This window comes from Pipistrellus kuhlii, unplaced genomic scaffold (assembly GCF_014108245.1).
Source record: "Pipistrellus kuhlii isolate mPipKuh1 unplaced genomic scaffold, mPipKuh1.p scaffold_m20_p_7, whole genome shotgun sequence".
NCBI classification, from domain to species: domain Eukaryota; kingdom Metazoa; phylum Chordata; class Mammalia; order Chiroptera; family Vespertilionidae; genus Pipistrellus; species Pipistrellus kuhlii.
The window spans coordinates 23,602,045-23,860,149 of NW_023425573.1; the positions used below are offsets into that span (position 1 = coordinate 23,602,045).

The 258,105-nt window shown below is 39.6% G+C and overlaps 1 protein-coding gene and 1 non-coding gene across 3 annotated transcripts; both read right to left on the minus strand.

Annotated features, from left to right (window-relative positions):
- Positions 1–15,199: 15,199 nt before the first annotated feature.
- LOC118710022 lies at positions 15,200–15,280 on the minus strand. The gene has a single exon (XR_004985250.1). It is a non-coding gene; the product is annotated as a small nucleolar RNA SNORD55/SNORD39 (small nucleolar RNA).
- Positions 15,281–45,047: 29,767 nt separating this feature from the next.
- Positions 45,048–233,626, minus strand: PID1 (phosphotyrosine interaction domain containing 1). Of its 2 annotated transcripts, none has more exons than XM_036421539.2 (3): positions 233,321–233,626; positions 139,360–139,506; positions 45,048–47,158 (listed from the first exon to the last, which is right to left on the minus strand). In XM_036421539.2, exons 1-3 carry the CDS (start codon positions 233,348–233,350, stop codon positions 46,682–46,684), a joined length of 654 nt encoding a protein of 217 aa, XP_036277432.1. In that variant the 5' UTR covers positions 233,351–233,626; the 3' UTR covers positions 45,048–46,681. The 2 variants fall into 2 exon arrangements, with proteins under 2 accessions (XP_036277432.1, XP_036277433.1); XM_036421540.2 differs by lacking the exon at positions 233,321–233,626 and adding an exon at positions 161,253–161,277.
- Positions 233,627–258,105: the final 24,479 nt, after the last annotated feature.

A 258,105-nucleotide genomic window follows, 5' to 3' on the forward strand; every position in this document is an offset into this window, starting at 1 on the left:
AGAACTGAGCCCCAGTTTATTTAAGTTACTTGCAAAATGTCACTTGGCTATAAAATGGGCTTTGCCCATGGATTTCTCTGACTCCAGAGGTCTTGTTTTCCACCACTTTCCTGTTTTTCCCTATGTTGAACCAGGACACACCTCCACAAACCCACACAGACAGTAAATGACTATGTATCCCCAAGGCACTGGGAGCATAGCTCAAAGCAGCCAATGCTCCAGTGCCTTTTTTCTTATATTTCATTTAAATTTTTTCTTATATTTTTCTTATATTTCATTTAAAAATCCACATAGTTTTTACTTATATTCCAAAATAAAAATCTATTTTTTTACTGTCAAAAGAATGTGGTTTTGTTGTTGCTATTGTTATTGCCCCCTCACACAAAACAAAGTTGAGAAGCATGGTGTACACCTGGCAGGTTCATTTTGATGGGTTTTCAAGGGACATGGTGGCATTTCCTGGAGATAACTGATTCCAAGGGATGCCACACTCAAGGGTTCTGTATATCTTAGACCCACCCCCAAAGTCCTGAGATCTTGAGAACAACAAAAGAGCACAAAAAATGGGAGAGGAAGATAGCCAGGGTAAAGTGAGGGTCAAAAAAATAGGTTGCTTTTTTGTTCATTTGCTTGTTTTGGTGTTGATAAGAGGTAACTGTGGATTAGGTGGTAGGGGTCTCCTTCTCTCAATGCCTGATGGGTCCTTCCCTGTGGAGGGGCTCCATTTGTGTGCCATTGTGACCTTTCTACTTCTCAGGGGAGGAAAACTCTTACTGATGAGGTCAAGAGAGGATGTGGACATGTCTGACCCTGCCTCTGCCTCTCCCTTTGCTCTTCAGAACCCTGTGCCCAGCAAGCCTGGGTACTGGTGTGCTTGCCATGCTGCAAAGTGTTACTGTATGTGAGAATACCTATAGTGGCCCAGCCCTCCTGTGACTGGTGGATATATCTGACTGATCCTTGGGTTCCTTTGTCCCTGGACATATGCCACTTTCTCCAAAATCAGCATTACTAAAATTAAGATAGTATTTTCACCTGCCACCTACCTTATTTCTCAATTAGTTCTAAATTCAAGAAAAGAAGTTGGGTACTCCAGCATTTTTATGCAGGGCCAGAAACTTTGAGGAAGAAGGAAAGGAATTGGTGGATCAAAAGAGCACATAGGGAGATGGGGATAAACTTGAGGTACATGGCTTTCTGTGGTCTTTGAAGTTCAGTATGTAAAGTAGAAACCAAAATAATGCAGAATAAAGAATGTTCAGACTTTGCAATTTGAGAAACTTATATTAGATCTGAGTAATCAGATTAATCAATGAGGTCAGTAGGATGAGTCCTAATCTAATATGACTATTGGCTTTACAAAAGGAGAATTTTGAAGATAGGCATGAGAACAGTGAGAATTCCATGTGAACATGCAGATAGCCATCTACAAGCCAAGGAAAGAGACCTGGAACAGATCCTTTCCTCACAGCCTTCAGGAGGCACCCATCCTACCAATATTTTGATTTTAGACTTTAGCTTCCAGAAACATGAGACTAAGTGATAAATTTTTGTTGTTGAAGTACCAAGTTTGTAGTACATCGTTATGGCAATCCCATAAAAATAACCCACCCCCACAAGCATCTATGAAGAGTAGACCAGTGGGACAAGTCTATACTCCATCCAGTCTTTGAAAGCTGAGAAAGAAAAATTAAGAGATTTTTGGATTTCAATAAATTGAAATTAATACTTATTCCAGAGATAGAGAAACATTGATCAGACCATCAAACCTCAGAGGGAAGAGTAGGAAGAGAGGGGTAAGGGGGAGAAATCAACCAAAGGACTTGTATGCATGCATATAAACCTAACCAATGGACACAGACAACAGAGGGAAAAGGGCACAAGTGAGGGGGATGGGAAGGGGTAATGAGAGAATAAGAACACATATGTAACACCGTAATCAATAAAGAAATTTAAAAAAACATAAAACTTGTTTTTGGAACTTCAACAATCACTAATCTCTGAATTTCTGAGTTTTCTAAGAAGGTAGCAAAGATTCCAATGCTGCCCTATGAATATACTTGTGTAAAGAGATTCCCACTTGATAAGTCAGAGAACCAAGGTTTACCTCCAGCTGAGAAAGTTCTACCAACTAAGTTTAAGCTCCCAGGTCATGGATCTGCTGGCTGGTCGCTAAATTAGCCTAACAACCATTGTAGAGATGCTAAAAACCAAGAATTTCTCCTCATTTTGGGTGTTAACCATTATTATTATTATTATTATTATTATTATTATTATTATTATTATTTACTTTACACACAAAGTAACTTAAGGTTTCCACAGGACAATACAATATTGGAGGGCTTATGTTCAAGTCTAAAACATTTAATTTTGTCATTTTTCCCATTGGAATATGCTTATAACACAAGCTCTTTGATAATCTCTGATAGGCTAATTTGCAGGTTTGTGTACATAATTTGGGATCAGAAATATAAAAGGGAGAAAAACTTAGCAATGGGATTTTATTAAGTTAATACTGACTCATCTCAAACCTTTCTGGCAGGAGGAGTCTTTCCCACCCCCAGAGGATGTAGGAGAGTAACAAAGAGTGTGGATGGGTGTTGGGAAATAGGCTCATGGACCAGTCTCACTTTTCAGACTACACAGCCCTCGGAATTAGCCAGCCTGTCCAGATTATTCAGAAGGCGCTATTCTAAAAGCCAGGAATGAAATTCCATTAGAAGAGATTGTCTTAAAGTGGCTCTATTATTGGGAGACAATTAGATTAGACATGCTTTTCTAATCTTCTCCACAAAAACAATGGTAACACCCTTCACAAGAAGCCAAATAGACTCTGTCACCTTCCTGCTTGTGTAGCAGCTGTTTAAATTCACAGGCAGTTGTTAAAGGAGAGCCATACGATACTCTGAATTGCCTGTGATCAATCAAAGGGGAGATGAGCCACATCTCTGGAGTGACTGTGCCTAAATTGAAGCAACCTCGAGAATTGTATGAAACATCATTTAACGCCAAGTCAAGTGTCCTCACCACTCCCTGAACCCATTTTCTCCTGGTTTCAAGTGTTCCCCTCAAGGAGACATGCCCAAGTCAGCCTGAGCTCCACATGCTGACATGATAAGTTGTTTGCACCAGCAGACAATGGGGGACATGGCTATCCACTTGAAGTAAAAGGTAACTTTAAACTGTTCCTAGATTCAAATTTGGCCTTTCCTGCTCATCTGAGCTGTCCAGGGACCCGTATGGAATGCTCAGGAAAAGCTGTCTGTTCCTGCACCAGCCCACTCTCCATGGACATAACCAAAGCTAAAGCTTCATGTATTTCACCAAGATTACTCCCAGTGCAGGTCAGCACAGAGCCTGCATCTCAGAAACACCCTACGTGTGGATGATTTAGTGTCTGAACAGTTGGTGAGATTGAATGTTTCTAAGAAAGATGGAGAGATGAATAAAAGCCATCAGTTTCCAGCGTGGCCGATCCAATCCACTTCCCTTAGCAGAGTGAGAGCCAACATATATGGGAATGAAAGTGGCAAAAAAATTATTTAAGAATGAGTCAGTGGAAACTTGCAACCATGTGTAATTCAACCAGAACAATATAAGCAGAAAACAAATGGGACATAGCTGCCAGAAATCTTGATGGTCATGCCAGGCTGATTCTGCAGCTATGGTCCAGAGCCAGTCTAATCACCCCCAAAAAATAAAATAATGATTTCAGTAACTCCGAATTCTGATCTCAGTTCTCTTCTAATCACTTTAACCATCTCATCACAGGGAAAATGATAATAAAAATATGAAAGATCCAACAAATGCCCTTTTCAACCTTGATGAGAAAGATTGTGAAGTAGTACTCTATCTGAACATTTTATTTAAAAAAAAAAAAAGTATTATTTTTTAACTCAAAAAATATAACTTTAAAAAATAAAAAAGAGGGAATTAAAGTAATGGGTAAATTAATTACCCATTTTAAATATTTCACAATTAATATTTGTACAAACTTCCACCTTTTCATATACTTAGAAGTCTAGCATATATAATGGTAGTAGGATAATCTACATTATGATTTGCATTTTTGTTTTTTACTTAACATTATATTATTAGCATTTTTTAATCTTGTCTCTCTGGACATCATTTTCAATGGCAGCATAGCATTCCTTTACTAGACAGGATTTAATTCTCTTCTTATCATATAAAATAGTTCCTTTTTTTTCCTTTGTTGTTTTCCCATTAATATTAATACTACTGATAAATTTAATATAGCAAACACATAACTACTTATTAGTACATAAAATGCTCTATTCTAATCACTTTACATGTATTAACTCATTTAAATTGAAGAGAGAGGAAATGTGAAATGGGTATTTTTTAATCCCCATTTTAAAGATGAAGGAACTGAATGAAGCACAGAATTCTCTCATTTTCACATTTAACCTTTCAGTCTCTGTTATAAATCTGTCTCTGGTAAGCAGTATGTAATTGCTATACTTTGATCTGAGAGCCTTGACTTTTAATTGGGGGATTTAACTAGTTTACTTTTGTTATTATAATCATTTAGCTCTAAGTTTCTATTTTTTGTTTTAATTGTCCATTGATATCTCCTTTTTTATGCTTTAATATATAATCTTTTTGTTTTGGATTTAATTGCTGATTGCTTTATTAAATTAATCGGTGTTTTTGAAGGCCTAGATGCAGGTAATATTTATAATAGTCATCTTGAAGTTTTTCAGAAGCACTCCTTGGCTTACATTTATCTAACTATCAAAGACAAAATTAAAATGTTCACTTTGGGTCCTCTTTATATAAGATGAATAGCTTAGCACCCTTTGACTTTTCTTCATCTATTAATCTATTTGAAGTTTTACATCAAGAATATTTTATTTATTCTGTGATGTGGAACCAGAATGTGCCATGAGATTAAGTTTTCAGTAGTTTTTCTTTCTAAGAATCTACCTAGCCCTCTTCTACTCTCTGCAGACTTCCATCCCTATCACATCTCCATCCATTCTCGCAAATAAACTCATCTTCTATTTCATGGAGAAAAGAGAAATCATTGGACAGAAATGCTCACTCTTTCCTTAACTGCATCAGCCTTTTTGTCTTCTTAAGGTTCCTTTTATTTCTATACTCATAATAAAGTTATGTTTTGTTTACACTTATTTCTGCAAAAAAAATGTTTTTTAAAAATCACATAAAATAAAACAACAAATTTAACACCATTCCCAAACAAAATAACTTTAGTGAGTTTGGCACTTCTGATTTGCATTTATAAAACCGTACCATCTTTAAGGTAAAAAATAAATCATTCCTCGCAAATATAGATATTGATAAGGTTAAGAAATTTCTTTTATTTTTCATATTTTGCTGTGATTATGCTATTGTGGATATGTTTACCTTAAAAGTCCTTATCTTTTTAGATATGCATATTGAAATATTTATTAATAAAATTAAATGGCCTTGGATTTGTTTCTAAATAATCCATTGCTGGGGAGCAGGTGTTGGAAAAAGTGGGCTGGAATTGGGAAGAAAAAATTGGATTTGGGTTGATAATTTTTGAAGCTAAGGGATGGGTATACAGGAATTCATTATCCTATTTCTCCTTCTTTTGTATATATTTGAAATTTACCATAATGAAAAGTTAAATAATCACATTAACAACATTTCAAACTATCAAACTCTGATGATAATATAAACACATATGAAACTGATTTTAACAATCACTGCCATTCCCTTCCTATTACAACTGCTATTTTATGTTTCTAATCATTTAGCCAGAACAAGTTCAGCTTTTTGGGAAATCTTCAGGACTTGCTATGGGTAGTATTTTTTTTCAAAAAGGCTGAATGTGAGTTATTTATGAAAGCTAAGCATGAAAAGGTGTCTGATGTTCTCATTATTTGACCTAGATATTCTGGAACCCAGGAAAATTTTACACTAGCACCTGGCTTACTTATTCAAAGTGCTGGTGACTCGATGTAAACCTCCTTTGACTTTGAAATAACAGGGACCTGTTCTGAGGATTGCATTGAACAGTAGCACACACTCAGGATTCCTAGGTCAAGACTTGTGAGTCACAAAAGCATAAGCACTGTGACATAGAGTTTATGGGGGAGTTATTCAGATGCTCTGCTTGCTGTAGTAAAACAAGTTGACATATTTTCCTGTGATATTACTAAGACTTTCTTCTGCTAACTTACAAGTCCTAAATCTTTAGTTGACTGGACCAACACTGAGAGTGGGACAATTTTGTGAAAAGTGGCATCACCAAACTACCTCTTATTCTATAAAATCTTTGAAGTTTTAGGGTTTTAATTTTTTCTCAAAGTCCTAATTAGTTCGAATTTTATAAGGAAAGGTAGAAAAGTTAGAGGTGTGTGTGTTGGTGGTGGTAACATAAACTTAATAGGAAAACTTGTCTTGGGCCTACTGCCTACACACATCTATTTATCCATTCTTTTATTTAGAGAGGTTAATTGAGTGTTTATCTCACTTTAGGCAACTTACTTCGCTTAGGGCTATCCTTCATATCTGCCATTGTGGAATTTCCACCTCAGTGTTAGGAGTTCCTTTCAGGGAGGATAAAGGGCCTAAGAGGCCAGGAAGAAAATAGGATCTAATGCTCATATGTCTGTACTCAGGAACCCAAGATCTTTCCTTGCTGTGACTTTTTGCTTAAGTATAGCAAATAACTTAGACCAATGGTTTTTAATAGGGGGCTCATAGACTATTTATGGATCTTCTGAGGATCCATGGAGTTAGTGATTTGAGTATTCTTTCTGAGAAACAATCTATTCATAGATTTCATCAAAGTCTCAAAATTGCTTGTGATATTAAAAGGGTTGAGAACCACTGCCTTGCCAGTCTATGCTCATAATGCATTAATAATGAAGATTCATTAATGGTGATATATCAATTCTTCTAATCCACACTTCACTGGGGAGTTCTGAGAGGCTGCTGATGCTTTCTAGTAGCAGAATACAAGGAGATCCATTTAGAATGACAAATGATTGAACAAGATGAGGGTTTTTAATCAGCCCTTTCTTGTCATGCCTCATTTTCTTCTAAAAGTTGCCATTAATTATTAGAATTAGTGATACTCATAGGATATGAGTACTCATTAAAAAATAGTGAGAGAGTTATTTTGTTTGAAATGTTGATAGTTTGAGTTTAGTGCAATGATCCCAGAGGATTTTTTTTTCTCCTTTTAAGTTTAATACAGAACATCTATGCAATATTTATTAAACTTAGTTTCTTTAACTATGATTTGGCATAATACAAAGCATTCTTGATGATATAGTAGAAGCTAAATGATCTTTACAAATTGGAATGTGTGCCTTAGACTCTAAATATTTTAATGGCTACAAATGTGTTTTTACTATAAACATTAAATGCATGTTTGACACTCTACATTTTGTGTAATGTCAATACCACAAAATATGTAAACTATATTATACAGATGTGGAAAAATCTAGCTGGTATTTAAACAATACTATGCACCATTAACAGTTTTATGGCATGAGATGTACATATTAACTTGAAAACCTTAGTTTTGAGCCCCTAAAGTGCCTTTGAAATACCATTGTATTGCTACAAATAAAATTCACAATGTATAATTAAAAATACCAGCTGCCTAGTATTGGGCTATAACCCAAATCATGAAATAAATAAATAAATGTTGCATAAATAAAGCATGGAGAAGAGATTATTTTCTCATGCAGAATAATTTCAGATCCTTATCTAGATGTTCCACCATCAAGGAAGGGTACACAACTCACCACTCACATACGGGCTTAGCATAGTGACTTCTTTCCAGAGAAAATAGCATGGAAGAGGGAAGATAAAAGAGTAACTTTAAAGAAACCTGAGCTTCTCATAAGAAAAACATCAGTCAAATTCTAGGTGAGTCAAAATACCTTAACACTATAAAAGTAATCAAAACTGAGGAAAGTCTGGGAAACTGTATCAGTCAAGAGAAGACATAGTGACTGGATGTAATATGGTATCCTGAATGGGATCCCAGAAGTCCAAAGCGGACATTGAGTAAACCACACTCTAATGCCTTCAGACTCTATGACCAAATCTCATGGAAAGAACAGATATTTAGATATTCTTCCCATTAATTTTCCTGGAGATAGCAACTTCTTTTAAAGGATCCTTTGGGTCATTCTAATAAGAGTTTATAAGACCAGCATCTACTACCAACTATTAATAACTTACTTCCTGTCACTTGGCTGTAGGGTCTAAATGTCTGACCTGAGTTTCTCCATTAACAAAGGCTGTGAAAGATGTGCTCACAAACATGACCAATTATTCTAAGTCACTCAAAAGATAAATCTGCCTATCCAACATATTTATTTATTAACCTGAAATAAAATCTTGCTTTCCCATAATGGAGCTTGAGTTATAGGGGTCTATAAGGATATGAACTGCTCTATTCCCCAGCTTACTTGGCTGAGTTCCACTTTAATGGAGAAAGATAGAGATGATTGAGAGATAGAGACAGAAAGAGGAAGAGAGAGAGAAAATAAGGAGGCAAAGAGGGATGATGACAGGAGGAAGAGAGGAGAGACAAGAAGGCATAAGCATAGAACATGAAAAACAAGCAGGGAGAGAGAAATCACTGAGCTACCTTTATCAGATGAACTTCTTTGCAAAATTATTCAAGTCAAAAAGTAAATTTCCTTTCTCATAAGAATTGATCAATTTCAGCATTAGGAATCAACATGGTATCACTTACACATATGATATAATTCACTTAAAAATGATCTTGCAGCCAAAACCGGTTTGGCTCAGTGGATATAGCGTCGGCTTGCAGACTGAAAGGTCCCGGGTTCGATTCCGGTCAAGGGCATGTACCTGGGTTGCGGGCACATCCCCAGTAGAGGGTGTGCAAGAGGCGGCTGATTGATGATTCTCTCTCATCGATGTTTCTAACTCTCTATCCCTCTCCTTTCCTCTCTATAAAAAAACAATAAAAAATATATATTTTTAAATGATCTTGCAGTATCCTGGATTCGAATACAAATGCTTTTTTAAAATAGTCTACCAGAGTCTGACCACTTCCTTAGTTTCTGTTTGAAACATTTGGCTACCCATATACAGAGGGTATATACAACTCTTTTTAAGAAGGATGTGGGAGGAGAATTCTTATCTTACTGTGCAGAAGCTTTTTAGTTTTATATTGTTCCATTCATTTATTTTTGCCTTTACTCCCCTTGCCTTCTGGGTTCAAATTTATAAAATCTTCTTTAAGATCAAGGTCCATAAGTTTAGTTACCTATGTTTTCTTCTATAAAATTTATTGCTTCAGGTTTTATATTTAGGTATTTTGTCCATCTTGAATTAATTTTTGCACATGGGGGCAAACTATAATCTAGTTTCATTCTTTCGCATGTGGCTTTTCTATTTTCTCAGTATCATTTATTGAAAGGCTTTCTTTTCTCCGTTGTATATTTGTGGTTCCTTTGTCAAAAATTATTTGCCAATATACATATAGTTATATTTATGGGCTGTTAATTCTGTTCCATTGGTCTGTGTATCTGTTTTTTTCCTAATACATGCTGTTTTGATTATCATTCCTCTGTAGTACAATTTGAAGTCAGGCTCTGGCTTTGTTCTTTTTCTCAGAATTTCTTTGGCTATGTGGGGTCTTTTGTGGTCCCATACAAATCTGATGAATTTTTGTTCTGTTTCTTTAAGAAAATGTCTTTGGGATTTTGATGGGGATTTCATTAAATATGCATATTACTTTGGGTAATATAGGCATTTTAACTATGGTGATTCTTCTAATTCATGAACATGAAAGATTATTCTATTTGTCTTCTCTTTATCTTTTTTAATAATGTTTTGTAGTTTTCTTTCACATTCTTTGTTAAGTTTATTCCTAGGTATCCTATTCTTTCAGTTGCGATTTCAAAAGGAAATTTTCTTTCACTTTTTTTTTTCTGGACTTCCATTGTTAAAATATAGGAACACAATGGATTTTTTGTGCATTGATTTTATATCCTGCAACTTTACTGTACTTGGTTATTGGATAAACAGGGTGATACAGATAGATAGATAGATAGATAGATAGGTAGATAGATAGATAGATATAGACAGATATAGATATAGATGATATAGACATAGACATAGACATAGACATAGACATATAGATGATATAGATATAGACATAGATATAGATGATATAGATATAGATATAGATATAGATATAGATATAGATATAGATATAGATATAGATATAGATAGATGTAGCTATACAGTAGGTCCTTGGGTTACATCGGACTCGATATACCTCATTTCCTGGTTAAATTGCCATCTCCCATTCATTTATTTAAAAAAAAGTTCTGGCCGAAACCGGTTTGGCTCAATGGATAGAGTGTCGGCTGGCTTGGGGACTGAAGGGTCCTGGGTTCGATTCCGGTCAAGGGCATGTACCTTGGTTGCGGGCATATCCCCAGTAGGGGGTGTGCAAGAGGCGGCTGATCGATGACTCTCTCTTATCGATGTTTCTAACTCTCTCTTTCTCTCTCCCTTCCTCTCTGTACAAAATCAATAAAATATATTTAAAAAAAATAAAAATTAAAAAAAGTTCTGGCATTTTGATGTATATACATATGTGCTTTATGTTTTTTATTATTTATTTACCACAAGTAAAGGCCAGGAATTGCTAACTTTTTTATTTTTTTATTTTTTTATTTTTTTACTGTTTCACTTCATTACTGCTGTGTATGTGCTCCATGTGAGTGACGTAGGTGCTTATGGAGGTGGGTTCTGACTTACGGCGAAAATCGCATTATGTTGTGCCATAGGAATGGATCTCTGATGTAACCTGAGGACCTACTTTATAGATATATATAGATACATACAATGGAATATCACTAGGTTATAAGAAAATATGAAATACTTCAATTTGTAACAACATGGAAGGACTTGGAAAATATCATGTTAAGTAAAATAAGTCAGAAAAAGCTAAGAACCATATGATTTCACTCACATGTGGAACATAAAGATGAAACTCATAGACACAGACAACATTATGGTGGTTATCAGAGGGAACAGGGGAGGTGAAGTGGTTAGCAAAGGGTAAAGAGGGTCAAACATATGGTAACAGGAGATGACTTTACTTTGGGTGGTGGGCTCATATGTTATAGAAATAACATGTACAATTGAGACCTATACAACCTATTAACCAATGTCACTCCAATAAATTCAATTAAAATTAGCTTTATATATTCAAGAACTTGACTTGGTAGTAGATGATAGAATATCAAGTAAAGATTCATCAGAAAGCTCATGAAATCTTTTAATTCCTATTTTTTATTTAATTTCCATCAATGAACTTGGTTATAAAACCCTGTAGTTAAATAAATTAAAAATTTTATGTAGTAAAATGGTGAGACCATGTGAGAGTTTTAAGATAAGTTCTAGAAATCTAAACTTCAAAGGTCTTCATATTATTATACCCCAATCTTTTAAAATAAAAAACACCAAATGGATTTTTCCTAGGAGTAACAATTTCTTGGCTATTCTTTCCAAATTTTCAAAAATCCAACTGAAAGCCTTCAACAATGAACTATCTACTTTTAAAGGGCTTTCGCTCTACTAGTCATCCAAGAAAAGCTAAATGTATTCACACTTCTGGGCTGTGTATGCTTTTTTAATAACCCAATTTCATGCCATACCAGGCAGACATTCTTCTAAAAACCAGTTTCTTCTGCCACAGAATGGCAATATCACAAAACAAAATCAACAGACCATGTTCCAATTAAAATTTCATGGAAAGACTTTTCCTGTGGGCACATGTGTATTGTTATAACCCAGGCTATACTGCCCAAGAGCTGGATGGTTCTTTCCTCCACAACCCTTCCACTTGAGACTAAAAGAAACAAGTTATATGTGGAGAGAAATGAGAGCTGAGGCTCTCAGAAGGGAACAAAACCAGGAAAAGCTTATTGTTGGAACTAATTGAAAAATGACTTACCATAAAAGTTTTCACCAGGATAAAAGAATTGTAGTTCCCTTAATGCCTTTTTTTATATTTCTTTAAATAATATGATGATCGTGATATCTGTCTATAGTCAGCCAAAGCATTCAAGCACATGTGTACACACATGGACCCTCACCAACACAGCACTATGCACACAGGCAACTTCTAATTCTCCAAGGGTCCCTGGAAGCTCTTCAACCATCCTGCCTGAGGATGAGCCGCTGTAGTAGTAAGGGAGGAGGTGGCTTAACTGACATGATATCATGGTTCTCTGTCCTTTGGCTTTGCTCCTGTCCCTGTTCCCTCCTGTCCCTGTTCCCTCCATAGCCACATAACCATGTGGACATGTGGACCCCACATGCAATGGACTGATGGACTGCACCTGGGAATACAAACTAAAGTAGCATGATGCTGGATTGGACTATTCCTTAACATGGAATGAAAACTCTGGACACTGGCTTTGATTTTAGCTCTATTAAAATCACAGTTGTACCTCTTGTACTGTGGGGCAAAGGGAAACTGGACCTTGGAAATTCAGGGATAATTCTACAGAAATGAAGCTTTGTACAATATCTCATCCTCCCAATCAGGTCTCAGAAAATTCCTTTTCTCTGAATATCACAAGTATTCCACTCCCACTAACAATAGAAGAGATCAAGGGCCTCTCCCCAATAGTTAACATGTTGACTGACAGTTCTGAATTATATACATCTTAACACTTACAAGACAAAAAATAATCTACTTGTGAGATTATTTGCTACAGCAGCTTAGTTTGTATTGTAGACAACATGCTAATTTAATCAGATATTGACTTTGTTGAAATTATATTGGGTAATTTACAAAATTATTTCCCAAAACAGACTTGGGAAATAGTCAGTAATTAAAAGATATAGGACACAGCCAAAAATTCTACCACAGCCTGGTGAGGTCATTCCTTTCCTTTGAAAGGTCAAATCTGTGGCAGCCAACCACAAGTGCTTCCTAAATAACCTCAGGTTGTAATCCTTCTCTTATAATTCAGTTTAGATGCTGGGAAGCCAAGAATGACAAATGTCCCCCACAGTCTACCTTTAGACATGGAATAATCCCATACATCTTCTTCCTCATTCTTATCCTTAAAAATAGAAAATGCCTCACGAAAATACAGTTATTACTCATACAACTTAAAATAGGTGCACATTCTTCCCTAGAAGAGGATGAGAAAGTTTCATAAGCCTCTACAACCGAGAGCTCAATAGTCTCTCTACTTTTGAGGGGATGACCATTTCTTTTCTGTCTATGGGGCAACTCCATGATGATATCACAGACCATGAACAAAATGGTGACATTACTTAATAATAAACCTGGTGTTAATAGATGAAATTTAAATAAAAAGGAAATCAGTTAAACGTACAAACATATCCTTAACACATCAAGAAAGAAAATATGAGTTGATGTTTCAATCCTTATATCTGCAATTATCACAAGGCCACAGCGGTAATAAAACTTTCCATCCTCCAATACCCATCCCATATCCCCATTGATTTAAAATAACATGTCTGCTGATCAAGATGTTTGCCTAAGCTAGATGGTTTACATTACCTCAAGGAAAGGTTGTCATTCATACTGTAATCTCTAGCAGCTATTCTTTATCAGCACTGAAAAAACAACAACAAAAAACAAATCATTAGCTACATGTCAGGTCCCAAGGGCTCTTTGGATTTGTTCTATTAAGGATACCACATATGGAGCAGTAGCTTTCATTGGTGTCATCCCGTGATTAAACTTACAATTCCTAATAGGCTCTGAATGGCCAATCCATCTTCCCCACTGGTCAAGCTGGGAAGTCAAGTGGACACATGCTAAGGTTGCAACTTTCAAGACTTAAGTTATGGGGCTGCCCTCAGCATCTATATCCTTATACTTTTTCCGCACTGAGAATGTTTATTTTTGCTCCTTTTGACATAATTTAAATCTTACATAAAAGTTGAAAAAACAGCACAAAAATCATCTGAGCCTTTCACTCAGGATTATTTTATTCTTTCTTTTTCATGATCTCTTTTTCTTCTTTCTCCTTCTTACTATTTTCTCTCTTATTATCATTTTTTTAATCCATTAAAAGGAAATTGCATACATGATACCTCTTTACCCCTAGATACATATGTACATTTTCTTTAAGTTTATAATTTTGTTAAATATCCATAACATGAATGAGACATGGTCTAATTTCACAGATTATCACTAGATGTTGCCAATTCTGCAGTAAAGGCCTTCACAGTAAAACAAATAAAAAGAAACAAATAACAATAGAACAGATCGGTTACTTCATAGACTGACTTCAATTTTCTATTTGTTTGATAGCTCCTTATGGTTTGATTCAAGTTATGCTTTGTTGGCAGGAATAGAATAGAAATGAGACTGCCATTTTAGTGCCTAGCATCAGGAGGTGTGCATGCTGTTGATAAGTCGAATTACTGGCAATGTTAATTTTTTTTAGAACAATAAACAACTTTATCCCATGAGCTAAGATAGGAGGGAGGAAGATTTATATACCTTTTGGGCCTTAATTTTCCTCAGTTACAACCCCAGCTTCTTGCCCTCCAGCATATTGCCATCTGTGCGGCTGCATTGACCTGGTCTTGAAGCAAAGCTGCAAGGAGACTGTCCTGCTGGAAATGTTCCTCTAGAAAACTGCTGATTTGGGTATTGCTTTTACTTGCATCATATTTCTTCTGAATATTATTGGATCATTTTATTTTGTTTAAAGTCTCTTCTTCCTCAGGAGTCAGCTTGGCCCCTATCTTGTGGCCCTGGGCAGTGCCTAGCAAGATTGTACCACTGTCAACGTGGTGTGCTGTCAATGATCATGAGGCATTTCTTTAACAGTCTTGGTGTGGGCCAGATTACTGTTGGATGCATAGAAATAGCATCACAATCCTTGTTTTGATCCTAGAACCCTGGGAGAAGCTGCGGCATCCAGCCTCAAGGCCCTGCACTTATTGCTAACTCCCACATATATGGACTGTGCGTTTGCCCCAGGTCGATCTTAGTGTTGGCAGTGGGGTGTACCATCTCATATTTCTGCTTTGTGTGGTAGGGCTTTCTATTGCTCCGGGTCCTATGGTGCTTGTGCCAGTTGTCCCAAGAGATGCTTGAAGGTGGGAGCTGGAGACAAAGGCTTGAGCCATGAGATACAGGACCAGTCCACTCAGCTCCAGAATCCCACATCAGGCGGGCAGCAAGCTCAGCTCTTCAAGGTGGGCTTTTCCACTGAGCACTGGGTAGTTTACAGCCCAGCCTGTACCTTTTCCTACCACAGCTGTGTTGCTGCCCCTCACAGTCCCATCAGCATCTCAATGACAATAATAATTTTGACCTTTGGATCACAATATTTTATCTATCCTGGACAATGTTTCATGTGTGCTTGGGATGTATGTGTCTTCTGTGGCTGCTGGACAGAATGTTCTGTAAATGTCTGTTAAGTCCATCTGCTCTATCATGTATTTTAATTCCTATGTTTCATTATTGGTTTTTGTCTGGGTGATCCATCTATTGTTGAAGGTGGAATATTGAATCCCCTACTTTTATTGCATTGTTGTCAATTTCTCCTTTAGGGTGTGCTAATACTTTCTTTATATACTTAGGTGCTCCTATGCCAGGTGTATAAATATTTACAAATGTTATATCCTCTTCTTGGATTGACCTTTTAATAATTTTATAATGACTTTGTCTGTATTACAGTCTTCAGCTTAAAGTTTATTTTGTCTGATATAAGGGTAGCTACCCCTTTTTTCTTTTAGTTTCCATTATATGGAATATCTTTTTCTAAACCTTTACTCTCAGCCTGTATCTATCTTTTATTTTATTCTAAGCATATTTTCTTTTCTATTATTTAGGACATTATAGCTTTGTTAAAATATTTATCTGCTAAATCTAAAATCTGAGACTAAAATCTTGATTTTGGTCTTCCTTGACCATTTTCCTCTTGACAATGAGTTCTATTTTCCTAGATATTCTTATGTCAGGCAATTTTGGATTGCATCCTGGACAGTATTGCTGTTAAGGAGACTCTGACTTGCTATTATTTGCTTATGAGCTGGTTTTCAGGTTTATATGTTTGTTTGTTTGTTTGTTTTAGCAGATGTCTAACTTGGTTGAACTTCAACTGCAAATTAATTTTTGGAAGCTAGCTCTCTATATATAAAAGCCTAATATACAAATTGTGCCCTCAGAAGTTTGACTGGGAGACCAGGAGCACGATCACTCACTATGACATGAGCTGACCACCAGGGGGTGTCACAGAATGAAGGAAGGCCCCAGCTGGCAGACAGCATCCAGGGAAGATAGGCCCAGCTGGCAGCTGCTAGGAATTCTACTCGTGCATGGACTGGGCCTCTAGTCTCAGATAAAAACTTTTAAGTTAAGATTTTTGGAGCCTACTTCAACCATGCATGGTACATAAATCATCCTGAGATGGGGACAGACATGAATCAAATAGTCCCTCTCTGGCTCTTTTTTATTTAGAAATATATCTCCTTCTCCAGTGCCTGTGTTTTTCCCAGTCTGAATTTGCTGGTTTCTCTAGCCAGAAAGACTGTAATATTTTCCACCTGTGCCCCTAGCAACTACACCCTCCCTAAACTAAAAACAAACAAATAAACAAACACCAACAAATCAGAGAGAACTCACTATACAACTCTTGCTTCCAATCATGGACTCCATAAAATCTGCCTGCTTCTCTTCTCTCTCCAGCAACCACCCTTTGTATTTTTTTCAGAGTTTATAGCTGTTGTCTGCAGAAGATTTTTGTCTAGTTGAGTTTTCATAGTCATCACTGAAAGTAGAAATAACAAATTATACTTCTAAATACTATTTTTGTTGCATTATTATTGTTTTCTTAAATCTTCTTTAGAATGCCAATTACACATGTTATTTCTTCTTTGCTTGTCTTTCATTTCAACCACTTTTTTCTGATCCTTTTGATTGTTTTCTTATTGTCTCTGTTTTCCTGTTTTTCTTAAATGTCCTTTATATTGTTTTTAATTACATTTATTCTTTCTTAGGAAAGTTGTAATTTAATTTTCATTCCTGATATTACTTTATCTTTTTAAGTTTTCTGAGTTTAATACACTCTAATTTATTAGGAAAATGTTCATATTGGAACTGTTTTGGTTTTAATTTTCCCCAAATTTTAAAAGTAGATAGTTCAATAGATGAATATACTGGCTGACTTTGTCTCTGCATTCTGTGGACAGAGTGGGTGGATAGTTTATGAGGTTTCAGGTTCAAAAGCATTTCTTCAGTCAGTGTAGCAAAGAAATGTTTTTTACTAATTTGGGAGAAAGAGGATAGGTAGGAGAAAAGAGAAGTTCTGTGTACTTTTTTTATTTTTAATCTTAAAGGTTACTAAATGTTCTCCTTTTGCTTATTTTTCTCTTTTCTGCTCAGTTTCCAAAAGTCACCCATCCATTCCCTCTAACCCTCTTTTTTCCTTGAAACATTAGTTTCCCAGGACTGATTCCACTTTAAACCTTTCCTATGGGCTGTGCTCTGAAACAAAAATGCAAGTATGTTTGTATTCGTATGGACTATTAGGTAATGGTTGTTTGTTTTTTTACAATCAATTTTAGGCATGCCATAAATTTATATATACTCTCTTTAGTGCAATTTTCCTAGAACCATCTTTGTATTACTCAAATAATGTGGCAAGAACAGTGGGTAATATCTTGGTTTGGTAGGATTTGGTGTTTATTTTTCTGCTAAAAAGTACTTTAAAGTTTTCTAATTGTGTTGAAAGTATGAATTTTCTATAGTAGTTCTGTTTGTTTGCTTCTTTGAGAAGTTAGGAGTGGAGGTTCTATGTCCCCACTACTGTCTTCCACTACATAGAACTTTATATTTACTATGTTGCTAAGAAATTCGAGCCTTTATTATAAATACTAGTGGCCTAGTGCATAAAATTTATGCATGGAGGGGGGGTTCCCTCAGCCCATTCTGCCCCTCTCCAATCAGGAACCCCTTGGGAGATGTCTGACTCCCCCACAAGGATTGAGCCTAAACCAGCAGTTGGACAACCCTCTCATAATCTGGGACTGCTGGCTCCTAACCACTCGCCTGCCTGCCTGCCTGCCTGCCTGCCTGCCTGCCTGCCTGCCTGATTGCCCCTAACATCTCTGCCCGCTGGCCTGATTTTGCCCCCAATTGCCCTCCCTTGCAGGCCTTATCTCACCCCCAATGGCCCTCCTCTGCCAGCCTTATCTCACTCCCAACTGCCCTCCTCTGCTGGCCTGATCTTACCCCCAAATTCCTTCCCTGCCAGCCTGGTTGCCTCCAACTGCCTTGGCCCCCACCACCATGGCTTTGTCCAAAAGGAAGTCAGGCATTTGGAAAATGGCCAGTCAACCAAGGCTAATTAGCATATTACCCTTTTATTAGTATACAGTAGGTAGATTATATAGGAATAGGATTGCTTAAATGGGGGGGGGGAGGCTTTTTCGAGCAGGAGGAGATGCTCTTGGCAGATAAAAATACATAATCCCTATATCTGGACTGATAGCCAGCCATATGCACTATACCAGTGTTTCCCAACCTTCTCTCATGATGAGAATCACCTGGTGGAGTTGTTAAAACACAGATTCCCGGATCCCAACTAAGAAGTGCTAAACTAGAATTTTTGGGAACATATAGGTAAAATTGCATACTTAACTAGTGCTCTAAGACAGATTTTATATACAGAGCACTAAGTTAGGTATGCAATTTTACCTATATGTTCCCAAAAATTCTAGTTTAGCACTTCTTAGTTGGGATCCGGGAATCTGTGTTTTAACAACTCCACCAGGTGATTCTCATCATGAGAGAAGGTTGGGAACATATAGGTAAAATTGCATACCTAACTTAGTGCTCTGTATATAAAATCTGTCTTAGAAACACTGCACTACACTGCCAAACCAGTCATTAAAAAAATTAAACCACTTTCTTACACCTTACACCAAACAGCTGTTGCCCTTAAAGTCCCTCCTCATCCCCCACCTTAGGTTCTGCCTTCACAGTTCACTCAGATTAGGTTCTGATCAGTTTCTATACTAGTCAGTATCTCTGGGCCTATCTCTAGGCCTGATCAGAGAGGCAGGGCTGATTAGCAGCCTCTGTTGAAGCCTGGAAAGAAAGAGAGGCACAGCTGCTGGCCAGGCCCTGAGAGAAAGAGAGTAGCAAGGGCTGATCAACAGCTGCCACAGAGGCTACAAATCAGACTCTGCTTCTCTCTGCAGGCCTCTCTCCTGGCCTGATTCTCAATCCCCTCTGTAGTCAATGCTGGGTCATAGCACCCGCAGCAGCAGCAGTCAACCACAGCAACCCAGCACTGACTGCAGGACTGACTTCCAGTCAGTCAAGCCTTCAGTTGTTTTGGACATTACGAACCATGGGTTTTTATGTATTAGGATAGTACTTCATCTGTGTATCAGAAAATAAGTATGAGAGCTCTTATTGTTACTGAATATTTGTGTATCAATATTTAACAACTAGGAAAACAACTAGGATGAGCATAGAGGTGGACCTGCTGTAAAGCAGATTCTTATCAAATTTCTACATATCACTTGACCCTTTAACCTCCAGATATAACTGAAGCTTATTTATGGTTTTCTCTAAGATGGTGATAAATAACCTCAACCTTTAGGTGTTCTCTTGTTTGATGGCTGCAAGTGTCTCTAAGGAAGACTGAATGCAGATCCGTATGCATAGGCACATGACGATTTGGGGAGGCTCTTCTGTATGGATTTCTGGGCACCCACTTTACTAAAGCTTTGGAACTGACTCATACCTGGGAGTTGGATGAGGCGCTATAACTGTCAAGGAAATCTCAAGTTGTATTTCTTGTCTTTTTGTTTAAGTTAAACAAATCAAATAACTGCTTAGTGAGTTACCCCTAGTGTCAATCCCTGGAGCTCTATGTTCAAATGTCATAATCAAAGCTCACTCTGAGCCATTTAGTACCTTTTTCTACTATGCTTCTAGTGATTAGATGGCTGCTATTGTGTCTGACATCCGACATTCTTTTATAGCATTGAAAACAGAGAGCTCATTTCAATGTCATCGCCTTCCACCAGCATCATCATCTTACAGAGGTTACAGTAGTCCCTCCTTCTCTATAGTTTCTCTTTCCACAGCTTCAGTTACCTTTGACCAACCTCAGTGTGAAAACATTAAATGGAAAGTTCCTGAAATAAACAATTCATAAGTTTTAAATTGTGCACCATCCTGAAAGCGTGATGAAATCTCACAGTGTCCCACTCCATCCAGCCGTGGGTGTGAAGAATCCCTTTGTGTGTCTCCACTCTGTGCACCCATTTGTCACTGAGTAGTTTTCTCAGTTATCAGATCAACTGTCAAGGGATTGCAGTGCTTCAGAATGGCACTTATTTTACTTCAGAATGGCCCCAAAGTGCAAGAGTAGAGATGCTGGCAATTTGGATGTGTCAAAGGGAAGTCATAACATGTTCCCTTTACATAAGAAGGTATGTATGTGTAGAAAAAAAAAAGCAACATTATATGTAGGGCTCAGTGCTATCAGCAGTATTAGGCATCCAAAAAGGGTCTTGGAATGTATCCCCCATGTATAAGTTTGGAACTACTATACCACTAAGACATTATTCAAATGCTAACACTCCCTTCACAAATGACATTTTAGGGCCTTAGGAAGGACAACTGATCTCTGTCTTCCTATAGACTATACATATAGTGAGTGGTGAATGGATGGCACAAGTAAATTCACTCCACCATGTCTCCCTTGTTATTATACAGAAGAATTTAGAGCATCTCAAATTACATTCAAAACTTCTTCAACTGCTCCAGCATATTGACTCCAAAATCTCTTCTGCCTTCCAGATTTTAAAATAAATTAGTCTGGTCTCTATTTATATTTTTTCCTACTTGTTCTAACATCTTTGGAATCCATTATAACACTTACTGCTCATATTTTTTTTCTGATACAAATTAACAAAGAACTGTAATTTTCTCTGTTTGTGAGTCTTCTTTAGACCCATAGGAAAAATACAATGTGACTCTACCTAAAGTTCTGTACAAAACAAGAAGTGAGAGGGGGAATGGGGGAAATTGTCATATTTTTGCAAAATAGGCAAGAGATACATGATATCTTTAAGCCAAGGTGTAACATTCTCCTTAGACAAGAAAAATGAGCTTGTTTAGGTGGCAAGGCAGGCATAGGTGACTTGTGAAGCTTGGGGAGCAGCTCCGGTTCTCCCAAATATTATCATGTGAATCACCATTCCAATTCTCAAAAGCCCATTTTTCTCAGTCAGTGTTCTAAAAGAGTTGAAAACATCATATATTTAACCAATGTTGTAATATGACAAAGCATAGAATCATCTCCATTTTTTTATTTTTAGCTCACGACCTTAGTACGGCAAGTACACAATGTATAAACCATGTTGTTTTAGTAATCATATAAGGGGTTTTTGGCTTTTAGTTTGTGCCTTGAGATAAAAATGAGTGGTGTCTATTATTCTTTTTTAAATTATTCAGTGCTATTGGCTGTGAACATCCGCCCCCCCCCCATATTTTTTGTATAATGTATGTCCTTTATTCTATAGTAGCAGTCACTTCATGCCCTTCAGTGGGGATTCCATTCTAAGTCAAACAGACAACAATTTAACAAATCATGTTGCAACTATATATCATAGGTCACCAGGTTCCTATGAGATAAAAGGCTAATATGCAAAGTGTCTCCTTGGGAGTTCAACCAGGAGACCTGGAGTTCAGTCACTGGCTATAATGTGTGCTGACCACCAGGGGGCGATGTGGAATAAAGGAAGGTCCTGGCCAGCAGCAGGAAGGCACGATCAGATCAGCCCTGATCACCAGCCAGGCCTAGGGACCCTATCCATGCAAGAATTTCAGGCACTAGGCCTTTAGTCTTTTAATAATATATAAGAAGACACTAGGTTTCCATTGCATTCATCTCTGTGCAGCCCAGATAACAATCTAAGGTTTCCCTATAAAGAAACAATTCACTCCCTTAATAGTCTCTGTATTATATATCAAGGTACTTGGTTACAAAAATAGAAGTAAACATTAATTTAAGCAGAAAAGACTTTAGTTGAAAAGATTTTGAGGAATGTATATGTGCTCAATTTCTTTACTGTCCTAAACTGTTCACCTTTCTCAATATATATATAGCCTTAGATTTTGCAGAATCCACTTCCTGTGACTTTGCCATTCCTTCCACAAAAGGCAGTGTATATTTTCCTGCCCCTTTGATGTTGGGCTTACCCATGTGACTTGCTTTCGCCAATTACATGTTAACAAATGCTTGCAATATGCTTGCTCGGCAGGGCTTGCTGTTGTCCATTCTTGCCTTTCACCATCAGATAGAAATGTCTCTAATAGCTGCTTACTAATGGGAGATGAAGAGAATGTGGCACAGACTTGAAGCTTAAATCTATGTCCCATTTAGGTCCAGCCTAAAAGAGCCAATCCCCTATCAACCTGCATTCATAGGAATTTGAAACAAATATTTATGTTAAATACTATTGACAGTTTTGGGTGGGGTTTTTTTTTTGGGGGGGGGGTTGAGTGGGGGTATAGAATTTTCATGCAGAATTATTGTGGATATAGCTGATAGACACATAATAGAATCGTTAGAATGACTAAAAAATCAAGCTTGAGAATACAGACAAGAGCCAAAGGAAGATGGAAATGGGCAAGGCTCCACCTCAGACATAGTCTATTTATGATGCTACTATTGATGCCATTAGCACTGGAGACTGGCTACTGTCCCACCATATTCCATAATCCCCAGGCACACACAAAGTGCACTATACATTAATTCTTATCTTACCCCCAGAAAATAATCTTTAGTGACCTCTGTTCTCATTCACCACTTCACTCATCCATATTCAAAATCCAGGTTGGAGCATCTAATCAGGCAACCAAGGTCATGTCTCCACTTTAATGCCTAGAAGTTGGGAGAAAAAATATCTGTCTCCCTGTAGCTTGTATCAATTTTGTGATTCCTGCCAAATGTAAAAGGTATTTAAATTCTGGGTAGCCAAAACATGACAAATGTTCATGACATGTCTCTTGCCTGGAGAGAAATGAAAATGCAGTGGAACCCACAGTCCTATTTACAGTCCAGGCCATATCTAAATACAACAGCAGCAGTAATAGCTAAGGTGCATTAACGATGTGTCAAGCACTGTGTTAAAAACATGATATATACTTTTATATGGATAATATATCCCTCTATAGAAGTGAGAAAAATTAGGTTTAAGAAGGTTAAGTAACCTAGTCAGACTCACATAGCTCATAAATGTGCTAGAGCCAAGAGACCAACCAGGGTTCAGATTACACAACCCTGACTCTTAACCACTGTGGTGCACTGTTTCTCAAATATTAAAGAATCATTTCCAGGAAACAATGAGCTCTCCATGCTTTTAAGATTAAGAGACTTGTGACTTCATCTGCATCATCAATATCCTACCTTAAGTATTAATTCACAGCTACTTATTAGTTTTTAATTGCCTGCATGCTGTATTTTAAGCCAAGTTTTTCTTGTTCTGTTCACAGAAGAAATGGTAAATAACTGCTTCCCCCCAAATATCTGAAAACCAATGATTAAGCTTTCTATGTGCTTCTCTTATCCAGATTGCTCTGTCTTTAAATGGAGTATGCTGTCTTCTGTTTTTTATTTTCTTTAATTAATATGGAAAAACTTGATTTTTAGTGTGTTTGTAGAGTAATAAACCTTAGTTTTCCCTAAGCCTTAACTACCCATGGAAATTTCTTGAAGTTGGTACTGTATGTATGTGCTTGAATGTTTGACACCCTATTAGTGCTGTCAGTAGCCTCAGAGAAGCCTGACCATTAGTTAAAATTGTCTACACTATTGATACCTTGACATTCTACAAAGAAAAATGAGTCATAATAGAAGGAGGGTGGATTAGTAGACCAGAGAGAGCCACATGGCTGAAATGCTCATGTGACCATTAACTAGCTGTGTGTCATTGGTAATTCATTCAAATTATTTGAGCACTTACTCCATTGTTTACATAATGGGATAAAAAAAAAGAAATAATGCTGCATATAGCTCAGAATTTAATGCAAGTGGGTACTCAATGAGGGCAACTATCATTGGTATTGTTGTTGTTTTGCTATTATTATAGTTGTTGCTATTGAAATAATAATGGCAATAGCTGTAGGTATTCTGGACATGCTCATTGGAGCCTATTTCTTAAATTTTCTTTTCATGAACAATAAGTAGCAATAATATTGATAATAAAAATATATGATCACTTTTTCAAGCAGTTAAGATTCTGCTGAAGAATAATAGTCATATTCTTAAATTTTTAAACTCATGTTCTATGACAATATTCTTAGAGAAACTTTATAAATTATATATTAATGTGAGCGTTATTTGAGTTATCTATGTTACTCCCAAATAACTGAGTAGATTAAAACAACTAGTAACCTACCTGTGATCTAGTAAAAGCCAGGTCCAGGATTAAAACAATTCATATCATATATTCCTACTTGCCTCACCTCCCTAATGTTTTCTGCTTTTAAAGTGGCAGCTCCATAACCATTGAAGTATGGGCTACATGAGGGAGAAATGAGTTCAAAATGCTGGAGCAAGAATATCTGAGAAGAAACCAGAGAGGAAACATTTACATATGTTGGCCAGAACTATTTTCAGATGTATTCTTTTCATTTTCTTCAACACCTGAAGCATGAAAAAGATGGTGGCTTCAGGACCTGAACTCAATGTGTTTTCAACAACTCTATAAATTATCTTTCAGACAACCCATCACATTAAATAATGGAATTACTAAGTAAATAAGGAGCTAGATGACTCAAAATGTGTTATACTTGAGGGAACATCATGTCATATCATGGAAATATAGAAAATCAACCTTATGGAAGGTTGGGATTTCTCCTTTTTAAGTTATTACCTTACACTCCGACTGCCAAGTTTCAAAGAGGCAAGAAACAAATGATGTCAGTTTGAACTGAGGAATGGTTTTCCTTTGAATTTTATGACCCCTTCATCAGCTGCACAGCAGGAAGTGACATAATTTGTATTCATGGAGACAGACAGGATATCATGTATACTGGATGCCATGTTGTAGGCAGGGGGAAAAATAACTATGGCCTCATTATAACTCAAAAGTTACTGGGTAATTTGATCCCTTTTAGAAGTAAGTAGAATATAGAGCTTTTATTCTATAAAAAGTAAAGTGTATTAGGTACCATAGTTAAGTAATGTCACTATATAATACTAAAATATTTTGATAGGATTGAGATGGGATCAAAATGAAAATTGTATTATTGAATGATAAATAAACTAATTAGCTGAAGAACTTCAAAAAGGGTCTAGGTATTTAAGACCAAAAATAAATACTCTGGTTTCTCTTCAGATCGCATAAATCTTTCGCCTTTTAAGACCAAAAATAATCAAAGAGAGAATTATTATTAGGCCAAAAATAACCAAAGAGAGATTATAAATAAAATATTTTTTGCCTAGATGGCATTTTTACTTTTATTATATGTTATTATACATATTCTTCTATTTTTATATAAAGTGATATATAGTAGAGAAGATGCTCTCAGACTCCATTTGTTTGTTTTCTTCTGTAATATGAGTAACAGGGCTGAATTGTGCACCAAACAAAATAAAGTTATTTTCCTTTAACACACATTCCAATAGGCATCTGGAAAACATTTGAGGTCATGCTCCATGATCCTCAGATGAAAGAATTGATATGAATGAGAAATGATAGTATTTCTCCAAGGAATGAAAAGATTTGAAAATTAGTTTTTTATCTTTTTGACCTAGATGCATTTTCCAGTCCTTATTGAAGGCCACGTCTATGGTCTCCAGACTCAACAGAGCGTACACATGTGAACTGGGCTTGGACTTCTGCAATCAATCAAATAGTCACACTTAACCAGATACTTCAAAAGATTGTCCTTGATGCTCCCCTTACTCAGGATATTTTACTCCCAGTGTTTTGGTACCACTTTTCCAGGATGCAGTTTTGGTACTTCCATTACCAAATGGAATTGCAAGACCAGATGTCAATGACCTAACAGCCCATCCTACTATGGCCAGACCTATCCCTCAAGTGTTCCATTGTATATGGAGTAAAAGGACAGTGGGATGGGTGGGAATGTACATGCCTTCCCATGATGAATCTATTTTTGCACACTCACTAAAAAAAAGGTTCTCAACTCACAGTTGTCTATAGATAAAATTACATTAATTTGGGTGGCAAAAATTGTCCCTTTATTTATTTTTTTCCTAACCTCTGTCTGAAATTCCCTCAATTTTATTTTCACCTTATAATATTGTTCTGGAAATTTCAGAAAATAAAGTGTTGTCTCTCTATCCCATTTTATTTCTAGTCTCTTTTATATTGTTTTTTCTCTTCATTTTAACCATATAATTTTAGCCAAACTGAAGGAACCCAGCAAATTATGAATTCAATTCTCTTTTGCATTTTCTAAAACAATTGAAATTCCAAAGATTCCATTTAAAAGGGCTTTCAGGGTGATGGCTTCTTTTTATTAACTCAAACAAGAACATTATACTATGGAATGTTTTTCAACTAAAATATATCAAATATTGATGAATGCACTGGAATGTATTGTTGATGATTGTGTCATCAATGTGATGACACATGACTAAATAGTTTAGTGGAAAAGGAGTACTGAGCACAGAATCACATGATAATTGACTAACTACATTGTACAAGAATCTGTAGAGAAAACGCTGGTCATGCACTGTAGAGGAGTATTGCACAAAATATACTAAATTTTGTTCTGAAAAGAGGCAGCTAGTATTCATTGGGCTCCCAAAGAAGTCCATGGAATAAAAACACTAAGAATTCCTGGTCTAAAGCACAACACTTGGTCCTATGCTTTTTTGGGGGGAGATAATGGAGGGGCAAAGATACACCTGGAGCAAATCCAGCATCACAGGCATGTGATCAATGCTGTAGTACATGACCCCATGCTCAAAGAGGGCCTTGTGCTTGGATTTAATGTTCTGCAGTGACCATCTTGAAGTTCTTAATAATTTTATCTCTGAATTTTGCTTTTGTAAATAAAGCCCATTGGGATAAAGGAGCATGTACCAACTCTTGGAGTCTTAGCTCATGCTAGGTTCATTTTTTAATTTTTCTTTTCTTTCCTTTTCTTTCTTTCTTTCTTTCTTCCTTCCTTCCTTCCTTCCTTCCTTCCTTCCTTCCTTCCTTCCTTCCTTTCTTTCTTTATCTTTTTATTTTAAAATGTATTGGGGTGACATTGATTAATAATACTATATATTTCAAATGTACAATTCTATAATACAGCATCTGTATATTGTACTGTGTGCTCACTACCCAAAGTCCAGTCTTCTTCTGTCACCATATATTTGACACCTTTATCTTATTCATCTTCCTTCTACCCCTTGCTCCTCTGATAACCACCACACAGCTGCTTGTGTCTATGAGTTTATTTGTTCATTTGTTGCTTTCTGTTTCATATTCCACATATGAGTGAAATCATATGGTTCTTGTCATTTTTTGTCTGATTTATTTCACTTAGCAGGATACTCTCAAGATCTATCTATATTGTCACAAATGACAGTATTTCATTATATATATATATATATATATATATATATATATATATAGTCTCACATCTTCTTTACTCCATGATCCATCAAAGGGCATCTAGGTTGTCTCCATGTTTTGGCTACTTTGAATAATGCTGCAATGAACACAGGGCTACATATACCTCTACAAATAATTATTTTCAATTTTGGGTAGTAGATACCCAGAAGTGGGCTTGCTAGGTCATATTTTAGCTCTATTCTTAATTTTTTTAGGAACCTCCATACTGTTTTTCATAGTGACTGTACCAGTTTACATTCCCTCAATAGTGATTGAGGGTTCCATTTTGTCCACATCCTCTCTAACACTTTCCATTTCTTGTTTCATTGATAATAGACACCCTTACAATGTGTTTTTATTTTTATTTATTTAAATTTATCTTTATTGTTGAAAGTATTACAGATGTCCCTTTTTATCCCCACTAACCACTTCTAGCCCACACTCGTCCCCCACTCCAGGTTTTCAACACACTATTGTCTATATCCATGAGTTATGCATATCCTACCTAATAAAAGAACAATATGCAAATTAACCATCACTCCTTAATGCCAATAAGCCATGCCCATAAGCCACGCCCACAATCCAATCAGAGCAAGTATGCAAATTAACCCCAACCAAGATGGCTGTGGCCACAGAGAGCAGGATGGAGGCTTGGGTTTCTCTGGCAATGGAAAAAGCCAATCTTTCCACCTGCCCTAGCCAGCCTAAGCCTCCACTCAAGCCTACAAAGTTTCAATTATAGAAGGTAAACAAATCCAAACAGAAACAGCTGTGTCCACTGAGTGAGCAGGAGGTTTGGCCCTGCTCCAGGCTACAAAGTTTCAATTGTAGAAGGTAAATAAATCCCAGATACCAGGGCATCTGCTTGGGTCGCTAGGGAATGTGGCCAGCCTGCAAACCACCACAGGCCCCTCACTCAGGCCACCCCACCCCTCAAGGGAACTCCCACCCTGATCGGGTACACCCTTCAGGGCAAACCAGCTGGCCCCTACCTGTGCACCAGGCCTCTATCCTATCTAATAAAATAGTAATATGCAGATTAACCATCACTCCAACACACAATATGGCTGCCCCCATGTGGTCAAAGACCCTGCCCCTATGTGGACACAAGATGGTCACCACAAGATGGCCAGCAGGGGAGGGCAGTTGGGAGGGACCAGGCATGCAAGGGAGGGCAGTTGTGGGTGATCAGGCAAGTAGAGGAGGGCAGTTGGGAGGCACCAGGCCTGCAAGGGAGGGTAGTTGAAGGCAATCAACACTGCAGGGGAGGGCAGTTAGGGGTGACCAGACTGGCAGAGGTAGGAAGTTGGGGGCAAACAGGCTAGCAGGGGAGCAGTTAGACATCAATCAGGCTGGCATGGGAGTGGTTAGGGGTTGATCAGGCTGGCAGGCAGAAGCGATTAAGGGGCAATTAGGAAGGCAGGCAGGTGAACAGTTGGGAGCCAGCAGTCCTGGATTGTGAGAGGGATGTCCAACTGCCCATTTAGACCTGATACACTCCCCTTTCCCATCCCCATGCACAAATTTCATGCACTGGGCCTCTAGTAGGCATATAAATTCTTTGCTTAACCTTTTACACCCACTCACCCCTGCCTTCCCTCTGATATTCTAGTATGTTCCATGCTTCTGTGTCTCTGGATCTATTTTGTTCATCAGTTTATTTTATTCCTTAGATTCCACATATGAGTGAGATCATGTGACTCTTGTCTTTCTCTGACTGGTTTATTTCACTTAGCATAATACTCTCCAGTTCCCTCCATGCTATAAGTGTAAGAGATCCTTCTTTTTACTACTGCATAGTATTTTCCACTCTCTTTGCTTCCCTGCATCCATGAGACAGATTTGTATCCATCCATTCCCCTAATCCTGTCCTGCTTTTTGAACAATGGATATCACATTTTTAAATATTTTATTGTAGAATAATTTTATATTTGAAATATAAAACTGTGACAATGAATGGTACAAAGAGGTCTCGTATACCTGACATCTAGTTAATAAGTGGTGAAGTTGGGATTTAGATGAGATAAATGATAGTGTATCAAGTGTATGAGGTCTCAAAAGTCAATAGTCATGTAAACTGATGAAACTATCATTTCTTCTTAGCCATAGCCTTGAGAGGATATGCCATAGGCCATCTAGCTCACATTGAAATTTCTATAAGGCACCTTCCTTCTCCAGCTAATAGCACTCTCTTCCTTTATGCCTGCCTTTGAAGATTTGTTTTGTTTTGTTTTCCATAGCCACCTTTTCATGGTAACACAAAATTCCAAATATGCAGTGGCCAGGTCCCTAAAAAAGGTGAAGGTTGAACTGCCTAATCTTACTTTTTTCAGAAGTGAATTTCTGAAGGGTTAATGACATGCAGAAGTCATCAGTATCACTTCAGAGAAGGAATTTGGCAGGTCACTTCAACTCAGGGGCAAAGAATGTTCCAGGTATGAACCCTTACGGAGAAAAGATCCAGCAATTGCTGTCAACATCTAACCTTCCCAATCAAATCATTTTTTTTCCAGCAAAAAATTCTCCTTTGCCAGCTCTCCTAAGTGCTGACACTATTATTTATTGTATAACCTATAGCCATGGTCCGCAAACTGTGGCCCGTGAGCCACATGCAGCTCTTTGGCCCCTTGAGTGTGACTCTTCCACAAAATACCACGGCCTGTGCAAATCTATTTTGAAGAAGTGGTGTTAGAAGAAGTTTAAGTTTTAAAGATTTGGCTCTCAAAAGAAATTTCAATTGTTATACATTGATATTTTTTTTGCTCTGTTGACTAATGAATTTGCCGACCTCTGATTTATAGCAATAGTGTTGGTCATCAGTCTCAAATGATGCCTGATTGACATCTGCTCCATTTAAAAAATGAAATCAAGCTGTGCCTTCAGCACTTCCCAGTGTCTATTTCTTGCTTCAACAGTGTTTGGATGGAACAGATCCAGGGGCACCCCTTCTTCCAGCCTCTAACCACCCTCCAACCTCTTTTCCAGTCACCACCTCAGAACCACCTCAGCTATCCTCAGCCCCTGAGACCAGCTAACACCGTTTTTGTTTGTTTGTTTGTTTTTTACCTTAGTTCCTTATTACGGAACAATCACGAGCTCCTAAATTTGTCAGAATTATTCACCAATGTGGAGGCTGTAGAGGGCTGCCTGAGAAGGCACATGGACATTCTTTAAATTGTTAGCTGAGCCAGAGGCACTGGCAGAGTATCTTTGTCCAGGTGTCAGCAGGGGCAGGTCTAGATATGTAAATCCAGTAATGCTAGGGCCTAGTTAAGTATGCAAATAGGCTCCTTTGACCCTATAAAATAAACCTGCCGTGTGTCTCCGGTCGCCTTGCTGCCTCTCCATCAGAGAGATGGTGCCCACCTAGCGCCCAGCTTGTTGAATCTATTTCTGCCTCCATGTCTCTTTCTTCTTACTCTGATTTCTTAATCTCCAGCTCCTCCACTCAGGAACATGTCATTTTCCGTGATGGACAGCCCCCTGCAAGAGGCTGCTATCAACCACCTAGTTAACCAGCATCTGTGGGCCTTCCACACCTACCTCTCTCTGGGCTTCTATTTCTCCAGTGACCAAGGGCCGCTTCTTCCTGGAGTTGGCCGAGGAAAAGCATGAGGGATCCAAGTGTCTCTCTCTTTTTTTAAATATATTTTATTGATTTTTTTTTTTTTTTTACAGAGAGGAAGAGAGAGGAATAGAGAGTTAGAAACATCAATGAGAGAGAATCATCAATTAGCTGCCTCTTGCAAATCCCCTACTGGGATGTGCCCACAACCAAGGTACGTGCCTTTGACTAGAATCGAACTGGGGATCCTTTAGTCGGCAAGCAGATGCTCTATCCACTGAGCCAATCCAGTTTTGGCCCAGTGTCTCCTAAAGATGTAAAACCAGTACGGTGGCCACGATCTCTTCCAGGACATGCAGTGGTCTTCCCAAAATGAGTGGAGTGACACTTAGGAGCCACCATGGTCATGGAGAAGAACCTGAACCAGGCTTCTTTGGACCTGCATGCCCTGGGTTTTGCCTGCGCAGACCTTCAGCTCAGTGATTTCCGGGAGAACCACTTCCTAAATGAGCAGGCGAAACTCATCAAGAAGATGGGCAACACCTGATTCACCTCCGCAGGCTGGCTCACTCCCAGACTGGGCTGGGTGAGTATATCTTTGAAAGGCTCACCCTTGCGCATGACTAGAAGCCTTTGAAGCCCAGAGAGCTTTGAGAAGCCCCTCTGCATTCCCCTGGTGTCCAGCTTCTGCCTGAGCCTCTCCCTGAAACCAATAGGAAGCCTTTTAGCCACCCTGGAGCCCTCTCCCTTGCATTGGACCAAATGGAAACAATAAAGCTTTTTGCAGAAGAAAAAAAAAAATCAAATCCAGACTTACCATAGTTGACAACATCTCCTGAGCTTCCACCATTGATAAGGAGTAAGAAGAATGAATCATTTGTCCACGGAATCCTTCAGCCCTGGTCTGTCCCCCTCAGACCTGCAGCTTCCCCCCATCTAAGTGTCACTGCCACATGAAGAGAATAGTGATTAACCATATGACTGAATCTCAGCTTGGCACCCAGTCTGCCTCCAACATAGAATCGGCATTAATCATGTTCTAGCTATAGATTTGTTGGAAGAGGGTAAAAAGCAACCCTAAGCATAGCAGCGGAAAGTGTTTGGCTATGTTAACTAGCCATTTTTCACCTGTTTCTATGGTTAAGTAAGGCTTCCCTCTTACATTGTCAGAAAAAATAGCCAAGAGAGCTCACGATGTGAATTTGAGCATTTCTTCTTGGGGGTGAGCTTTGAAGTTTTTCTAGCATTTCATTATTCTCCAGAGTTCTGAAATATCTCATGTTTCTTGAAGCTGCACTGAATCTGGAATCCATTACTTTTTTTTTTTTTTTTGCTTTGGTGGAAAATCACTTAATAGCAGGTAGTATCCAAAATTAAAACCATGTTTGCTAAGTCTGAGACACTAGAGAAAAAGCGAAGGTGTATCATCAAGTGAAACTATTTCCATTAAATACCCTTCTCAAGATCATCCAATTTTTCTTGCCCCTTTTAAATGTTTCCAAAGCATTTCTTTATTTCTTTTCCATCCTACATACCTGTCTTTCTGAAGGGAGACATGGCTGAGGTCAGATGAATAATGGGATATCTGGGAAGGAAAAGGAGACATACAACATGGAACTCACACTTGGTAATCTTGGAGTGAGTACTAGGAGAAGTTCCCAAAGTGACTTCTTTGGGAGAATATGCTCACTTTGCTTTTCTGTTTCCATAAGATACATGTGACTGGACCTAGAGGACAGTGACATAAACTGAAATCACCTTAGGTTATACCTTATCCTTTGCTGGTGGGAGAATAGGGCCAAACCACAAACATCATTTAACAGTAACAAAATTATTTATATTGCTCTTCTTCTTTTATTTATTATTATTATTTTTTTTTTGCTTTGGTGGAAAACCATTTAATAGTATTCAAGATTAAATGTGGTTTCTGTCTTTTCAGCAGCTCAAAGCACATATTCAGAACATGAAAAATAAGGTAATGCCATGAACTGTGTAATACAGAATCTTCTAATATGAAAACATGTGGATTAAAGGTTTGTCTCAAATTTTCTTGAGAATGTCCCAAAAGTGGCAAGAACATGAAAGAATGAGTATTAAGGTGAAATTTAAAACCCACCACTGATGAAACTAGATACAATTGTCAGCTAAGTAAATAAAAGAGACGTGCTACCTGATTCAGTGGAGCTCAAGACCTGAGAGGATTGGCTGGCTGGGGACCCTCATGACAAGAGAGCCAGATGAGCTCCGTTCCTAAAAGCAAGTGGCAAATCCAAATTCTCCTCTTGGGCACAGCTAACAGGATCACACAGGCCGACAGCAAGAGGTTCCCTGAACCTTTGTAGTACACAGTTTGAGAAGCAGTGAAGGTGGGTATGAATGAAGAATCACCTGGTAAATCAAATAAGCCTTCGGCCATCAGCCAAAGAAGCTCGGGGAAGATCCCTGCAGCATCTCACCTCAGTTAGGTGGGAAGCAGAAGAGTCTAGGAACTCACATACATAACCTTGAATTACAAGGACAATTCCCACTAGTTAATGGCATGGTCTTTGCTCCTTCCTTATTCAAATTTATGAAATAACTGTTCAAGTTAACAGTTTCAGTCCAAGTCTGAGTAATAATAATATGATTATTCATACTATGAATCTCATAGTAACCTAAGGCTCATACTCTGATCCAGGCAACATGATAGGCATGATGCACACAGTTAATTCTCACAACAACCCAAAGTTGTGTGCCTCTCTTATTCCCTCTTGAGAAATGAGGAAATTAGAGCACAGAAAGGTTAAATAATCAAGTGGCGGTAAGGAAGTTGTCCAGGGTTATATAACTAGAAAGGGTAGTCAGAATTCTGTCCCAGACAGTATGGCCCCAGAGTCCATGCTTTCATCAACAGATCTCTGATGTCTTGGTCTCAGGCCTACCTCATACCTTAAAGATTATTGAGAATCCTCAATAGCTTCTGTTCTTGAAAGCTATGTCTATTAATATTTACCAGGTTAGAAATAAAAACCAATGGATCTTAAAATTATTAATTTATTAAAAATTGATAAAAATAGACCTATGAAATTTTAACATCAATAAAAAGTTTTAATGAAAATTACTATATTATTGAACCCAAACCAATACTTAGTGAGAAGAATGGCATTGTTTTACATTTTTCAAATATTTTATTGTCTGGCTTAATAGAAAAAAATTGAATTCTAATATCTGCTTTGACATATGTTGAGATCTGCTATTTTGGTTGAAGTATATAAAGGAAACTTGGCCTTACACAATATGTAGTTGTAAAAAGCAATATTTTAATATAAGCCATTTCAATAATTGTGGCAATTCCTTTCTTACCAAAAAAAAAAAAGTTGTTTCTTTTATTCATTTTTTTAATACATTTTTTATTGATTTAAGAGAGTAAGGGAGAGGGAGAGACAGAAACATCAACAACGAGAGAGAATCATTGATCGGCTATCTCCTGCACGCCTCATACTGGTGAGCCCTCAACCTTGCATGTGCCCTTGATTGAAATCCAACCCGGGACCTTCAGTCTGCAGGCCAACACTCTATTCATTGAGCCAAACCAGCTAGGGCAGGTTGTAGTTCCTAAAGGATAGTTACAGTGTGGAATATAAAACCATAGCAATGATCTTTTCTTACTCTCTTACATTAAAATCCATCATTTTATCCTGTACTTTGAATAAATCCTTTACCCATATAATGTCATGCATTGGTCATTTGGTTCATTGACTAATGTAAATATTTTAAATGTTGACACATTTTGTTGTGCAATATTGAAAAATATTGTAAACATCGCTACTGAACTTATTAGAAGAGTTGCTAAGTTTGGGGGAAGATGTCAAGCTCAGCATGCTGAATAATTATCTTCCAATATTCTAATTTTTGCTTGAAAGTTTGAGTCTTTTTATTGGCAACAAACATTATCACTTGTCTTCTTTGATGTGACAGGATCATTTTCAAGAAAATATCCACCAAATACTCAAATCTCAAAAACCTTAGTTTCTCTGTCAGTTATTCTCTTATGCAAAGATGATGTTCCATGAACAAGGAGCTTTTCTCTGAGACAATCATCATACTTTCATATCCCAGTGTGATGGTTGTTAGAGATGGAGCATTTAGGAGATAATTAGGTTTAGATGAGGTCATGAGGATGGGCCCTTCATGATGAGATGCCCTTATAAATTATACTGGAGGATGGTTTCTCTCTCTCTCTTTTTCTCTCTGCCTTCAATCTTCTGTGTACAGAGAGAAGGTGGCCCTCTGCAAGCCAGGAAAAGAGACCTCACTAGAGCATCACATGCAAGTTTTTGGGTGTCAGTGTCCCCATATGTAAAATGGAAATAAATAATTAATAGTGTTTCAAATAAGGTCACGTTAGTTACTATATAAAACACAGGACTATATCTCATATATTGTAAGTGCTGTTTATTATTAATGTTGAACTTTCACATCATACTTTGTAGTACAGGGCTTAGACTGAGAAGTAGTACCCAAAAAAACACAATTTGGGAAGAGCAGATGGTTGGTTAAAAATAATGCATGATCTTCAATTATCTATCTATTGTCTAGCATGGCTCATCGTTCTATTAGTGGGATCCCAAAAGGTTAAGTGGTTTGCCCGGGCCAACCCTCTTCTAAGTGACAAGGCAGATGAGAGAGTGGCTCCAGTCATACAGGGAGCAGACTTGCTGTCATGAGAAGCCAGAGTCTAGCCTGATGGAAAGAATGCTGGATCCAGACCTGACTCTGTCACTGGTCCAGGAATTGTGGGCAAGTCACTGGATCTCACTAGGTCTCCATCTGGGGAAAAAGCGTTAAACCATTTTCTAAGGCCTTTTCCTAATTCTCAAAACTTATAATTCTCATCATTACTGTTCTCTTTGGGCACATGCCTATAACTAAACTGAAAACATTTGCAATGTGGTAGAAACAGAGCTTCATAAAGTAAGAACCGAAGATTTAACGTTTCCTACATCCAGGCTTTGACCCTCCTCTGTACTCTTGCCCAATCATTCTCAGGAAGAAATCTCTTTGAAGTCTTTCTGGCTCTGTTGATTAAGGAATCAGTTGTTCTAATCCCCCAGACTTTGATCCCCACACAACCCAGATAGTTTCAAACAGATGAAATCTCTGTTCCACAGTCACAGACCGTGCTTGAACGCAGCCAGCAAAGCCACTGCAGCTTAGTGAAACTAGCGGTGAACCTCAGGAAAGTGGTCCAAGGCCACAGCCGTCACTACTGCAAAGCCAAGTCATTAATTCATCCTAAAAGTATTCATGGGATCCATCTACAAGGCGGGCATGTGGTAGGTACGTAGAAAACTTAACAATCTAACAGAGGATCAATAGTCATTGTCTGCAGAGCCCGCCAATAAAAGCACAATTACAGCTATGGTAAGTGCTAGGTAGAAAATACTCATGCAAGTACAGTGTGGGACTTTTGGCCATTCCTTTACTGGTTGAAGATGTATTATCTCTGGCATAGGGATTGGACTTAAGACTGAGAGACTGAGGACAGGAAGTTGGCATTGCTCCAGGCAAAGAGGACAATGTGGCCAGAGACCATTGACGTGAGCATGTGAGGAGCCAGAAGATGAGCAAGACACTGAAGCACTGAGAACAGCAGGAATGTAATCAGCTCATCTGGGTTTACTTCAGGATAACTCAAAGAGACTGTTTTCTCAGTTATATTAAGATTCAAGTCTCCCTTGATCCCTCTTTCTGCATTTCATTCAGCAAATGGAAACAGCAACATGGTCTTGGTTCAGACTCTCTGCATAGAGCAGTTGCCAGAAAATTTAACCAAAGGCTATCCATAGCCATTCTTTCCAAATGCTCTTCCATTTCCCACTGAAAAACTACTTTGATGATGCAGTTCCCATCCTCATTAACTGAGGACAACACAATCTTACTGAAATGCATTTTCACAAATTGTTTTTTCCCCAGATGGTATGTTTTTCCATAGAAATGGCTTTGTATATTACCTGATGTTAGTGAATATCTCATACCACATTGTGTCTTCTGGGAAGAATTTTCACCAAGGAAACCAAGTGTGTTCGTATTTGCTTTCAGAAATTAAAGAGCAGCAGAAGTAATTCTTAAATTTACATGTTCATTAACAAACATGAGAAAAATTTGGGAAGGAACAGTTTAATTTCCTAATTAAATCAACATGAGAAGGCCATTCTTAAAACAATATATTGAGGTTACTATTTTCCTTCTCAATTATAAACACGTTTCCTTAGATTATAAAATGAAGTTATAGAAGGGAGTGGCCCAAAATAAAGCTACAGATGTGATATCTCCCCCTGGAATAACACATTGGTTGTAAATATTAATATTCTCCTTTAAAGTTGGGAAACCAAAGATACATTATTGAAAAGGAGATTATAGGAAAGAACTGGAAGGTATTCTCAGGTTGATATGTACAAAAATACTGAGGGTAGATAGATACTGAAAATAATAGGGTTTTAAAAACATTAGACCAACCAAAGGACTTGTATGCATGCATATAAGCATAACCAATGGACACAGATAGTAGGGGGGTGAGGGCATGTGCAGAGGGTGGGAGTGGCCAGAGAGAGGTCAATTGGGGGGGGGGGGAATTCATATATAATACTTTCAACAATAAAGAATTTAATTTTTAAAAATAAGCCGCAGCTATCCTTTAAGAAACTTTACTACATTTACTATGTTGTCCCATGCACCAAAAGGTTGGAGGTTTGATTCCCAGTCTTGTGGGCCTGATCTCCAGTAGGGGGCATGCATGAGACAGATTATTGTTGTTTCTGTCTCTCTCTCTCCCTCTTCCTTTTTCTCTCTCTAAAAATCTAAAAATAATAATAATAAAAAAACACACACACACAAAAAAAAAATCTTTAGCATTACCCAAACTATTAAAGCTCATTAATTTTTCAGAGAAATAGAGTTTCCTCCAGTTCTCTGATGGTGACCCATAGTGAAGAGAAAGACAATTTATAAAAAAGGAAACTTTAATCATAATATAACAAAGCCTGACCTTTAAAAGAAAATATTGAATAATGAGCCTGGAAAATAATTTTTAGTAATAAATTCTCTCAGCTTCACAGAAGTTCTCTGGTTGTTAGCCAGTCAAATACTGATATGGGCTTTTCCTAACAGAGTGGCATTGAAGATGCGATTTAAATGCTGTGGAAAGATGTGCCTCCACAGTGAGGCAGAGGAATCCAATTCTTTGGCACAGCACAGCGAACACACAAGACAAAGTGAGACACAACCACAGACCTGGAGCTTAAACACAGCAATGTACCACAATCCCTGCTTTACTGGCAAACACCAACTTCTGGCCTTCAAAGACTCTTTCTGTCTGTGATGTGGGGATTTTAGATGGATCACACTGAGATGCCTGGAAAACACCAATTCCCAATGAAAAGAACAAGGAGCTCCATGAGAAGACTTGTGGGCACTGGCTCAGACCAGGGTTGGCTCACTCTGGGAAACTTGGACTTAGCACTTGGCCAATGTGTCACACAGAGAATGGGCCCTTCTGCCTGCTTTGAACTTCCTTATTTCTTTAGTTCTCAAACTGCTTGTCTCTCACAATCTTCTTTCCCTCACCGAAACCAGTGATTACCAGACAACAGCACAATAAAAGGAAACAATTACAATGAAGAAATAAAAGATGGGAAAGGGAAAATTCAGGGAAATTTTATCTCTTTGCAATGCATGTGTATTTAAGAACCATGTTCATTTTATTTCACAAGGAAATTTGAGAAATTTAAATGAAAATATACCTCAAAGAACTGTCTTTGATAACCACAACCTTGGCCGGTCAAGAAAAGCCAAGCCCAATAAAGAAGGGCTTCCCATAGGGGCAGGAGCAGAACATGTGTTGAATTTGGAATGGAGTCATTTGAAGTGATGCCCTAATTTGCCCCTCTAAGCCAGGAGCCCTGAAGTTTGACTCACTATTACTACCCATCTTATCATTATGGGTTGAAATGTATCCCCCTCAAATTCATATGATGAGGTTCTAATTCCCAGAATGGGACCTTATTTGGAAGGAGGACCATTGTAGATGTAATTAGTTAATATGAGGTCCTAATCCAATATGACTGATATCATTATAAAAGGGGGAATTTTGGATACAGAGAAACACAAGATGCCTTGTGAAATGAAGATAGACAGCAAGGTGATGGAGTAGTAGCCAAGAAACACCAAAGATTGACAGCAAACCACAGGAAAGTAGGAAGAGGTTTCAAACAGATTTCTCTCAGTTCCAGAAGGACCCAACCCTGCCAACACCTTGATCTCAGCCTTCTAGCTTCCAGAACTATGCGGTCTCAGTTATTTAAACCACCCAGTCTGTGGTATTTTGTTACAGCAGCCTTAGCAAACTGATACCCTTGCATACCAGATGGAGTTAATGTTCTTTGTTTTAGTTATTACACAAGCATTTACAAGTCCCTCTGATGTGTCAGCCACTAGATTAGCTAAATGGATGCAGATAGAATCAGGCCAGACTTGCCATCTCATGGACTGTGTCATCTCCTACAATAGTCAGATGTGGCTATTGAGTACTTGATGTGTGATAGAGACTAAAATAGATACTAGATATCCAAGACTATACAAAACTGTGAAATATCTTGTTAATGCATATATTGATGTGTTGAAATGATATTTTAGGTCTTTGGGTTAAACAAAGTATATCATTAACAATAATTTCTAATTTTTTAATTTGAATACTAGAAAATTTGATGTTACACAGGTGGCTGGTGGCATAGCTCTGCAAGGCAGCATTACTCTCAAGAGCTCTCAGACCAGGGGTTGTCAAGGCAGTAATGGAGGTGCCTCCACAATTCTGCAGGATCCTGGAAGCAGGAGATGCATCAGCCAAGAGGAGAGCATTACTTGGCATAGGAGCAGGACAGATACTATCCTGCAGGTCCCTATGAAGGAATGGAGACAGTGAAAATTCAATAATGGTAGCTTTAACTGAACTCGGGCAAGGTGCCAGCCCTAGACCAAGTGCTTTCCTTTCACTCACTTGTTTAATTCTCATTGTGGCTCTATGAGTCAGCACCTTTTCTTCTCATTTTACAGATGAGGAAACTGAGGCTTGACATGGTAAGTTCTTTGCCCAGGACAATGCAGAATAGAGTTTAAATCTAAGCCTGAAATAGTGAGAACCAGCTTGCAAAGGAGCATATATACAGTATATTATACTAACATACAAAGTCAAAGGAGAGCAGGAAGGGAAGGGGGAGGGGGAACACTAGTTTTTCTCACATACAATAAGGAAGCCATGCAAAGATTTTAAGCAAGATTCTGACAAAATTGAGTGAGCCAAGGGTTCACTCCAGTCCAGAGACACTTTTTATAGAAATTTGGGATCAACCAAAACCAAAGCTCATCTCAGATATGAGCCATAGTGGTTCTGATTCCAGTTTTGCACAGAAAACAAAATCTAATAATAAACTTCATTTGGTTCATGTGGATGCTATTATGAGTGTAAAGATACTTTAATTGGGCACATGGAATAGAATTAGACCTTTAATTCAGTTTTTTGCAAATATCTTATTGCCTTTCTCCACTTTAATTGCAACAGCTTTTCATAGAATTTAGTACTGCACTGTTAGAAATTAGTACAGTAAAACCTCATTAATTTAGATAAAACTAATTAGGAGCTTGTGGTTTTGGCCTTAAAAAGCTCAAGTTTTATGATTATCTTAATAAGCAAATAAACAGGATGAATGATGTTATTGGAAGTGTTTGCCTACTAAGGAAAACACTTCTGCATATTAAAATAACAATTTACTAGACATAGTATAATTTCAGTATAAGTGGAAGCTGGTACAATTGAAATTGAGGCTTTGATATACTGGCTTAAAGACATTCTTCTTTATTTTAAAGTGGTTCTTTGATAAGCAACAGATGGTTAATGCAATTCTGGGAGTCAGAGCCCTTGAAAGTAGTAAATTTCTTTAAAAAATACGTACGTATCATTTACATAAATCTTTCCCTTTAGTTAGTATAAATCTTTGATTTTATTCACCAAACACCCCTGCAAATAATTGAAGTGGCCAACCCCTCCTGTTTCTCAGAGAAAATAGCTATTAAAATAATTAAAATTATTTTTCTAATCATCCAGCTTTAATAAGTTTCCATTTGCTACTAGTTTTTTTTTATTTATTTTAATTATTAAGACACTGAGTTATCATGGCTCACCTTAAAAAGCTCAGTGACTCTTCCAGATTATATAATGGATCAGTTATCACCACTTATATTTAGTGGTCTGATTTGTATTTAAAGTTCTACATTGTATATAATTATTCAGTAAGCTTAGGTTTTTATATAGTTTTATTCTGGTGATTGTTATCAGCTGACACCTCTTCAGAAAAAGTACCCAAAGTTCTTGCATTGAATAATGTGTCACATAAAATTATTCCAAAAGCCAAATCTTGGCAACTATAAAGACAGTTTCTTAAAGATCTACATGAATATGACAATTATTGGGATCTTCGCCTGAACTCCAGTTCAGCCTTGTGTTTGTCTAGGAAAAGAGAAGAAAGCACATTTTTGAAATGTAAGCTATGAAGAATTAAATTGTCACTATGCCCTTCGGACTAAAAAGTAATAACAAAGAAGAGCAATTTAGGGTAATCCGCAGTATTCAACAATCTTGTTAAATTTTGCATCATGAGTCAAAACACATGATCTTAGATTCAGAACAGATATGTTCTTCCCTGCTAAAATAAAATAAAAAAGTCTGCCCTAGCCGGTGTGGCTCAATTGCTTGGCCATCATCCCATGCACTGAAAGGTTGCCGGCTCTTCCTGGTCAGAGCACATGCCTTGGTCTCAAGCTCATTTCCCAGTAGGGGACCTGTGGAGGAACTCACTCTCACATTGATGTTTCTCTTTCCCGCTCCCTTCCTCTTTCTCTAAAAAAAAATCAATAACAATTAAATTAAAATCAGAGGAAGCCTGCAATGGTATCATGCAAATAATTAAATAAAGTAGAAAAGTGGGGAGAGGAAGAGAAAAGGAACAGAGAAAAACGAAAGCAGAAGAGAGGACAAAAAATGTTTTCTAAGGTATACATTTTGGGAAAAGACAATTAAATTCATATGCTCCATAGAGTCCGAAAATAAAAATGTCCCCTCCCCCATCACTCTGTCTTCTCTTTCAGTGATAAAAATAAACAAACACATGATAAGAATTTAGTAATCCTCTAAATGCAGGTGTCTTAAAGCACATTATCTGTCTACTTCCTTGGGATAACATGTGTTCTGTTGCCATCCTGTAGCTGACATTTGAGCATTATTCTTCTATTCATAAGCAGCCACCAACTCTTTCTAGAATTAGGTGAGTGATGATGTTTTTCTTCAGTAAAAAGCCATTTGCTCATCTTTAAAGAAAGTGGACAGGAAAGTCTCCCTGGGTTACAGGATTCTGGGCTAAAATGTGCAAATCCAAGGCTCACATAGTGGTTTTTACTTCTGTCTGCCTGTACCTCCATCCATCCTGCTAGTAGAAACTTATTGAGTTTTCCCTAGATGGCTGGTCCTGCTTTAGGAGTTGGGCATAAAATGTGGGGGGAAAAAGGGGCAATATCCCCATCTTCAACACCTCAGAGGCTTAAACAAGTATTTACATAATTATACAAATAAATATGTAATTAAAAACTGCAATGATTGACAGGAAGGGAAATTAAAGATTGCTATGGGATCCTGTAATAAAAGGACTTGATTTCGAGTTTTCACATGTCCTGAAAAAAACAACAAAAAAACAAACAAACAAACAAAAAAAACACATGCATTCTGTTTTTTTAGGGGTAAAGAGAGAATTTTGTCTGTTAACCTCAGTCAATAAAATACGCAAAATCTCTTAGGATATTAATTGTGCTGAAATCAAGCTTCTTGGGCCTTTGTTTGCTTTTAAAACTATTGCCATCAAAAGGACTTCAGAAATGAATAGCAAAAGATGTTTATTTATAGAGGTTTAGTATGTTAATTTAAAATAAGCTAGAGTGTTTTAAGAGGAATGGAAATTAAAAAAAAAAAAATCAAAAGTGGTGGATCTTGCCTAAACAGAGCAACAGTCCTGGTCCACTCAGAATTCAGAGGGTACTAGTTACTTTCCAACACATCCTGGCTGTGCTGTCTTGGCCAATTCTGTAACATCTCTGAGCCTCAATTTCCTCATCTATAAAGTAACTATCATAGTCACCTGCAGGGTCCTTCCGAAAGGCATCTGAGTAAATGTGCACAAAAGTGCCTTGTGACCATCAGTTTAGAAAGGAGAGTACAGGAAGGAGAGAACCATTGAAAAACATTAATGCCAATGGAACCATTCCTCCCTGGGGAATTAGTACTGGCTCTCCCAAAAGACTTCATTAGCTATTTGAAAGATGCCGTTGCGTATTTTTCCTTCAATTGCTTACTAATCATCTCAAACTAAAGCTCTTGCCAATATTATCAGAGTCAGTTCCTTAGCATACCACACGTAGTACCCTGAAAAAACAAACAAACAAAAAAACAACTAGCAAATGTTTTCTGCAACAAATAACCATATGTGCACTTGGGATTCAGCTTGTACTGATAGAGGGAAATTGCATTGTTTTGAAATAGATACTGGCTTTTTTTCTCCCCACTATTAGAAGCATATTTAAGGATGATAGAATAAACCTGAAACTGAAAAGAGTTGAACTTGAGAGAAAAATGCCATTTTAATTAGAGGAGTTAGATATTCTCTACTTGAGTTCATGCCTCAGCAGGCACGGTATCTTGACTGTAGAGGCCCCTACCTTTGTTAATGATTCACAAAGGGCATTGCTCAAGACACACAGACTCCAGGACACCTGCCTTGCTGGAAAAATGGACCATTCAGGGAAATCACAGCCTGAAGGAGACATTTTTAACCAGTCGTGTCAGAAGAAATCACTCCATGTTTATCTTCTGGGATTTCAGTGCAGGACTCCAAAGATATAGGTGAGATTTTATAAATTCAATCTGAAATCAGCTCAACACCCTAAATAACTGTGTCCATTTTTGAATTTTACTTGTGGGAAGCAGTTATAGGGTTAAGCCTCCGACTGACCTGCTGGCAAAGTTGCAAACAAGTCCCAGCTTGGAGGGCACAGTCCTCTTAGCATAATTAAGCTTGATCTTGTAACTGCTCCCTAGATCTTTCCTGGGTAGTTAGTGGGCTGTGAGAGGGCCAGCAATTGTTGCCAAAACAAGTAAAACTTACAAGAACATTGCACATTACCATGTTTGCCCCTGACTATAAATAAAGCCTCAACTTTGCAGTCTGGATCTGTTCTGTGTCCTCAGAAGATCCACCTAGACCCAGCTTTTTCTCTTTATCTATCATTTCTCCATTCTTCGTCGACCCTGCTCAGGATCGCCTTGGCTGTGCTGGTACGGCTCAGTTACCATCTCAATTAAGGGACAGCGATCAAGATAAATCGAGTGTTAGAAAAAAGAATTCAGCAATTAGTGTTGATCAGTTGATTAGGCGTTATCCCATCACTGAAAGGTTGCTGGTTCAATTCCAGGTCAGGGCACATGCCAAGGTTGTGGGTTCAATCCATAGGAGGGGATGTGCAGGAGTCAGGTAGCCAATCCATGTTTTAATGTTTCTCTCTCCTTCTCCCTTCCTTTCTCTATAAGAATCTTAAAAAAAATAAAAATAAAAAAAAAATAACAACAAAAAAAAACCCCCACATAATTTTAAGCACAATCAAGGGCTGGGTTATTTATGACCAAGCTTGAACATGTGCTTAGATAGAATTCCCTATTTACTTAATTTGCTCTATTTTTACATAAATAGGAAAGACATAAAGAAGGAAACGCCTCAGCTTTATTAATGCAAACATATTTTATTAAAGAATGAATGCATTTATGCTAAAGAATAGTTTACATGTGTTGGAAAGCAGCAAGCATATCTCCAAGGGGCGGGTTCTCCTCAACATGACTCCATGCTAATTCTACATGCTTTAAACCCAAACCCACACATGGGGGTACATATACACAACACAGATGCATATAGGAACACACAGATACAAACACCAAAACACCAACACCATTGCTCTCTAGATACTATTAACTCTCATTTAAGGCTTCTTTCTGTAAGGTGCCCCATTGCCCCCACCATCACCAGGATTAAAAACCAACTTTAATTAGTGGGCAGCATTACCTGGGAAACTAGCCATCTGCTCTCAGCCTTAAATGTTTGCATTTTAACAAATCCTCTCAATTTTATACAGTGATGACCCTTGGCATTTTATGACATTGAAAGATCCAAGAAACCGAGAAATCTCCGCTTTAGTGAGAACTTCTCATTAGAAACAGTGAATGCACTGGCGATCCTGACTCTGAGATGCTCCTGAATTGAAGGTCACAGGGTCAGATTTCTCTTTAGATTAAGTTGGACATAGACAAGCCAAATTTAGAGAACTCACTGGACTGCAAGGTTGAGTGATGGCAGCAAGGCTTTCTTGGTGACACCAAGTCAGATTTGAAGCTTGCCTGGAAGGACTCATTAGACAGGACCATAAGTTACCACAAATCAGAGTTGAACAAAAGGATAATAGCCTGCATGGAGTTTGTTCACTTGCTGATAACCTTTTTCCAAGGTATCTGTTGTGGTGGTGGTTGTTTTGAACTCCTAGCTGGTTTGACGGTTGATTTCATCTGCTCAGTGATTTTCCTCCCTTTGGGTGTCCTGCAGTGTGTGTTGAGGATCCACCCCTGTGGGGATGTTGGCCTGGGTTAGAAGGGGAACAAGGGTGGGTGGGGCAGGAGGAGGGAAGGGTCATTAGTAGTTGCAAGGATTCTAAGAAAATAGATGAAGTGAATACAATAAGAGGACACTACTTGATATATTTATGTAAATAAAAGCATTATCTTTAACTGTGAATTAACTGCCAACTATCAGACTGTTAGTTGTAAAGCTCAATGAAGGCTGTGCTGATCTGCTTACTGAGGAGAGGATCTGAAACATGGGAGAGGAGTCTCAGGCTCGAATCCACCCAACTTTTCCTTTAGCCCTGCTGCTTCCGCATCAGCATCAGTACTTACTCTCTGTCCCCTTGACTAACAATCTGTTAAGTGCATCTAACATTCTTGTTGGTTTTCATAAGGCAAACTGGAATTGTCCATCAAATAACAGCCTCAGTGTCTTTGCCTGAGAATGGTGAAAATCAGCATGGAGCTCTCTTACAGGGAAGCCCTAGGGAATGAGCAAGAAAAAGAAAGAGTCTAGAACTTTCCTCCCCATCCACACTCCCACCTCCTCACAGTCACAGCAGCAGCAGATTTCAATGTAACGTAATTACTTTAATAATACATTTCTTTAGATTTAGAGTTGCTCTTCTGAATTTAAAAAGCTTGGTCGGCCAATAGTTTGGCAGTCTTTCATTGAATCATTGCATATTCATATGGTCTGGAATTCCTGGACCAATGCTGCCTTTTCTGAAGCCCCCAAAGTTCCTTCAGCCGTCATCCGATTCTAATCCCTGGGAGACCTCCTCAGAGGAGCTGTTCCTGTGGATCCGGCCATCACTCTTCATACTGTGGAAAGTCTTCTTGAAAGCCTCCATCATGGCGTGGGCCAGCTTCTTGGCCTCCAGCTTGCTCTCGCACTCGACAGCATGACAGTCCATCTGGTAGGACAGGTCATCATTGATCTCCCTGTAGACCCAGGCAAAGATGTTGGGGCTCACGTTGTGGTCGGCGGTGCAGTAGGCGATGCGAGCCACTTGGAAGGTATCCATGTGGACCGTAGCCTCCCCTTTGTGGTCAAGGTGATGGAGACACACTTGGAATGGTCGGATTTCCAGAAGAACATTGGCTGGAAAGATATCTTCTCGGGCTAGTGTGTGCTTCCTCCAGAGCTCAATGACTGGCTTTTCTGTGCAGCCTGAAAAAAACTGCATGCCTGTGGTAGGGACTTTACCCAGATAGGTAACCTGCAGAGGAAATAGAGGAAGAAAAAAGGAGAGGTCAATAATAAATTCTTTGTGCAGTTGTTCATTTCAATGTTCTCATTCATGGTGTCACATGGGAAGATGGAGCGACATCTTTCCTGCTCCCTAAATGTCATAACTGCCATCAGAATTTTTACCCTTTTTCCTTAACAAGTGGCTCACTTGGCAAAAATATTGTAATTCTTTAAATATTAGAGTTGGCGTTTAAAAATCTATTTCTAGAAAACTACTCTCCCTCTCCCTGCTCCTCTTTAAAACTCATAGTAGAGTAATGATATTTTATATAATTTGGCATTTCTTTATACTCATACAGGCACTTGAAGTTTATTTTCAACCAAACTCAAGCAGAATTTAATGATAGGAAGGAGTCATAGGATGGTGCATCTTAAAAACAAAATCTTATTAAACATCTCCTAGTTTGGTTCTCTTTTCAAATCTGTCAATGTTCGCTTTCCCTTGAGCTTCTTGCTTCTAGCAAATGCCAAGGACACAGAGCGGGGGAAAATGTTCTATTTAAATTATGGCCTAAAACATGATTGGTTTCCTTCCAAGGTAATTTCTGAAAATATAGCAATACAGTTGTTTTTCAACCTAAACAGTTTTGGAATAAATGGGTTCCATCTGGTTATAGTGATAATAAATGAAAGATTTACAGATGGTTGGGGACTGAGAATGCTTGCTTATCAAATAGCTAGATGGGCAGTACAAAAACAAAGGAAAATAATTCCAAGTGATTCAAACAGTGATTTTTTAAAAACGTGTTTAAGAATACCAATAAGGGATTTTTTTTATTCTTTCATTTTTTTCATTCATCAAAACAGATAGGACTGCTATCATTAAGGAAAGGCATATACTGAAGACATTATTTAAGAAATAACACAGAATAGTATATAATTTGGTGCATAATTAGTGAGATACTCTGGATTTGAGGAAGACCAGAAAAAGGGTCCATGGAAATGGTGAGAAAGGACATTTTGTTACAGTGATTCCAAATCAATATTGGCATTCAGTGGGACTATAAAGGCCATGTACAAAAATTTTAGAGCACAGAAGTTAAGTAGTTACAATTTCTTGTGCTTTATCTCTTAAACAAGAGTTAATTGGATAGTCCCTTTAAAAACATAGCTCCTTAGTAAAGAAGCATAAAAGTTGCACATTTTAGAAATATTCAAAACCTATCTATAATAATAAAAGTGTAATATGCTAATTAGACTGGACAGCTTAATGACCTTCCAGACGTCATTCCGGATGACCTTCTGGATGAAGCCCGGGTGGCTACGAGAGCTGAGGCAAGCTGCTGAGGCTGCGAGGGCCAAGCCCCTTGCATGAATTTTATGTATTGGGCCTTTAATTATACATAATGGCAATATGCCAGGCGGGCATGCGAGAAGGGTAAAGTGAAAATGGGGTGGCCCAAAAATCAATGAGAAGCAAATGGATATTTGTTCAGAGGCAGGCAGAATCAAGATGTAAATCCTAGCTTTACTGTTCACCAAGTGGATGGATCATTCCAGACACACCACTGGACCACTGCACATGCACAGACATCATTATAATGTAAGGGAGACCATGAAAAGGATGGCAATGAGCACTACATAGTACCCTGAACATTCAGTGGAAGGAAGTGTGGTTCCTTGCTGGCAAAGGCCTCAGAGAGGAGAGACATTAAATTTCAAGTCATCAGGATCTCAAAAGCCAGATAGGATCCCAGCAAGTCAAGGTGGTGTGAGAAGGAGAGAGCAGAAAGGCAAGCAAGGGCTGCAGTGAGAAAAGCCCCAGGTGGACAAAGGGGCTGCTTTGGCTTGATCACTCCTTAGGTTGTGGCAAAAGCCAAATTAGGAACTTCTCTCCTCTTGATGAAATGCCACTAAAAATCTACAGTCCAAGGAAGATCTGGACTTGACCAAGGTTGAAAACTTGGAAGTCCTGATAATGGGGAGGGCTGAGTAAGAGCAGAATGCTCCGGCAAGATGTTGTAGCAACAGCCCAGCCTGGAGGCAAAGATAAACTGAATTAGGGGTGTCGGCAGTGGGGAAGGACAGAGGAGACACATGGCAAAGATATTTCAAAGATAAAACTGACAGTACACAGTAGGGAGAAAATAACTCAGACACTGCAAATGCTCAAACTCCTCAAAGAGGGGGCAACTAGTTGAATAGCTCTGTGTCTCTCTGGATTGGAGTCAAATAATAAAGATGGCTTTGTGAGCAAATGTACAACAAAGGATTCTTCACTACCATTTACTGAAAATGTATATTCTGTATGTGGTACTTTGTGATGTCTTTATTATTTTTAACAGCTTTACTTTTTACTGAAGTGAAATTTCACATAATATAAAACATACCATTTTAAAGCGTATGATTCAGTAGCATGTAGTAGTCAAAATGTTGTACAACTATCTGCTCTAACTAGTTCTAAGATATATTCATCACCCCCAAAGGCGACATAGTGCCCATTAAAACAATCTTTCTCCCTTATCCCCTCTCCCAAGGCCCTGGCGACCACCCACCTGCTTTCTGTTTCTGTGGATTCCCTATTCTTCCTAATTCATATAAGTGGAGTCATACAATATGCGGCCTTTCCTGTCTGGCTTCTTTCACTTAAAATAATGTTTTCAACATTCATCAAAGTTGTACCTGTATCAGTACCTCATTCATTCCTATGACATCTTTACTTCTGGAAGTTTAAACGCAAATGGGGAAAACAAGTTTCAGTGCTTGGAGTGAAAGCATATTCTCTATTACACTCCCCTAAAACTAGAAATAACTTTCTATTGCATAAAAAAATTCTTCTGATGGAGGGAAACTCCTTAGATCTGCCAATAGGATCCACCTTCACACCACCCCCGCTCCGCCCTCTCCCCCCACACACACACATTTTAAAAAATTACAGTGTCTTCTATTGCAATTGTAAAAGGATGAGCTGTAAAACATTAGAAGTGGTAAATGACTCACTCCAACAGGAAGCAATTTCATAGTGGTAACATTTTGACAATGAAGACAAAATATTATCTCCCTTATAAATATTTATTACTTAAAAAACTAAAGATTTTAAAGGACGTAAAGTTTTATTGTGGAAGTGTGTTTTAGAGAAGAGTTGAGTGGAGATTAGTTGCTAAAGAAGTTTAATAGACAATAATGAAAGCTACAAATAATATGCAGACATTTATAAAAACAATTTTAAACACTGAGGTACAGCATAATATATAGATGTAATCTCTTGAAATTAAATTTATTATGGAAGTGTCTTTAATCAGTGGTTCCTTTTCACCAGGATCATCTGACTAGCACTCTACACATTAACCATAAGGCCCTAAGCCTCCACTGACATACACCCTCCACCAAATCAAACCACGCAGACACTGAAGAGCAGTAACAAATATTTGTGTCATACTTCATGTGAGAAGCACATGGTATCTATAAGTTCACAGTATCTGACAGCACTGTGGTTCAGGATCTAATATTACTATCACTAACCCATTTTAAAAGACAAGAACTTTAGATGAGGTGGTAGCACTGGGAGACATAACTTATACTTTCAAGTGTTGGGATTTCAGGAATATTTTGATTATTTGTGAAGAATATTGCTTAGAAAAAATGGCCTGAAAAGACACATATGAATTCCTGAACCATTTTGCTATCAAATGAGAGGCATTTACAACTGGTTTCACTTTCAGCCAGTTATTCATTTTTCCCATCTTTGGACTATCAGAGAAATTTTGGGTTTATATGAGCATCCAAGTACAATGGGTCCTTCCATAGAATGAACAACATTTTTTTTTTTTGTTTGGTGCTTTTGCCAATGACACTATTCTCCATGACAATATAAGCCTAGGCAGTTCTTCAAGAAGGTATTCTGTTTTCTAATTGCAGAAAGTGAGAAGTAAAACCCCTAGAAAATTGTCAAGTAAAATAGTGCACAAACAATAAAATAATACATGCATATGATATCCCATTATATTATTATATAATTTATTTACAATATATCATCTGTTTTCTAAAACTCAAAAAAATATATAGAATACACTTAAAATGAAATCAAAGAAAATAAAAGTTAACCTCAAAAACTCGAGACTTTTGGAATTTCCCCACAAGTTTTCTGTGCAAAGAGAAGCCTTAAATACGTCTGTTCCTAGCACTGACCCTGAATATTCCATTAGCTTCATCGCGCAGAGTGTTACCAAGCCTGCAGATGGAAGAAAGTTGTAAGTGGCTTATGCAAGGACTCTGCTCCATGGGGACACTGGCAAGGGCCAACAATCACACAAAGCGTTCGTTCCCAAGGAACCACCACTGATGCCTGCTCTCAATTTGTAATGAAGGCCACAGAGGCAGTGGCAGACAGACAAGTCCTTCCTACCAGCACAGAATTAGCAAAAATGCCCCCGAAGTGCCAGCATATGGCTGGTTCCCTAGTGACAGCAGCTCCTGCTGCTCGATTGTACTGGGATCCCCTCACCTCAGACCTCACAAGGTTCTTGGCTGAGTCTTCTCTTGATTCAAAGGAGCTAACTCTGCCCAAACCTTTCTAAACAGTCTCAGTAATGAACTGATTCCTGCTGGATCTGCTCAACACAGAGCAGGAGTCAGAGGGTAAAACTTACGCTGCTGGGTGAACCTTAGAAAGTCAATGAAACTCTTGTTTGTTGTCTTTGTGGAGCGAATAACATTGTCTACAATCCCATGAGGTTATGTAAATACAACAACATAAAGTCAACAAGTTGACACTTCTTAGAGACATATAGGAAAAGAATGGTCTGAATAGATTTTTTCTTAGAAATGGAATAAAAATAATTCTGTTGTTTCCTTAAAAATGGAATGCAAAATGATAAAATGACCTCCCAACATAGCTTCCTTTCAGAAGGATCCCTGACTTCACCTGTGCATTTTCCCCTCATCAGTCAAATGCTTGCTAGTTGCCTGCCCATTTCCTAAATATCCCACTAAATTCTCCAGAGTCTGGCATTAAGCCATGTAGCTGCCTATAAGTCCCTGAAGAAAAAAGTGAATATATATTGTATATTTGGTTTAGAAGGAAGATAGTGTATGGCTCTGCTTTTCAAGGGAAATAGAGTAAAACCTTTTTTAAATTAGTTGTCTCAAAATACCAACAATTTGCTTTTGTTGTTCATGCAGTCATGCCCTCCATAGATAAGAGACCACAGAGAACAAGTGTCTCACAGCACAAAAACCCTGAAATGTAGGTGTTATTCTAGTACCCTCCTATGCCATCACTGTTTCAGGGACTTACTCTAAATGTATTGATAGGTCACTTCTGGCCACAGTATTCCTGTGGCAAACTTCCTTGCACACCCTTCTGTGGGCACTTCCTCCTTGTGAGTGAGAACACAGGACTCAGTATTCAAAGTTGCTTCAGAAAGACCCACCACCAACACAGCTGTGCAGCCACCAATGTCAGGTCTGGTTAATGAGGATCTTGTTCTCCTGCTCTCCCATGAAAGAGGTAAATGTCTGCTAGGTGAATAAGTCCCTCTTAGCCTCATTCTTAAGAACTGCAATCTTCCATAGCCACAAAGTAGACAAGAAAAAAACGAGTCAAGAAATTGGTCACCAAATATGTCCAAAAGGGTAGACAGATTTGTGGGGTTTTTTTTAGCTGTCACTTCCCAGGGTGCTGGAACAAGGGGACTTGGAAGATGACAAGAAGACTCTTCAGGAGTAAAAATCAGTTGGGAATATGAAGTAAATACTAGCATCTTTTCTTTGGTTGCAGAAACAGGTATTGGGCAAAGAAAGTATTAAGAATGAATCATTCTGAGACAAATCAACAGAGCAAAAAAATGAAAGTTTTTCCCCATGTGTCATTCAATGGCATAAACCAATGCCCCAGATGCAGACAATGTGTGAATGGGCTAAATCCAGGCCCGACTGAAGACATCTTTTGAGAATATTCACAGCATGTGGAAGTACATAGAAGCTGTGGAGCCATCGTGTGCGCCAAAGTGTCTGCAGCGTTAACAGTGTCAGGTCAGGAGAGACTGGTGTCCTCAGAACCTCTCCTTCTCTCCCATGAGTTTTCCAACATCCCAGCCAGCTCTCCATTCATGAGTTCCCATTCCCTGCTCATTGTGGCAAACAAACCCTGGTTGCCAAAATGCATCCTTCAAGCTGAGCGGACACCATTCCATTCCTTCCTCTGGGTGGCTGGTCCATATTTCATTCTTACCTGAAAAACCCTTGTTTAGGATCTCACTAGCCTCACCCTAAAAAGGGCAGTCAGGTGGAATGGATAATAATAAGTTCCCCTAAACAAGACTTTGAGATGGATGATCACAGAAGACCCCAAACTCCTAGTTTCCTGGGGGATCTAGGATCCAGGCTGGATCAACCCGGCTTCAAAACCTCATGAGCCCAGCTTTGGTTTGGTTTGCTGTAGGGTTTCTTTGGGGTGACATGACAGGAACAAAGACTCCCCAGGGTTCTTTCTTAGAATATGAAAGGTCTTGGTGTTCTTTCATTATCTGTAGGAGACTTCCTTTCCCCATCTGACATAAAATCACATTATATGAACACAGGCTGAAGACACCTTAACTGGGCATCCTATTAGCCTTTGGGCTACAAGACAAAACATGAGAAAAAATAGTTTCTCTTAACCTGGGGTCAAATACTAGAGTCAAGCTCTTTGCTCCCACATTAATTCCCACCTGCACATTTCAGAGGAAGAGGAAAAGACAAAACCCTAGGATTTATGGTCTCTCCTTAGGTATACTCCTTCTTTGCCCACCACAGAGAAGCACAAATTCACTAACACTTTGACAAGAGGAGATGGACCCACAATGCAAACACAAGCACAATACTAATCATGACCTTGTACCTGTATTACATTCTTTAGGCCATGAAGAAGATATTAAAGGAGAAATGTTGGTTATAGTGAAACCCATGAAGTTATTGTGAGAAATATAAAAGTGATAAGCTTTGGGATTAAAAATTAAATTTCTTTATCTGTGCATTCATGCCATAAGTGCTTGTTGAGCACCTACTAGGAATCGCGTATATTAGTGAACAAAATGGACAAAACTCCCTGCTGTCTTGGGGATTACATTCCAAGTACACTGACGATGCTTAGCTCTAAGTTCACAGCACTCAACATTACAAGTGCAAGGCTGCCCTTAGGGAGAAGAGTACACACAGTCAACTCTGACTACTTTCAATGAATCCAGAAAACTTATCTTGGGTTCCAAAAGGTCTTAACTCTCATATGGCATAAGTAGGACAAAGGTTCCCACAGTTTGAAATTCATCCCTTGGATCAAGCTGTGTTCAATGAAGGTTCATTAGTCTTGACACTCACTGGACTTTGTCTTTCTGAGATGCTGCTGAAGCAGAAAAGCAGGCAGGTTGAGGGCTTTAGAAGAGTGCCAAGGAAGAGGAAGGCAGGTGAGAGCAAGGAAGACATGGAGGTAAAAGATGAAGACAGACTTGTCTCCCAAACAAAATGGACTGGCAGCAAGAATGCCAACTGTGACTATACATTTTCCCTGACTGGACAGTCAAGGTAATAGACACCTGCATTTTCACTCTTAGGATCTTCCCATCTTCCCTTCACTGTAATCTTGTAGCAAAATGATAAATTGTTTTAGGCTACCCAGCATCTATTCTACCTTTCTTTGGTATCTTCCTTCTGTGTTTTGGAGAATTGACTAGCAAAGTTTCTCAGGATTTAAACTCAAAATACTGATAATTATAGTTAATTGTTGATTATTCAAAGGTATATCAGCATTATGGGCTTTTTAGAGCTAAATGGTGACATTCATGCCAACCTAACACCTTGTCTGTGATGCAGAGATGATGATTCTAATATCCAAGGAGATAAGGACATTTGCCCCAATCATCTTGCTCAAAGAGATAACATGGAACACAGGTCCTCAACCCCAAGGTTAAGAACCTTTCCACTACTCCAATTTTTTTCCCTGAAGGGTACACAGACCCCTTATTTTTCATTTTTATACCATCCACTTTCTCTTTGGCCATTTCTTCAAGCATGCACCTGAGATTGAATTCTGAAAAGGTATCAGACACTCTACCAGGTCTTGTTAAACACTCTGAAAAGGGTTTGGAGTCAAACCATTAAGAGTCCTTAACCTAAGATGTGTTTGCATTGCCCAGAGATTTAAATTCTGATGCTAGCATCAATAATTGAAAGGAGATAAGAATGCATACTTAATATTCAGATATCACATTCCTCAAGAACTTTGAAATGGTGTTTTCCAAAGCAAACAATCCCCACTTCAAAGAATAACTCTCAAGAGAAAATATCAAACATGTGTTCAGTTGGCCCCAACTCTGCTCTTGTGGGTCATGTACCAACAGGCCAGACAACATATGATGCAGAATTGCTCTTGGCACCAACCACCACGCTGGACAGAGCTTTGCACCTTTATCAACAAAGGCAGCTGAGAGCCTGGAAGGTCAGCATGAAACGCTTGGCCTCTGCTCAGAGAACACTTGTGCAGACAGCTCTGAGGTCCTACCCTTCAGCCCTTCGGGCTTCTGTGGATCATTTATAGGAAGCCCAGATGATTCTGAAACAAAACTTGATATGTGTGTTTTTCTCCTAAGTGAGTCATGGGTGCCATTCTAGGGTCTATTTTTTGGCAGATCTATCTAACATTCTGCAGTGTAAGAGTGGACCCAACTGTCCTATGGCTAGACTGGGATGAGGACCAATCATTATTGTTCCCTATAAGGCTACCCTTAAAGTCTTCTGCTGAATATCTGCTTGGCCTGGCTTGGTTGGCTGACCAAGAGAAAGCAAAGTGAGCCAAACTGCTTGGGGAGAACCTGCCTCAAACTTTAACAGCATAATGTTGTTAACCCAAAAAGGCTCGTGGACTTATTCTTAATGCTTTTTTAATAGTAGCAGCAATGTTGGCAGTAGAATGCAGATTTTCTGAAGTCCATATTTTCTAGGACAGATTTACACATATGCCTTTGTTTAGTGATTTTTTTTTTTTAATTCCAGGAACTTTCCAATAGTCACAGATATTGAGAATACTTTTTTATTGTTTAGCAGTTCTTTCCAAGTATTTTCTTGGGTTATGTTTATTAAATCTGTGAAAATATTAATAGAAATATAACTGGAGAATATGTTTTCTTTGTATTATATAAATGTATACCATGGAGGAAAATAATTACTAAGACCCAGTGCCTAGGGATAATTAAGGACTGTTTTTTTCACTCTAGTAGTGGAGATAAAGGTTGCTTCAGCTGTGAAATACAGCATATGTCTCACAATTAGGTATTTTAAGTGACAGATTTATTTCTGTTATTCATATTGTACCTTAGTTCCAATGATGCAGAGTGATTGAAAATGTTGTGTCCCATTTGTGCTTAGCAAAGCAGTCCCAATGTGCAATTTGTCCTGTCAAATGGCTCTTAGATGTGTGAAGACAGAAGTGATTTATCTGAAAGGCACTGAAGTATGCTCCTGAAGACAAAGTCACTTAATAAAAATGACGTCGCAATGAAGCACACATTCCCCCATCTGGCTCCTTCTGGAGAGCTTGCCCAATGGTCAAACCTGGCATCATTCCACTCGGAGGTAAAGAACAATTTATTTATTGACAAGTCTGATCTGTTCCCTTCTGCTTTCTAAACAGTTGAGTGTCCTGGAAAGGGTTAGAAATTCATCAGAGCTCCCTAGGCCCTTAAGTGTTCACAACAAGAATATTCTCTCAATGATAAATCGATAGCAAACACACTGCTAGAGAGTTATCCTGACAAATGGATTCACGGGGCAAACTATGTGGCAGGTGAGAAATGTTACCAAATTTTTGTCTTTGTAGCATTTTTCTTAGTGCACATCTCATTAGGACTGGGCCAGGGAAGGCACTAAACATTTAGAAAGAATAATGTTGAAACAACATTTGCTTGGAGTTAATAAAATAAATGCAAAGTCTATTGGATACAAGTCTACAGCTCTTAACAGAAGGCCAATAGAAATTTGAAAAGAGACATAATATGGAGGTTAACTAAACATGGTATTACCAAACATTCCAAAGAAATGAAAACCTATGTTCCAACAAAAACCTTTATGTGAATGTACACAATAGCTTTATTTGTACACATCAAAAACTGGAATCAGTTCAGATGACTTCAACAGGTGAACAGTTAAGTAAACTGAGGTATATCCATTCCATGGAATATTACTCAGAAATAAAAGGAATAAACTATTGACACACCAAACAACTTGGATGAATCTCCAAGGAATTCTGCTGAGTAAAAAATAAACAACAATAACAAAAAAGGTCTAAATTGTTACATACTATTTTATTCCATTTATACATCATTTTTAAAATGACAAAATTTTGGAAATGAAGAACAAATTAGTGGTTGCCAGAGATTAGGAATGGAAAAGAGGTGGATGTGGTTATAAAAGGGAAACAGGAGGAGTCAATGTTGTAAAAAAAAACATTTGTAATATCTTATTGTTGACTGTAGAGGTGAAAACATGAATTTACACATGTGAAAATTGCATTGAACTAAGTAAATACATGAATAAATAAGAACAAGTAAAACTGGGTAATCTTAATAACATTGGGGGAGTACATAAATGTGATTTCCCATATAATGAAAGGCCAGTATGCAAATTGTCCCCTCCTCCAGGAGTTTGAATAGGGGGTGGGGCCAGCCAACTGCCTGCAGCCCTTCCTTACAGCTGGCCCCATCCCCAATCAATGTCTCCTCAGCCCAATTGGGGCAGGACAGCTAGACCTCACCTGTGCACGAATTCGTGCACTGAGCCTCTAGTTATACTGTATTTTGCAAAGTGCTTTCATTGGAGAAAACAGTGTAAAGTATATATGGGATCTCTCTGCATTATTTCTTAACCAGTGTATGTGAATCAAACATCTCAATAAAATTTTAATTAAAAATGTCATCTCTGCCCTAATTGGTTTGGCTCAATGGATAGAGTGTCAGCCTATGGACTCAAGGTTCCCAGGTTCGATTCTGGTCAAGGGATCAGACCAGATTGCAGGCACATACCCAGGAGGGAGTGTGCAGGAGGCAGCTGATAGATGTTCTTCTCTCATTGATGTTTCAAATTCTCTATCCCTCTCCCTTCCTCTGTGTAAAAAAATCAATAAAATAAATATATTTTTAAAGTCATCTCATCCATCTCATTCAACATTATTTTTCTTTTTTCCTCTTTTTTTAAATATATCTTTATTTATTTCAGAGAGGAAGGGATAGGAAGAGAGAGATAGAAACATTGATGATAAAAGAGAATCATTGATTGGCTTCCTCCTGCAGGCACCACATTGGGAGTTGAGCTTGCAACCCAAGCATGTACTCTTGGCCAGAATCAAACACTGAATCCTTCAGTCTGCAGGCTGGTACTCTACTCACTGAGCCAAACTGGCTGGGGTAGCATTATTTTTCTTAAAAAATACCTTTTATTTATAATTATTTATCAAATTTTAAACATATTTATGATATTCTAATCAATGGGTATGCATACTAATTATAAAGATAATTCAAACAAATTCAAAGACGTATGGTCGCAGAAAATAATTTTTGAAAATTTTAATTATATTGTTTTCTTGCACAGGAAGTAGGATAAGGTGGGATGTGAATGATTAAGCAACAGTTCTGAAATCTGTTCTCGCCCTTCATTGGGGAAAGGGGAGGTGACTCAGAAAAGAAAGAAATGACCTGGTCTAATCTCCGTGTTAACTCGACCATCTGCTATTTGCTGGCAGGCAAGTCCTGACCTACAGAATGCCTTTTGCAGGATATACCTGCTTGCCTAGAATTGCTGATGGCCAACAAATTCGAAGTCTGTGAAGTTATGAAACATGGCTTCCAGGAACTGTCTCATACACTGTGTAACTAAGTAAAAAATAAAGATGTTAAAAATTGAAAGGGCTCTCTTCTGCATAACTAATATAAGTATGTACAGTATTAGGTATCTTCTGTGTTAATGTGGGCTAGACTATTTATGATGCTGTAAGAAAGAGCCACATAGACGGCCCCGAATGTCACCATGTTTTGCTTGTGTCTTCTGATTATTTGTGTTTCCAAAATTATTAGTAAAGTTTGGTACTGTAATGAGATTTATGATCTGAATATCTAATTATTTGTAAAATCTGAGGTTAATCAAGAGAAGACTTTACAGCATAGACTACATACACTGAGCGGCCAGATTATTATGATCTCTGAACACATAGTAATCTGGCCATTCAGTGTGTGTGTGTGTGTGTGTGTGTGTGTGTGTGTGTGTGTGTGATATTTATTTATTTAGAGGCCTGGTGCATGAATTCGTGCATGGGTTGGTCTGGCCAGCCTGGCCAGGGGGAGGGGACATGGGCAGTTGGTCAGCCTGCCTACTAGTCAAACTCCTGGTCAAGGGGACAATTTTTATATTAGCCTTTTATTATATAGGATATACATTGGATGGCCAAATTATTATGCGTTCAGAGATCATAATAATCAGCCCACTCCCCTTAGAGAAACATCATGCTGTAACAGAAAGTAGCCAAGTATCCAAAGAATGACAAAAATTTGTTCAGAGGTGAGTCAGCTTAAAGGAGTTCCTATTGACCAAACTGGGAGACGATTTGACCATCAAAATAAATAATAATTATTATTAAAAACCAACAATAGAGGAAAGAAATCATGAGTTAATATTGACATAAATAGTTTAAAAATAAATTAATGGAAGGAAAAGTTCTTACAGCAGAATGCAAATCTATAAAGTCAGAAAGAGATTATGAGATTAGAAAACCAGCATTTGACAATTACCACAGTAATAATTGTTTCAGGCAAGAAGACATTCCAATGAATGCTAAGGTTAGGAACTACAAGTTTGATGAGAAACTCGATATTTATATATTGTAGCTTCAAAGTATCTCCCCACAAGACACCTATTAATTACAAATGGAGAGTAATATCTTCAGTGGAGAATCCTAGTAGATCCCATTACAGCCAAGTGATAAAATAGTGTACACTGTGAGTACACTGTGACCTCCCTGCCAATCACCTGAACCTAATCATGGGAATGTTGTACACACCCAAATGGAGGTGTGTTCAACATTTCCAAAATATAAAAGACAAAAAGACAGAAAAATAACGAGGATCTGCTCCAGATTAAGGAACCTTAAATGTACTTTTCAACCATCATTTTATTTTATTTTTATATAAATTACATTAATTCGCAATTGTCAAATTATGAATAAGGTCTGTGGCTTAGTTACTACTATTACATAAATGTTAACTTCCTGACTTTGGTAATTATATAAGAGAATATATTTATATATGAAGATATAGTAATATAAAAGAATATCCTAGTTTGAAGATATTATACTCCAAAATATAGGAGCATAATGTCTTATTGGGAGAATTACAGAAAGAGAGAGAGAGGGGAATAGAAAGAGAGAGAGAGGAGATGAATAAATAATCTACTAAATGCTTGGGTTATATCACTGAAAAGTATACATAGAAATATTTTTGAGAACTTTTTAACATTTTCATAGCTGGAATTATTTAATACCAGTAAGTTAAAAAGATCAGTGAATACATTTGCCCCTGGCTCAATGCTAATTTAAAATAAAAACATTTCTATGAGTATAAATAGTTGACTAAACAATGTTAATATCTTGAAGAATAAATTTAGTTTTAAGATACATCCAACCGAGGACCTGTTTGTGTTCAAAGTCCACCCCCTTGAAATGACTGGATCAATCTATGTTAGTGCTATGTGACACATTCTAGTCTAAGTGTCCTGGTGCACCTATAAGCAAGAATTGAAGTGGACATCTGACAGGTTAAATTATCTTCCATAAGCAAGCAGCAGCTCTTCTGAAATAATACCACTGGCAAACAAATCTATAATCACTCAAGAGCTTTAAATGTCACATTTACTTTCTACTTCCAAATAAAAACCAAAGCACGATGTGAAAACAATTTTTAATGACCAGCCCATCACGTTTTTGTATTCTTAGTTAAAAGTCATCTTGGAGCCTTAGCGTTTTTGTTTTCTAACTACTGAGCTCTGCCCAAGAAAATATTGTGACTATTTGATCGTGTTGTTACTATTTTACTATTTACCTCCATACAAGAATTATCACATTGAAAAAAATCCTACAGCATTCTCCTACTAGATTTAAGGAGAGTGATATCAAATATTTAGGAACACAGAAGTACTTAAGATATAGACACGTACATATAGTGGCTTTGAAGGATGTCTGGTTAAAGTCACTCCTGATTAATGTATTCTTAAAAGGAGAAAAAAAAACACACGAAAGTTACTTTCTTTTTGAATGTTGAGAAAATAAGAAAAAGGAGTGAAGCAAACTCATAGAATATGTTTGAGATCAATGACCACTTGAGTGAGAACATTTAGTAAGAGGGCACTTTCACTGGAGCAAAGGTTTCAAATGTTGATGGGTAAAGAAAAAGCAAAAAGCTCTTCTGTTATTTTTCAAGAAGCACATGCTCTGCAGTCAAGAGAGTCTTACTCTCAGCCCCAAGAGGTTGCTACTAGCAGGTGTGCAGTTACTGTCCAGGAGACATTGAGAATGCTTTCCTCTGATTTGCCCAGCAAAGAGCCATGGAGGCCATCACTCCAGGTAAAGCAGAATGTAGCCCAGCAATGCCAGGTGGAGTACTGTGAAGGGAAGTCTATGTGGCCAGCAAAGGAAGAACAAAGAAAAAATTCAGTCTGTATCTTTTGAATCCCCTTGAAAGGTGACTCTGACTTTCTAAACCCTAGGACCTCATATACCTAAAGCAAAGATAGAGAAACCATGACTCACAAACTTCATTGTTTTAAGAACTATCTATTTTTTTAATATATTTTTATTGATTTCAGAGAGGAAAGAAGAGGGAGGGAGAGAAACATCAATGATGAGAGAGAATCATTAATCAGCTGCCTCCTGTATGCTCCCAACTAGGGATCAAACCTGGAACCCTTCAGTCCACATGCCAAGCCAGCTAGGGCAGAACTAATTCTTTAAAATAGTGAAAATATCCCTGTAAATCCACTAGATCTTATATAGCACTTGGGTCTTATAAATGGACTTTTTGATTGAGTTCTCCCACCATTATACGCATGGGTTACTGGTATATTCCATGTTCTCACACTCTCTCCATTGCAGCCTCACAAGAGGCTGAGATGATACATGTGATACAATTTCCAAAGACCTACAGGACAATACTTTGGATCTTCAGAAGTATACTTATCTGGAGTGAAGTTCTATAGCCAAAGTATACTGATCTGCAGGTGGACAAAGTCAAATCACTGACAGAGCTTGTGCTGGTTCAGCTCATTCCTCCTCGTTCTACCAGGAAGGTAGTGTGATAGTTCGTTTCATGTTACCTGACTGAGCCATGGAATGTCCAGATACTTACTTCAACATTATTCTGGGCATGCCTGTGAGGGTGTTTCTGGATAAGATGGACATCTGGATCTTTAAACTGAATAGAGCAGATTGCCCTGGCCAATGTGGGTGGGTACCATCCAGATGAAGGCCTGAATAGAATAAAAGGTGGAATAAGGCAGAATTTTCTCTTTCTGTTTGAATGTCTTTAAGCTGGGACATTAGTTTTCACAGCAGATGTCTCAAGCCCACACAGAGACACCTGCCCTGACTTTCCAGCACTCTCCCTCATGGATTAGCTCTTCTCATCCATCTCCTACCACCTTCTCTGTCAGTCACAGTCTCTGTGTCTCATGTCAAAAGCAGCAAACCCCTACACTGTCATTTAACATGCCTTGAATTTGCACAATCCCAGAATTGGCAGATGAGGCCTGCCTAGAGTGTGCACAGCTCAAGTCAAACTGGATGTTGTCTATCTCCGCCCGTTCTTCTTGGCCTGGTGGCAATTCAACCCAGTGGCAAAAGAAGAAAAAAGGCTCTTGGAGCTCCTCACTGATTCTGTCAAAGAACCCATCCACCCTACCAGGAATCATATTGCCGCAAGATAATATTTCCTATTGTAGCCACAGCTACACTTCTTCCTTGTTGGACAAGGGAAAATGGGATCTTGGAAACTCAGGGATGTAATTCCACATAAATAAAAATCACTTATTCTCCTATGCAAGTCTCAGAAAATTCTTTTTCTAGGGATATCACAAGAACTCCACTCCCATGAGCAACAGGTAGAGATAAAGATCTTATCTCCTCTGACCTGAACAATATAAGGTATTGTCGTTTTGCTGGAATCTGGCAATCACCACATGATCAGAGAAATTCAACGCAAACTCCATATATTGCATTTTTCCGTGGTATGTCTGACTTTTAATTTAATCAGATTTTCAAAGGGATTAGCAATGCAAAAAAGAAAAGAGGTAATGCGCACAGTAAAGTCTTAGAAGTAGAACCATGAACCTTGAAAGCAATGAATATGCACATTTTTTCTATTTTGATGTATATTTTAAAATTGCCTTTTAAAAGCCACTTGCCGATTTTTATTCCCAATAGTTACTTAAGAGACTCTTTTCACACACCAGACATTTTCAATGATAGCCGTCATCATTTTTAACATCTTTCCAAAGTTGACAGATGAAAAATGCTATCCTGTTATTTTTTTTATTGCTAGCAAGATTAAATTATTTCATATGCTTAATAGAAATCTTTATTTCTTCCTTGGTAAATGACCTGTTGAATTACTTTGCCCTCCTTTTTTTTTTATTTCTGTGGAGGGCTGTTCTTCTTTTCAATATCTGTCTGTCTCTCACTTGGTTTTACATCTCATTTCATTGGTCAATATGTCCAGAACAATGATACCTAATACAAGTGATGATGGCAATCCTGGTCTTTTGCCTGAATTTAATGCAGCACAATTCCAGAACATCAGAAACACACCTGTGAGCATATATAAGCAGCCAAATGCATTTCACCCACATATGTGTTACCTAGCGATCAATTATCAGTAGCTCAGATAACTGATAACCAAGAACTTAGGATACAAGAGACATGTTTTCATTTCTTTCCCAAGTTTGACATCTCAGAAATCTTGAGATTCATTTTGTAGCACTTAGAAGATCATAAGAAATGTTCTGACTGTATTCGTCCTATTTTAAAATGCAACCAGAGGGGGAAATCAGAAAAAGTCATCTATAATTCTGGGAATAACTTGCTGCATTAGTACCATGATATTGACCAGCCTTTTCCCAGAACACCTGATTCTCTAACAATCAACTTAGTTTATCATTATTTTAGGAAAAACATATACACTGAGATATATACATACATATACATATAAGTATTTATATACACACATTCATATTTACATATTCCTGTATCTTTAACCTTGTGCAGTCAAAACTCTATAAATATTGATTGTGAAAGAGAAAAAATATAAAAGAATGCCAAAGCAATAAATAAGTTGGCTACAGAACTTCTCCTAAATGACAGCTCTAATTCTTCAAGTTATCTTCCTGTAAATCTCAACAGAAGTGTGTTTTCTGAAGCATTTGAAAACTGTGAAAATGTAGCTAACCATACAAGAGGTACTGCAGGCATGTCTGTTAAAGCACAAGGTCATCTCCTTTATATGTTACAATGCAAAAAGAGGGCCATGACTGATAAAAACCCTGGTACCTTCTCCAGCTATCCAATTATAGTCTCTCTGTAGAGTCCTGAAACTCCGCCAGTTCTAAACTGGGAACTCAAAAGCCTGAGATTGCTAGGGCAACAAATTCATCATGCTCAGGTGAGACAGACTGTGTACATCATAAGCTATGCTGAACTGAGTAATGGGTTCTTAACAATATTACCTTTTTTAAAAAAAAAAAATCTGTCTTTCCAAATATTTACATGATAAGTATACTCTCAGTTCACAGCCAAATAAAGGTGGATTTGGAAAAGTCCCAGGAAACTGTAGCCACTCTATATAAATGCTGCATGTATACTGGTGTGTATACACAGCATACTGATTCACCTAGACTAACCATGGCGTTATGTCCTGATAAAATCCTCATAAGTTGAAAATATCTTAAGTTGAAAATGTATTTAATACACCTTACCTCATAGGTTCACCTAGCCTACCTTAAATGTGCCTAGAACACAATATCCTCAAAAAAAAAAAAACACTAGCAACAAAGTACACTGTAGAGTACTGGCTGTTAACCCTGTCACTGCCCATCATCATGAGAAAGTATGACTACCCGGGAAAAGATAAAAATTCAAAATACAGTTTCTACTGGACACACATCACTTTTACACCATTGTAAAATCAAAAAATCATGTCAAACCAATGCAAGTTGGGTAGTTGTATAAGACTCTTTGAGACATACCTATGCTACCTTTAGCCATCTAGCCACTCAGTGTCCCATCTCCAACTAGCAGTGAAGCTGGATATAAGTCACATGGACCCATCAATGAACAAGCTATGGCACCATTACTAGTGTGACATTGGAATTGGTGTCATAATTTCAATCACTGCTCTTCAAATGAAGTCCTTGAGAATCTCCTAAGATTTGCTATGAAGAAAATAATCACTTGTTATCCACATAGATTAGAAACCTGTCAGACCCATGATGCCTACAATGTAAGAGAAAAGTTTGAACAGAAATTGACAGAAGGGCCACCTGGAAAAAGTGATCTGACTCTAGTATTTCTTATCTTCTAATTGACTTTTAGGGTTCTCCACATGCACTTTCAACTGTCAGGAGCATGCTTTAGTCTCCAGCTCTACTGGGCGACAGAGAAATGTGAGCTGAGTCCCTCCCACCAGGGCCCCAAATGTTCCTGGCTTAGGATCCTGCTGCTCATCATGGCAGGAGGGTCCTGGTTAGTTCCTGCCCTCCACTTCCTACCCCCAAAAGACAGTTTTGCTAAAGTGATTTGACAATATTATAATGCCAAAGAGTCAGGAACAAGAATAAACACAATTTATATAGGGAAGCACCTGTGGACCCCAAGGTTTTCACTGCTGAGAAGAAAATTCAGACAGGAACTCATCTTTCCAAGGCTACTGGAAATGCACGTAGATATGCATAGACATGTGACAGTGCCCATATTTGAGTGTCCCTGTCAAAGAACTTTCAGGCATTTTTATAATGCTGGAGAAGAGGAAATACTCTCCAGGTGTTTTTTTCTGTTTTACAGATAGTTCTATTTTAACCAGTATGTTTAGCAATAAGATTCCACTTGTAGCCTGCACTTCTTTAAAGAGTGAATTAACCATTTCTACTTGTGCCCAAGGCACTTCCTAACTAATTGCTGTTTTAGTTGGAGTTTGGCTTAGAGTTTCTCTTTTTCAACAAACAGAGATCGATAAAGTGCTTGCTGCTTCGAAGACAAATTTGTGTGTTGGGCCATTTTCTCCCCCAGAAGCCATCATAGCTGAAATACGTTTACTTGGTTATCTGTTATCTAATTTGACCTATGGGAAATGCTCATGTCAAGCAGGAAGAAAAAATATTGACCTGAAAACTACTTGAAGGCTACCCAACATCTATTTGACAAGACGGAGAAAGGTATCCAATAATAATTCCAGCATCTGGTGGCATGCAGATATTGCTAGTGGATGAAGAATAAAAAATCATAGAATTTTACTTTAAGCCATCTGAAAAGTTTCCTTTCTAATAGGAGCTGTATTCAACAAAAGTATCTAATACTAAAATACATCTTTGTCTCAAAATATTTTTATTCTTTTATGTGTGTTAAATATAATTATTATATAAACTGTGTATCAATAAGTAAATTATTTCATGTGATATTTTCACTAACTATGATAGGAAGGAATAAAAGCTTGTGCCATAAAAATCTAATGGACCATTCATTAGTACACATAAGTATAATATGACTCCTTCTAGGTAAAATGCAGATTTCTAGCAAATAAAACATCTGTAGGCATATAAGAATGTACAAATGTGTAATACACATGTGCCACATTTTGGTTCAAATGATATTAACTTCTCTTTTTCTTGACTGGACATTTGTCATAAAACTGGGATTCTTGTCTGAGTTTCTGTATCCACAAGGGAAAAACAGTTTAATTCAAATACCACCAAATTAGGATTTTTCAGAAACTATAAATATAGTACGTTGATCAGAGAATGAAAAATAAGCATTTGTTTGTTCAATATCAAACATTTTCAGAGCATCTGAACTATGCCAGAAATTGTTGTAGGCATAGAGAGATACACATGAATAAAACAGACAAAAATCTACGTTTTCTTAAAGGAAGAGAAAAACTATTCCTTCTCAATTGCTGTAAAGCAAACCAGACCTGGTGGCATCTGCCCCTCCCAGGGGCTGCAGTAGCCTGCATGAAAGGTCTCCACAGTGAGCCCAGACAGGACAGCCTTCGCTATACCCTCTCTTCCCTCAGGGAATCCAATCACTTCATTATGTACCAAAGTGAAGTTTTTACCTTACAAATTGGAGTATCACTTTTGGGCATAATATAAAATCTAATTTTGTGGATTATAGTTATCTTGAGCAGTTGTTCTGATAATGAAATATCAAGTGACTGCTCCCAAGAAATAAATTCTTTCTAAGTTTAAACCCAACCAAAAAGTCAAGGCAGACCCATGATATATGTTTCATATTCTCTTAGGTGTAGGTTTAAGGATCAAGATTCAGAAAAAGTCCTTTGTCTCTATCTCTCGTCTTTTATTCAATTCTTGTTTTAATTATACAGATGAATGGTAACTAAGGATGGGATAATCAAAGAATGTATATGCACATATGCATAGCCCATGGACATAGGCAATAGTGTGGTAAAGGCCTAGGGTGGAGCAGGGGTTGGGCGGAGGGAGGCAAATAGGGAGAAAATGGAAGACATCTGTAATTCTGTCAACAATTAAAAATAAATTTAAAAAAGAATCAGCAAAATTTTTTAAAATAAGTATATAAAATGTTTGTTTTTTATGCTCATAATGATTCTAGGCAGGGTAGAATATAGTCAACAAAAGAAAAGAGTTTGCAATCAAGTTGGAATTGGCAAACATGAAGTGATTCTAAACAATACAAAGGTAGCAGGTGATTAAGTGATGGTTGTTTGGTATCCCCCATATACCCAACAGGAGGTCAGAATAGACTAAGTTTAACAAGGTTGAAAACTAGCCATGAACGGGGGTTGAATAAGTTAAAAAGGAGAGATTCCACACAAGGCTTGGCTGAGAAATTATACATTTGGAGGACAGGAGGTAATTGGTCTAAGGCAGGGTTTGTGTTTTAGAGAAAAGTGGCATGTAATATTGGATGTGGAAAATATTATAAAGAACTCAATGAATGGTAAGGATTCAGACTGGATAGAATCAGTGACAGGAAGCCAAGACAAATTTGGTGGAGGTGAGTCAAATGATGAAAACAGTATTTATGGACATACAATCTGGTAGAGGTGGTCAAAGTAAACCATAAAGTGACCAGGCAGTCACAGAGAAAAATGCTGTGTCTCCACCCTATGGGAAACTGTCACATTCATGGTCTCAACTAACATACAATCTCTTTGCCATGTAGGTCCACAACATGGCTGCCTAACCAGCCGCCAAGTTTTGGGGTGATTTGATATGCAGCCATATTGTGGTCAAAGGTAACTGAAATACTCAGTCTTTTGTTAAGCATACTGCCTAGCTGTCTTTGACCTCCACACATATCTTTCTGAGAAGAAGTAATCATTTAGATGATTAATTGGCCTCTCTTTAGGAAAATGGACTCCACAATGCTAAATGTAGCACATGAATAAGGCCTTAGAATAATAGACATGAATCTTTTTTTAAAAAAAATAAACATCTAGCCTTGACTACAGCCCAGAATCAAATTAATTATTTTCACCTGGTTCGCTTCTTTTTTTCCCCTTTCCTAGAAAAATCAACATGTTATCTGATAGTCACAACTTGTTCACATGCTTCTTGCTAAATCAGTTTCCAGGGTAATAAATTGCACTGCCAGCATGATTACAATGAATTCACATCCGTGTCCCTAGCGGTCCATCCTCTCCTATACTCTAATATTAGAGACCCTTATTTCTGGGATGTTCATCACCTGAAGGGAACAAAGGAGAGGTGGAATTGCCTGCTCCCTCGATGGCAAAGGAGAAGCTGTTTCTCCCTTTGTAGGAAAAAGAAGGCCAGCTAAACTGGACACAGTATTTTTCCAAGGTATTTTTTCCTAATAAAAAGTCATATACACAACATTAACCTCACAGACAGGGATGGTTATTTTTGCTACCCTCAAGATGTACTGAACACCACTGTGGCAACACCAGAACCAGGCAAACACCAACAAGCCAGAGGAGCACACAATGAAAACACTCATTTTTCATCTATGGTTCTTTCTAGTGCCCCTTCCTCCTACAAACAAGCTGCTGCTTTTTGCTTCATCTAATAAAGCTAAATACTGAAAAAAAATTAAACCTGAATGAGAAAATGCCCAACACCGTGATAGCTAAAATTATCTATGGGAAAAAAAAATCAGATTTTAGCAAGTAAAATACCTACATATTTTATTAGAACTATCACCAACGAATGAGAGTCAGTTAAAATAATATTGTAGATTGGTCAGTTGGTAGAATTGGTCAGCCTTAAGAACTATCCATGGGCCTTGAATTTTCCAGAGGGAAATTGTGAAGGGACACAGAATAATGACCTTCTCAAGATTATCACCACACACAGAGAAGGATCACAGCCTTTTCTAAGAACTGGGTAGGAGCAGAAGACATTTTAAATTAGTATTCAAAATGCATTAGAAGTGGGACAGTGATATTTTGCTGACCTAAATGTTGACAAAAGAATTAAAAGGCAATTAGAAATTTAAAGCCATCCTCCCTTCTAAGGCAGATACAATTAGCAAGGTCAATTACGCCTTGGCGAGTGGCTATGTGTCCCCTTGGTAAAGAGTTGCCAGAATAAAAATTAATTCCCATGAGCTTGCAAGAACTGCTTCTTTGCATGGACACCTGAATACTGGAAAACCATTTCCCAAATCTCTCCATTACATCATCCCGGGATGAATGCACAATAAACTATTGTGCATATCTTCTTAGGAATATCTTCTTAGGAAATCAACAAAAACAGTCAGCGTCTTTGCCGACTGCCTTTAATGTGTTCCATTTCTCTAGTGGAAACTACAACATTCTGAAAAGAAGAAAAATAAATGGGTTCACAGCAGAAACTCTTCAATGCTTTATCCTTCCTTTATCTGTTTTAGTTTCTGGCTATAGCTGGTTGTTGTTTTTGGGGTTTTTTTAAGCAGGTAAGTAGTATCATTACTAATTAGAGAACAGCTCAAGTGTGTGCTAGTGTGGAGAACAGGGATCTCTTCTGGTTAAGTGACTGCTCACATGCAGGAATGATGTATACTGGGATGAAGCTTATCCAGATAGACGCTGCTGCTAACATGCATTCCAGAACTTTTTAGGGGGTTCTTACCCGTGACAATGTGAGAACTACAGTTCTCTGCTAGCCACTCCTCTTTTTCTAACCTTAGAGTCATTGCACTTTCAAAGATGCTTGGAAAAAAATGCCAACTCAAAAGATGTGTCTTTGATCCTATTCATTAAGCTAATTAAATTAAAGTAAGTTTTTTTTTAAAAAAAGGGGAGGAGGATTTATAAGGGCAGAGACTAACTGTTTTTCCTGCCATTTATGGGATCATGTTTATAAGAGATATCTGTCAACCATGAAATATGCTACAGAGGGGGGAAAAAAAACTGTTAGCACTGCTTCAAAAATCTATGAAAAGTGATACAGTCAAAAACAAAAACAACACAAAAAGTGTGACAATACTTTAAAATAGGAGAGAATACATGTGAAATTGCCTGCAGGGTAAAAATGCTAATGTTTTTTGTTCAGTGTCAGTATAATTTTAAAATATAAATTTGAGTTATTTCAAGCTTCCTTAGTTCAAAACAAAGGTAACTTAGAACAGGGTTATCCCTCTCCTTGAGGCTAAATTGTGCATTTCTATAAGAGAAGATACAAAGGGAAATGGGTAAGGAATGAGAAAATGAATAAGCAACAGAATAGAACTGATGAAAATGGTGGGGCTGTGTGTGTGTGTGGTTGTGTGTGTTTGGTTAATTGGTTAAAGCTGTATTATAGATTTTTAAATTAAAATGAGAACATTTAAGAGAGGATTAGTAAATTATGTCTCATAGTGACTTGAATTCATGAAATAGATATTCAAACACTTAGACCAACAGGAAATGCATTTCTTAGCTCTCACTCCTTATGATACATGAAACTAACAATTACTGAATACCCAGTTTGTTCTGGGCACCAGGTTAGGTATTTTCACATTTGAGCACACATGCAAATTTCAGGATCATTGTCACCTTTATTTAACAAAGGAGAAAACTGAGTCTCAGAGTTGTCAATTGATTTGTCCTGCCCACAGTCTAAGTTGATCCAAGCATTTTTTTAATCTAATTTCAGTGTGCTTTTTACCCAATCATGCTATTTTACTTAAGAAATGAAAACTAAATAAAATCAAATGGTCCTAGCTAACAAGTTTACTATATAAATGGAATAGGGGGCATGCAGGAAGCAGCCAATCAACTATTCTCTCTCATCATTGATGTTTATAACCTTCTCTTCCTCCCCCTTCTTCTCAGAAATCAATAAAAAAATTAAATGATCATGCTTTTCAAGAAACTCTTTTGAATGACAATAAGCATTGCACTTTCAATTTTCTCAAAACATGAGTAATCAATTGTTTCGGGATTAATTCTTTAAATCTGTAAATTCTACAATTTTTGACAAAGAAAAGTTGCCTTTTAAAAGGGATGGGGTGGGGATGGTGAAGCTAACTTTTTGGTGTTTTGAAACAGCTGCATTGCAACTTCCCACTATCTTTAACGGTTTAAAGTTATTTAGACTATGGCCATTCTCTTTTTGATGAAGAGAACTTTTATTTATTTATTTTTTCTTTCTTTCAAGTTTATATATATTTTTTAATTCTATATTGTTGAAAGTATTACATATGTCTCCTTTTCCTCCTATTGACCTCTCCCAGCCCCCATCTGTCCCCCCAGCACAGGCCTTCACCCCCACTTATTGTGTGTGTCCATTGGTTATACTTATATGCATGCACTCTCCTGCTTTCCCTCTGAGGTACAGCCACTATGGAAAACAATATGGAGTTTCCTCAAACAATTAAAAATAGAATTTCTATTTGACCTTACTTTTAGAAATATATCCCAAGAAATCAGAAATAGCAATTGGAAAGAACATCCCTATGTTCATAACAGCATAACTTACAATAGCTAAGATTTGGAAACAGCCTAAGTGCCCAACAGCAGGTGAGTGGATTAAAAAACAGTGGAACATCAACAAATAGAATACTACACTGCTGTAAAAAAAAAAAAGAGAAGGAACTCTTACCACATGCAACAGTGTGATGGACCTAGAGAACATTATGCTAAGCAAAATAAGCCAGTTGAAGAAAGGTAAGTATCACATGATATCACTCATTTGTGGAATACAATAAACAATATAAACTGATGAACAAAAATAGATCCACAGAAGCATAAAACAGACCGTGAAACGTAATAAAGAGAAATTTTATAAAGGAATGAGACATAATGATACTAGAATCTTCTAGACTAATTTTTTACTTCTTGGATTAAACACATAACTAAAAAGAAATAAAGTCTACTTTACTTGGATGCTGATTGTAAAGAAAGCCCATAAAATAATGTAAAGCCAGCATCATGGAAAATGTGTAGAAGACCTGGAATGCATGGCAATTCCATGTAGAGAGCAGATGGTGACCATGAAAACTGTGAAGGCAATGAGCCTAGAGTAGCCTTTAAAGTGAGCCAGGCTCTGGAGACCCATAACCACATGCCAATCACTGGTCCCTTACTGAGAGTTTGGTTTTTACTTTAACAGCTTGCATTGATGAACAGCACATTCCTCATGTGCTCAGAAGGAAAGACCTTGGCTGAGTGGTATGTACCTGGGACTTTCAGAAACTGTTTTCAATGAAAACTACTCATTTGAGTGCCCTGAAGGGAGATTTTCTGACTGCCAGCAAGAATCCAGAATTCTAGAATTCCCTTCCTGTGACAAATAACATTAAGTTACATGACAAGTAATGTTGGTGACTGTTTTTCTCACTTTTGTGACCAATTTAGATATTGTACAGAGAGTCCCTAAAAATAAGCAGCATTGTCATGAGCTGCTGGTATCTGCCATCATTATGAATATTAACTCTGTATGTGTTACAATTTCTTAAATCTTTCCCCACTTTACACTTATATACACATGCAGTGTACACATGAACACACACAAACACACAGCGTAGCAATTTCTAAATTAAAAAAATGAAAACCATAAGAAGACTTTTCCAAGGTTTATTGAGGTCATAACATCCTCTTGAGTAATGATTATTTTCACTATATTTCTTTTCAAATGAAAGCTACAAATGGACCATTTATGATTTAAAAAAGAAAAGCACAGGAAATTTTAGAAAAAAATCAGAGAATTGCATGAAGGCATGAACCTGGATGTTAAATTCAGCAGCTGCCTTCTTGACCACTTCATAATCTCTTCCAACATGTTTCCAAGAATTCCACTCCCCTGGTCATATGTATTCACCAGTGGCTGATGAAAGTAATCTGTGTGCTTGACAGTAAGCTATTAATGCAGGTATAGGCCCCAATTAAAATATTTCATGAGTATAGAAACAGCATAATTTTCATTTTTTCATGTAACCCAAGAAAATCTACATGATTCACAAGTAAACTTACTACCTCTAACTCCATTGCAACTGAAGGAAAACTAGCTTATAAAACTGTTTTAAGACACACACACACACACACACACACACACACACACAATCTATCTATCTATCTATATATATATATATATATATATATATATATATATATATATATATATATATAAAAGGCTAAGGTCCCATCCTTCCTTCTGACTGGTAGCTATGATGTGCACTGACTCTCAGTGCAGGAGCTGCCATGAAGTGCACTGGTCATTTAAAAATAAATGACACCACAGACCTGGCACTGACAAACCAACACTCAACTCCCCCCAAGTGAGACACAGGCCCCACCATCACCCCAGAGCAACACCCCACCAAATCTCAGCCAACACTGTGCAAAATGTAGCCCACAACCCAGCCCAGTCTGAAAACAGTCACTGTGGGCACTGGGTAATGACATCACATAGCAACACCCAGTTTCCTCTCCTTAGCAAATAGCCTCCTTGGAATTTCTTCAGCCCAGGAACCCCATTTGCTATATAGCCAGGTGCAAACATTTTACAGTTTAACCAAATGTTTGTGAAGCATTTTCCCATCCCTAATCTCATTTGATCCTCACAGAAGTCCTGGAGTAAGTAGACAGGAGACTCAATAGAATCCTATTTTATTTTCCTTAACCAGAAAACAGAGATTTAGAAAGTTTAGAAACTAAATTGAAAAGAAGTAAGAAATGGTGGAACTTGAAAATGACTTCAGGTTTTCTCACTGAGCAGATTATAGTCTAACACTACTACAATTAAATATTTTACCCTTTGTTCTCCCTGAGTGATCTATATTAATAATCTGCTTTGTGTTGATATTTACTGCTGTGTTGCTGAAAATTACCTGAAAGGGGAGTTGGGGAACTTCATAGGGCTGGAAAAAGTTTAGCTAAATCAGAGAGCGGGTCTAATTATTTAATTGACTCACGCATGCATGATATATATATAAAGCTCTCACTGGCACCAATTGCACGTGTGTCTGTCATTATTGATCATGAATTTAGTTGACACTTCTATTATAGTGATATTAAAATATTTTTTCCAATTAATTTCCTTTCAATGTGCATGAATCTATGCACCAGGACACTAGTAAATAAATAAATGCCCCACATTATCATAAGTAAATTATCAAAATGAGCACAATAGGAGCTGGCATATGATAAAATCCAAGATTCTATTCATTCATTCATTCATCAAATACCTGATTATGCTACATATTATCTAGGTGATCAAAGCACAAAAATCAAAGAGTCCCTGCCTTAGGAGATCTTGTGGTCTCTCAGGAAGACTGGTGAATTCCAATTCCATCTGCCATCAGATGTTGTGTGACAGCAGGGAACTGTTTCCATGAGACTGGAGAAGTCAAAGGAAGCCACCTGAGCTGAAATTTGAAGGATACACAAAGGCTAACCAAGGATTTAGAACTGTCACTTCTTGGAAACCATTCTTAATTTTACCTGTAGAAGAATGCTCTAACTCTGCCAGTGTGGCTCAATTGGTTGGACAGTGGTACTACACCAAAAGGTGGCAGGTTTGATATGGGAGGCAACCTATCGATATTTTCTTTCCTTTCATTTCCTCTCCTTTCTTCTCCTTTCCTCTCCTCTCCTCTCCTCTCCTCTCTTCTCCTCTCGTCTCCTCTCCTCTCGCCAATATTGCCCTCCCTGCTCCTTCATTCTCCTCCCCTCCCCTCTATCTAAAATAAAAATAAAACATTTAAATATGCCCTAAAACACTGGCAAAATACACATGGGGCTTGATATCCTTGAAATCAGAGTCATTGTGACTTCTTCATTGTGCTGAGTCCTTTTTACAAAGTATGATGATACATGGGCTTGATTTGAACACACCCAGAATTTCCTGCCCTGATCTTCTGGCCCTTCAGAGACAAACAATTTGAAAAAGAGTGAGTTTCCATTTTGGGTCTTCATATTTTAAATGATAATCCCTTCTCCACTAAGTCATCAACTGGCTAAATATCAAGATCAAGCATGGTTTGCCTGACCCACCTGTATTATCGATAGATCCATTAATACCCACAAACTTCTCTATACGTGTTCCACTAATTCTATATAAAAGTATTGTGAAGAATAAATGATGGCCCATTATAGGAAGCCCTGTTTTATTTCTAAACATCATTTCTTAATGAATAGAAACACTTCCTCTACCCTCCTCACAAAAGTAATCACATTTCTCTAACAGCCACAATATTGAAAATTTTCATTTGATATTTTCAAATGGTCAGGATCACCTTTTATAGCTTTGAGACCCCATGCATTATACACAAATATACACAAATAATGGTTACATTATTCTCTGTTCTGCAGAATTTGCATTTTCAAAAGCACAATAAACTAAGTACATCAATATAGCACTAGGAATGTCAGGAATCAAATGATGCAACTATTTCATTATGAATCAGGCATTTTTCATTACTTTTTAAAAATCTTTATTATTGAAAGTATTATGTATGTCCCTTTTTCCCCCCATTGACCTCTTCTAGACTGCATTCATCCCGCAGGCCTTCACCTCCCTATTGTCTGTGTCCATGGGTTATGGACATATGCATACAACCGAAGGGTTGATCACTTTCCATCCACCCACTCTCCCTCTCCTCCTCTCTGATGTTGGACAGTTTGTTCCATACTTCTGTGTCTCTGAATCTATTTTTTTCAACAGTTTATTTTGTTCATTAGATTCCACATATGCGTGAGATCATGTGATACTTATCTTTCTCTGATTTAATACTTTATAAAAGTTCATAAAAATAACTGGCTAAGAGAAAATAATATATAAGTAGAAATAGGAGTCTTAAAAGTCTTACAAGTTTTGAAAGTACTCCAATATCTTTTTGAAGCTTATTTTCCCAGAAATAAATTACTATTATTAGTTTAGTATCTACTAAACTAATGTAATGTCTACTAACTTTGTACAAGCCCATAAATGAGGGCTTCGGTGTAGAGACAGACTTTCAGGTTCAATGCTGTCTCACTGGGGCTTTCCTTTAAAGTTGCCACATTGAAAACACATATTCTCATGCATTTGGAAGTTGGGCTTCTGCTGTTTCTAAGCTAATGCACTCGCCAAACTTAATGTAAGCTTTGCACACACCTCCAACCCAGAGACAGGAGTTAAATTAGGTGGGAAAGATCATGACAGAGTACAAAAAGATGTGCTGGGAAAATAAGGAGCTTTAAAAGGCATTGGAGTACTTTCAAACCTGGAATCCAAGCTTAAAAGCTCTCTCCACCATCGCACACTACATTACGGGCAGCAATGCTCAGCAGGGTACTTACACCAAATTATAGGGCCTAGAGTGGGGTTATCATCACAGACTGGGTAACTGCTGCCATCTTTAAGCTGGTGTTTGACTATATAACTATAGGCAGTTTAAAAAAACAATTTATTACAAAAACTAAGCTTTACTTCAAATTGGGATGGTTAGATTGGGTTATTTGCCAATAGCTCAGGTAGTACACAACCCTCTTTACATTACTGGCTTTCTCACTCTCCATCCTACTTTTGTGAGTCACTTTGTGGATGCCCACTCATCCTGACACTTTCCAGACATTACCTCCTCCCAGGTGTCTGCCCAGCCTTCCCCAAACCCACCAGGTGCGATCAGGTGCTTTGACCTCTGCATGCATAACTCACACAGGCAGAATTATCTAATTCATGTCATTTTCCAGCACCCAGTATCTTCTCAAGGCCCAAATCATATTCTATTCATTTTGGATCTTTCAGCCGTAGATCACTGTCGGGAACACAGCAGGGACTCAATATTTACTAAATGAACTTTTTATGTTACATTTAGGTAAGTTTACCAATGTTTTATGAGTGTTTTCCCCCGGCAGACATATATAAACCCCAACGCTATCAAAAGAGGCAAGACCCGGTTACTATGCTTGAGAAGTTTTAGGTCTTGCAGGGAAGAACAAATACGTAGAGGCAGAAAAATGTTGCAACATAATATGTACAATGCTAACATATATAACAGATTCAGAATAGTACATGAAAGAAAATGTCAAGACCTAACCTGATTATAGCAGAAGCTTTAATCTAGGAAACAGGGAGAAGTGAATTTGGCCGGGAGGCTTTGTGCTGATTTAGCAGCCAGCAGAGAGGCCCCAAAGAGCCTGGGAGGGGAACAGCACACTGATGCAAATAGGATTTTAGCAAGAACCATTTGGCAGCAGCAGGAGGAAACCACTGGAGCAGGGAGAAGGTGCAATGTGAGATCCCCTAAGCTTCTTTGTCCTGAATTACAAAATAAGATTTTCTACTCTGTGAAGCCACCTAGGTTCCTACTACTAAAGGTGTTTCTGTCATCAAGGGAAGGCATGCTGCAGGAAGTTCAATGCTGGACAGACAAAAGGCTGGTGGTGTCAGCAGAAGGTGGTGCATGTCAGCTAAAAGCAGGAGGATTTGCCAATAGCTCGGGTGGGGGGGAAACCTTGGATTCTCAAAGTCAGAAGAGACAGGTAAAAGCAAAGTACCTTAGAAGCCCTTTCAGTCTGTAGCTTCAGCTGGCTTTTCAGAGACACTGTATAATCTCAGCAGTACTTAAGGCAAAGGAGAAAAACACAAAGTTGGAAGTTTAGCCTAACAGAAAATGTGCATGAAACCTCAGTATTCTTTAAGGCATTTCAAAATTACATTTTCAAAAGTATATTTCTGCCAGAGTCAAACCAGGAGTTCCTGAAATTTAAGTATGGACCCCTGAGCAACTGCTCATATCTGTAATTCAGTCTCTTGTGGACAATGCAAGCAAAGACCAAGAAGCTGAAATTGGACTATTATGTCGAAGAGGAGGAGACAATTCACATCACTGTGAGTTAAAAGAAAAACCATCTATGCACAGTTAATCGGGTATTTACTGCCCCTCCCCTCCCATAATAAGCAAAATTCTAACTCAGAGATGGAACCCGACCTCATTTCCTGTTGCAACTCTAGTGATTATGCGACATTACAGGACAAAAGAAATTATTTTCAGTGTCATTAGGTTACTTATCAGTTGACCTTTAAAAAAAAAAAAAAAAAAAGGAAATTCTCCAGGTGGGTCTAATCACATAAGCCCTTTAATAGAGAATTTTCTCCCACTGTGGAAGAGCAGAGAGCTTTGAAGCATGAAAAGAATTCCAATGTTGCTGCTGCTTTGAAGACAGAGGGATGTAAGTACTAGTCTCCAGGAGCTGAGGGTGACCCCTGGTTGATAGCCAGAGAAGAAACAAGGACCACATTCCTATAACCCAAAGAAGATGAACTCTGCCAAAACTTGAATAACCTTGAAGTGGATTCTTTTTCAAATCTTCCAGGTGAGAACCTAGATCAGCTGCTATCTTGATTTCAGATTTGTATACCTAAGGCACAGGGCCAGCCAAGTCTACCAGAACTTCTGACCTATTGAACTATGAGATAATTAATGGGTGTTGTGTTAACTGACAAAGTTTGTGTTTATTTTTTTTGTAGCAGGAATAGAAAACTAATAGGCCCTCCAAAAATATTATTAAATTGGTGCATATTAAAGGTCTTTTAACTGAACAAATACATTATGCTAATGAGATTTCATAAAGAAGGTGAATGGTACAGAAAACAAAAACATGAGGTAAGAAAAAAAGAAAAGTGCATTGTGGATAGCAAATTTGGGAAAGGCATACAGGAGGAAATGTGGTCCCATAGGCATAACCTTTGCCCTGGTGTTCAGAAAACCCAGTCTTTTCCATAGTCCAATTTAATTCCTTATATTCTGATAATATGGGACCCATCCATTCCATCATTCATTCATGCAACATGCATTTGATTGACCACTTTATACCAAGCGATGCTGTGATCATACCCACACCAAGAGTGCAAAGTCATGGAAGCCTACTTTGCTAAGCTGCAATTCATCGCTGTTCATGCTGGGAAAAGAAAAATGAAATTCAATGTTACCAGCAAATGGGATGTTAAGTCAGATAAAGAAAAGGAGTTTCAGAGTCTGCCCAATGATTGAATCAATGTTGGCATAAACTAGCATGAAGGCAGAGAACTTGAGGCAATCAAAATTCAAATGAAGGGTAAATGTTTATTAGTTAAAATCAGTCAAAACATGTGTTTTGTCATCCCTCGGTGACTGTCAGAAATGATTCTGCTACGAAAAGATCTCCTGGTCCAATGAAAAGTGGAACTGATCCAGGGAGGATATTGGGATCCAAAGATTATCTGTTCAGAGCCAACATGGTTCTTCCAAGCAGAATCACTGCTATAAGCCCAAGCAAGCTGTCAAAGATTTTTCAGATTGCAACACCCTCTGTCACGTGCATTAGCTCAAAAAAACCAGCACCACATGGGACCTGACACAGGGGCAACCCTCATGGTAAAAAGATGTGAAGGGTTGGCTGGATATTGAATAAGAAGTTCAACGGCTGCCAGATTTCTACATTCTTCATGTTACTCTAGCCAGAGAGTGAAGTTCAGTAACCTACCACACGCTGTCTGTATAATAGGAAACATTTACTTCAGTGAATGATTATAAACAGAAGTCTCTTGAAACAGCTCACTGCCGATCGGACCCTTTAAATATTTACATCCTGCTGACTGACACAGACCCAGTGTTTATTACTGTGATTGCTCCAAGCAAGCTCCAAGTTAGGTCTACACACAATGAGGGTATTTGGTCATGCCACTGGCGATCTCAGGGTTGAGAGGGCACAAAGTCAGACTGAAAGCCAAAGAGTACCCATCTTACTGCTATTGGTCACCTCTCATGTTATTTATCATCATTATCTATCTATCTATCTATCTATCTATCTATCTATCTATCTATATATATATATATATATATATATATATATATATATGAGGTTAATATGCTAAGTGTCCAACAGTACGACCGGTTGCTATGATGCGCACTGACCATCAGGAAGCAAATGCTCAATGCAGGAGCTGTTGAGCTGCAGTGACTTGGCAGTGGCATTTCTCAGGTGACACACCTAGAAACCAGAGAGGAGGGAGCCTGATTCCTTGCAGGGCCACGCAATTCCACCTTTGGCTGTGGGTTATGTAGTTGCTGGGGCACTATCGGCCCCCAATCTGGTTTACTGCACATTTGCATTTGTGTTCCACACCCTATTCAACAGCAGCTTTGCAGAATGCGCTCCAAGTGCCAAGACCCCTCAGAGGAAGTCAAAGAGCCAGTTTCGGGCCCTGCAGACTAGGTTGAGGGACCCCACCTACAGAAGGGACCCGGCTCACTCCACAGATGTTGGGGAAGGACCACTATAGGTTGGCTCCATGGCGTTTTCAGCCCTTCTTGCCAAGTCCTGTCCCACTGGCCACCTGCTAATTAATTTCCTTTCAATGTGCACAAATTCATGCACCAGGTCACTAGTTATTTATTAAATGTTCACATGGCCATGACTGCATTAAAAGTGAAAAAGTTCTCTTGGCATATCAGTATGGGACATTTTCACTGTTCATCATGCCAATAAGTGTGTGTATGGGGGAGAGGGAGCTGATATCTTCTTTCTAACTGATAATGGTGTTGACAGTTCTCTCTTTTGCCTCCAGGTTAACCTGAAATGATGGAGTTGGCAGTAATGAATTCACTCAGCTGATAGGTTACAGTCATATGAATTGAGACTGTCTCATCCTTGCCTGTCACGATAAATGATTTCTTTTCCTTGCTCCAAATATAATTATGTTCCTGATTAATAGCAAATGTGGAGACGTCAACTCTGAAGCAAGACTAAGGCGACCAATTTTCAACAGCCACATCTGTTTTATAATCATTTTTTTTTTTTAAAGGGTTCTAACTCAGAGCAGAGATAGCAAATCTTTCAACAACAAAGGGTAAGATGGGGACCCAGTGGCAAACTCTGACGTGACATAACGTAACATTGTGTGTTAAATGAAATGCAAAGCATTAAGTCTTAAGATGCCTTGAGAAAAACACCTATTCTCTCTCTGGTACATTAATGCTGCATAATTCACAGCTAGCAAGCAGTTCATTCTCTCTTAGGATGCAGCCCAAAAAAAATATTGCTGTATTTTCCTTAGTAGTTCAAAGGAGATGGTTCATGCCAGTAGAAAATCAAGTCACCTCTTTCTAAAAAGATGTTTTCTTCTTCCCCTTTCCTCATCGTTTCTGGATTCTGAACATCTTTCTCTCTCTCTCTCTTTAAAGAATTTAAGACAAAGCTCCCTTACTAGTAAAATAAATTAAAATAATGCACCATAGCCTAACCGGTTTGGCTCAGTGGACAAAGCAGTCAGCCTGTGGACTGAAAGGTCCTAGGTTCAATTCCGGTCAAGAGCATGTACCTTGGTTGTGGGCACATCCCCAGAGGGAGATGTGCAGAAGGCAGCTGATAGATGTTTCTGACTCTCTATCCCTCTCCCTTTCTCTCTATAAAAAATCAATAAAATATTTTTAAAACTTTTAAAAAATAAAATAATGCACCATATTTTTTCTGTAAATAAACTATGATAATTTCATCTATTTTATGTTAATATTACAGATGGCTTAAGAGACAATGTAATAAGCTTATTGCATACATATTTCTCTCATGCTCACCCTATATAACTTTGTGAGAAATAAAGAATGAGTATTGTCTTCATGCAAATGAGGAAACCTTAATCACACAATTTTGATGTGACTTCCTTAGTCTTTCAGGAAGTTCAGAAAAGATCCTATGAATTGAGTCTAGATTTCTCTGATCTCCAAGGAAGCATAAATGTTTATAGTCAGGAAAGCTATCATTCATCTCTGCATTTGTGCCATTAAGCTGTGCCTTGTACTTTTAAGAGGTACTCAATTTAAGTTTGTTAGATTGAATTAAACCAAGAGAGAGCTGATGGGCCAACCAATTACGGCATTCAAATTCTGAAATGTTTAAAAGTTTAGGATCATGTGACTGACTATTGTGAAAACTTCAGCCAAGTGGTAGTTAGAAGTTTCCATGAACAACCATTGCTTAAAATATGTTTGTGATGTCTTGATAACACATGACTTGTGACATAAAATGGACAAGCAAATTTCACCAATAACCATGCTCCTATGTCCTTCAGTGAGTCTAGATACATTATTCATCAGACCACAAAATTCCTTCCACATAATTCAGTTGATCTGAATTATATACCAAATTGTAGCAATCCATATGATACTATCAATTGAGTATACTTGAAGTTACTCAATTTCAAGTCAATTAGGGGCACACAGAGGCCTTCAAAGAGAAGTGATTATAGCTGCTAAAAAATAAATGAAAGGTAAAATTGCCTATTATTTCTAATACATACAATTATATTCAGATCAACAACATCCTATATAATAAAAGGCTAATATGTAAATCGACTGAACGGTGGAATGACTAGTAGCTATGACATGCACTAACCACCAGGGAGCAGATGCTTGACAGAGGAGCTACCTCCTGGTGGTCAGTGCAGTCCCACAGGGGGAGTGCCGCTCAGCCAGAAGCCCTGAGCCAGGCTCACAGCTGGCAAGCTCAGCAGTGGTAACAGACATCCCCCAAGGGCTCCCAGACTGCGATAGTGCATAGGCTGGGCTGAAGTACAGCCCACCCCCTCCCCAGTGCACGAATTCATGCACCAAGCCTCTAGTTTAAAATAAGAGCTAACGTTCTATAGCCTCTACAATTCATATACCTTTTTGAGCTGCTTAATTATATTTAAATTCGGGACCTATTTAAAAAATATAGTGGATGTGAGACAAACAATACATCTTTTTTAAAAAAGATAATTCATTTAGATTATTTCTTATCTGTATTTTCTATTAACTTTTGTTTCTATTATTTTTAAAGATTTTGTTAAAGTAAAAAAAAAAGAAAATTTAAATGACAGAAACTTCTATTTCACTTACGTAAAACAATTGAACTGAAACCTTACTGGGAGTGAGAAATAAGTCTCTACTAAGATTTTAGTTGTATCAACTTTGAATAGACTGGACTCCTTTAGAAAGAAAAGGCAATAATCAAACCATTGGAATAACCTTGATCTCTGGACTTGCATTTCCCTCAGGTGAGTGATGCTTACCATCACACTAATTAAGTAAAAACATAAAGTCTTCCCCAATGCTTTACACTAGGGAACTCTTCTTGCAGATTTTATTTTATGAAATCTTTAAAGTGCTAGGGGGGATATTAACAGCAGTGATGCTAAATATACATGGAATACATAATTAATTGCCAAATAGGATGCACTTAATACTTGAAATACTAAAAAGCCAATTCTCCATAATTTGTCTAGGAAAAGAGAGTTTGCTTCTGAAGAAAGGCAATATAAATTAAAGACTGCAGTGGTGATTACTATTTTACCAACTGGAAAATGTCAGTTATCAGCAACTAAAAGGTATATTTCTGTGTGGGTTGCAGTGAAACACTCCATGGTGGATAAATGGGGGCAGAGGATAAAAAGAAGGAAAATAAATGAGAGAGACGGAGACTGAAATTGAGATTGATTGTGGTCTATGGTACTCTAAGTAAGTAAAGTGCCAATTTGGTAGAAACAATTTTGCACCCCAAATATGTAACATGCGTGAGTAATTCCCACTGCTATTTCCTGGTCAGAGGTCATTATTTAATTTATCCCATTTAAATCTGATTTCAACTGTAATTACCATGCAAAGCTCAAACTCAATCCAGATCCTTCAGTTCAAATCTCCCTACAATGAAGACAGTGACCCTAAATAATATTCTTATGCAGTCCCCACTCAAAACACCTGAATGTTAGCCTACTTTTAATTTGTTCCTCATTGTTATTCATGTCTAGTCACATAAGTAGATTGAGAAATAAAAGCACAGGATATGTAATAAATGCTTGAGACAAACCTGAAGTCTATGGAATACAGCCTGATTTAATTACATTCATTTTAATCAATTTTTTATTGAATACTTGAATACATTCAAAGCACTGGTCAGGCTCCAATTAGGTCCTATCACCCCCTACTCTCTCATGACACCTGGAAGGGTGGTAGAGATCACTATCCAGCTGCTTTTGACTGGGTGTCTTTGTCTCCACCTCATGGAAGAAGGGTGGTTTTAAGAGACAATTAGTGTCAGTGGCTTACCGCTTCCTCCTTCCTTGATCAATGTTCTTAAACTCAAGAGTACAAGTAGCCTCCCAAATCCTATTTCTCCAGCCATTCCAGAAATTTTCAAGTGCTCAATTCGCTGCACTAAGTCATTTTCCAATCAAAACAGAGAAAGACTCATAGATAGAGAGCAGGCAGACAGCTCTGGGGTTGTTGGTGGTAAAGGAATTGAGCAAAAAAGGAAAAAAAAAGAGAGAGAACTCATGGACACGGGACAACAGTGTGGTGATTGTGGGAGAGAGTAGAGAGCATTGGAAGAAGGCATAGAGGAGATAAATGATGATGAAAAAAGTAAAATAAAAAACAAATGAACAGTCATTGAGGGAAAAATCCTTTTCCACTTAAAACACTTAATGCTTTTTTCCCCCTGCAATTAATTCTAATTAATACATGCATGCTGTATTTCAGTAAACCAGGGTTAAAATGGAAGCCAAGTAAGAAATGAGAGCAAAAAGTCAGTTGATGTTTTGTCCTCATTCATTTATCATGCATGCATTTATTTCATGATTCATCCATGCAAATATGTATCAAGCATGTACTATGTGTCAAGTACTGTGTTACTGCCAAATAGCTTTGATGTTTTAAGAAACCAGGATGATGATGGGAGTAAAAAAGAATTTGGTAAGGCCTCTTTGTTGGGTACTAGGTTTGAAAGCTCTTCATAACTGGTTGATGTGTCTTCATCTCTGTATCTGTATTCTATTCTTTTGGTTACCTATGACAGTTTCTCCTGTGCAACACTTTATACACACACACACACACACACGTACAAAAAAAACCTGTATAGAACTTTCAAAGAAATTTTTTTCTTTTCTATACTGATTATCCATAAATAATTCCTTATACTACATATCCAATAACACAAAAATAAACATACCCATTTAGACACAATTAACATGATATTGTTACTCATTAGGGATATAATAGACTCTTCATTCTAGAAAATAATTAAGCTATTTTATAAAAACAAATGTGTAAATTCACATAATGATTACTAGCAAGAAGAACATGCAATTTCCTTAAAAAAAAAAAACAGCGAGATACTTTAGTTGACATGAATAACTAAGAGGATCTATTCAAAATAAGAGTCACAAAACTCCCTCTGGTAAAAAAAAAAAAAAAAAAAAAAAAAAAAAAAAAAAAAAAAAAAAAGCTGATGCACCCGTCAGTTTGGCTCAGTGGATAGATCATCAGCCTGAAGACTAAGGGGTCCCAGGTTCAGTTCCGGTCAGGAGTATGCACATGCCTGGATTGCAGGTTTGGTTCCTAGTGTGGGGAGGGCCATATGCGAGGAAGTCAATCAGTGATTCCCTCTCATTTCTATCTCTCCCTCTCTCTCCCTCTCTGAAATCAATAACAATATATATTTTTAAAAACCTGATGTATTATTACATTTTCAGAAAATATCAACAAGCTCTACATAATTTATCAGACAGTCACATTAATCAAACAACTTGAACATCATCCTTGGTATTTGCAGTGAGTGGCTTTGCATTTGTCATTGGCACCTATAAGTAGCAAGTATCTGCTGCTCGGGAATTACCCTTATCCTACTCTTCATGAATCTTTAACTCTCAGTACAAACAAGTACTGAAGATGCATAATTTCATATTGCGTGTGTATCTCGCCTTGAAAGCCCCATGCCCATCAAACTGCTTCTTGAAACTATTTCCAACTGCTTGGGGCCATACTGACCTCTTGCGAATTACAGACAGATCTAACATGTTTACCAACAAGTTTTTTCCTACTTTTTTCAGATGTGGGTTTATAGTCTTCAAACTAATGTATTAATATTCAAGCACTTATTTAGTACCTAGTCACCTAAGGGTCTCCATTGCAACACAATGACCCAGGAAGGAAGAAATATGATACCACCATTAAGAAAGTGTACAGTCTAGAAAGGGAGTCAAACAGCCCAGCTCAGGGCATCTGTCTAAAACAAGTGGAAAACAAGGAGAGGGGCTTAGGCAATTCACCACCCAATCCTCATATTGCTAAAAGAAAAAACATTAATGAGGTGAAACTAATTAAAAAGAGAGCCTTGCTTTTTCTCTCTACTTCCTATGAGCCCATGGCATTCTCCCAGTGGTCCAAACTGGGACAACCCAAGAGCACTGTCCATTGAGTAACATTTCAGTCTTTCTCTTTTCTCCCAGTGTCAACTGGAGCTCCTGAGCTCACAGGCACTTTTAGTTCATGTTCTGGAACTAACATGGCCCCCAATAGTGCTCTAGGAGATTGCTTAGACTCATGCCTAAATATGTCCTTAAAAAAATAAAAATCGAAAGGCACTACTCATGATACCATTTCATTTTAAGTAACAGATTTTAGTGTCTATATCTTTCTGAAACCTTTTCTTCCTTGTCAAACTCTGGGTGAGAACAGTCAACAAGTCCTGCTTAAACTTTTTCACTCTCTTGTAACCTTGTTTTTGCTCCAATCTTAGTGCCCAACTCCATATCAAGGTTAAAAATTATGCCCAGGGAACACATTGCAGGTCCTCTCCTCATGTTTGAAATATTTTCTCTCCCCCAATCCTCCTTTCTAAACCCTATTTCTCCCTCTGCTTTTCTGGTCTCTCTTCTCCTTCCTACCCTGAATTAGCTTGTGTGTTTTTTTTTTTTCTTTCTTTCTTTTTTTTTTCTATGTAATACAAATATCAGAAGCACAGCGAATTATAATAAGAAACATTTCTTACCCATCTGCTCATTGGGGTTCATCAGGATCAATTAATCTCAATTGAATTCAGTCATGTATCTACATCCACATTCTCTCTCTCTCTTCCCCCCCCCCCTTCTCTCTCTCTCTCTCTCTCTCTCTCTCTCTCTCTCACACACACACACACACACACACACACACACACACTCAGAAAGAAAGAGAGTGGGAGAGATTTTCTTAAATCTAAAATTGATTATTGGCTACTCCTTTAGCCATTATGATCACTTGTCTGGGAATGATCCCTGAATCCACATCTCTCAGAGCTAATCCAACTCTCATCTGGCCAATCCCACTAATTGGCTCCTCAAGTTTATCAGAAAAACTGACTCTAATTGAATTGATCTCCAATTCAAGTCCGGAATCTTGGTATTCCTGTTTTTATGATTGGTACCATCATTGTCCTAGTCACCTCAGCAAGGCCAAAGGAAAGCATGTGAGTTTGGTGTAATGGGTTCTCGATGTAGCTAAGTATCTACAGTTACTACCTGTGTGTCTAATAGCCAGACTTTCAGCCACAATTACTTTATCTGTAACATTTCCTTTCTCAAGATTGACATAAGCATAACATAAATTTAAATGTATGAGATTCAGTAAATATTAGTTCCTTCCCAGATATAAAACTTGGTCTTATCTTTGGTCCAATTAATTACCAACCTTGAAAAAAATCAAGAGCTATCACTCTTAAAGTCTTCTCATCTTTACATTACACCACATTCTGGGTACTCACTACATCTTAAAAGAACCCTTGTTCTGATAAACTTTGGGGTTATTTAATTATATCTGCTCCATATGATTGCTGTGATATAAAATAAAATGGTACAAGAGTAAAGATCCTGGTATGAAGTAAACACTTGATAAATTTTAGCTTCTATTCTGTTTTACTCACATTATTAGTATTTGTTGGTATTATGAGTGAAAAGGCACCTACAAAGTTACATTTTGCCTCAACTTTTTCAAATATTATCTTTTGAAGATTTTAGTTGGGTCACTATTGACTACAGACCAGGTGCTATGTCATACATTGTGTTATATGTATTATCTGATGAAAATACCAAGACATGCTGATGGAAGATAGCATCCTACAGATGAAGTCAGTAACAACTGAGGAATTAAGTAACAAGGCAAAGCCACAGGCCAGTGAGTCATAGACTGTGCTTCTCTTCCCTTTGCTGCTTCAAAGAACAGGAAAGCGACACTTCCTGTCCTTCCCTAATCCCTAAAATATCAACACAGGAGGCCCTGGCTCCTCCTCTTAGAGGCCCATAAATAAAAAATAAACATTTAAGAAGATTGAGAAATTAAAGATTTGGTATATTACCACTATCTTGTATTTTTTCATCTCAGGCCAAGGTGAAAGAAAAATGGTTGACACAAAGAGATGAAACTTTCAATTCTCTAATGATAGAATTTAAAGTCTCACTGAGGATTATGTATCATGGTAGGTAAGTCTCCCTCAAATTATAACATTTAGGGGAAATTGTTCATTTTGCAATTTGGTACAAAGGCTTCATGTCTTCATTTTTAATGCACAAATTTGGATGGATTTCCCATTAACAAGTTCCTTTAAAATGCATGTTGCTTCAGAAATCCAATTATAGTGCCATTATTGAGGAGTGAGTTAGAAAGTGAAAAGAATCTTGCATAAAATTAACATACCAGTAGTTTTTTTTGCATTGATAAGCAAATTTCTTTTCATATCAGAAACCACTCATTCAGAGCTGCTCATCACAGACATTAGAATCTGTCAGTACATCACATACTGCACACACAGGGTGCACCCAGCATTTTCCCAATTCCAGATAGACTCATCAGTCTTTCACCAAAGGCTCCAGACTAAAAACCGCTTCTTCTGGTTATAAGCATAGTCATAAAATGCCTTTGATTTATCATCATGAATTTACCACTCACCTTTAAATATGTGATAATTACAGGCTTTTCCTGATCTACTTGTGTCTACTGGATTTGATTGCCAAGTTTTGAAGTTGAGAAGCATAAGACATCTTGCATTGGTATAAGACAAGAGAAAATAAATTATAATAGCTTCATATTATATGTGACTTTCAACACAAGAAGAATCTGGAAGCATGTCAAATGATGTGGAGAATATATAAGTAATTGATAAAGATATGTCTATAAGCAGTCTATTATTTTCTTTATAAGCTAATGTGTCTAATTATCTATAAGCAAAATAGCCATATCAGTACTAAAATTTGTCTTACAAATTTAAGAAGACATTCATTTAGAGGCTGAATCAAAGGGAATATTGTGCTTTTACTTTTTTGCTGTAGAAAAACTGATTAATTTGAAGTAGGAGAGGAAATCACAATGTCAGAATCTGCTAATATATTCTTTTAAATCCTCATTTTCTTAAGTAAAGGGGCATGGCACTTTTTTGGATATATCAGCATTAGTCTACATAATTTGTTTGAGAGGCAATATCCCTGCTAAATGAAGTGAAGATAAAAAGGCTCTTTACTCAGCAATAGTCCCTTACCATATCATCAGTAAAGATATCTCAACCCATGCCACTTAAGGCACATGTCATGGGGCAATTTCACTAAAAGCTGACCACATCTGACTCACAACTGCATTATAGTTCTTGACTTAAGCTTTGGAATTCTTTATCTTACTCTACTAGTGGTTCATCTAGGAGATAAGGGTGCATCTGAGGCTCTCTAAAGAGCATTAAATGGGTGATATCAAAAGCACTGAAGTCCTTTGTAGTCAAAACTCTCAGAAATTCAAGTTTAGGTTATATCTCCATGGGAGGAAAATATCATGCATACGTTTGGTCAGAAAAGAAAATAATTTCTGAACCGTGTTTCTTAATCCCTCACTAAGGATCCCTGTAACAAGCTCTTGTACTAATAACCCCACAGTTGGATCTCAAGAAGAGGGTCCTACTTACAAGAAAACATTCAGATGTGCTGTGAAAAATAAACACGCCAAGAATGGAGAACTAAGTAGGAACATATGAAACACACCATAAATCTCCAGCATTGGCGACTCAGCTGTGAAAATAGCTTTGTTCCAATTGTCCTGTGTTTGATTAAAAAATAAAACAACTCTACAAAAACAGCCATGTTTGAAGTCCACCACTGCTACAAGATAAAATGAACCCTTTTAGGAACTTTTTAAGATAGAAATATATGAAGTTATTTATGAAAACAAAGTCCTATTGACCGTATGTGTGAAATCTCACTGGATGTTAGATTTACCGGGGAGATCACTTTGTAAATTACATAAATGACTAACTACTAAGCTGTATACCTAAAACTAAAATAACACCAAATATCAACTGTAACTGTCAAATTAAAAAATGTTTAATGTTTTTTAGAAGTGCCTTTTTGAAGATCTCAAGTTGAAGAAGTTTGACTGCTGGAGAACACTGCAGAAGTAACGAGCCCCTGTCTTATGTATCACCCAATGCTCTGTTACAAATGAGAATACTGGGCTTCGAATTCATTGAAGAAAGTCAGACTGGATATAAATTAGGGTCTAAAACATTTTGACTAAAAGCCTGAACAATGCTAACATAGCTTTCAGGTTACCTCTACAATTATGGCAAAAATATATGCCTTTAATTAGAAGTTGCTAAATTTTTTTCTTTCCCAATTACCTTCACCTAGAGCATGAGAATCAGATACTGTATGAACACTACAATGTTTCTTCCTAAAAGAATGCATTTAATTAACAATGTCAAATACAGCTCTGGAAAAATCAAATAGCATCTTAAAATGGAAAGCATCATTAGGGATGGTTTCCAAGGAATTGTTAGAGTGACTTGGGCTATATCAAGTCAACCTATAGAAGTACCTTCTAATTAACATTTTCCCCTATTAGTATTATGTATAAATTCTTCTTTCTTTTTTTAACCTAACAAGCCTACAGCTTTCCTCTTTATTCTTTTTTTTAAATATGTATTTTATTGATTTTTTTACAGAGCAGAAGAGAGAGGGATAGAGAGTTAGAAACATCGATGAGAGAGAATCATTGATCAGCTGCCTCTTGCACACCCCTCACTGGGAATGTGCTCGCTTGACCGGAATCGAACCTGGGACCCTTCAGTCTGCAGGCTGACACTCTATCCACTGAGCCAAACCGGTTTTGGCTCTTCTTTATTCTTAACAGGTAATAAACAGGATTTGCAATGAAATCATAATGGTCTGAAATGGTCTCATTCAAAGAAGAAGAAGAAGAAGAAGAAGAAGAAGAAGAAGGAGGAGGAGGAGGAGGAGGAGGAGGAGGAGGAGGAGGAGGAGGAGGAGGAGGAGGACGACGACGACGAGGAGGACGAGGACGAGGAGGAAAGAAAGGAAGGAAGGAAGGAAGGAAGGAAGGAAGGAAGGAAGGAAGGAAGGAAGGAAGGAAGGAAGGAAAGAAGGAAGGAAGGAAGGAAGGGAAGGAAGAGGAGGAGGAGGAGGAGGAGGAGGAGGAGGAGGAGGAGGAGGAGGAGAAAGAGACCTCAGAATATCTGTATTTAATAAGCTAAAACTCTGCTGCAAGTTAGATGGAAAGTAAGGTTTCTTTGAATCATTCTGAAATGAGAGCTAGGAATTTTATGAAGTCAAGCTCTTGTCATACCGCCAGGGCTTCTTGGGTCTCTTAAAACAAGCATGAGTTTTGGGTTGAACAGAAGTTTTGCTCAGTGCAAAACCATCCTTCAGGGCCCCTGAAGCATGAACCCATGTTGTATGACATCCCAAGATTGCTCCTGTTGGGGCTGGGACTCAGTTCACCCTCACAGGCCAACAGCTAACAACGATTGGGCTTGGTACAAAACACTGGGATTTGAATCTCAGCTCAGTCCTTCAGAATGAGGAATAGTGGACAATATTCTCTTCTGGCCCATCCCCTCACTTATAAAATGATAGGCATAGACAGCATTTCTGCTCAATTTGTTTCACCAACCCATGCCTCTGTAAAAAGTAAAAAATAAAAAGAGGGTATCATGGATAAATTAATTTGAAAACTGTTGTAAAGGGGAACTGTTTCTTCATGACAAGACTTCTCGGCTCCCTGAAGTAAAAATCTCTGTCCCATGTTCTCAAATATAAACCATAGTAAAGCATTCCTCAGTACTTTCCACATGTTAATGTTTTTGCGTGCCCACTGTGTGCCCCTAATATTCTATTTTTTTCAGATAACACATCTGCAGTTAAACACGTAGTAAATGTTCTTTCCTGAAAATGGTGGAAAAGAAATTGGGATAATAATATATCCTGAGTAAAATGTAAAATGCAAGAGTGAAGCTCTGTCTCCATTCACTGTCAGCCACCTTGATCTCATAACTCTACCTCTTCTGAGATCAAGTGCCCTTTCCAAAGCTCCTCTCCTTCGTTCTGTCTGAGACAGCAACTCTCCCACAATCTGAACCACAGGTCTCTTATTCAAAGCAAGTCAGGAGTTAACAGACTATTTTCTTTGGCATCCTGGGGCAATTTGCTCTCACCAAGCTCATGCTTTTTCCCAGTTTTCTTTATTCCTTTCCCCCAATTGAATCTCATCATCATATTTTGGCTTTCTGCTCCACTGCATTTCTCTGAGGCTAAAGGGATGCTGAGGACCTTCTCTCTTTCTGCCAGAACAAACAGCTGGAGGACCAGGTCCTGCCCAGCACACGTTTGCTCTGGGGCAGTGGGTGCACACCCAACACCTTTCAGCAACCAGAACTCTTTCCCAACAATGTTTGCATCGTTCCACCTCAGACACATGCCAAATCTTGCACTATATAACCAGGAAGTTAGAAACCAGCTGAGGAATTCTTAGAATATGTGTCTACAAGAGAAAAATATTTTAATTTTAATTCAAAGAGAAGGAAGGAACCAGGTGAGGAGGAGGAGGTGAGGGTAGAAACAGAAGGCACTCCCACTTTATTCCCTGCTTTCGTAAGTATTAGGCAACAGATGTGGTTTCTTGTTAACCACCTTACATGGGCAGGTTTACACCCACTGGCTTTGAGGCAGACCATTGTGAGGCAGGAAATCAATACCAGAAAGCAGAGTACCAAAAGCTTAACTTATTGCAGGATCCTGGGAATGTGGAAGTGAATATGTACAAAGAAAGAGACCCAGAAGTGGGAGAGGTCACTTGGTTGGAAACTTGGAAGAAGCACATTAATGTAACATGCAATCACCTGTTAGAATGTCACTCTCCTAAAACATCACTGTCTTACATGAGCTAAAATCCAGTCTGAGAGCAAGCAGCATGGAGAGGCAGACCATTTGACCAGAACTTGACATTCTGAGTTCCTTTCTAGAAGGAATTCAAGAAATCCTTTCATTGTCTAAAAGATCAAATTGAAAGAAGTATAAAATGGTTGAAGGAAAGACTACATTGATCTCATTCACATTTTTAAGAATATAATGATCCCCTTTCTTCTCTATAAACATTTTTCTTCTTATACTATAAAACTAGAATATCATGTCCTCATATTTATTTTATACTCAGCTCAATTTCAATGGCATTGTAATAGTAAAATCATCTATGTTAACAGTCTAATGAAATATATGTGCTGGTTTACAATTTAAGACAGGTTCTGTTTAAAACATCAAACAACATTTTGAGCAAAGGGAATTAGGAAACTACAAAGGAAATGATGACTCCCTAATGTTCCAGCACATTTTTTTAGAGGATAAAAACCAGGCTTCTCCATATAACAACAATGCAACTCAGATTAAACTTCTAATTTCTGGTACAGGCAACAATTTAATAATATAACACACACACACACACACACACACACACAGATTCTCTCCTCTTCTATCAACTATTTCTATAGAATTTAGAGAACTCACTCTCCATTGCCCATTCATAAAAAGGTAGATCCAAGATTCTCTAACTCCCAAGATGGTTTAATCCACTAAAAGCCCTCAGACTTAGATAAAATCTACCCCAGACCTCCTTTGGTGATAGGCAACTATGAAAATTAGAGGCATAGTTGGGGTCCCTTTTCCAGAAATGATCAGTAACAAAAGGTTCCAAGTCAGAAACCCTCCCCCTCTCTCACCTGCTCCTTGGCTAGCCAGATGCTCAGGGAAGCCTGATGTCATAGAATAAGGCCTGGCAGCCAGGCAGCCCTTCTTTCTTTTAAATAGACCCACTGTCTGTCTATATTCCTCTTAGAGCACAGCTGTCTGTTCCTGTTGAATAAATTCCTCAAGTACTCTGTTACCTAAGAGATGGTCTTGTTTTGCACAATCCAACCAGTTGGTGAAATTGGCTAACAAAGGCTTCCTTCCCATTTAGAATCTTGGGAAGATGGAGAAAAGATCTCCACATTGCTAACACAGGATACTCGACCTGGGATAAAAGCTATCATTATGCAGTACCAGCACAGGGTAGCAAATATAAATAAATTTCCTACTTCTAAAAGGACTTTCATGCTTTCAAAAAAACAACTTTGCCTCCACCCAGAGAATGCAAAAAGCCAGTGCAGGCATGTGTACTAACTGAGCTCTGCAGGACACAGCCATGACCTGGGTGATCAACAACAATAATTCAACAATAGACTAACAATAACAATTACTAACAGCTAATATATTAGATCTAACTATGGCCCAATACCATGAAAAATGTTTTTGTATATTATCCCATTTAAAACCAGGATGACATTATGAGGGCAGTCCTATGATCATGTCCATTTTATAATTCAAAGAACAGAGTCCCAGGGAAGCTAGAGTTTGCCTAAGGTCACAAAGGCAGTACTTTACAAAGGTAAGAAACCCAGACCCTGTGATGTCAGATCACCTACTTCAATTGCCTCCTCTTAGTCTTAAACTGGGTTCACCTAAGACCCCAGTGTTTGTAGAGTCTGTGTTAGGCAGAATAATGGTCTCCCAACAGATATTCACATCTTACTCTCTGGGACCTTTAACACGCCTCTACCATGTAATGTAACATATTCACAGCTTCTGGGTTCGCAGGTTGCGAACCATGCAACCCTGAAACAGGAAAATTCTTCTGGGTTATCCAGGTGGGCCAGAGGTAATCATAAGGATCCTTCAGTGTGTAAGAGGAAGACAGAAAAGTTGAGTGTCAGAATGATGTGCTTTGAGAAGGACCGGATGGACCATCGTTGGAAGGAAGGGGCCACACACCAAGGGGTGCAGGTGCCTGTACAAGCTGGAAAAGGCAAGGAAGTGGGTTCTCGCCTAGGTCTTCCAGAAATGGACACAGCCATGCTGACAGCTCCATTTCAGCCCACTGAGAACCATTCAGACCTATAGAACTCTACTACGAAAATGTGTTATCTTAAGCCATTAAGTTTTTAGTAATTTGGCACAGCAGCAGTAGGGAACCTTTCTGCAGGGAAGAGAAACAAAAAATATATGTGAGAAGCTGTTCTGTGTTGTTTCCAGTGCTGACTGTAACCAGGCAGACTGAGGGATCAGTCATTCTCAAAATCAAACCCCTCTGCCATCCAAATGAAATCCATAGGAAAAGAGCCTGTTGGGTATTGTTATATATATATAGAATATGTCCTAGGAGGCCCCTACCAGACAATCAGAGTCAAAACTGATGCTCATAGAGTGGGCAAAACCGGGCACAGAGACCTCTGGGATTGAGGCCAGCAAAACTGACTTTCATCTGCGAGACAGCATGTGATACAGAACAGTTTTCCATCCAGCTTTCAATAATGGAAAGGAGAAATGTTATCTCTCAGGGACTGAAGCCTCAGGTTTCCTCACTGTTTTATCAGAGATTTTATCCAATCTCAGGACAAAGGAACCCAAGGAAGAGGAAGTAACCCACGTGTTCAAACTTCAGTTCTGACAGCCAGGTGGAATAAACCTTGTTCATTAGACATCTGATGTTAACAGAGCTTAACCCTTAAAATTCCTCATATAAAGGTAGCATGTGCCCCAGAGATGGTATGTTTCGATTTGATACCAACAGCTCAAGGTGTGGGAGAGACTTCTGGTGTCTACCAACATCTGATCCCCTCTTGGATCTGTGCATTCTGCTGGATGACAGTCACTAGGAACCCATAGCAAGGTGGGGTCATGTGACTGGCACTTGCCAATGGAATGAGGGCAGAGCTGATGCAGGTCACCTTAAGGAGGAGATACATGGTCCACACTTTTTCTTCCTCTGTCTGTGGGCCAGATGCAAAGGATGCAGGGGAGGAAGCCAAGGACCCAGGGCAGGGTGAGTGGAATAACCAGATGGAAAAAGCTAAGATTCTGAATCCTGGAGAAGAGCCCCTCATTCATTGAAAGTCCACACTGGACTTTGCTGGGTGCAAAAGACAACAACACAAGGTTTAGTATGTTTAGCAACTGTGGTTTCAAGGCCACTGGTTACAGAAAGAGACTGGACCTTCATGCTAGATTTTACAAACCAAAGAACTTCTCCACGATTGATGGTGCAGCTGTTGCTGAAAGCCTTTACTGCTCTTGGCTGGTCAAAGAAAGCAAGATGGTCTCCTGTGTGAGACCGATGTTTCTTAGGGGCTTTTTATCTCTGGGTTCAAGGAATTCCACCTTAACTGATCTATTTATCTTTTCTACAAGACTCTGAGTTTCTGGAGGCAGCTACCTAACTTATCTCTTCCCTTCCTCCTCTGAAGCAATGTTACCAAATGAGTTGGATTCAATCAATGACAAATGAATTAATGAATTTGTATCTCCTGCCACAGTTTCTTGTTTATTTGGTTCAGCCGGTATTATAGACAACCTTTCAATGAAACTGCCTCTGAATGGTCCCTGCACATAAAAGCTATTAAGTAGAATGTAAGTGTTTGCAAGAAATGTTTCATGTGAGCAGATATGCTACAATACTACTAAGAATAGATAAAGACTTGACATCCTGGTAGAAAATGTAGAGGGTCGTGAAACTGAATAGCCAACTCCATGTTTTAGCTGATGTTTTAAAATAAATTAGATCTCAAATTAGTCTGAATTTAGTATGGTTATATTGATGGTGTCACTCACTAGGGATTAACCATATACTATCATGTCAGCTCCCCTGTTTCTTTGGACTCATAGTAAATTGTTAATCACCACAGTGAGGTTCTGTCTTACAGACACCCAATTCCAGCAGTGCTTACTCAGAATGTCCTGCTGAGAATCTCAGGTTCTCATCTTGTCACTACTGCTTCTAGATAGGAAGACTGGGAGAGGTGACTTCCCCTTCCGAGTTGAATTTCCTGCCTCTGAAATGGGTATCATATCAGTACTTAACTCATAGATATGGAATAAAATGAGATAATCCACTTGAAGAACTTCATATCACTCTAGGCACAAATAAATAGCTATGAGTGAGGGTATGTGGTTTTAGTTGAATTCCCAACTCTGAATTTCTTCACCTCAGAAAATAAAGCAAGACACAGACACCAACATCCCTCTGGCATCACAGGCCCACCACCCTCACAAAGTCTTCTAAGAGTAAACAGAATGTGTGGTGAGGCATTCAGGTGGTCCTGGGTGTATTTGTAAAACAATTATTTTTTTTTTAATTGGCCAATGAGCTTTTGAAACATCTTCATGAAAGAAAGCCCAGATATAATGTGTTATTGCTTAACTTATATGAATTTTAGAATAATAGGAAGCAATTTCCATAAGCCCTATACCCAGGACTTCCATTTAAGCTGGGCCAGTTCACTCCAACAGCAGCACCACCTGCGGAGGTAGTGACCCTCCCTCCCTCCAAAGGGCAGGTTCAACCAGCAACACAGGAGAATAGATAATTCAGCCACACTAAACCCCATCTCTCCACTCAGGACAGAAGGAAATAGTCCATTTGAACAAGGATTAGGCTAAATCTCCTTTAGGATCATATAGGGGAAGGAAAAGAGTCCCTATATAAATGTGTGGGAGGGGAGGGCCAAGAACTGTGCGCTCTGAGGAAGCGTGTGCTCACCTGCTATTGGAAGTGTTCTCGCACTAGTGTCTTAAACTGGTGCTGCTGGTTCCCAAAGTTATCCAGGACCACACACATGTCTGGTGCCCAGCACAATGCCTGGAAAGGAGGCCAGACCCTGAGCTATAATAAATGCATTGTGTCCATTATTTAAATCCATCCTCACAAAAGCCCAGTCATACACATATCAAGGGTCAATGCTCCAACCACTGAGCCAAACCTCGGGCTCTTTTTACTTTTAAAGAGGCTAGTAAAGGATATAAAATTACCGATATGTTCCCATTATATTTCTATAGAATGGAGCTGCCTTAGTAATAAGTCTGTGCTTTCCATTTCACATGCATTTCCCTATTTAACCATCCCTAAAACATGAAGACTCTAAATAGCCCCTTTTGTCAGATGAAATAACTGAAGCCATAGAGTTGGTGAGAGTGGAGCCCAAATTTGCTCCATTTTATCCTTAAACACCACACTGTACAATGTATTATCTCTTTTTTGTGCAATGGAATTTGTGTATGTTGGATAGATAGGGAAGTGCCTAAAGAAATAAATGGCTGTGCTTTTATTTTACTAAACAATCTACTACCAAAACATAAATTCAATATGTTAGGACCAAATAATTTGAAAACTGAAAGTAGCACCTTTTCCTTGATGATGTAGTATTTCAATAGTAGCAAATCTGGCATAAGATACATACTCTCATCTTTCAAGGCAGCAATTTAGCATCATTTGATTTTGGTTTTGCTCTCACCAGTGAATGGATCTCCTATTCCTTTTTGTGGACACAATTAGAGTCTTGGAATTCACTCTATGCAATGATACTGATTTCTGGAAATTTTGGTTTCAACTGATTCCATATCCTGAGATGAAGCCTAAAATAATAGCTAACTCCTGTGGCTCAGTGCATAAAGACATAGTGAGCCACCCTAGAAGGCACTGAGTTGCCCTCCATGAATTTTCAAGCAGCCACTTCTTAACTCATTTGTTATCCAGCCATTGCTTTCAAAGATAAGACCAAATTCCCGACCTATCCAATAGCAAATAGCTAAACAATTCATTTCCATCTTCAGGAGACTTTAAAGAAAAGATATAATTAATAATTTATTGCTCACCCACCACCTTGGCCCCTATAAAACCAGCTAGCCAAAGAGATAGGTGCTGAAATACGAAATTCATTGGAAGCAAGGGGAAATACATCATGTAGTATACAATCTGCTGACACTGAAAATCTGTACATAAGTGAAATTTTTGATCAATTGAATGATCTTTTCCAACTGCCTTAGAAATAATTTACCTTCCCATTAATCAGTGTTGACTACTAAATTCTTATTATCTAAATAATGAATGAACCACAAATCAAGACTTACAGGCATTCATAATCCAGATCCATGAAAAATGCCCTTGCACTTTCTGGAATGAGATGGAGTAAAAATAATGGAACAGATCAATCGAGAGCAGGGTAGACAACTAAGGAGCTTGGTCAGTTGATATCAGAAAGGGAGGAGAAAATGTGAATAATGAGGTTGGCTGAGAGGTAGAAAAATAGATTATTAAAAGGGGGAAACGAGGAATAAATAAACAGGGGTTAATTACCTAAAAGAAAATTTTAAAATGAAGGAATCAATCTATAATATTCAATAACAGATATCTCAGTCGCAAGGATTAAATAGAAACTGTAAAAATCCTTTGCAGAGGCTTCGTCACATAAAAATCAAACACCTGTTCACTTCTATTCCTCTGATTATCATTGAAGAGAGCTGGAACAATGACCAGGCACCTTTAATCCCCCAAAACACAGGAGCAAAGCACCTCCCGCTCTGCTCTGCACAGAGTAGTGTTTGCGTGAATTATTCTCTTGCACCACCCTGGGTATCTTGGGCCCAAATTGAATTCAAGAAATTAGGGTACAATGGATTAAACAGTATCCCTCTCCCCTCTCACCCCCACCCCCCAAAAAATATGTCCTAATCCCAACCCTCAATACCTGTGAATGTGATCTGATTTGGAAATAGGGTCTTTGCAGATGTAATTAAGGATCTAGGAATAAAAGCATCCTGGATTCTGGGTGTGTCCTAAATCCAGTGACCAGTAACTTTATAAGAGACATGACAGGGAGATCCAAGACACAGAGGCACACGGGGGGAGAAGGCCATGTGAAGGCAGAGGCAGAGACTGAAGTGCTGCTGCCACAAGCCAAGAAATTCAGGAGCCACCAGAAGCCGAAAGAGGCAGAGAAGAATTCTCCCTGAAGCCTTGGAGGGAGCCCAATGGACATTTGTATTTCCACTCTGGCTTCCAGAACAGAGAGAGATAGATTTTTGATGTTTAAAGCCACCAAGTTTGCAGTACTTTGTTGAGACAGCCCTAGGAAACTAATGCAGAGGGGTTTCCGGGACCAGGAGGAGAGGCTTCCTAATCTTAGGATACAAGGGTATTCTCATCCTGGGAATGGGAGACAATAAATTAGTTTGGAAAATGCCACAAAATAATCAGACTCTTTTAGGGAAATTTTACTTGGGAGAATGGTGAAATGTGCCTCCTTTCGATCTAAACCTGACGGAAAGGAAAAGAAGCTGAAAGTAATTCGATGCCTCGCATGTTGCCTGTGACATGAGCTTGCTGAGGCTCCCAAATACCCTGCAGAAGCCAGACAGACAATAATAATATGAGTTTTGCTCAGCTTTCCTATAATCAATCCATCTGTGGTGCTTTTTGATTCAAGCATTTTGAAACAGAAGGAAGCAATTTTTTCGGCAAAGGTCTCAATGGATATAAATACTGACACACCATCTGAATGCTACTGCCTCACTGCTCTAACTGTGGTCTATGGACTGGCCACATTGCTGTCCCTGGGAGCTTACTCTAAATGCACAATCCCAGGTCCCTTGCCAGACCTAGTGAGTCTGAACCTGGATCCTTCAAAGGGGTCCAGGTGTCTGGTTGACAAAATAACATTTGAGATGCTCTCCTCCAGAGTATTTACTCTTTCAATGGTGAAATCATGTCATCTTCAAATAAGAGTGACAAGGCATTCATGAAACATGTGCAGGCACACACACAAGTGCTCTACCCTCTCAGCTTTGTGACTTTGACAGAAACTGTACAGTCTTGAAACAAAATGGGGGAGGGGAGGAGCAAGACTAAGCAAAGTGAAAAGGAATATTTTTACATATTCCACTATATTTATTGAGTGCAATAGTTTCTAACTGGATTAGATTCTTAGGAAAGGACTAGACCCCCAAAACCCAAGGGATCAGAGGCAGTACATTTTTAATTATCTTTTCAACTGTGGCTTTGATCTATTACTAACTCAGAAGAGCTCAGCGCTCCCATGACAGCTCAGCTGCTGATCACCCTCTCAAGCCACCCCTGAGGAGCACACCGCACAGGGTGACAGATGATACCCGCATTGATGAGCAAGTGGTGACCTCACCCTGCACAAAGCAGAGGCGAGAGGGACACAGACTATTTCAGCACAAGGAGGAAGTGCTATAGAGAGGGACCCTGGGTACAATAGAGCCCATAGGGGTGGGGGGAGCAGGGACCACTTCCTGGAGGCAATGCTGTCTATGCAGAGTCTTAAAGAATGAACCAGAGGAGTCCTGGCAAAGGTAGGGAAAGGCAGTCTAGAGGGGGGAACAGCATAAGCAAAGGCACGGAGGCATGGAGTAATTTGGGGTTTTGGAAACTGTGGAGCACAGAGTAGAAGTCAGAGAGTGATGGGAATGAAGGTAGAGGGGCAGGTAGAGGCCAATCCCTGGAGAGAGCCGTGTGGTCGACGCTAAGGAGCCAGGACACTGCTGTATGACCGATAGCAGCTCATCTTCCTGCTACTGGTGGTGGGAAATAAAAAGCTTGAATCCCATATTTTGAGATGTTTTCTGACATTGCTTTATAAGGACAAAGAACAAGGGACAGAAACCACCAGCCACCCTGTGCAAATGAGAAAGGAGTCAAAAGCATATGTATCTGCTGGCCTATTCAAACAACATTAACATGTTGCTTGTTTGGGGAAAAGAAGTACACATAAAAGGATTTTAAGTAAAATAAGTCTAGAAGGCAAAATATATTAATCCCATTGAGAAAAGCAGGATTTCTGCCTATGAAATGCTATCTTTTTCTTTTAAGTCAGAAAAATTCCAAGATTTAATCATTGTAACTTTGAAAAGAAAGTTTATCTCAGGGGCAAGAGTCTTGAACAAAAGTATTTAGCCAATTTTATGAAACTACACTTATCTGCTAAAAAATACAATTGGAGCAGACTATTTCTAAGTTGCATTCTAACTTATTACACATAATTCAGTCTCTTTACCTGAATTTCCTGTTTCACCTGAAAGGAAATGTAGTTTTCAGAGTTTCAGTAGTAAGAAATGTCCATTGACAGGAAGCTTGGAGAATTCATGCCATGATTTTCAAAAGAACTGAAACTACCAGAAAAATGTGCCCTGTGGTGATGGTGACATTATTTGCATGTAGCCTTCTATAACAAAACACTTTCATCTATCTTTCCTCATTTATTTTCACTACCCTGTAAGGTAAGCATTATTTTTTTTTCCAATAAAAAAAATATATATGTGGCTTAGAGAAGCCAATTAATTTCTCTAAAATTATATTGTTAGTACATGGCAAGGCCAAGATCCCCACCAAAGTCTGTGTACTTTGCATTGTACTGTTCATCTCTACAGGAGTAACCTATTATTTATTCAGGATAGTGTCTGAAGAATTTAGCACCTTAAAATACCACCCTAAAATAGTAGTGTTCACTGGGTGAAAATAATTTAAATGCTTAACCTTATGTTATCTATTTCTTATTTAAAGCTATCACTGATGGAAGCCACTCTTGCTTCCTAAGGCAGAGATATCATTTCTCCTTTGGTTTAGCAAAATATAGAGAGAGGCCACTTGGGGACAAGGTGAGGTGGCAAAGGAACAGTATATACAAGAAAAGGCAATGAGCTTAAACTAATTGGGAAGAAGTAGGAATATAGAGTCTCCTCCCCCTACATTTCCAAATACCTGAGATGGGGTCTCAGCCAGTTATTTTTTTTAAAATATATTTTATTGATTTTTTACAGAGAAGAGGAGAGAGGGATGGAGAGCTAGAAACGTCGATGAGAAACATCAACCAGCTGCCTCCTGCACACCCCCTACTGGGGATGTGCCCGCAACCAATGTACATGCCCTTGACACTAATTGAACAGCAGACCAACGCTCTACCACTGAGCCAAACCAGTTTCAGCTCAGCCAATTGTTTTTTTAATCTCAAAGGTACAAGATTCCCCATTGAAATCTGGGTTATAATTATTGTATAATGCAATTCTCATCACTTCAGAAAGAAACCCCATAGTCATTCCCACTACCCACCCACTCTATCCAGCCCCTGGCAAACATTAATCTACTATCTGTCTCTACAGATTTGCCTATTCAAAAACATTTATATAAATGGAATCATATGATATATGGCCTTTGTGACTGGCTCTTTCTCATCAGTTGACGGATAGTTAGGTTGTTGTTGGCTTTTTTTTTATGTGTGTGTGGCTATCATGAATAATGCTACTATGAACATCTGTGTATGGTCTTTGAGTGAAATTTTTTAATTTCTTTTGGAATTCTTTCTCTGGTGTGTAGATTGCCAAGAGTGGTGACTTGATAACTCTAGTTTAACTTCCTAAGGAGCTGCCAGAGTGTTTTTCCAAAGTGGCTGTACCATTTTACATTCTCATGACAATGTCTGAGGGGTTCACTGTCTCTAAATTCTCACCAATACTTGCTATTACCTGTCTTTTTGGTTCTAGCCATTCTATTGGGTATGAAGTGGCTATCTTGTGTTGGGTTTGATTTGTATGTCTCTGCAATTGACTTTGAGCATCTTTTCATGTATGTTGATCATTTGTATATTTTCTTGGGATAAATGTCTATTTAAATTATTTGTCCCCCCACCCCTTTTTTTAATTGGTCATTTGTCTTTCTTATTATTGAGTTGTAAGATTTACTTACATATTCTAAACGCAAATCCCTTGCCAGCTATATGATTTGCACAAAGCAGACCAGTGATAAATGAACTTCCCCTAGGGAATGCCACCTTGATAGGTCAGATTGCTGTCAGGCTCTGCACTCTGTTAAATAAAACACAGCCAGACTAGATGGTAGCTTGAGAGACTTTCTCTGTGTGAGTTTGGTAAATTAAAACCTGGGGCAAAGACAAAGTAAAACTAAAACGTTTGCTTTGCAGTCCTCATGCTGAGTTAATTTTATTATTTTCCTTTTGACCTAATTAGTAGTTTGAAAAGAGAAATTTGGAGTTTTGTTTTTGTTGGTGGCAGCATTAGATAGATATTAGCTCATTAATCTCCATCATCATCATCTATCCATCTGCCCTGGCCTTCCCCAACCTTGAACAGCTCCATTTTACTGCTGAGCAGTTCTTCTGACTTCTCTCGGGCAACTGGCACTTTGCTTTTTGGCAGTAAAGAAAAACTTCTTTTACAAATTGTAACAAAATAATGAATTTTTTTAAGTATAAGAGATTATCTTAATGCTCAGTTTCAAATAAGAAAGAACTGAGGTTATGTCTGTGGCAGTAAATTCTGATCACATCGCCTTTAACTCTCTATGCTTACATGTTTGAAGTCTTTTTCTCATGATTCATATTTGCCTGTAGTCTGTTCAGCAGGCCTTTAAAATCTGATTGAGTAAAAATGTCTTACATCTGTGGATATAGTTCTCATTAAGATTTGACTTGCTATTTAAAAAGAAAATCAAAATCAGAATTTAGGGTTGCCCTAGCCTGTTGGCTTAGTGGATAGAGCATTGGCCTTCAGACCAGAGGATCCCTGGTTCGATTCCAGTCAAGGGCACATGCCCAGGGTTATGGGCTCAGTCCCCAGTGAGGGGTGTGCAAGGGGCAGCCAATCAATGAGTCTCTCTCATCATTGATGATTGATGTTTCTCTCTCTCTCTCTCTTTCTCTCTCTCTCTCTCTCTCTCTCTCTCTCTCTCTCTCTCTCTCCTTCTTCTTTGAAATCAGTAAAAATATATATTTTTAAAAATTTAAGGTTAATGCCGGGATGGGGTGGGGGTGGGGAGACATCTGTAATACTTTCAACAATAAAGATAATTTTTTTTTAAATCAAAATTTGATCTGAGCTGAATTTATGTTTAAAAATGAGGTGACCACATTAAATATTTTTCAATTCAGATATTATATTGTGCTGCTTCATAATTGAGAATAAAGTAGAGGGTTGGCCCCTATAATAAAATACCTTTCCACTGCCTGTTGGCTGAAGAATCCTAAATCAGGAGAAGTGTGTAATTTTCTGTTTCTCCTATTCTGAGCAACATTTCCAAAACTGCCCTTAATGATTCTCCTTCATTTTCTCTTGGGTGCCAATTTCATAACTGGGTGTACGGTTTAATGTCTATATATGTGTGTGTCTGTTAGGATGGGACATTAAGTAAATATCACTACTATTTATAATATCTAATTTCTATATTGGTATTCAGGATAATCACACTTTTCTCTCCTTTTGAAATCAGATTTGGTTTTCTAGTAAGCCTTACTCTTACCAATAAAATTAAGCAAAAGGGGAGTGTGCCTCCTTTTTGCAGAAGCACTGAAGAACCATGTGTGGTTTTCCATTCTCTATTGCCCATTACTGTTACCTGTGAAATTCCATAGGGAGGAGCCTCCCTCAGCCTGGGTCTCAGAGTAAAGATCACATGAATCACAGCCCTTCTTTCGTGGGTATATAATGTAAATAAGAAATAAACCTGCATTGTTTTGTTTTACTGACACTTGGGGGATGTTTGTTACTGCAGCAGTTACTGACTGATACAGGTAGCAAAAATAGCTGCTTCTTTTAGTCCAGTTCTTCACACACTTAAAAGAAAAATCTCTATTGATTATTGAGACAACTTACAATTCAAATAAAACTTGTTCTGACCATGCCTTTTGTAACATGAAAAAAACACCAAAAAAAAGCTGCCCAGAAGATAGGTTCTGCTATACTAAAGTGTTTCAGTGGCTCCCCCTTTCCTTCACCTCCTATGCCTTAAAACTATAAATCAAAGTCTCATACTTATGAAAATAAAATAAAACATGAAAATAGACAGTTTTGCTGAAAATCATCTCATCCCTTAAATATTTAAATATGAGACATCAATGATTTACCATAATTGATATGCACACTCCATGCACATTTCTCCATTTGCATCATCTATGCCTGTGGGAGGCTGGTGTTCACACAGGCAGCTGCAATACCATTGGAGGATTTCTCCATCAAAGTATTCAGAGCATATTGAGCAAAATTTGAACTTAGTTTCTTGGCAACAAAGCTCCTGCTAGGTTTTGAAATGGCCATGAACAGCACATTCTTCAGGTGCTATTTAGGGAGCGAGAGAGGATAATCTACCTGTAATGTGTTTACCAGGTCAATTTCCTGCATCATTACAAAGCCTAATTTCTCCTTACAGCCATTCCGAAAAGAATTTTAAATGTGCCTATATCATGAGTTTGAAAGCCACACCACCTGCAAGAGACAATGGCAAATGTCTCTAAAAAGAAAAAAACAACAAAACTACAATAAAGAGTTTTCTTTAGCAGATGCTCCTGCCCCAAGTTTCCATGAAATAATAATGAAGCAACCCCAAAGGAGGTAGTATTTTGGATAAAGAAAAAGAAAAGAGAAACATATTTGGAGCCAAAGCACTGAGATTTTTCCCATTGTGTTACATGAAAGAGATGGGTCTGGAGACAATTTAACAAGTTTAAATTACAAGTTGGAGAGTAATAAACTTTGGCTCCTGAGATGTGCAACCAACTGGGAATGGTCTGGCAAAGGAAACTGTGTATTTCACATTTCTCTGCTAAATCCCAGACTCACATGCAACATTTAGCATTTAAGGGAGAACATGCTAATTTATTTATTTTCATGCTACATTTAGAAACTTAAAATCATTAAAATGACTCCTTAAAATAGAAATAATCTTTCTCCTATCATGTAAACATACTGATAAAGGGGTTTTAATGGATACTCGGACTTCAGAACATGATTCATATGACAGTATGTACAAATATGAACACCATCTTATAAAGAAGCATCATTAATTTTCTACCATTGTACATCTGACTGAGGTGAATTTCTCCAATTAGCCCCAGACAAATGTCTGAAAGCCAAGTGTCCCCTAGTGTCTGCACTTCTCTACTCCATTGTTTTATTTGTCAGAGCAGGTTAACAACTTCTTTAACTAATATTCAACATTTTAGTGGCTTAACAAAATAAAGGTGTATTTTTTGTTTATGCAATACTCCAAAGCTAAGCTTCCTGATCAGACAAGTGGTCCTCCAGGCAGTAGGTCAAACATCTAGATTCCCTGGGCTGCAGTCCACTGTCCTCTCAGGACTTGGAACCTTCTCCATTTGGATGGCAGCAGGAGAAAGAGAAAAGATCATCTGCACATCTGATGGGCCAGGCGTGGAGAAGACTATATCAATTCTTCCCACAGTTCAGAGGTCAGGAGTCAGTCATATGGGACATCTACCTGCCAAGGACCCTGGGAAATGTAACCTCACTCTGTGTCCAATAGGAAAAGAGACAAGACTGACTTCTTTACTCTCTTGCTTGCTTAGATTTAACCTTTTTTCTGTTCCATAAAATGGGCATAGAAATTCTACCTACTTATTATTATCATTTATTTATTTATTTATTTTTCTGCTTTTTTTTAAGGGTCCAAAGCTTACCCGACTTATGAATGGTTTTAATTTTAAGAGACTTTTATAAGTAACATTGTAAGTTTATTTCTATTGGAGACCAGAACTTATCAGTCACAATCTAGGGCATCCTGTTATGGACTGAATTTTGTATCCCCCAAAATTTATATATTGAAACTCCCAATGTGATGGTATGTGGGGTGAGGCCTTGGGGAGGTAATTAGGTCATGAGGATGGAGCCTTCATGAACGGGATTAGTGCCTTTACACAAAGGAGCTAGTGAGGGAGTCAGCTCTTTCTACCAAGGGCAGACACAGCAAGAAAACAGCCTCCTACAACCAGAAAGAAAGTTCTCATCAGACACCAAAATGACCAGCACCTTAATTTTAGCTTTCTCAGCCTGCAAAACTGTAAGAAATAAATATCTACTGTTGATAAGCCACCCTTCAGCTCATGATATTTTGTTATAGCAGTCCAAGCAACTTATGGCAACCTCTTTCTTGAGTTGAAGTGTCTAAAATGCAAAAAACAAAACAAACAGACAAACAAAAACGGCCATCAGAAGGTGACATTCTGAGCAGGAGTAAAAGAAAAAGGACATGTGTTAGTCTGAAAGTGTACTTTCTGTGTAGACCATGTGACCAGGATTTCTCAACCTTGGCACTAGTGACATGTTACACTGCACAGTTCTTTGCTGTAGGGCTGTCTCATGCATCGAGGATGTTTAACATCTCTGGTCTCTACCCACTAGATGCCCTTAACACTTCCCCAGTCCTGAAGACCAAAAATGTTTCCAGACATTGCCAAAGTATACTTCTCATTTTTGAGAATCTGAAAAAGGTTTTAGATTCTGAAAAAGTATAATAAACTAACACAATCAACTATGTGTCAGAGGCAATGCCTGTCTGATTGTATGCCTGAGTGTCTATCTCTTGGACAGACTGGGAAAATACTGCTATGTACCTGCTCTTCAGCTTCCCTTCAACTAGCCCCAAGGAAACTCATCCTCTGAAGACACGCGCTTCCTTCAGGGGTGCTGGTGCCACTGATGAGGCCAGAAGTCCTTCCTATACAATGTGAGCTGTCAGGAGCTCTGTCTGTGTCCCCAAGTCGCCCGGGACATCAGTGTTACACATTTTGTCAGGGGAGAGATTACTATGCAAACTTCTAACCAAAGGTAAATGGGTTAGAACTTTTACACCAGAGTCCCCCAATCTTCACGTATTCTCAACAGCTAAAGAGGTTTCTGGGGAGGCAGTTAATAGATGTGACATTTGCTTTCTCAATATGGGCACTTAAGAAAAGGCATTCCCTTTAAATTCCATCTAAACATTCAAACAGAAAACTGTTTGAAAATTCTGGTTCAAATAGCAGCCCTGCATGTTCTCCCTTTAACCAGCTATTGTATGGCAGCAATTAGGGAAAGGCTCTCTGACGTTGGTGCAACTGTACAAAGTTCCAAGGTAATAGGTATGCCGCATTGCCCTGAAGTTCCCCTCACCTGGGTAACACATTAAGTTATGCATAAGTATACTAAATCCCAGCGAGGTAGACAGTATCTATTCATTCCTATCTTGGAACAGTAGCTTATGCAAGCAGCATTACTAAGAAGCACATTTCTAACAATGATCTGATTTGTCTTTATCCCCCAAGTTGGTCATGGTTTCTTCCCCCAAAGTATGAGCAGAGGGAACAGAATGAAAGCGAATGTTTCTCTTCCCCATGTCACCCCGTGCAGGGATGGCATGAGCTAATGAGGGAGGTGGCTCCGAGGCACCCACGGCTCGGCTGTGGTGTTCGCACTAATTACAATGAAAATCTGTCCAGCTGCCCAGTGGGCTCAAGTAACCATGGCAACCTTCCAGCTACACCACTCACACAAATGACAGCAAAAGAGCAATGGCTGGCTCCGCCCGGAAACTAAAGCCCTCACACAAAGGAGGAGATATTTCTCAAGGACACTTTGCTCTGAAGTCACCACTGGTACTCCTACATCTGTTCAGCTTTATCCCCAAAATAAATGTCCCTTCACTTCAGTTGTTAAACATAATACACATGAACCTTAGTTACAACGGGAATGGGAATGAAGCTCTGAGTAGCGATGTCATGAGGGCAGCAATACTTGTCTCTGAATGGATTGCCTCAGCCCATCTGGTACTGCAGGCACACATGTACCCTCATGTCCACAGTGAAAAGAACTTTCACTACTAAGTGCACAAGTCTCAGCAACACGTCCTGGGGCAAGAAGATGGGAATCACACAAAAGGCAGCAAAGTGATACCTGTATGATGTTAACAACAAGAAAGGGAAACTCAACTCCTTTGGAAAATGTGTTTTCTATCCTTAAAGAAAATCACATAAAAATCTTTAAAAGAATCATCATTTGGCCCTAGCTTATTTGGCTCAGTGGATAGAACAACAGTCTGCAGAATGAAGGTCCAGGGTTCGATTCCAGTCAAGGCTACATGCCCAGGTTGCAGGCTTGATCCCAAGTAGGAGTCGTGCAAGAGGCAGCCAATCAATGATTCTCTCTCATCAATGATGTTTCTATCTCTCTCCCCTCTTATTTCATCTAGGAAATCAAGAAAAGAATCATCATTTAAGATATATCACATGGGAGGTGGTAGAAAGGCGTTTGTTGAGTGCATATGAGGATAGTGGTGATTTGAATAGTCCCTGTAGAATGTGGTCAAGTTAATTACAGAACCAGTAGGCCGCTTAGGTAATTTCATGGCTCTATTTACAGTTGGTGACTATGAACTTAGAGGGAGTTCAAACTTCCCAGCCCATTTCTGCCACGTCTCCCATGAGATGGGGTTCCTGGAAGACTAGGTTCAGTTGTGTCATTGGCACCTAGCTCAGCTCCTGGCACCGATATACTCTCCTAAATGTCAGCGGAACTTAACCAGCAATGGCAAAGTCCGTAATGTCTGATGCATTTGCTCCCTTGGAGCTGCCATTTGAAATACCTCAAATTGAGTAGCTTCAACAGCAAAAGTTTATTGTCCACAGTTGAGGAGCCACAGATGGATCTGCTCCAGGTCTCTCTCCCAGATGCTGGAGTTCCCCTGGCTTGTGGCAGAATAACTGTGTCTATGCACTCTCCCTGTGTCTTTGCCCAAGTTTCCTACTTTTGTAAAGAGACCAATCTGATTTGATTGGAGCCTCTCCTTACACTAACATAACCTCACCTTAACCTAACTAAGTACACTTATAACAACCCTATTCCAAATGAGGTCATATTCTAAGGTACTGGAGGTGAGCGCTTCAACATATTAATTTTGGGGAGTGATAAAATTCCATCTATAGCACATGGGCATAAATAAACTTTAAATAAATATTAGAATGTTCCAAGCAAAAAATGTGTGTGTGTGTGTGTGTGTGTGTGTGTGTGTGTGTGTGTGAGAGAGAGAGAGAGAGAGAGAGAGAGAGAGAGAGAGTAAAGAAATCCCATTCACACACAAAAATTGCCATGACAGCCAGACTTTAGGAGTGATTTATTTCCTCTGAAACTGTAGGTCAGGCCAAATGTCCATTCTCTCAAAAGGAACCAGGAAATACTCATGCCAGGCATTTCACTAATTAATCCCATTTCGCAATTAAAAGCCAAGGTCTCAGGTGTCAGCATTGTTCTAAATAAACCACAAGGGGAATCAAGAAAAAATCAGTTCTTTTAGGGACTCACCATTTTTCTGAAACAGGCCACAGCACAGCCTGGGTTGAAAGAAGTGCCGAGTATTTGTCTATCTCAATAATTAATCACTGTCACACTACTTCTATGAGAGTGGGGGAAGGTTGGGAGCAAACCCTCTCTGGACAGGTACGGAACACTCCTGGAATGAAAAATTTGGACACTGGCATCTCTATTTTTCTTGCATTCAATCCTTGAGTATTAACTTCTGAGTTTCCCAGAAGTCCAGAGGGTGTGCCATTTTTCACTGACTTAATGGCACTAAGTGGACTCATCTATGAAAGGTACACAGACTGCTGCTCACTGCTGAGAGAAGAAAAGCTTACAATTGGCTGCAGGAAAAGAAGCGCTGATACACTTATCGAAGAGGAGAAAAGATTAGAAGATGAATATGGCTCTTTCCCATCTTCCCCAAGTCCCGTCTTTAATAATCTTCTGAGGACCACAACACTCCGTACTTCCAAGTACGATGACATGTTTCCTCGTGTTTACTATTGGCATGTATGGCATTTAAAAAATACAAATCTGGAACAAAAATGCTAGAAATTCTTAGTGTCTCTTTGATACATACCATTTGAATGTTGTATAAATGAGCTTTAAGATTCCAGTTACACATTAATGTAAGATCATTTGTAATTAAATGTTTGATTAAGGGCAAGAATTAATACATTGCACAGAGGCATATAATTTTATGAGACAAACTATTTAATCCCAAGAAAGATATTCACTATGATAACAAATTATATGACTCATCCAACTCAAAATGTAGCTCAAAAAGATTTTTTGAGTTATCTAAAAATTCACTCATTAAATAGAAATATTAAAATGTATGCTTTGTACTGTAGAAAAACTTTTAACTATTTAGGTAAAAATGGGGAGATTTTAAATTTACATTTAAAATATACAAAGAGTAAAGATCAAAGCTGAAATTCTGAAAAAAAATGAAATGTTGACTATTTTTGTGACGTGCTCTAATTTCTATTTGTACAAAATATGGTGACATTTGGAAATGGTGTATTTAATGCATTTTTATAATAAATTTTGTTTTATTATTTTTAAAATTTCCTGGTTACCTTGATAAAATAGGACTGGCTGGTAGCATTCAAACCGGAGACATTTGTTTTAACTGCCTGATACAATCTCTCTGAATCCATCCAAGGTTTTCAAGTACAATTAAGTTTGCTACTTCAGGAGCTGGATGGCATGCAATGCTCACTGCTGTTTCTGGATCCAAAAACTAAATATTGTTTAAAGTACTGGCGGTACCTGCTTAAGAAAATGCACAAGATCAGTCATTAAGAGGAGCACTTCCAGGCATACACCCTTGCAAGATAGAACCGTTCAGTAGGTGGCACTATTCCCTCAGTCAGAGTTCTCTTGTCATCATGCATGACTAGAGTACTCTGTGGTGATTACCTGTCTTCATTTCTTCCCTGGAATTCTGTGACCTAAATGAGTAGCAAAATCCTAACCTCAAATAGATTGCCTGGCTTCTTTTTCAGATATACAATCCAAATTAAAAAAAAAAAAAAATACATCATGCAGATGGCAGGTATAAGAGTAGAAAAATAGCCAAAACCTGTTTGGCTCAGTGGATAGGGCGTTGGCCTGTGAACTGAGGGGTCACGGGTTTGATTCTGGTCAGGGGCACGTGCCTTGGTTGAGGGCTCACCCCCAGTGGGGTTATGCAGGAGGCAGCTGATCAATGTTTCTCATTCATGTTTCTAACTCTCTGTCTCTCTCCCTTCCTCTCTGTAAAAAAATCAATAAAATATATATATTTTTAAAAAGAGTAGAAAAACAATCTGATTTCACCTCAAGTTCTCAGATAATTAGGTCATTGTTGTGTTATTTGAAATTAAATTAATTCTTAATACCCAGTAGAGACAAACCCAGGTGGTATGCCCTCTTCCATTGATATTAGCCAATGAGCTAATTTAAACTATTTAAACTGGCCAATGAGCAGGTTTCTCAGCCTGGGCACTACCAACATTTGGCCTAGATAATTCTTCATTGGTGGTGAGGAGAGAGCACCCTGTGCAATTTGAACATGTAGTAACATTCCCAGCCTCTCCCCCAGTAGATGCCAGTAATACCCCCCAGGTGTGACAGCCAAAAATGTCTCCAGACACTGTCAAATATCTTCTGGGGACACAGCAAAATCATCCCCTTTGAGAGCCCTCAGTCAATGAGTGTTCTTTGCTTGTCCTAAAGACAGACCTCTGGCTTCATGGCTAACGATGGAGCTAGCCCACTAGCATACTGTCAAATAGTAAAGTCTATTATCCTTTTTATCTGATTCCAAAGGTGTATGTGCACTCCTGAAAATTTTGAAGCTAAAGAAAGCACAAAGAAGAAAACTGAAAGCCACCAGTAATTGTCCTGTATTATAACACTACTATAATTTTAAACATATCACCTTATTTTTTTTCTGCATAAAGTTTGTTTACGGGGTATACCGTATTTTTCGGACCATAAGACGCACTTTTTTTTCCCCCAGAAGTGGGGGGAAAAAGTCCCTGCGTCTTATGGTCCAAATATAGCCTACACATATACTTTTGAAAAAAAGTTTTTTTACTTGCCTGGCTCTGTGTGGTCTCTGTGTGCTTGCCAGGCTCTAAAATGGTTCTAAATGCTGCTGTTTACTTTAGAGGGTTGATTACATGTGTTTATGACTGTGATGTTGGGTTTTAATGCACATAAAATATTTTAGGACACTATTTGTTTCAGAATCTTTTTTTTCTTCATTTCCCTTCTCTAAAAACTGGTGTGTCTTATGGTCTGGAGCGTCTTATGGTCCGAAAAATCCGGTATGTAATAATTACTTGAGCTATTAAAATTGGAGAAGCATATAACAGTATTATTTTGTAAAAAGGTCTTTTCATCTCTAAATACATACTCTATCATGAAAGACAAAATTAAGTGTGATTTTTCATGGCTATATAGTATTCTTTCCAAGAGATATATCATCTTTTAAAACCAATTTCTTATACTAGACTTTTTATGTGACCCCAAAGGTTAATGTAAATTACTTTTGCTATATCCTTGAGATAAATCTCCAGAAATAGAAATTTAGAGTACTAACCCATTATAGCTCTGCCTTTAGACAAAGAGAACATAAGAAGGAATAAAGAAACAAAGAAAGAAAAAAAGAGGGGGGCAGGGGTAAGGAATAGAAGTAAGTGGGAGAGAGAAGAGGGGACTATGAAGGGATAGGGAAAAAGGGAGACAAGGAGGCACAAGAAAGAAAAGGGGGACAATGGGTAGAAGAAGAACTTGGCAGGATCAAGGGAAAGGAAGTAGTTTCAGTAGAAGATAATATAGAAATAAATTTGCTGGCATCTTTCCCACTTTTATTTTTGCTCCATCCTTGGAAAGCTCATGTGGTTTGTCCTCGTACAAAGATAACACTACTCATGCCCACCATTCACTTTGCCAAGTGAATATTGTTCCAACTTTACAGATGATGTAAGATAGACTCAGACCCTACCCAGTTTGGCTCAGTGGATAGAGCATCAGCCTGCGGACCAAAGGGTCCCAGGTTTGATTCTAGTCAAGAGCAGGTACCTTAATTACAGGCTCCTCACTGGCTCAGGTCCTTTCAGGGCTCATGCAGGAGGCAACCAATTGATGTGTTTCTCTCGCATCAATGTTTCTCTCTGTCTTTCCCTCTCTCTTCCACTCTCCCTAAAAATGAATGGGAAAAATATTCTCAGGTGAAACAAAACAAAACAAAACAAATAAAAGTTAGAGAGACTCAGAAAATTAAGTTGCTCAATCATAGGCAACTACCTAATTATAATTTGCTTCTGATTCTAAAATCATATGGCCAGGAAATGAGTCAAGATTAACTAGGTGGGTAAAATCCTTAACTATGGCCTTACATATGCATTAGCCTAGAGAGAGGACTGGTCACAGATCATCCACACAGCCATTTCAGAAAGGAGGAAAGTCCCCACACTATCTGCCTGATTGAAATTTCTCATCTCAAAGAAGGCACTATTTCTCAGCAGAAAAAGAAATGAGATACAGAAACAGAACACACTATTCGAAACTCTTCATTCACAACAATCTCATGAGTACGGTAAAGTCTTACTCTCCCACTGTGCCAAATGAGACATAATAAGCCAAATTAACTAGCTACGTCATTGGGGTTGGGAGTGAACATCATGAAAAAGAAGTGTTTTGTGCATATATGACTGACTTCAGAAATCCTATTTTCTCTTTTCATCTCTCCAGCTTTATTGCTATATAATTGACACATAGCATTGTGCAAATTTAACACACATATTGCAAAATGTTTACCACACTAAGCTTGGTAAACACACATCCTTCATCTCACATAATTATCATTCTGTTATTGCTATTGTTATGGTGAGAACATTTAAAATATAATTTCATTGCAACTTTCAAGTTTACACTATAACATTGTTAACTAGTCATCGTGCAATACATTTTATCTCCAAAATGTTCATTTTATGAGTGAAAATTTGTACCCTCTAACCAACATCTCCTTATTTCTTCCACACCTAGCTCCTGGTAATCATCAATCTGCTCTGTTTCCATGGGTTTTTTTGTTTGTTTGTTTGTTTGTTTTAAATTCCACATATAAGTGACATCATACAGTATCTGTCTTTTCTGTCTGACTTATTTCACTTAGTGTAATATCCTCAAGGTATATTCACATTGACACAAATGACAGTATTTCCTTCTTTTTATGGCTGAAAAATATTGCATTGCATATATACCACGTCTTTACCCATTCATCTATCAATAGAAACTTAAATTGTTTCTATGTCATGGCTATTGTGAATAATGTTGCAGTGAAACAGGAGTGCAGGTATCTTTTCATGATAGGGAAGAAATCATATTTTCTCATAACACTCATAGCCAAATGGCAAACAGACAGGAATGGTTGATGAACCAACACATTTTATTCATAAAACAACATTTCATGAATACTTCATTAGCTCACAATGGGTCAGCACCTTGGTCAACTGCCTATTTTCTTTTTGTGTTACAGAGAGAAAAAAATTAATCTAGCCAATGCATCTAGCATTGACTTGCTAGTCATCTACTTATCACGATTTGGACAGGACTTTTCAATGTGGTTCCTGTTGGGTTCAGGCAATGATCGCTTAAACTGGCGCTATCTTCTAACCCTGATGGAGATTATGGGAGCTCCAAGTACAAAAATAAAAAATCATAGTACATCATAGCTTCAGAATGTGAGCCTAAAATTTATACCCAAATACATAGTCTTATGAAAGGATGTCATATTTCCTGATAAGACCTGATGCAAACGCACTCTAAAAGAAAATTACAGTAAAATCTCACGCTATAGAAAGACTGGTCTCCAGGATCTCCAGCTATTCAAAACAACACTGAGTTGGAGTAGAAGTGATGGTAGAAGAATGTGCAGGGCATAAAAGCATTCAGGGCATCACTGAATCCAAAAGTAACATCAGAGCAGCAAGGAAGACCTGATGCTAAGGATGCGCATGACTTAAGGAGAAAGAAGGACAATCATCTGAAATGTAGAACTCAGATTATTAGACTGTGAGCATCAAGTTCAATTTATGCTTGTTGATTCATTAGTGAAAAGAGGTTTGAAAAAGTGGTTAGCAAATATGGAACTCAGTTTCTAAGACAGCCCCAACTATCCTCATCTCCTATTATTCATGCCCTTGTAAAATCCTCGCCATTTGCGTGTGGGCTGGACCTTGTTATGACTGGCTTCTGAGACCTTACTTCCAAGTTTAATTTACAAAAATACCCTGTTTTCTGTCTTTTTTTATCCTTTCTTGCTCTTTCCCTTACTAGTTCTCAGGGAAGCAAACTGCCATGTGGAGAGGCTCTTGCAGCAAGAATTGAGGAGGTCTCTTGCAGAAAGATACAGTCAGCAAGCCCTTATTCCAGCCAGCAGTAAGGAACTGAATGACCTTGGAAGTGAAACCTCCCTCGGTTGAGCTTTCAGATGAGCATACAGCCCCAGCCAAAGGCTTGATGGCAGCCACAGGAAAGATCCTGAGTCAGAGATAGCCAGCTAAGCCACCATCAGCAACTGTGAGATATAAATGTTTGTTCCATTAATGACCCCCCACTAATTTGGGGGTCATTTTTATGGAGCAAGAGATAACTAGTACAATGGAGTTCTCTGATATTTTACTAGCAAATAAAAATAATCATTCAGAAATGTAATATTCCTCCCTCTCAAACTTAGCCATACTTTAATGACTCCAAACAAGTTTCTTATATATGACAATAGCTCTTTCTGCTTCTTTGTGTGAATTATAGATAATGGACTGTTTGCCCACCACTAAAAAATAAATTAAGGATTGGTAATTTCTCTCCTTCATTTAAATCTATCAGCTGACTATCCTGAACCTGAGGATCATAAATGAACCAAGGAAACTATCAGTACTATCTGACCTCCTGTGAAAAATCAGATAAATATTTCTCAAATTTGTCAGCTTGGCCTTAAACTGAAACCATACCCTGTAGTAACAGGGAACACTGCAGTGATGAAAAACATGGGGTAGCAGGTGCAGATGTCCTGATACAGAACTCATCAGAGATCTTTATGGTAAACATATTTTTCTGGGAGAAATGAGCCATAAACTAAAGTCTATGCAGCAGAAAAATTCAACTCCCTTAAGGCAAATGGCCATTTACTACTCCTAACTTTGCTTATATCACGATGACAAATGCAGAGAAGATGAGGGAATTTTTTTTTACATTTAAGAGCTTTAATAAATTAAGGTCATGGTTTTTTTTGTTGTTTTTTTTTAATCACAAACTTTGCATATGTCATCAATTTCAAGTAAAATAAACTGCACAAGGCAAAATTCCCTTTTCTGATTCTTCATTAAAAAAAATAAAAGAAAAAGTTGCTCTCTTTAATACTTGAGGAAGTTCCAGGAACAAAAGAGCAGAGAGAATAAAATGATTTCTGTTCAATTAGATTATGCATATCTGTATGGGTAAGTAGCTTAAATGTGATGTATGCATTTTAATGAAAAGAACTAGGGGCCCTGAGTGCATGGAAGAGGGAGCATCGTCATTTCTCCTTTTACCATTCTTTACCATAAAACATATGTAAGTTAATTTCTAACAGAAAAGATGACATTTATCTCTTATGAAAGATCTAAATTTCAAATCAAGGACATTAAATTCAGTATAATGTTTCCAAATGGGTATTGATGTTTTAAATATAATATTCCTAAATCAAGGCAGAGACGTGAACAAAGGCTTGATCTCAATACACTCTAAAATAAATCAATATTCGAGGGCTGAAAGACAATGATAAACAAAATAACAATAAAGACAAGCACACATTTCCATGCAGGAAAGGATGGGATTGGTGGATTTATGAGCAATGTAGTGGCCTCAATTATGCAGGTAACTGAGGCTTCACAAACAAGCACAAAGACTTATGCTTTCAATAAATGAAGCACTTTGCCTGGCTAATTTATAAATAGATGCACATCAAGGCCATTGAAAGCTGCACTGGGTAGGCTTTCTATTGTTCTGAGAAAGTAGAATAAAGCAAGGAAGAGACTTTGCTGGGGCACAAGTAAACGTATTGGCTGTGCACTACTTGGAACAGACAAAGCTTTTCCTTTGTGCAGAGACCTCGGGCAAAGGGAGAGAGGCAGCTCTCCCTCACGCTACAGTCCACAGAATTCGCTGGACCTGAGAGCAGGAGAAGTAAGAAACCATGTGCCTGGAGAAAGGCAAACAAGTTCTCAGGATTCTGGATGACAACTGACAGTAAATGGCCTACTGCCTCCATTGTGACATCAGGCCCTGCCCTCTATCCTGGACCCTCAAAAGGAGGGAGGAAACCAGAGGAAACTGTGGTGATGTTCATGTCAGCAGGTGCAAGGCCAGAGGAACCAGTGTATGAGTGTCTTCTAAAACACCTCAGCACTTATAAAAATTATACCAAACTATGACTGAGCTTTACTGAAGTATACATGACAGATAAAATTTGTATATATTTAAGGCCTACAATTTGATGCTTTGATCTATATATATAATGTGAAATGATCACCACAATGAAACTAACTCACATATCCATCACCTCACATAAGTTATCTTTTTGTATATGTATGGAGAACACTTAAGATCTTCCTTTGTAGCCAATGTCAAGTTTCAATACAGTCCTATAAGATATAGTCACCATGCTGTACAGCTGACCTCCAGAACTTACCTTGCATAAATGAAATTTTGTACCCTTGACCAACATTGCCTCATTTTCCCCACCCCCAGGCCCTAGTGACCACCACTGCACTCTGTTTCAATGATTCTGACTCTGTTAGATTCCACATGTAAATGAGATCATGCAGTGTTTGTCTTTTTGTGTCTGGTTGGTTTCACTTAGCATACTGTCCTCCGAGTTCATCCCTGTTGTTGCAAATTTCTTGGGATTTCTCTTGCAGCTTTTCTCCTGTATCTGTCTATCACCAAAATCCAACAGCAATCCCTACTCTTCAAAACAGGTCCCAAGAGCCTCTTTTAAAGTTCCTGCATATCATCTCCACATTCAGTAATACCCATTTGACTACTAGGTGACCCTTTAACCAAGACTGGAGAGGAAACGAGTTACCCTGCAGACTAAAATCTATGGTTCTACATCGTAATCTCACAGGATATAATTATATAAAGGATTTCCTCCTTAACAAAACAAAGATGCTATTTACTATAGACATTTTCTTGTTGTTCTGCAGTGTCCATTCCCCTCCCTCTACAAAATTATTTGTTTAGGCTGGGGTAGGTAAGCTAAGCCTAACCAATCAGAGGAACTTTAGACTTTTGCTGGACAGATGAGATTCAGGGTATAGAGTAGGAAAGGAAGCAGAAAGTAGAGGGAGGAAAGAAGAGAGATAAAGAGCAATACTAGAAGCAGGAAGAAAGAGGATGTATAGAATAGCGATGGAAGGAAAGAGTAAAGTAGAGAAAAAATGAAATAAGCAGGAAGGGGAATACAGCTTCCCTATACCAAACACTTTCTCAGAATTCTCAGTTGTTGTTTTTTAATTTTTTTATTAATTTTTTTAGAGAGAGAAGAAGGGAGAGAAAGAGAGAGAAAAACATCAATTTGTTGTTCCACTTATTTATGCATTCATTGGTTGATTCTTGTATGTGCCCTGAATGGGGATCAAACACAGCCTTGGTGCATTGGTCCGACACACTAACCAACTGAGCTACTTGGCCAAGACAGAATACATATATTATTAATCTTGCTTCAACATCATTGTTAAGGCACTTAGTCTATCTTTAGACACACTTTAAAGAAAGAAAAAAAGGGTATAGTGTCCCAAACACCACCTAATTCACAGGGACAACATAATCTTTAGATAATGAGTCAAGCACTAAAGACAAACCACTATGAATTAGTGAGCTAAGTGAAGAATCAATTTATCCTGCAAATTCAATAAAAACAATATTCTGCTCCTCTCCTAGACTGGAATTTTTCATATTTCAGATAGTGCTGATCTGAACATCTTCTTCTTCTAAAAACATGTGTTGTGACCTATTGAACAAGAATTTTAAAAACTTAAAAAATTAAAAAACATAAAACACATAAGTCTAAATATCCCAGCATTGAGAAAGACTCTTGTTCTTCCTCTAAAGAAAATATTTTTTAAAAATATGTTTTTATTAATTTTAGAGGGAGAGGAAAAGAGAGGCAAAAACATTGATGAAAGAGAAATTCCTATCAATTGGTTGTCTCCCGCACACTCCCTATTGGAGATTGAACCCACAATCTGAGCATGTGCCTGACCAGGAATCAAACCAGTAACCTCTTGGTGCATGGGAGGACATTCAACCAACTGAGCCACCTTAGCCTGGCCTGTAACAAAATCTTGACCTACAAATGTGGAGGTTGCCCTGGCTAATGAACCATCTTGGCTATAATAACTGGCTGCTGATTGTTAATAAATCTCAGTGCTTGGCCAACGCTGGTGAGCTGCATCTCAGTTTGATGTCTTTAACATCCACAGGAGTGATCATAATTTCTTCCCTTATCTCTCCCATGACCTAGTAAGAAGGAGCAGTGTCACTGGAGGCTCGGCCCTCAATGGCAATTCAGATCTTCCATCCAATTGTTAAGAATATCACTCTGCCTAATGGGTCTAGGTTTTCTTGCCTACCTCCTGAAATCCAAGAGAGAAATGTGGTCTAGATCTAAACATCTGACACCAGCCCATCACTTTCTCTTTTTGAAACAACAGCACACATCAATGAATGACCCTGGCCTGCTTTTCTGCAAAGCCAAGAAGCAGCCTCAATGTCTTTAGCATGGTTCTCTAGGTCCTTCGTCTCCCAAGTACACTATATACACACCGGGGGGGGGGGGGGGGGGGGGGGGGTAGGCAAGAGAATCCCCCAAGTGAAGGATAGAATGCATTAGATTTTTTATTCACAGTTACTTTTATCTTCAAATAAACTCAGCATTACTTATGCTTAATATACAGACAGACATAGGCACCCTCAGCCAGACCATATGTCCAATGATCAGTGTCACATGCAGAACTAGAAGGCTCCTAAGGGTGGGAGTTCTATGGTGAAAAACAAGTTGACAGGAGCACCTGGTTCATGTGATTGCTCAGAAGATGACAGTTCATGTTTGCCCATTTTCATGGATTTATGGGTTATGTAATCTGGTTTCAACAAAACCCAGCTGAGATTCTTGCAAATAAATCACAGATATAAGATAATAAAAAGATTGTCAGACAAACAGACAACAAGGAGCTGTGAAACTAGTACATCTTTTTCTCCTGGCATATGATCCTTTCTACCTCATTCTGGGATGAAAAATAACAATCCAATTGGATCTGAGAGGATCAATAAACCATACTGAAATTATCAAAGGCACTTGAAATTTGGTTTAAAATCCACTTTTTATTGAAGAACCTTGCTTACACTACTGCTAATATGAAGCTCATTCTTCTAACATTTCCATTTTATATATTTAAAATATGTATATATGTCAGTGTTCAGAACATAGATTTAAAATTTACATTAATAAATTTATAGTTATCAGGAATGTTTATTTTGTTTCAAAGAAAAATATTACTAGTAGAGGATTTTAGTGACCATGAATGAACCAAATAATTTTTTGTTGTTGTTCTAATGGGTCTTCAAATTCCCTTCTTTGGCTCTTTTTCTCAGAAGAAGTCTAGTGCCCAAAGGGCAGGATGGGTTACCATCCTCCCTGCTCTCTTCTCTTTTCTGAGAGGTGAACTTTATTAAGAAGAAGAAATGAAATCAAGATTCTGTTTCACAAACCAGGTTTTTGCTACAGGAAGGACTCCATTGTACCATCAGAAGAAAGATTTGTCATATAAATTAACATGGAGGGCCTAAAGCCCTCTGCCCCTTCCCTGCCCTGAGAGGCCAAGACACCTGTTGGATGGGGTTCAAGGTGGAGCCAAAGAGGGAAAGGACTTCAGGCAACCTCTGGAAGGAGAATGAGTTAACAAAACAGAGAAAAGGGATTTTTATACACAAGCCTGGTGGGCTCTGAACAAACTGGAGAGTTAGTTCTCTGATGAGGAAAGTAAACACCTGTCTTGCACCATCCCATGAACAGACTAACAGTAAAATGTCTTTACAGTAATGGGCAGCACTTCTGGGCCCTAACAAATAGCAATAGGCCTAGCTAGATGATGACAAAGGAGAATTCTAGTTCTATTCATACGTGTCACAAAAACAAGTTTTAAAGAGAATGAATTAATCTTTCAATTTGGGGCAAGGGGAATTTCAGTGGGATCTTTAGCTACAAGGTAGCTTTCCTGTTTCCCAGGATAATAAAATTAATTTGTCCCCATTATTTCCTGAGTAAATTATTTTACGATTCCTGGATTTGGCTGGTAAAGACGGCTAGTGACTCACACATGCCAATCTGACTAATGTCTCATTTAGAAAACTCTACGCACAGAAGCCCAGACATCATTTTCCTTGCCAAGAAATGAATGTGTAATATTTTCAATAAAAATAAAGAAGTGAACAGTCAGCACACCAAGGCATACATCTGCACCTGTTGTCACTGTGTTTTTTTATAATTTCTTACTGGGGAGTCAGGAGTTAAAATTCTGAGATGTAATAAGAATAGCTATTTACATTTAAGAAAAATGTTTTTGACCTTTTTATGATCTGAGTTATTTAATGCCACTTTAACATCCATTCCTCATTTGCTACCATTTTGTCTATAGTTCATTGACCTTTCCATTTAGACTAAGGGGAGCTATATCTGAATAACAACAGTGTTTTACTTATACAGCTCTCCTCTTGTGAAAAGTTCAGAGTAGCCTATAAATATCTCTCTATAGTTGAGGGTAAGTTAAGGATCACTGTTTCCATCTTGGATAAAGATTTAAAACAAGGAAAGTTCAAGCAACTAAAATTAGCAATTTACAGAGGGTTAAACAATTCAGAGAGGATTTCTGGATAAAGATTATTAAATATTATCTCTTCTCCAAACCCCACTTAACTGTTCATAATGATCATTTTTTTAATCCACACTCGAGAACATGTTTTTCATTAATTTTAGAGAGAAGGGAGAGAGAAAGAAACATCAATGCAAGAGGGAAACATTGATTGGCTCTCTTCTCAGGTATGTGCCCTGACAAGGAGTAGAATCTGCCATCTTTCCATGTATGGAATGACATTCCAACTGAACCACACTGGGAAGGGGCAGTAACAGTCATTCTTTATTATTATTACTATTGTTTAAAGTATTACATATAGTAGTAAATATATCTCCTTTTTTAATCCCCATTGACTTTCCCCCAGCTTTCCCTACCCCTTGTCGCCTAACAGTCATTTTTAGGTCATAAGCACAAAAGGGCAAAATTAATGGAAGATAAAACATTAACAAATATTTTGAAACTTTAGAAAACCCAATAAGTCCATACATCTAAGCCAATTTTATAAAGTTTTATAAAACTGATTATTTTTATCTGATAGATCTGAGTCACGTTTCTTATTTCTCAAATGCTTTCAAAATTGAGGAGAATGTAAGAATTTTACTTAAGGTTGCCTAAAATACCAAGAAATATGAGTCCCCAAACTGAAAAGATCTACTCTGTTCCAGCTGGATGGATTCAGGGGAAAATTCACAAGACACAGAAGTCAATGGGCAGTGCCTTTACAGCTTTAAGTTGAAATTACTCCCAGTCTATCTTTCTATACCAGGCCAAACTTTCAAAAAAAAAAAAAAAAAAAAAAGAGGGGAGAATTAAGAAAATTTTAGGCATACAAAGACCACAATTTTTACTTCTTAAGCATGCACGCCAGCCAAACAAAATGTTTTCTGAAATGTGCCATTTAGAATAGAGTTTCTTACAGATATCTTTCCAGGCAAACTTCTATCCAAAAGAAATATTTTTCTTTAATAATTACTTTTAAAAAGCAATTACAAAAGTAGTGTTTGCTCATTGATGACAATTTAGGAAGTGTAAAAAAATAAGAAAACCAAAAGCTTTACCCATAATCCCACTATCTCTACATCACGTCTGTTCAGATTTTAGCGTGAGCCTTCCCTTATGAATGTTTGCATATATTTTAGTAATATTTTATTTTTTTAATAGAATTCTAATAACATTTTTTCAACCTACTTTTTATTCATTTAATACATTATGAACATTTTCCACTTTGGTATAATTTCTACAGCAGAAGCTTTAATGACCACACGTTTTCCATAGTGTTGTGGAGCAAAAATGTTCGATCTCTTTTAAATATTTAGATTGTCTTCCAGTTTTTCACTAATAAATATTTGCTTCTCCTAGGTTTTTAAAGGGAGAAGTAGACTAAAGTAGGCAGTGACATCACAAATTTGGAAATACAGGAACACTGTTTTTGACAGTAGTCCAAAGTTAGGCTTTAATGCCAAATCTGGTTCTCCAGAGGAAAATGATCATTTTCAGCTGCAGCCTTCACGCTGTGTGAGGCACTAAGAAATATGTAGTTTGAAGATGTCAGGAATCCCCAGATATTTCCTCAAAGGGAAAAACAGATCCACTACCCATCAACTAGGGAAAAGAGTGACCCTTTAGAGAAGTTGGCACTCTTACTCAACAAGCATTCAGGCAGAATAATAATCTGTGTTCGCAATGCTTTTGTCAGATGAAATAAAGACACTCCCAGTATTTAAAGATTTTTAGTCATCAAATAACAAAAGTGAGCTCACAAAAGATAAAGAATGTCACTGAAGCCGAACCGGTTTGGTCAGTGGATAGAGTGTCGGCCTGTGGACTGAAAGGGCCCAGGTTCGATTCCGGTCAAGGGCATGTACCTTGGTTGCGGGCACATCCCCAGTAGGGGGTGTGCAAGAGGCAGCTGGTCAACGTTTCTCTCTCATCGATGTTTCTAACTCTCTATCCCTCTCCCTTCCTCTCAATAAAATATATATTTTTTTAAAAATGTCACTGAAGCCTAAGCCCCCATGGCTCTCAAAGGGAAGACGAAAGCTCAGAACTCAAAGCCATAAAGGAGGACTCATGACCAAGAAGTGTACATTATCAGCACAAATAAAATACCCTTCCCTGCAGTAGCATAAGTAGTCTTGTGTCTTGAACATAAATACTAAGACCAATCCTAAAACCTTAATGCTGGGGCTTCATCTGTCCCTGGAGTAATATTCTCTTTTTCTGCTTGACTAGCTTGGTGACTAGAACAGGGAGGTCAGGAGAGTAATCCCTATGAGCTGGATAAAGACAGAGGGACAGGCTGAGGACAGTGTCAGTGCTTGGTGGGGAGGAAGAACTAGTTTTCATAATTCTCCATTTCCAGTGATTCTTCCTTCTCTTACAGGTCCTTAAACATGAGTGTGGAAGGTGCTCATGAGAGGTGGGTGCCAACTTCTTTATATGTAGGTGATGTGTGTGTGTGTGTGTGTGTGTGTGTGTGTGTGGGTGTGTGCGCCTGTCTCACTCCTTCCTCTTCTCACAGCCCATTCCGGACATCTCCAAGTTCACACAGCAAAGGTGCCTTTGGGTTGTTGCCCCCACAGACATCTCAAAGTTTGTAAGCATGAACTCAATACAGCTTCTGAAATCATGCTTCTCTATCTCTGTCCTCACCTTGAACAATGGACTGGAATGAAAAGCCTGAAAAGTGGGCTCTGGATTTCTCCAGGGCATGAGAGCACCCTCCACACCTTAAATGTGGCACCTAACCTTTACTTGTGACTGCCTATACAGGGACTCTAGAGAGAGCAGCCTGTCCTCAAACTGAGGCTCATCTCATCTAGGCCAGCGTTTTTCAACTGCTGTTCCGCGGCACACTAGTGTGCCGCGAGATGTTGCCTGGTGTGCCGTAGGTGCAGACAAGACAAGAATTTTTTTATTTTTCACTATTTTGTTTACTTAATATTTCATAATAAAGTAATTATAAAATACTTTCTTTGTGTTTATTTGATTCCTATTCAAGAGAATTACTTTATATATAGTCAATATAGGCACAGAGTTAAATTTTTTAACATTTTCTAATGGTGGTGTGCCTCGTGATTTTTTTCATGAAACAAGTGTGCCTTTGCCCAAAAAAGGTTGAAAAACACTGATCTAGGCAATAACACCCTCCACAACATCAGGGGAGTGGGCTGGGGCTCCAACACTGCAGGACAGGGTATTTGTGGGAGCCTCTTCCACGTCCCTCATGGTTCAGGGTTCCTGTTCAAAGTTCCGTGTCTGGAGAGGGCCGCACACAAATGAAGACAGGCTAGAAAAGAGTTAATTTGGGAAATGGGGGGAGGGGAAGGGGTGCAGAAGGGAGTCCACCTCTAGAAGGAGGACTGCCACTGCTCTGACCCTGCTATCCATTTTATTGAGGCTATGAGATACATCCATATCCTTTAGGCAGGAAAGTCCAATAATAGACAATCAGCAAGAATTTACATATGATTAACAGGTGGAGGTTGCTTTAACTACCAATATCTCAACTAAACAATGAGTGATTAGCTCTGACAATTCAGAGCAATTAAGGTTGACCAGCCTTCTGGATTCCCTTTTCACATTTCTCTATTAATGATAATATTCCCTTTCCGGCAGGTACCCTATGCTCAGCGTTCTGAGGGCTCTGCATTTTCCCTACTGCCACCGCTCTTGCTACAGGGTGAACTTGTCTCCCTCCAAGTCATGAAGCTGAGCTTTTCTGTAGTGGACACCCCTTTGTTGTCTCCCTAGCATCTCTTTCCCTGTGGATTTGCAGATTTGAAAACAAATATATTTCAATGATTTGAGTCAATTCAACTTAAGTTTTCTGTTATTTCAACCCAAGGCATCCAAACCCATTCTGTGTGTGCCTGTCAACACCTGAACATCCTGAGGGTGTACAATATATTCTTGTGGGTGAAGAAAGACATAAAAAAAGAAAATTAGTAACAGAAGAGGGAAAGAAGTGGGAGGGAGAATGTCAGCAAATTTATAAATGGACAAAACAAAAATTGCAGAAAAATAAAAGCTTATCTGTTAAACAACAGATGTTAGCTCATCTCAACTTTTACCTTCCTAAATTTGTGAGACAAGCAGAGGTAATGTGCTTTGATGTTTACAAAGAAGTCTGAGACAGAATGAAAAGAAAATAAATGAGAAGTAAGTACCATCCACTCTGAATTTAGAGGAAAACAACTAATAAATACCATGGTCCTTTATATATTACATAAATACATAGTACGTATTCTGTCTTGACGTCAAAATCAGAAACTTATTTTGCAGGGGGAAAAAATATGTACAACAGGCAATGCCCAAAGGACCTACACCAAGATAGGGCTGCAAAAATGCATTTGAAAAGCATGACAACATGACATAATTAATATTTCTTCCTTCTGTTAATGGGTAAAAAACTGAGGCTTTGGCTAAAATTAGAAAACATAACTATTTCTAATTAAATACTTTCCTAACCAAATAAACACAAAAATATAAGTATAGACAATAGATACAAGAGATGCTAATTCTCAACATATTTGAATTCAAATTTGGAGCTCTTATTATAAGTGGGCTTCCGGAATTCACTTCTAAGCTGGCTGTTTAGCACATGCATGAAATGGTAGGATCTGAGAGTTACCTGGCAAGCCTTCAGCTCAGAAACTTCTCTTCTCATCCCATGAAACTGTAAACCGACCACATCCTCTCTGAGAGCTAAGGGACTACTACTGTCACTCCTGATTGCAGAGAATCTCAAAAAGAGTAATATAAAAATTGGTATGCTTTAACAATCATGAAGTTCTTCTTGGAAATTAGACTGTTTTATGGTTCCTGCCCTTGCAAATGGGAAGAGGACAGCAGGGCCTAAGACAGAGCTTCTCTGGATGCCAAGTCACGTGCCTCACTTAGGAGGAGGTGAGGTTTGGGAACCAGAGCTTCAGCCCAGGTGAGATCAGGCCCTAAGGCTCTTGCTTCGACATCAGCCCACTGAGCAGCTGTGCAGCAAACCCATTCTAACCATGCAAGTGCCAGCTAGCCCCCACATACCATTCCCCAGCCCAGCTCCCACCTAACAGGATGTGTACACATTTATGTCACTTAACACTACTCTCGTCATTCAAGCCCCGAGTTCACAGCAGGGTCCAGGTGCCACTTCATGTAAATTCATGGTCAGTTTTTAAGTGCAAGCTCTGTTCCCATCACTAAGTGGAATGCCTGATCAAAATCTCTGTAAAGAAGGTCCAGAAATCTGCCCCAAGGATTTCTGATACACATGGGAGTCAGGATCCCTGGCGATCTGGGGAGGCACACTCACCTTATTGCTCTTACTTGGCTGAAAGTTGCATGACCCACAACACCTACTTTGATTCCTTTCTCCACAATCCCATGTACACAGTAGGTTTTCAATGACTTATTTAAATCAGTATTTGCTAAGAAGCTGTTGCTACCTAGGATTGCATTGTGCTAAGCAGCAGAAGGCAGGAATGACAAGCCATTGTTGCTGCAAAATCAGACACAATGTAAGGTCAGCCCTGTTTCTAACTGCCCGGGAAACGGCCAAGAGATTGCAATCTCAACCTTATGTTTGCATTTCCCCAGGCCAATTTCCCCAGGCCACCTGGGTGTGGTTTCTGCCTATAAAAGCTTGTAACTAACCTCTGTTCAGGGCTCTCAAGTGGCAGTCTTTTTCTGGACTGCTGCTTGTGGGTCCCTGCGCAGCGCTTGGAATAAACCTCCTGCTCTTTGCATCAAGACTCGGGCTCTGCGTTTGATTTGGGGTCGCCGCTCATCCTTTGGACCGGGGGTCTTTCAGGCCTTACATTCTGGGGGCTCGTCCGGGATCGAGCGGCCCCCCCCTCAAGCCCAGAACCGATCTTGGAGGTAAGAAGGGGTACCCCGAAGTTGTCTGTCTTTGTCTTGTGTTCTGTTATCTGATCTGGTTCTGTGTGCGCACTTCTGTAATCTGATCTGGTTCTGAGTTCGCAGCCGTTCGGCAACTCGTGAGAGTGGCCGAACAGTGGTCGGTAGACGTGTCGGAGGGCCACAGGCTGCAACCCTGGGGGACGCCCCAAGGGTGCAGGAGAGCCAGGGGCGCCTGGCGGTCTCCTATCAGGTGTCGGGTTCGAGTCCCGGCAATCAGGTGTCGGGTTCGAGTCCCGGCAATCAGGTGTCGGGTTCGAGTCCCGGCAATCAGGTGTCGGGTTCGAGTCCCGGCAATCAGGTGTCGGGTTCGAGTCCCGGCAATCAGGTGTCGGGTTCGAGTCCCGGCAATCAGGTGTCGGGTTCGAGTCCCGGCGAAGATCGGATAGGTTTGGTTACTGAGACAGTGAGGCAGCCGCGACCGTCTGCCCCAATCGTGTGTTTGTGGAAGAGATTCAAGTGGAGACTCCTTGGCTCTGTCTGGGTTTGGAGTCTGGAGATTCCCTGGTTCTGGTCTGAGTGAGTGTTTTGTGAGTGTTGAGAGAGTGCGGCCGCAATCGAGTGTGTGGGAATTGGTAAAAGTGCAGTGTTTTTGTTTTTACTCTTTTGGATTTGTTTTGGAATTATTTGTTGCCTAACAAATTGGGAAGAAAGAGAAAAATGGGGCAAGGAAACTCAAAGGAGAGTCACCTAAGTCCCCTTGAATGCATGGTTAAAAATTTTCCGGACTTCAAAAAAACGAGGTGAAGGCTATGGTGTTTCGGTAGATGCCTTCACTCTCCGGAGACTGTGAATTGGAGTGGCCGACATTTGGGGTTGATTGGCCTTCAACAGGGACCCTAGACATGGGGCCCTACACGGGAGTCCGGCGGATAGTCTATAGGAGCCCTGGGCATCCGGACCAAATTCCATACACTGATATCTGGATTGATGTTCTTTTTGATAACCCCAAATGATTGAAGGAGTGTGGTTGTCTCCTTGACAAAGGAAAATTGGGAAAGAGACCTCCCAGGTCCATCTTACTCGCCCGGCCACAGGCGAGCAGAGAGAAAGAAAGAAACCTTTAATTTGTTTAAAGCTGAGTGCTCTGGTGGCAGCACCGCCTTCGTCACCTGGGACCCGTTTGCTCCCTGCCTCCATTCACCTCCAGGAGTTGAGTAGCTGGAGGCAGCAGATAAATTAAAAACTGGTTTCCCAAGTCATTGTAAGCAGCTCTTGAAATTCCCCGCCATGAGGCGGAAACTAGATGGTAATGGTAACAAGTTTATGTGAATGGTGGTGAATGGCCCTGAATGGCCAGGAGTCTTTAGGTAAAGAATGTGTTCATTTGCATTTGAATGCTGCTCCAGCAGCCCACAATGGTTAGTCTTTGTCATTGGTATCAGCTAAGCAGAGTCATATAGCTACTTAAGTATGAATTGTGATTGAGAAATGTAATGTTGCTTGCCAGCTTTAAAGGTTCAAAGTATAAATTGAATTAGGAAAAGTTAATTGCAGTAACTAAATGCCTAGAATATGGCAGGCTAAATTGTATTACATGTGATAAGAATAAGCAGTAATGATCAAAGATCTCAAGGATTGGTTTATTCTCATTTGTCAGATGAGGAATCTATATGATGCTTGAGCCCTATCCAGGTTGTTTCATACAGACCTAAGTAAATTTGTTGGGAATTTATAGTGTGCCTCTTGTGAAGAAGTAGGCCAAGTCATATATTTTTCTCTTAATGTAGAAAAAGTGATAGCCATATTAATTTGTTTTGTTTTGCTTTTCTCATATGCCATTGTTATCATTTCTAATTGCATTGTAAGCTTGAATTTGGGCTTGTACCTGCATCTTGTATTTTGTTTAAACTTTGGGAATAATTTTTGGTTTCAGTCATGTGTGACTACTTTATAGATTTAAGTAGACTTCAATAATTTATTTAGAATTGTGTTAAAACAATGTGAAACTGCTTGGACACTTTTCACCGTGTTCTATTAGGGGATTTAAAGGCACAGTTAAAATTCTCCTGTGCCCCTTTTCAGTCTTATCAGAATCTGAGATCTTTATCTGTAGGAAGAATGTGGCAGTTTAAAATTCAAGCGGCTATTGGGAACAGAGTGCTAGACCTGCTCTCTCTTCCCTCTGCCTTTCCTAAATATTCTAAAATAATGGTTATAGATTTTTGAAGGACATAGGAAGAAGGTTTAAGAGCTAATGTAAAATAGTGAAAGTTTTTATAAAAGTTGTACATGTGATGAGAAGGTAGGGAGCGACTGACAGTCTATCTCCAGATTCTAGTGGCCGGCCTCAGAGGAGCCGCGCGTCGGCCCACCAATTTGGCTAAGGTAAGGGATGTCCTTCAGGGACCCACGGAGCCTCCCTCGGTCTTTCTTGAGCGACTAATGGAAGCATTCAGGCGGTACCCTGCGACCGAGGGGCAGCGGGCTTCGGTGGCTATGGCCTTTATTGGCCAATCTGCTTTATACTTTGCAGGACTTAGTTAAGGAGGCAGAGAAGGTGTAGACAGGAGAAGAATCTCACGCGCATCTTGGCAGCAGTGGTAGGTGATAAGGGAGAGGTAAGGGTAGAACCTGGGCGATCGCCTCCCACTCGACCGAGATCAATGTGCCTACTGTAAAGAAAAAGGACACTGGAAGAGAGAATGCCCAAGAAGGCAGAGGAAGGAGAAGGAAGCCAAGACCATTTTGGCCTTTCATGAGGACAGTGACTGAGGGGGATGGGGCTCGGAACCCCTCCCTGAGCCCAGGGTAACCATCCAAGTGGAGGGGAAACCAGTAGAATTTCTGGTGGACACAGGAGCACAATAAAAGCTCCCTTGGGGCCGATATCTAAGAAAACTTCTTGGGTCATTGGGGCCACCGGTAATGAGCAATACCCGTGGATGACTAACCGGACTGTAGATCTTGGGACTGGGACGGTCACCCACTCTTTCCTTGTGACCAAAGTCTCTTGTTGGACGAGGGGAGAGTCCAATTCGGGGCCCCCGTGACATTGAATCCTGCCTCTCTGCTACCAGAAGCAGACTTGGAAAAGAGAGAGATTCTGCATTCCTGTCAGAAGATATTGGCTGAAGAAACGGGGGCCAGGCGGGATCTCAGAGACACACCCCTACCCGGGTCCCCCCTCACTTGGTTCACAGATGGCAGCAGCTACCTCTCGGACAGGAAGAGGAGGGCAGGAACCGCGGTAGTCAGCACGGATGAGGTAATCTGGTCTAGCAGTCTGCCAGAAGGCACCTCAGCACAGAAGGCAGAACACAAGCCCTCAGGTTGGCTGAAGAGTCAACATCTACACTGACAGCAGAGGCCATACATGCCCCCAAAGAAGTTGCCCAGGGCACCAAAAGGGGATGTCTGAGGTGGCGGAAGGGAACAGGAAGGCAGATGTTGAAGCAAAACAGGCTGCCTTGGGACTAAACATCCTGCCGCTAGCAAAAGTCTCTTTGGACCCTCCTAAGTCCTTCTCTTACTCCCCAGAAGAGGAGGGGGAGATGGCCAGAAAGCCTGGCAAATACGTCAAGGATAAGTACGGGGTCTGAAAGGATAAGGCAGGTGAGAAGATAATCGTCCCTGAAGAAATGGCAACACCGCCTCACCCATCTGGGTCCAAAATCCGAAAGCTCACCTCCCTAGCCGAGAGAACTGTCGCTAGCTGCAAGGCATGCTGCAAGGCATGAAATTCCCACCCCTCGAAAGGGAAAGGGGAAATAGGCCGGGCAGCTATTGGGAAGTTGACTTTACGGAAGGAAGTCAAGCCGGCCCGGTAGTCTTTAGCGAAACGGCAACCACAGTAGCCAAGATTGAAGACATCTTTCCCCGGTTTGGAGTTCCAGAGGTAATTGGTTCAGATAATGGGCTGGCATTCATCGCCCAGGTAAGTCAGGGAATTGCCAAGGTGCTGGGGATTAATTGAAAATTGCATTGTTCATGTAGACCCCAAAGTTCAGGACAGGTAGAAAGGATGAATAGAACGTTAAAAGAGGCTATGACTAAATTATCCTTAGAAACTGGCGTGACAGACTGGACAGTCCTCCTTCCCTTTGCCCTATTCCGTGCCCGGAATACGCCCGGGCCCCTGGGAGTAACCCCCTTTTGAAATCCTTTTCGGGGCCCCACCACCACTCACTGTTGACCCGTGGACAGAAACTCACGCCCCTCAATCCCTGCTCGCTAGGTTGAAGGCGTTGGAGACGGTCCAAAAGGACGTGTGGGTCCCTTTGGCTGACCACACCAGTTCCAGGTTGGGGACTTTGTCTACGTTCATCGTCACTGGACAGCCAACTTGGAACCCCGGTGGAAGGGACACCCACCGCCATCAAGGTAGACGGCATCGCCTCCTGGATCCATGCCTCTCATGCCAAACCTGCACCACCGCCTGACGATGGATGGACTGTGGAGACTGCTTATAGACACTCTTTGGGGATGGTGGCTGCCACTGACTCCTACTCGCGGCGGGTCTTGATGATGCCCCGCCCAATCAGTTCCCCTTTTATGGGAGAACAAGGAGTGAGGCCCGGCGGTGTGGAGGGGCTGAGGTTTTCTTTTGTAAGAGCTGGTTTCAATAACCCTAGCTGTCTTGCTGGGGCTAGGGGTAACCGCCGGGGTGGGGACTGGGACAGCAGCTTTAATCCAAACCCCACAGTATAGAAGGGCTCAGAGTGGCAATACGAGCCATTGAACAATCCATCACTATCCCTGACCTCGCTGTCTGAGGTAGTAAGGACGGTGGCCTGTGTGCAGCTTTGAAAGAGGAGTGTTGTTTTTATAGATCATTCAGGCATGGTGAAGGACTCTATGGCCAAACTGAGAGAGAGACTAGACAGGAGGCAAAGAGATAGAGAAGCTCAACAGGGGTGGTTTGAAAATTGGTTTAATCGTTCCCCGTGGCTCACCACCCTAATCTCCACCTCATGGGGCCTTTGATTACTTCTAACCCTCGGGCCCTGTATCGTAACTGGGCAAGGGGAAACAGAATATGAGTTCCAGGGTTGAAACTCAGTCCTGAGAAGAGGAGGGAATGTAAGGTCAGGCCTGTTTCTAACTGCCCGGGAAACGGCCAAGAGATTGCAATCTCAACCTTATGTTTGCATTTCCCCAGGCCAATTTCCCCAGGCCACCTGGGTGTGGTTTCTGCCTATAAAAGCTTGTAACTAACCTCTGTTCAGGGCTCTCAAGCGGCAGTCTTTTTCTGGACTGCTGCTTGTGGGTCCCTGCGCAGCGCTTGGAATAAACCTCCTGCTCTTTGCATCAAGACTTGGGCTCTGCGTTTGATTTGGGGTCGCCGCTCATCCTTTGGACCGGGGGTCTTTCAGGCCTTACAACAACATCTCTGATACTGTGAAGGGCTCTTGCAAGGGTTCTTTTGGGAGTCTCTTAATGGGATGCAGTGGGCTGTGCAGTTAAAGAACTCCACCGCAGGGGGGGGGGGGGGGGAGGGAGAGAAGAGTGGCAGCAATAGAGAAAACACACAAAGCCCCAGCTGCCCGCAACATGAATGGCCTGGCCAGGCAATGCCATCAGGACCCATGAAGAATACAGATCAGGGGAGATGGGTAAGCAGAGAGGAGCCAGGACCTGGCCAGGGCTCACCATAACCCATTTTCAACTCCCCTTTCCTTCGTTTCTTCTTGTCTGTCTCCTTTCCCCAAGCCTAAAGGTATGCAAGCAGGGCTTGAGGGAGCGTGGGCAAAAAGAGAGACCTCGCCCTGTGTGAGGATGAAAGGTACCGGCCCTGTACCCTGGCCTTGCAGCTGGGCCTGGGCTGCACCGAGCTCATTATTCCTGGCAGGCATGAGCCCGAGAGAGAGGTCCTTGTGCAGCTGCCATTTCGTGAGCTAAGTTATTCGCAAGAACCAGAGAGGAAACACTGCACTTTGTTCCAAGGGATGGTCAGGAAAACTGGGGGAGGTCTGGAGATGCAAAGAGAAATATCACGGTTCAAAATCTAACCTTTTCTGTGTGCTTTGTTTTTTAACAAAGGAATAGGACTCTGAATACAAATGCGACACTGTCCTTGAGAGTTAAAAGCTGCAGTTCCAAGAGGTTTACAGTCCATTTAAATGTAGGAAGTGTATTATAGTACACAGTTCGGACAATGATACATTGGAGGTTTACTCCCTTCAAATAAAATCATAAAGCTGGAAAGCAGTTCAAGAGGTGTTGGCCCAGATCCCTGATTTCAGGTTTACAATTCTCTACGCCCAGATGCCCCTCCTCAAGGTTTCTAGGGATGGAGAACTTGTTATTTTTTTCTAGCCCACATGGATGTGTTTTTCACCTTGAAGGCAGAAGTTTATTTGTGTGTCCAGCTGAAATCATTGCGATTTCCCTTCCTCTACCAGCCCTACAGCTACACCAGGGCAACCCTACTCCCTGCGGCCTGTCTTCTGACCTATTGTTTTCAATATCCTTTTAAAGGCGAAATAAATGAGCATGACCTGAGGCGGTAACAGAAAATAAAATGACACCATGAAGCTTGAACCCTATACTCCTTTTCAGAAAAATGATGGCTTTTATTCTTCTACCAAATCTCTCTCTCTCTCTCTCTCTCTCTCTCTCTCTCTCTCTCTCTCTCTCTCTCTCAAAGAGTGTGTGTATATGTGTGTGTGTGTACACACACACACACACCCCTCTTTCATATCAAGATTGGATTGTTAAATCTCCTTACTCTGTAACTGCATTTCCCCCTCCCACTTAAATATACCCTATAGACCTTATCAAACTGAACGCTTTTCCTTACACTCATCCCTACTGACTTCATCGTGCTTTTGAGGGACGATTTCCCCAACTGGAACAGGATATAAAATGATTTAAGAAAATCTCTAAAGTATGTAAAACCCAATCATATTACTTTATCTTTAGTGAGTATTGTTACAATTCCTTTATATCATCAAGTCACCAACAGCACTGGATCCAACGTGACCTACAGCCAGTCCCGGGGATCCACTCTCCCCAGCTGGAAGGGCATCTCTGGCAACTGCTCTGGGGAAGCTGGAAGGTCACCTGAGCACAGTTACCATCTAACGTCACTCATCCAAAAGTGGAATCACTCGGTCCTAGGAAAGTTCCATTTTTAACTTTTTTTGAGGGCTCTCCATACTGCTTTCCATAGAGGCTATACTAATCTGCATTCCCACCAACAATGCATGATAAGAAAATGGTAGGAATATTAGTTGGCCATAAAAAGAATGAAATCTTACTATTTGTGAGAGTATTGGATGGACCTAAAGGGTATTATGTCAGTGAAATAAGTCAGTCAGAGAAAGACAAATACCATAAGTTTATATGTGGAATTTAAAGGACAAAATAAACAAATAAAATTGAAACAGACTCACAGATGCAGAGAACAGATAAACAGTTGCCAAAGGGAGGGGGGCTTGGTGAAAAAGGTAAAATGATTGAGAACTATAGATTGGTAGTAACGAAATAGTCACAAGGATGTAGTACAGCATATTATAATAATACTAGAGGCCCGGTGCATGTATTTGTGCATTGGTGAGGTCCAGCCAACCTGCCTGATGAAGGCCATTGGGGATGGGCCAACTGGGGTGGGGGCCATGGGTGGTTTTCCAGCCCACCCCACCCCTGACTTGGGGGGCACTTGGGGCGGGGCCAGCCAGGGCAAGGGGCTGAGGAAGTTCCAGTTATTCTGTCATTCAGTCAATTTGCATATTACCCTTTTATTATATAGGATTATAACAACTATGTATGGTGTCAGGTGAGTACTGGAAATATCAGGAGGAACACACTGAAAAATATATGATTATCTAACCACTATGCTGTACACCTGAAACTAATGCAAAATAACATGGAATGGAAACTACCTGGAAAATAAAATTTAAAAAAAAAATTCCTTTTAAAATGGACTCATATTACTCACCTGTCTAAATTCCTCTGCTGGTTCCTGGTAGTAACTAAAATAAAAACTCCTTGCCATGGCCATGAGGTTATAGTCGAACCTCCACCAAACCTCACCACTTGCCACAAAGTTCTCAACTTCCCAGTCACCCTGGCCCCTTGCTCTCCGTTCTAAAGCACGCAAGTCCATTTCTTGAGAATCAGCACACACTATTCCTGCTGCCTCAAAGATTCCTCCACAAATCCTTCAGTCTGGCTGTGATGTTCCTTTGCCTGTATTTCCCCCTCCCTCCTCTTCTCAGGAGCAGTTAAGCTTCTGTGAAAATGCTGTCGGTTGGTGGGCACTCTGCCCCCAGTGTCGGGCAGACAGTGAGCACCCACTGAGTCCTCGTGGAATGAATGGCCGTGTGTGAGGTTTTGTGCACATCACCATCACTCAAGATTGCGGGGGCCTCCAATGTGATCACTGCTGCAAGAACTGGGGAGGGGACGGGAAACTCCGACAAGTACAGCCAGTTGATCTTTGCTTCCCTAACGGGGAAAGCAGTCAGGAGCGTGTCTCCAATGTTATAAAAGAAATCCACATGCAAACAAGCATTTTCCTGCCCCTCAAAATTCAGAAGAAATTTCTGATGACAAAGTATGAGTAAGGTATTTTCTTTGTTACCTCTACGCTGACTTCTATACTCATCAAAGTTACACACGTAATTTCTAGGGGTGTTTTTTCCCCATGTTGGCATTACAGTTTACATAAACAAAACATGTTTTTAATGCATTCTCAGGCATGAATATTAGTATAAATTCTGAGAGCTGAAGCACAACAAAAAATGCAAAATTACCCCCACAGGACTCATAGAGTACAACTGTTGAGAAACCTGTTTTGGTTTTCACTTGTTAAAACATGTATTATTCAGACAGAAAACACAAAGGGGGGAGCTCTCATATGGACAGAGCTTTCTTGTGAAGTTCCGCAGGACTATAAACAATACGGCAAGAAACTACTTTTTTTTTTTTAAACCTATCCTTTAACTCAGGTCTTTAATGTTACCCTCAAATTATGAAGAGTGCTATATTATTAAGAGAAATAAAACAGGATTTGAATTCATATGACCATCACTCAATTTCATCCTTCAAAACTGTTATCACTGGAAACAAGAGTCTTAAAGCCACATGTCCTTTCATCTGCCCCACACGAGGGCCTGGAGGGCCACGGGCCACGTACCTTGCAGCCACTCTGAGTCCTGCTCTTCATCAGGGGCGTGGTGGTGCACAGCTCGATGGCCTCGGGCTCATGGAAGATGACGGCTGGCAGGGGCTCCTTTTTCAGTGTTAGGACATTCAGTTTAGACTTCAGCATGGTCTGAAAGTGCTGGAAAGCAAAAAGGGGAAAAAGAAGCCAGCTACAGGTAAATCATGTGGGACTGTACGTGGTGTCCATAAAACCCAATAGCAAAATCTTTGTTTCATTCTCTCGGTCTTAATAGAGGAGGCCATGAGATGCAAGTAAACTGGAGGAGGGAAACTGTCAGGACATCGCTGATGTGAAACTGTAGGAGACAGCCAACCCTTAGGCAGACATCATGAGAACGTGGGGTGGTGGGAGCCACCCGTGACCTTGCTCTGAGAGGGTCTTCCAAGGTGACATTGACAAAGGAAATCCTGGGGATGCAACCCAGGCTGAATTTGCTAGAGAAGGGGAGATGCTCCAAAGGGGATGCTAGAGGAGCAATTTAGGGGAAAGTTTAAAGACAATGGAAAAGGGGGAAGGGGGAGAATGATGAAAAGAACACAAGATTGCTGCTCTCTGCCTCTGTTCTGCTCTGCCTGGCCTGTGGAACTCTGGGAAATGCACTGCTTGCCCATGAACCACTTTATCTGCTGTCTCAGGCCAAGACTCTCAGGAAATATCCATTCTGTGTGCAACTCCTGTTGGTACTAGTTCTGAAATATGTGCAGAATCCTAGCATATTTCCTCACCACTCTACACACAGTCAAGGCCCCATCTTTGTTTGGCCTAGCAGCTTCCAAACTGGTCCCATCACTTCCAGCCTTGCCCCTGGGCAGAGTATAGCCACACAATAGCCAGAGGGATCCTTCTAAAACCGCACATAGGGGACAGTGTCCGAAGCATCTCATTACTTCATCGTCTTGAGTACTTCCTCTCCTTTATCTTCTTCATCAGCAAACCAACTTCGCTCTCATTCTCAGTGACCCATGTTTCTCTCCTAGACCACTTTGAAACCCCCAAACCCTACTCCCTCCATTGGATTGGAATCAATTAAGAACAAAGACAGAAACATCCAGATTAATATGAATAGTGGCAGTACATGTTTTAAAAATGCAAATCAATGCCCACTGGGAAACAAGGGCAAATCTCTCTCCCATTCAGAAACATACCAGGCCTGGCATTTTTGTGTCTTAAAAGGTGGCCTTATCAGTCAGGGTTAAGTCAGAGAGATATAACTAGTAGAGAGATATAACACTGAGATTTAGGCAAGGAATTGGCTCATGCAATTGAAGGGGCTGGGTAGGCAAATGTCAAACCCTTAGGGGATGCTTTCAGAAAGGGGGCTGAACTCTCAGGCATGGACCAAAGCTGCTGTCCCAGGGTAGCATTTCTTCTTCAGGGAAACCTCAGGTGACCCGTTAAGGTATCTCACTTGATTGCATCAAACCCACCCAATTTATCTTGGAAGACTCCCTTCCTTCAAATGATAATGGACTTTAATTATATCTGCAAAATGCCTTCACTGCTCCAAAACCGGTTTGGCTCAGTAGTAGAGTGTCAGTCTGCAGACTGAAAGGTCCCAGGTTCGATTCCAGTCAAGGGCATGTACCTTGGTTGCAGGCACATCCCCGGTGGGGGCGGGGGGGGGGGGCGTGCAGGAGGCAGCTGATCGATGTTTCTCTCTTATCTAAGTTTCTGGCTCTCTATCTCTCTCCCTTCCTCTCTGTAAAAAATCAATAAAATATATATATATTTTTAAATGCCTTCACTGCAATGTCAAGATTGGTGTTTGATAGAATAACTAAGCATAGTAGCCTAGCCAAGGTGACACATAAAGCTGACCATTAGCATGGCAAGTTTGTGTTCCAACAGGTATCATGTGGATTTGTAAACTGTTGTAAGCCCATGAGATAGTTCATTAAACAAAACAGTTTATGCTCGTATGGCATTCATATTCTAGTGGAAGATATCGGACAATAAATAAAGTATATACACCATCATAAGACTAATGTATCAAGAGAAGGGAATAGAAAGTGACTGGTAAATATATATAGTTTGCAGGGCCCTGTGCAAAGTGAAAATTCAATATTATCTCTGTCCTTTCACAGTGGGCAAAAAGGACAAAACCACTAAAGGAAAAAAAAAATATTTTTTGCATGTATGGGAGTGGGGTGGAGGGGGTGCAATGGTAAGATATGTACATATATAATACCTTAATTTAAAAAATGAGGAAAAAAGCTAAAATTTTTTTTTTTCATAAAGGAATCATTTTCTTTATTTCCCTTTTAAATATTATCTTACTTTCTTTGCTTAGCTTTTCTAACAAAATTGTCACAAACATTTGCAGTTGCCACTTGGTTTCACAGGCTTCACCTACTGTGAGCAACCCTCTGAAGCAGCGTCTAGCACTGTATTTCTGATCCAGTTGGGCCTACCCAGTGTCTGGCTGAAAGCAGGTGTTCAGCAAAGGTGTATGGAGTGAACAGGCGAGCAAAGGCAAGGCACACACCTGCCCGGCTGGGGGTGCCAAGGCTTAGAAGAGGGTGGTAACTGCGTATTCACAATTGATTTTGTTGAAGTTGGAATTTGAACTCTATTATCTTCCTATTCCCAATTCAGGGTTTTTAAAATGCTTGTTTATTTCTTTTTATCAGGCTCCCCAGCCAAGTAACCCAGGGGGGCATGTGAATGTCAGTCTGGAACTTTCCATCTCTCTGTGGGCTGAGTGACTGAACCAATGAGACATGGGGTCCCATGACAAGGACAGGAAGATGATCTCAGAACTTCTGGGCAGTGTGGTTGGCCAGCCCTTTGAGAAGAGAGTCACTTCCTGTGTAGAAGAGATGCCCCTTGAACAGGCTGAGCCTTAATGATAAAGCACCAAATCACAATCTATAGGAAGTATTTGAGTCCCAAGGTTATTCATGCCTATGATAAAGCCCTGAGCTCTGCCAAAATGACATAAATTCCAAATCTCAAGGGCTAGCCACAGAGTGACCCTGCAATGACACCCAATTTGGTGGCAAGCTCTCCTGCAGGGTAACAAAGACCCAGAGCTATAACCTGCTGCCCGAACTGCATGGCCTCATATTTCCTGGGCCTCAGTTCCTTCATCTGTCAATTTTAAAATGCTGTGTGATGTCACATTAAAATAATACCGCTTGTTCTTTTGCATAGACACACAAGGGCAATACGGACAACGCAACTTCAAATACCATAATCCAGTAGAATTTTTTTTTTAAAGGTCATAAAAGAGGAACCAAATAGAGGAGCTTGGAAAAGCTACTGCTCCCAAATGAAAAGATGCAGAGTTTCATAAAGAAGATGTGTTATTCATTCTTAAGAAAGGGAAGTGAATAGTGTTATAGAAAATTAGGGCACTGCCCCCAGACAAATTAAACAAAGCTCAGCTTTCTGCATTTGGTGCTGGATGTGTGAACTTAAAATAGAGCCTCTAAATCAAGCCCCATTATGCGGGTGGAGTAATGGTCTTGCCCGGTAAAATTTTAGTCGGGGCTTCCTGCTCCTAATCAGACATTCATCTCTGACACGTTAGTGGGCAAGGATTTACATATTTTACCAATTCAAATCTGGTGGATCTCACCTTTGTAGACTGATTGTGTATCCAATATACAATATAAAGCATCTTTTGAAGGCAAATGTTGCTTCCTCTTTTCCTAAAATAACTGGGCTGCTATCCTCACTCAAATTAAAGTGAAGGCATTAAGGTTTTCATCCCTGGTTGCATTTTGAAGGCTGACTACAATGGTCAGTTTTAACTTGCAAATTACTGAATCAGTAATGCCCTAATGATGCTTCAACAATACTGCAAATGTTCTCCTTGGGAGAACCACAGGAACAAGTGGGCGAATCAAATTAATGGAGAAGTTCAGTTCCCCATAGAACTGCTAATTTGTACAAGTGAACAAAAACCAGTAGGACTTCCACATTTGTTTATAATCAAATTTCACTTGATTACTTTGGGGGGTAGGTAAGAACTCAGTCATACTTTGATAACATTTTATAGCACTTACTTTTTTAAAAAAAAGTAAGTGCTATAAAATGCCTCTCACATGAGAAAATTAATAATTGTGATACTCTTCTGTGACCTTTAGTAAGATCTTTCACTTATCATTTTTAATGTAAATTCTTGGATTTCTGCTTTTAAATGGCTGTTCTAGAATTTTCTCACACACATACACATACACACACACACACACACACACACAAAACATGAAAGTATGAAGTATATTTTTCTGTAAAATAATAGTTCACACTGAGAACTGCCTAAAATCTAACTGAACTAAATCCTATAACTAATGATATAAAGAAGAAGCTACATCAAGATTGGTAGGAGGAGTGAAGACTCAATGGAATATTACTCAGCCATAAAAAAGAAAGAAATCTTTACATTTGCAAAAACATGATAGTCCTACTGGGTATTATTCTAAGTGAAATAAGTCAGAGCAAGACAAATATCATATCATTTCATTTATATAGAAATCTAAAAAACAAAAATTAACAAACAAACAAAACAGAAACAAACTCATAGATATAGAGTACATTTTGATGGTTGCAAGATGGGAGGGGAGATGGAGGGATAAGTAAAAAAGGAAAAGTGACTAAGATATTCACACTTGGGGCTATAAAGATGTACACAGTCACAGAATGTAGAGTACAGCATAGAGAATATGGTCAATAATATTGTAATAACCATGTATGTTGTCAGATGTGTACTAGCCTTATCAGGGTGATCACTTCAAAAGTTATATGAACTCCTAATCACTATGTTGTAGACCTGAAACTAATATAATATTGTATTGTCAACTGTAATTGAAAAATAAGAAATTATTTTTTAAAAAACTTTTAAAGAGTGAATAAAAGAAAATTGAATTAAGATCAACTTCATTTAAATATATTTTCTCTTTTTAAAAAAATCTTCACTGTTGAAAGAATTACAGATGTCCCCTTTTTTCCCTATTGTCCCTTTCAAGCCTGCACCCACCCACTTCCCCACATTATGTGTGTCCATGGTTTATGCATATATGCATACAAGTTCTTTAGTTAATCTCTTTCCACCCACCCAGCCACCCTCCTCCTCCTTCCTTCTGAGATTCAATAGTCTGTTCCATTCTTCTATGTCTCTGGATCTATTTTGTTCATCAGTTAATTTTATTCTTTGGATTCCACATATGAATGAGATCATATGATACTTGTCTTTCTTGATTGGCTTATTTCACTTAGCATAATACTCTCCAGGTCCCTCCATACTGCCTCAAAGAATTTTTTTTTTGTTTGCTTTTGTCCTTTTTAGAAAGTGAAACAAGATTGAATAGTTTCCCTACATTAGAAGGCATGTACAAAATTGATATTTGATTTCTAGGATTAATTTTTTAATTGATCTGGTATTCCAAGAAAAGAAAGACCTACACCAATTTGGCATTTGCCTAGTAACTGCCTTATTCAAAAAGTTCCAGCTTAATTTCAAAAGCCTAAATCCAGACACTTAAACATTAAAAGACTGTCTACATCTATTAAAGTGATAGCTATTATTAAACTAACTGAAAATACTCATGTTCACACACCCATACTTATTCATGGTTTTAATTATGGAAGCATTTCTTTTGACTATCACAGATTCTCTCAAGAGATTATGTGGAAGAGGCACAAAATAACTCCATGCCCACAGACTATGCAAAAAAGCCCCCAAGGCTTATGAAAGGCTCCCTCGGGGTGTGTGTGTGTGTGTGTGTGTGTGTGTGTGTGTGTGTGGTGTGTCTATTCATTTATTTATTTTTGTTACTAATCTGAAATACACACACACTTACTTTATTCCTAGTTTAATTTGTTTATCATCTTCCAATCTTCCAAACAATTTTCTATGTAACAGGTAAACTATTGTAAAAGACAGATTGTAAGCCCTCAACTCAAAGGTACATTTGGCCTATAAATGGTTTATATGATTTGCAGAGTTCTTAAATTTGAAGAATATTCAAATATTGGGGTATATAGGATTAAAACTTCCACTCCTCCTGATAGATCAAAAGATCTGCAAAAACAACCTGCACTCATGGCAGCAATTAGCTCCAGCTGGTCATGCAATTACCCTTATTTACTTAGGTATTTTCCTCTGCGATTCATCAGGGTGCCACTTTCCTCTACTATCAGCACTCTTTTCTATACTATTGATAAATGCAAGTCACTATTTTTATAGTCATTTCATGTGATACCAACTTCAGTTCTATACACTACTTGTTTTATCCTTATAGGTATTTGAATTGTAACCCTTATGTAAAATGACAACTGCTAAGAGATCATAACAAGAATTTCACCCACTCATGGAAAAAAAGAAAAGTTATGTACGGTTGAATTTATTCCTGCCAATATTTATTTATTTGTATTGAAATTATTGGGGTGACTGATCAATAAAATCAAACGGACTTCAAGTTTACAACTCTATATATAACACACCATCTGCATTCTCATTGTGCACTCACCACCCAAATTCACACCAATATTTAAATTATGAAAATTCAACTAAAAGAGTTTGAGTAAATGAATGGGTAACAGAAAGAAGTAATCCAACATGTCTGTCTGTCATCCCACACAATTAGAATGGACCAGGAATTAGGAATTTATTCTCTGTGTAAGGTATTCCCACATGCCCCTGGTGATATATCTTGTTGCACTACATAAAATTAAATTACTAAAGATCAATATATTTTTTACTTCTACTTCCAAATAAGATAGAGTAACAGGGATGAAATTGGCACATTTATAACAACCAAATAAACTGGAAAGAAATTATGAAACAACAGTGTGTGAGACAATGGGTATCAGTCAATGAAAGACAGTGATCACTGAAAGATGAGACAAATGAGGTAAAATGCACAATTGTCTGACTTAAGAATTTGACTTTGCAGGCTGTAATGCAGAAAGGAGAAATACAGAAAGGACCCGACAAAGTCCCAGAGTTAAGGAGACAGAGATGAAAGTCTGAGAGACAAAAACAGAGAAGAAATCCACACACACAGAGAACTCTGGACATCTGCAGAGGGTCTCCTTAAATATTCAGCAGAGTAGTAATCAGAGTATACATGAAAGGAAACTAGCCAGTGGAAAGATTTGAGATTAGAGTGCTGGTTCACGCAGAGCCAGCAATATTACCTGTTCCTACCAGCGAAACTGGAAAAAATTCATGATTCATAGGGCACTGGGGTGAGTACTCACAAAAGTTTACTCTCAGTGCATAGCCTTGAAATGCCAATGTTGCAGGTTTAATCTCTAATCAGGGCACATACAAGAAACAACCAATGAATGCATAAATAAGTGGAACAACAAACCAATCTCTCTCTCTCTCTCTCTCTCTCTCTCTCTCCCTCCCTCCCTCCCTCCTTCTCATCCTCCCTCCCTTACTTCCCTCCCTCCCCTTCTCTTCTTCCCTCTAAAAATCAATTTTAAAAAATGGATCCACCCAAGAGAATGAAATTAATATTTAAAATTAACTGAAAGCTATTTTTAATTTTTAGAATTATAACAATATGGTAGTGATTTTAGCATATATAAAAATAAGATATATTGCAACATTAGTACCAAAGTCAGAAAAAGTGAAATGAAGGTTTACTATTGTAAGGATCTGACAATACATGTGACATGGTTTAATATCATTTGAAGATATACCCTACTGTGATAACTTAAAGATATATACTATATTCGCTATAAACTATAAAGGACTAAAATAACAAACCAAAAAGTTATGCATACTAACAAAAATAAAATGGAATAATAAAACAGAAGGCAAAAATAGAGAAAAAAAAGTAAGCACAAATAAAAACAGATGAGAAAATAGAATAAAATAATAAAATGAAGGATTTAAAGTCTGTAAAATTAATCTGAGAAGTATTTAAGATGCCCCTATTGAAAAGCTGATAGAGTGATATTATAAACAAGACCCAATTCTATGCTGCCTATAAGAAATTCACTCCAAAGTCAAAAAGCCAATAAAAACTGCTAGATCACAAGAATAAAAAAGAGGAAAACTACAGATATTATTGGAGGTTTCGATATCACACTCTTGAAAATTGATAGAATGAGTAGATAGAACATCAGCAAGGATAAAGAAGGTTTGAATAAAACCACCAACCAACTTGACAAAATTGGCATTTACCAGTACAGACCCACTCCACCCCAAAACAAATAGAATTCAAGTGTAAAACCAAATTCTGGGTCATAAAGAAAAAAAAATACTAAGTAAATATTATTCAGATTATACAAAGTAATAACAGAAAAATCTCTAAATTTTTCAAACATGCAAACTGAGTAACACACTGCTAAATAACCCATAGATGAAAGAATAAATCAAAAAGGAAAATAGAAAGTTCTTTGAACTAAATGAAAATGAAGCATGTCAAAAATGAGATGCCACTAAAATAGTACTTATGGGAAATACTACAGCACAAATGCCAATATTAGAAGAGAAGGAAACTTTCTATGCAATAAAATCAGCTTTGAAAGAGAGAAAGAAAGAAAGAAAGAAGAAAGAAAGAAAGAAAGAAAGAAAGAAAGAAAGAAAGAAAGAAAGAAATAAGCAAATAAAGAAATTAAAATATTTGAAATCCAAAGTGAGTAGAAGAAACCAAACAATAAAGTTGGCAGGAAAAAAACAATGAAATGTAACACAAAATAAATATAATCAATACAATGGTCCGTCTTCCAGTTCACTTATTCTGCCTTTGGCTGCATTTAGTTTGTTGATGAGCTCATTAAAGGCTTTGCCTCTGTTACTCTGTGGCTGCTGCTCTTTCCCTGGCCGTTTCATTAGAGTCTTTCTTACAGTTTCTATTTCTTTGTTGAAATTCCCCATCTGTTCATGCACGCTCTCCACTTTTCCCACTAGAATCATTAATATATTAATCAAAATTATTTTCAGTTCCACATCTGAGTAATCTCTGAGTCTGGTTTCATCTCTTCATAATGAATTGTTTTCTTCTTAATTTTTGTGTGTGGCCAAACAACACATGAGGACACAGAAAAGAGGATAAAAACTAAACAGCATAAACACACTAAAACACACACACACACACACACACACACAAAAAAAACAAACGGGGGGGGGGGGGGGAATGTCAGTCAAAACAATGTAAGATCTGGAATGAGTTTAAGATTCCAAAGACTGTTTCTCACATTCCCTGAGGGACTACACTCAGTCCCTGAGTTAAGCCCCAAGGGCACCTTCAGGGTCCAATTTGACATGCTGGGCTTTGTGGTGCCAGTGAATGCCCAGCTCTTTAGGACACAGCAGATGCATGTTACAAACACACCTTACATTTACATCCACACCCATTTGGTTTTATTTTCATTTCTTTTTTGCTATACAAAATTCTTCTGCAGGACTCTGTTATGGTTGATATTGGATTGAACATTGTCTTGGCAGGTTGGGAGGAAATTAAAAATAATTTTGTCCTCAGGCTTCAAGTGATCAGGGAGGTGACATGCCAGAGCTCACTTTGATGGGGGCTCACTGGAGTGTGCTGGGCTGCAAATGCCGTCCACAGAGGCTTTCCCGGAGCTCTTCATGTCATACCTCTGCCTGCTTTATGCCTTGAACTGTATCTTGTACAATAATCAGCATTTTCATACCACCCATATCACTTGAATGCACTGTTTATATGTTGTTTCTTTTTTGTATCCCTGACAAGGAGTAATCACTAAATGAATGTCTAATGAGTAAACAAATAATTAAGCGAGTGAAGAGAAACAACATTACTGGAATTAGAAAACAATGGCTATAAACTAAACACACACTGTTCTTATCTGACCTGGCTCCTTTCCAGCCCTTCATTCCAGTTCACTACCAGCTTGAAGCAACTAACTGCTCCAGTTCTGACATTACCTGGGCAATGGACTCTGGTTCAAGAGCACAACCAAACAAACGTCCAATCTCACTAGTGGGATGGTGACAACTTCAGACACAGAGACTGTGACCAGTGGCCTGACTTGGGTTCACCAAAACCACACAAATTTCCTTGGAAAGGAAGGCTCTGTGCCTGTACCACGACCGGAAACCCTATGTAGGAGGTGCAGACCACCTCCTAGGCCAGCCCTGCCCAACTGCCACAGTGGTAGAGACTCGCTCCCACCGGATCCTGGCAGGGATGGCAGACTGTTTCAATAAAGAAAATGACTCCCTTTTCAGTAACAGCCAAACATCTGAAGAAGGACTGCTCTGTTCTCTCCAGTGGTTTAAGAATGGAATGTCCTTCCTAACCTGAGGGAAGCCACAGGTAGATGTCAACTATTACTCACTGCAGCATACATGAGAAAGCAAGCAAAAAGGACGAAGAAGGGGAGGAGGGGACAACCATTTGGAAAAGATTGTTTTTCTTTTTTGTCAAAACTAAAGGAAGAAAAGAAAGTGTACCACACTACTTTTCCAGGGCTGCTATAACCCAGTACCAAAAACTGGGTTGCGAGAAACAACAGAAATGTATTGTCTAATGGTTCTGGCGTCTTGAAACCCAAAGTCAAGGTGTCAGGAGAGCCAGGCTCTCTATGACAATCCTGGAGGAACTCCCTTGCTTCTTCTGGCTTTTGGTATCTGCTGGCAACCGTTGGCCTTCCTTGGCTTATCGATGTGTCACTCCAGGCACATGGCTACCTTATCTCCGTGTCGTCACATCATCTCCTCTGTGTGTGTCTGTCTCTGAGTCCAAGTGTCCTTTTTCTGTAAGGACTCCATATTGGATTAGGTCTCAACCTAATGACCTCATTTTAACTTGACTACCTCTGCAAAGACCCTATTTCTAAATAAGGGCCTGTGACACTGGGGGCTAGGACTTCAACATGCATGGGAGGCAATTCAGCTCATAATGGGGGGGGGGGGGGGTTCTCATCATGTGGACTCTTCATGGAGTCAGGTATTTCACTGGCCACCCATCAATATTGCTTGTTTTGGCTGCACTTGACCCCAGCACAATGCTAAATGCCTCAGGATTAGACAACGAAGCATGTGAGCAGTTCCTGGCCTGGACCTGGCTGAGTTCAGTAAGCCTGAATCTGACGCTGGGCTCCTCAGTCACAGACATGTCTGGTTCACTAAGCAGTAAAGGCCGCCACCCGGAGCAAATCCACCTTGTGATTAGTGTGTTTGTTTTCTAAGAGTTCTTGAAGGAAAATAGAACCTGGCACTTGTCAGGTTTCATTACCAGCTGTGTCTTACCTGCTCTGACCTCCCTTGAATTAGAACACAATAAAGAACACACACCTCTTAATCCTAGTGCTGGTTTGTGCACCCTTCCTTCGTAAATCCTCCCAGTGATTGAGTCAAAAATTCTGCTGGGTATTTAGTGTTGACAGGTATGTTTCCTGTCTTCATGGAGCTGAACTTCAATGTCAGGAAGACTGACATTGAGAAAGTAAGAATTTCCCCATTTCAAACAAAGACCATTCATCACCTTGCTTCTGACCATTTTAGTCATAATGTTCTAAGGAAGCTGACAGCTGCCCTTTGCCCTTAGCCCCCACCCCCACCTTCTGGGCCTCCCATAATTTCCACCATCGGTCCTACTTTCTCTCTGTCTAGGGCTTTTTCCAAAGCCACACAGGGAAGCCAAGTGCAACAGATGAACACCCCTGGGTGGTCTCAATCAGTGAATGACAGAGAGTGAGATTAAGTAAAATACTCCAGCTCCTCAGCCCTACAAGTAGTTGTGGGACTATATATATTTTTTTTAATTTTTTGGTTTGATGTTGGTTTCACATTTATACATTTTTGAGAATTTCCCTACAGGAGTAAGCTCCACTAACACATGGTAGCTAGCTTGATAGCAACCCTCTCCTTCCCTGTCCCCCTTCACTGGCTTATAGCACCCTCTCTCCTTCCCTCAGCTACCTCTCCTTTCATGTTCCCCTTTGCTGCTCCCACTAGTGTTTCCTGCCCATTCATAAAGGCTACCTGCACCTAAATCCCCGTCTCAGTGTCTATTTCTGGAAGAACCTAAACTAATATAAAAATTTCCCCTTAGTTCCTTTTGATTCAATTCAATGACTGAGTAATAATTATGGCATTTATAGGTCCATGGTGTATACACATAAAAAGCTCTGATAGTAAGAAAGAGGAATCAAACAGCTTAATATATTGCAGCTATACAAATAAAATGGCTACAAGTAAGTAAAAGGGAACAATTAAGTTTGCTGGGATTGGTTGGGACAGGCTTTATGGAAGAGAGGATAACAGATCTGTGCTGGAACTACAGAAGTGTTTCTTAAAGTTTTTTACATTATTGCCCCCAAGGAGCATTTTTAAGACTTTTTTCCCCCTAACTGCCTCTCCCAGTCCCATGAAATTTTAATACCACATGTATACAGTTTATGTTCTGTGGTATAGCCATTCTTATTGTAAATCTAAGATTTTTTTTGCCTCCCACTTCAAGAATCAATTTTTGTCCCCATTGGAAATGCATAAAAAAAATAAAAGAAAACAACAACAAAGTGAGTAATGGGGGTGATAATAAAAGTAAATAAATACCTTAAGAAATGCCAAACAGCAGGAAAGCAAACAGTTCATAGAGACAAAGGTAAGCAGTCCAATGGTAGATTAAAGATGGCTGCTGATTTTTGACACCCCTCACCTCAAGAGAAAGGGTGTAGGTCCCTCCTAATTCAAATTTTAAGACCACAGCTGCTGTCTCTTACAACACTAATTCTTGGAATCCAGCCACCATGTTGTGAGGAAGCTCAACCCCAAGGAGAGGTGCATGTGGAGAAGAAACAGGCAACCCAAATCAGCTCCCAGCAGATAACCAGCACACACTTGCTAGACATAGGAATAAGCCACATTGAAGTGGATCCTTCAGTCCCAATGGATCTGCCTCACCTGACCTCACAGAGCCATCTCCAAATTGCAGATCTGTGAGCAAAATAAATAGCTCTTATTGTTTTACACAGCTATTTTTGGAGCTGACTTGCTATACAGCAATAATTAATCAGAACATGATACATGTAGTCACTACTCAAAACTACCAAATCTCACAGCAAAGTCATTACAAATTCACACACACACATACACACATACCAATCTTAACCAGATCTTACTCATTGCTTTTGACTGTGCTACATACTAAGAAACTTAAGCAAACATTGGATAAACAAGTAGTTTAGTAGACTGATTCATTATTAGAGTCACAGGTCATACATATATCTATTTTTTTAATTAAAACTATTCTTTTTATGAGTCAACTAGCTTATCAATACAAATAATCACAAGTCTCTGTGAACAACAGCACTGCTGTATTTCCAAGAAGCAGAAAGACACTTGATAAATAAAGAAAATAAACAGCCAGCCCTAAAAGAGTAGTTCAGGACAGGACTTAACCAAGTGGAAAATATTTTCAACTACATATGGTGGGCAATCTGTCCCCTCCCTCATCCTGGAGAACAAAAGAATGAGGGACAAAGGAAAGGAGTAAATGTACTCCCATTGCCATGCTACACTGATCCCTCTATGAGGACCACTGTCTTAAACAAATTATCCTTTGATTAAAACAAGACCATTTCTTATCATTGCTTCCACTTACTACCTTATATCAAAATACTGACTCAATCATGGGCCATACAGTATGAAAGCTACCAAATCTCACAGCAAAATCACTACAAAGTCAATCAATATTATGATTCAGAGTTATTACAAAAGATATTTTTATAGTACTAACATAAATAACCATGGTATTACAACACTCATGATACAAATGACACATATTTCATTCATTTCCCCTCCCAAGAAACAAACCTAAATGGGCTTTCCTGTATTTTGCAGCCATAAAGTTAAGTTTGGGAAAGCTGGGTGCAATATCTCTCATAAAATTTCCTATTGATGTGAACTGGACTCTCAGGAGGGAATTCTGTGATCACTTAACATGGATTTCACTCTCCCTGTGCCTGCAGCCTTCCATCATCTGCTTCAAGTACAACACAGATCCCCTGAACTTATTCCAAAAAGCAATATCAATCAGAGCTACAAATTCAAAACAGGTGCATATTTGGCATGTAAATTTAGAACAACTTTATATTTCCTTAGTTGCATTCAACATGCTCATAAAATCTGGATTTTTTTTTTTGCAATTTAGTCCCAAGTTCCTACAACCTTTTTCTTTTGTTAAAGACAATCAGTAAATTAAATTACAGACAAGAAAGATAGAGAAACTTGACTCTCTACCAGTGAATGGGCTTGGTAAACAACCTTAGGTCCGAATCCAAGGGTACTTAATTGGTTCCATTTGGCTCACAACTCCTCTGTCTTGCCTCAGTTCATAGTCACACACCCAGCTGACTCTGCCCTGGGGGTATGTAATTTTTCATTCTTGGATTCAGCACAGATTCCCAATACAGTGTGTGCTATATACTGTTTTTATTATATAAGTAGGCCCCCAAATTCAAAAGCCTGTATTCCAGCAAGTTTAGAAAACTCTCATTGGCCCTGATAGCTCTGATGATACTTCCTAAGGCAAGAGCTTTTCCTCTAACATACAGTCTGCAGATTAGTCATGCCTGACTTCAACAATTCTCAATGGAAGTCTACAGCTACCAAGTCATCGATGACATTAATGTTTTACTCAACCCTACCATCATGAAAAAGAGGAAGAAATTGTAAAAGACCTAAGCATCCAAATATTTCATGTATATGACAGGTGATTTTTATGTGCTTTCTTCCTGATCATGCAGTTAACAGAAAGAAGCAAAATTAGTTATTGTGGGCCAGAAGAATCCATCAGTATGTTAAGAACTCATTTAAGAAGCTCCTCTTCTTCCACAAAAAATGAAGGTTTCTTGCATTTGAATCCACCTTTTACTAGATGCATGAACTTGGAAGGTCATTTAACCTCCCAAGCTAGAGGATGCTCAACTGTAGATGGGAACAGTAATGGTACCCAGACTTCACAGGGCTGCATATGGATTAACTGGGTGAACCCAGCAGGCAGAGCAGGCAACACAGGTCCTGACACAGGACACAGTGGGATGGTAGCCGTAACTGTAAGGTAAAATCATTACTGCATAATTAATGACATTCATTACTAGGATTGTTATTTTCTTCTTTTATCCCTTTGGTTTTTGTTTTGTTTTAGGGTTTTGCTTTTCTCATTCTCTCAATTGTCCATCATGTTACTTTTCTTCCCTTACTTATTGAAAACTGATTTCAATAATTCTTCTTTTCATATCTGTAAAACACCAGGTGAATAAATATTTCCATTAGAGACCTATTATTAATGGATGAATTCTGCAGACTGCTGTTTTTGACCTCAGATAAGGAAAGGATTCATATAAAAAAGATGTTGAACAGACAGGCTAGGGGGAATGACTACACATTAAACCCCTGACATCTTACTACATCCTCACACCATCACCATCGCCATTATCTTAAGCACTATTTTAAGTGTAATGACTCAAAGATGCTGACAACAACTCTCCATAGTGGAAACTATAGTTAAACTCATTTTGCAGAGCTCAAAACTGATGAACAAAGAGGTTAAATAACTGAGGGCATATGCATCCCAAAGTCAAAGTGCCCAAAAGTGAGCTAGTTGTCTTCTCCAGGGACCACCCTTCCCCCCACAAACCTTCTCCTTTCTCCAGGGTGTCCATCTCAGCCCCAGCATCAATGAAAGGTCAAAGTCAGAGACCAGGGCTGCATTTTTACTTCTCCCTCTTTCTTAAACTGCGTATTCACTCAATCAAAATATCCAACCAGCTGAAGCCGGTTTGGCTAGAGCATCGGTCTGGGGACTGAAAGGTCCCAGGTTCGATTCTGGTCAGGGGCATGTATGTTGGTTGCGGGCACATCCCCGATAGGGGGTGTGCAAGAGGCAGCTGGTCGATGTTTCTCTCATCGACGTTTCTAGCTCTCTATCTCTCTCTCTTCCTCTCTGTGAAAAATCAATAAAATATATTTTTTTAAAAATATCCAACCAATTCTTTTGATCAAATCCTCTACTACTATGTTTTTATAATGTGAGAAGCTACTTGAGGTGATCACAAATTTATGTCATGATTTCCCCTTCAGGGTTCTCCATCCTATGAGAGTGTGCACATAGACCCAAACATCACAGTGGAGGAGGCCATCTCTGGGCCATTAACCTTCTAGTCCAAACCAGTTAGTCGATTATCACAAAAGGCATTTTGATTAAAAAGTGGTATACAAAGGTTTTAACATATTTGCTTTCATTCATCTTTTTTTTAATATATTTTATTGATTTTGTACAAAGAGGAAGGGAGAGGGATAGAGAGTTAGAAACATCGATGAGAGAGAGTCATCGATCAGCTGCCTTTTGCACACCCCGTACTAGGGATATGCCCGCAACCAAGGTACATGCCGGAATCAAATCTGGGACCCTTCAGTGCCCAAGCCGACGCTCTATCCATTGAGTCAAACTGGTTTCGGCTCATTCATCTTTTTAAAGAAAAATACTGATAATAATCCTTTGGTTAGTGATATTCTATCTTCTAGTTTTTAATTTTTATAATACATACATCTTCCCCACTTACTCAATCCTCCTTGAAACTGTGCCCTAAATTCCATCGTTCATTTTCTATAATCAGTCATGATAAAAACCTTTGTTCATTTCTGGGGTATATCTATTAGTTATTTTCAATTAAATGTATTTTATTACTAATAAAGACATATGAATTGCTCAAATTGAAATTAATTTTTACCATTTCAGTTTCAACTACACACAATGAGTCAAACAATGAGTTTGAGACTATGCATATCTAAACAGCCATTGGAGGGAAAGCTCTCTTGTGGTCTGGAGGCATCAGAAAAAGTAAAAAAGTCATGAAAGAAGAAACAGAGAAGGAGGGAGAGCGGGAAAAAGGCATCGACAAAGCAAAAAGTAGAGCCAACTCAGGGTGTGGCTCAATTTGACTTTGCAGAGACTAAGGTCCCAACCCTCTTTGTAAAGGTCAGATACAAAAACTCTGTCCAAAAAAAATGCATGTAATTCATTTAACCACTGGCTCCTTCACACATGTTTAGAGAGGGTAAAAAAATTACTCCTCACTGGGTCCCAAGACCTCTAGCAATTCTCTCCCCCACTGAGCTCAATTCGGTCACTCTTCAGCCTAAGGCTCTGTGCCCCACCCCATTCCCACAGGGAAGATTTGCCAGTCCTGTTTTCCACAAGCCAAGGCGAAGGGGAGGGGACGAGCCAGAGGATGCTTGGTTCTCAAGCAGAGCCTGCAGACTGGGTCCCTCTGGGCTCCTATCAGCCCCCACTTCGTTCTGAGACAAAGCTAATTCAGTAGCATCACTTCTGAAGCATTAGCAGAAGGCTGGCTCCACAGGCTGATCTTGTGCCCCATTAGGAAAATGCTTCCCTTCCAAAGCTACAGAAGCAAACCACTCAAGTGGAGTGATGAGAAGGAAACACCAAAGGGAGGGACTCTATGGGAGACAAATGACTCAAAAGGAAGTTTGCAATAAAAGACATCCTGTAATTTTTACACCATTTACATATAGATAATAGCATTTCTTTAAAAAACCAAACCATTCTCACTACTAATCTATCAGAAATTGTATTTTCCCTTTAATGCAACATTATTATAAAACTCAATCAAGCAAGATTTCCAGAGTTTTTGTGTTGTTTTTTTAAGCAAAAGTCAATAGATACAAAGTAAGTGCCAGATTTTATCTGGCTTCTGAGAACACAATCTGCTGAACTGATTTAAGCAAAGGCAGCTGTGGGTAGGTTATTTGTTTGTCCTGGATTCAGCCCTGAATGGAGCAACACAAAGATACCAAAGAGGCTGGAGCCTTCTTGACCACAAGGACCTTTGCTCAGAAAGACCCCAATCTCCTCAGACTCACCTTGTTCCTCTTCGCCTCAGCAAAGGCCCCTCACAGAATGTGCCCATATCTGCCCCAAACACAAGAGCCAAGCCCAAAGGACTGGCTAAATTGCCTCTATTGCTAATAAATGCCAACAACTACATCCGCATGCATTTGATATACAGTTACAAAACTGTAGTCTCCGGTCTTTTAAATCTCTGGTTTATCAGCTTTTGCAGAAAGCTCAAATGAACTATTTTTTTCTAGAATGCCATAAAATTGTGATTGACATTCATAATGATACACTGCAGGCAATGCATTGAGCAGAGGTGCCTGTTGACTCATCCAAGATTAAATTACATTCAATACGATTTCAAGTGATGTAAATACTCGCCTTGAGTAATCCATCTAACATGCATAAACTATGTGCATATAGAAGGCACTAGATAAATAAGTATTTCCTAATAACTATTTGATAATATTAGGTTTGCAGTGTGACAGAATTAAGTTTTAGGGGGAAACAGTCTCCAAAATGTCAATGTAATTGATAAAAAAGACTTTAGCCCAATAGCATGGCAGTTCCAGACTATCAGCATCACCTGGGAACTCTCTGTAATTGCAGGTTCTCAGGGCCCACCTCAGAAATTGCTATATCAGAACCTCATGGGATGGGGCAGGGTCATCTACCCTAGGGCAGCACCTCCAGGTGATTCTGTTATGTGCTAATGTTTGTGAACCACAAGACAAAAGGGAAGAGGTGTCCCTTGATCAGGGTCTTGAAGGTCAGGTGATATAACAGTATGTTAAAAGACAAGGCCAAGAACAGAAAAAAGTAAAACCCAGCAGCAAGAGGGCCATATTATTGGGAAACCAGCAGGTAGTCTAGTTTGGCTGAAACACACAGTACAAAAAGTGAAGAGCAGAAGGTGAAGCTGGAAAAAATAGATATGGGTCAGGTTAGAAAAAGTCAATGAGAATTTGGGGAAAGGATATGACAAGACCAACAGTACCTATCGGTAAATATATTTGGATATTAGATTTGCTACCACATTGTAAATAACAAAAGATGATAGTGAAGCCAGTAAATTACACTTATTCCAAATATTCCTCCATGGATGGAATCTCCATTGATAATCAAAGGATCCCATTTCATAATTACAGTAGCTTTAGCACCTTATGTTACATATAGAAGTCATGAACCACTAAATCACAATAGAGTAGCTCAGAAATGATACTCATTTATTTATTTCAGTAAACATAACCAGAGCTATCTCACATTTGTGAGACAAAGACTAGAAATCAAGCTAGCAATGCCAATATGAACAGGTTACTACTTTGTAATGAAAATTAATAACCTTCTGAATTTGCCTAGGGCAAAGAGATGGAATTTCATAGGTAAAAGTAATAAATAAAAAAAAGACTCCTTAAAACAATAGTGGTATGATTTTAGAAAATGTATTTAAAATCTTAGGTACTTAGAGGCCACTTGTCCTCAGCTCCATTTTAAGCATCCAACTCTTGGACCACAATCTCTTATTTCAGTCAATTCCCAAAACTACCTTGGATCCCCATCATTTTCAACCAGACAGAAACATCAACCAATTCATCTTCTACCTGTTCCCTATGACCCACCCTCACATGTCCTCTCAGCCTTCCTTACCCAGCTTAATATCCAAGGTCAATCATCATAACAAATCCCATTCATACCCATTTAATAACCACTTCATCAAACTCACTTGGAAAACCAGCCCTGGTAAAAACCAACTCTCTGCTCAAGTCATGCTGCATGCGCAGAGACTCCCATGGTTGGAAAACCCACACAACCAAGCTGGTTGGCCTCACATGCAGTGCATGACCATGAACCCCCAGTTCAAGGGACTCAGCATTCTCTCTGCAGTTGGAGGTAGGTGTACTCTCCCACTCTCTCGTATGACTATTTGATACCTCCCTTCTCTTCCCTATCCTCCTCCTCAGCTGAGGGTCTCATTTCCTGATATGGGTTGAATTGTGTCCTCCAAAAATATATGTTTGAAGACTAAAATCCTAGAATCTATGAGTGTGATTTTCATTTGGAAATAAAGTATTTTCATGTGTAATCAAAATAAAGTGAGGTTATACCTTATTAGTGTGGGCCCTAATCCAATGTGTTCTTCTAAGAAAAAGGAAATGCAAACACAGACACACATAGGAGTATGCTATGTCACAACTGAAGCAGATTTTGGAGTGATATGTCTAAAGAGCCAAAGAATGCCAAGAAATGACAACAACCATCAGAAGATAAGGAAGGGACACAGAAAAGATTCTTCCTCACAATCTTCACAAGGAATCAACCCTGCTGACACCTGGATTTTAGACTTCTGGCCTCCAGAACTGTGAGAGAATAAATTTTGATTGTTTTAAGCCACTGTGACGGTTAATGTGTCAACTTGACCATGGGATGCCCACATACTTGGTCCAATACTATTCTGGGTGTTTCTGTGAGAGTGTTTTTATGAGATTTATATTTAAATTAGTAGACTGTGAGTAAAGCAGATTGTTCTCCCCAATGTGGGTGCATCAGCAAGTAAGTTGAAGATCCGATTAGAACAAAAAGGTAACTCCCTAGACAAAGAAGGAATTCCTCCTGTCTGGCTATCTTGACCTAGAACACCAATCTTTTCCTACCTCTGGACTAGAACTGGAACACCAGCTCTCTTGAGTCCTGAGGCTGCCAGCTTTCCAGATGGAACTTACACCATCAGTTCTTGGGCCTATGAACTGTAGTTTTACTACACCGTCTACTCTCCTGAGCCTCCAGCTTGCCGCCCCGATTCTGGAACTTCTCAGTTTCCATATTATCGTATTATTCTGTTTCCCTGGAGACTCTGACTGATACAGCCACCTAGCTTATGGTGCCTTGATATGGCAGCCCTTGGAAGCCAATACACTTCGTATTCTCCGAGGGAGTTAGAGCACACAGAAGCGAACCTCTCTGTGCTCGCATCTCTCAGTGTCTGTCTTCTAAGACCCTGCCTTGCCTCATCTTTCTATAGATGTCCTGCCTATACTCCTCTAAGTATCTTTCATTCATACCATCCCTCATCCCAACTCAGAGACATCATTCCAGCAAATTTCCCCCCTTACATCATTTATGTTCCCCTATCTATAAGATCATTTCCATAAGCACTAAGCAGGCTATAATTTCCCTTGGCCAAAAATAATTAAATACAAATCTGTGTTGAACCTACCCCTCCAAAACCTCCTACAACAGTTATTTCCCCATTTCTTTCATCCTCTTTGCAGCAAAACTCAATTTTCTAAGTTTTGTTCACCTTCTTTTCTGGTCCCAATTGTTCCAGGCTCTGGGAAACCCATCTAATCAGGCTGTGCCTCCTTACTCCACTGAACTGGCTCAAAAATATTTGCTGAATAACAAACTGGAACTGTTCCATCACCAGGACTATTTTCACCTTCTCTTTCCTCTGCCTACTATGTCTATTAGCTTTTAGAACCATAGTTACTTCATCAATCATGATACACACTACAAATAACATATAAAATACAAATGACCAAGGCCACACAAGCTGTGGGACTGATTTCTTTCAAGTCTCTCTGTTTCTTCATCTCTAAAACAGATACATTAAAAGTTGATTAAGAACTGATTCTTCTCCCATTCATTCCCTGAAGGTCAGCCCACAGGCTACCAGTAACCAATCCATGAGGAAAACAGTCAAAGGAGACTTTGAAAGAAAGGGGGAAAAGGGGAGAGGGAGGATGATGGAGAGGGGAGGAAGAGAAGAGCTAAGTGAGGAGGAATGAGAGGAGAGAAAGAACTAAAGAAAGGAAGAAAAAGAGGAAAGAAAAGGAAGGCAGCACGAGTTGGAACATTGTTCTGTTAAAGAAATATGGATTTTTATATCCTTATCCTATAACAAAAGATGATTATATGAAATAATTGCTCCTTACTAGTAAATCACCTTCGCCTTTAGAATGCATGCTTTTAAATATTATGTAAAGTCTCTTTTCTTTGTATATTGAATTTCAGTTACTATTATTCTGAAGTGCTCTTCATAATACATCAAAGGCATACCTGAAAAAGTCGAGCTTCACCACTTTCTCCTCATACAAGGAGCATTTGCAGAAGTCCTCCCCATACATGTTCTAGGAACCAACATGCCCTTTACCTTTATACAGGGCAGCTGGGTGTAGCTGGGAAGGCTGCTCTTGCACAAGGGGCCTTTCAGCCAATGGCAGCTGGAGGCTGAAATCCACCGGAAGCCCAGCTCAGCAATGCAAACCCATGAAGCTGCATCCAACCTGATTCACAGCAACATGACCTGTAGACTAGCTGGAGACCATGGATACATGGTCAGTGAGGACACATCTTTATTCAACCATGCAAGTGACATGAATTGTGGCTGCTGCTCTGTAACAGACATGGTGTGTGGCACCAGGAACACAGAGGGAAATAAGAAAAATCAAATGATAATAGCTAACTTTTGATGATACCACATGGGGCAGGAGGTCAAAAGGCAGGAAAGGGAGGGGCACATAGTTCACTTGGCTTAGCCTGATAAATGTTTCTAAAATGTACCCCGGGGGTATGTGAGATGATTTCAGGTAGTGCTCAGATATAGCATTACATAGTAGTCAATCACTTCTAGAGCAAGTTACACCCACTTCAATTCTCTCTTGAATAATATCAGGGAGAAAGTCTCAATGTATCTTGAACATCTCTTTTTGAATGCTAATCTTCCTTTTAAGCCCAAAGGTTACTGACTCCAAGCTTAGAACCATCAGAAAGCAATAATATCTGATGGACTTTATCTCACTTAATTTTTATTGTTTTATTGTATATATGGTAAGTGACATTGCAAGGTTTCCCATGCAAGCTAATGACCAGTATTTCTTTTTAAATACACTTATTTCCTAACCAGAGACCCAATGCACAAAATGTGTGCAAGAGTAGGCCTTTCTTCCCCCAGCTGATGGCACTGGCTTCCCTCTGGCGATATCTGTTGTGCCAATCAATAGAGCTGGACCAGCACCGGGGACATCACAGGCTGCGGGAGGGCAGGTCCCTGTCTTCTGTGCATGACACTCCCAGCATTTGGCACACTGCCACATGTCTAACAGATGTCACTGAGTACTGTTCAAATGAATTACAGAAAACAAAGATGCTCACTCAATCTTCTACGGGGGAGAGGGGAACATAGAGAGAGGATATGTAGTCCTTTCTATTAATTGTGTGGAAGGAGACTTTGGGGGGATTTTTTTTTTTTTTTTTTTTTTTTTTTTTTTTGTCTATTAAGAGGCAAGAGAGCCGAAACCGGTTTGGCTCAGTGGTAGAGCATCAGTCTGCTGACTGAAAGGTCCCAGGTTCGATTCCGGTCGGGGGCATGTACGTTGGTTGCGGGCACATCCCCAGTAGGGGGTGTGCAGGAGGCGGCTGGTCAATGTTTCTCTCTCATCGATGTTTCTAGCTCTCTATCTCTCTCCCTTCCTCTCTGTAAAAAAATCAATAAAATATATTTAAAAAAAAAAAAAAAAGAGGCAAGAGAAAGAGAAAATGAGAATTTTTTAATCCACCTACCCAACACTCAGAGTTGACTGTTGATGACACTGCACCTAGCTGAACTGTGCTTCCAGGCATTCCCATGAATGTCCTAGGCCCATGGTTGGCAAACTCCGGCTCGCAAGCCACATGCGGCTCTTTGGCCCCTTGAGTGTGGCTCTTCCACAAAATACCACAGCCTGGGCGAGTCTATTTTGAAGAAGTGGCATTAGAAGAAGTTTAAGTTTAAAAATTTGGCTCTCGAAAGAAATTTCAATAGTCGTACTGTTGATATTTGGCTCTGTTGACTAATGAGTTTGCCGACCACTGTCCTAGGCATTCAGATTGTCTCTGACTTGTTGTCATGTGTCTTGTGCAAGGACTTACTGTGACTTGGGTTTTTTACAAGGCTCCCACCTCATCTCCAGAGGACAAAAAAGGGTTTTGGTGGCTGAAAAAAAATCTTACTTTATGTATAAAGTGTAGACATAATACAGTACATAAACCATTATATAATACTAGTGTCCCAGTGCATAGATTTGTGCACATTGAAAGGAAATTAATTAGAAGAAATATTTTAATATCACTATCTGCATCTTGCTAGTGAAAAGAAAATAGGATTCTGCCAACTCTCCTATCTACCTACTCCAGGACTTCTATGAGGTTCAAATGAGATGAGGCAAGGAAAATGCTTCTCAAGCATTTGGTTAAACTGTAAAATGTTTTCATCTGGCTATAAAGCAAGTCAGGTTCCTAGGCTGAAAAAACTCCAAGGAAGAGTCATTAGGGAGGGAAAGCTGGGCATTGCTACATGATGTCATTACCCAGCACCCACAGTTACCATTTCTAGGCTGGGCTGTGCTGTGGGCCGCATTTTGTGCCATGGGGTCTTGGCAGCATTGGCTACAATTTGGTGGGGTGTTGCTCTGGGGTAGTAGTGGGGCTTGTGTCCCACTTGGGGAAAGCTAAGTATTGGTTTGTGGACACCAGGTCCATGGTGCTGTTCATTTTTAAATAGCCAGTGTGTGTCCTGGCAGCTCCTGCATTGAGCACCTACCCCCTGGTGGTCAGTGCATGCCATAACTACTGGTCAGATGGACAGACTCTTAGCCTTTTACATATTTAGATATTAAAATTCACTGGGAAGGGTGTTATTGGGGGTGGAGGGTGTCTGTAAAGTCTCCCTAGGGGGGGCAATAATGAATAAAAGTTTGAAAAACTCAAGTAAGTTTTTTCAATGCCAGTACTACTGACATTTGGGCCCCATCATCCTTTGTTGAGGGCTGTCCTGGAGTTGTTAGGTGTTTGGCAACATGCCTATCCTCCACCCACTAGATAATACTTGAATCTCCCAGTTGTCTCCAGACATTGCCAAATATCTCCTGAAAGGGGGACACAATTGCTTCCATTCTAGAACAGCGGGCCTAGAGAAAACAGGTATCAAATTAAAGTAGCCAGCAACTCAACCACGAGGCCTAGAGCTCTGAGAAGAGGGAGTTTCCAAGGATAAGAATATCCTCTCAAGAAAAAAAAAAGAAAAGAAAAAAAAGGTGAGTCTTATATAACAAGGATCCTCTCCCAGGAGGCATTCAGCTCCATCTAGAACACCAGTGCTTCAAAGATATCTTCACAATGAATAAATGTGAGTTCAACAGCTAATATACACCCTGCCACAAAAGCCTAAAAGGCTTAGGGATATTTTTCAATCCACTCAGCAAGTTCATTCATGAGCTTATATTTAGACACTCTCAATACTTTAACTAAAATTAATAGGCTCAGAGCACCAGGGAATGCTATGCAGTAGGTGAATCGGTACTCTTAAATTGGATTAAGAATTTTAAAAGAACTGGTAAGTCAAATGTAAGTAAGATAAATTTCTTCAACTAAAGAACAAGCTTATGAGAGATAGTCAGGTATATTATGTATTAAAACGAGAGGTTAAGGGTATGGATTTAAAATCCAGTTCCACCTTATACTAACCATGTGGCTTTAGAAAAGCAAACCAACCTCAAAAATGTAAATGTTAAATGTTCTAAAATTTAAACCTGAAGTGCTATGATAGCAGGTGCTAGTAACTATCAGAATAACTGACAAATTAAAGTTACCCAATGAATCAATGTATATTGGTGGGTTTCCTTCCTTACTTTCTTCTTTCCTCCCTCCTTTCCTTCCTCCATCCCCTTTTCCTTCTTTCTTCCTTTCTTCCTCCTTCCTTCTTTGAGTGAGCACGATACACACTGTTTATAGCTATGAATATAAAGAGTAACAAAAAATATTAGAAGAAAATAGAAAATATTAAAAAATCAAAATAAAATTTTGTTTTTATTACATTGAAATTTATTATTGTTATTTATGTCAATTCTCTTATTTTATATCTAAAAAAATATAGAGTTTAAAAAAGTCAGCTACACAGATTAGGAACAAAACCAGAACTTAGACCTACATCTCCCAGCTCCTCATCCATGAAGCCTTCTCAATATCCTTTTTATTCACAAGACTAAAACTGCATTTAAGAGATTAGTGTATGTATCCTATTCTGGTTATCTCTACAATTTAATGAGTTTCACAATTTAGTTGACCAGGAATTTGGGCTAGGTTCTGCTGGGTGACTGTTATATTTTAGATCCAGAAAATGCAGACAATGACTCAGTGATATTCATCTGGTGGATGGGCTAGTGGAGATAGATCAGTCACATTTGGTGCCTTGGCAGGATGGCTAGAGGGCTGTGGGACTTTTTGCTAAACCCCTTGCATAAGACTTCTCCAGGCCACTCAGGGTAGTCACACTTCTTACCTGATGACTCACAGCTCCTGTGTTTCAAAATGTCTAGAGGAATGCTGTGGCTGCAAGACATCTACCCCAGCCTCAGAAGTTTCAGAAAGTCACTTCCTGCCACATCCTGTTGGTCAAATTACTAAAGCCAATCCAGATTCAAAGGAAGTGAAATTAGACTCCAGCTCCCAGTGGCAAAAGTAGCAACTCACTTCCAGCCATCATTAGTCTACTATACTGATCCCTATAAATCTATCACACAGGGTAATATCAACTCTCTTGTGAGTCAAGTCTCGAAGGAGTTACAAAAAAGGGATGCGTTTTGTTATTCATCATGTCATGTGCAAGTGAGTGTCTGTGTGAAGAATGTAAAGGATGTCTAATAAATAAATAGTGTCCAATTATATTGTAGCCTTATTGAAAAATGGTCTTTTGGAGTAGTTTTTCCAGAAATAAAAACAAATACAATTGATGTCAAATGAAATTCGCTCCTAGCAAAATTAAACCTTGGTTTCATAAATTGGAAGGGAAGCCATATGTTATCTCCAAAAGAGCTTCCCAAGAGGGCAAGCAATATTGTGAGGAGGCACTGAAACACTGTCAAAGGGACTTATTGCTTCTATACCTAACGAGAATAATCTGCAGTCCCTTGCCACTGAGCCATGGTCCAGAAAACCTAATGAAAATTCTAGGAGAGAATTAAATTTAATTTATTGTTCTGGGCTTAAAGCAGACTCACAGCTATTTCAACAGTATATTGAACTTTCTGAGATTTTGAAAAACAAATTCAAAATGGCCAGTTAATCTCAAGGTCAGAAGAAAGGAAAAAAATTACACATATACACACACACAAAAAAAAAACTAAGTAATTGAATTAAAGCAGAAGAACTAAGATTTATTACCAGCTCAATTTTTATAAACTTAGGCATGCCTTTAAAAAGAAAAAGAACCCAGCCTTTCCAAAATATCCTAGCACAAGAGAAAGAGTATATCATTCCAAACACTTAAAGAGGCAGAAAGTTGACATCACCTCTAAGAAACAGAAAATTTAAAAATTAAAGACAATGTGAACTAAAGCAAAATGACAATAGGATTATATTAAATACAAAGATGTTTCCAATTTAAATTTAGGAATACAGGGTTTATATTTCACTCTTGGAATGTATATTTAGTAAAACCTTGATTCATCAGTGACATTGACATAATCATTGATTTGTTTTATTTTATAATGTATACAAAATAGACATGATAGAATATATATCCTACTATATATTTATTAGTGTGTGTGAGTGGGAGTGTATGAAGAATAAAATAAATGAGTAATAGAAAATAACATACTGAACAGTAGAATACATTAGAATAAAACAATTATTATTTATACATGCATTATGAATATATGTGTATACACATATACTATTCACATATACATGTATATATTATACACACATATAGTCATATACACATGAATAGGTTCCAAATAACAATGCCAATAGTGTTACTATAAAAAGTTCAATAAAACAAATGATTACTAAAATATTTTAAGATAGCTTTTCAATTTTTTTTTGTTTTCTGGTTTATCTCACTACTAATGGACAGCTAGATTAATGCACTTTATAGTTATTTGGAATATTTCTTCTCCATGAGGTTAAATCATTAACCTGATAATTACCTTCTTTTTTAGATTTTGCTTTACGTTTTTAAAGATCACACATTTTCTTTTGCTTTAATATTATCTATAATTATGTAAAAATATTTATATGGCTCCACAAATTTTTTCAATATTTAGAAAATTCTAGTTTCTAACCATGGCCCCTCTACTTGTTCCTCCTTTGCCCACAGTAATCCCATTTTTTTAGTTCTTTGGTTTATCTCATATACACAAATACACACACACACACACACACACACACACATTTATATATGTATACATACTACTATACATATATACACATATATTCACATTTCTCCATTCCTTTCTTAAACAATAGAATACTATACACAATCCTTCCACTTCAGTTATTTTTAACTTGGCAATATGCCTTAGAGATAATTCTTAATTTCTTCTCATAAAAGCATAGAACTGTTATGTGCATAGGAGCTCCATAGCTTATTAAACTGGTTCCTTCCTTGTGGATTCTGAGATATTCCCAGCCTTTTGGAAAGAATAGCCCTGAGATTGTATCTTTTTTATACTGTCAACCAGAACATTACAGAATTTAAAAAATATATATTTTTATTGAATTTTAGACAGAGGAAAGGAGAGAGAGAAGCATCTATGTGAGAGAACAACATCGATCAGCTGCCTCCTGCACACCCCATAATGGGGATCAAGCCCATAACCTGGGCACGTGCCCTGACCAGGAATTAAACCAGTAATCTTTTGGTGCACAGGACAATACTCAACTAACTAAGCCACACAGGCCAGGTCCAGAGCATTACAGAATTCTGATAAAATAATAAAGAGTCCATACAAGAGTTCATTTATTGAGCAGCCAGGCCCAGAGCAGCAGCAGCCAAGCCCGGAGCAGCCTTTTACGGTACATTGAAACTTTGCAAAAAGTATTATAATAAAACTAGAGACTCAATGCATGAAAATTCTTGCACTTGAGGGGGAGTCCCTCAACCCAGCCTGCCCCCTCTCACAGTCCAAGAGCTCTCAGGAGTGGGAGGTGACATGACTATCAGGGGAAGGAGGTGCCCCCATCACATTTCTGCTGCTGCCACTACTGGCAGTGCAAGCCTTGGCCGGCCTGGGAAGCTAGGGGGCTAAGGAGACTGGGGGACCCCAGAAGCAGGCTCGCAGAGCTGCTGGACCCACCTAGGGGCGGGCCCGACCTTGCCACATGCATGCCGCCCCAGAGGGGCTGAGGAGACTGGGCACCACCATCTTGTGGCTGTAGGCACCGCTATTTTTGAGAGTGGGACAATTAATTAGCATATTTCCTCCTATTGGCTGTGGGCACCAACATCTTTGAGAGCAGGGCAGTCAATTAGTATATTCCCTCCTTATTGGCCATGGGCACTGCCATCTTTGCAATGGTGTGAGGATCAATTAGCATATTCCCTCTTTATTATCAATAGATAGGATTACTAAGGGAATAAAAAGCTCTTGGACATTATTTCTTGTTTACATCCACTATCCAGTGAAAAATCATTAGGTGTTAATATATTAATCTACCTCTAACAAAATTGAAAAGAGAAGATACATTATAAGAATGTGGCAATATTTAACAACAGTAATTAAGGGTTATACTTTACCTCTCTTATGTAATTGTGTACTATAAGTCATATATTTTTTCATCACAGATAAAACAAAATTTGCTATTATACATGTCAAATATAATGTAAGTAATATTATAGAAACAATGCACATTTAGTGTTAAACATACCATGATAGATAGTAAATGATTATAACCTGGTACCATGACAAGATAAAAATATCTTACCATATCAGAAGACAACTAATATAATTCATCTTTTATTTCTAAGATTGTCATAGTGGAGGAATGAGGACATCCATGCCTTGCCTAAGCTGTACATTTTCTTTGTAATTCTCCAAACAATGGAATGTTGGTATTTATTAAACAATTTTTCATTCTATGACTGCTTTATAACCACTTCAAATGAATTTCATTTTTTTATAAAAAAGACAAATATGAAAAACTCAATTCAACATCTAGCATTATGGCTCAAAATCCAAGTTTTTAGAGTGGTGGTAGTACTATACAACTAAAATAAAATTTTTTGAGTCTTTGGTGCAAATCCAACAATTACAAATAAAGATCCTGAGAGCTTTTATGTTTAAAGTAACAGGAGGCTATAAAATATTGGCACACTGTGAAAGCAATCTCAGATTTTCAAACAAATATTTCTTGGAAACTATATGCACAAATCCTCCCAAAATTTATTATCCTTCCCATTGTAGTAGAAAGAAAATAACACACATGAGGTTTTTGCATAAAAGATTCAAAATCAGCTGGGGATTTATATATGCACCATAAGTAGCTTTCAAACATTCACAAAACGTAAGGCAGTAATCTGTTCTCAACATCTGTCCTCAGCAGCGGTAGATAGGGTAGGACAATGTTTCAAGATCTAGTTCAGGAGTAGCCAGCAAATGAGATGGCCTCTCTACCCATACTCTTTCCAGGGTAATCCCATTCTGCTTCATGGTTTCCAATCCCAGCTGTATTCCAATAACTCTCAAACATATATGCCTAGATAAATCCTCTCTGTGATTTAGATTTATATATATACTTGCCTTCTCAATATCTTTAACTTATGTCTGAACAATTAGAATCTTTAACTTATGTCTGAACAAGTTCCTCAAAATTAATATGGCCAAAACAGAGTATACAGTTCTTTTTCCAAAAGTATGCCTCCATGTCCTCCTTTGACCCTTTCCTATCTCAGGGAATGATACCACCATTCTCCTATTGGTTTAAGCTAAGAAACATTCTTGACTCCTCTTTTTCTCTGAGAGTCCACTCCTTATTCATTGGTAATTATATTGGATCAATACTTGAGGTATATCCCAAATCCAACCATTGCTCATCATTTCCCCTGCTAAAACATCACCTCCCCTCTAGACTTAGTGCAACTGCTTCATAACTGTCCTTCCTGTCTTCATATTTCTTTGTCCAATCCACCTCTCCAAGACAACATTTAGACAATGCTCTTTCTGAAAGAATAGATCATATATCAGCTCTGTGTTTAAGACCCACCATCAGCTGACAATCATTCCTAGAAAAACATTCCAAACTCCCAACCTTGGCTGACAAGGTCTAACTCCAGAGGCATTTTCCTCTTCCTGCCTGTTTCTCACAATGTTCTCGACTGTGTCTAAGCTTGTTCTCATCCTAAAGCACTTGCCCACGCTGTTTCTTCTGCCATCCATGTTGAATCAGGTATCAGAAATTCATTCCTTTAAAAAGCTGAATAATATTCCCTATATATGCAACACTTTATCTACCCATCCATCATTTGGGTTGCTTCCATGTTTTAGCTGTTGCAAATAATGCAGCAATAAAAATGGATGCACAAATATCTCTTCAAGACTCTACTTTGAATACATTGGGGTATATGCCCAGAAGTGAAATTGCTGAGTAATATATAATTCTATTTTTAATTAGTTGAGGAACTGCTACCCTGTTTTTCATAGTGTATCACTTCAACAATATTTGAACATGTATTGTTTTACATCCCTACCAACTGTGTACAAAGGTTCCCATTTCTCCACCTCATCACCAATATTTGTTATTTTCTATTTGGAGTGTTTTTGCTATTGTTTTGTTTTCTGACAGTACCCATCTTAATGGATGTGAGGTGCTAGGAATCTCATTGTAGTTCTGATTTGCATTTCCCTAATGATAAGTCATATTCATTTTTGTTTCAATGGCTTTTTTACCTGACTCTGAAAATGAAAAAATATTTCCTGTCTTAACTATCCAGAGCCACATTACTGCAGCACCCATGATATTTTTAGACCTGTATTTCCCTCTCTGCCACCTGCTATTATGTGAAAAGACAAAAGTGAAGCTAGTTTCTTATGTTGTGTGTATCTTTACTCACAGAGAAAAGAAACCAATTGTCAAATATTTTTAAAAGTAAAAAGTGCATCTAATCCCTAAAGAAAAACTACCTATTAATTTTACTGTCTGGGAGCATAGAAAACATGTCTGAGGAATATGAGGCTCTTATCACTACTCTGCAAAAAGTCCTCATTACCAAGAAGTTCTAGAAAACTAACGAAGCTATGAATCCAGGGCAGGCATCAATTTGGCTTCTATTCACATCTCTCTTTGAATCTCAAAAGAACTGTTATTTGAATTCAGGCCAATTACTTTGGTAACATGATTATTTCAGCTATGTCTGCCTTGGGTTATTAATTCCTTATTATCATTCTATTCCTATGAAAATGAATGGCAGATGATGGATTTTGCAAGAGCTGGAAACTTCCAGAGATATTGGACTGGGATGGTAAATTGTCTGAAAAGGTTTTTCAGGTTGCCTCCTCTACCAAAGGAATATAGGTGTCTGGCTTGATTATGGTATTTTGTAGGGTACTTCTGCATCTATAACATCAGCTTAATCTTTCTATAAATGTCACCTGGCCATCAACTTTCATGATGTTTTAAGTGCTACTGACAAAGTGAACAAAATGGTATTCTAAAACTAGGATTTAGTTTGTAAGTGGAAGTGGTTTATTCTAATAGTGTTTCAGTCACAAGATGATTTCATCACACTGCCTGTGAATTCTATCCATTTACCTTCCTTACTCTAAAAATAACAGGTGTATGGTTACAATTAATGTCCTTCATTCAGCCACAAGAACAATCATTCATAAACTTATTTTGGATGTTAGACACCTTTGAGAATGTAAATAAAACTATGAATCCTGTCCCCAGGGGGCAGGGGATGGGGGGAGGGGGAATGGTCAGAAGCTTTATTTAGTAAATAATTTCAGGGGATTGTGGTCATTCCTCTGTAAAGTCCACACACAGAGTCCCTTCTGCACCAGAATTCTTTTGGGTGCTGGGTTGGCTAGAGGATCTGAGCAGAGAAAGGCACCTTCATTTTAGCAAAATCCCTGATGATACTAATGAACACCAGTGTTTGAGACCAGTGTCTTGAGGGTTACAGACCCTGAGGTAAATAGAGCCAGGTGAAAAACGATACCAAAAGTAGGGCTTCAGGGTAAAGAGATGAGTTTTTATCTTTTTTTTAAGAATTAATCTTATTATAATCATATCTATAGAGCAGCTGGGGAAAGAAAATCCTAAAGCCAAAATATGTGAATATAAGAAGAATAAATAGCCACATATTCATAAATAAATATTGTAGGTCCATCCATATTCATTCCAAACCATACACAGTATACTATCCTATATAATAGAGGTAATATGCAAATTGACCCTCACACCATCACAAGATGGCTGCACCCACAGCAGAGGCAGGGTTCCTATAACAAGCAATCTGCAGGGACCTTAGGCTGCACCCCCCTCCCCTGGCACCAGGCCTGGGGACCTCAGGTCACACCCTTTGTCCTGGACCTAAGGACCTGAGGCCATGTCCCTCGCCCAGCAGGGCTTCACTGGGGTGGCACCTTCTGGGTTTGGATCTCACCCAATGGGGGTGGGGCAGGTTGGGTCTTGGTCTCGCACAATTTTAAGGTGCACATGAGTGGGTGGGGTTGACTCTGGGTTCCATGGCACACCCCAGACTCTGACAGGAGAGAAATTTTCATATATATTTTACTAATTTTCTTTTATCTCTAACATTTCTATTATAGAGAAAGGGCAAATAGCAATATTAAAATATTTCCTCTAATTAATTCCCTTTTAATGTGCACAAATTTCATGCACAGGGCCATTAGTACTACTGTAATTTAGCATTTCTAGTAGTGTCCTTACCTTGAAATGCTTAGTGTGCTAACACTTACGGGATGGAAGTGCTAGCAGTGGGATAAGAGGAAGTCACACGCACAGATGAATCATGCACCAATCTATGCATGGGAGACATAGTCAGCCCCATATGCATCCAGTTCAGGCCCCATACATCTTCTCATCCCCAAGTATGGGGAATAATGCCTTGCTCACAGTAGGTGTTCAACATATGCCCTTTGCATTTAATTTTAATCTATCTCTGCTAACTCTATTTCAAATCCAACCATTTGCCTAATGATAAAAAACTTTATTGAGGTCCATTACAGCATTCTAATGGAATTTAATAAAGTTGACAAACCACACTTATTCTTCTTTTAATTCTATAATAACCCTGATCAATACACACTTGCCTCTATACTCAGTCCTTTCCAGGGTGATGAACTTCATAAAAGTCAGAAGAGGTCAAGTTTATACATCTGTTGTTTATTGCCAGAGATATTGGTTAGGGGTAGAGTTTACATAAAATATGACATAAAGTATGAGAGTAACTTGTAAAGAATTCATTAGAAAAATCAGTTTCTTGCCGAAACCGGTTTGGCTCAGTGGATAGAGCGCCTGCGGACTGAAGGGTCCCAGGTTCGATTCTGGTCAAGGGCATGTACCTTGGTTGCAAGCACATTCCCAGTAGGGGGTGTGCAGGAGGCAGCTGGTTGATGATTCTCTCTCATCGATGTTTCTAACTCTCTATCCCTCTCTCTTCCTCTCTCTGGAAAATCAATAAAATATATTTTAAAAAAATGTTTATTTAAAAAAAAAAGATCAGTTTCTTAACTTCAAAATCACATTTACTATACAAAATAATAATAATAATAATAATAATATGATGATGATGATGATAATGACAAAAAATAGGTTCATCCACTCCACTATGATTAGACATGCACTGAGTTAATAATTTGGCACATAGAAACATATTTTGAGAGACAATGGACCCCTTGAAGAATTAGATAAAACCCAAGGAGCCCAAGATTTTCACATTGTGTCAAGGAAGTCTTGATTCCTCGAAGGCCATCTGTGTCCACCATTTTGTTTCAATATCATTCAGTAGGTTTGTCCATCTACCTAAGCACTTATATAGATCAGCTGGGTTAAGAAAATTATAAGCCAAGATATATGAATATAAGAAGAATAAATAGCCACATATTCATAAATAAATAATGTAGGTCCATATTCACTCCACGTCACACATAGTGTGCTATACTACTATAATTTAGCACTTCCAATAGTGTCCTTATGGAGGGGACAAGGTGAACACGAGGGATGAGGCCACATAGGCTTTGAGCAATAAAAAGAACATGAGATCTAGACCCCAATGTTTTGAATTTGAAGCTTGACCCCCTAACTTTATAACCACAGAACAGCCAGGATTTCTGTAAGGATAAAGTGAATTGTGTGTGCTCTCTGTTTAGTAAAGACAGATCTCACTTTTATTAAACAAACATTGCACATTTTTTGCTGATTATAGAGGAGCCCAGGCATTAATATCCTTTCATTCATATTTGTGGCCTAAAATTTCTCAGATTCCAATTAGAACTTTATAAAAACTGTCTTTGGTATTGAAGTCATTAAGCCCTTTGAAAATAAGTCAAGAAAAACTTGACTATACTAATTCTAAACCAAAACAAAAAGAAGTTAATATTCTTTATATAAACAGAATAACATTTAACTTTATATATCTTCTTAAGAGAAAGCCAACATCATCATACATAAAAAGATAAATGTTTAAAAAGTAGCTAGAATATACATTATCAAATTCTATCATAAACATTTACACTGCAAGCCCTATACATGAACACTCACACATGTCACACATATATACTATACACACACATACACATATATATGTCACATAGTCTTACATCCATCTATCTAAGTATGGGACTATAAGTCATTAGATAATCTTACTTTTTTTATTGCTTATACTCTACCTGGCAATAAAAATGAGATTCAATGCTAACTGAATTTTTGTATATTATATCAAGACAATTTAGAGTTACAAGACCAGCCATAGCAAGCACAGGATTTTGTAAGGTAAACGCCACCATTTTAAATTGGCAAGTCATCTTGCAGTAGAGATTTAAGAGAGGCAAAAGGCCTGGCAAGAATATTTATTTCCTTCGAGGAGCCTCCGAAAGCAAACTGTCCATTCAGCGATTCTGCAGGCTACTGTTTCACCATGCGACAGGCCCACTTATTCATAAACAAATCATTAACATTCTTGCCATAAATCCATAGTGGACCACTAATCCCAGCTATGATAGCGTTTTAGTGCATTTGCTCTGCCCACCATGAATGGGAGTGTTGTTTCCCAGAGCCCATCCCTGACAAATAAGAGACAAATTATGCCCCGTGAAAAAACTTCGAGAATGAAGGGCTTACACACCAATTACTGTCTCATTAATAGGCCAATGCTGAAATAGATCCTGTGTGCTTTGGGTGAAATGTAGATTTTTCTTACTCAGACCCAAAAATACAAGTATATACAAAACCATTTGCCAAGGTGATTTTTGTTGCTCAGATTCATCAGCAAGCCACACTCTGGGGACATTCCTCATAAAAGCAAATTTAAAATTATTGCGTAAAAAATAATTGTTACTTCCAAGTTATTGTTAGCATAACTACAAAATACAGCAAAGCTTCTAACAACTATAATGACCAATGACTAATGTGTATTTTTATTTAATGTTCATTATATTCTGCCTAAAAGTTATCAGGAAAAGGAGCTGAGTCACAGAGAAACAATAATCAGGGCATAAGACACTTACTCAAATTAAACACACTCTGTTATATGACAAGTCTCTTAAATTACATTTAATGGAACTTCCAACAATAATCCTCTTGATGATAAAAAGCAGTGACTACTCACCCATACATCAGAAGTACTCTGCTGTATGTTTTTACTCTCTAAGTTCAATGGATCTAATTCTAGCTCTTTAACCCTAGCGTCATAAGTTAAATATATCTAGTGACAACTCTACAAACACAACTAAATCAAACATTTTATTTCCTATATCAGTACCCCTAGTTCTACCTACAAAACAATCTGCTGGGCTGAAGCCCAGGCTTGCGCTCTGACAGCCATCTCTTCACACATTAGCATTGGCAGGAACCAGACTGAGCTTGTTTATTTCTTCCTGAGGTAGCTGTTTATTTCTTCCCATAGCTTTGGGGTAACAGAGTGCTTCTCGAATTTTATGTTAGGAATGGCATGGGAACTGTGTTAGAATGCAGATTCTGGGTCAACAGGTGTGGGGTGGCACTTCATCATCTGCATTTCCATCAATCTCTTGGTGTTGCTGACACAGCACTCCTTGGTCCACACTTCCAGAAGCAAGGTAGGAGATGGCCAAGTTGAGATAGGACTTAGTACCGTACATCAAAAGATTGGCCCGGTTGGTGTGGCTCAATGGTTGAGCCATCAACCTGTGAAGTAGGAGGTCACAGATTCCTGGGTTTCAGGTTTGAGCCCTAGTGTGGGGCATGCAGGAAATAGCTGATCAGTGATTTTTCTCTCATCATTAATGTTTTTTTCTATCTCTCTCTCCCTTTCTCTCTAAAATCAATAAAAAATATTAAAAAAAAAACAAACAAAAAAAAACACGTTGGTTCTCTTTAGGCATGAAATGAAAATGCTTCTCTTTAATTTTGCTTTCCTTGTTACTAATATAATTATTAATTTAAATTAGTAAACATAAAAGTTTAAGCCAGATTTTATAGGACTTAATTTAGAAAATACTCACTAGGATGAAATAAAAACACATGAATGGTGCTTTAGCTCATAAGGTCCTCAACAAATATGAGCTTCTTTTCTTGCTATCTTTGATTATCATCCAAAGTTATAACAGTCTGACTCTGGCTCCAGCAGAATGAACTCAATCTATAGTAAAATACACAGCTGGGTTTGGACCTGGCTGTGCAGTTAGCTCCTGGTTCTTGGGCACATCACCACCCAGAATTTCTCAGATGTGGTTTGTCTGACTTGCCCCAAGCTGGCCATGTAGTCATCACTTGATAACATTTCAGATGCCTTTGTCTGGTTGGTTCTCATACATCAGGTCTGAGATCGAACCTGGGATCTGTAGTATCAAATAGGTCCTAATGATTCTGATCTGAAGCGAGGACGAGAAACCACCGCCTTCATCTTTAGAGCCTTCCCTCTAGTATGGCAGGGATGCCCAACCACCTCCCACTGGATGCTTAAAACAGGGCTTAATAAACAGCAAACTATTATCAGATAAGAGGTTGTGGTCACCACTATCCTCATATAGAGGTTCAGGAATGAACTCACAGTAACTCTGGAGCTGGTCCTTCACTGTGCAACTGCAGTCATCTCTGGATCAAAAGCAATGGTGGGCTCCAGTCCCCAAGGTTTTTCTCCTTTAGTCACCACCACAAATGGAGTGTCAATGGAGATGGCTTCACTGAGTCAGAGCTCAGTGAGTGAAACCCCACCAGGGACTTCTGGACTCGCTTTCTCGGACATGTCTCTGCAAAGCAGGACAAGTGCCCTGTCACTGCCCAGTGACTCAGTGCATGTCTAGTGCAGGGGCCTCAGCCAGCCCTTTAAAGAGTCTTTCAGTTGGAATGACAGGATTTTCTCAGCTAACTGCTTTGTCAAAAAAAAAAAAAAAAAAAAAAAAAACCACCACACATATATTCCTATATGCTAAGTATAGAGATAAAATAGCCCATTTCTAATCACAAATCTTAGGTAGAATAGAATAGGTGATTACTTTTTATCGAAGCCCCTTCCCTAAATTTTTGCTTATTGTCCTTTCTTCCATTTGAGATGACCTCCCAGAAAAGTTAGTATCAAAAAGGAAATAAAAGAACTTTTAAAAATGGATAGGATATGTAAAAACATTGGGAAGATGGACGTTGTAGATCGGAAGGAAGAGTTTGACACAGACAAAAAACAACAACAACAACAACAAAACAGACTGGGAGAAGTAAGAAGACTTCAACACACCTTTCCCAACTTCCCAACACAAAATTCAAAGAATGTGGCTTTTTTTGCCTTATAATGTCTGTATGTACAGATAATTTATTGGAAAATTGAGAAAAGAGGCCAAACATGATACAGCAATATGGCCCTAGAAGCCGGCGGTGACCCGTGGCCAGCCAGGAAGTGAGCCCCTGCCTCCAGACAGGCCCTGTCTGCCAGCAGCAGCTGTCCCTCCAGGCGGGGCACCTGAAAGCCTGGCGAAAACAGCGAAAGAGGGTTAATCACTTTTTCCATTCACTCTCAGCCAATAGGATTTAATTAAGTATAGTTTAATTAAAATTTAATCACACTTCTGGTGGCTGCAGACAGCCTCTGCTGAAAATTTCATTAACTAGTATTTTCTAAAGCCCCTTTCCAAACAAAGCTGCCTTACTGTGAAGAAATATTTATTGTAGTGATGTTGCATTCTCTCCTCAAATATGGGAGAAGGATGGGAAGGGTTCAGTTAGCTCCTGGTTCTTGGGCAAATCACCACCCAGAATTTCTCAGATGTGGCTTGTCTGACAATGTGTGAAGGAAACGGGAAGCTGGTTTGGGGTAGCTATCAATAAATCAGAGAGCCTGGTGGTTTAGCACCAATGTCTGAAACAGTAGGTCATGGTTCAATTTCCAATTGGGCATGTGCCTGGGTTGGGCTCAATACCCAGTGTGGGGTGTGCAAGAGGCATTCGATCAGTGATTCTCATCACTGATGTTTCTCTCTCTCTCCCTCTCCTTTCCTCTCTGAAGTCAATAAAGATATATTTTAAAATAATAATAAATAAATAAATCAGAGAGTTTGGCAAAGGAGCATTTGCTAAGTTTAAAATTATAGTAATATTCCATTTAACAAGTACAGAGAAATGAGGTGTTCTGTGTAATCTAATGTTTACCTTCCCTCTGCTCCTCACTCATTTACTCATTCAGTACATTTAAGCGCAGGACCTGTTCAGGGGGCAATGGTTTAATACCAAGTTGATGTCTCTAAGTACCTAATGTTCAGTTGACTGTGATGAACAAAAAAATCTTTATTTGGGTACTTGTAATTTTCTTAGAGTGTGTGATTAAAATGGAGGTCTTTATTGATCACATTTACTACCATTGTGAATATTAATTACATTATGAGGCTTAAGTGAAGACATGCCCCACGGGCCATTGAGAAATGTATGATTCTCTGTCCCTAAGCTAAATATACCACCCTACGTTTTTGATAAGCATTTGTCTTAGAAATCAATTTTAATTTTATTGTTTCTCAAGTATACATAGTGTCTGACTGCTACTGTGTAATAACCATAGACCTATTAAATTTGTGTTTTACAGTTAGACATGTAGTATGACTCTTTTTCTTAGAATTTGCATCTTCGAGGGAGTAGATAGAAAACAAAGAAGAAATACTTAAGAGTTCTAGCTAGTAGGTTTCTTTTTTTCCTATAACAGTGTGCTTCCCAAGTCATGTTTAAAACAGATCGTCCTCCACGCCCTTGAATCAGGTGTCCTAAAATTTCTCTGAAGAAATTTATAATTCGCTTTTAAAGGACAGCTTTCTGAAATTCTCCTAAAGCTGGAAAGGAGATGAAATTTGGAAGTATCCTTTTCAGTGTGTTATTTTAAGTCTATTTCCATGGAAAGATATCCTTGCAAAAATACTAATAGGAATAGGAGGTTTCTTTGTCAAGGGCTGGATGTCATGGTCATTGCTGCCATATGAAGGTTTATAGAGCAGAGTGGGGACAATGGATTTGACCACAAACTAAACGAGACATTTAACAGGCCTTTGATGTTTATTTCTCACATAAACCCTGACAGACTGGTAATTTTATTCCCCTTTTGCTTATGAGAAAACTGAGGCTGAGTTACTTGCCCCAAATTCCCTCTAGGCAAGTGGAGGAGATAGAATCAGAAGGCAGGATTTCTAATCCACAGATCACAGGTATACCCCTTGCCTTGCTTCCCAGCTGACTAGAATCAAGTTCACACTCACCTCACCCTTGCCCCATAATCCTGAGCTACTTTTCAAAACTCACTGTCAAAACTAATCCCCTTTGCAACTAACAACACAAATTAATGATGTCAGGGGAAGTGGTTAAGTATATACTCTGTAGTTCATAAAATAATACAAAGTTAACCAAGGAGACTAGAGGGAGAGAGAGAAAATTAAATGAGTTAAGGAGTAGGTCAGACTTGGGCTCCATCCAATCCAAGCTCTGTGAATTACCAATTTTGTAACTTTGGGGAAATAAAGGAAATGAATCTCCTAAGCCTCTACTCTTTATGGCTAAAATGCCCAACTTCCAGTGTGTCTGTGAGAATTAAGTGCATAAATAAGCCATGCTCAGAGACACAGCATAGAGGGGACAGCTCTCTCCCCATTCTCCACACCTGACCCAACCACAGCCCTCATTCAACTCCTTAGGCTTCCAGCCATTTCCAGTGTCGATTCTCTCAAGGGATATATCTGCTGCCCACAACATCCATGTGGCTTTTTTCAATTAGGAAAATTAAATTCAAAGGATCCGAGTCAAACACAAAGGCAACACTTAGAATCCGGAAAGGTAGAGAAAGTGTTGGTTCAGGGAAGGGCAATTTCCACATCCTAAGCTCCAGAGCCACCTGCAAGAATAACAAATTGCTCGTGATTTTCCTCTAACCATTCTCTCAATCAATAACATGTTGACTGATACTATCCTCCCCTGATGGCCAGCAGGGGAGGATAGTTGGGTGCGATCAGACCTGCAGGAGAGGGCAGTTAGGAATGACCAGGCCAGCAGGGGAAGGCAGTTGGGGCCACCCAGGCCAGCAGGGGAGGACAGTTGGGGGTGATTGGGCTGTCAGGGGAGGGAAGTTGGGGGCTACTGGGCTGGCAGGCAGAAGCAGTTAGGGACAATCAGGCAGGCAGGCATGTGAGCAATTAGGAGCCAGCAGTCCCGGACTGCAGTCAGACATCCCCCAAGGGGTCCCAGACTAGAGAGAGGGTGTAGGCCAGGCTGAGGGACACTATCCCATGCACGAATTTCATGCACCAGGCCTCTAGGTGAATTATAATTTACACAGAGTGTAATGTACCAATCTCAAGTACAAATAGACTCAACTTATAAATAGATAAAAGCATTATTTAACCCAGGCCCAGCGAGGTCCATATTCCAGTCTCTTGGTACAGCCTCCTGGGGACAAAGCTCGTTTCTATAGGGAGACCTGTCAGCACTCTGGAATGACTGCAGAATATACTATTTGAGGCGGTAAAGAGAAGCCCAAACGCTCCATCAAAATAAACAGCTGTACTAGATAAGCTCCAAATTTAATTTATTTTATGCTGATGAAGTGTAGGGGTCTTTGAAAATACAAAGCTCAGCTGTTTAGGATTTGCTTTATTTGTTGGAGCTTTAATTAATGATAGTGCCTTTCTGGAGAGAAAACAGCACATAGAAGAAACACAGTCCGAACTGATCTATTCAAAGCCTCTCCTTTGGCCCTGGCTCTGAAGTGAATGAGATTTGTTAATCTCCCTCAAAGTCACAGAACGGGGAGAAGGCAGCAAGTGGGCAGGTGGCTCCCCCTGAAGATACGGGGGTTGCCAAAGACAAAATGGGACCCAGTCCGAGTGCCGGGCCAATGGGAGGACATCAATGTATGAATGAGGACTGCGGAGAAGAGCCAAGATGACAGGCCTTATAAACAAGACCTTCAAAAGTTTCAAATAATACTGAGGCACCGACATGAAACTACCAACAGTTAATATCCCCAGGTCCTCATAGTCAATTCTCATTAATTGACTCAATAGACTCTGCAGTAATTCCCAATCACTACCAGACAATCTCCTGATCCCAGAGCCTACTAAACATGGTCCTCACTGTCTCTACAGCTTCATCCTCCAATTCTCCTTGGGCACCCTCCAGTCACCCTAAACTACCCCTTTCCTAAACATGCCAGGCAGACCTTCACTCCCCAAGCCCTTGATGTCCAGGATTTGGAATAGAGTGGACAGAATCCATAAACAGAGGAAGCCTAGGACTCTGGGAGAAGAGAGGAGTGGACATAGGGCCAAAGTCCAAAGGCACCAGCCATATTCAGAAATGGGGGAGAAGGAGCCACAGCCACAAATGGAAAAACGGATAGCAGGGATGCAGGCCAAAAAGCCCAAAAATTGTCCAATTTATTTTCTTGTTGAACAGATATTCTCTGCATGGATCTTTGTAAAGTCAGGTTAACTTATCTTAATCCAAGATCCCTTTTCTGTAGCCTTCTTAAAGTCTTTCTACCTCAATTAAATTCTCATTTTCAAATGTCAGGAGGTGTTAAACTGAAACTTGCTCTTGAAGTCAGTCTCTCAAACCGACACACACACACAAGTTATCAATCCTCTGCCAACATGAGAGAAATGCATTACTCAAGAACTGGACAGGAGACCCTAGGGATCATCTAGCTCAGACCTTTTTTGTAGATTTGAAAAAAATAAAATAAAATGGAGAATGCCCTGGCTGGAGCATGGTCTGGTACACCAAAAGGTTACAGGCTTGGTCCCCAGTCAGGCACATATGGGAGGCAACCAATAGATGTTTCTTTCTCATATGGCTGTTTCTCTCTCTCTCTCTCTCTCTCTCCATTCCTTCTCTCTAAAATTAATAAACATATTAATTAGGTGTGGATAAAGATATCCTATATAATAAAGAGCTAATATGCTAATTAGGCCAGGTGGCAGAATGACCTTCTGAAATGACCAGTGGGCGGGGGACGAGGCTGTGGGGCCATGAGTGCGAGCTCCTTGTACAAATTTCATGCATGGAGCCTCTAAAATATATCATATATATATATATATATATATATATATATATATATAGAGAGAGAGAGAGAGAGAGAGAGAGAGAGGGGGGGGGGGGCAAGGGACTTGTCTAAGGTCATGTGGCTAGTAAGTGAATAGGCCACAAGTAATAATGAACATGTGGAACAGATAGATACTGAGCTAATCACTCTATACATGATCAACTTTGAGCCCCCACCACATCTCAAAATCAACTTCTACAGGAAAACTGAGGCCCAGATACTGTGAGTGACTTGTATAGAACTGGCAAGTGACAGGAAGCCAGGCAGAAGAGCCCTAGACACAAGGACATCTTTGCTTCACAAACATTGTATTTCATTCTAACAAAAGGATTGTGCAACCAATGAGGAGACTGAGTTACAAAGAGTCACAAGTCAGGACTCCAGTGGCCCACAGTCTCCCTTGAACCAATAGGCAAGATGAGGTTGGAGATCCGAACCAGGGTCTAGAATGCCAATACCCAGGAGGTGGTGACAATCAGATGCTGTATGTACCCACTGACCCCAGCAGTGGGCTTGGGTCTTTTCTGTGACCAAGGCTCTAAGCATTCTGTGTCTTTAAACTCGGCATTTTCACTTATCAAACAGCACTACTTCTCCTCTAATGCAAATTAATGAGGTGTTGTTACAGGTTTTTTTTTTTTTATTCCCCTCGGTTTAAAATTAAAACTAAATAAATAAAAGAGTAATTGGAAAACGCAAATGAGGAAGCCATTTAGTTTAACACTGTCAATGTTTACACCAAGTGCTTTACTTCCTACAGTTTTATTATGCCTCTCTGACTTGATTTTTTAGCTGAAAATTTAAAAGAAAAACGACTTTTTTTTTCCTCCAAATTTCACCAGGTTGCTTCAACCCAAAAATATTGTCAAAAGTATTCCCAAACTCTCCATCCCACTACATTGGCAGTGAGGCATGGACTGGTCCCTGTGTGTTAATTACTTAACTGCATTATGTATATACATCTGCTAGCCTCATCCAGCTTCAGTCACTCTTGGAGAACATTTTAACTTATATATTTTTGTGTAAGTAGGGTGACCAACTTGTTCTGGTTGATCCAGGACTTTCCTGTTTGGGGCATTAAAAGTTCTGCATCCTAGGAGCACCCACAAGTCCCAGGCAAATGGAACAGAAGATCACTCTATTCCTGAGCCTCCTCAAGCCTTGAGTACTTCATAATCAACATATATCATCACCTCACCCCATTTTTTTTTATAAGTTTTTATTGTTCCTATTATTACAACTGTTCCTTTATTTTCCCCCCCACCATTGCTCTCCTCCACCAGGTTCCCACCCCACCCTCTGCCCTTTCCCCTCTCCCCAATGTCCTCATCCATAGGTGCACAGTTTATGTTCAGTCTCTTCCACATCCCCCTCTCCCCTTTCCCCCAAGAATCGTCAGTTCACTCCCCTTCCATACCTCTGATTCTATTATATTCAATAGTTAATATTGTTCATCAGATTTTTTTTAATTTCCTTGGTTTTTAGATTCACTTGTTGATAGTTACGTATTTGTTGTTCATAATTTTTATCTTTGTTTACTTTCTCTTCTGAAAGAACCCCCTTCAGCAATTCATATAATTCTGGTTTGGCGGTGATGAACTCCTTTAGCTTTTTTTTATTAGTGAAGCTCTTTATCTGGCCTTCGATTCTGAGTGATAGTTTTGCTGGGTAGATTATTTTTGGCTGTAGGTTCTTGCTATTCATTACCTTGAATATTTCTTGCCATTCCCTTCTGGCCTGCATGGTTTCTGTTGAGAAGTCAGCTGACAATCATATAGGTGCTCCTTTATAGATTACTACCTTCTTTGCTCTTGCTTCTTTTAATATTCTCTCTTTGTCTTTTGCTCTTGGAATTTTAATAATGATGTGTCTCGGTGTGGTCCTCTTTGGATTCCTTTTGTTTGGAGTTCTGTGCACTTCCTGGACTTGTAAGTCTAATTCTTTCACCAGGTGGGGGAAGTTTTCTGTCACTATTTCTTTCAGTATGTTTTCGATATCTTGCTCTCTCTCATCTTCTGGGACCCCAATAATTCTGATGTTGGTTCGCTTGAAGTTGTCCCAGAGGTTTCTTACATTATCTTCAATTTTCTGGATTCTCTTGCCTTCTAGCTTCTGTGGAGGAGTGTTTTCTGGCTCTTTATGTTCCAAATCTTTGACTTGATTCTTGTGATCTTCCCTTCTGTTTTTAGGACTCTGTAAAATATTTTTTATTTCAGAAAATGTATTCTTTATTTCTTGTTGATCCCTTATCATTTCTCGATGACTCCTTATTAATTCTAGTTGATCTCTTTTCATATCCTCATAGGCCTTATCCATCTTTTCTAGGAAATTCTTGAAAAACCTTATAAGCGTAGATTTGAACTCTATATCCAGATGCTTTTTGTCCTCCATTTCTTTCGTTTGTGATCTATTTTGTTGTCGCATTTCGCAGTTACAGATGGGACGGGGTTTCAGGGTGGAGCCTGTAGCTTTGGCTTCCATCAGCTCAGCCCTATGCGGGTCCTTCAGTGCTCGCTGCCAGCGCCTCTGAGAGAAAGGTGCCCTCGATTTTCGCCTGCTGCCAAACAGTCTATGCTCTCCCACAATGAGCCCGGTATTGGGGTTCAGTTCAGTTGGAAGTGGAGTTGGAGGTGGCGTTCAGAGCAGTCTGGAGCCCCAGTCTCCTTCCCGTCAGGGCAATTCCGCGGCACAGCCGACCGACCGTCCCTTCTCTGCATACAGTGTGCGCACCGCCAGGACCTCCTTTCGCCACTTCCCCGGGGTTCCGCCTTACAGCCCAGCTCCCTATGGCTGAGCCTGAGTCCCCGGGGTCTGGCTTAAAACTGGGGATCAGAGCAGTCCGGGGCCCAGCACAGTCGGAGTTTTATCTCCTTTCTGCTAGGGAACGCCCGCCAGGCACTCGGCCTCCCTCCTCTCCGGTTCTGTCCTCTCAGCGCGCCGCGTCTCTGTACCTTGGCTTTTCCAGCTCCTCCGTGCCTCCTTCTGGTTTTCTCCTTGCTTCTCACTGTAGAATTTCCAGTCAGTCAACCTTCCTGTAGTTCTGGGCAATGTCCGTTTTATATTTTAGTTGTATTTTATTGAAATTGTTGTGTGCGGCTGCGGCTAGGTGTTCACCTGGGCTCAGCCATCTTGGATCTCCACCTCACCCCATTTTAATCTGGGTTCTGTGTCCCCATCCCCCCACTCCACGCTCCACTGTAACCTGTACTGTCCAAGACCCAATGACCTAATCCAAGGTCTTCATGACACCATAGCCTTCTGGTCCCACAGGCATGTTCAGCTGCATTGTCCATTCTCTCCTACTTAAAACCTTCCCTGTTCCATTTCCAATGACCTCCAATTGCTCCTTCTCGACTGATTCATCAATTCTTTCCAACCATCTCTGCACCTCCAACCTTTCCAGGATCCTGCCCTCAGCCATCCTCTTTTTTCTGAGAAACATGTTCCTGGGGCATCCTCCATTCCTCCATCCTTAATATGTCCACAAGCCAACCATTCCCTCTCTCCCAAAGATAAGACTCACATCCCAACTGTCTATGGATGCCTCATAATGACCTTACTTCCAACACATTCAAAAGGAAACGATCATCTTGCCTCGCATTCCCTTAATAGCTCCCCCATCAAGCAAAAAAGTGCCATCCTCTTCCTCTTCTCTCTTCCACATTTCCATATCTGACACTTGATAAGTGCTGGTAATTCAGCCCCCAACATTCCTCTCCTGTAGCTCCCTCCACTCTTCTCCATCCCACCCTGGCACCCTGATTGAGGCTCTCATCACTTCCTGCCCAAGCTATTCAAAGGCCTCTAAGTGGCTCCTGCCACTCTGAAGCATAAACTTAGTGCTGACATTATCAGTGACTTTCCAAGGCCTCTAACGACAAAGTACAAACTCTTCAGGGCAGAATCTGAAACTTTTTCTGTCTTGGCTTCAGCCCAGTCTTGGGACATTGCCCTTCATACGGCCAGAATGCCATGTGCCAGTGCTGAACATCCCACACGCTGACAGGTCTCAGGTGAGCCACTAACCACCATTCACCCACCCCACCCCCGTGTTACACCCATTATCTTTATTTTGCTGTATTTATTCTCAAAGCTAATCCCTATGTGGACTTTTCTGCAGACAAGGTACAGTATAAATATAATTTTCATTCTTTTTTCAATTAACATCATTAGCATATAACTTCATTAATATATTGTATAGCTTCCATCATTAATTTGATAGCTATAAAGAGTCATAATTTACTGAATCATTTCCCTGTAGTGAGACCTTTGGTTTCCAATTTTTTATTGTTATAAACATGACCGCAGTGAATATTTTCTAACACATGGCTTTGTTGTTTTTTTAATAACTGCCTGAGGGTAAATTCCCAGGAGTGGGATTGTTGGGTCAAAGGGTGTGGAAATTTTATGATTCTTGATAATTGTTGCCAAATTACTTTTCCAAAGAGGCCATACAAATTCCACCACCACCACACCAATAATTCTGTATGTTCTCCAGCTTTGGGTCTTAAAAAACAAACAAAAAGGCTATTATTCATCTGAAACCTATAACTTATTTTATTATTTTAATTTGCATTTATTTTATAATTAATAAGCTTAGTTTTTCAAACTTGTTTACTAAGCATATTCTAATATTCATTCATACCCTTTATCCATTTATCTACATGGTGTTTCTTATGCTTCGGTTAAATATTTGTTATAAAATTTAACCCTATTCATCTTCACCGCAAATATTTTCCCACTTTGTTTTATTGTTTGTTTTCAGCTACATTATTGTTCATTTTATGGGAATCTAATGGGTTTTCTGAAAATAAACTGCCAATTTCTTCCTCCAGGATGGCCTCCTGGTCAGGATGGAAATGATACCAAAACCCCACAGTGGTTAATGCCTTGAATCCAGTGTCAGAACAATGAAGGCTCTAGGCTGCACCACCATCTGCCACAGGTCCACAGGCAGCCTATGGGGTCTTAGTCTTCTCATCTGTGAAATGGGGAGTAACCTCCTGCACAAGGCTGTGGGAAGCCTTGAATAATAAAACCCTTGTAAAGTCCCTACTCTGCACCTGGCATCAGTAGACATGGCCCCTGCAACATTACCCACTCCATCACACTGTTTCCTGGTGGGTCTTCATACATTAGCTTTTTAAAAATAAAAAAATAAAATTATTGATTTCAGGGAGAGGGAGAGAAAGAGAAATATTAGTGCTGAGAGATAATCATAAACCCTACACCACCCACACTCCCAACCCCCGCCCCTGGGGATGGAGCCATCAACCTGGGCATGTGCCTTGATTGGGCCTTCTGGTTCATAGGTAAATTCTCAACCACTGAGCCACGCCAGCCAGGGCCATACATTAGCTTTTACATTGCCTACCTGGAATTAATTTTGGTGTTTGGTATAGCATACAAATGTTTTATTAAGTCTTTGTTTAGAAAATGGTACTTGTTTATTCAACTGCTAATTTCTTTCCTCTTGTTTTTGATTCACATGTTATTTATCCACCTCATTTCTGATGGGCCATTCCTGTTTGTGGGCTTTTTAATACAGGCAAAATGACAATATGATTCATAAGGCAAAATAGAGACTGATACTTAAGCAGAATATCTATATAACATAACTTTCAACTCATTTTACTTTTTTTCCTAGCTTAATTTAATTAAACTGTGCTGTTGCCACCATTTTCTAATTAGCTCTGTGGGATGGGATGCTCACCTCTCTGATGGATTTAGACTCACAAAACCTGTATTCAAATGCAAGCTCTGAGATGCTGTCTTCCAGCAGGTTATTTGCTGTTTTTTATTAGTAGAGTGAGGATAATAATACTAACTTTGTTAACTCTCAAGAACATTGTGAGGTCTCGTGCGATAATGTCAGGAAATGGAAGGCAGGGACATTCTTATTACTATGAACACAACTGCAACCACAGATTTGGTTTCCATATTTCTTTAACTTCTGACATATCACAGTCCCTCTCACAGAAGTTAAAGCTAGGATGCCAGAGTCTGACTTGACCAACTATTGGATTTGAGGAAATTTGCATAACTTCCCTGAGCTTCTGTCTTCTTTGTATGAGTGAAATAAAGACTATAGCGAGGATGGAATTAGCCAATGTGCATCTGAGCACTTAACAGCCTGGGCCATTCTCATCCTCTGGGGATTGTGTTCTTCACCAGCCTTCTGGGTCTGAGGAGTGCTAGGGAGCGGCAGGCATAGGAAGCAACTGGAAAGCGCTATAAAGGTGTTAATACCTCTTCTCTCATTCTTCTTGCAGGGCCAGGGTGTTCCCAATGGCCACTCTCCCAGGGTGGATAGGCCTGGGCTCCACTGGGCCCTTTTAGACCCAGAGGCCATAATAGCATCCTGCCATGCTGGTGTTTCATGTTACATGATCTCAAGCACCCTCTGAACCCTGTCCCCACTTCGCACACAGTCTGTACTTAAAGTCACCTCAGTTGATCCTTAGCTTGCCATCTGTTTGTTCAGCTGGGACACTGATACAAATCTCAGTCCTTGCTTTAATGAGCAAGCAAACTGGTCACTGTACTTCCAGCACTGGGTCTGACATTTAGGTGACTGTGTCCACATCCTACCTAGGTCCATGGCCCAGTCAAGAGTAAGCATTTCTTATATTTCTCAACTTTCTAGAATTAGTTTAAGGGTTACTTTTAAGAGCTTGAGCATGTCAAGACTTTTATTCTGACACACAGAAAGCAAAAGGCACACTGGTATTGAACCAAAGAGTAATATGGACATTTTAATTTGGAGGATAAACTGGTTGCTGTCTTATCACTTGACAAAACTTAGCACAAGATGACACCTCCCATTCCACGTGACCCCACCCAAGGCTCCAGACCTCCCAGGGCCAGTGAGGTTTCCCATCAGCACATGTGCGTGCTGTTCCAGCACGGACATCTTCATCGCATCAGGGCTTTGGCCATCAGAGTGTGGCCCCCAGAGCTTGGCCAAAGAGCAGTGCCAGGATGCTCACCCTCACCACGTGGATGAGGAAATTAGAGCCAGAGGAGTCCCAGCGCTGAAAACTCCCTGGTCTTCTCTAAGATTTCTTTCTCATGAAACTTGCCAGGAATAAAATTAAATCCAAAGTAAACTCACACATTTCAACAAATGGGGCCATTTCGTGATGGAAGGGTGGAATACTATGAGAGTTTATACAACAGCAGATAACAAAGAGCGAAACTGTCAAGAATGACCTCCTTTAAGGATCATTTTATTCTACTCTTACTGCAACGGAGCTGACATGGACAAAAATGGGGTGTTTAATTTTTACTCTTTACATTTGCAATGGTGTCATATTTTCTTAACCATAAAAGAGCATTCTCCAGCATAGAAAAAAAATTTTTTTTCAAAGAAATATGTGCTTGGTCAGAAAAGTTGATCTTTGGTCTAACTTTATAAAGCACAAATAAATAAATACAAAATAAAGACAAACACTTGAGAAAATAGCCATTTTGCAATAGCCATTTTGTATTTTTTTTATAAAGTCACACTTACCCACAAAAGAGCTTGATCTTTCAAATGTCGACATTGCTCCCCAAAATTATTCAAATAGATTTAATGATCAAACTTGTGATGCCCAATATGGTAGCCACGAACCTAGCCACATATGATTATTTACATTTAAATTCACTAAAATTTAAATACAATTTAAAAATCAGTTCCTCAGTCACAATAGCCACATTTCTATTTCTCAAGAGCCACAGATGGCCAATAGCTACCACACTGAACAGAATAGATTACTCAACATTTTCATCATCACAGAAAGTCTATGAGCTGGCATTGGGTCAAACAACTTCATTCTATGCACTATGTCCATCTATATATTCACTGATGGCCAAGCACTAGCAGTAATTACCATTTATTAATGTTGCACATCCTGTTGGCAAGCACAATTCCCGACTCCCCTTTACCTCAGCCTTCCTCTACCAAGGCTGGAAATGCTAAATAGGCTTGGTAGGCTTGCAATACAAGGCCAGCCAATGAGAGGTAAACAGACTCTACTGGGAAACCTTTAATTTCCCTCCAAAAAGGTATAGTACCTTGCTCCTTCTTCATCTTTAAACATAAATATGACTGGAGTCTCACAGCCATCTTTCAAAGCACGAGGATAAAAGTCAACACACCAAATTCAATATAACAGAAAGTCGCAAAGAACCTTCCATTACATGGCACAGTGGAGGAGCTAATCCAACCAATACCAGCAATCACTCATCTCTACACTTGTTACGTGAGAAATTGTATTCCTATTTGTTTAAACCAATGTAAAAAGTGTTTCTATTAGAAGCGGTCATATTCCTGTTATAATCATCAGCCTACAATGGTGAGGTTTTAACAATTTAGTACCCTAAGATTTAGTGTAGGAACAACCTAACCACAAAGAATATTCTTATTTATGTTGACTCTCATGTCAAGGCTCACACATCTTTAAGTAGATAACATAATCACAAAAACTAATTAAAATTTACATTTATAACTGTGCATATATCTAACAAATACATACTTATATTTTTTTCAAAAGTATGATAAGAAATTATAGATTGAATGGCAATGCCCCAAAGAATTTTAACAAACATCTTTGAATGTAAATATAGGATTAAGTTTTCTGCTTTAAAAATGCTTTCTAATGAGCCCATGCTTCTTTTGTGTGTATATGTACGTAATTTATAAACACCCAAGAAATGTATATGGATGGAAGTTTTTACATTCTTTCATATTTAAGCAATAAGATATCTGATAAAACCATGTTGGCAGTTATTTTCCTTAAATGATCTTAAAGATTAATGGAAAGATTCATTTCTATACAGAAGTATCTTTTGTTGATGCCTGAAATCTCACCACAAAAAAGTATCTTCGGCTTTAGCAAAATAGAAGTTTTGGAACCTGTTAAAAATGTAATTCTCCTTGAAGAGAGAACATATTGCTTGTTGGTCCTTTACATTATTTGCTGTGAGAAATATACCTTATCTCCAAGAAACACCACATGTCTTTCTGGAGGGCAATAACTTGGAGTCTCATCAAAGTGGAATAACAGAGACAGGGTCTGCTGACTTCCTGTTCAACCTTAACCATCACTATGTTTGTGTGTTTTGTAAAGACTGACTCACAGTTGGAGCTGGATAAGGATTTGTGAGTGAATAAATGAACAACCAAGGAATGTTGAAAAGTGATGTATGGTCAGTTTATAATTCATTTTTATGTAGTTTTCCTCATATCAAAATGATTCACCATACAGACAACTCAATTGAGAATATCCACAGATTTTCAGGTGGGCATCTTGCATCTACCACCTGGATTCTCACACACATACCTCTTTCTTGCTGGAGCTACAGTTCACCATCAAAATTTCAAAAGTAGTAATCCCTTTTTGTTTTGTGTACTAGTATGCTATATCACGACATGCTGATTCTACAAAGAGCACATCTCAACTTGACTTAATACACGTTGAATTCTTCATGCTGGTGATCTATTAAGTTTTAGTTAGCTCTTCTATTTACACATTTGGTACATATTAATACTTTTATGAAGACATAAGACATGCTGCGAGAAAGCTCTGTTAAAAGCTTTAAGTAAAACCACTGTCTCAGTGGACATGATCATGTGATATTTTTGTGACATTTTAATTCAATGGTCATACATTTCTCTGAGTAATTGTTTAACCTTGCCCTGGAAAAGGGTACCAATCTCAAAAACAGACTAATCATTTCTCATACATAGTAGTGAATGAGTTTTAGATGTAGCTGCAGGTAAACTAAAGGTATCTAGAATTGTGATTTGGTGCCAAAATCAGGTACCACTACACCATCAAGAAAAAAAAAAGAAGAAAAAAAAAAAAAAAAAAAGGAGAGCTAGAGAAGGATAAAGGAAGTGTGGATTAAAAAGTGGGGGAAGGAGGCCACATACTAAGCCTGAGAAACTCAGGGGAGGTCTGCATGACAAGCCCTACAAACTCAGAGACCAAAAGTAACTACAATATATAGGATGGTCTGAACATAAAAATTCCTAACTAAAAGCAGGTCATAGTGGATAGTCAGATCCTGCAGCTTTCTGGACAAAAGTTAATCTCTTATCACAAGTGAGCTGTCTATTGTCTTTTTGATCTGATATAACATTCCTTTGAAATTTCAGAGTAATCTCATTGTCCAGACCCCAGAGGACCAAACCTGGACACCAGAGCAGGGACCACAGAACCCCTCTTGTTATTTTGTTCCCCCGACACATCTCTTTGTGCTTAAAAGTTAACTATCCTGTGCCCTCAATGTAAAAGGATTCTGTATCTCTCCCATTTTGCTTTTTATCCAATCCTGGAGATTTCCCTGCTTTGCCTTCTCCTGCCCCCTTAACCTACCACCAATGGATTTCATGCAACCTTCCTAATGCCTCCTCCTTTGAATTCAGTGTGTAATGTAAACTGCAAAACTACCATTCTCCAGAGCATTGTTTTAATCTGTTGAAATTTTGTTTCTTGGCAATTGGCTCAAATAAACTCATAAAGTCTCTATAGATTTAGATATTTCTCATGTCGACAGGAGAAAGGGAGAAAGAAAAATGATAAATTTGGTCAGTGAAGCAGAGACCAGTAGGGTTTTAAAGGACTGAAATTCTTTACTATATACTGAGTTTTGCAATCTGAACCCTTCTTGGCCCTGATTGCACACTCAGATTAGATACCATTCAGATTCAAAGCTTGCTTATCTCTTAAATTGGAAGTTCTGTGAGTAACTTCCATTAGATGGTTTGCTATAAAGCCCCTTAACTCATCTGGTTTGTCAGCTATACAATTTCAACATTTGTTTCACAAGCTTGAATCCTAATGGAATTTAAGTCAACAAGAGAAATTTATTGCTGCCTTTGGGGCTTAAGTAATATCTGCTCATGAAGAATTGTTCAAATTACCGGAGTTGAAAAAAGATTGTATTTTCAGTTTTTATATCAAATCACAGTCTTCTTTTCTATAATCTCCAAAAGGATATATTTTACACACACAAATACACATTCTAGAAACATAACTAGATATATAGTTATGGCAGACCTTTCTTGCACCTCCTCTCAGGGCCAGACTGGAAATAAAACTAATGTGAGGAATACACAATCAGAATTACCAACTGAAGTCCAGCTGAGGAGGATAAATATCAAGGAAGGACAGAAAACACCTGGCAACTGTTAGAAAGGGTGAGGTGGGGAGAGGGATTCACCCAGCTCCCATGGGTGGCGGGCCTAGAATGAGGATGGTTTGCTACTGGAGGGTCTTTTCCCACAGAAGATAGAGGCCCGGAACCCACGCTGAGCTCCACATCCTGGAGCACCAGAGCCTAGACCAGCAGCACATGTAACATCCAGCCATGAAAGGCAGCAGGGCTGCTGGCCGCGGTGGAGTCTGGAGCCAGTAGACCTGAGCTGGTCAGAGAGAAAGGCCCAGTTTTGTTTGTTTGTTTTGTCATTTTTTGGTGTGTGTGTGTGTGTGTGTGTGTGTGTTATTTTTGTTTTGTTCTTAATTCAGAGCATAGGAGTTACATTTACAGCTACTCATTTGAGGCTTTGGTGCAGAGAGGGCAGTGCAGATTCAAGGTACCTAAGCAGAAATGTTGAAAAAAGAAATAGAGGAAAGTATCAATGAGTGGAAGAGTATACTGTGTTCATACTACTCAAAGCAATCTATAGATTCAATGCAATCCCTATTAAAATTCTAACTGCATACTTCACAGACCTAAACAAACCCTCCCAAATTTACAAAGAACCAAAAAAGAGCTTGAATAGCCACATCAATCTTGAGAAAGAAGAGCACAGTTGCAGGGATCATTATATTAGATATCAACTTATATTACAAAGCCTCTATACTCAAAATATTCTGGCACAAAAACAGGCATATAGATCAATGGAACAGAACAGAAACTCCAGAAATCGACCCAAGCCATTACACTCAATTAATATTTGATGAAGAATACAATGGAGTCAGGACAGTCTCTTTAAAAATGGTGTGGGAAAATTGGAAAGGTACATGCAAGAAACTAGACCACTAACTTACACTATACACAAGAATAAACTTAAAATGGATAAAAGACTTTAAGTTGTGAAACAAAAAAATCTTGGAAGAATCCATAGGCAGCAAAATCTCAGATATCTTGCAGGCAGATACAATATGTTTGCAGATACATCTCCTAGGGCAAAGGAAATTAAGGAGAAAATAAACAAACTGAACTACATCAAACTAAAGAAAACCAACAACAAAATGACAAGGGATTCCAATACATGGAAGAACATATTTGGCCACGACACATCTAACAAGGGGTTAATTTCTAAAATATATAAGGTACTCATACAACTTAACAAAAAGAATACAATCTAATTTAAAAATGGGCAAAGGACTTAAATATACACTATTTGAAAGAGCACATACAAAAGGCCAAGAGATATCTGAAAAAAATGTGGAGAAAAAGGAACCCTAGTGCACTGCTAGTGGGAATGCAGACTAGTGCAGCCATTATAGAAAACAGTATAGAGTTTCCTAAAAAAAATAAGTAAATAATATATATATATATATATATATATATATATATATATATATATGACCCAGTGATCCCACTTATGGGACTATATCCTAAGAAACTCAAAACACCAATCAGAAAGAATATATGACCCTATGTTCATAGCAGCACAATTTACAATAGCTAAGATCTGGAAACAGTCTAGTGTCCATCAGTAGATGAGTGGGTAAAAAGCTGTGGTATATATACACCATGGAACACTATACAGCTGTAAAAAAAAAAAAAGGGGGGGGGGGATTCTTACCGTTTGAGACAGCATGGATGGATCTGGAGAGTATTATGCTAAGCAAAATAAGACAAAGAAAGATAAGTATCGTATGATCTCACTAAAGAACAAAATAAACTGATGAACAAAATAGATACTGAGACATAGAAACATGGAACAGACTGTTGAATCTCAGAGGGAAGGTGGGGGTGAATGGGTGGGTAGGAAGAGATTAACCAAAGGACTTGTGTGCATACATACATAATCCATGTACACAAACAATAGTGTGGTGAAAGCCTGGGGCTGGAGGTAGGGACAAGCTAGAAGGGGTCAATGGGGGGATACTTCTATATTACTTTCAACAATAAAGGTAAATTTAAATATATATAAAAGCAAACTCAAAAAGATTCACCCAGCAGCATTGTACAGGTTGAACCATATAACACCTTCACTGTTGTGGCATCTCTGACTCAGCCTGAGAAAGCACTCTGCTATTACAGGCTCATTTGATTCATCTGGCCCCGTCTGGATGATCCAGGATAATCTCCCTAATTTAAGGTTCATAACCTTCATTATGTCTGCAAAGTTGCTTTTGCTATGTAAAGTGCTGGGCAGAATCTCGACTCCCAAAGATGTCCATGTCCTAATCCACAGAAGCTGTCAATGTCTTACATTGCAATGCAAGGGGGAATTAAAGTTGTCAATCATGACCTTAAAATAGGGGGAGTAGCCTGAATTATACGGTGGGTCCAGTATAAACACAGAGTTCCTTACTAGGGACAAAGGGAAGCAGAAGGGTCAGTGTCAAAGTGATGCATTATGGGAAAGACTCGATCAGCTTAGAAAACAAAAAGGAGTCCTAAGCCAAAAAATGCAGGCAGTTTCTAGAAGCTGGAAAAAGGCAAGGAAACAACTTCTCTTCTTGAGCATCTAGAAGGAAGCCAGCCCTGTGAACACCTTAATTTGGGCCCAGTGAGACCCATTTTGGACTTCTGATCTTCAAAACAGTCAGATGATAAACCCTGTGCTTTTAAGCCACTAAAGGTGTGATCATTTATTTTAGAAGCAAGAGGAAACTAACACACAGGACATTCTTAAGTTTCAGGTATTAGAATGTGGACATTTCAGGGGGGTGGAGGGCACATACAGGTGTGTGCTCATCTCCTTTACTGAACAGCAAACTAACACGACCACGCAGGCAAGCCTGAAATTATTGATGGCCATGTTATTGTCAAACCATGACCTATTTTTGAAAGGCTATCATTATTACAACAGATTGAATATTTTGAGTACCTAGCATGGTGTCTGACTCATTAACAACTCTCAATAAATATTAATGGTTACTTTTACACTGTTAGTGACTTCAAAGTCCCATTTTCCGCATCCCCGTCATCCAACAGGTCATGCTTTAAGTACTGAAATGCCAGTTGTGATGCTGTTAATTCATACTCTGATCAGCAGCTTCCCCCCTCCCTGAACTCTCTCCAGGCTTTCCTCCTCCCTCTCACCCTACCCTCAAAGCCTTCTTTGTTCCTCTTTACCGCTCAGCTCCTATAGATGCAGTTCACCTCTAACCCCTTGTCATCAAAACGTTGATACCTAGGGCAGGAGGAGCCCTTAGAAGTAGTGAGTTTCCCCACAGGAGAAAAGAAAAGTAAGATCCAGTTCAGGAATAAATCAAAAGTAACACAGCTCTACCCAGAACAGCAGGCAGAGCAGAGGAGCTGCCCAGAGGTTGTGGTCCTGAAAGTTACACTCAGGGGAGCAAAGCAGCAGGCAGTCTGGAAGCAGGCTGCCCAAGTCAGCAGAGACAGCAGCTTCCAAGAGATAGGGCTGGAGGGGAGGGTGCAAGAGAGCCCACAGCAGCCAGATGAGTATTTCCCAATCTGGTTTTCTATTTCCAGTTGAAATTTCGAATTATTTTCACGGTTTTACGTGACTTTTGAACACTTTTTTTTTTTTTTTCCAGTGCTGGTATTAACCGTTGAAATAGTCATTGGCACACTGAGAAGCAGGAGATGTATCATGATGGTAGGTTGAAAAACTCCTAGGGGATTCAGAGGGGCAGGGAGGACATTCCAGATGGAGATGGTTCTCCCAGAAGCCCTGCTGTGGCACAAAGCAAAACCATCACTTCCCCTTGACCAAGAAACACCTCCTCTGTCTGAGAAGACCACACTTTTTTTGTTGTTGTTAATCCTCACCAGAGGATGTTTTTCTATTGATTTTTAGAGAGTGGAAAGTAGGGGAAGAGACAGAGAGAGAAACAGCCATGTGAGATAGATATATTTACTGGTTGCCTCCCACACATGTCCCAAAGAGGACCAGAGATCAAGCCTGCAACCAAGGTACATGTCCTGGACTGGAACTGAATCTGGGATCCCTTCAATCTGTGGGCCAATGCTCTATCCACTGAGCCAAACCAGTTAGGGTAGAAGAAGACCACACTTTTGCACTGAGAGAACAACTTCAGGGGGGACCTTTCTGGAACAGTAAAAGATGAAGGAGAAGCCAGTTGAGATGGTCAGACTAACTGAATAAACATTGGTTGTCAGTGGAAACTAGAGGCTGCCACCTTTACATCCTAGGAGCCTTCAAGGAGCAGCATTCTGTTTGAACAGATAAGAAAGGGTTCTAAGGTGGGAGGAACAACTTGAGCAAGAAGGGAAGAAGGAAAGCACGTGATCCTCTTCAAAGAGAAGAAATGGGCCAATAGATTGAAATAGAGGAAGACAAATTATGGAGGACAGATAAGTCCACAGCTATTAATATAGAACACTAGAGGCCTGGTGCACAAAATTCATGCATGGGGGGCAGGAATGGGGAGGCAGTTTTGCAGCTTGGCCTGCATCCTCTCACAATCCAGGACCTGTTGGGGGATGTCAGGCCTAAACTGGCAGTTGGACATCCCTCTCACAATCTTGGATGCTGCATGTACCAATAACCATACTTTTCATACAGGTGAAAGGTATTTTGCTACTGTATGGGCAGCTACATATTTTGCCCTGATTATAAAAAGTAGTACATAACATGATCCTTCTGAGGTAGTAGTACCATTTCCCCCCATCTTATGGGTGGAAAAACTGAAGCAGAGAGAAGTTAAATAATTGGCTCTTTCACACAGTTCTAAGTGTCAGAATCAGGGCTGACCACAAAATGTGCAAGCCAGTGTCCATGCATGTCATTGTGCATCATCCTGTTTTTTCAGTGTTAGAGTAGGCTTGCCAGCTTTTAATTTTTAAATCTAAGAGACTGTTCCCAATATATATAGGGTAGGGTCCCAAGGCCTGCCTGGTGATCAGGGCCATTTGTGGGTCGACCACTCGATGGCCCCACCCCCTGATTGCCACTGCTGGTCACTTCCCTTTCCGGGGCATACTGGCATGTTCCCTGACTGGGAATCAAACTATAACTTCCTGGTTCATAGGTTGACACTCAACCATTGAGCTATGCCCATTGGGCTCCATCAATTCTTATAATATCCCTTAGGTCAGTACTAATGTGATGGCTGTTTCCAGAAAGGAAACAGGTTTAGGGAAGATGTTGGCCAAGGTCAAGATGTGTAGTAGATAGCCAGGAATATGGTGCTGGTCAGATTTGTACTAGCAGCAATGTCATGACTTACTAGTAATGCTGTGCAAAGACTGCAGAGAGTGCCTATCTCTGCCCATCCTTGCCCATCTCTCTCTCTCCTGTGAAGCTAGAGACCTGTGTTGAGCATCTGCCCTTTGGTGGTCAATGTTCATCATAGCAACCAGTCATTCTGTCCATCGTTCTGCTGTTTGGTTGATTTGCATATTAGGGTTTTATTATATAGAACTAGAGGCCCATTGCAGGAAGATTCCTGCAATAGGGCTTCCTGCTGGGGTTGCTGCCCTACCTGCTTCCCTCCCTTCTCCCCCAGCCTGCCTGCTTTCCTCCCTTCTCCCTGCCCTACTTACTTCCCTTTCTTCTCCACCACCCCGCATGCTTGTTTTTCTGTAGCTTTGCTCCCTTCTGCACCGCTTGACTTCTTTCTACACTGTCTTCAGTCTTCGCTCTAGCAGAGATATGCAAATTAACCGCCATCTTGCTTGGGTTGATTTGCATACTCACCCTGATTGGCTGGTGGGTGGGGTTGTGGGCATAGCGAAGGTGTGGTCAATATGCATGTTTCTCCTTTTTAAAAAAATATATTTTACTGATTTTTTACAGAGAGGAAGAGAGAGAGATAGGGAGTTAGAAACATGGATGTGAAAGAATCATCTATCAGCTGCCTCTTGCACACCCCCTACTGGGGATATGCCCATAACCAAGGTACATGCCCTTAACTCGAATTGAACCTGGGACCTTCAGTCCACAGGTTGACTCTCTATCCACTGAGCCAAACCAGTTTCAGCACATGTTTCTCTTTTATTAGGTAGGATGAGTCAGTAGACTACAACCTGAGCCATATCAAATCACCACTTGTTTTAATATATAAAAATCTTTTGCAGTACAGTCATTTCCATTCCTTTATAATTTGTCTGTTTTCATATGACATCCGAGTAGAGTTATGGTAGAGAATATTCCATAAAGTCTAATAAACTTCCTGCTCAGCCCCTGTGCACATACACACACACAGAGAAACATATAGTTGACCCCTGATATAGATGATGACCTAATGTTTTTAAAATATTCTAAAACCTCACCTTAACATGAATAAATTAAAGCAAATAGAAGAGCTGTTATAGATCATGTGTAAGTAAGACAATGATCCACTTCAGGAACTAAGTAATCCCCTTCCATCCAGAGAATAATAATAATAACTGAACCTAAACTTTTATTCATTCTGAGAACACATTAAGAGGAGAAAATTAGGAGAAAATATGCCATCATCATCACTTCTCAGTGTGCAGAGAGAACAGCAGACCCATGAAAAGAGCACCACAGTGCTGAATCACTTGGGTGGAAAAGAAGTAAACCAATGTCACATGAACACTTCCACTTACCACTTTTTTTTTTTTTTTTTTTCATTTAAGAGTGTCCCCTAAAAATATTGCCATGACAAGTTGACCTAACAAACACTATGCTCTAGGTAACATGCAATTTTGGTCAAAGATGAAGCAATGAAGGTCAAGCAATTTGCAATGACCTAGTTTGTGCAATAAAAAAAGAACAGTTTTTGAATATCAGGCAAGTGCAAACCTGTTCATTTATCCTACATGTATGTGATGTGAGAAAGAGAAAAAAAATGGACTAAATACAGAAGGAAAGGAGGAAGGAGGAGGAGAAGCATCTATGGATATTCTTCTTAAAATTAAAGCTCCCCTAACAGAAATAAGAATTTAGAGTACATGTGACATTTTGTAAGTAACTAAATTTTTATGCCCTTCATCCCTATTCTCCGCCAAATACACAAAGGATTTTTCTGAATTCTTAGGAATTTCTGATAAACTCTCAATTACTGAAACCATGGAAAGGAGGTCTGTGGAATTAACACTGCAGTTAATTTATACTGTCATTGGAATCAATTTATTCTGACTTACACATAATAAAATTAATCGTCCAATTTTAATTAATGTCCGTCTTTTAGACTCCTCTACTAAATGAAGTCTACATGTTGGGAAGGGTGGAGCTATATCAAATTAATAAGTGACTTTGAAGGTTCATTTGAAGGTTCATTTTCATGTTAAAAATTGATGACATTAAATTTCAACTTAGAGAGCCCCCTTCTCTCCATTTAATATAGTTTGTCTTACTTCTTTAAAATATACTATTTCCTGCTGGTCAAGAAGTCAAAAATATCTTGGAGGTAAAATAAATCCTTCAATTACCAGGAATGGAATTTAAAAATTTAAAGCCTGCCTCTAATCATCCAATGAAGTTTTGTTTTTCTAAAGAGAGGCACCAAAACTCAGTAGGATAAGGACTTCATTCAAGCTCTAATTACTTTCAAAATCATCCAGCTTGATACCTTATTAACTATTTAAAATGCCAAAACATATCATTGTTCAGTTGATCTTGGAAAGTTTCAAAAACCACAAACTAGAGCCCAAAGATAAAAGGTCAGTGAATTGGTTACTTCCTGAATGAGATAAGCTTTTGAAAGAAAACAGGCTATAAAAATGTGTTTGTACAGGCCATAAAGTATAAGATTCATTCTACTGATCAAAGTAGCTTTGAATATTAATTTGGGAGAGGGATAAGTCACAAATGAGTAAGAAAGACATGAGCTTATTGGCAAAAACATGAACTCTGACTCCACTTCTTAAATTTGCAATTAGGTCTCTAGCTTCACAGGGAGAGATGGGCAAGGATGGGCAGAGACAGACATTGTCTGAAGTCTTCACATAGCATTACTAGTGGGTCATGACATTGCTGCTAGTACAAGTGAAACCAGTACCATAATCCTGGCTGTCCTACTACATATCTTGACCTTGGCCAACATCTTCCCTAAACCTGTTTCCTTCCTGGAAACAGCCATCACATTAGTACTGACCTCAGGAATATTATAAGAATTGATGGAGTCCAGAGGGCATAGCTCAGTAGTTCAGTGTCAACCTATAAGCCAGAAAGTCATGGTTTGTGTGGGGTAGGGATGGGAGGGGGGGGGAGTAATTACACCAATCATTGTCTCACTAATTAGAAAGGTATGGACAAGGAACACAGGTGGCAGGTCAAGGTTGGAGCTAAGAAAGGTCAGAGTCAACCACTCCAAATCTAATTGAAATGATGGTAGCTGAAGCAACTTCCCCACCAAATAATCATGTAAATCCTTAATGATAAGATAATCTGCCTGTTACTGGAATTACCTGCCTAAGGACAATGGGTATATCCCAAACCTGAATAAAAGGGATAGCAAGGCCAAAGCAAAACATAGTCCCCCCACTAGAGTTGGGCTTCAGCCTGGCCCCCATTTCCCAAATTACTATTTTTCTAGTCTCTTTCATTTGTGTGCGGCCCTCTTCTGAACCCGAACTCTGAACCTGAACCCTGAACCATGCAGGACATGAAAGGGGTTCCCACAGTTTGATTCCTGGTCAGGGCTCATGCCAGTGTGGGGTGTGTAGGAGGCAGCTGATCACTGATTCTCTCTCACCATTGATGTTTCTATCTCTCTCTTACTCTCCATTCTTCTCTGAAATCAATAAAACTATATTAAATATCTATATATAATCCATTTGTTTTGAAAGGGACTCATCCAACACCCTGCCACTACCACCGCCAAGGATTCTTACGCTTTGTTGTTGAAAAACCAACAGGATGGGAAAACTATTCAAAAATGTTTATTTAGGGTAGTGGTTGTCAAACTTGAGTGAGGCTTAGAATCACCCAAAGAGTTAGTTAAAGCACAGATTGCTAGGCCTACTCCCAGAATTTCAGATTCAGGGTAGTAGGAGGAGCGAATAATTTGCATTTCTAACAAGTTTCCTAGTGATTGATGGGAAAGGTGTGGAGATCACCAATTAAAGAACCACTACTACATAAGAAGTTTGTGGTTTTTAGTTAGGAATATTTGGTTTAAAGGGAAAATAAAATGAGAGAAAGAGAGGTAAGTAAGCAAGAAGACAAGCACAACTTCGTCTGTCAATATTAATGCAATGGGAGCATCATTGTGGTCTTTATGAGACATCAAGGGAAGCTATTACTAGACTTAAAAATGGAAAATGAGCACAACAAATAAATTCAAAACAAATTTTACATGATGATCTTAATCTTAAGCTCCATTTTCTAACATACAAAAGAAGGTCATATTTAAACAGTAGCAATAAAATTTAACTCAATCCTTCACTGAGTTATTTAAAGAATTTGAAATTTTATTATAACTAGATGGCTTAAGTCATTTAAAATAGAGTTTGGACTACCTTTATGACTTACTTTTTTATAGCACCAATTTACAACACTTCATTTTTAAACTCCACATAGGAATACACATAAATACTCATACAACAGAGACACAACCGATAAGGTTTTATTGTAATCCAAACCAACCGATATTCTTGGCACTATTATACTCATAAAGTATACAGTAAGAACTCAAGGTAGGAATTCTTCTTTCATCTATATCGAAGAAGTCTAAAGAGATAATATTGAACAAATTAGCCCTGCTGGAAATTACAACCCAAAGCCATTCAACCCTAAAAATGTGCTATTAGAAGAAAGAAAATGTAATGTAAGTAAAACTTCATTCACATTTTCATTATTACAGATACAAAATCACTTCATCTTGAGATACCAGGAACATAAAAATGAGGAACAAATAATATCAACTTTCATTCCTGGAGTTTAGTATTTCCAGAAATGTTTAACAAATAAAACTAATTTCCCCAAGACATTCTGTGAATAAATAATTTATGGTGTAAAGAAAATAAAAGAGCCAAAACCGGTTTGGCTCAGTGGATAGAGTGTTGGCCTGCGGACTGAAAGGTTCCAGGTTCAATTCCGGTCAAGAGCATATACCTTGGTTGCGGGAACATCCCCAGTAGGGGGTGTGCAGGAGGTGGTTGATCAATGGTTCTCTCTCATCGATGTTTCTAACACTATCCCTCTCTCTTCCTCTCTGTAAAAAATCAATAAAATATTTTTTTTAAAAGAGAGAAAAATGCTTGAAAATTGGTGAATGTGATCATTTGATGTCCCTTTTATTGAACTCAATTTACCAGCAGGTCATAATAAAGTATAGAAACCTGTTTAATTTTGTTTTGTTTAGAGTAGGGGTGTCGAACTCATTCAGAGAAGGGGCCAAAATCTAAAATCCAGCCTAAATTGCGGGCCGAATGGTTTACTGAACAGTCATAAACTGTCATTGTGATGGAAACGCAGCGGAGTGCAGTGATGACAGAGCGGTGCGGGCCACATTGCAAGGCCTGGCAGGACGGATTTGGCCCGCGGGCCTTGTGTTTGACACATGTGGTTTAGAGGTTCCCAAACTAACCTATTCTCAAGAACATGCTATAGCTCCCCTGGATACAGAGATCTAGGTTGACAGAGTATTCTTTTCTTTCAGGACTTAAAAACGTAATCCCCATTGTCTCTGATCTCTATAACTTCTGATGAGAAGTAGTGATAACTCACATCAATGTTTCCCTGTATGTAGACTCTCAGTAAATATATTCTTTTCCTATGGCTATTTTTTATTTTTCTCATTACTCTGATTTTCAGCATTTTGATGACAATTAGCCAAAGTGTAGTTTACTTTGGATTTTTCCTACTTGGGGTTTTGTAAGGTTTTCATCTCTGAAACTTGATAAATTTTTCAATAAATTTGGGTAATATTTAAACATCATTTATCATTTGTTTTCTGCTCATCACTTCTTTTTTGGGGACCAAAATGACAGGTATCTTATACTGTGGAAATGTCCCACAAGTTGCTGAGACTCTGTTAGTTTTTTCAATCTTTTCTTCTTTCTGTGTTCTTCAATTGGATTGTTTTCTATTGATTTGTTTTCAAGTTCACTGACCTGGTCTTCCTCCTTCTTCAATCTGCTTTGAAGTCCATACAGCAAGATTTTAAAAAAAAATTTAGATATTTTATTTTTCAGGTCTAGAGTTTCTATTTTATTCTTTTGGACAGTTTCGATTTCTCTAATGACATTTTCCATCTTCTCTCTCAAACATCTTTGGTTCCTTAAACACATTTTTAAGAGTTGCTTCAAAGTCTTTTTTCTGCTATTCCAACCTGGGTCTTCTTAGTGTATGCTTTTATTTATTCCTTTTTCTCTTGACTATATGTTTCATTTCCTTTTCTTCTTCTTCTTTTTTTTTTTTTTTTTACACTGATCATCTTGTAAAATACATTTTAGAACTCTGGATTCTATTTTCATTCTATGACAACAAGATTGTTGATTTTTGCTTAAGTACTGCAAAAATCAAAGATGCATAAATCAAGCTTTGTTTTTCCAATATGGGCAGAAAAAACTTAGTGACCAGCCTAAATAACCAAATAAGAAATAAAATACAATATAATTTAGCTGCTTTTATTAATGTAGAACATTTTTAATGTTTTTCAATATTTTTCCCATAGAAGTTATCATTTTATAAGAATCAAACACAAGACTTTTTACATTTAATACAAGCATGATTTGATTCCATCTGCATCACTTCTGAAAAATTTGTTAGCCTCTATAAGCATCTGTTTTCTCACCTGTGAAATATTTGCAACAACAAGTACCTCTTAAATATAATAGCAGGTAGAGAGCTACTGCTCAGTAAATAGTTATTTTAAAGGCAGAGATTACTGCCTTTGAATCATGAGGTGGAAAAAAATTTAATCCAACAACTAAAATATAGTTTTCTGTTCTGCCTAATTATAGATCAGCTAAAATCAAAACTCACACCACTTGCTATGACTCAGCATACTCCACATAACAACTAGAACTTTCAAGCTAAAAGAGTTGTAAGTACAAAGAGAAAACTGGATTCTGTCCCCACCCTGGTCCCACCTGAAATCTGTTCCTTCTACCAAAAACCTGGCTGGCTACACTCAGCTGCCCAGACTGGGAACCTCATTATCATCTTCCACATTTCCTCTCCTTCCCAACCTGATGTCAATTCATTCTGCCTCTTACTCACTCAAACTCTCTGACACCTCCTCCCCAACAGTTACTGCTTTAGATGACATCTCCATCCCCTTCCACACCATTTCCAACAGCCTCCTCATTTCACTGCTTTCAGTTCCTTTTCTCTGCCACCCCCAGAATGATCTTCCTAAGACCACTCATCTGACTCCTATAAGCCACCAGTGGTTTCCCAAGCATGTCACATCAACATTTTAGTTTCTGCATTATTTCACTCTGTCTTTCCCACCCTCCAGCATCACATGGTGCACTCACTCTGGTTGGGACAAGTCTGAATTCACAGCTCTACACACCTTCTTACCCATGCCTAAGGTAGCCTTCTCTACCTAGAAAATTCCTGTTCATTCTTGAATAGCTGACATTCCCTCCTCTGTGAAGGATTTCCATCTAGAACAGTCTTCATAACTGTTATCCCATGTACTGCAATGACATGTTTATACAGTATGTCTATTGTAGTCTTAAGACCATGAGCTCCCAGAAGACATAGACAACATCCAGCATAGTATCTGGCTTATATAAGGTACTTAATAAACACGTACTGAACTAATAAATGACTATGTGACATTTGAATATTAAAGACCAGAGATGAAAAATAAGAATGAAATAAAATATTTGCCTCACAGGAAATCCCACAAGCCAAAGACAGTAATCAAAGAAAACAAGAAACAATGTGGCTTACTATTAAGCTCATTCATCTTTATCTTCATTTCTCTAATATTAAGAAAAATAAAAATATTTTCTTTTGATGAAATCAAGGTCATATCTATACTGGTCAAAACCGAATTTGGTAACTCTCAACTTTTCTTAGCTCACTCAGACATTTTAGTTATAATGCTTTCTTTTTTACATCATGAAAAGTAAAAAAAAAAAAAAAAAAAAAAAAAAAATAAAATAAAATAAAAAAATCTTAATTGGGCTTTTGTCAAGCAACAATTAATATTGAATGATTTAATCACAAAACTCATGTTTGGCAGTAGGTCTTGGCAGAAAGCCCTGTGTGTATTTTCTCTGGGACCAAATTACTCATTTCTAATACAAACATAAGAATAAAGCAAAAACCAGCATTGTGTAAACAAAGTATGTTTCTTTTTAGTTCTCAACCAAAAATTAGTGCAACCTCATTTAACCATTATTCCAACTGAGATTTAGAGTTTTAATAATAAGGCAAGGAAACCAGGATTTATTGTTAGGCACGCAGCATAGTCCGAAAGAACCTCATACTCAGTAGCCTTTTTCCAGTCACATTTTTAAGCAGTCAAACATCATTTTTTCAAAATACAGAACCAAATATCCCCGATTCTTATCCTCATCCAAGCAACTGCAACCAGCTGTGAAAACTAGAACTGGAAATCAATTCTGTCTGCAGGAAGTCCCCTCAAAGCTACCAAGCATAACCGTTTTCATCAACAAATATTCATGACCCTCATTCCCAAAATTCAAACTCTGCAGACCACCTCATAATTTTTTTAAAATCAATCCTTCGAGGCTCTTTAATATTTCTTCATTTTAACTCAATTAAAATTATGCAATTGCTCCTAAGAAGGCTGCTTATCCTCTCCTCTTTCTTGTTTGTATTTTTTTATTCCCCAAATGTGTTTAGTACCAATGCAAAATATCTCTTTTATCCACATAATCTCAATATATTGCCTAACCAGGCAAAGCAATTCTCTTTTAAAATTAAAACCATGTAGTCTTCCTTTCTCACTTCTCCTAGGAGCCTCCTAGGAGCCTCATTCCCCAGACTTGCTCTCTGAATTCCCATCAGAAGGTTCCTACATAACCCTCCCCTAACCATGCATTGCTGCTGGCAGTATTAGGTATGACATCTGCCATGCCATTAGTCACTTTTAGTGCGCAGAGAAATAGGGAAACCATCCTGGAGAATTTCAAAGCTCCACAGTCAGAAGTTTCAGGTAATAAAAATGTAATGGTATTTGCTTTGCAAGGATCTAAAATCAAAATCCCACATGTAGGTGTGACCTGTAACAAAGCCCATCTCTTGCCAGTAGACATGTTTTTCTTTACACTTAAAAAGAGCTGTTCAACCTAATTATGGCACTGGCATCTTCTTGACGACACTCTTAAAAACCCACCTGTTGTTTAAAAGTCTTGTGCGTGTAAGTCTCCCATACTCCACTTCCTCTGTGCTGTTCAGAAACACTACCTCATGAAATTTCTCTCTTGGACACATGCCTCTCTATTCCAAGCAGGGACAAGATGAAATGATGTTTCTTGCAACACCCCAAGCCTCCTGATAGTTATGGTTGTCTATCTACTGTCAAGTGCAAAGGAGACAGGCGACTTTAATTTACTTTTTCTCATTTCTCTCATAAACTTTCATTAACAGAAATAATCCTGGGAGTAGAGGAATGCTACTCCTTTTAATCAGAATATAGTTTTTCACATTATATAAAATGTTTGACAAATCTTTAAAAAATTACCCAGAGCACAAAGTACAGGAAAATCAGCATGGGAAATCTGGGAGAGGGGCATACTGATCCCTGAATTAGCAACTGCTAAAAAATATTTGGACATACTTCCAGTTTACAAAACACTTTGACAGGTATGGTATCATTTCCCATTCAGAAGAACTCTATTATTAGACTCACTTGACTATGTGAGGAAACTGAGAAGCAGAAATAGGTGTAAGATGCCCAAGGTCATACAGAGATGATCTCGTGGGGCTGGAACTAAATGGAATTTTCCTGATTCTTAATTCTGCCCGGTTCCTATTAGACCAGAAACACTTAGGCCAGAAGAATATTTAAGTATTTCTTATCATGCACCCCCACCCCCCTACAATTTGATTTCAGTTTGTTTGCTTGCTGGTTTCTTTTGATATTTTGTTTGTTTTATTTTGCAGACAGAACTGTGGACAGGGACTTCTTCAGTTGACTCTAGAAAAGTAAGCTGTTGCTGAAACTGGTTTGGCTCAGTGGATGGAGTGTCAGTCTGGGGACTGAAAGGTCCCAGGTTCGGTCAAGGGCATGCACATTGGTTGCAGGCACATCCCCAGTAGGAGGTGTGCAGGAGGCAGCTGGTCGATATTTCTCTCTCATCGATGTTTCTGGCTCTCTATCCCTCTCCCTTCCTCTCTGTAAAAAATCAATAAAATATCTTTTTTTTTTAAAAAAGAAAAGAAAGCTGTTGTTTCTTTTTTTCATAGGAATAAAATAAAAATGAATATATTGTATATAGCAATTCCTGATTCCTACCTGAGCTCGTGGGAGTTTAAAGACTTCATTGCTGGCAATTCCAAATACAATCCTTTACATTCAAATGATGACCAGTTATTATTTAGAGTCATAGGAGCCAGGGTACCAGTAATCAATACCGGCCCCCCGAAGGGAAATATACTTCAAACTACAGTGCCCCCAGGACGTGAAATAACATTACAATGGGAATTATGCAAGAATACACACTTTTCATTCATGTTACATTTAAAAAAAAATAAATACATTAAAGGAACTGACAGAATATCATACAATATTCCTCCAAGGTCCATTTAGAGTTCCCGAATTGCACTGCACAGGAACACACAGACACATAATTGCAGCATTAAGCCCATTGCTTACATACCAGTCTAACAATAAACAAGCTGGGAGTTAGCTCCTCTATTTATGTTTGCTGTGGGCACACACACCCTTTTATTATCTGAGGGACCAAAGGCACCGCAAACCTTAGCGGCAATAAATAGTTCCAAAAGAAGAACGTCCACTGAACAAGTAAAAACATGAGTGGATTCCAGAAAGTACAAAGATTTGCTAAACAAAACTCCCCAGGCAGAAAGATCACTTTAAGAACCTGCTTCGAATCCTTCAACTGAAGTTAAATGTTTTTGACAACTGGCAATGGTTAAAATTTCCTACTTTCTGATTATTCCAAGTGCTTACCTCTGCACATCCGGTCTCCAGCTGGTTCTGTCAGGACAAGAAATCTCCCAAGGAAAGCCAGTTCTCACAGTCTTTACAGGCCAATTTAGCAAATTTGCAAACTGGAGAAGGTTTGCTGTGACAAGGAAAGAGGAGGGTACTTTCACCAAACCACAAATACCAACCCACCAGCTCAAGGACAGAATCCCTATCTCAATAAGAAAATGTCTACTCCAGGAAAACAGAAGAAGAGAAAGAAGAAGAAAAACAGCTTAAAGGCCAGAGCATTTCCTTAGTGAATGTGTTTTGGGGACAAACTGAATATAAAGCTCAGAGAGGGGCACCAATTCAAGGATGATGATATTCAGGAAGCACAGAGTATCCTTTAGGATTAGCTTCAGTTGCAAATGAAAGAAAAGGCAAAATAACAGTGGTTTAAAGAAAACAGATGCTTATTCTTTTCTCACAAGATGTGACATCCGGGTAAGCAGCCTGGGGCAAGTGTGGCAGTTTCCTGGCATCGAAGTCTAACCACCTGGCTTCCTGCTCCACCATCCTTAGAGCAGGACTCCCGAGATGGGCTAAAAGAGTCTTCCAACCTGTAACCATGGCATTCTCACTCCCACCAGAACAGAGGAAAGGGAGACAGAGAAGCAGGCCTCCTCCCTTTAAGCTCCCATCTGCTTCCATCCAATTGGCTACAACTAACTTAGCTAGACGGCCATAACTAATTGCAACGGAACCTGAAAATAGCTCATACAGAAAAGGCAAAGATCATACGTGCAAAGATCAATATGCCACAGTTCAAGAGACTTCAAGGCCCTGGGGTTCAAGAGACTTCAAGGCCCTGGGGTCCAAGCAACCATCAAATATTTCAGAATTGCCTACATTCGCCAGCCACTGGGCTCTGTGCTAGGTGCCTGGTGAGGATCAAAACAGAACAGACACTGCCCAAAACCACCAGAAACGTCATTTGTGAACATGCATGCATAATTTGTTTTTCTTTACCAATTTACTTTGAAATAATTTCAAATTTACCAAAACGTATCAAGAAGAGTTACACCCTTTACCACATAACCACATTTGCTTTTAAAATATACTCTTGTTCTCATACATTCACTTTCTCCCTCCTTTCCTTCTTTTCTCCTCCTCTCCACCTCCCATCTCTCTCTCTCTCTCTCTCTCTCTCTCTCTCTCTCTCTCTCTCTCTCTCTCTCTCTCTTCTTCTCTCTCTCCCTCCCTCCCTCCCTCCTTCCCTTCCTCTTTCCCTCCCTCTCTATCCCTTCCTCCTTCCATCTTTCCCTCCCTTCCCTGTCTCCTCCCTTCCTCTCTCCTTCCATCACATGCATACAGATGAAAGATGTCATTACCCTTTCATGCCTAGAAACTTCAATATACATTTCCCAAGAACATTATCTTGAATAACCATAGTAAATTGATGTCACCAATCAACTCAATGAAGTCTTATGTTATTGCAATTATTTTCCTGGTCCAGTGTCCAATTCAGGATCTTGCACTGCACCTAGTGGTCATGTCTGGAACAGTCTTTCTTCATCTGTCTCAGCATTGGTATCTTTGAGATCACAAGCCAGTTATTTGGTAGAGGAAGTGCTCCTGGACAGGAACACTCTGCCAGTGGTCCTTCTCAGTGCACCATATCAGGAGGCACAGGATAACGGTTTGCCCCATACTGGGTGATGCTAAATTTGATTGTTTAAGGTGATTCCCATTTGATTTCTATTTTCCTTTTTTCAATTGATAATTTGTGAGGAGATACTTTAAGATGATGCAAATATCCTGTTCTTCATCAAATATCCACCACTCCTTTTAGTATTCAGTAACAGTTCTTGCTTGGACCAATTATTATTATGATGGATGAAAAATAGTGATTTTCTAATTATATCATTTTGCCTTATTTATTAGTTGACATTGTATAACAAAAATAGAGCTTTCCTTCTTTCCTATTTACTTATTTTTTATATCAGTTTATAACAGTATGGCCCCATAGATCCTTATTTTATTCAATGATCTATAATCCACAACACATATTCTTATTTGGCCAATGGAAACCAAGCCAGCTTCTGTGTCCTTTTGACATAATCCTTTTAAATTTTTTTGAGAACTTCCTTGCTTTGTAGCACAACAAATAATGTGTTGTGCAATTTTGGAGCCCCCTAGCCTTCTCAATGATGACCAACTACAGTTCAGTTTATCCTACGTAAGGAAAAGCAATCTAACAATTTCCCCTACCTGACACCCCACCAGAAACAATCACCAAGAAATAGATGTAATTCTAAATAAGACAGTTTCCATATTTCATATTTTAATTCATTATACTTTATTATGAATGGCTCTGGCTATTGATGTCTCTTACATTCCTGAAATTAAGTGTAACAAAGATAAGCAGGCAATAACTTGGGTACAAGGTAGATACAATGTATGACATTTTACTTAAATGTCAAGGAGACCCAGGACATGTTCCAAAGAGCTGAACATGGTCACATCGAATTGTGTGCAGCCCTATTAATTGCTGGCTCTAAAGATAAATGCAGAACCGGTCTTTCTTTCTTTCTTTCTTTCTCTCTCTCTCTCTCTCTCTCTCTCTCTCTCTCTCTCTCTCTCTCAATACAAAAGTCAACATCTACTCTTAGCATCCTTACTGACTTATAAAGGCATGTATGCCATACTACCCACTTTTCCTTCCACAGAAATTAAGAGAGTTAACAAATAACTATAAAATGCCACTCGTTTACTGGAGCACTATATATTCAATAAATAAATATATTTCATGGGCTTGTGTTGTGTGCCCAGCTTTATACTCCAACACTGTACTGGATACAGTGATACATAAAGACCCAGCCTCTAACTTCTAAGGCTTAAATAATTATGAGATGAAAGTCCACAAATAATTCTAATAAACACCACAACTCGAATGAGCTAAGGGATATAATTGCAACCCAAGAACAACCTGTGGACCATCAGAAGAAAGGGATGATTGACTGCAATTAGAGATCAGGAAAGGCAGAAGAGGGACAGATTCCTCTGCTATGGCAGGATTGTGGTCCCCTGGGCAGAGCATGTAGGTAATGAATAATATTTCAACTAAGGAAACAAAATAGCAAAGGCATCAAACATCAAAACACTAAAGTGCGGTGAATGGCCCAAGGTGCATGAAAAGAAGAAGAGAGGTGAGGACAGTGGATGAGTTTGAACCCAAGCATCAAAGCAACTCCTTAGCATCTGATAAGAATACTTCTTCACAAACACTGACCACAAAAGGGAGGAAAGAAAAAGTTTTGCCTAATTCATTGGCCTTGTTCCATAGGATCTTCTCACATCCAATGTGCAAAAGACTCCAGAAAGAGGAGGAAAAAAACAAGAGATAAACTAAGTAACATTTTCCCAAACAAGAAATTAGCCAAATAGCATCTGTCCAAACAAACATAAAAGTTCTAAACTTCTGAACACTGAGATGAGATATTTATTTTCACCAGAATGTCTCCTTTTTTTCCATACTCTTGGCAATTCTCAACACAAGATGCTTTTATTGAAAGATAGGCTAGAAAAACACCAAATCAGACCAGCAATAACTAATAGTTCATGTCAGAGGACTGTGTCAATTTTAAGATAACTGCACCAAACCAATGGGAGAAAACACCAAGGTTCTAAGGCAATTAAAGAAACTCACAGAACCTGTGGATACCATATTGTCCACATCTGCCGTTATTATAAATTAGGCACCTGTGGTTGAGACAATACAATGCCTGCCATTTTCCCCCTTGGCCTTACTAGTACAATAGAACTCTGACTCAATTAGGGGTAAAATGTGACCAGTTAAATAAAATATCTGTTCCCCCAAGCAACATGTGGCCAGGTGACACAGCCCTGGCCCTAAGTTGTTAGGATCCTCCTGAGTAGGACTCAAGGGAAAGCTTTCATGTTCCCAAGAAAAAGGACCTCATCTTTCATGGATCACCACATCTCAGGATGCAAGTTTCCTCCATGATAATAACAATCATTATATTTAACTCCCTGAAACCTTCTTGAGCATGTGGAGTTTCTGTAACCACTTCTTTAGACCCACCTTATTATTTAGTTTGGTTTCTCGCCCCCAAATAAAAGATCAATAAATATTTGCTGAAAGTAAAGCCTGCCTGAGAGAAAGAGACATGAGAAGCACTGAGACTCATTTCAATGAAATTCAGGGTATTTTAACCCTCCCCTATACTCAGCATTAATCAAATTCATAGTGCACAACTCTTTCAAATATCATGATCCCTTTTAAATCCAAAAAATGTTGATTCACAAACAGTATTTTGGTAACCAGTAATTGAAAATATGCATAAAGTTTAAAAGCCACTATGAATCATTAATGAGTTTAAATAAGTGTTTCTTTTAATAAAACAGACAGGATTGGAAAAGTGGTTGATATATTTGCAAGATCCATATAAAAGAGTAATATGCAAATTGACCATACCTCTACTACACCCACAAGCCACGCCCACCAGACAATCAGGAGCAAGTACGCAAATTAACCCAACCAAGATGGCTGTGACCAGGGAGAGAGCAGAAAGCTTGAGTTTCCCCTAGCGATGGAGGAAGCCAAGTTTTCTGCCCACTTTGGCCTGCCTCGGCCTCCACTCAAGGCTACAAAGTTTCAATTATAGAAAATAAATAAATAAAATGACGGCAGCCACAGAGCTAAAGAGAGCAGGAGGCTTGAGTTGCCCCCGGCACTGGAGGAAGCCAAGCTTTCAGCCTGCCCTAGCCTGACTTGGCCTCCACTCAAGGCTACAAAGTTTCAATTATAGAAGATAAATAAATCCCAACAAAAATGGCTGCAGCCACAAAGCAAGCAGGAGGCTTGGCTCCACTCAAGGCTACAAAATTTCAATTATAGAAGATAAATAAATCCCAGATACCAGGGCCTCCACTTGGGTCGCTGGAAGGGGTGGGGGGGGGGGGGAGGGCGCCTGGCTGGCATGTAAACCACCATAGGTCCCTCACCCAGGTCACCCCAAGCCCCAAGGGAACCCCCACCCTGATCCAGGACACCTTCAGGGAAAACCAGCCAGCCCCAACTCCTGCACCAGGCTTCTATCCTATCTAATCCTCTTATCTAATAAAAGAATAATATGCAAATTGACCACCATTCCAACACACAAGATGGCTGCCCCCATGTGGTCAAAGATGAATGTCCCCAACCCCCCCAACCCCCCTGGCTCCTGCACGAATTTTATGCAATGGGCCTCTATGCACATAGGGTTCACAGATATCTTGAAATAATTCTATGACCCTCCTGAATTCTAAGATCCATAGGTCAAGAATTATTAATCCCTAATAAAAAAGCATTTTAGTTGGGTCTACTCTCCTGTCAGTCACTACCCAGAACCCCAAGGATGTGAGTTGTAACAGAACTATGAGTTTGCGTTCTCCTTTGGCCAAATTTAAACTAGTTTTAAATTTTTGAGGCAGGCTTCTGCTCCTATTTAGAATGTGAAGCTTAAAAAATATATTAACACTTATCAAATTGTTATGCTGCATAAAAATTCCCCTTGAGTCTGACATGCCCATAGAAATGCAAGAAATGAGAAATAATTTGCTCTTTCACACATTTTTTATTTACTAGTAGGCATTAATGGTATCAAAGCACAGTTAAATGTCCCACTTAGAGGGTCCAATGATTGAAACAAAAATAGATAAATAGGATCAGGTCCTTCACATATGTGATAAGTTCCAAGATAGACTTTTTAAAGTGCATTGTACAAGAAATCAACAGTATATCAATTTCTTCCAGTCCTTGAATCAAAATGACTTCATTTGTTCTCTCAGGAAATTAGTTTTGATGACCATCTAATGGAAAGATAAATGCCCTCTTAATCAAAGCAAAAAAAAAAAAAAAAAAAGGGAAAAAAGAAATATTTTTTTTAAATAGCCCCCAAAAAGCAATGCCTTTGAAGCAATAGCCAAATTCATTCTTATCCAATTCAGCTGTGACTTTCTCCCATCTTCCTTTCAGCCACTGAAAAAAAGATGAGAGAAAGGAGAGGTGGTGATCAACCCTTGGGAAAGCTATGAAAACTGTCTAAAAGACTCTGCAGTTAGCAGGAGAGTTCAAAGAAATTTAGGAATGGAAAGAACTTCACGCTCATTAATTGTGAGGAAAGGAGGAAGAGAGGAGCCAGAAGGTTTGATCCCCAGTCAGGGCACATATAAAAAACAACTAGTGAATGCATAAATAAGTGAGGTAACAAATTGATGTTTCTCTTTCCCTTCCTTTCTTTTACAATAAATAAATAAATAAATAAATAAATAAATAATAAAAAATAAGGGGATAAAACACAGATGTTACCCCAAAACACAGAGTAAGCATACCTAACATATAGAATTGAGATCCTTGCAAATCAAATTTTATTTCCAAAAGACTCCCTCCAAGTTTTTATTGAATGCTTGCCCTGCTCCTAGGTACCCTGCCAGCACATGTCCCCTCCTCTTCAGGACACGCATATATCTCACAGGTCAGCCCCTGTTGTACAAGGGCATTAAATTACCTTATGAAGAAAAATGCCTGTTCTTTGGGCCAAGGAGTAAAGAGATCAGCACTGAGTCTGGGCTATTTACCATTAACACGGCAGAGATTCTGGGCTATTTACCATTAACACGGCAGAGAGTCTAGGTTTTTAAACTGTATTCTTGATTCTCTAGACTAGGGGTGTCGAACTCAATCAGAGAAGGGGCCAAAATCTAAAATCCAGCCTAAATCGCGGGCCGAATGGTTTACTGAACAGTCATAAACTGTCATTGTGATGGAAACGCAGCGGAGTGCAGTGATGACAGCGTGGTGCAGGCCACATTGCAAGGCCTGGCGGGACGGATTTGGCCCGCGGGCCTTGTGTTTGACACATGTGCTCTAGACCATCTTGCTTCCAGAAAACCATTGAGTTGGCTGTATCATTCAGACAGTCTATCAACATCCAAAAAAACAGATATTGAGAATATTTAAATATAATTTTAATTTCCCCAAGAGGATTCTCACAGGAGAACTACTAATTTGAATTTTCTTTGGTTGTACAACACTCTCCCAAATTTGCACTTCTGCAAAGCCATTCATTTTCCACAAAGCATCGAGCTCCTAGAGAAAAGACAAGGGGATAGAATGGGGAAGGGGGCGGGGGGACACCCCAGCTAACCTATGCCAGATGAACTTTCCTAGATCCAGAGAGCTTTGTTTTGAAGATTTCCGTCCTGCATTAAATCAAGTGGCAAAGCAGGTCTTGAAGACTAACTAGGGAACTACATTCTCTACCCAGAAGTCCAGAACTGCCAAAGTTGGAGGTATTTCATTTTCTGGACTAAAGAACCCACATTGTCCCAGAGTGAACTTAAGGAGACATTCACATTTTTAACCAACAACTACAAATGTTTCTCAAGATCTGAGTCTCAGACAGCCTGAGACTGTCTTTTCAGCTACTTTGGCCAAAACAGCTGTTTGTATCCCTGAAACCATTTCTACCCCAGACTCATAGACAACAGAGATTCATTTTATAATGTGTACCAAAATTACCTTATTTATTTTGGATGCAGTGAAAGCATCATTACTTAAAATGACACTCTCCTTTTTCAGTACAGAAATTTGGCAGGAAGGCAAGAGTGACATCCAAGTTATAAAAACCTTAAGATTTATAGCAGATGCCAAAGCCAGGCTACACCCTTGTAAACAACAAAGACAAAAATCATTCTCCAAGGATGCGCCAGAACATGGGAGCTGTGAGCCAGGCCTATAGGATAATTAGTATTATTTTTGTTCTGTGGCACTTACTAAAGGAAGGATATGCGCATTAGAAACGCCAAGGAAGAAAAAAATGCTTGGAGACTTTCTTCATTCCCAGTTAAGCACGCATACGTTTTGCAAGAAAAGTAGACCCATCAGGAGGGACATGTGTGCATCCATGGGTTTCTGGTTGGTGTCTTAGAGATCCTTTAAGCATGACCCCCTCACTTTTCTCCACATATGTGCTCTGCTCCACACATCACATTTTCTGAATCAGAATCTAAAGACTGCATATCAATGGGTTCATGGAAAATTCTACCTGCATATCAATCAGAGTTTGTGGTTGCAAGCGCTGGACACCAATGGCTCACTGGAGCAGAAAAATAAACAAGTGATTGCAGCGACCATGGATTGAAAGGAGGGCAGAAGGACCAACTGTGAAAGGACAGGGATCAAGCAGCTCCTGGGTCTATGCAGCAGGATAAGAGTTTCATCAGATCACGGTGGTCAGAATGATCGGCCTGGGCTATGTTCAGCCTTTTGTCACCCTCCTCAGGATTCTAACTCCTGAGAAACCTGTCGGATCAATCTAGACACATCGACCCCCTAGCTAAAGGAGGACACCCTGGTTGACAGTCCTCCCTTAAACTGACTGAAGTTATCCCCCAACTGGAGTAGGGAAAGAACAGTGCACAAAAGCAAAATCAGGGCTCTGTTACGAGAAGATGGGAAATGAAGCTAGGCAGAAAAAAACAAACAAAAAAAACACAGATGTCCACTTCTACTTCTACATAAACACTCTTAGCATTCCTACTGACTTGTTTATTTTTTCAACTTCTAGAGACAACTTTGGCAAAAACAACTAATGTTATTGCCCCACAGTCTATGTTACAATGTCCCACATAAAGAACCACATGATAATTTCCAGGGTCTTCAAATTAAGGAAAAGTTGGGGGCTCCCGATGAGCTGACATACATTCTGCTATTATCGATATATAATGAAGACTAAGTAACTTGTTATGTTTCTTTTCTTACTTAGGCTGCTAGGAAGCTCAGAGCTAAAAGTTCCAGGCTCAATTATATTAGCTATACCTAGTCTAGGTTCTCAGGCACAACAAAATGCCTCCCTTCCTGATACCACTAGTATTGGAAGGTTTTATTTCAGTTTCAGTGTAATGTTTCAATATTTCCATATTTAATTAAAAAGAATTTCTAAGCATTTGAACTTTTTTCTTACTAGCCAAAGCCAACATCTTCAGAACTATATAAGCATTTAATGTATTGCTGAACTTTTAGATTGGCCAGGACCTTTGCATTCAGCATCCTCTCTCCTTATTTGCTCTTGCAGAGTTAACCTTGTGCAGTAAAAATTATTTCAGATGAATTTCTGGCTTTAAAAGGTGTGATAGGAAAAAAATCAGATTAGTCTAGATTAGATTAGAGGGATGAATAACTAGATTAATAACAGGGAGATCTAACTCTGAGTCTGATTATAGGGTGCAATAATTAGAATAGTATTCAATAAAATTCATATAAGTTTTACTGAAATGGAAGAGCAATAGGCAACTTTCTCAAACCCATAACTCAGACAGGCTAACTCAGAGGAATGTGGGAGAGCTGGGGAATTGGGAAGCATAGCTGTGTGCTTTTAGGAACCAAGCAGATTGGTAGAGTGTGGGAGGTCCAACTCATTGTTGGACAGCTAAAGCCACTTTCTGGTGAATTCCATGTACACTTAATGCTAAACATGATCAGAATCCCGAAACTCTCCAGGACATGGCAGAATTAAGTAGCATGGTGGGATTCCTGGGAAGATAAGCGAATGTGGCTGCAGATCTGCTCCCAAGATGATTGGAAAACATGGGCAAAGTACTTTTGAGTGTTTTTGGGGGGTGGAAATGGGGATTCTTAAATATAAAGGGGTTACCACCATTACCCTTTCAATTGGGTTTCCTGAAAGAGCATTTGAATGGTTCTTACTAAGCTGATAATCTGTGAGGAAATTTTGAAATCTATCAAATTAAAAACTACTCTCCACCCTGAAAACATCCCCTTTTTTGGGAAGTAATCTGCCCCAAATGAGCCGATACCCCAACAATGAGAAATTTCACTTGCCTGGCTTGGGCTATCCAGGAAACAGATCTGCATTTAGAGAAAAGTTGGCAAAGCCTCCCACCTCTGCCTGAAAGCCCTCCCAGATGTTCAAGATCAGGAAACAAGAAAGGCAATGGAACTCTAATTTTTGTGCATGTCTTCCCAGCATCCCCCACTCAAGCTGCACAAGCTCCCCCAAAATAAGGAAAGAAATTGGGTTCCGGACAGCAAAAGGTGAGTTATGAGAGTTGTGCCTGGACAGTAATGAATGGTACTAAACAAATAAACTTAGTCACACAATTATTCATCACCTTGGCCTTTAAGAGTCAGGAGAGCAAGGATCCAATCCTGATTCCAACACTACATGAACTTGGGATTCTGTTCTCCCAACAGCCAAGAGAAGGACCTGGCCTAGACTTTGGTCCCAGACTCAACTTCCCAGCAGAGTATGTGAATTAGTGAGACATGCTCTGTAAGGCTGGGACATGCCAGAAGCCACATCCCACCCCAGTGGAACACTGGCTGATCAGTGGTCACTGTGAGAATCCAGGCTCATGGTGTTGAGACCCTCCCATTTTTGGGGAAATCAGCAAGCCCGAACTTTCTTATAAATTCCTTTAATTTTTCAATCCTAAAGACTAATTTGTCAAGTTTTTAAATACACTGAAGGGGGCCAAAGGAAACATTTTTCTAAGCTAGAGCCAAACCTCAGACCCACAGTCTGTCAACTTGAAGTTCGGGTTCTGTACTGAAGCGCCAGGGACTGGGGGAAAGCTCCTTTATAAGGAACAGATTATCCTCTCTCTCACCTGGAAATTCATGGGGTAGCAGCTTCGTAAAGGCTATGAGAAGACTTGCAGTAAGCCAGACTCACTTTGTTCTACCTAGCGTTTCCCAAACTTATTTAAAAACTGAACCCTTTGTGGCAAGGCTAACATGAGCAGCTCACTGAACTGGTGTTCGTTCCATAGAACACACTTTGGAAAACACCAAACCTCTCTTAGCCACCTAACTCTAAAATGCTGTGCTGCATTTTACCTAGGTTACCCCTGGATCTGAAATGGAGGAGAAACTAGTATTTACTTGTTCCCGACAAAGTGCCAGATACCTTACTAAGCACTTGGCCTTCCTTATCTCAATTGATAGTCAGGAGCTAAATGCTGTTACCCCCGTTTTAAAGTTGAGAAAATACAAATCAGAGGTTGAGGTAACCCCTAAACCAGCGTTTTTCAACCGCTGTTCCGCGGCACACTAGAAATGTTGCCTGGTGTGCCGTAGGTGCAGACAAGACAAGAATTTTATAATTTTTCACTATTTTGTTTACTTAATATTTCATAATAAAGTAATCATAAAATACTTTCTTTGTGTTTATTTGATTCCTACTCAAGAGAATTACTTTATATATAGTCAATATAGGCACAGAGTTAAATTTTTTAACATTTTCTAATGGTGGTGTGCCTCGTGATTTTTTTCATGAAACAAGTGTGCCTTTGCCCAAAAAAGGTTGAAAAACACTGCCCTAAACAATTGACTCGGCCAAAATTTGTATCCATGAGTGCCCAACTGAAAACCCCATGGTCTCTCCATTGGTAGACTGTGTAAACCACAGGGAGCCTAACTTGTAGCCTAAAGAAGTCTTCCCATCGCCTCTTATTTCCTCAAACTGCTCACCCTTGTGCCTTTGGATATGCTCTATTTTCCTCCACAAAGTTTCCAAGCTCTTCATCTAAAAACGCTTTATTTCCGAGGGAGCCAGATAGTCCACCAAAGTGTTCAAAACACTGAGCAGGTATGAGCATCGATGTCTTTGCTGGAAGAAACTGGAAGGAAGCAAGCATCCACTGCCAACAGCTGTGTTGACCATGTGAGGGGCCTGCACACATTCCAGGAGTAACTCCCTCCACCCTGCCGTCTCTTCCTCAATTTTTGTCTGCACATCCTTTACCCCCTCAGCTCCCCAATGGTCCCTCTCCTAGCTTTCTAATCCATCTGCTGTCCCTCACCTCAACCTACTAGTATTTCATTTCTTTCCTCTACCCCACAACGCAAATACAGTTAGGAAACATGGTTGAGCATCTTATCCCCCATATATGGGAGTGACCACCCAATCCCTGATATTCAGTTTACACCTGCTGTTCCTGTTGGACAATATCCAAGTAATCTCCTTACATATTGACTGAACACTCCTTATACTTCTTGACCTTTACTCTAAAAGAGATTAAGTCAAATGCCTCAAATTATCCTCCTTGATGGAAAAAACATTCTTAAACTAAAGTTACTTTTGTAAATGCTTCTCAATATGCTTTTTACTAAAGTTCAATGGCCATTGGTAAAGCTGTTGAACCCTATCTAAATTTCTGGTGGTCATATTTTTTTAATTTTCACCTGAGGATATGTTTTATTATATTTTGTTTTTAGAGACAGAGGAAGGGAGAGAGAAACATTGATGTGAGAGAGAAACATTGATCAGTTGCTTCCCATGTGCACCCTGATCAGGATCTGAACCCAAAACCTAGGTATGTGCCTGACTGGGAATGGAACTTGTCACCTTTTGGTATATGGACTATGTTCCAACAAACTGTGCCACACCAGCCAGGGCCAGTGGTCATATTTGTAAATGAGAAAGGGGCCATCCTGAGAAAGGATCAAAAAGACACCAACTTGAACTCTTACTTCCACCCCCTCCTTCAGTCTGGCTTTCATCTCTTGCTCAACTACAAGTTTCGCTAAAATCCTAGGGCAAATTGAAATTGATGAAAAATGTCATTTCAAGAACTAAATGAAAAGTTTGGAAAAAGAGAGAAAGGAACTCTAAGAAAAATAGAGAATATATTATTTACATTCTGGGTTAGAATTTTAATTTCCAGTTAAAGAAAATGAAAGCTATGCAGAATTCACAGATGTGAGGACAGACACTATGTAGTGTTTAGCTTCCCCAACACCCAGCACTGTACCTGGCATAGGATGAATATTTCATTGACTTTAACAGCTCTATGTAAGTAGAGTTGACATATAATAAACTGCATGATTTGAGAGTTTTGACATATGTATATCTCATGAAACCATCACCATGATCAAGATGTTAAACATATTCCACACCCCCAAAAGTCTGAGGCCCTTTCAAATCCCTTTCTCCCATTCCAGCCCCAGGCAACTGCTACTCCGCTGTCAATCATTTTACATCCTCACCAGCAGCATCTGAGAGTTCCGCTTCCTCCGCATCCTCACCAACACTGAGTACAGTCAAAGCCTTTTTAAGTTTAGCTATTCTCCAGTTGTCCAGCAGTATCTCTTATAGTTTTGATTTGCATTTTCTTACTGTCTAATGATGTTAAATATCTTTTCATGTGTTTGCTTCCTAGTCACATAATCTCTTTGTTCAAATCATTTGCTCATTAAAAAAAAAAAAATCAGGTTATCTTATTACTGAATTTTGAGAGTTCTTCATTTAGCCTCGATACAAGTCCTATATTATAGATATACTAGACACCCAGTGCATGAACTTTGTGCATGGATAGGGTCCCTAGTGGCTGCTGGCTGCCAGCTGGGCCTCCTGTCTCCAGCTGCCTGCTGTCAGCTGGGGCTTTCCTTCATTCCATGCTTCCCCCTGGTGGTCAGAGCACGTCATAGCAAGTGATCAAACTCCTTTGTCAGTTGAACTCCTGAGGGGACACTTTGCATATTAGGCTTTTATATATATAAAAGATTTTTCAAATATTTCCCCCTAGTCTGTGCCTTATGTTTTCATTCACTTATAAATATCTTTTAAAAAAGAACTTTTTAATTTTGATGAAATCCAATTTACCCAATTTCCCTTTTATTGAATGTGTTTTTGTTATTGTTCTAAAAAAATCTTTGCCCAAATGAAAGAAACTTTTGGGTGTGATGGGTCTGTCTATTATCTTGATAGTTTATTTTTAATATATTTTTATTGATTTCAGAGAGGAAGGGAGAGAGAAATATTAATGAAAGAAAATCATTAATCAACTGCCTCCTGCACGCCCCCCGCTGGGGATCAAATTCATAACCTGGGCATGTGCCCTGACCAGGATCAAACCTCGACCTCCTGATTCATAGGTCGAAGCTCAACCACTGACCCATGCCGGCCAGGCCATTATCTGGATACTTTACACAGATGTACATGAAGTCACAGAGATTCTCTGCCATTCTTGTCTATAAGTTTTATAGTTTTAGATGTTATATGTACATCTATCATGCATTTTGAGTGAATGTTTGTATACATTATAAGTGAGCTGTGGATTGAAGTTTTGAGGGTTGTTGGTGCTGTTATTTTGCATATGGATATCCAATCATTCTAGCATCATACTGCTGAAAAAGACTATCCTTTCTCCAGTGAACTATCTTCTTTACATCTCTGTCAAAATCAGACACTTATGATCAAACAGCAGAACTCTCAAAAAAAGTGCTGCTAAAATTTAAAACATGCGTATGCTTTGATTCAGCAACTCCAATTTTAGCAGTTCTGTCTAGAGAAATACAAGAACAAGGATAAGGCTCAGATCCTTATAACAGTATTATTTACAAGGGAGGAAAAAGAAGGAACATGGATACAACTGAAATATTCTCCTAAAGAGAGAGGACTCAATAAATTACAGTCGATGCCGAGACCAGTTTGGCTCAACGGATAGAGCGTCGGCTTGGAGACTGAAGAGTCCCGGGTTCGATTCCGGTCAAAAGCATGTACCTTGGTTGCGGGCATATCCCCAAAGGGGGTGTGCAAGAGGCAGCTGATCGATGGTTCTCTCTCATCGATGTTTCTAACTCTCTATCTCTCTCCCTTCCTCTCTGTACAAAATCAATAAAATATATTTAAAAAAAAATAAATAAATAAATAAATAAATAAATAAATAAATTACAGTCGAGCTCCACCACAAAATTCTATGTAGGTACTAAAAGGAATGATTTGAAGCTACCATGTACTAATCAGAAGAGAGAGTATTAAAACATTTTCATGGGGGGAAAGAATTGCAGTGTTTATATATGTGTGTGTGTATATGTATATATATATATATATATATATATATATATATATATATATATATATATACACACATTCCCCCAAAAATGTATACACACACTTTGAATAATTATAAAGGCAGTGTTTATTAACATATATTTCATTTTCAAAATTGAGCTATCAATTGTTAAAGTGTACATACATTTTTTGGGACAAACTGTATATATTTATATATAAATATATATAAATATATGTTTTTATATATTTGTTTGTTTATATATACACACACTTATATATATAGTTATTATATTATTGAAATATGTGAGAAAGCCTAAATATGTATCTATACATTTGCATATGTTTGCAAAAACCTGGGGCACATTTTGGAAAAATAACACCAGACAGATCACATGAGTGTCCTTCATGGGTAGAATTGAGAATGAGAGAAAGGACAAAGGTTATTAACTTTTTTATAGACTTCTAAACTGTCTGATTTGTTACCTTATACCCTAAGCATATATTATTTTGTATTTTTTAATCAAGTATAAAATAGTAGTCATGACCTCATGGCATGTAACAGATGCCCCACTCCATCCATTTCACATTGGTACTTTTACTGAGAAAAAAATTCTCATTTTTCTCCCCCTTGGATAGTTGGTCCCAGTAGGGAGAATTTTATATTGGTGCATGGTGGATACCAAAAAGGAAACTCCACAGTAAGAGTTATGGATTGAATTTTATCCCTCAAAAATTCATACATACAAGTTTTAACCCCCCAGAATGTGGCCTTTTTTGAAAAGAGGGTCAATGTGGATGCAATTAATTAAATTTAAATGTGATCCTACTGGAGGAGGGTGGGCCACAATCTGCTATGACTGATATCTTCATTATAAAAAGGGGATATTTGGCACACAGAGGGTGATGCTGCCACAAGCCAAGGAATACCAAGGCTGACCAGCGAACCACCAGAGGCTGGGCGGCAGGCATGAAACAAATCCTCCCCCATAGCCTCAGGAGGAACCAACCCTGCCATCACCCTGATATCAGACATCAGCCTCTAGAACTGTGAGGCTGTTGCTTAAGCCCCCCAGCCTGTGGCGCTTGGTAACAGCAACCCTAAGAAATATGCTAAGCTACCAAGTGGTTAAGTCAAAACCAACATAGCTACTCACCAGTCCTATGGTCCCAGCCCCTGCTCAGGCCACAGGGAACATGCACAGATTTAGAAAGTAAACAGCAGTTTCCACCACCCCACACTACAGGGGGCACACACCTAAGGAAAAGCCAGCCATCCTTGGGGGAAGGCATCAAAGCCTGTGGTAGGCAGAAGGGCCTTCGGAAGCTGTGTGTTTATCCTCAGACCCACAATTACAAAGAAACTGCAAGGATTAGGCTGGATCAATTCTTGAGGAAGGATAACAATTAAGGAGTCCCTCTCTCCTGGCACCTCTCCACTCCTTTCCCTTCCCACACACACAGGCAGTATTCACTCCCTCCCAGGAGAATAAGAAGTAAAACGTGAACCACTCCACCCTAAGAAATGGGACCCAGAAGAGCTGCTCTGTAGTGACCGGGCTCCTCAGCCTCGTGAGGACTGGAAACAGCACCTCCATGGTCCCGGCATGAAAAGGGGGCATTTTCCTGACAACTCCCTGTTGTCTTACAAGTGAATTCCAGAATAGGAACGGTTCTTCATTAAAATAATTTACACCGTTACCAAGTGAAAATGAAAACAACACGAAATATTCAACCAGATACAAATAATCAACCAGACACATTCCAAGGCTGTCCTGGAGGAGGATTTGAAATGGACTCTAAATCAATCTACACTTTTCCTAATTGGGAAGAGCAAACCCCAAAAGCCACCACCCGGAGACCCTGCACAGACTGGCTTGTTTTTGAGGATACACCCCCAACCCTCCCTTGGTCTTGGTCTTGGTCTTGGTCTTGGTCTGTCTGAAAAATATCACTACATCTGCTTTACATGACTGGCTTTCACATACCAGCAATATATATTTTTTAGAACTCATCCAAGGACATTCTTAGAGAGTGGGGGAGAGAAGGAGAGGGGAAAAGAGAGAGAGAGAGAGAGAGAGAGAGAGAGAGAGAGAGCGAAGTATTGATCAGTTGCTTCCCATACTCACCCCAATCAGAGATCAAACCTGCAACTCAGGTATGTGCCCCAACTGGGAATCAAACCCACAATTTTTAGGTGCACAGGATGACGTTAAACCATCTGAGCCACTCCAGCCAGGAACCAGCCATAATTTTAATTAACTAAGTTAACTTATTCTTGAAGCAGGTATCAACTATATTTTCCAGAGGCCCTCCATTTGTTGCCTTTTCCTAGGATGTTGACCAGCAGCAGATAAGGCAGAGAGGAGCCATTTGCTCCCTATTGTCTATTTTTATTTTCTTTCAAACCCACAGTCAAAAAATTCACACTCAGCATTGAAAAAGAGCACAATACATAAGCACATTCATTGTGCCCCAGCATATAAACTTTAGGCATGCCAGCCCTCAGAAATACAGATAAAACATAGCCAAAAGGCAATATGGTTTCATTAATGTATTTGTTTCTTAGGCTGCTCTAATAAATTACAGATTGGGTGGCTTTAAACAACAGAAATGTTTTCTCTCACAGTTCTGAAGGCTGGAAGTCCAGAATTAAGATTTGGTAGGGCTGTGCTCCCACCAAAGGCTCTGGGGTAGAATACACCCTTCACTCTCCTCGCTTCTGGATGTTGCCAGCAATTCTTGGCATTCGTTGGCTTGTGGTAGCATAACTCCATGCTCGGGCTCCAACTTCAAATGGCCTCTGTCCTGTGTCTCCTCTGTGTCCTCAAGTCTCTCACTGAATTTAGGGCTCAGCCTAATCCAATATAACCTCATCTTAAGTCTACTCCATTTGAAGGGACCCTATTTCCAATTAAGGCAACATTCGCAAGTAATGGTGTTAGGGCTTCAACATATCTTTTGGGAGGACTCCAGTCAAACCACAACCATGAGTAAGACTTGGATGTGGGAACCCCATCCAAGTGATTAAAAACCCAACTAGTGTACAGGCTTCAATGAGGAGAGGAGATGGTATTTTTCTCACTATTGCACCCTCCCTTATCAAAGGGAGGGAAGTGGGAGAAGGCCCTGGGCCCTGGGGCCTGAGGAAGAGTCCTCCTCGGGAAGAAGAGCGGCCTGGTACATCTGCATTAACTGAGAGCTCACTGAGACTGGCAACTTGGAAATATACCAAAGGCACAAAGCAGGCCTGGGCCTTCTCCCTGACACTGTCCTTTCCCAGGTTTTGAGGGCTTGGGCCTGGTGAACCCCCCAATGCTGTATCACTGGTTAGCAGGTAAATTGGGTTGACAACTTTTTTTTTAATTAACATAAAATGATAGCAGCTAATCCCACTGGTTTCCAAGGAGGTCTGTGGACAAACATCTCAACTATTTCTTCTTGCTCTACTTAAACAAAGCCTCCGTTTAGACGTGTGCCCAAGGGGGCTGAGGGAAGCACACTGCAGTCATTGAGGGTTTCTGGACTAGTTTTATTTGCTGACCACTAAGGGGTCCCTGAACTGCTGCTATTCGGAGTCAAATAGTACTGTGGGGGGCGCCTGAACCCTATTAGCCTTGGGGCTGTCCAGGGCCGACACTTCCAGGGCCCGATTTAAAGGACTAATAATTCACATGGTACAATAGAGTCAGTGCTTGGGAAGTGGGGAGGAGAGAACTAACCTGGAACATCAAAGAAAGTGCAAAAGTTGCCTGCCACTGCAAGATAACCCAGTAGAGTCAACATGAAGCAATGGGTAAACAAGGGGCAGAGAGGTTTTTTTCCCCAAGGCTAGCATTTTGCAAGTCACTTGGTAGAGATTTTGCTGACAAACTCAGAGAAAGACCAAAATGATAGCATTTTACTTCTGGGGGAAGTAAATTGATGATAACTCCAAGTTTTCTTGGCGAATGAAAGATAATGCCCAATGCTTTGTGCTTGCTCAAAGGGAGGAAGAAAAATAACAAAATCTAGAACTGACTTAGCAAGAGACCAGTGCCTCTGTACAAGTATTGTAGTTATTGCTTATCCCTAAGAAATTGCTCCTGAACTCTCCAACCTCCTCCCTCTCTTTCCCCCGTTTTTGGTCTATATGTGGGATGATTATAGACATGATTCGGCTTGATCACCAGCTTTCAAGGTCTCTAGTTTGAACAAATGCTACATGCTCCACTTGAAGAGATTCTTAAATGGCACTTGGGCCCTAACCGGTTTGGCTCAGCGGAAAGAGCATTGGCCGGCGGACTGAAAGGTCCCAGGTTCAATTCCGGTCAAGGGCATGGACCTTAGTTGCGGGCACATCCCCAATAGGAGGTGTGCAGGAGGCAGCTGATCTATGTTTCTCTCTTATCAGTGTTTCTAACTCTAACTCTCTATCCCTTTCCTTTCCTCTCTGTAAAAAATCAATAAAGTATACTTTTTAAAAATGGCACTTGGAATTTCAGTATAAGTATGACACAGCAGCTTGCATCCCTCAGAGATGTGGGCTATCCAAAAGAAGGTAGCCCTTGGTCAACATAGCTAACCACACTGCTTCAACAAGTAATAGGAAAGTGCCTCTCTGAGCCAACGAGACTACCATGGTGCTGATTCGACTTATTAATAACAACAGCACCCACACAGGCAGAGCATCCTGCTTTGTGTTATTAGCCTTCTGCGCTACAGAGAAGTGGTGAAGAGGGAAGCTCTGGTGACAAACCTCGTGGTTCCAATGCCCGCCCAGCTCACTTCTAGCTGTCTGATCCTGGCCAAATCATGTAAACTCTCTAGCCTTCAGCTTCTTGACCTATAAAAATGGGGATAAAAGTGGTTATGGGGGTTAAATGAGCTGAGTAATTCAAATAAAACTCCATAGCACAGGGCCACACGCACAGCATGTGCTCCATAAAAGGGAGCTGCTGCCATTATCTTCCTTGCTCCACGTTCTTTATGTCCATTTGGGCTGCCTAGAAAATGTCCTATCTGCCAAGGTTTTCTCTCTGTCTGGGGGGCCAAGTCTAATGGTCTCCAGCTGATGATCTGGACGGTTCTATCTCACTTTTCAGGGGGAAAGTGGAAATCCAAGTTCCTTATATCTAAGTGAGCTCACACTCGGACATGGATGAGTCTGTCACTTCTAATGGATCCACCCCAATAATCAAGACAATCAGGATATGCAAGCAAACTTTAAATATTGAGGCCAGAGGTAATTTCATCTATATATATATTTAAATCCATACCTAACCTTTTTCTATTCAAAAGCGCCCTTTATTTCTCTGAGTAGAGCCTATTTCTATTCCCTCTTTAAAAAATATGTAACTTTCCCCATTCCTTCCAAGAACAAAAGTCTGCTGCTCAGAGGAGAAGGGAAAAGGGAAGAATTCAGATTTCCTTCAGGTTTAAAAGTTGAGGTGGACATGGAAACCCCTCATATTCCTTTTGATCTGTTATATTTTTCATGGCAGAAGCTTGCAGCGAGGGCTCGAGTGGGATGCAGTAGAAGTTTTAACATTCAAGGGAGCAGACAAACTTGCTGCAGTCTGTGCGACTGAATGGGAAATTTCCCAGCTGGGGCCTGCTGGGGTAACAGGTCGCTTTGCCTGGACTGGATTTGGGTCAAACAGCAAATCGTCAAATCAGAAAATACCAGCAATGTTTTGTTTGGCAAAAAAAGTGGGTATTGATCATGACACTCCTACTGGATCAAAGATGCCATCTGTTCCAACGCAAATTAGAGGGTGACCCCCTAGCCTCAGCAAAGTTCTGCCACACTCTCTGGGCCACGGACCCTTTGTGTGGGCCTCATCAAATAGGAGCTGATAAAATCAACAAAGAAAAGATGCCATTCATACCGAAACCGGTTTGGCTCAGTGGATAGAGCGTCAGCCTGCGGATTGAAAGGTCCCAGGTTCGATTCTGGTCAAGGGCATATACCTTGGTTGTGGGCACATCCCCAGTGGGGGGTGTGCAAGAGGCAGCTGATCGATGATTCTCTCTCTAACTCTATCCCTCTCTCTTCCTCTCTGTAAAAAATCAATAAAATATATATATTTTTAAAAAGATGCCATTCTTTGCTTCCTATGCCTCTTCCGCTTCTAGGTGTCTATACAATAAATTGACTCCTTCATCCTAATAAAAAACTCTGGAAAAGCATCCTTGGAGCATTTTCTTCAGCCCAGCTCCTCTAAATTGAAATGTTTGCATTAAAAGTTAATGACAAAAATTAATGAGGTTACATGAGAAGGTCAAGGAGATTTGTACGGGAAGGGTGGTGCTTCATTAAAGAGCGGGACTCATCATGTATTTCCCTGTGGCCACAGAATCTGGGCAAGCTAAGGCATCCCATCCACAGAGGAATCAGAAACCAGCGTTCCTATATGGTGATGCCTTGAGGGCAAAAAGGGGAAGAAAAAAAAAAAAATCCCAGACGTCAGAGACCGTGACAAAGATGACCACAAGGAATGTAAATAAAATATTATTACAAGCGGCTCACTCACCACCTCACACTCCCTTCCCCAGAGTGAAAAGTAAAAACATACAAAGTGTGTGTGTTTTAAAGAAGTATTGAGCTGCTCTTTGGGAAGAAGCCATGAATATGAAGAAGTTTGTTGGTTTTGGGTTTTTTTTTTTTTTTTTTTTTCCTCCATGTGGCTCACTTTGATAATCACAAGGCTTGAAACAGTTTTAAGGGCTTTGGGCTGGTTACTAATTTAAATTTGGGGAGCATGAGGCTGAGCCCCATATTGAAAAGCACCTTCCAGCAGTGACTTGATCTTAGTCAGTGATAAGCCCCGTTGACCTCAGCTTTGGAAGCCCCTACCCAGACCCTCTCAACATGACATCTCCAAACAAAATAAATGCATGGCACACACAAAATGTAACACACCGGACGACTGCCAATGGACATGTGTACATTTCACAGAAGAGACATGAGGACGTTTCTAGCAAGCCAAGCTCGCCATGCAGAATGCAAGCCAGAGCTCTCTCTCCTGCCAAGGGTCCGGGGCACACAGCAGTCCATAAAAGAAACAGGCCAGCACAAATAACTTAAAGGGACAAAATCCACCAGATTTGCCAAAGCACTGACCACCGGGTCAGAAGAGCCATCTTAAAGAACGGTTCTCTCAGCTCTCTAGGGATATGTCCAAGAGCTCCCCACCCTTACCCTTCAGTTACCCCTCCTTTAGGACAGAATCCACACCCCAACCTGAAGGAGGAATTCCCATGCACAATACGTGTCACAGGTGCCACCTGGGCTGAAATCCATTTCCATCACTTTCAGCCAACCATTCAGAACCCAGTGTGGACATTCTCTCTCTAAGTTAAGACAACGAGGGTGTTAAAAGCTGGTCACTCTCCACACCATTGCTAAAGCTAAAGGTTCCTTTGCTTGTTTAGTCTGTTGGAGATCCTGGGGGTGGGCCCCATGGTCTGGTTCTGGTTCTGGGCATGGGAGCACCACGGGTCTCAGGCCTGCGAGGCGTGGACAGGCGCTGTGGGGCATTGCCTCTGGCAACCGCAGCAGCGCCAGCAGGTGACTCCTCAGCGTGAGAACTCACAGATTCATTTCTCCCAGCCTCTGAGGAGCCGTCTGCAGCTTTGGATTTTCATTGAGAAACCTTCCAAGTCAGCCAGGGCGCCTGGCCTTCACCGTCCTAACTCTTCAGACGCACTCCAGCAGTGCTATATTTTACCACTTAAACACTTCTTCAAACTTTACCACGGAACAGTGTGGCTCGGAGCCTGCCAAAAGTGCAACTGCAGGACTCCGTGCATTTTATCTGGCAGAGCAGCTGCCCTCCCTCTGGAGAATATGTTCCTTTGGGCAAAAGGAAGTCATCAAATCTCAAGTCAGGGCCATTCCGGGGCCCGGAGGGTCCCCTCTGACAACGCAGCTCTTCCTCCCTGTGACCTCTTTCCCAATTCCAGAGCTTGGGCATGCAAAGGAAAAGGGTCTCAGCAGAGAGCTGTGGAAAACCCTGATGGGATGACCCAGGGCGTAATTATTCCTTGCTGGACATAACTTCTGACTTTCAAATATCTGGGGGAGAGCTGAGGTTCAGGGGAGATGAAGGGAGAGCGCCAACGAATGGGGAAGAAGAAGAAATAAGGAGCATACCATGACCAAGCCAAACCAAGCTTGGTATTTCCAAACTATTGGCAAATGGATGCTTTCACAAATCATTTATCCTGTCTTTCCTGGAGACGAAAAAGAAGAAAAATTTCTGGATGCAAAAACCCTACCCCCAGTTCAGTGGGATACAGTCTAACATTGCTGGTCAGAAAGTCCAACCTCATCTATTCCAACAAGCACCCCCCCCCCCCCAAGCCGAAAGTTATGATACGCGGCTCCTCGTATTTCCCCCCTCACTCCCGCCTGGCTCCAGGTGAAGCCCACAATATCATGCATCTGAACATGATAGTCTGGGCAAATCCCTGCAAGTGGGCAAAAAGGCGCCAGCTCGGCTCCTCCGGCCCGCCACCTCCTCCTCCTCCAGGCTGGCCCCCGGCTGCGCCGCCGGTGCCACCTACCTGCAGGCGCTCCGTGGCCGGCTGCCACATCTTCCAGCCGCGGGGTCTGGCAGGGGGGACGCCGGCGAGAGGACTCCGTGGATGCGCTCGGGGGCGAGGGGCTGCGCGGTCCGCTTTACATCTGGGGCGGGTGTCCCCGGGATGTGCGTCCGGAGCCGGCCTCGGCCGCGGGGCGGGCGGGCGAAGGGGGCTCGGAGCCGAAGGAGGTGGCGCTGCGCTCAGCTGCCTGCCGGCAACTTGTGGGCACGGCGGCGGCGGCGGTCCTGGCGCAGCCCCGAGCAGACTGCGCAGCTCCGCCCGGGCGGCGAGCGCTCAGCGCGGCGGCGGCAACCGCTCCCTCCCCGCCCCCGCCGCCACCCGCCTCGGGATCTGCTCGCTCTGAGCATGCCCAGCCCGCGCCCGCCTGACAGCCGAGGGGGGTCGGGGAGCCCAGGGCTAGAGCCCCCAGATCCCGGCGAGGGGAGATGGGGGAAGCCGGAGCTGGGGCCTTGCTCCCCGCGGACCACCGTGGAGGGAAGGACCTAGAAAGCTTGCCTTCTTGGAGAAAGAAATCTTAGCCCCCAAGGACTCCCAAACTCCGAGCAGCAGGGATCCCTGAACCGCCTGAGAGGAGCCTAGCACTGTGCTGGGAGGCAAATTTCCATTCATCCCGCTGGAGCTAGAGTTAGCTAAGCACCTATTATGCTCCAGTCTCTAAGCTGGCTTCTGAAGATGGAGCCGCACAAGATGCAAGACAGTGTTCCTGGTCCCCTGAACTTCCCATTCCGCTTGAGGAGGCAGTCCTCAACCAGTCCACCGAGTAAACCTGTGAGCAAGGGTTAGGTCGGGTGGTGATGAAAGCTGGGAGAAAAGAAAACAGACTGATGTGGGAAGAAAGGGGGAAGAGCTGGTTCCATGAGGCCCTGGGAAAGATGAGAGAGGGGTCATGTGCCTCCTCCCCTCCCCCCGCGAGACTGGATAAGGAGGACAACCCAAGATCCTCCATCCTTCATTCCCGAGATCTGCCAGGTGCTGCAGGAGGCTCTGGAAACCCAAGATAAATCAGGAGCCACCCTAAGCTCCCAGGCCAAACACCACCTTTCCCAAAATGGCCAGGCTCTTCACATCCTCTCCACAACTGGGCGAGATAAGTATTAATACTCCCCTCTGTAGACAGAACAAACCGGCTTGTGGAGTTTAGGTCGCTGTCCAAGTCACACTGTGTGTGGTTTACAGCGCACACTCAGGTGACTTCCAGGCCAGAGCTCTGGCCATGCAGCTCCAGCTGCTCTGCCCAGGGAAACACCAGGATAAAGAGCAGCCACCTGGGGCTGGGGGAGGAGGAACTTGGAGGGATGAGGTGCCCAGCTGCTCCTGGGGGTGGGGGGAGAGGTGACGAAGAGTGTGAGAGGAGAAGATGGTGGAACAGAAGTTGAGGGGAAGGAGAATGCAGTGCGGGGGGGGGGGGGGGGGGGGGGGGGTGCCTCAAGGCTCTCGAGAGGGTGCCCTGAGCCTCAGGGCTGGCAGGAAAAGCATCCTGATGGCACACCACGGTGGGACATGTGCACTGTCAAAACCACACCCCACGTCCAGAAGGCTCTGTGCATTATCGTGTGTGTATAGTGATATAAGAGCCGGAGCACTCCAGAACCCAGCACTCAGCTCATCAGATCATCCCAGCAGCAAACTGATTGGTTGGGAGGGAAGGACCTAGACTCTAGGTCCTAGAGGGACAGAAACCCTTATCTCCCAAGGCTGTACAGCACATGGGTTAGCCCAAAGCGAGTCATCCAGTAGTGCCTCAGATCCAGGCTCTGCTCTACCCTCCCCGGCCAACCCCCCAACTTCTCACCCCCCCCCCCACGGTGCTCCTCTCCAGGGCCCCAGGCAGCTCCTTCAGGACCACACTGTTGTTGGCTGGTGCCACCCACTCGGGCAGGGCCAGGACCCTCAGTGCCCTAGGAGCCCTTCTGGCAAAGGGATGCCACAGAGATGCTTCTGAGAGGCCAGTCTCCATCTCCCCAAGAGGCCACAGGACTTCTCTGCTTCACTCACACCCCACCATCTGCCTAAACACCCCGACTCCCCCTCCCGCCCCAAGAACAAGGACTGACTTTCTCAGCTCCTTCCCCAGTCCCCGCCACTTGCGCTGGACCCATCAATTAATCCCTTGTGATGAGGTGTCGTGTGTCAGCCCTGCATGGACAAACATCTCAGACGCTTCTTTTGAGACGATATTTTTACATCTATAACTCATCCATCCTGCACACCTCCTACACCTGAAACATTTCTGTTGGAAACAATAGGCCTTCCCAGCCTCCTAGTTCTCTTTTATCAAATCCCCAGCAGAAAGAGGTGCCCTTCATGTTGAGAATCTAGTAAATCTAAATGTGCCTATTAAAACATTCAGGAAGCTAAAACAGGAATATTCGGTTGCCAGGGACGTCTTCAGACTTGAGCTTTGAAATCTTCCTTAGTTGCATATGCCTCCGTGGAAAAATGATTTTGTTTTAAATATCAATGGGGTGAGATAACGGGCCTAAATTCACATCCTATTAGAGCGTTAAATCCTGCCTTCTCACCTCCGAGTGTAATTAATTGTGATGACTCAGTAATATGGCTTTTAGTTCAGAGTATGGTACTATTTAAAGAGCAAAGGCTAGGGCTCTGTATAGATTGCTTTCCCTTCCCCATCTCATGGCAAACAGATCTGGTAAAGTAGGGAATGTGTTTAAACTCAAATGATGCTCCTGTTTCAATTACCTTTATGCCACGAATCAGAAAACTCGGGGGGGGGGGGGGGGGGGGAAGCTGGTGGAAAGTGACAAAAGGGATGGAACTACCTTCCAACCATCAGTTTTGCTCCCAAGCTTTCCCATTCAGGAGGAACCTACCCTAGAGGGTGAATGAAATAGAGACATCTACTGGCCAGAGGCAGGACATGCATTCTGATCTCTCCTGGTTGCCTTCTGGGACATCACCTCCTCCTGAGTCTGAAGGTACTGCTTTACAGCATAAACCTGTTTGTTCTGAGCCGAGAATCATTCTTGGAAAAAGCAGGAGGTGTTTGGATGCAATGAGTAGAAATGTTTTGCACATAAATGGGTGCCTTATCTCAAGCCCTTAACCCCCCATAATCATCTAAATAGGCCTAATCTTAATACATAGCATTTCAAGGAAAATGACAAAAAAATAAAAAAGAGTGACAAGGTCCAGATGAATTATAAAATAACGTTTTGTCCCTCTCTAGAAATTTGTGTAAACCAGATTAAATCTCGACCATGATTCTGGGTCGTAAGGTAAGCCACCTAGATGTCTAAATCAGGAGAAAGGTGAAGTAAATTATGGTCCAACCTATAAAAAAAAATATATTAACTAGCATGAAGCTATTAAGGAGGATAATTATGAAGCTGTATTACAGCTGAAAATACTCATGGTATAATTATAGACTTTTAAGTAGACTAAACTATGCATGATATGAATATATCTATAAAATGTGTATCAATCTCAGTAAATATCAGAAAAGAGCCAGACAATGGGTAGTGACTCAGGTGTAGTCCCTGCATTCAAATTATCTGAGTGATTGCTTTTAGCAAGTCATCTGCCTTGTGGGACCTCGGAATTTTCATCTATAAAAAGGGTGATAATACTATGAACATTTAAAATTATTAGGCATCATGATGGAGTGGATGTATGCAACAGATCTGGCACATAATAGGTGTGCAGAAAACATTCGTTTTCATCCTGTTACCTTCCTACCCCTTTAGATTATTGAAATTATCGAAGTCTCACAAAATTGCCCATGCTTCTTGTGATGAAGTAATTTCCATTTGGAATACTTGTGGATTTCAATTACCTGCTTTCGCTTCTTAAACAAAAGTGATAAGCCATATTTAAGCTCATCTACCTTTCTAATGTAATCAGATAGCCAGCAACATTTATCATGGTTGCATATTTAGCAGAGCAAGCATGGGAATGTCCTTATGGTATCATTAACTTTATTTCAAAATCACCAAAACAGCTGTAGATGAGCAATACAGAAAAAACGGTGAATGCAAAAAACCATGTACATCCTTCTGTAGTGATGGAGCCACTGGCTCTTGTCCCTCCCAAGTGATAGGTGTTATTAGGGTGCTCGCATAACCCTTTTCCTCCTTTAAAAGGAAACCTTCACAGTTCACCTGCAAACTTGGTTAAAGGCAAAGAGCACAAGACTGGTTAACGCCCAGGATGCACATGGAAGTTCTCCTATTTTAAACTCCCTGATACCTTCACCCATCTTGCAAACACGGTAGGTTAATTTCAAAGATGGCCACAGACATCCCCCTCCCCCAGAAGTCCTGCCTTGCCTATTTCTCTCACCATGAGGTGAAATGTATCTGCACCCTTTGGATCTCTGCTGGATGTTGGTCTGTAAATGGGCTCCCCGTGCACAGTGGTCACAGAGAGGCGGAAGAGAGGCCAACCACTCCAGGTGGGTAGGTGGCACGTGTAATAAACATGGGAACTGCCAAGACAAGCAGATCTCTGTACCCACCTGCCAGAACCTTCAATGTTTATACAGAGGCCTTAATGGGGTTCAGGCACACATTCAGACCGGATAGTCTCAACGACACAGTGCTTTCTCAAGGCTGCATCGTTGAAAACACTCCCACAGTGGGGGCAGGGGGCAAAATGTGCATTCCATGGCAGGCTAGATAGCCATAGATGCCTGATCCATTAAACATCGCTAAGTATTAGTCTTCCCCACTGAACTTCCCATACTTTTCAATATTCCTGAATGACAGATTTATCAGACTTGGCACTAAATGAAGCCTAATAGGTTAACCTAAAGATAGTTCTTTTTTTCCTTTGTTTTACTCTACTCTTGCTTCCCACTTCCCTCTTGCCCACCTCTGTCCTAGTCTCAGATTGGGGGCCAGGCTTCCAACTCATGCCGGCTAAGTTTTCTAGTAAGTCCTTCTGAAAGGAAGATGGGCAATGGATTGTGCTTCAGGTATATACTGATCAAGGTGGCTGTTTTTCTAGCACAATTAGCAGTGAGCGTGAAGGTATTTCCTGTCACAGCCCTTCTCATTTTCTCTGGGCACTATGTAAAGGACATTCAGCCATCCTTTCGGAGGGATAAATTCAGCTCCCGTTCCAGTGAGAGCCCAGAGGAGTGAGACCAGATACAGGGTGATGATGGGATCTGCTTTTCCCACATTCAGTAGAGACAGGGGTAACAATGTTCTTGGCAAAATTGTTTCTTTTTAAAAAAAATTTCTTATTGATTAAGGTATCACATATTTGTCCTCAACCCCCCATTCCAATATCCCACCATTCCCCACTCATGCCCCTACCCCGCTATTGTCCTTGACCACTGGTTAGGCTCATATGTATGCACAAAAGTCCTTTGGTTGATCTCTCCCTTTTATCCCCACCCTCCCTTTGAGGTCCAGTCTGACCCATTGCTCCTTGTCTCTGGGTCTGTTCTTTTTCATCAGTGTATGTTGTTCACCGTTTCCCCTAGATGAGTGAGATCATGTCCTACTGGAAATATAAGAATCAAAAATGAGACAAGCTATAATCATTATGCTGAAAGGCATATGAATCAGTCTGTAGTGAGTTTCTTTTTGGGCCAATAGTTCTTTTGAGACCCGATTTCAATGTCAAACTGTTCCTTATATGTATGTCAGCAATGATATTTCAGTTCTGGATAGTGGACAAATGGTGGTACCTCTCTGGTTTGGTCCTGGGCAACCTGCAGTGATACACAGCTGCTGACTGTTATTATGGCACAAACTTGTTTCTAAGGATCCTTATCACCCTCTATCATGGGTCTGGCTCTATGGTTAGCAACATGAGCCCAAATGTATCCTCACTGGTGCTGGTGAGCAGCCACGCCTTATAGTCTCTTCCCACACACCTCCTCACTTCTCCATCCGAGCTGATTGCACACAGAACCATCTCTCTGGGCACTGCCTTGTCCAAGGTTATGCTCCCTCCCTGAGGGTGGCCCTCTTCCAATGCCTGGTAAGTGTGAGTTGCAAAGACCTCAGTGGGAGACAGATGTTGGCCATTCTAGCTCCAGGCCTTCTCCTGAACCAGCCGAAGCCTGGGTGGCAGCCACCTCACAGTTCACCTTTCTGTTCTTGCCCAAACCTGTGTCTCTTGCTTCCTTTCAGATTCTAAAGTTGGGATTTGGGAGCTGGACCACCCACTCACTAGATGACAGTAGAGTACTGATCGTCTCTGGAACCCCATAGCAGGGTGATTGCTAACACTCTTACTGGAGATGAACTGAAATGGATACAAATGGAGGGGGATGCCCTGACAGTGCAGTGTCTAAGGCATTAGCCAGGTTTAGGGGAAATAGTAACTATAAGGATTACAGAATCGATGGCTACTGCTGAGTGCTGGGAATGCACTGGAGGAAGACAAAGAAATTCAGCTGCGTCTACAGCCAGGTGTGAAAGCCAGGGTGCCTCCTTCCCAGCACAGAAAGAGACACATCTCCCACATTGAAATGGTGGAGAAGGCAGAGGGTCAGGACTCAGAATTAGTTCCTTGGGGGGTGGGGCCAGAGAAGATGGAATTCTCTACTCCAGAGAGTGCTGTGCCAAATTCAGGACCCTGAGGGGAAGGTGTGGGACCCTGAGGACTGAGCTGGGAACACAGATCGATGTACTTGGAAACTTTGAATTCCAAGACTCTGTGACCCTTATGTACCAAGAGAATTGCTACTCTCTTTGCTCAGGAAAGATGTATTGAACTCTGCTTTGCAAAATAACTAATGTAATTGATTTCTGTAGAGCACTGCATGCAACACAAGCAGATTCACATACTCTTTTAATTTCACATAACTATTCACCCATAAAGACTATATGTGCTCCACAACACAGGTCTTTATATCTTTAAAAGAATTAAAATTATGTAGAATATAGTATCCAACCACAACAGAATTCACTCACACATCAATCACAGAGAAATGCCTAGAAAATTTGGAAATTAAATAACAAACCATTAAATAATCTGGGGATCAAAGAAGAAATCACCAAGGAAATTTTTTAATATCTTAGCAAAATAACAATAAACATAAGCATATAAAAATTGTTGCACATAGCTAAAGCAGTCTTTAGAGGGGAGTTTATAGTTGTAAATGCTTATATTTAGAAAAGGAGTCTAGGGTCAAATATCTAAGCTTCTACCTTAAGGATGTAGGAGAAAAAAAGTGTGGGATAACTGGTTCTCCCAACATTGCTGCTTGGGATATACAATGGGCACAACCATTTCAGAAAACAGGCAGTTTCTTATAAAGTTTCTGATTTGAAAAAGTAATACATACAGAATTCTTAAAGGTTGGAAAAATGCAGAATATTATCAGGAAGAACTTAACTACTTTACTAATCCAGTCAAGCAAATAAACCCATTTTAAAAATATTTTGGTGTATTTTTTAAGGCATTTGGATAGTTAAACAGATAGAAATATGATTCCTATCAGTATTTACACAGTTTAGCTTATATTATGTATGCAATTTTGAACCCTGACCTTTTCCCTTTATGCTACAGGCTAGGCTTGTGTAAATACTTTCAGCTGAAGCACCCCAGACGGGGAGTGGGCACAGGTCAAACGAACAGCCTCTCTGCTTACACAACACACCCTGGAGGTCCGAGTTCACCCCTGGACCTCCTGGACCACAGACAAGGCCAGTGCCAGAATTTTAATTTAGGATAATATTTTCCCAATATTATTCTTCCTGTCTTCTCTAAAATGTTTCTGTGTTTATTTCTCATAGCTGAAACGAAAGCCACACTCAACGTGGAAAAGAGTGAAAGACAACATTGAGCACACCATAACGTCTCCATTGGTCTGAAATTGAGCCTGGTGCTGGCTGCTGGGTTGGGGCAGGTACAGTCAGGGCTTGTTTCCCAGCCCGGTTGTTCAGAAAAGACACATGAAATGAGGGAGTCACTTCCACCAAGCCTCCTTCTATCTGACCACTGAAGTTTCTCTGCTTCTCTTAACTCAGAGGTTTCAACTCATTCTTCATTGGCTGTGAAATCAGTTTAATGAGTCATGGTCAGCACTGTGTGTATGTGTGTGTGTGTGTGTGTGTGTGTGTGTGTGTGTGTGCGCGCACACGTGCTTGCATGCTTATGAGTATGTAAATAACACAGGATGCAAACTGTATTCTTACGGTGTGACAGGAAATGCCTCCAACACCTTCCCTCATTCTCTGCACAACTGTTGAAAAGCACCACTTTCAAAAATGTGTCCTACCTGTCAAAGATTTTATGTTGTTCATCAAGTCCAGTATTTCTGACCCCTGACAACACACAACACACACACACACACACACACACACACACACACACACACACTTATCTCTATCCCCCAGCTTCATTCCTACATATGATTTTTAAAAATTACACAGAAATAGGATAAGGTTGGGTATAGAAGTAGAGACAGAGATAACTAAACAAATATTTAAGGCAAGAGAAAAAAATAACAAAAGAAGGAAATTTACCAAATGGTTGATAATGGTTATCTTTAGATGTTGGTTCCACAGAAAATGTTTTTTAATCCTCACCCTAGGATATTTTTCCATTGATTCTTTCAGAGAGTGGAAGGGAGAGGGGAGAGGGAAAAACAGGGGAGAAGGAAGAGGAGAAGTAGGGAAAATGGGAGAGGGGAGAAGGGAGAGAAGAAAGAGGAAAGGGAAGAAGTGAGGTGGAGAGGTGAGCTGGAGAAGGAGAGGGAGAGACATCAGTGTCAGACATATTGTTGCCTTCCACACCAAGGTCAGGGATTGAATCTGCAACCAAGGTATGTGCTTTTGAACCCGACACCATTTGGTCTATAGGTTGACACTCTGACCACTGAGAAAACCAGCCAGGGCCAATCAATTTTCAATCTCATTTTTCACTTGTCTCTTTCAATTTTCTCAACTGTCTCTTGCAAGTAAGACTGCAAGTACCAAAATCTGATAGTCCTGGGTTCAACTATGATTCCAAGAACTCATCAGAAACTAAAACTATGGCATTATTCTCACTGCATCTATAGCTAAATACTAATCAACGTTAATAAACATAATGTTCCATAACTTTTATAAATTTGAATATTTTTATTTAAGGCCATATTCTCTCCCACAGCTAATACATAAACTATGAGCACTCCATGTATGGTTTCATTGGGAGTGTGACAGTCAACAGAGAGCCACTCTCATTTCCCGTAGGTGACCTACAGTGAATCAACTTCTTCATCTTCCCTTCTCTGATATCTAATTTCCAATGCAGCTGAAAGTCAGATTTTAGATCACTGTGTTGAATTAAGGGATGTAGTGGCAATGTTTCTATGGTTTGAGTAATTGAGTTTTTCAAAATTAAGGGCTGATATATTTTGCCACAATTTTGATATATTTTTTCCAGAAAAAACAAAAAACAAAAAACAAAAAATACCCTCATTAATAATGCAAGAATATATAACAAGAAAGATCTTGCTTTTTTTCTGTAATATATTTCACATGAATTCATAAGTTCATAAATATCTCTTGTGCCCCAGATCATCAGAATACAGGGATGTCATCATAATATGCAGAAAAGCTTAATCAAGGTCTTCAGAGATCCATGAGGCCACCAATGTATATGTAGAGCCCAGTACTGAGCACTAACCCCAGCCCTGCCACTGTGTGACTTTGAGAAAGTTACTTTACTTCTCCTAATCTCATTTCTCTCATCTATAAAAATAAATGATGTGGATTAGTTTACCAAAGCTTTGTTCCAGATTTAAAATTTTATTATTCTCTTATTTGGGTAATGATCCCATTAAATGTGTATAATGTAGGACATCAATAACACTAATGGAATTCTTTAAGACCCATCGGTGCCTGTTTCAAATTTTGTCACCATCATTCAAACCTTTTTTAAGAGCAGGAATAGCTTTGTGATTTGTCCTTTGGGATCCCTAACACCAAATATGATAGTTAAGGGTGAAACAGAGTGCAGAAGAGTAAGAGGAGTGAGTTTAGAAGTTATTTTACATTCTAATATGTTGGTCCAAGGCAGATGAGACATTAAAACAGAAAACTTCATCCCATAAAACAATGACTCCTTCTTGTTTGCTAAGAACATGGTGGTGGTGGTGGTATTCATTCCAACAGGTTTCCCCAGAACTAGCTAATTCCAAACACGAGCCCATGTGTTTTCTACTGGAATATCTATATATACAGTATAAAAGCCAAGCAACCAGAACAACCGGTCACTGTGATGCACACTGCCATGTCCTACTGGCCTTATTAGGGCCCCCAACCTCCTGCAGACCTCCTCCTGCCAGCCCAGCCCCCAACTGGCTCCCCCACCCTGATGGGGGTGGGGCTGGCTAGCCATCTACCCTTGGTTCCTCCTCTCAGCCAGCCAACCACCCATGGCTCCTCCCCATAGCCAGCCCCACCCTAAATTGCCCCCTCAACCTAATCAGGGGCAGGGCTGGCCAGCCAAACACCCTCAGCCCCTCCCCGCCACCAGCCCAGCCCCCATCTCAGTGGGCTGGACCCCACACATGCATGAATTTGTACATCAGGTCTTATATATATATATATATATATATATATATATATATAGAGAGAGAGAGAGAGAGAGAGAGAGAGAGAGAGAGAGAGAGACAGAGAGAGAGAGAGAGACAGAGAGACAGAGAGACAGAGAGAGACAGAGAGGGAGAGAGAATAAGAAATATTACATATGTATATTTCAAGCCATCCTCATGTTGAAAAATTAACTTGGGTAAGCACAACAGAATTATTATCTATGCTTTAGCTTTATCCCAGTGGTTTTCAAGGTGAAAATTAAAGAAACATGAAAATAATTCCCAGAGTGATAGGGGAAGGCTATTATGGAGAAATTCTTTCCTGATGAGGAGAGAAGGAAAATGAGAATTAATATTAGTATACTAAGGAAAAAATGTTAAAGTAATGCTTACATTGGATTTACTAAAAATAGTGTGTGGAAGTTTCCAAATCTTCCACTTCTAACCTTCTTATATTAACCTTTTTTTTTTTTTTCACTCTGTGACTTCTAACTCAGACCTTGCAAAAAGAATTTGTGGAGGCAGGAAACAGGTAAGAAGGTAGAGGTAGAAAGAAACCTCCAGAACATTTGTGCACAATTCTTCACTGAATCTTCCCAAGGACACTTGGAGGTAGATATTACTAGCTCTGTGTTAAAAAAATTTGTGTTACTCAGACCAGATGTGTAAATGGCTAACGTAGACCTAGGTACTTAATTTCTGTCTAGAAAAAGAATTCAGAGCCATGACTCAAACTTGAAGGAGAAGATTTATTAAGAAAGCCCCCTAGAGCAATGGAAGCTAAAGAGAAAATACACAAATGGGACTACATCAAAATAAAAAGCCTTCTTACAGCAAAAGAAACCATTAACAAAACAACAAGAAAGCCCACTGTGTGAGAGAACATATTTGCAAATGTTACCACTGATAAAGGTTTAATCTCCAACATCTAAAAACAGCTTATACAACTAAATAAAAGGAAGATAATGATCCAATTATTCAATAAAAAATGGGCAATGGACCTAAATAGAATATTTTCAAAAGAAGACAGAAGGAAGGCCAAAAGGCACATGAAAACATACTCAAAGTCACTAATTATCCAAGAGATGCAAATCAAAACAACAATGCGGTACTATCTCACCCCTGTCAGAATGGCCAACATCAACAATTCAGCAAACGACAAGTGTTGGCGAGGTTGCAGAGAAAATGGAACCCTCGTGCACTGCTGGTGGGAATGCAGACTGGTGCAACCACTGTGGAGAACAGTGTGGAGTTTCCACAAAAAACTGAAAATGGAACTCCCATTGGACCCAGTAATCCCACTCCTAGAAACACCAATCCGAAAGGATATGCACCCCTATGTTCATAGCAGCACAATCTACAATAGCCAGAATTTGGAAACAGCCTAGGTGTCCGTCAGCAGACGACTGGATCAAAAAACTATGGTACATCTACACAATGGAATACTATGCTGCCATAAAAAAGGAATTCTCATTATTTGCAGCAACCTGGATGAAATTGGAGAACATCATGCTGAGTGAAATAAGCCAATCAATGAAAGAGAAACACCACATGACCTCACTCATTTATGGATAATAAAGAACATTATAAACCGATGAACCAAAAGATAGATATAGAGACAGTAAAGCAACAAGCAGACTGTCAAATTACAGCGGGGAGGGGAGGGAGATCTGGGGGAGATAATATATCAACTGAAGGACTTGTATACATGCATATAAGTACAACCAATGGACATAAAACTCTGGGGAAGGAGGGTATGTATGGGAGGGAGCGGGGGGCAAAAAAAATGTCAAGAGCCTTGAAATAGAAAAAAAGAAAAAAAAAAGAAGAAAGAAAAAAAGAAAGCCAAGAAAAAGTATACTCCAAAAGAAATGTCAAGCAGGTGGCTCAAGGAGCTGCCCTGTGGTGTGGGCTAGAGTTCCTTTAACCCCTTGGAGGGGAATTAACTGCCTTCTTCTTAGAGCTGACCTATTGGGACTTGTCCAGTCATCTTCTGTCCTTGTATGGAAGTGAGTATCTTTCCTTCAGCCCCCTTGTTCTCCTCTAAGGATGGGATTGTACCTTATGAGTGGCTACATGCCAGGGTAGAGAAGGCCAGGGGGGAAACCTGACCTGCATGACCAGAGATAATCTTAGAGGGAGGTCCTGATGAGCAATACTTATCCCCAATACTTGCTCTATCAGTTTTTCACATTGCTAGGTGTCCGGGACCTTCTGTCCTGGTGACCTTCTGTAACTGGCCCATTGTTCTTGTTCTGCTCATGTCTGCCAACTGACTATCACAGATGGACTCAAAAGACTGGATTGTAGCTTTTTAAGGAGCACATGCAGAAATGTGTGTGGATTCGAAGGAAGGAAGGACGTATTCCTTCAAACACAGCTGAGTGGAGTAACTTTATAGCACGTCTGGGAAGAATTCCTCTATTTGCTTTCTATGATCCGATGAAGCTGGCTGACCTCAACTTTTTCTAAATTGCACTCAACAGTTATTTTGAAAAATGAACTTCCCATCCCAAGTCAAAAAGCCAAGTAAGAAGAGAAGATATAAGGCCTGCTCTGGCCAAATCTTCCATCCATGTCACAAGACTTGGCTGACTTGTGACTGCACCACAGATCCTGGGGTATCAAAAAGATGAACTAACTATGAAGGGCGCCTCTCTTTATTCCACAGGCTGGGTTCTGCATATGACATTGTTATGCATGTTCTCTCTTTAAAAACAAAACTACATTTAAATTGAATTAATTAAATTAAATGAATAAATAATAAATGGATGGATGTCACATTTTCATCTTATTTCACTTACATCAGCTTTTTCTAAATCTTTGTTTCACTCCCCAGGCCCTGAATTTCTTTCAATGAAGATGGAAACAAATAACTTGAAAAGACTTAAAATTTTTCACATTTTCTACTTCATGATCCAAAAGGTCAGTATTTTACACTTGTTGTTCTTTCCTTTCAGACACTGCAACATGTCCATGGAATCCCATTATCTAGAATTAGCAGCCATTTACCTGGGATCTCTCTTGTTGAAATGCAGGCTGGCTGTGCCTTTTCCTTTGATGCAAATAACAGCAATTTGTTTCCTTTAAGAAGCATAATATTTTCTTTCATTACCTTGGAGAAAACATTGGTGAAAAGAATGTTTAAAAGTGGCTTGTGGCTGCTCTGCCCAGGCTGATGTCTCAACAAATAGGCTCTGTGGTTTCAGAAGGAAGATGTGGGGATCACAGAGAACCACAGTGGCAAAAAGATGACAATGACATGTGAGGAAGTGAGATGAGAGCAAGCACACCAAGGTGTTCAAACAAAGCCTCGGTGATGATTTCTTAAAGGACATCTAGCCAGGTTTCTGGCAAACACTACTGGGCTTTTGCTGTCAACTCAACTACATCACTATAATTCCATGTAATTAGGTGTCCTTTAATGGATGTCCTATTGTGCCCAAAACAAAGTGTTTGCATTTCCTTAGACTCACTGAAAAAGGCAGAATGCAGAAATAGAATTTAGAGAACATATATTCCCATATTGAACAAAAATGAAAAATTAACCTGAGAGGATACATTTCAACCAGCTCAGTAAAGGGTCTGAGGCATCCAGGGATATGAGACCATGTGGGTAAGAGAGCTCCTGGAATAGGGCCTTGGGACCAACTGAACACTTTGACCTCAATTTCCCCATCAATCAAAGTGAGGCAAGTGGATGAAATGGCTTTCCAGTAATTATTTCCAAAGGACATTTTTATTTGCACGTCTCTTGAGGAATATTTGCTTAAAAAACTTTCTACACCCCCCCCCCCAAAAAAAAACACATACAAAATAACAACTCATCTGTCTTTTCATTTCTTTATTCAAAGACATATACAACTATTAATCAGAGCTTCTAATCAGCAAGATATGAACAGGGTTAGCAATCCAGGCTGCTAAAATATTTGCCAAAAGTAAATAAGTTTAGCTCAGTTATCCTGCATGATCTGATCATGAGAAAATATATGGTTTCTGCTAAGTTCTCAGAAAAACTGAAATAAGCTTATGGACTCCCTTTATTATCAAGGCAGACTCCGAAGTCGCTTGACTTTGGGACAGCTGATTATCCTGTTTCTGCTCCAGCAGGAACTTCTGCAGTTCTGTGATTCTTCCCTTCTTGCCAAATTGGGCAAGACAAAAATATGTAAAAAAATACATTACATTATTGTTATGGTCACAATAATGATCTTTGTTATCAATTGGCAACCAATCATTTTTTGCAGAAAGTTCAATGTTAAAAAGAATAACTTTCCTCAGTTTTGATAAGCCTTGTTGCATCCATTTCTTTTACAAAGCAAAGGGCAGCTCAGAGAGAAACCTGAGCTTCTAGATATTCCTTGGGCTCACCCTTGACTGATCTTTGACATTATAACCAATCATCAAAAATAATGTGTCAGGAAAAAAAATGTATTCACGCTCCAAAACCGGTTTGGCTCAGTGGATAGAGCGTCGGCCTGCGGACTGAAAGGTCCCAGGTTCGATTCTGGTCAAGGGCATGTACCTTGGTTGCGGGCACATCCCCAGTAGGGGGTGTGCAAGAGGCAGCTGATCGATGATACTCTCATCAATGTTTCTAACTCTCTATCCCTCTCTCTTCCTCTCTGTGAAAAATCAATAAAATATACATTTTTAAAAAAAATGTATTCACGCAAGATACAGTACTGAGTCATGTTGAGCTTTACCATGTAAGTCTTACCTGCTAAAGGTTTATGAACCAAGACAAATAGAATGAACTTTTTTGATAAAAAAAACTTTCATGCTGTTGATTCACCCCAACACATACTCAATCACCCCAACAATTAAGACGAAATCCGACCTTGATCTGTCAATGAATCTAACTTCCATCTACATCTTCAATCATATCTTCTTCTCTACACAGTTCAACTGAACAAATAAACACCGGTACCTTCTTTGTGCCAGACCCATGCTAGTAATGGACAATAGAGATACGAAGATAAATCAAACACAGTCTTGCTTGCAAGATGCTCACAGCCTCTTATCTGAAGAGTGAGGCTATTGATACAGATTTAACAGAAAACACACTAGTACCCTGTTGGATTGTTATGAGGACTAAATGAGATAACATAGAAAGCGCTTAGCATGGTACTGGGCACAGAGTGGCAGCTAGCTAAATGGAGTGATTAGTTGTGGTAAGTCTCTCTTGAGTGGCTTTGTTTTCCTCTCTTCTCCCGAACCCATACTCTCTCACACTTGCACACATACAACCACCACCAACACCACCACCACCACAAGACCAATAGCCCATTGCCCCATCACCCAGACAATACAATGGCAAGTCATTTGGATTCTACTGAATATGTTACAAAGAGATGGGAAAGAAAATTAGCAACAAAATATAATAAGTTGTCCACCTGACAATTCAGAGCTTCCTCTAAACATGTCCTCTCCAAGAACTGCCACTCCATTTCTCTACCCACCCCACTTACCATACCCCCAGACAGAATCCACTCTATTGTTCTGAGCTCCAGCTCTATCCACTCATGGAAGAAAAACAGCCTTATAGTTTAGGGACTCAGCATATCAGAAATCACTTGAGCTTCTTTGTGTTACAGAAAGATGTTCCTTTGCTGTTGATTTTGAGGGAAATGGTGGTAGGTTGGGTTTCTCACCCAATAAGAAGCAGATCTGTTGCAGGCAAGGAGGACTGATATTGCTTTTCTAAGAAAATATGATTTCCTCCTCACTTTTGGGCTCAAAAACAAGAAGTACCAAATTTGCTTAAAACTGAAAATCTCACCAGACATTCTCTGTAATTGACTGTCATTTGAGCTCTGGGAAAGCAGAGAAAAGGTCAGGCAATAGGCAATTTTCTCTGCTGAATTTCCACCCTTGAACATTGTCTTTCAGGAACAAAAGCACAGTCTTTCCAGCTTGCCCAGGACTTTCTGAGCCTTCCTGAGCTCTCAGACACTACAGGATGCATCCCCCACTCTGCCAGGACTTCACTCCACTTCCACAGTTTGCCGATGCAGCCAAGGAGAGCCGTGTTGCTCAGAGAAGAAAAGAGCATAGTCTTCTTAGAGGCACTCCATGATTTCTCCTGCAGCTGCATGCTCTCTGTTCTCTCTCATACCATCTCATGGAACCAGGAAGTTACAGCAGTGCTACTCAAATCAAATGTTGCATATAACATACTTTTATGACCAACCTCCAAATTTCTACAAGCAGAAACACAAAAGAAAACTTAAAGATTGACAAATAAGTGGTGATGTGTGCATCATTTCGGCTTTGTTACTTTTTCTGATAAATCAGAAACCGCCTCCTAGAAAGTGGGCCAGAGGCAGGGTTTGGGAGGTATTAGTAACTGGGTCCTCTGACCTTCAACCAAACTCAGACATTTCTCACTACCATTTGCCTCTGTGCCTGATATATATGACCCATAACTGTAATGCTAGAAAAGGCTGAATCAAATATGTCCAAGACATCTTTTGATTATTGTTTACTTCTTATCTAGAATTATCAGGTATACAGTAATCTGTTTTTCTATGTATATAATTTGATTTGGTTGCTGTGAGACTTATATGTCTTTTCTTAGGTACAGAAAGTTCATGGGTTGTATTTTAATGCTGAAATTGCTGTTGAACTCACTGATCCTCCTAGGGGTGTTGGTGCATGCTGGTGAAGAGACAGATATCACGTTATTTCTTTTCTTTTTTTTTATTTTTTTTTTATTAAGGTATTATATGTGTACATATCTTACCAATTCCCCAAGTCATTTCTTTTTATTGTGTCAACTTAAACTTATTTACTTTCTCTTCCGAAAGAACCCCCTTCAGCAATTCATATAATTCTGGTTTGGTGGTGATGAATTCCTTTAGCTTTTTTTTATTAGTGAAGCTCTTTATCTGACCTTCGATTCTGAGTGATAGCTTTGCTGGATAGATTATCTTTGGATGTAGGTTCTTACTATTCATCACCTTGAATATTTCTTGCCATTCCCATCTGGCCTGCATGGTTTCTGTCGAGAAATCAGCTGACAATCGTATAGGTGCTCCTTTATAGGTAACTACCTGCTTTGCTCTTGCTGCTTTTAATATTCTCTCTTTGTCTTTTGCTCTTGGAATTTTAATTATGATTTGTCTTGGTGTGGTCCTCTGGATTTCTTTTGTTTGGAGTTCTGTGCACTTCCTGGACTTGTAAGTCTAATTCTTTCACCAGGTGGGGGAAGTTTTCCGTCACTATTTCTATCAGTATGTTTTCGACATCTTGCTCTCTCTCATCTTCTGGGACTCCCATAATTCTGATGTTGGTTCGCTTGAAGTTGTCCCAGAGGTTTCTTACATTATCTTCAATTTTCTGGATTCTCTTGCCTTCTAGCTTCTGCAGAGGAGTGTCTTCTGGCTCTTTATGTTCCAAATCTTTGACTTGATTCTTGCGATCTTCCATTCTGTTTTTAGGACGCTGTATAATATTTTTATTTCAGACAATGTATTCTTTATTTCTTGTTGATCCCTTATCATTTCTTGTTGATTCCTTATTAATTCTAGTTGATCCCTTTTCATATCCTCATAGTTCTTATCCATCTTTTCTAGGAAATTCTTGAAAAACCTTATAAGCATAGATTTGACTTCTATATCCAGTCGCTTTTTGTCCTCCATTTCTTTCATTTGTGATCTATTTCGTCTCGGCATTTTTGCAGCTTCTCTGATGGGGCAGGGTTTCGGGGTGGAGCCTACAGCTTTGGCTTCCGTCAGCCTCGCCCTATGCGGCTCCTGAGTCTCAGGGTCCTTCAGTACTCGTTGCAAGCGCCTCTGAGAGAAAGGTGCCCTCGAGTTTCGCCTGCTACCAAACAATCTAGGCTCTCCCCCAATGAGCCCAGTATTGGGGTTCAATTCAGTTGGAAGTGGAGTTGGAGGTGGCGTTCAGAGCAGTCTGGAGCCCTGTCTCCTTCCCACCAGGGCAATCCCGCGGCACAGCCAACCGTCCCTTCTCTGCGCGCAATGTGCGCGCCTCTGGGACCTTCTTTCGCCGCTCCCCCTGGGTTCCGCCTTACAGCCCAGCTCCCTCTGTTTGAGCCTGGGTCCCCAGGGTCTGGCCTAGAACTGGGGTTCAGAGCAGTCAGAACTGGGGCCCAGCACAGTCGGAGTTTTTATCTCCTTCCTGCTAGGGAATGCCAGCCAGGCACTCGGCCTCCCTCCTCTCCGGCTCCGTCCTCTCCATGCGCGAGCCGCGTGTCTCCGTACCTTAGGCTTTTACAGCTCCTCCGCGCTTCCTTCTGGTTTTCTTCTTGCTTCTCATTGTAGAATTTCCAGTCAGTCGACTTTCCTGTAGTTCTGGGTAATGTCCATTTTATATCTTAGTTGTATTTTATTGAAATTGTTGTGTGCGGCTGCGGCTAGGTGTTTTACCTGTGCAGCCATCTTGGATTCTCGGTTTTTGTCACTTTTCCCACATTAATACATGTTGGTTGCACCCAGCACAGTAAAGATAGGTTTTGTCAGAGTCTTTATTGCTGAAAAAAAAAATTAGAAAGCAATTTCTTTAAGCACAAAAATTTGCAAAACTTGAAAATATATTTTGCAACCTTTACCCTCAAGGATCACAAGAGCAGCAGAGTTGTGAATGCCAATTAGGGAAGTGAACTGGAGAGCTGACTTTTTCACCCCTCAAAAAGAGAAATGACCAGATTACTCATATGTGCAGATTTGCCATTTCTCCTCCAAATGTCTTGGCCATTCCAGCAGCCAGCCTCCAGTTCATTGATCACAATGAGTGGCTCACAGCAGTTCTGGGTAAAGGATATAACAGAATCCTGAACTAGTATTGGGACTGTAAATAAGGTAGGCCAAGCACTTTATAGGCTAAGCAGAGTACAGAGACAAGTTCACATAATTGTGTTACTAGCATGTGTTTTGAGCAGCCAGTATCAATGCTAGCTCATATCTCCATTCAGGCATGACCTATCACTGAGCCCACTCAAGGCAACAGACTTGGATGATAGTTGGTGTGAATATAAAAAAATAAATAGTATAGTATCTGACCTCCAAAAAAATGGGTGCAGAGAAGAACAGAAGGTCGGAGAGAGGAAGAAAAGCTAAGTGGGATACAAAAAGGAAAAGAAGAGGGAATAAACACAAAGATATATAGATGGATCAGTAGGAGTTTCCTCCATCAAAAACACAATTTATGAAGCTTCCATTTCTTCCTCTAATGACATTTCCTTGCCACATATATAAATGGTAGTGAGCACACACATGGGCACCCTTACCTATCCAACCTCTTACCCCTTTCTAACTACTGCCCTGTTATTCACTCTCCCTTATTCAAGTATGAAGATGAACCTCACCATCTCCAGTTCTCCAAACCTCTTCCCTCACTCCCTTTGACAATTAGCCTTTTCCTCCATATCTCCTCCAGAAGGAGCATTTGCCAATGTTATTGCTAGCTTTTGCTGAATCCAAATGAAATCTTTTTAAAGTCTTTAATCCTGTTAGCATTATTGATTAACTCCTCTTGGAACTGTCTACATGGCCTTCTGTATTACTAACATTTGTGGATTAACCCCCATCATTCTAGCTGTTCTCTTCTTCATTTCTTTTGTAGGTGCTCTTTAACCACAACTTCCTTGGTTTCCCTCAGACTTCTGTTCTTAGCTCTCTTTTTCCTTACATTAGAGTCACATTTTTGGCTTCAACTTCAACCTAGCTGATTGCTTTCATGCCTTGTACTGAAGTCTTTATTTCCATCCAGTCTATGCGAGGAAAGAGCTTAAGGTACATTCAAATATTTTATAAAACTTAGAAATGATGTACTTCAAACAAAAGCCCGTACAAAACTAAAGATAAAGAATAATTTTGAAGCAAGGCCAGTGCAGGGGATTCATTGAGTTCTATCTTGTCAATGATCATGAAGATCAAAATGCACAAGTGTTGAGCAGCTGATTCAAGGACACAGCCAAAGGGACACAGGGGATCAGGGCCATAGACTATGGAATAACAGGGAGGAGCTCTGTTCTTGTGAACATTGTATATAGGAAAGGATTGCAATCATAACTCCAGAGCTAGTCCCAAGCATGAGCAAAAATACTGATAGAGTACTTTCTATATTTCCTCCTAAGACCAGGGAAACTCAAGGACATGCCAGTGAAGCAAAAGATCAGAAACATATGACTTATTAGTCAGAGTTTGAGCCTGAGGGGTCAGAAGTTTAGGCAGGTCATTAATATTCTATACCCATGAAGTTTTAAGTATTTAATTTTACATGTATCCTTTTAAAATTTTATCTTACTGATTTCTTTCTAGAGTTCTAGATGTCAAAATAATCTTGAATTTCAATTCCTGCATCTGTCATATTAGCTCTTTTGGTTGCATGGCTTTGTATCATCTGCAAATTTTATGTGGCCTTCTATGTCCTCTCCAAGCAATTGATGAAATGTTGAAATATGCCCAGCCACGTGACATTTCTCTCTGCATTTCCTCCAGTTGACATCAACATCTTTTGGGACGTCATTGTTCACATTAAGTGACATCATTGTTCACCTAGCTATAATTCATCTCACTGTCCCAACATCCAGCTAATAATCCATTGTTGTGTATACCAAGCTATAATGAGAATCTTTGGCAAATGCTCTTTTGAAACCAAAGCAGGTTTTTCTGAAGGTTTTCCCTATTTCCCTGTTCCACCAACCTATGAGTGTAATTAACAAAGAGGATGATTATTAGTTTGGAACAACTTTGCCTAATGAGTCACTGCTTTCTTTTCTCTGTGCTCACAAGCCATCTGTTTAATATTCTATTTTAGAAGCTTTCTCTGGAATAAAATCATATTTGCCAATGTGTAGTTTACAGAATTCCTCATATTCAAATTTGGAAGAGCATTTGTTCATCACTAATTTCCTGGCCTTGTTTTCATTCTTGATCAGATGGTTCAAAGATGTATGATAGTGACTCTGAGCTCACAGAGTCCTTATAAAACAAAATTTTCTGAAATTCCTAAATGCTCTTAATATTTTCCCACTTATCTTCAAATTTTCTTGCCAGCTATAATCTCATTAAATTATAGCTAAACCAATTCTATGTCCAGTCTTGTTGGAGAAGCTACAAACAAAAGTGGCTTTCCCTTTTCTTTGTTATTAGAATCTCACCATCTGTCCCAAGCAATTGGGTATCATCCATTCTATTGGTTCTGAACATACCTTCTATCTTTATTCATTGACTTTGGCCTCAGCTAATTCTGAGCTTTAGTCTCCTGACAGTATTATCACCATGTTCTGGTTGCTCCATCTACTTCTGAAACAAGACCCTTTTACATATGATTGTATTCCAAGGCCTTCTGTGTAGCCACACCAATCTATACTCCTCAACTATTCTGAATGCGACAAATCCTTCTTTAGAGATCTCTTGCTCCTTAAAATAACTGAACAGCATGGGCCTAATAGCCATGATCTGTTGAATCCTCTTTATTTAAATATTTTTATTGATTTCAGAGAGGAAGGGAGAGAGAGAAAAGAAAAGAAAGAGAGAGAGATAGAGAAAGAGAGAGAGAGAGAGAGAGAGAGAGAGAGAGAGAGAGAGAGAGAGAGGGAGAGAAACATTAATGCTGAGAAAGAATCATGGATTGGCTGCCTCCTGCATGCCCCACACTGGGGATTCGGCCCACAGCCCAGGCATGTTCCCCTACTGGGAATCAAACCTGGGGCCTCCTGGTTCTTAGGTGGACGCTCAACCACTGAGCCACACCAGCAGGCATTGAATTCTCTTGGGTCCTCTTCCATCGAATGAGAGTTTCAGATAAACCAGGAATGCACTGGACTTGTTTGTGGTAGTGAGTGACAAGGTAACTAGCAGTCATGTACCATGCCTAACTTGCTCTCGATAGTCTCTTTTCAAGATACTTCCCATCTCACCTCAATCTTGTCTCCAAAACGAAAACTTGCAGATTGTTGCTTCCTTTCTTCCTACTTTGTAATTCATTTGCAGGTGGCTCTGCTCATAATAAATCATTAGCCTAAGGAAGGACCTCCATTCATGTTTTTCAATTGGGAGCTCAGACCACTTGTTCTGACTCAAACTAAGTTCCTGGCTAACTTGTATGCTGTGCTCTTAAGAACATGGAATCTTGACAGTTTTGTTTCTTTGTCTTTCTCTAACCAGTATATCTACATACCTCACTGACCCACACGCATTCTCCTAAATCTACATATTTAGTACATTCTGTTTCTATTAACTCAATCTACAGAATAGTCTCAAGTTTACAAAAACATTTTAATTTAGCTTTATAGAGCTTCCAACCAAATACATTTTATATAAATAATTTAATGCATTTTTCTCTTCCTGTTTAGTAGACTTTTATTCTGTGAATATTATCCCTTATATCAATTTTGAGCCAGATTGGGACATCTAAAAGAATATATTTTCTAGAATGTTCTAATTTTGAAAACAGACCATTTATTGTGAAAAAATATATATATCCATTAGATTATAATTAGTTGCTTTTGCATTTATTTCCTACAAGCCACCATATTGAATGTGGGAAAATGAAGGCATTGATCTGGCTTATCAACTGGGTTTCAGCCATAGCTCTCCTGGCCTGCCCTACAGATTATGGACTTGCCAGACCCCTCATGATATTTACACACACACACACACACACACACACACACACACACACAACGTCCTATTGGTTCTGGTTCTCTTGAGAACCCTGGCTGATAACAATTTTGGTAAATAGCCATAACTCTAGATGTGCAGTGAAAAGATTTTTCTGTCAGTGAAATGATCAATTCCTGAAGAAGATGGTCCAGTGCTACACACAAACACTGATGCAAGGCTGCTTGGAAATCCAGAGATGAAATAAAGGAAAGAAGGGTAGTCACCAGCAGAGAAAGGTCAGGAGTCCATGAAAAATCCACTTTGAGCTGGGTTGGCATCTATCTGGGGAGGTATCTGTGGGAGTGGAGAAACTTCTTTGACGTGTCTTAGTTAAAGTCTGGGAAATCCATGTAAGTCAGAGTCAAAACCATCACAGCCGGATCCATTCATGAGCGGGCCTCACCAGGGATGATTTGAAGAGGGAAGTTCAGGGCTGTGTTCAGAGCTGAAGCAGAATACCCAGAGACATGGAGAAGTGACTTCAAGCCTGGCTGGTGTAGCTCAGTGGAGAAAATGTCAGCCCACACACTGAAGGGTTGCCAGTTTGATTCCCAGTCAAGGGCATGTACCTGGGTTGCAGGTTCAATCTCCAGCCCCAGATTTCCTGTTTTAATCTTTCTTATATATAGTAATGTTCAGGAGGCAACTAATCAATGTGACTTTCTCACATGTCTCTGTCTCTCTCTCTTTTCCTTCCATTCTCTAAAAATCTATGGAAAAATAAATATCCTTAGGTGAGGATTAACAACAACAAAAAGATGCAACTTCAGGGCAGACTGGCCTCCACAGAGGGGGGGCAAGTAGGGAACTGGAAACCTAGAGCCAGTGTGGGCATCATGACCCAGGACAGAAGACTATATCTAAATTATAGACATTATCCCTAACCCCTACTCTACTACCTCAGCCTTAATAAAAGAGAACTAACACAGACCAAGGCAGATTCTGCATGCTGAGCCTGCTAAAAGCAGGTCATAACTCTAACCAGTGGAGCTGTGGCAGGAACTGGGAAAGCTAATGGATATTTGATGCTGCACATTTAGCCCAAATTTCCCATTTGAACAGAAACAGAACTATCTGAGATTGCACTATTTTAGAAATGTCTTCACATTCAAAATTATAATAAAATTTAAAATCATGATTTTTTTTGGCTTGGTATAAACTCATTTCAATGTTTTTCTTCACTGAATTATCATGTTGATAGTTCTATTTACTCAACCTTTCCCATTTTTATTTGAGAACCATACAAACATGCTTAGCATTTTTTATTCTATTTTTCTTCTGCAGATTTTTAAACAAAAATAACAAATATTCTTGTCTCTTCCTGGATTAACAGCGGAGCTATTTCTCAATCAAGTATTTATTTACTTGTACAGACATTTGTGAACTATCCAGTGGTCCATGACACTGCATCTGGTGATGAGAATGACTCTTACAAAATTGCAAACATTGTCCCTCCCTAACAGATCAAATGTCCCCTATTTATCATTCCCTAATTGTCTTAATAAAATGTATTTTTAAAGCCATTGCTATTTAATCCTTAGGAAATGTGGATAACAGATGTCTTTGAATCGGATTATCCCTGCTGTTTTAAAAACAAACTAAAAAAT

Coding starts and splice junctions, on each gene's coding strand:
- PID1 (XM_036421539.2), bottom strand. CDS start 233,350: ATGTGGCAGCCGGCCACGGAGCGCCTGCAG. Junction 139,507..233,320: donor CGGCCACGGAGCGCCTGCAG/GTAGGTGGCACC, acceptor TTTGCTTTCCAG/CACTTTCAGACCATGCTGAA. Junction 47,159..139,359: donor GGACTCAGAGTGGCTGCAAG/GTACGTGGCCCG, acceptor TTTCCTCTGCAG/GTTACCTATCTGGGTAAAGT.